This window comes from Embiotoca jacksoni, unplaced genomic scaffold (assembly GCF_022577435.1).
Source record: "Embiotoca jacksoni isolate LCO1_2020_lvr unplaced genomic scaffold, fEmbJac1.0.p SCAF_36, whole genome shotgun sequence".
Lineage (NCBI taxonomy): Eukaryota > Metazoa > Chordata > Actinopteri > Embiotocidae > Embiotoca > Embiotoca jacksoni.
The window spans coordinates 1012264-1295957 of record NW_027185388.1 but is presented as its reverse complement, the minus strand read 5'-3'; the positions used below and the strand labels follow the sequence as shown (position 1 = coordinate 1295957).

The 283694-nt window shown below is 42.0% G+C and overlaps 21 protein-coding genes across 30 annotated transcripts; 7 read left to right on the top strand and 14 right to left on the bottom strand.

The window, feature by feature from the left end:
• Positions 1–468: 468 nt before the first annotated feature.
• Positions 469–16331, bottom strand: vwa11 (von Willebrand factor A domain containing 11). Its single transcript, XM_069165830.1, has 18 exons — positions 16264–16331; positions 6319–6508; positions 5553–5689; positions 5285–5429; positions 5069–5162; positions 4778–4906; positions 4037–4223; positions 3777–3946; positions 3443–3555; positions 3220–3336; positions 2948–3121; positions 2697–2829; positions 2453–2605; positions 2208–2300; positions 1797–2068; positions 1502–1635; positions 1029–1188; positions 469–849 (listed from the first exon to the last, which is right to left on the bottom strand). The coding sequence occupies exons 1-18, from the start codon at positions 16266–16268 to the stop codon at positions 469–471; spliced, it is 2787 nt and encodes a 928-aa protein (XP_069021931.1). The 5' UTR covers positions 16269–16331.
• On the top strand, positions 7809–13705 carry LOC138208176 (prostaglandin D2 receptor 2). Its single transcript, XM_069165900.1, has 3 exons — positions 7809–7947; positions 8176–8211; positions 11626–13705. Exon 3 carries the CDS (start codon positions 11633–11635, stop codon positions 13058–13060), a length of 1428 nt encoding a protein of 475 aa, XP_069022001.1. The 5' UTR covers positions 7809–7947; positions 8176–8211; positions 11626–11632; the 3' UTR covers positions 13061–13705.
• Positions 16332–31604: 15273 nt separating the features above from the next.
• On the top strand, positions 31605–38592 carry cabp2a (calcium binding protein 2a). Its single transcript, XM_069165885.1, has 7 exons — positions 31605–31670; positions 32001–32222; positions 34921–34951; positions 36836–36970; positions 37166–37275; positions 37450–37597; positions 38306–38592. The coding sequence occupies exons 1-7, from the start codon at positions 31614–31616 to the stop codon at positions 38329–38331; spliced, it is 729 nt and encodes a 242-aa protein (XP_069021986.1). The 5' UTR covers positions 31605–31613; the 3' UTR covers positions 38332–38592.
• An 8246-nt stretch (positions 38593–46838) lies between these two features.
• Positions 46839–51817, bottom strand: LOC138208233 (CD209 antigen-like). Its single transcript, XM_069165975.1, has 7 exons — positions 51730–51817; positions 51432–51564; positions 49733–49831; positions 48840–49634; positions 48541–48683; positions 47738–47847; positions 46839–47621 (listed from the first exon to the last, which is right to left on the bottom strand). The coding sequence occupies exons 2-7, from the start codon at positions 51535–51537 to the stop codon at positions 47483–47485; spliced, it is 1392 nt and encodes a 463-aa protein (XP_069022076.1). The 5' UTR covers positions 51538–51564; positions 51730–51817; the 3' UTR covers positions 46839–47482.
• A 4916-nt stretch (positions 51818–56733) lies between these two features.
• Positions 56734–58657, bottom strand: LOC138208125 (N-acetylaspartate synthetase-like). Its single transcript, XM_069165829.1, has 3 exons — positions 58441–58657; positions 58052–58216; positions 56734–57134 (listed from the first exon to the last, which is right to left on the bottom strand). Exons 1-3 carry the CDS (start codon positions 58655–58657, stop codon positions 56734–56736), a joined length of 783 nt encoding a protein of 260 aa, XP_069021930.1.
• Positions 58658–73764: 15107 nt separating this feature from the next.
• On the bottom strand, positions 73765–77028 carry rtn4rl2a (reticulon 4 receptor-like 2 a). The gene is made up of 4 exons (XM_069165916.1): positions 76778–77028; positions 75942–76168; positions 75567–75800; positions 73765–75343 (listed from the first exon to the last, which is right to left on the bottom strand). The coding sequence occupies exons 1-4, from the start codon at positions 76833–76835 to the stop codon at positions 74483–74485; spliced, it is 1380 nt and encodes a 459-aa protein (XP_069022017.1). The 5' UTR covers positions 76836–77028; the 3' UTR covers positions 73765–74482.
• Positions 75798–110922, top strand: cryba1l2 (crystallin, beta A1, like 2). Of its 3 annotated transcripts, XM_069165918.1 has the most exons (7): positions 75798–76266; positions 90096–90206; positions 105668–105744; positions 105875–105993; positions 109100–109241; positions 109413–109555; positions 110496–110922. In XM_069165918.1, the coding sequence occupies exons 2-7, from the start codon at positions 90140–90142 to the stop codon at positions 110641–110643; spliced, it is 696 nt and encodes a 231-aa protein (XP_069022019.1). In that variant the 5' UTR covers positions 75798–76266; positions 90096–90139; the 3' UTR covers positions 110644–110922. The 3 variants fall into 3 exon arrangements, with proteins under 3 accessions (XP_069022019.1, XP_069022020.1, XP_069022021.1); XM_069165919.1 differs by lacking the exon at positions 90096–90206; XM_069165920.1 differs by lacking the exons at positions 75798–76266; positions 90096–90206 and adding an exon at positions 105333–105419.
• On the bottom strand, positions 97003–103933 carry crybb1l2 (crystallin, beta B1, like 2). Its single transcript, XM_069165917.1, has 7 exons — positions 103874–103933; positions 102912–103050; positions 100450–100550; positions 99914–100032; positions 98761–98893; positions 98511–98653; positions 97003–97236 (listed from the first exon to the last, which is right to left on the bottom strand). The coding sequence occupies exons 1-7, from the start codon at positions 103877–103879 to the stop codon at positions 97065–97067; spliced, it is 813 nt and encodes a 270-aa protein (XP_069022018.1). The 5' UTR covers positions 103880–103933; the 3' UTR covers positions 97003–97064.
• A 1288-nt stretch (positions 110923–112210) lies between the features above and the next one.
• unc93b1 (unc-93 homolog B1, TLR signaling regulator) lies at positions 112211–140995 on the bottom strand. Its single transcript, XM_069165914.1, has 13 exons — positions 140807–140995; positions 139425–139544; positions 139135–139276; positions 138849–139002; positions 138567–138728; positions 136740–136869; positions 136538–136631; positions 135194–135318; positions 134486–134668; positions 134125–134398; positions 133914–134035; positions 133054–133176; positions 112211–115002 (listed from the first exon to the last, which is right to left on the bottom strand). The coding sequence occupies exons 1-13, from the start codon at positions 140807–140809 to the stop codon at positions 114742–114744; spliced, it is 1893 nt and encodes a 630-aa protein (XP_069022015.1). The 5' UTR covers positions 140810–140995; the 3' UTR covers positions 112211–114741.
• Positions 140996–141872: 877 nt separating this feature from the next.
• timm10 (translocase of inner mitochondrial membrane 10 homolog (yeast)) lies at positions 141873–145314 on the bottom strand. The gene is made up of 2 exons (XM_069165915.1): positions 145070–145314; positions 141873–142166 (listed from the first exon to the last, which is right to left on the bottom strand). Exons 1-2 carry the CDS (start codon positions 145138–145140, stop codon positions 141971–141973), a joined length of 267 nt encoding a protein of 88 aa, XP_069022016.1. The 5' UTR covers positions 145141–145314; the 3' UTR covers positions 141873–141970.
• A 10653-nt stretch (positions 145315–155967) lies between these two features.
• ctnnd1 (catenin (cadherin-associated protein), delta 1) lies at positions 155968–183578 on the bottom strand. Of its 8 annotated transcripts, none has more exons than XM_069166012.1 (24): positions 183513–183578; positions 183114–183224; positions 175859–176006; positions 173534–173608; positions 173264–173389; positions 172769–173055; positions 172592–172682; positions 172240–172430; positions 171767–172022; positions 171295–171366; positions 170215–170365; positions 168874–169075; positions 166371–166488; positions 165964–166120; positions 164020–164037; positions 163598–163663; positions 163347–163474; positions 162322–162472; positions 162042–162237; positions 161729–161922; positions 160475–160522; positions 160177–160259; positions 159356–159410; positions 155968–158040 (listed from the first exon to the last, which is right to left on the bottom strand). In XM_069166012.1, the coding sequence occupies exons 3-24, from the start codon at positions 175997–175999 to the stop codon at positions 157982–157984; spliced, it is 2865 nt and encodes a 954-aa protein (XP_069022113.1). In that variant the 5' UTR covers positions 176000–176006; positions 183114–183224; positions 183513–183578; the 3' UTR covers positions 155968–157981. The 8 variants fall into 8 exon arrangements, with proteins under 8 accessions (XP_069022113.1, XP_069022114.1, XP_069022115.1 ...); XM_069166013.1 differs by lacking the exon at positions 183513–183578 and adding an exon at positions 183382–183487; XM_069166014.1 differs by lacking the exon at positions 183114–183224 and having other exon boundaries at positions 183513–183567.
• A 2675-nt stretch (positions 183579–186253) lies between these two features.
• On the top strand, positions 186254–191927 carry LOC138208251 (equilibrative nucleobase transporter 1-like). The gene is made up of 13 exons (XM_069166020.1): positions 186254–186340; positions 186610–186821; positions 186998–187127; positions 187369–187415; positions 187518–187594; positions 187667–187759; positions 187855–187994; positions 188082–188215; positions 189996–190139; positions 190682–190789; positions 190889–191075; positions 191227–191350; positions 191446–191927. Exons 2-13 carry the CDS (start codon positions 186635–186637, stop codon positions 191578–191580), a joined length of 1506 nt encoding a protein of 501 aa, XP_069022121.1. The 5' UTR covers positions 186254–186340; positions 186610–186634; the 3' UTR covers positions 191581–191927.
• A 2276-nt stretch (positions 191928–194203) lies between these two features.
• Positions 194204–201689, top strand: LOC138208124 (equilibrative nucleobase transporter 1-like). The gene is made up of 12 exons (XM_069165828.1): positions 194204–194387; positions 195950–196079; positions 197295–197341; positions 198326–198402; positions 198537–198629; positions 199241–199380; positions 199470–199603; positions 200052–200195; positions 200361–200468; positions 200585–200771; positions 200903–201026; positions 201338–201689. The coding sequence occupies exons 1-12, from the start codon at positions 194204–194206 to the stop codon at positions 201485–201487; spliced, it is 1518 nt and encodes a 505-aa protein (XP_069021929.1). The 3' UTR covers positions 201488–201689.
• A 170-nt stretch (positions 201690–201859) lies between these two features.
• On the bottom strand, positions 201860–210614 carry LOC138208207 (E3 SUMO-protein ligase ZBED1-like). Its single transcript, XM_069165939.1, has 7 exons — positions 210279–210614; positions 209052–209380; positions 208133–208197; positions 207872–208029; positions 207204–207710; positions 204966–206452; positions 201860–204306 (listed from the first exon to the last, which is right to left on the bottom strand). Exons 1-7 carry the CDS (start codon positions 210517–210519, stop codon positions 203641–203643), a joined length of 3453 nt encoding a protein of 1150 aa, XP_069022040.1. The 5' UTR covers positions 210520–210614; the 3' UTR covers positions 201860–203640.
• An 832-nt stretch (positions 210615–211446) lies between these two features.
• ccdc175 (coiled-coil domain containing 175) lies at positions 211447–221629 on the top strand. Its single transcript, XM_069165927.1, has 3 exons — positions 211447–211515; positions 211771–215615; positions 221540–221629. The coding sequence occupies exon 2, from the start codon at positions 212010–212012 to the stop codon at positions 214224–214226; it is 2217 nt and encodes a 738-aa protein (XP_069022028.1). The 5' UTR covers positions 211447–211515; positions 211771–212009; the 3' UTR covers positions 214227–215615; positions 221540–221629.
• On the top strand, positions 221087–223064 carry LOC138208123 (nocturnin-like). The gene is made up of 5 exons (XM_069165827.1): positions 221087–221138; positions 221540–221676; positions 221768–221945; positions 222137–222468; positions 222570–223064. Exons 1-5 carry the CDS (start codon positions 221087–221089, stop codon positions 223062–223064), a joined length of 1194 nt encoding a protein of 397 aa, XP_069021928.1.
• A 2051-nt stretch (positions 223065–225115) lies between these two features.
• Positions 225116–242541, bottom strand: LOC138208149 (ETS-related transcription factor Elf-2-like). The gene is given in 11 exon segments (XM_069165867.1): positions 225116–226899; positions 226901–227209; positions 227713–227884; positions 227988–228365; positions 228469–228664; positions 228745–228831; positions 229196–229387; positions 229501–229614; positions 234562–234817; positions 234906–235048; positions 242271–242541. Coding segments are annotated over 10 exon segments (2070 nt in total). The 5' UTR covers positions 234981–235048; positions 242271–242541; the 3' UTR covers positions 225116–226608.
• Positions 242542–244407: 1866 nt separating this feature from the next.
• On the bottom strand, positions 244408–247423 carry LOC138208122 (brain acid soluble protein 1-like). The gene is made up of 2 exons (XM_069165826.1): positions 246454–247423; positions 244408–244515 (listed from the first exon to the last, which is right to left on the bottom strand). The coding sequence occupies exons 1-2, from the start codon at positions 247421–247423 to the stop codon at positions 244478–244480; spliced, it is 1008 nt and encodes a 335-aa protein (XP_069021927.1). The 3' UTR covers positions 244408–244477.
• Positions 247424–249445: 2022 nt separating this feature from the next.
• LOC138208158 (uncharacterized) lies at positions 249446–257956 on the bottom strand. The gene is made up of 4 exons (XM_069165877.1): positions 257836–257956; positions 254584–254681; positions 253220–253292; positions 249446–250906 (listed from the first exon to the last, which is right to left on the bottom strand). Exons 1-4 carry the CDS (start codon positions 257906–257908, stop codon positions 250446–250448), a joined length of 705 nt encoding a protein of 234 aa, XP_069021978.1. The 5' UTR covers positions 257909–257956; the 3' UTR covers positions 249446–250445.
• Positions 257957–260188: 2232 nt separating this feature from the next.
• Positions 260189–263434, bottom strand: LOC138208193 (ras-related protein Rab-33B-like). Its single transcript, XM_069165922.1, has 3 exons — positions 263211–263434; positions 260887–261065; positions 260189–260804 (listed from the first exon to the last, which is right to left on the bottom strand). Exons 1-3 carry the CDS (start codon positions 263427–263429, stop codon positions 260468–260470), a joined length of 735 nt encoding a protein of 244 aa, XP_069022023.1. The 5' UTR covers positions 263430–263434; the 3' UTR covers positions 260189–260467.
• Positions 263435–266971: 3537 nt separating this feature from the next.
• naa15b (N-alpha-acetyltransferase 15, NatA auxiliary subunit b) lies at positions 266972–283358 on the bottom strand. Its single transcript, XM_069165856.1, has 20 exons — positions 283175–283358; positions 276222–276306; positions 276037–276141; positions 274665–274822; positions 273917–274051; positions 273354–273507; positions 273025–273144; positions 272798–272893; positions 271812–271918; positions 271520–271592; positions 271272–271441; positions 270989–271141; positions 269802–269930; positions 269499–269712; positions 269181–269374; positions 268952–269060; positions 268752–268850; positions 268499–268642; positions 267733–267830; positions 266972–267258 (listed from the first exon to the last, which is right to left on the bottom strand). Exons 1-20 carry the CDS (start codon positions 283226–283228, stop codon positions 267061–267063), a joined length of 2595 nt encoding a protein of 864 aa, XP_069021957.1. The 5' UTR covers positions 283229–283358; the 3' UTR covers positions 266972–267060.
• Between the last annotated feature and the right edge of the window lie 336 nt (positions 283359–283694).

The following is a 283694-nucleotide window of genomic DNA, read 5'->3' as shown; positions in this document are numbered from 1 at the left end:
TCTTAAAATACACATTTATATGAGACAGTTTTGCTTTGGTAAATGCTTCTCTTTTTTTTCACAAACATGTTTGAAATGCAAACGGTTTATCCACTTCAAGATGAATGTTTAAGTACATTAGTCTTTTTCAATTCTCATTCAATGTCAATATCTCTTCAAATCTGATTGCTGCATCCATTCTCCCGCACTTAATGCTCTCGGGTTCTCTGCAGTCCGAAGATATGACCCTGTTCTAAGACCCCTAATACTGTAGCCATAGAAAGTCCATCCCCCCATTTACTTTAAATGTTCTGGATTTCAGGCAACTTCAGTATACACTCATCATGCATTGCTTACACATTGAAGCAGGTTATCCGAGCATAAAATATCCATCACCAGAAGAAAGTTTAATGCCACATGTACCAGCATTATTTACATTTTTTTTTACTTTGCTGCAGACTATAGATATTTAACCCCAACCGAAGCCCTTCACAGCCTTATTGCGAAGGCAGTTATCAGCAGGCGCAGCCACAGTGGCAGCGACAGAGCGAGAGCAGGAGGGCCACCCGAACGAACAATTGAATGATAGCACTTGCCTACATTACCAACTTTATCCACAGCTATGAACTCTACAATCTGTGAGCAGCAGGATGCGTTGTAGTTTGCCTGGATGAGGGGATCACTCAGCGGGGTGTACGTCAGGTTTCCAGTCCCCTGATGCAGGGAAATGCTCTGTATCCCGGTGCCGTTTCCGTCAGTAAGGTTAGCTGAGAGCTCCCACAGGAAAGGTTTGCACTGGGACACATCGTGAGGGCAATGATCAGCCAGCACACTAACCACGTCACACAGTGGCTGAATAAAATCTGTAATCTAGACAGAAAAGAGAAAAAGATGGGGAATTTCTATCAGAGTAACGTCAACATGGCACTTTAGATCTATAGCACACAGCTATAATAGCCCTCTTTGTAGCTAAATCCAATAGAACTTCTATCACTATGTAGTTACTTGACTGCGTCAAACTATGTTACATCGAGGAATCCTCTGGTTACCTTGGTAACAACGGATAATCTCAGTACGGCGTAATTGGAGTCAAAACCGTTGGACGACTTGGCTTCAATAGTCAGGGTGGTGTCAGTGCCTGATGTGGTGTTGGCGGGTGGGGTAATGGTCAGCGAAGCATGAGCATATTGTCCAGTTTTCAAGGTGAGGCTGTCAAGAGAGGAGAAAAATACACCTGAAGGTTACAGGAATTGGATTTGTGATATAGTAGGAGAGAGTTTGCAGTGCCAGGCAGGTTGGGGTTGAGTTACCCTAACGTTTACTCCATTCGGTGGGTAGGGGTTGTACATGGTACTCCAGGTCAATCGTAGATTTTGTTCAAACAACTAAAAGTATGTTTAAAAACAATAATAAGTCTCCCAAGAAAAGTTTCTTAGTTGCTCCTTATGAAAGAATATCCCTGAAGAAGGTGCTGTTGGGGCCGTGGGAGATATGGTTGGGCACGGTCACTAGTTTCTCTCACCTCTTTGGGTAGGACATGGGGAAGCTTCTGTCATTTCTGGCGTTGATGGAGAATGAACCACCAGAGCCCTGCGTCATCAAACTGAAGGGGAGCTTCAAGGCTTTTCCTGGCTCCACACTGCTGTCCACCACAGCCTAGAGTGGACAAGGGAAGGAAACAGGTAAAGACTACTGATATCCTTCTTATATTCCTAAAATGTTTGGATATTCCTTCACCATCCTCATGGTTTCTGTCATCGAACAAAAGCCGTGTGAAAGGGTACACAGGATGTAAAGGGGAAGTAAAGCAAACAGACCTGGATAGTCACTTTGGAGACGGACATCTGGGTGGTTGACTGCCTCTGAAATTCACTGTTTGACACTTTGTCGGTTCCTTTCAGAAGGACCACAAACTCCCCTTCAGGGACCGCATCAACAGTCACCAGGATGTCTCCGTTGCCCATGTCAGCCATTGTGCTGTTGGCACCGGACCCAGGACCAGACACGGTTACCAGGTTGACATCTCCAACAGTCATCGAGGATGGGCCTCTCCTACCTATTACTGAGAGCATCAGGGTAGCTGGCTGGCCTGAGTTTCCAGACGGAGGGAGAAGATCAAAAGGAAAACCAAATGACAAAGGTACAAGTCATACAAGGTAATATCGGACACTGATCACAGCTGGTGATGTGGTGCTACCAATAAAACTGCTTTATTGCAGCTACTGTACCTGCTTGTGGACGCCCACTGACAACTGCGTAACCCGGGTGAGGTCCACTGAAACTTTCCACAAAGTCATAGATGAAGGTGATAATACTCTGGCCTGGAAACACAAACACTTACCCTAAATACAGATACACAGCAAGAACTCATTGAACCTGTAAATGCACTAACAGTTATGAAAGGAATTTTGTTTAAGTATTCTGACACTTTTGATGAAAAACACGTGTAAACGACAAATATACAGCATCTGACCTGTGACTTTGAGTGTGTACGGTTGGTTGGTCATGATATTAATCTTCCATGTTCCCGCCTGCTTGTCAGCGTTGAGACGAACTCTCATCAGGTTGCCCACTGTCTTAATGGTCCCCAGTTTACCGCTTGCCTCGTTGTGACTCTGACTCACTCCTGGAAATGTTTAGCACATTTCATTAGCAATGAGAATTTACACCAAGAAAGATACACAAAAGGCCTCCACTGCACTGGAACAGTGAGTTACCGGCGGGGTTGGTCAGACTGAAAGAAATGGATGTTCCCGTGATGTAAATAGTGATGTTTTTCAGTGATTCATCCAACATGAAAGGGAAGGTCTCATCCTTCCCAGGGTTCCTCGCTCGCTGAAGAACTGTCACCTGAGGAAAAGGAGGGAAGAGCAAAATGGACGATTAACCTCTTCAATTCTTCAAACTAGTCCGATTCCTTTCTGGTACATGCTTCAGTGAGTATACTCGTAGAGTTTCAAACTTTTACCAGAGCTGAAGTCGAAGTGTCGAGGATAATGTCTGTGGCCTCGGGCAGCTGTTTCTTGGATACCTGGATGGCCTGGCCTCCAGAGGCCAAAGCTAAGTCCTTATAGTTGTTAAAGCTTGCTGCTGTGAGGGAACGACGGCGCCTCCTGCTGGCCGTGGTCATGAAGAATGACACCTGTGGAGATCAGTCAATGTGCAGGTTATATTCATAACCTCTTCACCGAAGTAGACTTGGTGAACATTGGTCGTCATTGAGTGCCAGTCAGCATTTACCGTTGACTTGGTGGTCCTGATGAGAGCAATAATAGTGTCTTTTAGGGCGATGTCTTTGGCTGTAGCATCCGTGAAAACGTATATGTAGGATGAGGAAGGAGCACTCGTGAGAGCCAGCTGGAGAAATGAGAGACCATAACTTCACCTTTTTTACAGAACAAACGCCCCCAAAACAATCACAGTCCCAGTTACAATTTGAAGATGCTGCAGTTCATTGTAGTACCTGAAGTCCTGACAGGGACATCTCAGGGTGATCACCACCACCGTCTGCGCTGAGCTTTGAGATTTCTGCTTTCATCTCATCAGGATCTGTTGTCCTGATGACAGGTCCAAAACCTACATATAAGCACAAAAACGAGCTGAACACCAAAAATAAGTATTTTGGATTCCTACAGAACACTGTGACCTTTATGCAGTTTGTTGCACAGTTAGCCAGATCTACTTTACATTAGATTGCATGTAAATATATCTAGTATAACAACTTTACCATCAAGCTTTGGTCAAATACCACTCATGGTTTTTCTACACATGACATATATAGGTAAAGCAGTTCATACTGGGGTCATTGAAGGGCACAAGGATGTACTCTGAGGGCTCATCCTGAGTTCCTTTTTTGCTGTCAATGATTTCGTAAACAACCGCTCTGGCTTCATTGATGTCGTCTGACATACTGCCCGTGGTGTCAATAACGAAGCACACGACAGATGAACGGGCAATCCCCATCATTCTGTAAGAAAAGACAAGAGAATGTTGATCTTTATCCCAGAGCTCAACTTTCATTTATGATTGAGTTGTTTTTCATATCTGGCCGTCGTACCTCAGAAAGTTATTGTCCCCTGCAGCGAGGCGGATGTCCTCCAGCAGCTGGAGGCTGGCAGCTGTGGCTGCGTTCACAGCAGCATTGTGGACGGCCACGTTATCCGAGCGGCGCTCATCTTTGCTGATGCCTCCTCGAGGCCGCGTTACGCTGGTGAGATCAGCCACGCCTCCGTGGCTACATTTACCTGGTGCAGGACAGAAGGGAGAGGTAACAGTGGGTTGCATGTGGATTTTATTACTTTATCAAAGCAGTAAGTACATTTATCAACACAGAACATTTAAATTAAAGTCATCTAGTTGACGTGTGATACTTATAGAGAGGAACTTTTACATATGAATAAATGTCTGATACATTTAAGCCCTTGCTAAAAAGGTTTACACAATGATGATTAATCAAATCTCTCCTTTAACGCACACTAATTGACCAGTTATAGTTCATTTGTTATATTCATAGAAAGCAACTAACTGTTTTATAGGATGTCGTGTGTGGGACTACTTTTAGGCTGGGAGTAGTCACTTCCTGGAGTCTCTGCTGGTTGCCTGGCAACCTCACAGTGGTGATAAAACTCTGGGAAGTAACTTCGAAATATTAAATGGACAGATATAGCTAATACTGGCATCAATCTTTCTTTTCCTGTTTGTGCATAAATGATTAGTTCAATCTAAATGTGTCATCAGCATGTTGTTAAATATGATGTTATGTGTATTACATATAATATATGTTTATGTGATACAATACCTGAAGGCTTGGTAGAAGAAGAGATTGACAAGTAGCCAGAGGTAAGTTTCTTCTCATTCAGGATGTTGGGGAGGATTTGATTTGGACATGTTCCACTGCCACAGTCACTGCAGGTGGCGGTGTCCACACCTACACAGGCAAAGTGCAAAGAAGAAGCAGGAGTGGAGGCGTTATACTTATACCAAAAGTAATTTGCAAGGATTAAAATATGCATATTGTGCTTTATGATATTTTGCACAACCCAGAGAAAGTTATTTGCTATATCTTGTGTTGTGGATAACACACACTCACCTGCCAGGTTGTCCAGAGGAAGGTCTGGGCGTATCAGGTTGATGTATGGGTCCGTGTTGCCCAGCTCCACCCAGTTACTGTGGCTGTAGAAGTCCTGACAGTGGATGGAAACACACACGACTTTATTTCTATCTTCTTTCCCCTCCATCGTCCTGGCTTCCACTCTGTTTTTTTTTTATTTCTTAACGCCCAGGTGTTTAGATTTTCCCTCCTCACCTGTAGAGTATGAAGGACTCTGCCTAGTGTTTCCCTGGCAGCCTGGAAGTTTTCCTTGCGAATGTTAGCCTTAATGGCCACCACGCCCTCCGTGATGAGACCACGTCCCTCCGAGAAGGCCTCGGAGTTGAAGTGATGTGGAGCACTGGAAGAATTTATCACGTGTAAGAAGAAAATCATATCTAAAGCTTTGGAACACAAACATTTATAGCTGCTTTTTTCTTTTTTTTAATAATAAAATGTTATTCTGTATTTTCTCCTACTTTACCTGTTGGCAAAGTCTCGGTCCAGCAGTCCGTTCTGGACTAAAATCTCCTGAACAGTCGAGTGGAACTTGGCTCCAGACACCTCTCCTGTTGCTGTGGGACCCAGACAGGCCCTGACCAGCTCCTGAAGGGAGGAACCCTAGAGGTCGAAGGTAAGAGATCACAATGTGAGCAGAATGAAGCCTATTAAGCCTATTAAGTCAAGTAAAGTCAACCCTATTGATGAAGCACTTTTCGTGCAAAATTGCAATACAAGGTGCCTCACAATAAAATAAAAATGCAACAATTTTTATGGCAGATAAACGAACGAAACAAAATAAAAGGTAATATAAAATAAGTGAAATGTCAGGAAAAAAAAGACAATATAGAAATGTGTACAAATTATATGTAAAATAGAATTCAAGAAGTTAAAAAGTCATGTCTTAAGATTTATTTTAAAGGTGTTTAAAGATTGTGAAGCCCTCAGCTCTTATTGCTGCTTCAAGTAAAAATCACTACAATTGTCTTCTACATTCTTAAATTCTTATATCTATATTTTATTTCTCGAGTATTGTTGGAATGAAAAAAGAATAAACCACAAAGTGAAATTTTTTTCGGTGTATATATGACTTTCTCTCTTGCTTTTTTAAAGCTTATGTATCCAGGCAAGTAGAGTAAAACCAAGTGTTAAAATGCAAATGAATGTGTTTGTATTTTAAGTGTGTGTTTCTGGGTGACTATGTTGTGCGCTGTCATGCACTCTTTTTTTCCTTGTAATTTCCATCGTACCATGGGGTTGAACTCGTGGCCGGCGGCCTCGGCCACCGCCCGACACGTCTCAGTCACTTTCTGCAACAGAGCCGCTCCTGTAATGCTGACGTGACTGGACGTCCCACGCCCGATGGGGACAAAGGCCCCTGCGGGGCCCGATAGAGCCAAGGCCAGCAGGGCGATGCCCAGCAATGAAGTCATGTTTGATCTACAGAAAAAGAGACATTCATTATTAGCTATCAGGTTGGTTATTAATTGAATAAAACCTCTGACCGAGGAAAGGAAAAACTCCCCTTTCACAGGAAGACAAACCTCAGACAGAAGGAAGGAAAAACTCCCCTTTAACAGGAAGAAAAACCTCAGACAGAAAGGAGGAAAAACTCAATTTTAACAGACAGAACCAGGCTCAGAGGTGTGCGACCATCTGCCTCGAACCAGTGGCAGTGGCTTGCTGCTAAGATTTTCCCATCTGTACAGAGGACTACTGCGTCTCTGTTGTGTGCTTGGTAACCTCCCTGACCATGTTCCTTCTTACTTCGTTACTCAGTTTGACAAAAGTAAATTCTGAAAACATGTTTTCCCTTTGTCATTATGGATTATTTAGTGGAGATTGATATGCAGAGATGTCAATCTCAGCTATTTAAAATTAAATCTTCATCTCCATAAATAGTGACTTTCCTTCATACTGTATGGAAGAAGTGGTAAAAGAAGTATTTAAATTAATTTAGGCAGTACAGTGAAAAAATTAATTAATAAAAGTGTTAACAGTTACAAGTTACACAAGTTACCGAATAAATCTTTTCTCCTAAATTTCACCTTGTCACGGGGATTTTTTTTATTGTAACATTATTGATTCTGTCCATTCCTCTTTGTTTGTAATCTCTCAACATGTTTGACCTCCTTTGTACCAAAAACAGGCATATCGATGGCATTTCTAACGGTTTGAAGTTGCGTCTACCAGCAGGTGGAGACAGCGAGAGAGATTTCTTCTCCCAATCACAATTTTTCTCCTCGTGACTCTTAAGAAATATAAATACTGTGTGCGGCCAAAAAAGCTCATATTTTAAAGCTGTTGTTGGAGTTAAAACAGATTTGGACTGCTGTGTTAACATCACAAGGAAATGTGCCAGTATGTGAACTAGTTTGCTGTCAGAGTGTATCATCATGGGAAATCTGCTTCAGTTTGAAGTGTCAGTGGAACTAGTTCACACAAGTCCAGTCTTGTCGTGATCTTCAGTCACGTAGGACAGACAGATAACGACATATCACGGATATCCTTTTTTACTGTGTTACTTCCTGTTATTTTCCCTGCACCTCTCAAAGATTTTTTTTTTCGTGTATTTGTATTTATCTGTACCTGTCGAAACTGAAATTTAAATGGAATTTGCATCCATGCTGCTCGCCTATCAGAAATGTCATCAGCACGAAGGGGAAGGGGCGGAGCAAAGGGCGGTATCAGTGTGTGTGCGTGCGTGTGTGTGTGTGTTTCAGCGGGTGTCTCCGGGACAGGAGAAAGTGACAGAACTGGAGGGATGACTTTTTTTTGAATGAAAGTAACACAAAGAGACACACGGAAGAAACACACAACAGGAATCTATGAAGGGTTTCTTCTTCTTCTGTCCTCTGTGAATGTAAACCAGCGTTTAGGTGAGTGTTTCCCACTAAAATTAATTCTCTTCCCAACATCATCATGATTCACTGCAGCTTTCGACAAACAAGGACTCCTGTTATCAGTGTATGTTTTAATGATACTGACTTTTAATGGCTTGGGTTGACTTCCTGCAGTTAAGAATTGGTCAATGTTTGATTTGTACCTTTTATTGTTTCGCGCTTTTTATTACAGTTTTAAATTCTTTGTTTTTAATGTCGTTACAGACCTACTGAATTTCATGCTGCACTAAAAGTTCCACAGTAAGTATTTTAGATTTTTTTTTCTTCTATATTTAGTTTATGCTTCACTTCTGTATCATGTAATTAAATATATTCAGTCATATGTGTTACCTTAAAAAGGTGCTTACAGGGTTAGTTGGGTAATTCATCGTAGAAATTTGCACAACACAAGTAGTTCTGCTTTTTTCTTGTTCAGTAAAATAATTCAAAGACAAAATACAGTATGTTATCAGCACCTATCACACCCACACATAGAGCAATATTTTTTTTTTTAATTAGAAATGCTAAATAAATCAGAAAAGCTAAATAAATCATATTATTTTTGAATGCTCGGTTGCAAATATCAGACAGATGTATCTGAGATCATTTGATAGAAAGCAAGATGTTGATTAAGTTTTATGGTCACTGGAAAGGCTGCATTGCTACTGTTTGATTTTATTTCTTTACAGTATGGGATGTTTTAATATCTTTCTACTCCATTATTACCCATGGTTAAAAATGAGGTAGATGTACTTAATAAAACACCAACTGATTGTTTATATCAGATATCAAAAGCAACATCAGAGCTCCTAATAAGGAGGTAGCACGGGTCAGCCATCCAGGCTCTAACACTCAGCTCACTGAATAAAACAAATACTCTCTGTGTTCATGAAACTTAAAACCTAAAAAGGAAATATTAGCAAAACCACAAAGTTGATTTGTTTCCTAAATCTCCACAGCAGGTTCAGCAGTTCAGTGCAAAGATGCAGTGAGTTTATTCTGTGTTATTTAGTTTTTCCTCATATTTTTGGGTAAAATCATTTTCTGATTTTAAAGTCTGGTGTCACACTTACACATTCTCAAATTAAGAGTTTACTTACAAGCAAAAAGACACCCTCTGATTTGAGGCCATATTCATCTGATTTACGGTTGCGCTGCCACGTAATCAGCTGTGTCTCCGATAAGTTACTCATGTCTGTGTTCATGTGCAGACACGGTGCAGCGTTTACCTCATCTGGGTAATTGGTGTGAAGGCATGTGAATTAGAACTTTACTGTGGCTGTATGCAATAATTCCATAGCACTTTGAGTTGTCAAAATGATACAGTATTATTTATATATTTATTTGTATTAATTATTATTGAATTCCAAAGCATATCAGTACTTTGATATTGTATTGCGAGTATCACATGATAATAGACCTGTAATTGGCTAATGTGTGAACATTTGTAACCGTGGAGACAGAAGTACAAGAAATCAAACAAAATTGTTTTAACATGTCTGACAGTATATCGTAACACTGGGAAAATGGGACTTGTTACAGTATGTTGTGTTTTTTTCACACTAAAGACGTCTTGGTTTAATCGTCTTCCATGTTCACATTTGTTGCACTTTTTCTGGGGATTTTTAATATTTATTTAATTTAATACAGAAATTACAGAAATTGAATTGAATTTATTTTATTTAATATGTTAAATCTTATCTCATGTCAGCATCAGAAGGAAGTCAACACACTTTAATCAACTAAACTGTTTTTTTTTTGTTAAGTCCTCACCGCCTCCTGTTACGCTTCTCACCTTTGCTACCAACAAAAAGTGACTGAGAATTTTGTCATTCTTTAGAGCCGTGAGTTTCAACAATGTGACATGGAGCCACTATCAGCTGTCGTCATATTTCATAATAACTCAAACAGTTGTGCCTGCTCCAAGCTCACTAATGACAACAGCCAGTGGCATTAAGCGCAGTGATACCCCAGTTTTAGCTGCGATGAGCAGTCAATTAACAGAAAATGTGTCTGCAATGATTTTAAAATTCAATTCATTATTTTGAGTAATTTTTTTTTAAGGAAGAAAAATTCCCAAATTTTGTGTTGGTTTTTATTCTCCTCAACAATTTTAAACGTAATTCAAAACATTTGACGAGAACACAAACGGTGAATTACATTTTTCACTGTTTTATTGGCAAAATGTTGGATCGAGCCATGGCAAAAAGGATTGGCAGATTAATTGATGATGAAAATGACTCGTTGGTTGCAGCCCTAATATTTGGTCAGTCCTGATTTATTATCCACTTGGTGACGACTTTGGTTACGTGCCAGACTTGTGTGATAGAGCATTGTAAGGATTTTCAAACTGAATGAATCTCTATCATCTAAAGAAAACGTTTGTGTCTCTAAAGTTTGGCTACCTGTATGTCTTTAGTGCAAAGTGATTATTTTACTTCAATATATATATATATATATATATATATTGATTGATTGATAGATCAATAATCTCATAGATAATAACTTGGATTCTGTCTACAGCATGCTGGCTTCCCTTTGGGTTCCCAGGCATTTGTTTTGCTTCTCTAAGCTTATCTAGTTGGCCAATAGTTGGAATGTGGCTCAATCACAGCAGCAAGCTCTGACACGTTGTTTGCATAAGAAAGAAACAGATTTTTTTTTCAAAAAGAAAACACAGACCTTCATATTACAAATGAAATGTTTTTGTTGTATTTAGTGAGATTAGTTTGCACACCTACCCACTGGTTAGCCATTTTCCCTAAAACATTCTCAGGACAGTTGTTCCATTGGTTAACATTACTTAAAGCACTTTGAATTGACGTGCTGTTGAAATGTGCTCTCCAAATAAACTGGCCTTGCCTTTCGTAGAGTGTCACTGTAAAAGAAAGGTTGTGACTGTACAGTTAAAAATACAAATATGTAACTTCTCAGAAACTGATTGTGCTAAAAATGAGTCCCAGCACAATAAAGTAGGCTACTGCCAAGCATACGGCTGTAATCATCTGTAATCATGTCAGTCATGTTGTTTTTCTAAATCTTATTAACTTAATTACACTGAATAAAGTTTTCTTTAATGTTTTCTTGCTGGTAAAATAAGGTACTAATTGGTCGATAAAGATAAACAAGTGAGACAAGTAGTGAATCATTTCACTTAGTCATATGGGAGCGCTGCAGGTGATGGCACATCTACCTGCATCATCACTGTCATAAATTGCTCACATAATTTTTTCCTCTTTTGACATCTGTTAACACATTACAAAATACTAGACACCGTTGGAGGAAAATGTACGAAGCATTTGGCTTTTAATCACTCCAGCCCCAGTGGATTTTTTTTTTAATTCCACCCTAAAACAAAACATTCCCGAACAACCTCAGGATGTAAAGATCAGAGACACCTGAGAGAATTTTGAAATATAGTAAGTCTCATTGACTCCAGAGTTAGACGTTAAAACTCTTTACTTCTGCCTCGTCACAACTGTAATATAGGGAGTAAATAGCAGCCCTTAAATTCAGGAAACACTGATGTTATTCGGCCCTTCAGAGTGGCTGGGCGAACGCTAATACGAGCCGATGTCATTCACAGCGAAGAAAACTGAAGCTGTGAGCCGCGGCCGGGCTGACACATTTCAAGTGTCGATAAGCTTCTTGTCTGTGTTTGTTTTCTTCTGTCAGAGCACTGATGTCGAACATGGCCCTCGATGCGAATATCTCAGAGGAGCACCTCTTCTGTCCCCTGCTTGAAATGATGAGGAACCACACGCTCAACAAAAACATGAAGGGCAACCTGGTGGTGATTTGCATCCACGGTCTGCTCTCCTGCCTGGGGATTTTGGAGAACGCCCTGATCCTCTGGGTGGTGGGCTTCCGCCTGAAGCGTCACACCGTGGCCTCCATCTGGGTGCTCAACCTGGCTATGTCCGACTTCCTGGCCACCCTCACGCTGCCCCTCTTCACCTTCTACCTGACCTCTCACCACAGCTGGGAGCTCGGCAACCCTCTTTGCAAAGCGCAAGCCTCCGTCTTTTTCCTGAACATGTTTGTGTCGGCCTTCCTGCTGGCGGCCATCTCGCTGGACCGCTTGCTTCTGGTGGCCATGCCGGTGTGGAGCCAGAATCACCGCTCGGTGGCGGGAGCGTGGAAGGTGTGCGCGCTGGGCTGGCTGTGGGCCGCAGTAAATACATTACCTTACTTCCTGTTCCGCTCGGTGACTGAGAAAAAGGACGGGAGGAAGTTGTGCTACCATGATTTTGCCTTGTATCTATCTTCTACTGCCACGCTGGAGCAAGAGTGCAACGTGAGGCAGGGCGCAACGGCCATCTCAAAGATGCTGTTTGCGTTCCTGTTCCCCCTGCTGGTGATCGCAGGGAGCTACGTCGTAATCAGCGTGAGGCTGAGGAACAGGAACAGGAGGAGGATGCAGAGTAACACCAGGCTGAATAATGCGCTGATTACGTCAAAGAGAGACGGACAGCCAGGAGCAACAAGCATCCCTCTAACCACTAAAACTCCTGACGTCTTTCGCAAGACTTCGACCTTCGGGCCGACTTCACCCTCGACGGAAAGCGCCCGGTCTCCCACCACCGCCAATCCGACCAATCAGGGACAGCTGTCCCAGAGTTTCACCAAAATGGTGACATCTGTGATCGCTGCGTTTGTACTTTGCTGGGCTCCTTATCACATCTTCTGCATGATCGAAATGACCGCCCAGCACAGAGAAGAAAATCTCAAGCTGGTGGAGGTGGGGTTGCCCCTGGCGACCACCTTCGCGTTCTTAAATCCTCTGCTGAACCCGATTCTGTACGCCTTCAGCTGCCCGCACTTCTGCGTGAGGATACGGCAGAGTCTTGGCGCCGTGTTTGACGGACTGGTGGAGGAAGGTGGGGGATTACTGATGGTCCCGGGGAAGAGTTTAAGAGCTCACATCAGGCGCAAGAGCAGTCGAGATGTGAGTCTACCAACGCCGGGATCGCCGAAGGGTTCTCGTTCACCTTGTCAATATCCAGACATCCGACCCCCTTTTCTGCCACCTTTGCTCTCCAAAAGCCCCGAAGACAATCGGAAGTTTTATGCAGGACAAGAATCCAAAAGTGAGGCAGAGAACAGCTGAGAGTTTTGGCTTCATGTTTAGTGAAGTACCTGATTTATGTTTAATAATGTAACGTATGTATATGAACATGTAGAGCTCACTCGGCTCTTGAATGAGTTTAATACAGTATTTCTTGCTACTTTGGTCCAGATCAAAAGATTTCAACAAACATTTGATGGATTGCCAAGAATCTTTGCATCTTTGTGTTGCTCAGAATCTTCTGATTCTGCAGATTTCCTTCGACTTTTTGCTTTTGTGCCAATATGAGACTGATAGTTTTTTGTTTTTTTTTATAGAAATATCTTGAAAGATATCGGATAAATTGTAGTGAAATTTGGTGCTGACATACATGGCACCCAGAGGACAAATTGTCTTCACCAAGGCAACATTTAATGTCGTCCATTATTTCGCTTTGTGGCCAAATACCACAGGCTATAGGAGAGAAAGGAACCAGGTACAACACATATTTTATGGGATATCACGCCCCATTCAGTACGTGTTGTACCGAATGAATCGACTGAAAGGGAACGTTGTAGCTTCAGCTGTGTCTTTTTGTGCTGATTGTACAGGTATCTGAGATCCTACGCTGATATTTGCATTTTGACCACGTGTAAATATTGTCAAATCTTTTGCACTAAACTGAATGGCATCACTCCAGATGAATATTGTGTTAGTTTGTCTTTTTCACTTTGGTATTAAACTGAAAAACATTTTATACAAAAAAAAAAACAAATATTGGAGTGTTTTAATTGGTTTGGATTTTTTGTCACCACTTTGGGCTCTTAAAATGTACTCAAAATAAATATTATAAAAGAAGAAAATCATATCCAAACTGTGACAAGAGGACACAGATACACGGAGATCCACTGCTGTAGACTGGATGTTCATGCTATGCAGATTAAGGCCACTAGAGAGCAGGATGTCACTGACGACATCAGCAGACATGAAACGATAAAGCAGGATTATGCTTTTCAGGACCTGTAATCCAGGAGCACTTTAAATCTGAACTGCTGAACGTCTGAGCACCTTTATGACTGATTGGATTTGATCATATCTGATATGCATTTTGATTGACTGTCTCATCGCGGCCATTGCAATTGTCTGCCTCCATCACCCTCAGTCACACACACACACACACACACACACACACACACACACACACACACACACACACACACACACACACACACACACACACACACACACACAGGGTGGGGTATAATGTAGGCCACCGCAGCGTGGGATTACCATGGAGGTAGTTGTAATTTGGAGAGAATATTAAAGCGTGAAGATCCAGAATATAAAGACAGAGCAGGATTAAACCTAACGGGTCAGCCTGACATCCAAAGTTCCACTTTCCTCTCAGCCATTCACTTCCAACAGATTATTATTCTCTCTCTCTCTCTTTCCCTTAGGGACTATCTTTCTCTGTTTTCCCCCTCTGGTTTCTCTGTTTCTCCCTGGAGGTTTGCGTGGATGTACAGTGATGCATTTTTCTTTTTAAGTGATAGAGGAAACAAAGAAGACAAAGGGAACTCAAGGGAGCGATTGATGGAGGAAAAGTCGATGTTAACCTTTCATTAATTGATTCTACAATCAGCTTGATGCGCAGCAATAATATGTTACAAAGGCTTTGAAAGCATCTTTTAAAGGGATTGTACAAAAATTATTAGCCGGGTAGGAAGCATTCTTCTTGGTTTATTTTTTAATTTTCTTAAGATTTAATCAATCTCTGCACCACCAAATTAAATCTCTTACAGTTTCAAAAGCCTGAAGTGATGAGTATATGAATCGCCCGAATATCTATCAGTGTAATTCAGAAAAGATGTGAACAGACACGAATGGAACGATATAGATGAAAACAAGAAATTAGATGTTTCTGACACTCCGCTGCAGACGGATAAGAAAGAAGATAATGAAACAGCAGGAGAACAGTGACGAACACTGACGGCGCAAGATGCTGAAGATGATTCTGCCAGAGAGATTATGTAAAGCGCTGCGAAAAACAGTTGTTACAGATGAGAGATAAGGCAAAAATGAAAGAGAGAGTACAGTATGTGGAGGAGTAAGTATCACTTTAAAAGGGTTCAATGCACTGCTGCACTACTTATAGCTGACAGATGCTGACTAGAGAATTAAATCTGAGTTGCTTTTCAGTGATTTTCTTTCAACAGTCGTGTACTGAAGGATACGCTTACGCACACGCAAACACACAAAGAAGAGAATGTATTAGTGCAAAAAGAAAAAAAAAACTCAACAAAATCGTGGTATACCGCCAACAGGGATTTTGTGATACTCTATACTTTGTAATTCAACCGTCTTTTACATTTTACATTGGCTCCACTACATTTCATAGAGGAATCTCATACTTTTACTCCACTGCACTTACAGTATTTCATAGTTGGTTGACTAGTTACTCTCCTGATTGAGATTTTACATAAAATTAAAAAAAGGTTTTACAAAATATTCTGGATCTGTAAAGATGAAACGGTAGTTTCTGACCTATTTGCCTTGTTTCAGAATTGTGAGCAGGTTAGCTGTTAAGTCCGTTTTGCCTCGACACTTCTTCGACGGTTTGATATTAATGAATAAAATGAAAAGTTTTACAAAATTATAGCATTTTTTTTTTAAAGTGGTTTTAAAAACCAATTTCAGAACTTGAAAACCACTGGACTAAACAACCTAACTGTTTCTTTAGTGGTTAAACTAATTCTACCACAACAATGTTCGGGTGATACATAGTTCTGTGCTTTAAGTGTGTATTTATGTGTTAAGTATGTTTAGGCTTATTAAGCATTTGCTAATCAGAGGCTGGGAAAGCCACGGTTATGGCTGAAGTGATGTGGACTCATAGTTAGCTGTAGAAATGATTATGTCATTCTGTAATGACTGTGAGTGGATGGGTTGCAGTTTATGTTAAAAGTTAAGATGTATAGAGTGAAGCAATAGCCCTGCTCATTATTTCTGTTCAGTATCAGTAGTGTGCCGATATTTCTTTGTTTCTGCTTTCTTGTAGAATCGCACAATTATCGCACACACTCACACAATTATACACTCTTATTCACACACTTATTCTCACCCACAGATTTGCACACACACATTATTACAAAACCACATCCACAATAATATGCAATAAAAACAACAACAAAAGAATGATGTTACGTGAATGGTGCACTCTGACACAAGATCATTTAGAGCTGGAGAAATGTCAGTATGATACTCACCTCATGGGCTCCACGACAGGACCAGGATGAAATCCCAGCACAAAACTGCTTCTTGTTGAACCGAGTTGAATTCCTTCTTCTATATTTTTTCCCCTTTCATTTTCAATGAAATACCTTCTGGCAGAGAAGGCTGTGTGCTATAATTCTGTGCAACCCCACAATCAGCAGTGATGGAATGTGTTTGCTGCTGTGACTTGTTTTAATTATTTATGAAGGAAGTGGGAGTGAACTTAGTCAGTAAACTTTCAGTTTCTCAAACTCCAAACCCCTTATACAGTCACACAAGATTCATAACTGTTTCACTATAAGTCAAATTGTAACACTACGATGCCATTGCAAAACGGGATGTTTTCAAGCCTGTTGCTCAACTTGGGGAAATCCACATAATCATATTGATTGGGACTCAGTCTAATCACTTGGACAGATTAGGCTATTTATTATTGAGAAACCATTACTGACAACTTTCTCTTTATTAAATTACAGATTATCGGTATAGATATTTGGGACTGAGGCATAATGGAGATAAACTAGAACACACATATTCACACAGAGTGGTGGGAGGAAGACAAGTGGGGTGCAGCAGCACCTCGAGGAAAAATGTTTGTTTGTTTGCATTATTTGTTTTAATATTTCCTATAGTTTTTGTGGCTGTTTGTGTGTGTTTGTGCGTAAGTGCTTGTAAAGTGCGTGGGGACAATGTTTAATGGTGATCAGACATCGTAAATGAAACAGATTTGAAAAAGGAGGGAGAAATATACATTTTAAAAGTTTTTTTGTTTTATCTTAATTTTTAGACGGTTATGTTCAGATTGGGATTATATATATATTTTTTTAACTTTAATAAATTGCTAATAGCGGATCAATTCCAAATGTGCTCCAGTCGGAAGTGACGTTTAAGTTCCGGCGGACGGGTCAGGTGATCTCGCGTGACTTTGATCGCAAACAGGTGCGGCGGCAGAAGAAAATGGCGCCGCGAAAGAAAATGGTGCCGCGAAAGAAGCCGTCAAAAAGAGTGAAAACCGAGCGAATCAGAATCGACAACCGACAGCAGCTGATGAAAGATGACGGACAAGAACCTGAGAGAACTGTTTGTCCACTAAAAACAAAAAGACAGGAGCCTGAAGTTTATGAAACCAGCGAGGACCGGAGTGGACGGAGGAAAGGTAAATCACACACCTCGGGTCGTCATTGCTGTGTTGTTGTTGTTGTTGTTTTTTTAAGAGGTTTTAGCTGTTAAATTTTAAAGCTAAATTAAATATACTGGTGTCATAAAACTTAGAGGAGTCCCCAGTCCTGCTTAGCCTGTCAGGATGGAGGATAAAAACACTTAAACAGTGATGAAAACGTTAAGCAACCTAAAAAAAAAATAAATAAATAAAAGCATAAAAAGTTACAGTGCAGTTTAAGACCTCCTCAAATCTGCTCCAGTGAAAAGCAGCAAACAGGAGAAGTCTTGATTTAAAGGAGCTGAGAGTAACGACTGTGGGACCAGAAAGGAGACCCGTCCCAGGTGACCCAGGGGGGTTGGGATGGTTCATAAGGGAGCAGTAGATTTATTTATTTTTAACCTTAAACCTATCAGTGCTTTATAGACCAACAGCAGGATTTGAAAGTGGATTCTTTGCCAGATTACTCTTCTAACCTGTACTGTTACAGTTGTTGAGTCTGCTGAAGATAAATGCATGGACAAGTTTTTCCAAATCCTGTTGAGACATAAATCCCTCTAATCCTTGATATAAATGATCCAACGTTAATTGTTCTTGAGGTTTCCAGACAGAAATTGGACCACGGTGGTTCCCTGAGGGGTTTAAATGCATCAAAAAAAATGCAATAAATTAAACTAAACAGATTAGAAAAATAAGAGAGTAATATCTTTAACACAATGGGCCTAAATGCACGTTCATTTTTTTTTTTATTAACCGTTAGTTTGGTGACTTTGCTTTGCCTGTGAATACTTAATGCTCTTATCGTCAATATATTTCACAGATGTGACTTTCAGAGCGGCTGTTGTGTGATCTTTGTGTATATTTTGTGTGTGAATATAATCGCCTGCTTTACAAGTGTTTTATCATCAATTGTGTAAATCTGGCTTTTTAAGAGCGCACGTGTGTGTGTGTGTGTGTGTGTGTGTGTGTGTGTGTGTGTGTGTGTCTTCTTTTTTGAGGGCCATAATGCGTAAGATGTAAAAACGCGTGCACAACCAATATTACATTTTCCAGCATATTTTATTTATGCAGGTCTTCGTTATATCAGTTTTGAGTGTTACACCACCACCTCACCCCCCACCCCCTGAAGATTTTTTTTTTTTTTTTTTTTTTTTTTTTTTTTTCAGAACAATGACAAGCTGAGTCTGAGATGACCTCAATTTTTCACTGTACAGGGGATTTAGAAAAACCAACGAGAAACCAGCTCTCACGTTGTCATCACAAATGTCACACCAAATAATAAGCTCCCTGTTACGTTATTAGATCGAACAGATAATATGTAATAACGGCGTCTCCTCCCGACTAATCCGGGTTTGTTCAAACACGTAGATTCGCCCGGGGAGGTTTTGTCTTCGTTGCTCACGGCTCTTCCTTCCTCTGACTTTATTAAAGGGTGGTGAACATCACAAAAGATGTGAGGAACTTTTCACTAATTTAAGAAAAAAATCTAACAAAACTTTACTGAAATTGACTTTATGATTGCAATTATTATGATACCCCTGAAATTATTTGCCCTAAATGCAATAAACCTGATTCTGCTGCTGAACCTGCTGCTTGAAAGTTTGGACACTTGTTGCTGCCGAACCAAAACGCACATTTGCATCATAACCACTTCATATATTGATATCTTGTGGATATTATGACCTAAGACCAGATGTCGTATTTGGACATCTGGATATTGTGATAAGGCATAGGTTTGGTCTTTTCCCGGTTTTAAGGTCTGCATTACAGTAAAGGGATGCAATTTTCTGAACTTCCCACAATTTTGTGTTATTTGTCTTTACCCATTTGTCATTATATCCATTTTTATTAATGATTATTTATCAAGCAATCTCCTTGTGTTGTCTAAATATTTTTGGAAAACCAATGATACCAATGGATCTCTACAGTATCATTGCAATATCGATATTTATTGATCGTTATTTAGTCACAAGTAACGTGATGAATGATTTCTGTCAGTATCGTTCCAACACTTCGTCTGCAGCTGGATTTCTGTTTCTCTCTCCATTTTTTTAATGTCTCTTTCTTTACACCCTAATACTCAGATTAACATGGAAATAAAAGTCTCTGGGCACATCAAATCCAAGTTATAATAACAGACGAATTTTCCTTTCATTGATCAACCTGACAACTTTTTTTTTTTTTTGGTTTGTTTTGTCTTTGTTTTCTATCCATCGTTCTAAAACCATGATGTTCAGACATTTTGACTTGTCACAGCAGGAAGAGCACAGATGTTCAAAGAAAGATTACATTACAGATGGCCGGCTTTGTTCCATTCAAGTGACCCATTAAGCCAAGGCAGCATGACGGTGCACAATAGACCTTTTTCATGGCAGACAAGCACAGGTTTGCGTTCGTGCATGTTGGATCGCTGTCGTTGCTCACCGGGACAGTTGATGGAAACTGAGCCATCATTAGTTCACACTGAGCATTTCAGAAATATCTGCAGTGAAAAAAGGTCTCTACCAAAACCCTGAAACTCCTGCTGCTACATGCAAATTAGCTTTCAATAATTTTGTTATTTTATGCTGTGGTTTTTATGTCAAAATTTAATGTCAAAGCTCTATTTCAGTCTTTAAAAATACATATTTAGGTTGCAGTGTCAGTAATGTAAGTGAGCAGTGTTATCGTGAATTATTTTGTTTGTTTATGTTTTTTTAAACTTTTGACTGCAGACACGCCTAAAACACATCTTCCTATTTTAATCTGCGTGTTTCGTGCCTACGTGTTGGGTCTTGCTCTGTTGGGATCAACCCGCCTCTCTTTGTCTTTTTTTTTTTTTTTTTTTTTTTTTTTTTTTTTTGGCGTCTATTGTGGGAACATCCACTTAATCTCATTCAATTACTGGTGTGGTTTAACTGTTCCAGACCTGCCCTTCTTAAAAGCAGTCCTGCCAATTCTCTTCAACATCTACATCTACATCTCAGAATCGCATTTGTGGCCCAAAGCCCGAGAGAATCAGACAGTGCTGACCACCAGACCGCACTGATAGGAAGTGTGTTGTGGTTCGTGACATGCATGCAAAGCACATTCCTATATGGGGAAAGTAATAAACAATGGGAAGCTCTATGAAATGCAGAGGATTGAGGACAAGCCTACATCAGCATCCGAACGGACGAGATCAGAGCGCGAGACAGGAAATAAATGCGGGATTATTTGAGATGCCACATACATGAACAGGAAATGGTGTCAGGCTGAAAAAAACAACAAGGAAACAAACAAAAAAAAGACGAGATGTGTGATCACAACTGACACACTTCTCCAAAATATATAACTTTTTGATGTCATTTCAAAACTAGTTACACATGACTGTACACATTCATAAACTTGATGCAGCAACATCAAAAGATATATATATATATAAAAAAAAAAGACTGCCGCTAAAAATAATGTTCCAAAATATATTGGCCCAGATCAATTAGCACGTGTGTGTGATGGTGATATTTTCCAGGCACACGGATGAAAAAGCAAGTGAGGGATTCGGATACAGGATGTGGGATGAAGGATGGAGGGATGAGAGAAGGAGGAGCAACATCAGTAGGAGATACGCCTCAGATTATCACCCGGTGTCCATGCTCCAGAGACGGTTAAAGAGGAGGGTTGGGCGCCAGCGTGACACAGAGAGACACAGGACATCCTCCTGGATGCGAGCCGGACCGCGAAGATGAGTGACGTGAAAAGTGTTTCGTCCGTGGAGGTGCCAGAGGGGAAGTTAATAAAGAAGGTCAGTGGATGCAGATGCCAAAAAAAAAAAAAGAGATGTGACTGTAATCCTGCCACTGACGGCTCTTACAAACTCCACATGGTTCACTGTGGTGGCAACAAGGTTTGGCCTCTGGGGTCCGGCCAGCAGGCACTGCTTGAATTATTTATCCACAACTTTTTAACAGAGTGATTGTTTCATTTTTTATTTCTTTTAAAAACAACATAAATGTCAGAGCAGTTAGTGAGAAAGTAAACTGACTATTTCCTTCAGTCGTATTATTAGTTTTTAGCTTACTATTATTTGCTGGTACATTATTAGATTTTTTTTTTTTTTTAAATGCTAATTGTGAATGCTATATCACCTACAATAGATGTGCGTGCTCTCTATCTTGCTGTCGTTGCTGCCTCTTCTTTGTCTCAACCTTTTTCCGCTTACTTTCTGTCAAGGTATTTGATTGCATTTATTTTTGAAGAGCGCCACGACTCGCGTTCATTTCAGCTCAATGATTAATTCATAATCTCTGTTGAATGACAAACTAACTCCCCTTCCCGTTTTTGACCTCTTTGTTTCGTGCTATATTCTCCAGGGTTCCATCAAGAAGAAGATCGAGTCGTTAAGGCGATGGAGTTCGGCGAGTCTGAAGAGGCCGTCGAAGACCAAGGCCAAGACCTTGAGTCTGTCCTCCCCCGTGGAAGACCCCGAGGACATCTGGCTGCAGGAGGGAGACCGGAGGAAGCTGTGCCCCATCGTTGACTCCGTCTTCGGACAGGTAGGACTCTGAACTGTTGAACAACCGTAGCAGAAGATGTCTGTAAATCGTAGTTCGGACTAAAGAGACGGAGATGTCTTCGAACGTTGCGGGGAAAAGTTGCAGCCGTGCGAACTGTCCTGTCTCTGATCAACTGAAGCCAGCTGATGGTGTCGCCTGCTACTCAGTTTGTCAAGTCGCAGCCGGGCAGTTCATTAGAGCTCATTTATCTCATTAAAGGAGATAACAAGTCCTCTAAAAGACCAAAACAGAGGAGAATCTGACGAAACGGGGAAAGTCTGCAGCCTCAAGCTCATGCCTGCGTAAATTTGCAGAAGCCCCTCAGGTTTTCCACTGAAGCACCTGCGGGTGCCTCCTAATTCTCTACCCTCTTCTTCTTCTTTTTTTCTTATTGTTTCATCACAGCTGAAAATGCAACTGTTGCAAGTAACTTACTATCACTTTGTCATTCATGTTTTATAATGCTACAAGTAGGGGAGAATTACATCATAACACGAAGAGGATTATTTTTTCATTTCAATTGAAGAGCATGTGGAGAGTGTGAAGATCAAATTAGCAGATTGCTCACAGCGTTCGTTGCGTCTGAGTGCGCTCGAAATGCAAATCTGTGACGGTGTGAAACGCACACGGGGAACACAAGTCCGCTCTGTGGCTGTAGTTTGTTGGCAGAGTCGATAGCGTCGCGATAAGTGACAACTTAATGTGCAGTTTTTCAGTCTTGTATGAATCAGTTGTCGCTCTCGTGCCGATTTCAAAAGGTGTATAAAATGTGGTTTCTTCAGGTGGAAGCTTTGTAGTTCAACTCTGTGTGCAGAAGCCTGACGGACGCTTTAATATCTTGTAGGGATCGTTTTGTTGTTGTTGTTGTTGTTTTTGTGCGCTTGTGGCTGATTTTTAAGTGTATTAACTAGGTTTTGTTTTCTCACTGGTTTGGTCTGGATTTTTAGCGGTGGAGCTCAGAGCATCACAACAGGAACGCTTTGACAAACTTTGTGTCTGTAATCATCACCTGTGGCTTCATTCGGTTTTCTGTTCTGGTTTGTGTTGTTTACCGGAGCAAAGGGGGGGGGGAACACTCAGGATTGTTTGTGTTTCTGTAAACCAGTCGTCTGATATTTTTGTGGAACATTTGCTCCTGGGGAGGAGGTCCTGGCATTACAATGGTTTTAAATAGCTGCAAAAGACCAAAAGAGACCCAAGTAGACCTGCCTCATTGCATGCTCTTCGTCACTCCTTGCCTTTTTTAGCGCATATGTTGCTGCTTAAAGGATGTTGTTGTTGTTGTTGTTGTTTTCTATTGCAACAGTGATTTAAAAAAAAAAAAAAAAAAACGGTAATACACAGGTAGCAGAAACGGTTAATGGTGTCACCTAAAATGGGTTTACGCTGACATTGTACATCCAGTGAGTCAGAATATCTCTCCCAGTACATCAATGGACACTTCAGAGGCCAAACAGCTTGTCATATTATTCCTTGGGTTTACCGTAGAGAAACTGAATCCCTCTTTCATTGTTTCTCTGCGTTGCCCAGTCTCAGATACTTCGTCTCGTCTGAGGTATTAAGTGAAAATGTTTTCGATCATACAAACGAGACTAAGCAGCCAAACGTGGAATTCTGCTTTAGCTTCATTGAAGAACATCGTTATCAATATGTGCCTTACAATAGAAAACATGACAGAAATAGCAATAGCAATAGTAATTGCGACGGGGCTTAGCCAGCGGTGAGGTCGGGGCTCATGGGTTTTTCATTTGCCTACAATCACAAGACATTCATTAAAGGTCCACTGAAAAGAAAAAGAGGTTGTGTTTTGATGTATTATTTTCTTTTCCTCCGTTTTCTTTTTCTTTTTTTTTTTATCCTCCAGCTCTCATCGTTCTGATTTGTCATCCATACGCTCGGAAACAGATGGACTGAATGAGAAACTGGGGTTGTGTGTGTGTGTGTGTGTGTGTGTGTGTGTGTGATTGAGATTGACAGGCCTGGGGTGCAGTCCGGTTCCCCTATCGGTGGAGAGGCAAAGTGTCCTCGGGTTCCCAATCAGTCAAGTAAGATTCTCCCCAGTTTGTCTGAATACGGTGATTTCTGGCTCCAGAGCAGCGGCCAATAAAATGACGATAATAGTAAGAGCTGTATTTGTATGATAGACTTTATTTAGGTTAATTAGCAACTTGCTTTACATTCAGAAGAGAGAGATATGGCTCTACCTTCCCCTTTGAAATGCTGCTTACATTTTAGGGGCCGTTCTTCACAGTGAGTTGTTTCATTGCACCTTCAAGATTTTAAATTATATATTTTCCCATTGTGAATTTTTAAAAAACATTTTTTTACTCATGTATAGGGTCTAAATACTTCCTCCACTATAAAAGTACCATGGCTGAAATTGTGAATTGAAAGGGAGTCATGTCAGTGATTTGAGAAATCATTTTTTACTGTAAACTTAATAGAAAATCAGTTTTCTTATTGTGCAACTACGACTGCACCTTTTTTCTGCACTGATTCACATTTTTTTTTTTTTTTTTGGTCATTAGTATGCTATAATCTTGTTGCTGGCTTAAAAAAGAAATCCAGTCCAATGATATTTTTTACAGCTGAATGTGGGAAAATCTCATGATCCAATTTATTGTGTGGCAATCAAACCCTGTAGAAAACGACTCTTTAGAGCGTTACATTGCATTCTCAGTGCCCGATTGCACATTTTTAATATGCATTAAAATTATTTCATATTCGTATATTGTGTTGTGTATATTGTCCCCTTTTTCTTATCTTTTCTTTTTTTTTAAGACAACTTCTAATCCATAGAACCTCGACGACCTTGGAGGAAACTCGAATCTAACTTTTAGGTCACATGTAAATGCATAAACAAAATTTGGACAGGTGCAAAAGGCATTGTGGGTAAGTGGGCGAGAATGAGAGCAGGGAATGTGGGACAGTCCAGACGGTCGTGTACGGTTGCATTCTGTAAAGTGACGTCAAGTCGAATGGAAATCCCTCCCCGATGTGCCAGCACTCGTTTTTTTTCTGACCTCGACACAGTTAATTTGGGATTTTGATCCGAGTCCAGGTGTAATAAAGATTGAATTGAGTGGCGCTGGCTTTGGTTTTCATCTTTTTTGTTACTTTTTTTTTTTTTTCTATCCTATCTCAGCTCCTGGTCTTCTACTTCACTCTCATTATTTACTCTACACATCATTTCTGAAAAGATACGAGATGATCTCAAATTGAAAACGTGTAAATTGAACAACTCGGACTTTCCATCCGAATCGGCTGCTTTCTGGCAATTGATGGATTGACTTTGAAAACATATTCTGTTACGTTCCCTTTATCAAAGCAGCAGAACTTTAAGCCGCATTTATTTTTCCCAAATGGAGAAAAAAAAAAAAAAAAAAAGCTGAAATTGTTGACGCATTAGCAAATACTTGAGATGCCCCTGCCAAGGCTGTCTGCCGAGACTTCTTACACACCTCCAAGGGAAGGGAGATATTCAGTTGGTTGCGATCTGCATCCTCACCACTAAATGGCACTAAATTCTACACCATGTTTCTGTGATGCGTTTGCAGTAAGGCCATGTTTGCATTACAGCTCAAACCTATATTTACTTAATCGGGTTCATCTGAATTTCATCTCAACTCGAGCCGGCACTCAGTTCATCGTCTTGTAGATTATCTAGATTATCTCACGTTTAGGATCAAAGGGCATTGTGTGATGTGTATGGATGGTGTACATTTTTCCTAAGACTGAATGAAGGGATGCGCTCTCCTTACACCTATTAAAGCGCTCTATCAAACGGGTTCAGTATACTACACATAAGAGTGTTATAACCTGTCTTTAATGCACTGGGACTATGGTTACCAACCTCGTATGATATGCAGATTGAAACGGTTTAATGAAACTGATGCTATTCAGGCTGCAACTGGTGTGTAGTTACAATATGATGACGGTGATGAAAAAAAACCTGTCCTCCATTTATTTTTTTATTTATTTTTAAAAGCGTCTGCGTAGTTTCATATTTAAATCACCCCGTTTGCCTCGCATGAACTTTTATACTGCCATAGTGCTAAATTTGTGTGTGTGTGTGTGTGTGTGTGTGTGTGTGTGTGTGTGTGTGTGTGTGTGTCAACATGCCTGTGTAAGCACACAGACACGCCTCTTCTCAGCCAAAATGTTTGACCTGACCCTAAAGCAGAAGCTGTTAGCATAGCATGCAAAATCCTGACTCTTGGAGTGTGTCCATCATGCTGTTTACTCCCCCATCGCTGGATTTTCTGTTGGCCTATCTTCCATCCTGGTCTTTTAGGCATCTGGTGTGCTTGTTGTTGTCGAGGGACGGCGCATGAATTCTCACCCAGCTGCTCTGTTCGGCTTTTCTGTTTTTTTGGGGGGCCCGAAAAGCTTTGTGTGTTCACACCGAGCTGTTGGTTTTTCAAGCAGGGTGGCCGTGCCCGATTTAATACGAGAGCTACTTCTCTTCTCTGCAGCTGCATGTGTTTACTTTCTTATGCATGCATTTAACTCTGCATTCGTACAACAATCTCCACTTAATACCACCTGAAGCCGCTGTTCCAGTTAATCCCAAGGATTCTGTTCATGTCTGTGGAATATATAAGAAAACGTAATGCTGGGAAAAGCCCCATTACAAGACTGGGGCTTCCATCTGCTAATCTGTCGGGTGTCCAGCTGTGTCAGTGGTCTCGGCCCCATCCTATTATATAACCGAGACGTTGTGGATTTTAAACCCTTTGCTGCAAGTCATGTCGTTATTCTCTTGTCATCGCTACTCAATAGGTTCTGTACATATGGTGTTTTTTTTTTTTTTACATTTCCCCCAAAGTTCATAGAAAGGTCTGACTGTAGGGTCCGGAGGAGAATCATGTCTGTGGAGCTGGTAGGGACTTCAGTGTTTGCGCCACCATGTTTGAACTCCCATTTTCCCAAATACCATCTCCATACTCATTATCACGTCCTGCTGCATCTCTGCTCTCAGCTTTGGCTTCATGTGACGTCTAAAAATACAGAAATGTTTCAAATGTATTCTTTTACTGAAACGATGGACCAGTGTCGTGGATAGGAAGGCCCGAGGCTGACATCTGGTGGTAGTGCATGAGTGTTATCGCTAAGCCCGAGTTCATGTTTTCATCATCAAGGAGCTGAGCTTTGCTGCCTTCTGCTGGCGATATAGTGACAAGAATGAATCCTGTAATTCCTGCAAAAAGGACCACACAAATTAGAAAACCTGTATGCAGATCTGTCTTAGTTTATAGTAAGTACTGCAGTGGTTAAAGCAGCATTCAGAGGCTTTACTTAAGCATAAATATAAATACAGCAACATAAAAGTGCTCCAATACAAGTAAAAGTCCTGCATGAAAAATCTTACTGAAGTAAAAGCACAAAATTGAGTTGAGGTATTAAAGTAAAAATCCTAGTTGGTCCCTCCGACTGATATATTGTTATATATGACATCATTAAATTATTAATACTGACGCATCAGTGTGTCAGCAGCATTTTACTGTTGTGCTACTGGAGCTCGTTTGAACTACTTTATATATAGAGATAGATATATATATCTATATTTATATATACAGATATATATCTATATATATACATTTCCATATAATATACAGTGACACCTGCTGAGGGGTCGTCAGATGATGACTGGGAGAGAAACGAAGAAAATGCAACGTTCCCTCTAACCTTTTGATTTATTTACTTTTATGGGTTAGATGTTGGATATTTTATAAATCAAATGGAAAAACTCAAGTAAAATACAAGTACCCTAAAAATGTACACAAGTACAATATTGAGGAAATGTACTTTGGTATTTGAACTGTGTAACTGCGGTTTTTACACAGCCAGAAGAGGAAGGCCTGCAGAGTTGACTTGCATTTAAAAGTTGGGCAACAGTAATTTTTGCAGATACATATATTTGGATGAACTCAGGAAACAGATGGAGGGAAGTCAGCAGTCTAACAGACGGATATTGAGAAATGTAGAGGGACACAAAAAAATAAAAAAAATTGTTAGTTCTCCTAAACTGACCATGGAGGATTAGCAGGGCTGCAGGCGCTCAGCATTGGCTTAATTCATACTGCGCTAATCTCTGGCACACATACAGCACCGCATGATGAGTACACAGCAGGCAACAATACACACATGAGTGTATTATATATAGTATATTGGATGTGTGTATACATAAATGAACACACACAGACACAAATGGATTATAAATGTTATAATGTATGGATGGGTACGTTTTAACACCCCGAGCTGATCAGATTATGTAGTATTTTTTTATTTTATTTCGTTGCTATACAATAAATTCCGGGAAAATCCATCAAAATAAAAATACAAGGCTCTTACAAAATGAGAAAAAAAATAATAAACAACTCTATATTTGTTTCGTGATAAAGTCACGAGGTTAGAAATGCCCTTTCCTTGATGCCATCTGGTGGTTTTATACAGACCTTTACTTGTATAATCTTTATTTAATCAGGTAATCCCAATGAGATCAAAGTAACCCGACATGATAAAAGAATAGATACCACTGAGTAGATTTGAAGTTTAAAGTTTCAAATCCTTAGTAATTAATTCAATTTTATCACGTGAAAAGTTGTAAATGTCAGTCTTCGGCAGCCTAGTATATTTTTATGAGCGTACAAACAGACCTCTGTTGCGTTCCGGTTTGGTTTAAACATCATAAGAGGAAGTGATTTACTAAAGCCGCCATCGCAGGTTAACAAATCTTCTGGCAAGTGAGGATCTGCCTTGTTTTGACATCCCTACTCCCCCCCCAAAAAAAAGTTAGTACGAAGTAATGCAAATAAAAAGAGAATGTGATGATTTTCAAATCATGTAGACCCATGTTATATTATGATAATAATAAACTTTATTTGTATGGCACCTTTCATCCAAGAAATGCAGCTCAAAGTGATTTACAGCAAGATAATTACATGCCGTTTTTCACATAAAACAAGGAACATTTACAAATGTAGATAAGAAATGAGATGCATAAGAAACAGATCAAATTTAAACAGTCAGTTGAAAATGGTAAAAGACAACTCATCAAATGTTGAAACTGAAAATATATATAATATATATGCTCATTCTGAATTTAAATGGCAGCAACACATTTGTTATAATATCCATCTGATCTTCACCTAATAAGTAATTAAGTTGTTAACTAGATGTAGCGGCGTAAGAAGGACAAGTTGGGACAAGGTGAAAAAAAAAGATGTATAAAAAAAGAGCATCCCAGAGAGTCTCTCAGCAGTGAAGATGGGGTTCACTACTCTGTGCAAGACTGCATGGGAAAATAGTGCAATAATTTAAGAATGATGCTGCTCAATGTAAAATTCCAAATTATTCTGTGATGTCATCATCTACAGTCCTTAAAATCCTAAAAAAGATTTAGAGAAATCTTTCTACGCGAGGAAAAAAGGCAGAAAACCAATATTTAATGGCCACGATCTTCGGTCACATTTACATGACTTGAAAATCATCTTGTTCTGTTCTTATTTTATAAGAACAGAACGTTTTTGGAAATATAGTTTGTATTAACATCAATGTGGTGAGCAGAAATGTACAAACCGACCCTCCCACTACCCCCAACACTGTTATAAAAAGACGGAGCAACGCAGGCCGCACCAGTTATGTCCAGGATTATCTCCTTTTACAATAAAAAAAAAAAAAAAATAGATAATCTTCTACTTGAAAGATGCAATAATCACAATAAACTCTGTCACAACGTAAAACCAAAGGTTAAAGCTTAATCTGAAGTAAAAGGAATCCATATTTTCTGAATAAGAAGTTTACTGGATTTATGGGGGCCAGCACTTAATATGTAACGGAGGCAGAGTATTTTACAGTTTACGCTTCACGCTGACATCAGTTAGAATTAAACCTGTCGACACAAACTGCATCCATATTTCCACCCCCTTTCTTCTCAGTTGATTTGCGCAGCGAGTGTTCATCAGATTTAATCATCATACGCTTTGCATGAAGCTCCGCTACTCGTGATCGAATTACACCGAATAAACACGCAATTTTAAAACGACACATTTTTTGCCATCGTGTGTCCAAAAAATATGGTTCAGACATCGGCCAGATTCTACACAATCTCCACGACACAACTCTCTCTCTGAGTATTATCAAATGAAATGATGAAAGATTTGGATAGCTTAGACTATCCTGAATAAAACAAAATATATAACATGAATGGTTGGCTCGTATGATGACCAAGATATGAGCTTAAAAGTGAAGGTACTCAAATTGTCCTGAAAATAGCTTTGGGTTCATAGGGTTAAATAATTATGAATAACTATTTAAAACAATTAGAAGAAAGAAAAAAAATTGTATGCTTTTAAAATGATTATTCTCCACCAGAATTACAGACCTGACACTCGGACCATGAGGACCTGGCATAGTATTTAGCTAATATTCAATTAAACAGGTAGATTCATTTAAAATAAATCTGAGTTTTCTTTTATTTAAATAAGAGTTCAATTTGAATGATTTTTGGGATGGCCTTATGCTTCAGAGTTTGAAGAGATTTATTTATTTATTTTTTTTCAATCATTTGTAATTTCCTTTGATTTGATTTTTTTTATTTTTATTTTTTTTTATCTTTTCCTACATTTCCAATTACTTTCTTGAGGTTATCCCTCTCTTTCCAGTTTTATCTAACCTGCTGTAAAAAGGGGGCAAACTAATAAAAAATATTCCTCCTCTATTTATCCCGCTTCGAGCCCATATACTCCACTGCCCGTCAACACAGCTCTTTTCCTCTAATCTGAAATGCAAGGGATTAAACAGGCAGCCAACTCCATCCATAATTCTGCCATTTCCTCCCTCTCTCTCGCTCTCTTTCTCTCTCTCTCTCTCTCTCACACACACACACACACACACACACACACACACACACACACACTTGCATATCAACAAAGTGGGTTCTGCCAGACTCGTCATTTTCAGACGATAAGCACGATGTTGGAGAGGGGAAAGTGGGTGGGATGGATGGATTAGATTAAGTTGGTCCAAATTCAAGGGATCACTCGTGGCAAGAGGGGGTGACAGATAAACAGAAAAAAATACTCCGTGTTTGTGAGAGAGAGAGAGCAAAATGGTCGAGTCATGCAATCAGAGCCAGAGTCTGGCAGCAGCAGGTTGTTTTGAGCCCAGATATGACCCAGCTCTCGCCACCCCCGCCCCGTCAATCTCCACCACCCTGCCGCTATTCCATAAAATCACACGTCAAAAGTCTCAAAGCTCATCATGACAAGCCTGCAGCAACCTATAGGAGTTTAGGATTGAACGCGGCACCATACAACCAACTTGCCTCTCGCCGGACCAATAGGATCTGGGATTGTGGCACATGCCCCCGAGAGGACTCGCTTTTTTTTAGCAGTGGGAGTAGTGGTGGTGCGAGTGGAAACGTTTGCCTTCGTGTGACTGGATGTTAAAAGGCGTTTGCCCCCCCATCCTCCTCCTCCCTACCCCCCCCCGCTCCCCTCGGGATGCACTGGATCTAGTATGGATTTTGGACTTTTGAGTGACGTTTGAACAGAGAAGGGGCGAGAAAGAGGGGGACGAAAAGAAAAACGAGGAGAAAACAGAAGTGTGGGGAGAAACAAGGAGGAAAGGGAGGGGGGGGGAAAGACAGGAAGAAGAGGGCAAGGTGATGGGAAACATTAACAAGGCTTCTAAAAAGAACAAAAAGAACAGTCAAAGCCACCAGGTAAGGACGCTTTTAATTTCTCTTACGAGAAGGAAAAAAAAAAAATGTAACAGATCGAGAAATGTAAGATGGTGCTCGTCTTTGTCGAAATTGGACGTTTTGTGTAAGTTATTAAAACATTTGACAGTTTTCCATGTACTTTTGAGCTTCTAAACAACTTCCAAATTTGGATAGAACAGGCCTTGTTAAATTTGATTTGATTATATCCATGTAGTTGCATATTTGACGTATGATTGCCAGAGCAAAAAAAAAACATGCGATTTAGGCAGTTTTTATTGCAGCCGGTTGGAAGTTAGGTAATAACTTGATCTGTTTCATAATCCTCTAAAGGGGATGCCACCCTCAGAGCTGAGCGGCGCCCCGTTGGCCGCCGCCATGCTGGGGGAGCTGGGTGGCGCAGGGGAGGTGGACACGGACGACGAGGACGAAGGAGGGAGCGACCGTGACTTCGACGAGCCCCTCTGCGCCCTGGTTAAGAACTGCAACATGCTGCACAACATAGTGGGGCCCGCCTGTATCTTCCTCAGACAGGGCTTGGCACAGACCCAGCTCGTATGTATGACATTCCCATAACACCACGCAACCACACGCTTCAGCGAGAAAAATAAACCGTCTCTCGTGCATCTCATTCATCCGTCCATCTCCACGGCGATTCGACTGTTTGACGGAAGGTGACGTTCAGGTCGTCTGCTAGTCGTCAGACCCTCGCGTAACTGCACCCCTCATCAAACCGACTGCATGTACCTCCGTATCAGCATTTTTTTTTTGGAGTAGAACCGATGTGTGAAGTTGTACTAGAAGCTCTCGGTTTAAGCGACGGAGAAGGAGAGCATTTTTTTTTTCACGGTTAACTTCTACGAATCTCGAGCCGTAAAAAGAGAATAACTGACAGCTCCTGCCCTCACAATTTGTCCAGATAGTAATTTAGATAATGAATTCACCGTAGTATTGGCGCTGGGGGGGGGGTGTAATACGTACCACTGATTTCAGATTGATGCCTCGCGTAGTGAAAGTAGAAGCTGGCAGAGATCAATAACGTTAATTTCCTGACTGTGCCGCTAATTGAAAAGAGCCATTAGAGCAGCGTTATAGTCAAAGTGCACAGCTGGCTTTACTGACCTGAGATCGAGGCTGTTGGACGACCTTGAGCCGAGTCTGGAGGAGAAATATAGAATGATGGGAATAATCGCTCTCTTCATTTTGCTGTATTTCGTACTGGACCTTGGTGTGTTTTGGATTTTTGGGTTTGAAGCAGCCAATTTTGGGCTTCAGAGAGTTAATGTCTGCAATACCAACAATACCAACTGACTGTCTTGACACACGTACTTGAAATGTGCATGTGTAGCACCTTCATGGTTTTGCAATGGGTTATGCTTGGAGCAGTGGAACAATGTCGCCAAATTAACTTCAAAATCACCATTTTAAAGCGGCTATAATCAATTGTTTATGATTAGTAGAAAATGCTAAATCAAGATGGTGATCGTGGTAAATGTGGGCAATATTTGCTTCCTAGTAGCTTTAATGAGCCGTCTTAATCAATTCAGGATGCATGTTTTTAGGAGTAATATTAGCGAATGTTAGCTTTCAGCTCAAAGCACAGCTGCGCATGCTCGTGTAGCGTGGCTTTAATTATTATAAATCCAGTTACCCAGCAGCATTAAAGTCTTGGAAAGTGATGGGATTCCTCGACAGAGTCCACAGATTAGTCGGCATGAGACTGATGGTCTTTACTGGTTATTAATCTCTCATAATACCTTTTGTTGTGAACTAAAGAAAATCTCTCGTAGCAACACTGTGAATCGGTTCTTCATCCTTTTTGCTTTCTGTGTTTTTTGGTATCAAGTTATTGCTGCAAGATAAAATAGCTGGACTTCTTTTGAAAGCAAATCGCCGCACGTGTATTTTATTCCAAACTTTTGTCAGTGTTGTCTTCTACTCAACGGTACGAGTAGCTTGGGAACGAAAGCAGACAAGAAAACAATGGACAGACGAAGAATTGCCTCATCACCTCCGTGGTTAAAATCAACCTGACACATTTTTCTCAGCAAAAGTGACAATAAACTAAAGTGGTCCATGTGAGTGTGGTGGTTCGAGCCGTGCAGGTGTGCTAGTGTTCGTTTAATCAAGAGCCAGGCCGGACAGCCGTGCAGATGGAAATGCAGATGGAAAAAAAAAAAAAAAAAAAAAATCAGATAGGGAAAATGAAAAACCAATAAGCCTTCGTGATTTGTAATACAATTTACCGCTGTAATCTCTAATCCAGGCCTGTATTATTCCTCCTGCTGATGTCGCAGCCTCGCAGAACGCGTCGTGAACAAACTTATCCCGGAGTCACCTTTTATCCAAGCAACGTTCTCCAAAGCCAATTCAACACCAACAACTATAGATTGTGTTTTTGTCTTTTTGTGTGTGTATGTGTGTGTGTGTGTGTGTGTGTGTGTGTGTGTTTTTATATCCAGGTGGGGACCTAAACCTGAATGCACAACAACCTGTGGGGACAAAAATGGAGGTTCCCGGTGGAAGAATCTTTGAGAACGTGTGACTTTGTTTTAGGGTTAGAATTAAACTCGGGTTCGGGTACTTTTTTGGTCGTTTAGTTGTGATTGTGAAGGTTCGGGTACATTTTAGATGTTTAGTTGTGAGTGTTAGGGTAAAGGGCTCAGGAAGGTTTTATATCGAAGAAAATCGAATGGGACTAGTGAAAGAAGTTTGTGTGAGTTACTTTGGTACCGTTTAAACTAATTTCTCTGACTTTTTTTTCCCCCTATTTCAATCCAGTCTTGTTTGATTTCTTTGTTTGGCTTCTTTGGCCAAACCGAACCTGTTTTGTGTTGTCATGTCGCACCTACTAACATTTCAAAGGCTGTTGTGAAACATATGCACGACAGACTTTCTCCATCAGCAGGAGCTAAATGGGATTGCGTAGCAGATTGACTAAAAAGGTCATCGGGGTCGATCAGATCAAAAACCAAATAATCCTGTAATAGAAAGTCTGCTCGGGCAGATGATCAGGGAAAGGAAAAAAAAAAAAAAAAGGAGCGATAGGGGTGAAGCAGGGAAGCCACACAAACAAAAAAAGCTGAAATGCTTCTGCCGTTTTTGTTTTGTCATCGTGACTGAAAAATAACAAGATACACAAGATTGAGAGTGTAACCTGACTGACTGTTGGTTTCTCTTTGTATGCCCTTGTCTCTCCCCCCCCCCCCCCCCCCCCCCCCCTCCCCCACCACCACCACCACCACTGCTGCAGGACAGAGACCTACGACCGGAGGAAATGGAAGGTACAGAGATATAAAAAAAAAGAAAAAGCTTAATCCAAATCCTCAATCCGTCTCTCGCTCCGTTCCCTTCTCTTCTTCCCGAAGCCGGCTCCTTTCAAACCTCCCGTTTCACTGTGAAAATGTGTGCTTTAATGTACAGCGCACAATACAAAGACATTAAAGACTGCCTGCTTTTTTTTTTTTTTTTTTTTTTGTGAAGGATTACTTTTTTTTTTTTTTTCAAAGGAAAAGATTATTCCTCAAGAGTTTAAGCACAGTTCAAATCTTCCATCCCTCCTATTGCTCAGGTCTGGCTCCCACTTTTCACACAGAAAAATCAGGAGAACGTAATTTGAATGTGGAATAAAGAGTCACTATGACTTGTGATTTCTTCTTTAACACAGAATCTGAATATATCTGTAAAATTGAAGAAAATAATTGAACAGTGAAAAAACACATTAAAACAGACACGTTAACCGTTTGTTTTGAAGATGTTAAAAATGTGTAACTGTGATCAAACTTGGCATCTCTTATGCTGTAAAGAGGTTGTAATTTGTGTTTTTCCAATCATAAATTGTCCACCGATGGCTTTATAGATCAGTTATATGACCGTAATCAGATTAAATATGAGGTTGCATGGTTGCAAAATCCATGTTGGCAAGTGCTTATGCAACATATTCCGTAATAATACATTTAAAAGAGTAAATTTAGCTATCGGTCTCTCTTACTGTCAGATCACGATGGACAGTTAAAAAAATGATTTTAAAAAAAAAAAAAAAAAAAAAAAATTTTTTTTAAAAGTAATCCAGCAGCATCAGAGATTTTGTCCTTATTTATTTCTTGCCTTTTTGCTTTTCCTCAAAAACTAGTGCCTACATTACCCACAATGCAATTTAACGGCTGCCAGGTCTGCTTTACTAATAGCCGCTAATCTGGCCTGGAGTTTTTACAAAAATTTGATAAGATCACTTCTTTGTAACTGCACACCCCGAGACGTTTTTCATTTTCAGACTTGGGTGACATCACCAGCTAATCTTTATACAACTGTCTTCATTTGATAACAGCACTTCCATTGACCTGTACACAGACTTTAATATGTAAAATCGGTGAAGATCTACCATAACGTTTTGCAGTAAGTCTACAGTATGACGTCGAACAAGTTTCACAACCCAAATATTGTTTTTAAATCTCTGGTTTATAACTGATTCATAAAACATTACAGAATGATTTTTTTTTTTTCTTCAATCTTTTCTTATGTAACTTTTTTAATTTCTGCTGTGTGGAAACCCTGAAAATTTGAATTTTTTTTGCAAAAAAAGCTTTAGCACACAGTAACAAGGACATTGCATGTTCCTTTACCAATTCAGATATAAAACATATTTCCATAAAAAAAAACAACCATTATTTTCCTGAAGTTTTCACATTCTTCTTCTGCAATGATTTAATTGCACCTGACTTGGAAAACTGCGCCACCAACTTTTTATTTCATTGAACTAACAGCTAATATTTGCAGGACAATGTGAAAATGCATTAATTAGCATTTTCTTTTTCTGATTTTCTTAAAATTTGGGTAAACCCCCCCCCCCCCCCAAAAAAAAAAAAAAAAAAAAAAAAAATCTGTTACAGCTTATAAACTCTTTATGAACGGTGCTTTTATGAGAAAGTGCTGCCAAAATTAGAATCTTTCAATTAAAGTCAAATGTGAGATTATTGAGATAAAGCAGCCAAATGTAGAATTTACTTTGGCTTCACATCTACACACTCAGTTTAGGACCCCTGAAATTAACATCTGAAGGCAATACATTGCCTTTGACTAATTATCATGATTACTGTATTATTTAAACAACCATAAAAGTTCTACGCAACAGCAATATACTTTCTCTCACGTGTATTGATTCCTTGCAGAGTTGCGTGAGGCCTTCAGGGAGTTTGACAAAGACAAAGACGGCTTCATCAGCTGTAAGGACCTGGGAGAGTGCATGAGGACGATGGGATACATGCCGACCGAGATGGAGCTGATAGAACTCAGCCAGCAGATCTGTGAGTCCTTGCACACCGACGGACGAAACACACATCTGTGGTTCAATCAAATCTTCCATTTAGGTTGTGTTATTACGTTATTTTTTTAAGGATTGTTTGGTAAATAATCGAGCCGCTAATTTGTTTGCATGTTTTAGACACAATAAAGATAATTTCCTCTCCGTATGCGTTTTGTTTTTGTTTTCTGTCCTCTAGGTGGCGGCAGAGTGGACTTTGAGGACTTTGTGGAACTGATGGGTCCCAAAATGCTGGCTGAGACCGCAGACATGATTGGAGTCAAAGAATTAAGGGATGCCTTCAGGGAGGTCTGGAATTTTACAGCACTATTCATTTTTAGCCGAATATACCACTTACATATTTTCCCCAAGATAAACTGGAATATATTCCCACTTTTCCTCAACTTTACCTTCAATTCAATTTCTTTTTTTGGGAGGGGGGTTTAAATGTTTAATCCAACCCAATCGATTCTGCTTTTCTAGTTCGACTCTGACGGCGATGGCCAGATCAGCCTCGGGGAGCTGAGGGAAGCCATGAAGAAGCTGATGGGAGAGCAGCTCAACCACCGCGAGATCGACGAGATCCTGCGAGACGTAGACCTCAACGGGGACGGACAGGTGGACTTTGAGGGTGAGTGACTCGTGATTTTAGGTGAGACGGCTGAGTAGAAACAGATTGAGGAAATAAAGTGGGAAAGGGACGAAACAAGACAAAAGATCATTAAAAAAAAAAAAAAACTGCTTTTAGATGATGATTGATTTTTTTTGGTCATTCTGATAATCAGGTGTGATGGAATCTCTGTTATGATGCATGCAGCAGGAATAGTGGATGTTAGGAGGCTAACCTGGGGACTCCACCGGCTCCGGTTCTGTCACATAGTTCTGTTACGTCATCTGCACGGCTTCATAACCCAACTGGAGCGTTTCAGAAACAAAACGTTGGTCTGCCTGTCTTTTTTTTTTTTGTTGTTTTTTTTTTTTTTGGTGCCTCTAGCACTAGTCAACGTTGCAAAATGGGTTTTTTTTTTGTTTGCATTTTTTTTTTATCCGTTTTGCGTTTGTTGTTGTCGTTTTCTTCTTTTTTGCTGTCATACAGACAAAGTTCATGAAGTGTTGCAGTGGTTTAGTTATTAAAAGATCATAACTATTTCACATACAGCTCATATAGCAGGAGAACACGTTTCTTGTCCGACTGGGGGGAGACGTAGACGTTAATGCAGGGATGTGGTACACGACCGGGAGTCTGCAAAGGGGGGTTTTATTGTGAAAATTGACCGGATTCTCGGTGCCGTTCTTCTTCCCTTCACCCTCGATAACCACATTTTCCTTCTTCCCACAGAGTTTGTGCGAATGATGTCTCGCTGACTCTTCTGCGAAGCTCGTTCTGCTGCACCGAACACAGACTGCGTACTGTTAACTTTCTCCTCTGATGTACAAAGACTTCTCGGTGTCTGTAATTCTTCACTTACCTCCGTCACCTCTCACGTACTCAAGAATCCCTTCGATGTGTCACTGTTGTACGAATGTAAAATGTAATACGTGCGTAATCGCAGATTATAGAGCGATGACTCAGCGAGGAGAGGGCGTAACCAAAGCTGTGGTGTCTTTAGACGTGAATTCAAATTTTAATATATGTATATATATACTTATATAAAAGAAGTATATTTAAAAGCTTAATAGAATAAAAGCCAATCTTCATTGGCAAAAATGCACACAAAAAACCTTCAAAAAATGATATATTTTTGTTTGTTGTTTTTATAATTATATGAAGTTTTATTGTTAGACTATGAATACGAATGGCACTTCAAGAATCTTCCATTTAAACTTGAATGTATTTTGACTGTGATTGTGTGTAATATTATTCCAAGTCCGGTAGAACAAGTGAGTAATGTGCTAATAGAACAAGTACATGAGATTAGATCTTATTTGTGTCTTTATTGTACAAACATGCATTGATGACCTAAATTACTTCAGCTGCGCACTTTTGACAATCCAATCAATGCAAGTAAATTAAAACCTTTCTAATAACTAATTTTTACAAATCTTTTTGATACCTATTTGATAACAGTAACATGATGATCCTTGGTGTTTGCTGCACATCTGTAAACATCATCCGTACATCTGTTTCCCTATTGGTTAAAAATGTAACGGACAAAGTGCGTGTTTAATTTATGCATATTCACCTGTTAAATGTTTTAATTGTACAGTGTCCAACAGGTGAGGTGCATTGTACATAACAAAAACAAGTGAGTAAGAGTGACATTAAACTAGTTTTCACCATGTGACCGGATTCTTTTTCTCTCCGTTTACATCCGTTTAGTGCATGAAAGCTTCATCTCTCTCTCAGCCTTCTGAGATGTTTGTACCCTCTCAATGAAAGAGGTTAAGTTAGGTTCCTGTATTTGTACCCGTAGGTAGATTTGATTTGCAGTACAATGCATCACATCACCTTTTTTTTTTTTTTTTTTTTAAGGTCTCTGATTGGTCGTTTTTCAAACCAGGAGCAGTTATAGTAGAAACTACTAACTCCGAGTGTTTGGCTCAAACTCCAACACATTCGAAAACTTTGATGTCGGCCCTTTTCATCATCCTTCGGGGTCATTGAATTGAGCTGCCTCTTCTTTACCTCTTCTTTACCTTTATGCCCTTACATGCCGAACATGTTGGTATGTACAAAATGACGCAGTTCGTCAGCCTTGTGAACGTATGAAGCACCACCTTCACGTCATCTTTCATTGCAGAGCTGTCCTTGTCGAAACTTGTCAATCTTGGCATCACGTTCACGGCTGTGATCGTCTCGAGCCATCTAATCTGGCTTTAATCCCCCGAAGTGTCAAAGGTCACATTGCAGCTCGGTTCCTTCCTGACATCGTCTGAACGAGTGTTCCTCTAGTAGTGCGTGTCCCGTCATTAACATGGTGCCGAGTTGATTTAGCTTTACCTCCCTTGACTGCAATGATCTTGAGCTTGCAGTTGAAATCAAGTTGGTAACCCACTGTGATGTCACCGACTGGTTTGTGAACTGCTGTTTTGAAGCCACCGGTCTGGAATTTTCCCTGTGGCCATCTTCATTTTTTTTGGAGCCAAAGGTGACCATATTAAGACGAGGTGAGATAGAACCGAAGGGTGGATCTGAATGAGAACCAAAAACATGACTGCCCCTCAGGCATGTTAGTCAAACCAGGCACGCCCCCAAACGTACCGCTCTTTTAGGCCTAATATCTAATTGGTGAGAGTTTTCTTCCATAAGGACCAGAACACTGATCCTTGTAATGAATTTTGTTAATGACACCATAATGATGTGGAAAAAAAATTGTATTTACGTTGTATTCCATGAGAGAAGTTTAAGGTTTTAAATGGAAGACTATGGAGCCAGAGTTTTTTGGGGGTTTTTTTGGAGCCAGCCCCTAGTGGCCCTCAGAGGCATTGCAAGTTAACACACTTCTGCCTTGGCTTCCCTTTTCAGACTCAGAGACCACAGACATTTTTATATACAGTCTGTGTTTTCCATGCATAATGTATTGAATTTCAGTAACCACTTCAGAGATCCATTTTATCAAGTTGCTGTCAACAAGTACGAAGGGAAACCCTCCAGCAGCATCCGAGCACACGGAGTTGTTTCTTTTTCTTTTTTTTTCTTTCCGCTGTATTCTGGCAAATAACTCGCTGCCGCCCACACATGAAAAAGAAAGTGCTCCTATGGGAAAGAACAAACAGAAACTTGCTTATCATTTCTACAATTTTTAACAAGTTTCTCAGGAAGATTTCTGTTTCAGCATTTTGTCTCAATTCAGCCACGCTGACAGCTGATTGAGGGACAGATTGTCCATTTCTATTTCTTACCATTTCAGGAAATGGTTGTGTTGCACCTCTGTGGAGGAAGTTGAACATATCAGTGGCCATCTCAAATCTTTGCTGCGTCCTTCTGAGCTATTTCTTTCTTGGCTTGTGGTAATTTTCATTGTACTGGTTGCCAACTTTACGCAGGCTCTAGTACTCGGTTTCCGGCTTTGAACCTGCTTTAGCGATGTCTTCAGTGATTTCTATCCATATTCTTTCAACCACGCTCTGGCATTCATCACTATCCTCATCTACCAGGATACAAGAGGGGCCGCTATCAGCCAGGTTTGCCACCAACACTTTGTTTCAGCAGCTTTTTAGCATCTTTGACTGATTTCCGAAGGCTCTTTAACAGCTCCATATCAGTCCATTTCTTCAGGCTCACGTTAGTCGTCTTCAAGCTTGGTTCCATCCTCATCATTTCGAGTCTTAAGATTCTCAATGTACCCGTTTCCACAAGACGGGCACCAGCTGATTTCAACTGGCCCATTTTAAATTCTCCTTCTTCAACTCTTCATGTTTCTTTTCTTGTGTTATTTGTGAGTTTCAGTCTCACCTTTCTGTTTTAGAGGCTTACCAGGGCTTCAATGAGGTTTTGGTCATTAGGTCTTCTCTTCATTGCCGAAAAGGAAATATGTACGCCATCTTTGAGCCCATACCTGTCACAACACGGTTATTCTTCACCATGAACATCATTTTTTTGGTCAGTTACTTACTGTTTTCTAGTTTTTCTGTGCACACCTTTTTCAAATGTACCCAACTGTTAAATTTGGCAAATCAACTGACTTTTAAAACCTCCCTGAGGTTTTTTCTTTTGTTAAGATGGAGTAAAATGTCCTTCACTTGCTTGCTCACCTCTTTACTTGGGATAGTGACACACAGATCTACCTAAATGCAATTGTCAGTCAACTCATAGTCAAATATGAACTCCTTTGTGCACAAACTAACCTTCAAACAACACGCTGCTGCCCAAAAAACATGTTAGCCAGACGTTTAATTACTGTTGAACCCTTGCAATTTGGGCACTCTGTAGTAAAAGGGCTGTATCATAGTCCTTTTTATATTTGCGCTAACCTAAAGTAAAGCTGAAACTGGAAACTTAAATGTAGTAGCCATCACTTTATTGCAAATTATCTATACATTTTAAGAACATTAGCAATGACTAAGAATGAGTCCACCCTCAGTAAGGAGCTCCACTTAACATCGCCACCTCAGGACCACCTCAGTTTGGCTTCACTGACAGGAACTGGCTCTCACCAGGAGGGGGCACCACCAGCAAACAAGACAAAGCATGAACTCATTTCTTCTCCTTGTACACTCACTTACTTAACAAAAAGGCAAGCCTGTCTAATGAGGCATGTGTTTTTGTTTTGTTTTGTTTGTCATATTTGATTCTACTGAGTCCAAGCCAGGAATTTATAAATCTGTGCATGTAGGAAATGTACACTGTTGTTGTGTCACTGGTAATAATTCACTCAATCCTATAACATGCCAGACTTCAATTCATTTAACTGACAATGCATTAGGTAATCATTGAATAAAGGTTATGCTGTTCTTTAAAACTCTTATTTCAGTAACTAGATCTTGGGATGTAGAAACATCTTACAGGTAGTAAATGCAAACAGCAACACCACATACATTTTAGAGGTTTTTTTTGTCTGATCATCTCAGATGGTTTCCAACTTTAGAGTAAATACTTACTGAATACTGAATACTTTTGAGCAGGGGCCTTTTGATGAAGTGTTACTTCTTTTTTCAGGGTAAAGTCGATTAGCTGCTCTCTTCCAAAGCCAGACTAGCAAAACACCTGCAGACTTTAACAGTCCCACCATGTCTCGCCGTGAGTTTGATCCACCGCTGTAACATTCTCTCAGCTGTTCGTCATCAGCGACTTCACCCACTGCTAACTTGTGGCTTGTTTTAACCCATCACGAGTGTTTGTCTTTGTCGTTAAGAGGCGCTACTCGTCCTCTGATAACTTGACCAGTCAGCCTTCTTTCAACAGGACTTTTTGCCGATTGGATTCTTGTGTTCTCTTCTTCGAAAATTCAGTGACGAAGCTGCTTTTCTGTCTCAGTGAACAAAGCTTGCTGTATTGATCTTCTGATGCAGTGCTCACTTTTCTGCCACGTTGTTGTTTGGATACAAACGATCCAGTTTCCACAGTGTTTTAGAGCTCCATGCGCTGCCCCGTGTAGAAACCTTCAGAAACCTTTAGTCCAGTAATGATTTAACACTGAGAAAGTTCCTCTTTGCTTAAAAAACACAATCTGATCTCTCGCTCTTTCCCTTAGTTCTGATGTTTCCCCAAACCACAATGCTACTCAGTAAACAATTGCTGCATTCAAATACAACTCGTGAGCTCGTGCTTACAACACAGGAACTTGGTGCACCATATGCTTGGCGCTGAAGTGGATAAATTGTAAAAACACCATTGCTAGGCACCGTGGATGGCGTGTAGAAGCCAACGGTGGGGGGAGGGGGGGGGTAACGTAAGGCACAGCGTGAAGAGATGAGGTGGTTGGGAAGATCAATGATTTCCTCAGATGCAGGCTATTATCGAAGTTATGAAGACAAAATTACAATATATTGGCTTAACATCCAACGAAAAATGAAATTTCCACTCGAAGATTTTGTGTTCCAACGTTGTGAATACCACAAGAGGGCGCCGTTCAAATGCACTCATATGTCTTAACAGGTGAAACAAGGCTGCAGGTTGATTGACTTTAAGGAGCCAATCAGAGCCTTGTCTGGCTCGATTTGATTGCGGACCATGAAATTGTGCAGAATCTGAAGTATTTCTTCTTTATTTCACATGTCAAACTTCTTGTGTTTTTTTTTTTCAAACTTGATTGTAATCAATCAAAATATAAACTATTTTCCCAGTTGTCTCAGATTTATGGACCCCGCCGCATAAAAGGCTGTTTACCTGACAAGATCACAGTATATTTTGTATTTGGTAAACCACAGCACATCAATAATATTCCCTGTATATTTGTATAATCTTTGTATACTTTCTAAGGGTTGGTGTGAGAAGCTGCACCCACACAGCAATATGGTCAAAGTGAGATCTCACCACCCACCTGTGTGAGTAGGTGTAGTAGTAGAGATTCTCCACAGACACATGAATAAAACAGAGACTGACTATTACAGCTCTGACTGACCATTAGTGTCTTAGAGCATTAATACCATAATGACTGCTGCAATGCGGAGGCCAAGTAATGGAAAAGCCTCTGAGTAAATAAAGAAATTCATACAAGCACCTGGTTATCTTCAGAGATCATTTTTTCAGGATTTTGAATTAGTCTTTTCTTTCCAATGTTGCTGCAGTCTAAAGTCGTGGGTTTATTTTAACCTACAGAAGGCTCTTTGCTCAAAAGTAACAAGTGAGGAATGATTTAGAAGCAAATATGTCAAATTTCTACGCAAAATTGACAATATAAAAATGATAAATATACCGTGTGACAGTCCTGCATTTTTTTCCTACTTCCTTTTATTGACTGTATTTGTACAAGTCTGGACATACAGCCGGATAAAAAAAAAATGGAATTATTTCCATGTCTAACACCACACTGGCAGTCTGCCTCTGAACCCCAGAATAACTGCCAGAAGTGTGTTCACAGAGCAGATGGGGCTCGGGCACGTTTTGGTTTTAGTTTTCACTGAATGTGCATCGCTCCTTGTGATCAGCGAGGTGCCCCTTGGCTATATCAATCTTTGTTGCACAGACATATTCGATCTAACATTTGTGTGGTTATCCATACGTGACAGCAGCTGGTGTTGAATGCAGTGGGGAAAGCTGCAGACTTCTTACGAACATAAATGTGAATTAAATGTGTTGATGATGGCATCTATTTCAATTGCAGTTAACAGTTGGTGATTAATATGTTGGAAAAACAAGAAAAGCTCCAAATCCACTTAAGTAGTAAAGGTAAGAGCGGAACCGGCTACAAATACGGAGAAGACTGAGATCATGCTGTCATAGAAATGCGAAGGCGGCCTGGAGAGGGTTGAGTGGGATCGTAGGCTGTGGGAATGACCGGACAAACGGTAGAGAATCAGGCATCAGTGTGGCAGATTCGTCCTCTATAACGCTGTTTTATTGGTGAATGCTGTAGATGTCCATCCTCTGTCGGGCTCGATGTGCAGTGCGTGTCAGATTTCAACGGAGATCAACCCAAGAGTGACTTTCCCAGAAATTTGTACCGTCAAACAAAACCGGTATAAATGTGACATCATTACTGCTCCCAGAAAGCATCATTGTTAGAATAAGAAAATGACAATATTGAAGTACGATAAGGAGGAAAGTAGAAACAACACCAATGCTAATTTAGTTGAGACCGTTCTTTTGTTTGTAGGACTAAAGGTTCGTAATGGGAACGTAAGTATGGTCGCAGCTGGTTTAGTATCAGTTCGATTTTACTGTTTATGTTCAGACAACAAAAAGCTCTAAAATATCTTGAGCATGGCTGTTCATTCTCAAAGGCTCAGTGTTTAGGATTTAGGATGGATTCATGGGGAGAAATGGAATATGATATTTGCAATAATGCTTTCATTAGTGTGTAGTGACCAACTGGCAACCAACGGCGAGGCCACCCGTTTGTGAACGGCCATTAAGAACGAGCGACGTCAGCTACCAACACCGAAATAGCTCGCGGAGAAATTTTATTGACTGAGAATTTCACGAGAGAAGTTGAATGGGAGTCTATGGAGCCGGAGGCTTTTTGGAGCCAGTCCCTAGTGGCACTCTTTGTTATTGCACTTCCACAATGGCCTCATTTTTCAGACCCGAAAGCTACGTCCGCTGTAGATTCTCTTACACGCTCGGGAAAAGGAAGGTGAGGCGAGAGTTGTTCAGCTACGTTCAATCTGCGACGTTACCACCAGATGGCAGTAAGTCCTGCACACTGCTCCCTAAAGCTGTAAGAAAAGCAGGGGGGGGGGATGTAACTCGCTCTAGTGGACTGTCATGGTTAAACACAGGAGACAAACGGCTTTCAGATCATTTAACACGAGGGTAGGCAGTTTTCGACGACGACAACAACGAGAATTACTAGTGAAACAGAGTGAAAAGGTCTAGAAGTCTGGTCCTCAGTCAGACCACGTGAATTACAGTATGCAGAAAGGTTATTAGGAAATCTTTGACAAATGACACACACACACACAGAACTGCATACCTCAGCTTTAAACTGACACAGGCTGCATCATCCACCCTGCTCCGCATTCTGTTTTTCTGCACCATTCAGCAACTTAGCAGCACATATCTCACGTGCATAAACTGCTTTAATTGTGGAAATGTATCATTTTTTATGTCCTACAGTTTAAACGTTACAGTAAAAGATGTTTCGGGACTGTCTTTTTGGTGCAAGCGGCAAACTACAGCCCACGGCTAAGTTTTAAAGTTAAGCGACCGTTAGCTGTCGTAAAAATAAAGAACGTATGGGGTGTCCTGGAGGAATGGCAAAGTGGGAGTTTGTCTTTGTTTGGAGGAGGAGGAGGGTGGATGATTCGTCACATCAGCAGACTCGTTGTCCGCTTTGCTGTTTGTTTGAAACGGCCTGGGCTGTTGCCATGACAACGGAGGTTGCGTAACTTTAAGAAAGTCGTAACTTTAACGGAAAACACAGTTTAGGTCATCATTTTATATATAAAAAAAAATGCCTTCCCTGTAAAAAAAAAACAAGTTTTTTTTTGTGGTTTTTTTTGTGCTTAAACTTAAAGAGTGATGGTAATTTAGGAAAACCCTCCTGTGGGTCAAATTTGACTCGTGCGTTTGCAAGAGGATACCCGCGTGTCCATGTGCATGCGCACACACAACACACGCACGGAGTTGAGAGGACTGGATTGGTTTTCTGAACCTCAACATTGGTTTCTTATTTATACCCTTTTAAGTAAGGGGCTTCATGAGTTCTGCAGCTTTTGGTGATTTTACAGAACTTACCGACAAACTCTTTGAATGCGATCAGTTACAGGCGGAGCTGTTTTATTTTCATTAAATGTGTTTACATGGATGAATAAGGATAAAGAGTAGGTAGAGTAAGGAGCAAACGAATCAGTTTTATTTCACTGTAAGCGGATACAACACAGACACGTGAATTTTAGAAATATAAGCATCAAATGAATGGTTATTAATAATCTATTTAGTGCTATTTCCCCTTAATAAGTGTGCCCTCCTGTTTGTAAAATATACAATTGTAGTATGGTACAAACCAAACATCAACAAACAATAAAAAATAAAAACTATGAGAACAAACAAATAATCAGACTAGAAAACTAATAAGACATTATCTTACATGTCAATTTTCAATCGGTTCATAAATATCGAACCAAAAGACGCATTGAGTACTTATTACATGAACATAAATGTTTCTACAGTATGTACAGGTATTTATGGTCCCCCGTGAGCCAGTCATGGTCCAACAGCACAAACAGTTAGCTCAAAACAACCTACATCAGCCTCAGCTGGGCCACCGGCTAAATTTAACTTCCTAAAACATTACTCATCACAAAACAGTGCAATGCAGGCTTTAGCTGCTGGCGGTGCTGTGTGTCATTGTGTTTAAAATGATCACACAATATTGATTTTTACGCAAATAGAGAATCAAATCCTTCCTATTATTTCCAATTCTCCGAGAACAACGTTAGCCAAAGGTTTCGACCTATCTCCGCAGTAAAACTACATCTCACAGATCCATTGTTGTTCAATTGTACAGCTCTCGTCGTTCCAGTCACCGATCCCTGTTGCACGGTGCCAGAACTCCACACAGTCCTGGTTCCTCCCGTCATAGCTGTTGGGCTGGCCTTTACCCCAGTACCTGCAGGACGGGGGCGGACACCCAAAATTAGCACACGGACTGCCCTGTCCTCTGGTGAATGAAATTATAAACTATTTTTATTTGGGCTATAATGAGATATTTGTGTTTAGTCTTACGATTTGTTCATCGGTGTCCCGTCCACCCATTTCCACTGCCCCTCTGCTCCTTCGTCCGACAGTCCAATCCAGACTTCTTTGTCATGGCCGTGCAGGCTGTTGATGAAGGCCTATAAGGGAAGAGACACACAAGTTACAGCGATGGTTTGTCATACATGAAGTTTGATGAGGTGAAGCGGAACAAACAGCGTGAAAAATGGAGGAAGCATTATGGACAAAGTGAGCGACGAGCTGGTTATCAGTTAGCAGTTTTTATAATCACTCAAAGACCGGTGGAGACCAAAGACGGAGCTTAAAACTCAGCTATTCAATGTTGGGTTGAGAACTATGATCTTGCCAAATACGTTTGTGTTCTCAGACGCTTTCACCGTGCACACTTGGAAATGTTGTGCACCAAAGTTTCGCAGCACAACAATGTGCACGAAGTTCCTTCTTTTTTCTGTTCCCCAAAACGTTGGTGCATAACTTGATGTGCGCCCTCAGCTCAGGTTTTGTGAAATGCGTATGATACCAGCGCTCGTAAAAATGGTTGTAACACAGATGCCTGATATTTATCAATTGATGCAACTTGGAATCCTGACTTCCGAAGGTTATTGGATCCCCCTGCTCCGAGCACATCGCTGTGTTCACGCACAACAACAAGTCTCGGGACTTTTCCTTGACGTTCAGCTCCACGGTTTCTTGCCAGTCATCAAACCAAAAGAATAAGATGCCAAAAAAGCTTTGTGGCGCTAAGGTGAACCACGGAACTGCGTGATTGACAGCACACATTGTCAGCTGACTGTACACACAGATATACACACCATCTCCGCCGGGCTTTTTATGATTGCCAAATCCGCTCCTTTGCTTTGACAATACTCTCTGCTCAGGGTCCAGGTTTTCTTGCTGACAGAAGTGAAGTAGCAGCTGAACTCAAACTTCTTCCAGCCGGTGAGGCATGCCTTCGCTGTAATTGTCAGACATTCGTCGATTAATACCAATAAACGGGAACAAAGTTATTTTTTTTTTTTTTTTAAAGTGACATTTGGTGATTTTCCTGTCTTTCGTCGGGTCGTACGGCTACCAAAACATTCTGCGATGTCTTTTTTTTAATTTTTTTTACCTTCAATCGTTTCATTCAGCTGGTTGACTTTCCCCAGCAGCTGGTCCCTCTCGACGGTTATGTTGTCGTTTTTCACCTGCAGCGAGTCTCTCTCCGCCGTTACGTTCTTCAAACTGCTCTCCAGCTCATCTCTTTCCTTCACCAACAACATGAAAGTAGCCTGCAGCTCGTTTTCCGCCTTCTTAACGATGTCGTAAGCGGCCTGCAGCGTGTCCATTTCTACCGTCATGTTTTTGTGACTTTTCACCATCATGTCTTTCTCGCTGGCAGATACGTTGTACCTGACTTGTAAATGTTCGACTTTCTTAATCAAGTCGTTGTAACTCAGCTGCAGCTGCTCTCTGGATCTGGTTACGTTGTTGAATTTGTTGTGAAAAACGTCTCTGTCTTTGGACACCGAGTCGTAATTTGCCTGCAGGTCAGTTTTGCGTTTTAAGACGGAGTCGTATTGGTTTTGTAGGAGGTTCTTGGCCACAGTCAGGGCGTCGTTATTCTTTTGCAGCTGGTTTTTGGTGATTTTGATCTCGTCTAGCTCTTTTTTCAAAGCAGTGTTACTGGTCTCGACCTGACTTTGGGTAAGTTTAAGTTGGTTTGTTTCCTCGGTCAGTAAATTGTTGTTGGTCTGTATTTGGTCTCTCCTTTTAGCTAAGTAATCGTAATTTTGCTGTAGCTGATTACGGTTGACTTCCAGATCCCTTTTCTCCTTTTGCGCCGCCTTCAGGCTTTGCTGCAGGTTCTCTTTCTCCCTGCTCATGGCTTTGACGTTGTTGTCGTGGTCTCGCCCTACATTGCGGTCTGACGAAAGAGGGGAGACAACACATCATTCAGCGTTTTTATTTTCTTAATGTTGCCGATTTGAATATTGGGCAGAGAAAACAAAACAGTGGACTCACAGTGGACACTTTGACCTATGACCCCGGCCAGTAGGAGAACACACAGTAGGCCGAGGCAAACGGTCGCAACTTTGAAAGGGCTGTTTCTCAACGGAAAAGCTGAATGCAAGCAAAGCAGAAACGGAAACTTCAAATTAGCGAAGTAATCTAAGGAACTTGTGGTTTTACAGAGTGGAGTTGCAAAATGTGGCACGAAAACATTCATATCAAGGAAAATTTGCTGGTAAAGTAATCATTATTTCAGAAAAACATATAAATCACTGTGTTTTTGAAGGCCAACAATATATTATGCATACCAACACAAATCAAATATATATGATAAATATGGTGATTTTTAAAGAATTCCCACATGTAACCAAAAATATTAATAGGATAAGAACTGTAATATAAACACTAAAGCAGCACATCTTTGCAAAATAAAACAAAGAATTTGCAAAGATGTGCTGCTTTAGTGTTTATATTACAGTTCTTATCCTATTAATATTTTTGGTTACATGTGGGAATTCTTTAATAGAGTACATATTGTCACAGCAGTAGTCAAAGTTTATCTTAGCTGCATTTCTTTCAGTTAATTTTTACATAGTTGTTCAAATAAAATGTCCAATTTCAACATAAAAGTGATTGAATTCCTTTGTTAATGATAATTTAAAGCAGTTTTTTTGGTGATGTGACAAATCTAATTTCAATATTCACTTTAATTTTAGTTGTATTTTGCTCTCTATCTCCTCCTGAGAAAAATTGATCTGCCTGTTTGGGTGCAAATAGCTTTACTGTTTTCATAAACTAATGTCTAAATTGTTCTCTGTGGTGTTGTGCTGGAAGCTTACAATTGGTGGCTGCTGGCTTTTGGTTCAATTCATTTTTAAATCACAAAATAAAACAGCAGTTAAATGTGAATTTCCATCGACTATTGTTATGAAAGCATTAGTAGTTGCTCCACTGAGATAAACACGAGACAATAATTCTAATTTAAATATTTTTGCCAGAAAAGAAGCTACAACAAGATGACGAAATTACAACAGCGCCAGTCAAACAAACAAAAACATGATCGTTGATCCAGAACACATCTGATGCTTTTGGCTGGTGTTATTTTTCTTCTCTCAAGTGGAGCGAAGACTGCAGAGGATGTTTAAATCACATGCTACATGTATTTCGTGGCTTTTTTTTTTTTTTTTTAAGAAGTCTCCATTGCACTTCGCTGCGTTTTTTTGTTTTTATCGATACACCAACTTTTCCCCTTTCAGCCAAGCTCAAAATTTTTTTTGCAACATTTTGATTTTTGGCAGATTCCAATAAATGATTTAGGCTCAGACTTTATTTCAAAAGTATGTGAACAGAAACACTGTTCATGTTGTTTTGTGTAAATAAGCACTTGTCTGCCAAGGTGATAGCATGTTAATATTATGCAGGTTATCTGAGAAGCCTAAATACAACATGAATGTATAGCTTTAACTATAAAACCCAATCAAATTTCCTGTTTAGGTCATTAGGTTATTTTTCTATTAAATTTCTCAGGATGGCTTGTAATGCAGGGTGTGCACCAATGGAGAATATTATTCCGGATATAATTTAAGAGAAGTGAGAGTAAACTAAAACAGGAAACTCCTGGGTTTTAAGCAAAAATAATGAAGTTATCTTATGATAAATACTGAACTGTCATGTCAGTCAACCCTGCTTGAAATAAAGGCGATATTCTCACCTGAATAGCGAGATTCGCTGCCAGCGTCGAAATGCTGCTTGTAGGCAATCTTACTGTCATCGCAGTCCATGTTTGTCGTTTTGGAGGCATGGTATTCGAACGTCATCTCTGCATCTGCCTTCAAAGCTCGAGTCTTCAAAGTTAAGAAAAAAAGAAAGAAAAGCCTCTGAAATAGCTGCCGAGCTTATAAATAGAAAAAAAGAAAATATTTAGTTCTTTCTGCTGCAACGCTGAATATTAATTCCTGATATAGACATAAACTTCCATGAATGTTTACAATAAATGACATAAACCTTACCTATCTGTGAGCAGAAGATGACGAATACTGTTGGAAAGCTTGTTTTAAGCAGCGCCGTGTAAAGTCTTTACCTTCCCGTAACTCTCGCTCATGCTTTATGAAAGGAAGTTTGAAATGTTTCTTATACTCGTGTGGCAGAAATACAGAGGGTCTGTTAGTGGGCGGAGCGACAGCCTCCCTTCTTCCTCACTGTTTGCCCCTCTAAAATTAATCTCAACACTGTTGGTGCATTGCTTTGTCATCATGACGCTGACAAATTTGTATTTTCATTTGAATGAAACATGCTTTAAAAGACAACATTAACTAATTGCTGATGATCAGTTTGTGTTCCCGGTTGTAATAAAGCCCACAAAGCAGCTTCAGTCTGTGCACTCAAGACTTTTACAAACTTCCGAACAACATGAACCTCACTTTCATTTGAACACATATGAGGAAGAACTGATTTCACAAAACACAAAATGCTGAAATTGCAGTTTTCATATCAGCATCTGGCGAAAACTTCTGAGTCAGGTCGATGGTTAAAGTTCTGTTCCAACATCCACAAAAAAAAAACTTTAAACCGTTAAAGAATGCTTTGAACACAGTAAATCGATCTTTAGTAAAACATCAGGTCATTGACAGGCAAATCTTCTTTTCTTTTTTTTTTACTGAAACTTGGTTCGACCGAGATTATGACAGAGTCTCCTCAACTTCAGTTTTTCTGAGTAAAGCTGAAGTGAGTAAGAAAAGTTATTTCGCATATAAACTGAATTCTTCTGGAAAAACTGCTTATTTTTTTAAACCCTGCTCTTCCACTGAATGTCGTGACGCCTTGAACTTGCCAGGCAGAAATATTGTGCAAACATTTTTGACGAGTCAGCTGAACTGGTGTGCATCCTTTAGCATTGACTGCGACCGTGTCTGGTTTTTAGTTTGTTTGTTTAATCTCTCTTTATGTCTTTATGCACTTATTGTAAGTCGCTTTGGATAAAAGCGTCAGCTAAATGAAATGTAATGTAATGTAAATGTCTCCAAGTTACACACATATGTTCAAACAGAGGCCATCAGAAAAAGCAAGTGGTTCCGTAGGTTTTAAAGCTATATGGACTAAATTTGGACTCCACAATAAGACAATAAAATTTTAAAAAAAAAATCAACCTACTTTTACCTTCAAATTATGTCTAAAATTAAATGTCTTAGATCTTTAGACGCTGTCTTTGTAAACCATTCGCATCTCATTGTTTTTTATTGTTGAGTTACGCACGAAGTCACCTGCCGTCACATGTGCCATAATGAGTCCTATTAACCTTGACACGTGTTTGACATAAATCCTTTGCATTACAACACATATCTTTATCTTTCACAATAATCGAAAATGCAGTGACCCCACTGACATCACGGTGACCTTGTGACTGACCTGTGCCTTGACACACAAAACCCGGCACTTTATACTGTGAACTACACTAAAATCATTAGTCGTATTTATTAACATTCAAAGATTATAGAGATATAGGTAAGTATATATCAAGAAAAGCATATATAGGTGAGCATATAGAAAACAATTTCACACAAAGAAAAATCTCCTACAGCCACCGCCTTTAATTCAATTAACTTGCATTGGAGATGCACTGCCTCCTGATTAATGTCTTATTATAAGATATGTATTTTTTTTCTCTCTTTTTAAAACCTATTTATTTGTCTTTTTTATACTGTCTTGTGTTTCTTTTATTTCTTTCTTACCTTCAAATGTCTTATGCAGAGCACGTTGCCTTATTGTAGAAACAAACAAATGTGTTTCACCTCCTGATTCATTACACATGATTAATATGATTAATACCATTGTGATAATAATGAAAATAAGAGTTATAGCTCAGAGCACTGTCTTGGAGTTGTAATTTGGTGTCGAAATTTACTTGATCGACATTTTAATGTTATTGAATAATACGGTAAATCCATTCATAGAATCACATTAAGTGTAATACAAAAGTCCAACAATACATCCTCCTTTCATGAGGATTTTAAATTGGTATTTAATCTAATTGAGAGGCGTTGAATTGAACTTGACTGTACTGAGAGGTGTTCCTAATATTTTGTCTCTTCTACTTCAATAAATTAGATTGATCGGTGTGTGTATATACCTTACGCAGCTTCATTAATAATGTCATATTTCTGGGTCAGAACATCAGTAAAAGGTCTCAAGCTGAGCCAAACCTTCCCCAACACCCTCCATCGGTGTGTTTTCACCTGTCGGCCGTTCAGCAGCTCCTCCTTAGTCAAGTTCCTGTGTGAGCGTCACATGCTGGTAAGATGACACGGCAGTTCAGCGTGACACAACCCGGCCCGACCTTCGTGAGGGACGGTGCCAGCAAACGCAAGCTGCTTGTCGGGGATGACAGCAAGCGCGACCTTCTCCGACTCCTCCACACGACAAACTCACTGGGAACTAAATGAGAAACAAATAAACAAAATGAAATTGTACGTGACACCTGGTCTCGCAATCTGGAGACAAAAGAATGACAAAAAAAATATTATAATAATAACTAACTAGCACCGTTTCTCTTATTAAAGGGTACACACTCTCCAAGTTACACATATGTTCAAACAGAGGCCATCAGAAAAAGCAAGGCTACGTTTTCTGGAGCATCTGTTGTTTTTTTTAACATGTTCCCACACTAGCTATGATTATTATCTCGCAATTATGCAGACAAGACACAGATTTTATAATAAGATTCTGTGGTTCCTTAGGTTATAAGGAGTTTAAAGAGAGAGCTACAAGGATTAAATTTGGACTCCACAATAAGACGATAAAAAAAACTCACCCTTTTTTTTACCTTCAAAATATGTCTAAAATTAAATGTCTTAGCAGATTTAGAACCTGTCCATGTCTTTATCTTCATCATATTTGATTACTGTGATGTTCTCTTCGAAGCTGGTGCTCAACTCTGCCGCCAGAGTCTTCGGTAGCTGACGACAAACCCACTGGGAACTAAATGAGAACAAATGAACAAAATGAAATCATCCGTGACACATGGTCTCACAATCTGGAGACAAAAGAATGAAAATATATATTTATATACAGTATATATATATAATAGTAACTAACTAGCACCGTTTCTCTTATTACAGGGTACACTCTGACCTGCTGGACTGGAATCTGCCATTCGGGAAAAAGCATACTGTAAGTACTTTCAATACCAGGTACAAATTACCCAGGGCTACATGAGCATGACCATCCTAGAGAGTCGCATACAGGTTATTATTGAGTACATATGATCAGGGCTTGTTGGGGGAGTAGTTCACTGCGCCTGAAACTGTTGAAGCTATGCTTTGTAAAGAAATTGACTGCAGTCTTTTTAAAGGCTGTATATGTGCTGAGTTTGAAAGTTATGAAATGTATCATACTTGAGGTTTGGTATTGTGCAATGACTTCCCTTCCTGTCCTTTAAAGTCTTTTACTGTCTTGTAACAACAGTGTCAGTCCATGTCGACCGGCACCACGATAGCTACAAGTACGTATTGTTCCCCGTTAGTAGGCATACATTACAGTATGCTCAGAAACACACAACACCACAAGAATTTGTAGGATGTCTTCACAGCAAAACTACAGTGCAAAATAATCTTAGGCGAGCAGGCCGTGGGGCGACACGTCTCGCTGCTGAGTAAGTCAACTGAAGAGAAAATAAGACGAGAAAAGACACCGAGGTCAGTAGTTACACCCTCCTGTTATCTCAGCAGGGCAGCTGTGTTTTAGAAATCAGATTTTAAAAAAAGCCACAGACAGACAATCATACCACACAATAAGTGATCACTTCACGGAGTATTTTAAAATAGATACACATGTTTTACTTCGTTCATACACTGATGTACTGCATGGGAAAGTAAAGTTTTAAAAGAGTAATACCAGGAGCGTTACAAATTATAAACATAATACAAAACACATATAGCCGCATAAAAAAAAGCTAAATTAAAAACAATAGATTTCAAATGTTTTAAAAATGTACAGACAGCAGTTGAGAAAATTACTGATGTCATTACATAAATTACTGAATATACCCCTTTAATTCCCATCATTATAACCATAGACATAATGAATATTCAAATAGAAAATTCATTATGATATATATGGATATGGGGTTTTATTAGTCAATACCAAGTTATATAATCGTGTATTTTAATAAAAATCTAAATTAAACTGGAAAACATAAAAGGTCCAGAAGCTACATTGATTGCTTCTCTTTAACTACCTGCGCTCTTTTTTTTTTTTTTTTTTACATTTCTACCAGAAAAGAAAATTCCTATTTTCACTTTATTACAGCTCCACATCTGTGAAGCCAAATTTAAATGCAATAAGTCTCCTTGTTCAGACCAGAGTGACATTTGAAAAGTTGACATTTTTACCTCCCCAAAAATCCAAACTATAAATGAGAGAAAATAACAGCCTTGTAACGATGAGTCATTGGTTGTGTTGAACCCGTTTTGGCCTCTTTGATGTACCGTGATCGGGAACCTTTGAGAAATGGTGGTTTGTTGCATTTTGATAACGATACACAGCGTGGGTCGTGTACTGGGACGTCCAGGGTTGGAGAGAGTTAAAACACACACATATTGTCTTCCATCCATATGATCATGTTCTCATGTAGAACCACGACTGACGAGTTGATTACCCAAAACTGAAGAGCCTTTTTCTTCGGCCCCTCGATCAGGTTTTTTTTTCGCTTTGGTTTAGGGAACTTCTCGATTAACTGTAGGAAAGATTATTGTCATGATTAAAAGAAACCGTGGAAGTAAACCACTGCGTGTGTATTCAGAGTAAGCCGTGCTAAGCTTCTCCGAAACAGGTTCAGTGGTGCTAAAATGCCACAGTGCTCCATCTCCGTCCAAGAGAAAAGCAATCATAAAGATTGTCTCCAGAGGTTGGTTCTCCGGAAAACATAAACGTGAACATTTGCGAAGACAGCTAAATGTTGTTTTTTTTCCCGGTCAAACAGTCTCAAAACTTCCCCTCGGTAGCCGTCTGCTCTTAAGTCAGTCTCGTTCATTTGAAGTGATTTGGATGTTTTGCACATTGAGGCTGTAGTGATGATGGCGGACCCTGTAGAAAATCCGTTCCAGGAAGGATTGCCTTGCACCCGGTGTGACGTACCCATTTGTGACCCCCACGCAGCGGAAACCCAGGCGCCGGTAGAGCTGGTGCGCTGCCGGCGCGTACGCGGTGGTCCCCAGGACCACCGAGGAGTATCCCCGAGTGGCGGCAAACTCTACAACTTTCCGTCCCAGTGCAACGCCAACTCCGCTCCATCGATAGTTACGGTCAACAGACATCCGCAGCAGCTCGAGAGCAACGCCGGTCTCCTCCCGCTGGCCGCCGACTGCTGCTACCGTGCCCACCACTTTGCCCTCCAGCACTGCGACCCACAGACAGGAGCCTGAGGTGAAGGGAAAGCACACAACAAAAACTCAAAATGTAGTCGAAAAAACATCGGCCGTTCATTTGTGTTGAAACAGCAAAAAAGCCCCGCCGGCCTCCCCAACCAAGCTGATGCGTTTAACATTCAGGGTCCCTCAGTCACCAAAACGATTGCAGGTTTACTGATGACAAGAAAAATAGTCCCGTGTCGTGTTTTTTTAGCTGAATATTATTTGTCAACTTTTACGGTGTTCAGTGGCGCTTGTATATGCATAATTAGAAATGACTATGTAGCATCTGGAGACACCTGTTAGTCCAATCAGCTTCCAAATTTGTAAGACCGAATCTTCATCTATTAATCATGACGGATGATCACATTAAGCTTCCTTATCCGAGACTGCACCGAGTTTGGACGATTTTAGCCATTTTAGCTTATTGAAACAGCTCTGCACTTTTCATAGCCAAGCGAGAGTATAATTAGAGATCAATGTATGCTGCAATTTAATAAATAATTCATTGCGATGTTAAAAACTGTGACATCACCATGTGCAGTGTTGTAGTTGGAGGCTGGTCAGTGTCCAAAAAACAAATCAGAAGCTGGAAAGTGTCTTGTTACTGCAAATGTATAGATGATTATAACTGACAGCATGATTTAGATTTGAGTTTTCCAGCTAATACTACATAATGATATGTACAATTTAATTAAGATTTACTCTAAAACAATCAAGATTAGTTTTCCCCAGTCTCAAAAGAGACTTTTCTTGTCAAATCCCATAAAAAAAATTCTAAAGTTTTGACGCTTTCATTAGAATACTACACAAAACTGGAGTTAATGCTCGGGGGACCATTTTTGTGTTGGTATGTTACATAAAGGGAATAAAATACGAATCAAGGTTTTAGTGATATTTTACTTTGGTGCCTCATTCACGTAAATACCTGATGATTGCATGTAGAAGCCCTCGATGTCCCCCATGTCTCCGTCCATGGCTCGCCTCAGGTAGCCATGGATGACACGTCTGCTGTAGAAGTAGCGCGCACACACCACCATGGCCGGGAGGAGTCCTATCACCCACCAACACATGGTGATGACAAAACATACAACTGCCGGAGAGAAGATATGAGGGATGTGTGAATGAAAGGAAAATATGAAGACCAAACAAAAGACCAACACAACAACAACAACAACAAAATTTTAAATTGTATTAAAACGATATTTAAGCTACAGCAACAACATAAATGAAAAAAAAAAAACATGGAAAGAAGATGATGTTGTTGTTTTTTTGATAGCAATCAAGAAACATAAGCAATTTTTGAAAGTATCTTACCTGTCGTAGCAGCATAAAGCAGGAGGCTCTCTGGGTGATGTCTCAAACCTCTGAAGGCGGTGTCCGATATCATCTCCATCAGCCCCTCATAAAAAATGCGCTGTACCTCCGGGTCGTCCGCCGGCTCGAATTCACGCACAAATATAGTCGTTTCGTTTGGCGCTCTTCGTCCCTTGCTCGGTTTTCTGTCCTTCTTGCTTGGTGATTTTTGCCCCATGTTTAAACTTTAAGAATGACCAAACACAGCTTGCAGAGGATGTCAGTTTCAAAGCTGCAGAAAAACTGTTTTAAATAGTTGTAGACACACCTTTTAAATAGTTGTAGACACACCTTTTTCAGCAGTAATTATTCCTTGTGCTGTTGCGCGAGAGTTGCTGAACATATTAGGTACCACTGTACATATTAAGTACCACTGTACAGCTGTTGAGTTTATCAGTGAGGCTCCCTACAGATAGCATCCCCTGCACTTGTTCGCGGGCTACTATACACCCTCTTATCAATGATGGACAAAGCCTACAAGAGTGAAAGAAAAAAACCACAACATTGTTCCACCCTGGAGAAAAAGAGAGACCAAAACAGCACACACAAATTTTATGGAGTTTAAAAAAAATAAATAAAACAGGAGTTTAGAGACAGAAGAGCGGGTTGGTGGGTGTGCAGGCAAACGAAACAAGAAGGAAACAAAGTTAAAAAAAAAATTAAAAAAAAAAAAAAAAACGGAAGAGGTTGAAATAGTCACAAGACAAAAAACAGGGCTCAAATGTTTTTACTGAACATGCTGGTCAAGTTCGAAACAGACAGATTAACCTCAACCTTTTTATTTTCAATCCACGTTTCCATTTTACAGACTAATTTTTTAGGTCTGCATGAAGGAATCACGCGGTTGTGTGAATCTCACTTTTTTTTTTATTATTATTATTTCCGTATGTGTTTATTAACGCGAGCAGAAAATTCTTTGACTGGTCTGGGCCGTCTATTGGAGATAAAGTTTTAGCTGAATTTCAGGAGCAGGACCACGCTTCAACCACTCCCCCACTTCCGGCCACACTCCTATAAATGTCCACCCACTCTAAACCTCGGCCTGTTCACGTTTTCTGCATCCGGAACCAGACACCACGCAGAGAAAAGAGAAAACGACCTTAGCCCAAGAATGGATATACTGTTCCTCCGCCCGTCCGACGACGACGATTGTCTTGCCTCCCCAGAGGCCACCCATAGAGCTGCCCTCTCCAAAAACCCCGGGGTTACCCACGAGACGCCGCCAACCGCCACCGGGAACACCCAGACAGCACATCGGAGTCAAACCCGCCGATCTCCAACAAGTCGACCAGCTGCATCCACCAGAATCCCTCTCTCCGTTCAATCCTTCTGTACGAAGATTCCGATCCGCGGCCGTCCTCCAGTGGCTCGTTCACCGGTAACAGAGGGAGACCTGCCACCCCCAAACGTGGCCAAGGGCAACGTAGGTCTCCTCTCTCTCTCTCCCTCCGCTCGCTCCAGGCCGAGTCTCCGACGACTCCGACGACTCCGGCTCCCCAGCGTGCCGCGCTCAAAGCCGCCGCCGCTCCCGCGGCCCAGCCAGGTCCCCCGTCGAAGACACTCTGGCCAAGATCTCCGACTGGACCGTAGCACGCCTGCTAAAAGCGCTAAAAGAGAAGGGGATACCTCACCACCGCTCCCACAACAAAGCGAGACTGTTCTAACTCCTCACAACTTTCAGGAAGCCACAAAACACAGACGCACCTCCAGGCAAAACTTACCTGTGTAATGTCAACAACAGTGACTTCACACGCACCTCCAAGCCCCGCCGTCCCACCCACAAAGTTCCGGGTTGCCAGGTCGGCAGCACTTCACCTCTCATCCCCCTCCACCTCCCCAGGCAAACTCACCTTTGCACAGCAGCACCGGGATGCCACCTCTTTTCCTCACTTCGATTTCCACAGCACTCCATCCCACCTTCTGGCATGGATCCATCCGTCCGTGCTACTGCTGTTCTTCAACACCCCCCTTTTTCCGCACTCTACTCTGGCACCGGGTTGCCAGGTCTTCTTTCCTCTTTCCCCCTCTCTCATCCATCCACAGCACCCATTGCCACCACCGGGCGGCCAACTTACAACCCTTCCGCCCCCTTTCCTCGGGCACCTCCAGTGACCTTCCCCAGCACATCGAAGGCCGTAGCTTACCCTCCTACCATGCAGATTCCTGGCACCGGGATGCCAGTCCCTACTTCTTCTTTCTCTACCCTCCAACCATCACATGCTCTCCTTTCCGGCACGTATCGTATAGCATCGTAACGTATTGTAACGTATCGTATCGTATCGTAACATATCTTATCATCTTGTAAAGTATTGTAACGCATCATAACGTATCGTATCTTATCATCTTGTAAAGTATCGTATCGCATCGTAACGTATTGCATCACATCGCAACGTATCGTAACGTATCGTATCGTATTTTATCATCTTGTAAAGTATTGTAACGCATCGTATCTTATCATTTCGTAAAGTATCGTAACATATCGTATCTTATCATCTCGTAAAGTACCGTAACATATCGTATCGCAACGTATCGCAACGTATCGCAACGTATCGTAGCATATCATAACGTATCGTAACGTATCGCATCGTAACGTATTATATCTCATCATCTCGTAAAGTATTGTATTGTATCGCATCGTAACATATCGTAACGTAACCTATTGTATCTTATCATCTCGTAAAGTATTGTATCGTAACGTATCGCAACGCATCGTATCTTATCACCTTGTAAAGTATCGTAACGCATCTTATCATCTTGTAAAGTATTGCATCGTAATGTATTGTATCTTATCATCTCGTAAAGTATTGGATCGTAACGTATCGTAACGTATCGTATCTTATCATCTCGTAAAGTATCGTATCGTAACGTATTGCATCTTATCATCTCGTAATGTATCGCATCGTAACATATCGTAACGTATTGTATCTTATCATCTCGTAAAGTACTGTATCGTATCGTAATGTATCGTAACGTAACATATTGTGTCTCATCATCTCAAAGTATTGCATCGTATCGTAACATACTGTAACGTATCGTATCGTAACATACCGTAACGTATTGTATCTTATCATCTCGTAAAATATCGTAACGTATCGTAACGTACTGTATCTTATCATCTTGTAAAGTATCGTATCGTAACATATCGTAACGTATTGTATCTTACCATCTCGTAAAGTATTGTATCGTATCGTATCGCATCGTATCGTAACGTATTGTATCTTATCATCTCGTAAAGTATCGTATTATCTAACTGCGTAACGTGGTTTAACTTACTGTCGTCAGAAATATCCAGACTGCTGATGGCTGTCGCCTCAGAGACAGCCCAGGAAAACGCAGCAAACTTCTTCCCCTGAACCACTGTTCATCACCGAAACAGGCCAAGTTGCCAATCGATCCTGGTTCCTTTTACACTTCAGAGCAGTTCTAATCACCTCCGGGATTAATCCTGACTCCTTCTCCGGCCACTCCTTCCGCATAGGGGCAGCCACCACCGCGCCAAGCAGAGGAGTCCCAGACCACCTCAACAAGGTCATGGGCCGCTGGTCTTCCCAAGCCTACCAACTTTACACCCGCCACGGCTTCGACGACCTGCGCAAAGGGCAGGCGGCCTTGCAGTCTGAGGATGGCTTCTTTTGGGGATCTGCAAGGCCCGGAAGCCGCAGTGGATCCTCGACTAAGCCTTCCCCAAACCGCGAAACTCTCACCCCGGCTTAATCTCCCCCAATCAATGAAGGTTCGCCCCCAGCCGAGGCGGGGTCCTAGCTAGTGAATTGGAGATAAAGTTTTAGCTGAATTTCAGGAGCAGGACCACGCCTCAACCACTCCCCCACTCCGGCCACACTCCTATAAATGTCCACCCACTCTAAACCTCGGCCCGTTCACGTTTTCTACATCCCACCCTCCCTCCCTCCCTCCCTCTTGTTAAACCGTTTCACTTATGGTTATCATGTTTCATAGCCTTTATCCTTCCGTCCCACATGGAGATCTTGGGGATCTGCAAGGCCCGGGAACCGCAGTGGATCCTCGACTAAGCCTTCTCCAAACCGCGAAACTCTCACCCCGACTTAATCTCCCCCAATCAATGAAGGTTCACCCCCAGCCAAGGCAGGGTCTGAGCTGGTGAATTGTAAATTACTTTAAAGTTGGATACTGAGTAAAGAAATTTAAAAACTTTTTGAAATGGAAAAATGTGTTGGATAATTTATTCTATTTTCAAAGTAACTTGCCCAAAACAGGTGGCGTAAGAGTTTTATAATTATAATACTAATAAACTTTATTTGTATGGCACCTTTCATACAAGAAATGCAGCTCAAAGTGCTTTACAGCAAGAAAATGACATGCAGGACTTCACATAAAAACAGATATAAAGGAACATTTTAAAATAAGAAAATGCATAAAATTAAACAAAAGACAAAACAACAGTGAACTAGAATAGAGTTTAACTGGGTGAACATCAAGGTCGATAAGAAGAATACGATTATTATCCCACATGAACCTGAACAGAACAGGTGCTGAGAAATTCTTAATTCACCTCTGACCTGCTAATTGCTTAAGATTTACACAGGCAAACTTTAGCAGCTTGATTCAAAAGGAGTACGAAAAAAAAGAACAAACACCAACTGTTCCGACATTGGCTCGAGGCTTAACGTTGAGCCGCAGACGATACTGTTTATCCCAATGAGCTCAACAAAGGGATGTAACAAATGTAATACATTCATTTCATAATAATTTACACCGAATTAATATAGCTCTGAGGCGTTGACAGCAGAAGGCGAAGCGGGGAAACTGGTGGGGAGTGACTCACTTCTAGTCCGAAAAAGGTCTGTTGAGATTAAAAAGAATCTCTGTACAATCAGACAAGATCGAGCATGCCAAATGTAACATGAGGGTGGGCTAAGGAGAACTCTATATTTAACCGTGATGACGCTTTTTGCTTGGGCTACTGATGCAAATGTTGACGTGGAGGAAAGCAGGAATAAAAGATTGGAACAGGAGACAAAAAAAAATACAATCAAAGCATTGATAAAAAGAAATAAAAAAATAATTTATTCCTTCAATCCTTTTCCATGAGTTTCACACAAAGAAGACTCCTTTCTGTCTCTTTTACATACAGATGATGTAACATCTCTGTTGGTTTAGAGGGATAGTTAAAGCCGAAGTATTAAATAATAAACACAAAGCTACAACTGTCGAGAAATGTAAAAAAAAAACCTCAGTAACGAATCACAACCACACCCACGCATTGTCTTCATCTCTCATTCTTTATTCCTCATTATACATACTATAAGCACACGCTGCCTCCCACTCGCAAGCGCTCACTGTTCTTCTAATGTGATCGGTATCTTCTCTTTCACAGTTATTTAATTAACCCTCTTGTCCTACACTGTATTTTCTGTGCTGTATATCATTCATGCAAATACGGGATTAAATACACACATTAGGTCAGTTGGTTTGACAGCAACTGGACACCTTGTACTAACAATACTTAACAGATTTTTTTGTCTTCATCAAAAAACAATAAATTATCCTGTTAAATAGCCCCTCTTTTTGAGATTACATTTTATTTTTTGCAGAGATTCAAGTGTGAGAAGCTTAATTTAGCTTAGTTTAGTTTATTTAGTTTAAGTCAGGATTCTATAAGCCTGGCTGTAGTCTTCCTGGAGTTTTTGTCTTTCCATTTCTGTTTGAGTATTAAATGTAAGCTACAACGTTTTCTTTGAGTTTGATGTTCTAACTTTAAAGCTCTAGATGATAGCCTTCAAGTCCAGTATTTAGATTTTGCAGCCGGGTAGAGATCAAAATTGACTTTTGATAAATTTGATCATTCAAGCTTCTCTCGTGATCATCTTGTGCAAGTTACTGGAAATTAATAATTAGGTGCCGTCAGTTGTCGCTTCTTTCAAAAGCAGTTGAATTACTTTACAGAAGACTGCATACAAAAAGTAATTAGTGACACAGGAAAGTAACTTTTGCATTACTTTGAAATGTCTGCTTCAACTCTCTTACGAATATACAGATGGCTGTGATTTAGTCTTACCTGCTTGCTTTCTCGCCCTGGATGGCTCAGGGTCTCTGGGCTGGTCTGCTTTTGTCCAAACCATAGTGGAGGTGTTGTAGTGCCGTTGGCTTACTCTTCTTCTTATGGGGTGATGGGGGTCTTCCCTAAATTTGTGCCTCACTCCTGACCGGACAACCCCACATACCAAACATTTCCTCCTACCAAAGCATTGCCAGCCTGCTCTGAAGGCTGATGGACTTGGTGTCGGGGTGCATGCAGAGGCCTGTCCAGGGTACCTGTATAGTGACACCCGGTCCTGACCCCTCACTGACAACTTTTAAACTCAGCTCAGTGCAATCAGTTTTTGCTGTGATCTCTCTTTAGCACCAATAATTACCCAACGCTTCTCCTTCCGGTAAGGCAGGCGTTCCTATTTATAGGCGTGCCAACGAGTCCATTTAGTAACTTTTCAGTAACTGTAACTGCATTTCAGTAACTGTAACTGCATTATTTAATTTGAAAAAAACAAATCGATGCTCCCAGATGGGTGGCTGTTTCGTGTTTCACACTATTTCAGTCCAAACTTTTTAATTACATAAGTGCGGCAGCATCTGGCATTCAGAGAGAGTTTCCTGTCAGATAGTCGTTGCATCATCTTACGGTGCTTTCCAGAAAAATATTTGCAGCCTTTCATCATCTGTGTCTATTGATTTCAAGGTCAGACTGGCTGAAGATTTCTCTGAGCTGTGAGAGTTTCCTGTCAGCCAGTGATCTCATTTGAGCCTCTGACTGATTTACCACACTTTGTTCATCTATATCTCGGGATTCTCTAAGACACATTTTTTTGTATTTGTTCTTCCTGGTGTTGCAGTGGTGTTATAAGTGAGAGCTTATTTATAATCTTATTTAGCCTGTGACTCAGTAAACTTAAAAGGCACCCACAGCTAAAGCCATTACAAGAGACACATTTTCTATTCAGTAAAATTTGAACCATGCAAACTGTGTACTGCCATAAGACCTTCCCACAGAGGATGCAAATACCCCATAATTTATATAGACAAAATATGACTAAGCAGCCCACACCTGAGAGAAAACATTAAACAGTTTCAGAGCAGTTTGGTAAAACTCAAAAATAGGTGCAAGGTCCTGAACTTCCATGTTATTCTGATTTATTTGCTTTAAACTATGTTAAGCAAGCAAACAAGTGATGCAATACAGAGAAGCAAAATTTTAATTTTTTTCAAAAAGAAATCCTAAACAAGAGTCGACATCCCTCTGCGAGGGTAACGACCTCTGCAGCGGTTTAAGACTTCAGTTAATTATTGTAATTTCTCCGCTCTGACTGGAAAAGAGATGGGAGAACTGGATCGGGGGCAGTACAAACCGTTTTTCTCACTTACACTGCAGAAAAACAACTGTCCTTGTTATGCTTGTTAGCGAGTGCTGCCGGCAGTCAGATCCCAGTCCAAGCTGTTCAGTTTGTTTGAGTGGGCTACAGTGTGGAGGCCTTTGTCCTGGTCTGTCATTTCCCTGTTCCCCCGTCATGCCTCTGGTCAACTGGTATTTTCTGCTGCTTCTCTTGCTTCCTGATGAGCATTAGTCACCCTCGAACTGTCTACAGTGCAATTAAAATGTAATGCAGTGATACGCTTTTAATCTTTTAATTCTAATGTTCTGGTTAAAAGATGAAACAAGATCAACGAGGTCAGTGTTTGTCAGAAGCTTGGGGGTGTTCACTTCCATTAACAGTATAAGAGTCTTTTTATACATATTCTCCTCGTTAGGCTTAATTGGCTGGTGTAACCTCAGTTATTCCAAAACAGTAAAGGTGTGCGATGAAGCCATTTGAAAATCTTTCAAGCACCTCTGAAGAGACCTACTAACCTGCTGATCCCATCCCCATGGTGAAGCACGGTGGTGGAGGTATCATACTATGAGAGTTCTTGCCTTTGCCAGGGAAACCCACTCCAGTACAAAGAAGTTGCCAAAAGTTCTTTCTTAAGCGGCTTTCTTGACATCTTCTCAACTGCTCAACTCAACAGGTTTGATCGGCAGTTTCATGCAAATTCCCGGCACAGCAGTCCCGTCCATGTTATTCTAGTAACACCAGATTTACAAATTGTCTATAAATGGTGATAGATTTTAATTTGAATCAATACAGATATGATAATAAGGAGTCTACTTTTGGTTACAGCAGTTACCACATGTTAAAGTATCATCTGGATCACCTTCCTTTTTTTTTGTAACCCCATGACTGAATAATAGTAATTTTTGTGCTGCATTTGCAAAAATCTGTTTATTACATACAATACAGTCTTTGTTCATTCCATTAAATGTGAAGAGATTGCAAACAACAGTGAAATAGAAAGATGACTACAATTTGACTCAGGTAACACCTCGGTGACACGGCCAGTCATCACCGGTTAGAAAAGAACAGAACAGAACGTACAGGAGGAGGACAGAGGAGAAGAAAAGAGGAGGGAGAACAGGGCGAGGAAGGAGGAGTTGGTGACAGAAAGAGACAAAGAGGTGGGAAGATGCCGAGATTAAACACAAAGTTTCATTCAGTGCCGCGGGGTGCGAGAGAGAGAGATGATGGTTAAAAGGCAAGTGGAGAGACTCCACGTGAGTCCTGAACACGTGGAGAGATTGAAAGGTTAGTTAAAGCACATGATGTAGTTTTGACTGTGACAGTTTTACCCAGCAAATCAGAGTCAAATTAGGACAGAGAAGTGGGAACTGCGGGTAGGAGGACTAATATATTGCTGCTGTATCATGATTATATGAGATAGAGCGATCAGACATGCCCACCCCCCCAGTTTCCGGAAATATATTCTCTAAGCTTTATAGCCTGTGGCAGTTATTAACGTTAGCCAAAAGAATTTTCTGTGGGACAAAACACTGCTTCTTCTACACCATGAAATAATGACATATTCAGAGTTCAGTTGCAAAACACTTTATACACACTTAGGGAGAAAACAGTGAATTATTTAACAAAAGTTAGGTTGTCTTTTTATGTATCCTCCACCAGCACCGAGACTTTATTCCCACAGTTTGTAAAAATCTACAGTTGACAGAGAAGATGCCAATTAATCTAATGAGATGAATATTTAGAGCATTGATCTGAGATGTTCACAGACGCAGCATCTCTAACAAGCTGCACCTCATGTATGCAAATGAGGTAACAAATTACAAAATAAACACAGAAAGAGAGGATATAAAAGATTTCCCTCCAGCTATTTTCAGAGCTGCTTCGTAAAAATGAGGAACTTTGGTTTAATGTGATGAATTTTTAGAAAAGGTATGAACCCAAGTTCATCAAGTATCCAAATAAGATCGTGGATGAGTACCTTTTCGAGATGTTCTTGTTGCGCGTGAACGGTGTGCAGCACCGTGACGTGCACGGAGCAGGAGGAAGGTAAAATCCTAATTAGTTGGTGCTCGAAATTTCATCGCTCGATTAAAATCGGTGCCCGAGTTACACATGATTTTGTGAGCAGTGGTTCGATTGTGTATCCGCGATGTTTTTACGCACCAGAAGCTTGAACGGAAAGAAGCAGCAAAGGGGAAAAATCTTTTTCCTAAAGTTTACCACGGGGTTTGTGGTGCCTCAACTTTATGGTACCTTGTGCGGATCAATAAAGACGCCAGCGGGTGATGAAACAGCAGTATTTATCTCCTTGGTGGGTTTTTTTTCCCCCTCTTGTAGTGTATTTAGTGTTTTTTGCAAAGCGATGCTTTTCCTCACTTCTAAGTTTGTTTGAGTTTGATTATGTTAATAGAGGGAACAGCATTTAAACCAATTAAAATGAGGTTTATATTGCATTTACGGAAACTCCAAAATACGCATGAACATCATGCGTACACTGTGGCGGCCCCTGCGCGAGGTTAACCGTGACGTCAGATCTTCGGGAGCGAACCCGTGTCACACTCGTTGCATGTCTTATCTGGCTTCTGCAGTTGTCCGAGTTGATAATGAAACAGTAGGACAAAAGGTGTAAAGACAGGTTTGCGCTAAAGAATTGAATTTTCACGGGTGATAACTACTTCTTCTTCTGTAGTGGTGCGAGCAACGACTTCCTGTGCATCCACTCATATGTTTTCCCGTTCTTTCTTTCTTTTTTTTTCTTCCCTAAATAATCCGTATATTATGCATAACCTGGCCTTTGTCAATCTACGTTTGTTTTTCTCCAGCCAGCTTTTGCTCCCCCGAGTTTCTCTGTCGTCGCACTTGTAACTGACAACCTGACGGATGATGTCATTATCCGTCGGACACATCTGTACGCAAATGCATCCATCCGTCGGGTGTGTGCCGGTGCGGCTCTGCCTAATCGTATGTTTTAGGAGCCTAAAGCCTTCTTTGCAGAGTTCTTTTCTTGCACATATTAATATGTTTGCAGGAGGGTAGAGTTTTGTAAAATACGTATATATTTGCGAGAAGAGGGGACACGATGACAGCAGAGTTTATGACGTACTTCTCTCCTGAGAAAGACGAAAATACAGATAAGATGCAAATGGTTGGGCAAAACATGGAGATATATTTTGTGCCACCTGGTTGAGGAGGTGGGGAGCCTGCCTGTACATGTCTGTGTGCGTGGATTCCACTTGTGCGATGCGTCCAGAAACGTCTGTCTCCTAGTGGGCCCTCATTTAAAGTGCACAAGCAACGCCGATCGCTGCCAACGAGCGTGTAAGCGTGTGTGTGTGTGTGTGTGTGTGTGTGTGTGTGTGTGTGTTCGAGCCCATTTGAAGCTTCCAAATGTTCGTAGCTACGAAGAGGTCCAAGAACATGACTCAGACATCACACATCGTCCGTTGCTGTCTTTCCGTCTCCCTCTCTTTCACACTAATTCTCATTTTCGTCTCATTGCGTGAACAAGGCTGTTTTTTTCAACCCCATATTGGCGTCAGTGACTTTTCACCTTTCCCACTCCTTTTGTTGCAAAACACACACGCCGAATGACAGTCTGTGTTCACTTTCTATCTGCAAAGATGTGCTCTTTATTGTCTGACATGATCATCATGACGTGATCTCTGATATTACCGTAAGAGTAAAAGGCTTGAGTACGATACTGTTGCTGTTCTGGATGTGGCTTTGCACGTTTTCATCCTTTGGTAAACCGTATGTGTCCATATGTATCAGCTCCTGTGTATTTTTCTATATTTCCCATTCCTAAACAGCACTCACATCTACTCCCCCCCCTCATCTACTCACATGTTTCACATACATCAAAGAGGACTGGGCTTCACTGCTGATCAAAAGGGTTTTCTCTCGTGTGCTTGCAGCAGCTGACTTTTGTTCTCATCTTTGATATGGAAGAAATCTAGATTTCTACTGGCTGTGAAAAGGCACAATAGCAAAATGTGAAAAGGCAAGTGTTCAAAGGGCTATTTTACTTTAAAGAAATCCAACAGAATGAAACATAAAACCAAAGAAATAGTGAGTAAGAAGAGGAGAGGCCCAAGACAGGATTTTAGTCACGACCGAACCGACAAAAGTGACGAGTTTGGAGTCGACTTCATGAATGAGTGAGAGAAAACCCATGAAACAGATCACGGTGGTGGAAGTTAATAAGAAAAGTAATCAAACATAAAGTGCAGAAATGTGAAATCAGAGCACATTACGTCAAGGTTGCTGTTGGAGGGGACAATGGGGGGGATGTGTGAAAGCATGAACGCAAAAGACCTCCTGTCAAGATGTTAGATTTGTTATATGGAAATGTGAGAGGGTGGCACAAAGTCAACACAAACAGAGAAGCAATGTGCGTATGCACACGAGAAGGTGAGAAATTGTGCGGTTGAGGAGGGGGGGGATGTACTGGGGAGGGGGGGGCGGCAGCAGGTGGAAACAAGTGTGTTGATAAAGTAGTGACGCACTCCAACAACCGCAGAGGAGCGGGCTTTCTCCCTATTTCTGTGTCTCTTCTATTTTGAATAAATTTCATTAACATTCATCTATTCAACACACCGGTAGCATCCACAGACACGTCCCGCCTCCCCACCTCGCCGGTTCCGGTTGTGTCTGATCTGATGGTTGAGCGACGCGGACGTCGGCCAATCGAGCCCACGTAGTTTCGTATGTAACTCGGCGAAAGAAGGTGCGTCATGGAATCTTTTTTTTTTTTTTTTCTTTCTTTTCTGCCAAACAAAATCTCGGAGACCGATGGGAATGTGAAGGATGAACAGCATGATGTTTCATCCTTATATAGACACGACAAGCTGTGATTCCAGCGAGTGAGCTCCATGCCGCCGAGTGCGATGTGTGTGTGTGTGTGTGTGTGTGTGTGTGTGTGTGTGTGTGTGTGTGTGTGTGTGTGTGTGTGCGTGTGTGTGTTTGCAGGAGGAGTCTGTGAATTCAGCTTTCTGTTTGCACTGAATGACGTCTTGCATGGGCGAGCTGATGGATAAAGTGAAAATTAAGTACGAATTTTGGTCCCGTGTTCGTACAAAAACGCTGCACAAAGTTAAACTATTTTTGGTTTTATTGAAGATATCTGCCACCTCTTTAAATTGTGCATCTCTGTTTTACCTGCCATAGTTGTTGACTTGGTGTTTTACCTGCCCTGCACAAGTTGCAAAACATGACAACAAATTAAAAGTTCCTCCATTAATTAACTCAACATTATTAATTATAATTGATTTGAAGTGGGTGAAAACACACCAAACCAATGTATTTACCTGCAGAGAAACCGTTGCATTCTTTAGGATTTTGTAGATGCAAGGCGTTGAAGGTCAGATGCAGCCAAAACACAAACTTCTCTCACTTCTCATCAGTGTAGCCGACCAGGCAGATTGTTTTGTTTTTTTGTATGTGGTGAGATTTTAAAGGGCCGACACTTTATACTTTTCTGGTCTTTCAATTGAACACTTGAACACTATAAGAGGTCATTTTTGTGGGTTTTAAGTACCAAAAACCATCTCAATATAGTTTTATACCTCCACCAAGAGCAGGCTGTTTTGTGTCTGTGTCTTTAAGGAGAATTCGTATCAACGACCCTCTCTTCTGATTGGCTGCTTTATAGTCACAATTATTTTTTTTTAAACCTAAAACTGAATTTAAACAATATGGGACCTTTAATAAATCCCCTGCCAAATACAAAAGGACTTTTAAGGAGTTTAACTTCTACTTGTCAGAGCACTGAACTTTGGTCTCTCACTCAGTAAGTCAGTTACACACTTTTGCGTTCATAGTGCTGACCCTGCTGTGGCCATCCATTAATAGTGGTTTAATATGCACAACTTAAATGTAAATTGCGATTACATTTTTTCTTTTACTTTACTTTTATTCAGAAATAATCACATGACCATAAAGGAGATGCTGAACAATCCTAACAGTCATTATGATTCGATTACCACCATCGTTGTTATTGTCTCTGTTATGATCATATGATCATATACTATCAGCGTACCGCGAGCTGTTGCTGTTTGATGATGGTATAGGGTCACTGTGTAGTGAATTGTAATGAAAGTTATGATGCTCGTTCTCTGTTTTCACTCCCACATCTCCTGTTCGTTGTCTTTTTCTCGGCCAAAGGGTTGCACAGCTGAGAAAGACAAAGAAACTGCCTGGAAGAATTACACAATGGCAACAGTGTCCGTGTGTGTGTGTGTGTGTGTGTGTGTGTGTGTGTGTGTGTGTGTGTGTGTGTGTGTGTGTGTGTGTGTGTATGTATGTGTGTGTCTGTGTGTGTGCACTTCGATCGCTTTGGGTGTTTGAATGGACAGTCGCCAAGACATAAAATGAAAAATGCCCACGCAGAAAAAACACTGTTAAAACAAGTATGAATTTATTTATTTCTTAATGCTGCATCTTTCAATCGCATTTTTTCTTTTTCCAATAAAAATAAATAACAAATAAGCCAATCTGTCATATAGAATTATTATCCTTTGCTCGGATACAAAGCACAGAACGTGCAGACATAGAAACTGAGCAAAGACAATGTGTGGTGGTGGTGGGAGGGGGGGTATATCTGGCACTTTGGTCGTGTGACAGTGACCTCACTGACATGGCCACTGAAGAGCACCCGGGCTCAGTTTGACCTCCTCCGTGGAAAAAAAAAGAAGAAAAAGCTTTAAGTGGCTTCCTGATTGGATCTCTGTGTTTGTGTGTCTCCATCCTCTTCCACTCCCACTACGTCTGAAGCTTTGCCCTCGTCAATCTCCATTAGAGCCGGAGACTCTCTCCTTCCATCCTCTCTCTGCGCTTGAAAGATGGAAAAACCTTTATGAAAGCGGTGTGGAATTAATAGTGGGGGGGGGGGGGAGTCGCTACACATCAGCTCTCCTACCCTCTTACTTCCTACAAGGCGATGTGGAAAACTGCTTTCAAGAGGGACCAATTCAAAAAAATAAAAAAAACTAGAGCAGTAGATGCCCATATTTGGTGACTTCCTGCTTCTTCTTTTTTTTTTTTTTTTCGCTGCTCACCCAAAACACTTCTTAGTTTTTGCAGCCTCAGCATTAACGATTCCCCAGCACCGCCATCCATCCAGCGACATCCATCGGTCGGTCTTAATTTATCTCCAGATTCTCGCACCGCTCTCTTTTAGCGTATTTACAAACCAGCGCCTCATCTGGCTGTCAATGAGTCACCGGAGTGATCAACCCGCTGACGTATTTGCTTTTTGCAGCGTTAACAGCTTGTGAATCCGTTCATTCTCGTTTACACACACACACAGAGAGAGATGCCCATCAGAGCCGTTCCATGCGGTCAGTCCTTTAAGTCCTCCGTAGTCGTATGTTTAGTCACCGTTCAGTCACTCACCAGCAATCTGCTACTTTTTGATGGATTTTTGTACCACATTTTTCTGTGTGACAAATCTAGAGCACCTTTGATTTATTCCAAAATATATTCTGCACCCAAAAGAAAACCATGATTCAGGAAATATTTTGTTTATCTTTTATATCAAGATCATCATCATCATCATCTGCATCCAAGTCAACAATCATTACAAGTTATAATATTATCATGTCACAGAAAGACATCCAAAAAAAATCAATCTAAAAATCCCCGGCTTCCTAATAGGAAGCATTTCATTTCCCCCCCAGCAGTTGTGGCGAAACAACACTGTATGTATTTACAGGAAAAAAATGGCGGATGGAGGGAACAACTACCGATGAGTAGAGTTATTACTTACTCTCCTGCAGGTTTTTGCTGCTTCTACTGCCAGCACCGTCTGTCTCTGTGCGTCACAGCTTTCCTCCCTTATTGCTGCCTGAACACTCTCCCCCTCCCTCCCTCACTCCCTGTCTCATCTATCTCCTCCCCCTCCCCTCCTCACCCACCCTTCCTGCTTTCTGTCGCTCTCCATCCCCAGCTGTTCTCTTTCTCTCTCTCTGGTATTGGACCCTCTCCCCCGTCCGTCCCGTGCTCTGTCCCGTAGAAGCACAAGCCTTCACAGTTTTCCTGGATCGACATGAAAGTGACTTTTTTTGGGAACACCCATGAGAACACATACCTATTTACATAAACACTTTAAGTGGTTACAGTATCGTCATTACTGTGCACTGATTCTAACAGTAATCGTAGCAGCCAGTGAATCGGACGCACCGACAGCACGACGTGGTTCTTTTTTTTTTTAACTTAAGTTGACGTGATAAAACATCGCTCACATCAAATTGTGTTGATATTTAGTGACGGACTCAGTCCTCGTAAAACCCTGATTGCAGGGAATCATAACATGACATCGTACAGGTAAGACGTAGAAAGCCATACCTGAAAGATCATTGTAGATATTTATATGTGTGTGTATATATATATATATATGCATATATATATATGTAAGACCTTAAGCTGAAGAACTCTTAGCAGCCCTGAAAAAGTGTAAAGCCCTGTATAGGTGCTAGATTCAGAATCTAACCGTCCCCCTTTCTCCCTTGCTGTGCCTTGAGGATTCGCTAACAGCAGAGCGGGCAAAGAGGGGTTGTAGAGTCTTGCAGGGATCCTCACAGCCTTTAAAACAGGCCGGAAGACGGGCGGATAGGTTGCGGCACTAAGAGTCCGATTCAGCCGAAGAGCAGGTGGAGGTTGAGGCAGAGGGTGAAAACGGAAAGGGCTAGTAGTGAAAGGAAAGACAGTGAGGAGAATCTGGACGAGGAGGACGAAGGAGGCAGCTCGAACTCAGGCGGACATTCGAGCTCGAAGCACCGCACCGTCATGCCGGAGTCCTCGTTCCCGTAGTTGAGGAAGTACTCTTCTGGCTCGAGTTTGGGCAGCGCCAGCTCGTCCTCCCCGAGCTCGTACTTGACCACCGATGTGGTTGATGATGGGCCTTTCCCGTACAAACCGGCCTTGACGGTCTCCGAAGCTTTCTCAAAAACGCCTTTCGTGGACGACTGGGGCTTGTTCTTGTGGAACCACCAGCGGGTCTTGGTGCTGAAGGTGGTGGTGGTGGAGCCGCCGATGGAGCCGGGGTCGGGCAGGGGGCACAGGGCGAAGTCCATCTCGCGGAGGAAGCGGAGGTCCTGGCCGCGGCGGGGAGACGGGGATGCGCAGATCACCTCGGACGAAGAGACGCGGGCCTCGCGGAACCACTCCCACAGGGCGCGGGACTCGCAGCCGCAGGACCAGGGGTTGGCGTTGAGGCGCAGGAACTCGATGCCCTGGGTGTCGCGCAGGGCCTGGCTGGGCAGCTCGGCGAGGGTGTTGTTGAAGAGGAAGAGCATGGTGAGGCGGCCGAGGTCGCGGAAAGCCCGGCGGTTCACCTGCCGGATGCGGTTGTCGTGAAGGAGGAGGCGGTCGAGGTTGACCAGACCGCGGAACACGTTCTCCGAGAGGGTGCGGATACGGTTGCCGTGCAGGAACAGCTGGCTCAGGTTGATGAGGTCAGAGAAGATGTCATCCTGCAGGAAGTGGAGATTATTCTCCTGAAATGGAAAAAAATAAGAGTTTAGTATAAGAAAAGCAGACACTCTGTACTTGATCATATTTGTAACTGGACATGTGATGCTTTGTTTGAAGGCACATGAGTGGGAGGCTGTGTGTGTGTGTGTGTGTGTGTGTGTGTGTGTGTGTGTGTGTGTGTGTGTGTGTGTGTGTGTGTGTGTGCATCAAACTGTGTCAGTTTGCATGTCTCTCGAGCGCCCCTACCTGCAGGTATAGGAACTGCAGGCTGTACAGCTTGTGGAAGATGTCATGGGGCAGGGCAGTGAGCCGGCAGCGGTGCATGTGGAGGCTCTGGAGCTTCTCAAGGCCGCGGAAGGCTCCCCCCTCCAGCCTGTGGAGGTTGGGGTTGTCCCCCAGGTCCAACTCCTCCAAGTCCCTCAGCTCACTGAAGGCTCCTGCCTCAATCCACGTGATGTTGTTTGCGAACAGCCACAGAACCTGATGAAGGGAAACATTCAGGATTTTAAATGGTGATTATATATTTTTTTTAGCATTACCTAACTTAAAATGTGGAAAAAAAAAAAGAGTTTTAACTGCTAACCAGCTTCACACTGCCAAGGCTTTTTTTTTTTTTCTTACCTGAGTTCCGAAGCCAAAAGAGCCAACTCTGAGCTCCGTGATCCGGTTGTTCTGGAGGAACACGCGCTGCGAATCGTAGGGTACTCCGACCGGGACGGCGGTGAAGTTCTGCGCCTGGCAGCTCACAGTCATGGGCGTCGGGTAGCACACGCACAGGTGCGGACACGCCGATGCCGGACTTGGCTTGCCGAGGACCAGCCACACCACCAGCCAGAGGGAGAGACCGCCTGCAGGAGAGAAAGGGAGGAGGAAGTGAGCTGGAGCTGCCCGCTGTGCTGAAATCATCCTTTACCATTCAGTGCAGCAGCATGCAAAGTCCAAACGGGTAAGTATTGGCGCTTGTGACATATTATGATCAAATATAAAACTATTTTTATATAAATGCTTTTATGCTCTGGCATTTTGGCTGAAGTTACACTAATAACCTCACAGCATGTACAGTGAATCAAGTTTGCAGCCTTGCTGTGATGCATCGACCATTACGCACAGCATGGTTCCAAAAATGTTTAGTCAAAACACTCTGATTAAAAAATATATTCTCGGAGTTGATAAAATGTTCCTCAGTTAACATACTGCACAAATAATTTGACTATTAGAGGTCATAGACTAAGCATCTGTCAGGATTTCCAGGTTTCCTTTAAAATGTTGTATCATCCATCCAATGATGTATCAATATTTAATGACGAATTACGTTTGTTATAAATCAAAGTTCCTCAAACGTTCTTACATTTTTTTTAAAAAACGTAAAAATTATTGCAAAAGTTCTAATAAGAAGAATATAGACTGACTGGTCCACCGTCGTATCCAAAACCAAAGAAGAGCGGAGAGAAACTTACTTTTGCAGCTGCGGATGATGGAGCATCGTCGGCTCCGAGAAATAGATGAAGTTTCCATCTTGAACCAAAAGCCCAAAGCGAGTTAGCCAAGAGAGGCGATGTAAAGCCTGCTATCTGCGCTGATGATCTGGTTCTCGAGTCGGAGCGACTGAGTGTGACTGGTGATGGCTCCCAGTGTCCCATATATACTCGAGCATCCCGTAATTGCCTACGGCAGTGGGCACCGTGGAATCTCCTACGTCACCAATCGGGGTCATGAATGAGTGAGGGCGGCAAGAAAACGGAAAGGGGAGGGGCCGACCGTAGGGGATTCTCTTGGAGAGCTTGTACGCGCGTAAAAGCTGGTTGGAAACGTGCGCTCATGAGTCTCTGTGAGAGGAGGAGACTTTCTCTATACGCACGTTGGAACTGGAGGAAGGGAGGGCTGAGGAGTGGATGTAGAAGCAGTGGAGGGGAGGGGACAACAAGCCGAGGCACGGTGCCCGGTAATGATGACTGAGTTTTGTGGAGGAGCGGAGGACGGGTAGGAGAAGAGCGCACAGCTCGCTTCCTGGCTGGCGCTCTCAGAGACCGTTATGGTCTGCTTCCGGCGCGCTGGAAGCCAAACAGAAAGATACAGAAAAAAAAAAACCTGCTTAGATGGTTGTGTCTTAGGTAAAGAGGATGCCCCCGATTTATGATTCAAACATAAGGGGAGATGTTGGTGCCACAGGAGAGTCACCAAAAACAACCCTGGCTGAGTAGTATTTTTTTTGGGTGGAGGTGAACTACAACATGCTCCAGTCATGCTGTTTGTACATTAAATTTAGCTCCTGACATAATTGTTGATGATGAAGATCTGGAATGGAATTAATTAGCTAAACAAGGCAGGATTGGACACGTGAAAGTGGGCTTTCTTTAACTGTTGAAGGACAGTTGGATCCTTTAAATCGAGAATCTGAGATATAAAGATGAAATTTGGACTTTTCAAATCTAATTTCTCTGAGTTCTTGTGGCCTGTTTCTCTGTTGTCATTGCACTCGTTCAAATCTTGTTAATGAGTTTGATAAATGAAGGGAGTAACTGGCCAGTAATGAATGTAGAAAGCAGAACGACAGCGAAACACAACAGATGCCTGAATATGCATGCCACTTCAAGTTTGTTTTGTTGTGTGTCTGTGCCGCAAGCTGTCGCTGCTTGTGTTCCCTGGCCAGCCGAAAGATAGCAAGATAGCGGAATGAATGAATGATACTCCCATTTGATTTTTTGATTTGATCAAATTCATATTTTAAAAAGATGTAGTTCATCATCTGAGGGACCAGAAAAATAGAAACACTTGAACATCGTGATGAAATCTAGTGCAAACGTCACACAAGACACATTTAAAAGACATTTTTTTGGTGTCATTTTTAAACATCACAAGACATTACGCTCACAGATTAAAGCCTAAGGATGTAAAAGACAAACATATTTGTATCGAATGTGATGGAAATGTGTGAGACTTAATTAGTTAAAGAGTCTTATGCGAGCTTTTGAGGTCTCTCATAATCCTTTTTTTGTTTGCTTTCCAGTCTCTTTTCGCTGTAATGTACGACTCCATTTTATTTAACTGATTATGTACGTGAATTCTTTTAGACATTCTTTCATAAAGACCCATAGAGGGGGAATATGACCTTGTACTTTCATAGTAGTGGTTTCTAAGGAGCATTTTCATGCAAGCTACATTTTGAAATTATACAAAGAAAATAACCTTTGTAGAAAAACGGCAGTGAGATTGTAGGAGGGTCAGAGCAGACCTTGGAGAATCGTTTAAGCTCTTTTTTTTTTTCTCGCATGTCTCACATTGAAAGTAAATCTGGGTTGCTGCTTAGATGGAGAGGCAGGAGAGATGTAGACAACAGAACTCATTCGCAGGCGGCTCAACAGATGAGCGCATAAGCAAGGAGAGAGTCACACGCACGTGTGCACGGCCTCGTACATTATGCGCACAATGCAGCACGTGCGTTTCGGCCAAAATGATCCACATGCATGATGAACAAATGAGTAAGTGAGGGGATCCGTTACACGGTGTGTTGTTGTTCCATCGCGCCTCCATGCTTTGTCCTTATCTGGATTTGTCGACGCTTAAGTGCCCACCGGCCATCCGGGACTAACATCTCACCGGCTTCCCCCTTCTCACACCCACACTACCAGCCGTGCCCGTGTATGTGTGTGTGTGTGTGTGTGTGTGTGTGTGCGCGTCTGTACACGTGTGTTTTGCATGCCTTCCTGCTGAGCAGAACTTTGTCTAAATGCCACCACGGCATGTCAGTCAGTCTGTGTTGTGCCAGTCACCCACACAGCAGGTTCGCAGCGCTGTGTGGGCACCAAACTTCTTGTTTATCTAAAAATCCCCACACAGAAACACACCGAGGTTTCCCCGGCCCGCCGCCCACTCCAGCACATCTGACAGCGCGTCACTCTGTCCACCTGCACGTCTGTTTGCATCCCACCTGACTTTATTTCGCTCTCTGCTCGGATTTGGTTCACCACTAGCTGCCAGGAGAGGAGTGCGTCACTGGGACCGGCTGCACTGGCGTGGCATGTTGTTTTGCTGCACTCAGTGGTGTGAGACATCCTGAAATAAACTTTGAATAAGATGATCGTAATGAGCCTTTTGGAGTGTCTGCTGCAGGTCATGCTGGGACGGGCACAAACCACAAATTTACATTTCTGTTCCATTTTGACCTCGAACCTTTTTGCTGCCAATCCAGCAGATCACCTTTTTCAAATTATCGGACGCTCCTTGTCCCAAAACCAAAATTTTCCAACAATTGTCTTTTGGTGTTTGGATTTGCTACTAAGGCCTTTTTCAGACTGCCAGCCCAAATTGTTTTTTGTTTTTTTTGTCCAATCCAGATTGTATCCGAATAGATTTTTGTAAGTCTGAACATCAAAAAAACACAAGAAATCAGATCCAAACCACATTTGGAGGTGATTTGAAATGCGATTTCAATTTTGATTTCTATAGATGCGTCTCCCGGATGGATTTCTTGCATCATTTGCAATGCGACACATGGTGACAACCTAATTTTCAGAAAGACAGAGTGAGCAGAATCGACGCTACCGCTATCAGAGTGCTATCAGAGTGCTGTCAGAGTGCTATCAGAGTGCTATCAGAGTGCTGTCAGAGTGCTATCAGAGTGCTGTCAGAGTGCTAGCAGCGAGTGTAGATTTTGGTGATGACAACAGTCCACGGACAGAAGCTGAAATAAACTGTCTGCTGCTACTTCTTTGCCAGCAGTTTTCGCGTTGGAAAGCCGCGTTATCAGCGCAGCTGCGTGTGCGTCGTTACTACAGCAACCCACGCAGACAGGTTGGAGACATCTGGACACACCGAAGCTGATTCGTATGTCCTGAAGATCTGATTTGAGAAACAAATCCGATTTGCCTGCCGTCTAAAAAAAAAGAAGCTTAAATCAATTATAGCAACGTCGATAGCTGCTCATTGATATGCTGGCGTTTGAATATCGGAAGTTCCCCCGATATCCGAAGAAGGTGATCTCTTCCTGCTGAATACACTCTGCCTCATTTCGATTGTCTTTATTAAAAAGGTGTCGACTCGTTAAGCCGACTCATAACGAAGGACGACTTCTAACATGCTTCTTCTTTACGGGAAGCTTATTCATAAGAGTGTGTTGTGTGTACATTGAGTGTAGTCGTAGGCCCGCAGTAACGAAGGAGGTATGAGACCAGACAGGAGGATGTGAGCACACACTCTGTGCTGGTTACAATAGACGGCGTGGTGTGCATGTGAAACAAAGACAAACCCCAGGACGTGTACCTCCTCGAGGTGACTCAACATATTGTCTTGTAGCAAACTAACACTTTGCTCATCTGCACGTTTCGTCCGTCGTCTCGCGCACATCCACCGAGGCACCAGCGTCTCTCAGCGTCCGTCCGATAGTCACAGACAAAGACGCTCGTGCTTTTCTTCCCCGTCTCGCTCGCCTCGCCTCTCCTACATCATTTCTCTCTTTGTCTTCCAATGCTCCCTCCCTTTCTTTTTTTTTTGTGATTATGCTGGCGTCTTTCTTTTTTTTTTCTTGGTGCCTTGGCGTCACTACTTCCGCTTAACCATAAACTGCTGCTGTCATTCCACACACACTGGCACACAGTCTGCAAGACAATGGCTGCTGGAGTGGTGTGTAATTAGTTTGTTATTCTTATAAGACAACTGTTTTTTGGGGATTTTTTTGGGGGGGTGGGGGTTTCTAAAGTGCCAGATGGCCATTTAAGGAGAACATCCTCACCTCTTGTTTTCATTTTGACCATTTTTAGAGTTTGTACTTAATCAATCTGTACTTAAATGTAAGTATAGTATGATGTTTTTCATAATTTTAAAGGGGAAAAACTTGCTCACAAATACATGAAATCATGCTGATTCTCTTAATAACGCATGATCATCGAAATAATATACTTTTAACTAATTTTGTATTCGCTGTTTCTCCTCCTCAGTGCAGGTACTCGGTCTACTAAAGCAGATCTCTAATGTGTTCTGTGGCCCTGAAGAAGGTCACATAACCCTAATAATGTGAGCGTGGGTTAATCTAGGTTTGGGCTTGGAAACATTTTAGCACAAAGACCATTTGATAGTTTAAATATACTTTGGCATTTATTGGCATTATAAAAAAAAAAGTAGAGTTTAGTGTCATTGAAGTTTGACCCAAGTGAGTAAAACTCAGTATTGCACAAATGCTTGACTCGATAAACTGTATATAAAAGCTGACGTGGCTTTCGGGTCTGAAAAATGAGGCCAATGTGGAAGTGCCATAACTTGCAATACCACCGAGTACCACCTGGGGGGGTCGGCTCTAAAAAGGCTCTAGCGACGTAGACTCCCATTCAACTATGGTTATATACTGTTAATGGTTATATACAGTCTGTGGTTATATACTGTTAATGGTTATATACAGTCTGTGGTTATGTACTGTTAATGGTTATATACAGTCTATGGGTATGTACTCTTAATGGTTATATACAGTCTATGGGTATGTACTCTTAATGGTTATATACAGTCTACGGATATATACTCTTAATGGTTATACACAGTTTGAGGTTATATACTGTTAATGTTTAAATACTCTTCATGGTTATACACAGTAGTTTACTGAATGGCTGAACTATGCTTTGTTTGGTCAGTAGAACTTCCTCCCGTCTCATTTTGATCATCATAAGAACACTTGTATAACACTCAGCCATACGTGTTTCCATGCGTTCAGATCAATATTGTTCACTCTCCCTCCTCTTCCTCTTCCTCCTCCTCCATCTCCATCCTTCTGTCTCTCTCTCACTCGCTCACTCACAAGGTCCATTTCTCTTCAAAGCCGATCTGCTCAGTGTCCACTCACTGCTTCCTCTTCGCAATCACCAAAAAACATAAAAGCATTTTCCAGACACTATTGATCTACATATCCCTCACTTGCTTTATGAGATGTACAAGTCACAAAACAATTTCATCTAAGAGCATGTAAGACTGAAGAAAAGTGATATTTTTCCACACTTGTACACAGACAGGTGCATGAAATGTTAAATATCTTCTACATGGTCAACAATGTTTACTAAATAATCATGTTATAATGCAGCAGCCACCATCTCATCTCATTAATTCAATTCAATTTCATTTATGTATCTGTATCTTTATCTATCTTTGTATCTATAGATAAATATAAATATATATGCCACAAAAATCGTAAGGTCAAGACTTAACGACATATAAATAAAGTGTCAAGCACGTGTCAAGAACATAAACCTCCCAGCATGCATCATGTTTTATTTCTACTCCCGCATTTATAATGGTGCTGAGTTATTCCCATCTGTGATTTCCTAAAGAGCAACATATGTAAGTTTTTTTTAAGGATGTTTTTATTATTAATTGCTATATTATGCACCTCATGTTTAGTTGCTGAGTAACTCTGTTTGATATATATATTTGTAAAGTGTTTTTACAGTTTGTGCTTCAGCCATACGGCTCATAGACCATTATGGCCACAGAGAGGAAATTAAGGCAGCGCCGTTTTAATTTAATCTTGGAATGATTCTTGCGCAGAGAATTTTTTTTTTTTTTTACCGCAGAGGATTTGGTGCAGCGACAACAAACACATTCCCCATCTCCTTGTCGTGTTGAATTTGTGCTTTATCCCCTGGGAGAGGGCGATATACTAATCCTGTATTTGATCCTGCACCGAGGACAGATAGAAATTATCCAGGGAACACATTCTGTGCCGAGTGAAACAGCAAAATTATTCGTTCTTTCCTCTGATGTGTAGCAGTGTTTTATTTGCTTCAGCATCCTTTCTGGTCAGTTAAATTCACTGAAGCTTTACTGCTGTAATTGCATCCCTGCAAAAGAAGAAAAGGTAGAAAAACTTTGACTCACAGATAAAAGATTTTCTCACTTTTCTCATGTTTTATTTCACATAATCATCATCTTCCAAACAGTAACTCTGTTTGCTTCCCCTGTGTCTGCACATATGTTTTCTTATTAACACTGTTCTGCAGGTGTAAGGTCTTTTCTTTTTTTTTCTTTTATCGATCGTGTGAAAATGTTCTCTCTCCTTCAGGGTGCCAGGTTCTCTTCTTTCATGTGTCTCTTTCAATTACTTTTAATTAAAGACACCTTTTTTATGTTCCATAATAACACCACCGAATCAGTTATGCAGCGACTGCTCGTCAGGAACAAAAGGTACGCAGGTAGGCAGCAGTACTGGGATAAGACAAGTCAGGACAGACCACCAGACAGTCAGGGACAAAAAGCACATTTTAACATTTTAATTTTAAAAGAAGCATGTAGACTGACGTCAGTGATGTGACGCACGGAGACCGACGATAACCTCAACACTCGAATCCCGGCAACCAGTGAAGGGATGTCAAAGTGCTCAAAAACAGAAAACAGAACATCTCGATAATCAAGTCTTGACAAAGAGTGTTACAGGAAACATTTGGCCATATTTGAAAGTTGAAGCAGTTTCACATTTAATTTGGGAGTTTAGTGAGGATTTGGGGGGTTTGGGGGGCAGCCATCCTCTATCTCTGTCTTCTAGTTATTTAATTTCAGGAGTCTGAATTGCTGCCTTTTCTTCTGTAGATATAGTAAATATCCTATTTTGCAGTGACAGTTTTGTGATTGAAAAGAATGATTTGAATGAGTGGCACTGCTTTTTTTTTTTTTTTGTGCCTCGGTTTGAAAACAAGATATGAAGTGCAGCTCAGGTCCCCAGCGGGGACGAAACGGAGAATATTGCAGTAATGTGACTTGTTGTGTCTCCCAGTGGGACACCTCATTTAACTTTGATGAAAAAACATTGTTTGTGAAAGAATGTTTTTGTTATTCATCATCATGTCTCTGTCTTATCCGATGTCCCCAGCTCATGAGGCCACTATGTCCTCCTGAACTCCTGATTTCTGTTACGGCTATAGATGGAGACGGTCCAAGGTTCTTAGATTAACTATAAATTTCAAGCATGAGGCCGGCACCTCTCCTTATCCAGGAATCCAGAGCATTCTGGGGGACAATTTTAACCAGATCGAGGAGGGTATTAACTCAAAGATGGATTGACCCCTTTACAGTTATCTGTCTCTCCACGATCGAGTTCAGTCAATAGGCATTTGTCAACGAGTTGAGTCTCTGCCACATAAATACGAGATGAAACAATTTATTGACAAGTTTGTGACACTTGAATGGAGAGTCAGACTCGGACTCCATCGATGACGTGATTGCAGTCAGTGCGGATCCAAGCAGATGTTCTGCAGGAGGACGTCTTGAGTCCTGAATCAACCTGGTGGTAGATGGAGCTGGAGTTCCTGCGAGACAAACGAGAGGGTCAGTGAGGAAATAGCACTTTGTTCGAATGGTCTGAGACGTCATAGAGAACCTGACCCGTGCTGTGATTGGATAAATGGGATGAGTGGGAAGGCAGGAGGAGAGGAAACATACGACGAGGAGTTCTCCAAACCTTTTTTTCCTCTGAGAGCTACTTTAACCTTGAAAGTGCACTGCCGGATATTCTAACACTCATTCACGTAGTTGAGCTCCACCAAACCAGCTGAATGAGCTTCTCTTTATGTGAAAAATAACAAATTGATACATATTTAACCGTATTTAACCTTTAGAGCTCCTGGGTGGAGACACCTGAACCTGGCTTCGTCTCACCATTGAGCTGCAGTAAACTTCATTATTTTGCCGCCTCTTTACTGCAAATCTATGACTTCCATCAAAATTGTAATATATAAAACAACAACAATGAAAAAGAAAAACTCCGTAGCATTGAACAACAAATCAGCTGCAATAAAAACCTGATACTGAGGCAACCAGTTACTGATTAATCATTGAAAATAACAAGTTTACTCATCGCTTTACTTTCATTACTCGGCAAACAAACTGCTTTTCACAGGACTTTTAAAAGCTCCACGCAGATAAAGAGAAAAAACATTCTGTAAGTTTAAAGTGATACTTGATCATCAGCATCCAGCAGAATCACTCCCGTCCTCACAGTGATGAAATCACACATCCAACTCTGACACTGAAAAGCAGCTGATGACTGAATGCCGGCTGCGAAGTACATCATGCAAACTAGAACATTTTATCACCTCAGACAACAGAGTGATGTTCACCTCCATCAAAATCCTGCTGACACACAAACCGTGCCAAAACATGTCAAAGTAACAGTGTTGATGTTATTAGTGACTGTAATTATTGAATTTCAGGCAGTAATCCTGCACTCAACACACATTTCCATGCCATCGGTATACATTTTTATTTGTATTTTGCACATAGTGACTGATTCACCCTCCTGTTTGGACTTGTGCTGTCGTGTCACACCGCCGCAGGTAGAAGAAGCGCTGACAACTGACAAAACAGCAGCAGCTTCTTTTCTTTCTTTTTTTTTTGCCTCTGACAGCACTGTCATCTGAAAAGTTAACATCAGCTCTGTACATCACCAAGACTGCCAAATATAAACACAGGTGTTCATATCTGAGCTGTGAGGCAACGTAAGCAAAGTGCAGGTACCGTAGGTGAAGAAAAATAACTTCTTACCTTCAGTTTCCACAGCTACAAACGGAGAGAAGTTCAGCATACTTCGACAAGACAAGGTCAAAATCTAGTATATGTCGGCGCCGTGCTGTTTATTTTCTTCAAGGAGCATCAGCGGTAGTCACGGGTGCAAGTGTCTGAAAGGAGTTCAGAGTCGAGCTGTTGCTCCTCCGCCTGGAGAGGAGCTAATCGAGGTGGTTTGGGCGCCTGATTAGGATGACTGACAGTCAGCTGAGACGTGACCCTGAGGTCCGCCGCAGAGATTATATCTCCCAGTTGGCCCGAGAGCAGCTCGGGATCCTCTCGGACGAGCTGGAGGAAGTTGCAGGGACGTCTGGGTTCGCTGCTTTTCCTCATTGCTCCGAGTGTTTAAGACGATGAAATGAGTTGGGCTTTCACATTCGGACTGGATACAGGAAATCACTACAGCGGTGTTGCTGCAGTCATTTTGGGGCTTTCTGCCAGTTACTGACTCAGTGGCAGACATTTGTGTTCCCTGGCCCCAAGGTCACGGTCCATAAATGTCATTGATACGGCTACAGGCGGAGACAATCTAGTGCTCCGAGGTCTGAGGGACAATTTTAACCAGACCTGGGAGGGGAGGAACTCAGATGAAGACGTACTGTCTGACTTTCATATATTTCATTGATAGTGGCCTCCAGAATCTACCAGTAGTTTTGTTGGCCCTATTATTCTATATTTGGAACGATTCTTTGGTCTCACGACAGTCAAACCGGGTGATAATTGATCGAACTTGAGGTGACAGAGGAATAAAACAGATCATTTAAAAGCGAATTGAAGTGTAGCAGTCAGCATGATTGTAACTTTGTCAGTTTCAGAGTTAGAAACTTTTGATAGCTGCAGCTCTTTAAATCCAGCATTGAAAAAAACAGTTGCAGGAAAAGGTCTAAAATTCAAATTTTTTTTTTGTCCTTAAAATATATTAACTCCTAATCTTAGCCTACAGACTCAAAAAATCATTTAAAATCAGAACTGATTCGATTGATTCGGGGATTAACACATATAATCCAGTCAATTTCAGTTTTGATGGATTTTCGTTCACTTTTAGCTCCATTAAAGTTTGAATTACATGACGGCACACGTGCACACCTTACAGGACACACGCCTCACATCCTATTTTTTATGGTTATTACAGATACTGCCCATTATCTCCCAGTACTCAGGAACCAGACGCTTTCATTAGGAACTGTGACAACCGCTGGCAGACAGCATTCAAATCCCTGCAGTGCCACCACACTGCCTAGAAATGGACTCGAGAAAAAAAGGTCCACAAACTATTAATGGATTGTTTTTTCAGTTCATTCCTGCAGTCCACTCTTCCATCTCTCTCCTTCATATGCTCACCCCTACAGTCATCAGGGCCCCCTCACCTCTCTCCTTGCATCCGTCTGTTCCCCTTTCATCTGTTATTTTTAACCCTCAGGCATGCCTCATGCATGACGCAGATGGGCGCGCAACCCAGACTCGGTGCACCGGAGAGAGAAAAAGGCCTGGGCTGAGGCGGAGAGACAGTGACTGATATGAGAGGAAAACAGGCAGCCACAGGGGGTCTTGTTAAGGAGACAAAGTGGGAGAGAGATTGAGTTCGAGACTGTGGGCAGGGGGGGTCGGTGGTGGTGAAATTGATGAGAGAGAGAGAAAGAGGCAAAAATTTTGTCATCCATCATTTAAAGCACAACTCGCAGACAGGTGGATTTTCTTAATACTTTTCACCTGCACACATCAGTGAAGATTCAGCACCTGCCCGCCAGCTGCAGCTTTTCACCTCCCGCTGTGGTGCAAACCAGACCAAAAAAACAACCAAATAAACCCACAATCAGCACTGTGTTATTCTTCCCTCGTCCTCTTTACCCCGTCTCTCTTCCTGAAAGCTCAAACACACCCACTCGTTTGTCAGAGCAGAAAGAAGAGGAGTTGCAGATCAATCTTACATCACTCATCAGTCAGAGACTTTTCATGGAGGGACTGAATGAGCATCAGCGCCACATGACGCACGCCAACTGTCAGGTTGAAGGATTTGTGCGCCTGCGTGTGAAGAGGAGCACAAATACGTGGAAAATCTGTGTGTGAATGGTTCATCTGAGTGGCCGTGCAACAGAAAATAGAGGAAACGAAAAGTTTGTCCTCCATATGGATGGACACCTTCCCCCCCACCCCTCCCTCCAACACCCAATCTCCCCCCCCCCCACCACCACCACCACCACCAATTACAAGTTAATATTACTCGTAATTGGACAATGAGACCAAAAAAAAATGTCCGTGCACTCCTACTCAACATACGTGTTCAAGCTGCTCCCAAAACTTTTACATCACCATTCCTGCAACGTAACAATGGCAGCATCGCAATTACTGCCAATTGTAATGATTAATAAGGAGCTGCACGTAGGACTATATTATTCACTTATTGCTATAAAAATTGGTGCTGATGACACACGCTAGAATGCAGGCAGGAATCTGTTACTGTGCGAGCGATAAACATAGCAGAGTCATTGGCTTGTTGGATTTATTACCACTGCCTCTTAACTCTAACTGCTTCTCAGCAGTCTTAATGAGTTTAGTCAGAGTGCAGTCAGTCACAGTCAGTGGGAAGGAAAGACTACGACAACCTCGGTACGGAGGACCGAATGTGACTGAGAAATAAATGAATGGGTAGATACACAAAAGGGAAAAATAGAAGCTAATAAATAGATGTTAAAATGAAATGGAAAAATGTTAATAATTGAACAAATAGATGTTTATTTGAGAATTTTTGCAAAACTAACAAAATAAGTCAAATAAAAATTTAAAAAAAGGATTATTGGATAACATTAAAAAAAAAAATCATTTATACAGGTGTAATCATTTAATTTCATATTATTAACACTTTTCATAATATTAAATAACTGTACAGATTGTTACAGATTACTTTAAAAATGCATGAAATCGTTTACTGTGTTTTCGATTGCTGTTTTAAGTAACAACTGCCAAGATTGTCATTTAAATCATCAACCAACGATGACGTCACCCGTTGGTTCGTGAACGGTTGTTACGAGGCTTTGACTTCAGATATCGGCCGGCGCCATCTTGCTAGTTCGGAGCGGTTAACTTGGAATTCGCCTGGCTCCACTCGCCTATTGATCGCTGCCAGTTTTTGCTCTAATTATAGTCTGAAATGTTTGTTTACAGGAAAGGTAGCACGGCCGCTATGAAGGCCGGACCCCTCAGCAACAAGTGGGGGTGGCCAAGTGCGATGATATCGAAGTCGAGATGACCAGAGCCGAAGCAACAATAATGTCTGAAGCGTTTTTTTTAAGTCTGAAATGGTCATTTGGGAAAAAAATATACAGTCAATGCTGATTGGTTAAAGGCTGTTCCAGCATTTTCAAAATCAACCCATCATAAACACCCATCATAATGCAAACGACTGGAAACGATTCCCAGTGGGCGTGGTCATACCCATAAACACAGCCAGGGAATTTGGGTCAGGTAATACCAGACTAACTTAAAAAGACTTTTAATTCAATCACACGTCGTCAACTTTGAATTACGATGATTTTTCCACCAATCACAGACCCTGTGTAGCCTGAGAGGTGTAATCTGGGCCCTGAGCTTGCAAACTGCATGTTAAACGTATTACTGTGAGCAAACCTCTTACAGTGTAACATCGTTTTTATCGCTCTTAAAGCTTTACTTGTAGGTTTTTTAGTGCCGAATATTTTAAATTATGTCCTTGCTCTCGGGCCAAGTTTAATTTTGATCTTATTAATGGTAACAATATCTACTTTTCACTTAACACATTAATAACGTTAATGCTCATGGAGAACCGTCCTTGAGGTCTCAAAACAATCAAGCGAGGACAAATTAGACACGTGGATTTGTCCTCGCTAATTAATATTTTTGGTCACTTTTCATTGTAATAATTGTTTTATTTATTTTTTTATTACGTGATAAATCACTTCAAAAAAACTTCTTTCCAAAGAAGTAAATAGAAGTTAACTACTATTTTGTATTTCACTTTCACAATTTCTTTTTCCAATTAAGTGACGTTTGGTTCTGCATAAAGCAGCTTGTTAACTGCACGTGACTGTAGCTGTGATGATTTCATTAAATCACTCAGAAAACATTTTCTTTGCATTACCTCCAATTAAAACCACAAATCCCCTTCAGACATCCGAAGTGAAGACGCTGATGTGAAACTTCCCCTCTTCTTCTGAGAAGGAAAATCAATGTGTTGTTACAGAAACCATTTATTCTTTACACTGCCAGGTCAGTATCGAGGTGACCTCACATCCCCTGGGTGAAGCGGTGTGATGGGGGAACTGACAAAGCGGGCGCGAGCACACATCGGATCATCTTCATCAGCTTCCGATAAATTTGGTGAGTCCTTATCACCGGTGAGGGACCACCTGTCGGAGCAGCAGACACTCGGCGAGCTTAAATCCCCAAATGGAGGAAAAGTATAGGTTTGCAATTAAATGTGTGAATGTGGAGGTTGTGTGTGTGTGTGTGTGTGTGTGTGTGTGTGTGTGTGTGTTAGTCCACTAGAGGATACAGAGTCAGTTTTTTGCCTCCTGTAGACGTGAAAATTACACGCATGTATGTGTGTTTGTGTTTATATACTCGTCTTTCTTCCTTCTCTCTCTCCCTCTCTCTCTCTCTCTCTCTCTCTCTCTCTCTCTCTCTCTCTCTCTCTGTCCATTATTTAGCAGTGCTTTACTTCAAGGAAACATTAAGCCCTCATAAGCTATCCCATAATGCCCTGCTGCTGAAACAGTCCCAATCCACAGAATGACATCAGAGGCAGGGCTGGAAAGAGGAGTAGCTGCAGTGTGTGTGTGTGTGTGTGTGTGTGTGTGTGTGTGAGTGTGAGTGTGTGAGTGTGAGTGTGAGAGAAAAAAGCTGGTGTGTGCTCATCTCTGCTCTGCTCACATATGAATGAACCTCCATACATGTGTGTATTTGTGTGCGTGTGTGCGTGTGCGTGTGTGCGTGTGCGTGTGTGTGTGTGTGTGTGTGTGTGTGCGTGTGCATGTGCGCGTGCGTGCGTGCGTGTCAGTCTGACGTCAATACTCCTCCGATCCTTATTTAGCTTCATAGTTAGGAAGGCTCACAGGACCCTGTAGGAGTCTTATCTCCGTCTATATATAGAGGCAAACTAGAAGTGGGAGCCCCGTGTGACAGGTGAAGTGTTCCTCTGCATCTTCAGTTTGAACGGGAGGAGACGATGGCCGAGCTGAGAGTTTAATTTCTGGAGAGGGGAAACTGTTCTGGCAGAACTGGGTTTAACCGCCGTTTTTCAGATCCTATTTTAAGTAGGAGGGATGAATAAATAATGAGGAAAGTGCTGAAATGGAGCATCTTCACCGAAACCTTTTACCTCTGCTTCAACAACTAAAGTAAATACATATTTCCTTAAGAGCACAATAAAGTCAAATGACTTAAGTAGAATACGCGGTAAGGCAATCGGGTCATCTTTAAGTGACAACTGGAAGACCTCTTCCTATTTTTTTTTTTTTGCTATTTCTGGTACTTTGTCCACCTACATCCTTGTTGTCATGACGGTCTGCTGCAGCTGCATCCACCGTAACCTCGAGATCTCAATCCATCCAGATATGCCACGGCTTACAATAAGAGTATGCAGCTGTCATACGTTTTAATGAGGTTTTAATTTGTTGTCCGTATCTATAAGCTGACTGTGGAGAGCAGCAGTTGGAGGGGAGGAGCCGTAGTTGAAACCTTTTATCCATCCAGTCTAGTATCAGGCTTTAGAGTGTAATACGACCGTTAGTCCACCAGAGGATTTGAATTTGTGAGGAAGCAAAAAGTCTTGACTTAAGTACTTTAAGTATTGAATGTGTGCTGAGTAGCTTGGATGACGTATTTCAATTATTTATGAGGATCTTTTCCCGATCTTTTTCAAAGTGTAACCTCATGTGTTTTTTGGTGCTTAAAGTTTAGGCACCTTAGTTTTCACGCCCAGATGATGCAGAGCGTGACACCGACCCGGCGCGGTAGTATGATTACTATCGTTGTGGGCGGCTGATGGTAGAACGGGTTGCCCACTGTATTGTAAGGTTGGCGGTTCGACCCCTGGTTCTTCCTGTCCACATGCTGAAGTGTCCTCGAGCAAGACACTGACCCTGAATTGCTCTGCACCGTCGGTGTGTTAATGAGAAAACAGAGTAAAGTGCTTTGCGACCTTGAAGGTGGTGAAGCGCTGTATAAGTGTAGACCATTTATTATTGTTATTATGTATTACACGCTTGGCATTGGTAGCACATTGCGTACACCATCATGGCAGCACAACTTCATTTCATAGTACTGCAGAGATATGTTACAGTTAGCGGTTCTCCAAATTTCAGTTTTGCTTCTCCGAAAGCTTGTTTGAAGTTTGAACACTACAGTACCAGCGAGCTCTCTTTATTACGGCAAAGCAGCCTGCCGGAGTAAATCCTGGTTCTATCGAGTGCAGGAGGCTTTGCTGTTGCGAGTGGGCCAAAAACACAACATCACTGGTAAATTCTTCCAACACTGACCCAGAATCCGTCAGAGAACTCATTCAAAATGCAGAATCTATTAATTATTAACTGGAGTCTGCAACACATCGACTCCAGCTTGTTTCTAGATGCAGGTTTGGGAGTCACAGTGAACCTCCCCCCGAAGAATATCTTCATACCTTGATAAGTCGCTGGAGTAACAAAAAAAAGTAGTATAACCAGTATTTAATCTTGGGTAGTGGAGACTTTTTTTTTTTTTTTTTAGGTATAACATGAAAAGAAGTTATACAAAGGTAATGATTTGGTATGTCAGACGTTGCCTTGATTTTATAGGAAGCACCAACCCTTCACTACTTTCCAACAAGATCAAATAAGATTTACAGCAGTTTTCTTTGGTCCAAACAAGCGAGTTCGCCTGATGCAGAGTAAAAAATAAACAGCAGCACGTAATCCTGCGAAGTTTTCTAACCTCCTCCAGTCTGCAGCAGAATGTAAACAATCACACTATTCATTTCTTCACATATTGTCCTGGCAGGATCTGAGAGTCGAGTTGGATAATTGCGGGAAGAATAAAAAAACAAAAAAAACTCTTCCCTCATTCTTTTCGACAGTTAGGTTATTGCCGTCGTAACTTCGACCCTCCGAAGACAGAAAGCCATGAAAAATTCGATATCAGTCTGTTTGGTCAAAAGTAAATTTGGCTGAAATTAGCTGGACTTTGGACACAAGACCTGGTTGAAAATCAGCTAAATCCAAATTACCAAAGCTCGCAGAGCAGCTCCGTCGTGGTGCATCTTTTCAACAATGTCATGCACTTTTAACGTGAAAGCCCACTCTTTGCATCGTTCACGCGCAGCAGGAGCAGTCTCAGAACTTATTGATCCACCCTCATGTCACGTAATTTACTTAACCTACATTGCTTAAAGGAAATTCGCAGACTTTTGCTTTCTCACGAACGTGAACACTTGGCTGCCAGGTAAAAGATCTTTGATCTTTCCATCCAACCACATCCTCACTTTCTCTTCGTGTACTTATTCACATGACTTTCTACAACCCCTGGTCAAACAAGTGTGTAGTTATCACGCCGACATAACGTGACATTGACACGCTTTGACGTGATCCTGGGTTTCAACAAGTATGAGAGAAAAACAACCGCATGAACGTCTGCAAACAACAGCTGTGTATTTTCATTCACACGCAGCACAAGATTGTTAGCTAATATATATTCTTATCATTGTCTGTCTGACACACTAGTCGGTCACAACTGAACACCAAAGACTTCTAAAGGTTGTGTTGCAGAGGCTTTGTGTTATATTACATCAGACTTTGCAGGTGTTTGAGTCGTAACATCTTCCTGTAAGTTTAATCACTAAAAGATCCCGAACAGTATTTCATTAATTTGATAGAAAGTTGAATAAAAACTACTTCTTGCGCTGCAGGGAACGAATCCCTGGGATAAATAGACAACATCACACTGCTTCCATCAACTGTGAGAATAAGCGTATTATTGTGCTACCTTAAATATTTTCTCACTGGAGTGGATCCTTTTGTCAGCAGTGTCAACACATGATCTTTTGTTGTCATTGAATAAATGGAAAGTGCAGGGACTGGTGAATAGGTTGGAGAGGGGGTAACAGACTAATGGAGGGTCTTGGTGAATTCTATTTATATCATCCATCATTTCTGGGCCAACAATGATTGAATAAAACTCTAATGTAATTTACGGAAACTTGCCTCATTATATTTGCAATATTTGGATCACTCTCAGCCGTTTAAAAGCCCTGTGCTATAAAAGCCTAACCTTCACTGACGTCAGTGATCATTGCCATTTTAAACCACACGGCACAGAGAGAATATGCATATTACATTATGACTGATGGGGTTTGGTATTTTTTAATATTTGATGAGCCTTCAGAGAAAAGCTTTGTATGATTGATCACATTTTATTAAAAAAAAAAGGAGAAAAAAACCAAAGTGTGAATGCTAAAACGTGACGCTGACGTTCGCAGACCACACCGGCATCAACCTTCTCTATAATAAGAAAGAAATAAGTAATGCATGGAATCGTTCTCTGTAGAAAGATGTGTGGTTTCAGAAAGAGTGCTGTGGCAGCAGAGATGACATGCTTTCTCTTTTTTTTTCTTTTCACAGAATAACATTGGTGATCCAAATTGTTTTTCATCACTGCAAATCCAATCTGTGCCTCTCCTGGACATATTATGTGGAGTGAATACAGTGTGGGTGGACAGAGATTGCAAATTACCTCAAGATGTTCTCGAAAATTAACAAATCTATCAAGCCGGTCTATTCATCAAGTTTTTTTTAAGTTTATAAAGTCGACATAAAGTGAATTTTGTATTTGAGAAGAAGATGACACGTAAGACTTTTTCGTTTTCAGCATCACGCTGGCAGGAAGTTGGACTGAAATATGAATCTATTGTGTAATTCCAGCTACTTACATACATTTAGAATGAAGAACAACAGAACAACCCGTGAGTCTCATCATGTCGCTGTTTTGTTCTGCCCAGATTCATTCGTCGCTGGGTGCCTTTCAGAAGCAAAGCGGCCTCCAACTTTAACCAGATCAGTCAGGTTTTTTTTATTTATTCTTTTCGTTACATCGCCTGAATGTTTGACCTTCATTGTGCTGAATGGTAAATGCGTGAAGTTTCACACTATAGGACTGTTTTCCTGTTCCTGCTTGCAGCTCACACAAGTGTGATGTAGAAAATGTGACACTGATTTCTCCTATAGATGCCTCTTTCCCTTTAACCTTTTCGATGAACAACTTTTGCTCACCAATAGATTCAGAATTTTTTCATGACAAATATTTAGATTGAGCCTTGCTCCACCTGCCTGTTGGTCACAGTTGTAGTCTTTGCTGTGGTTCAGCCACTCGAAAGGGCGCACCAATCAGTGACCAGTGGGGGTTAGTCATCGTTGAATTCCTCGGACCAGGATCGGCCTCCAAACCACCCGTGATGTCACAAATCCTGCTCGCAGGTTCACGCCCTTAAAGACAGATTATAGGTGAGCTCAGAAAAACTTTTGACTTTTAAGCAGATTGACTTGAAACCAGCCTTCTCGTGTCAAACTCTTCACATTCTTTACTTTGCATAGTATTCAATAGAGTTTAGTGTAATATTTCAAAAGAGGAACGTGTGGACCGTCTGTGGCAAAGAGTTGTGGAAGCATTCAGACTTTAATCTCTTTCCATCTCCAGTTTAAACAAAATATACTCCAATATCAATTTAGCCTTCCTCTTGTTGTACTCTCAATGCCATGTAGAGTCCATGAACTCCACGCGTTTTTCTTTCTTGGTAATACCTTGTGCTGATGTTATATTTTAGGGCTCTTTTCTATGTTCTATTGTTGTTGGTTTGGGTTTTTGTAAAGCGCACTGGGACCATGTTCCACAGTGATTTTACACTACAAATAAACTGAATTGAATGGCACCAAAATGCATCTCAACCACCGATAGGTGGTTAGACAATTCAGCTGTGATATACCAGCAGCAGCTAATTATATCTGAAAATATGACTTTAAAGTGAACCGATGGCATAATTCAACTTTCGTAACTTTTTGGCCACTTGGGGCAGCAGAAACAAGCTGGCAAGGGCAACACCCATCTACTACACAGTGCTCTCCATTAGTTAACTATATAGTATATATTATATAGTGAGAAGCAAATGCATGAACAAGGGAGTGATTTTGGATACAGTCTTAACGTATTATCACCTTTAACAGGTATTATTGCTTGCAACTCGGTTGTGGAAAATATTGGCCTCTTTTGTCATTATAGAAACCCTTTTATTCACCTGCTAAAGGATGCTTTAAAGATCCGTAGAGCTGAGAGGAAGTCGATCATTTTCCGGAGTTTGTCACCAAACACTTAGCAGTTTTCTCCATCGTTAATTCAAAAAGATATTGATTGTAGCAGCTTTAAGTTGAAGATCTGACATGAAATAATCATTACTGATGGAAGTTGTTGTTAATGTGTTGTAGGCAAACGGGCCATCTAAGTTTATGATCCTAAGGGCCCTCTTTGTCTCCATGCATTTTAGTCACCAGATCCGGTAAATAAGACGTCATTTCAAGTGGATTCAAGATTCATGAGATGCTTTATTTGGGGTTCAGGGTTGAAGTGGCTGCAGGATCTGAGCACAGAGAACTCGCCATCTTTTTGTCCTGCTGTGGCTTTTCTTCTGTCTCAGTTCCAACATCACACAAACAAAACACTAATCCACTCTGGTGCCGCGCTCAGTCAGGCTCTAATGGGCTGAGTGAGGGCTGACGTTGGTGGGATGTGGAAGAGAGAAGTGTGTGAGGGGGAGGGAGGGAGGGGAAGGGAGCAGAGAGAGAGAGAGAGAGAGAGAGAGAGGAAAGTGGGGAGCCAGGAGATGACGAACAGAGACAGCAAGAGAGGAAGAACAAAAATGGAGAGAGTGTTTATTATCAGATGCAGTCCCGGCGGTTCGTGTAATTACCCTCCTCAACTTTGTAGAACTTTTCATTGGTCACTAGATTATAACTAAAATTAACAACCTACTGTACTCCCTCCATCCTGAGCTCAAACCGCCGAGAGACTTTTGGGACGGAGGGCGAGATATTAGATCCTCTCCCTCCTCCTCCTCTCCTTCTTTGCCTTCCCTCCTCCTCCACCTCCCTCTCCATCTCTGCGCCCGCCCTCGGCCTCTGCCTCTCCTCCAGTCCTTCTCTTCCTCGCCCTCGTCGGGTTTCACTTGGAGGACATGGTGTAGCAGCCGTGTGGGTGCCACTGCATGTCGCGGATGCGCCTAATAGACTGCATCTGGGGGCAGCGGGCGCCGAACTCGTTGAAATGCCTGAATTCGCCCTTCTCCAGCAGGTACTGGCTGCCGCGGTAGCCGGGGAACTGGTAACCGACCCAGCTGGGGAGGCAAAGAGGGGAAGGATAGAGAGTAAATAGAAGAAGGATTACAAAGGTTGCAAAGGGAAATAAATTCAAGATAGAAAATATATTCAGGCGAGGATGAGACACAAGATGGAAAGATGAGCAACAGAAAAAGTGATAAATGTGAAAGAAAGATGCTGCAGAGACAGACGGAGAGAAATCAGGGAGGATAAACATCTAACAGATCAGGGCATCGATCTGTTTATCAGGCTGTCGGGCACGAAAACCACAGGGCAGCCTGTCTTCCAGCTGTTTGTTTCTGACAGCAGGGAGCACTGCAAATGAAGTAACTACAGCAGATAGGGAACAGTGTCTGCAGCCCGCCACACCTCTGTGAGCACAAACACAGACACCGAGCTGCTGACGTTCATGACACCCTCAGACAGCTGCTGATGAAAAAAACAAAAGTGAAAAAGGCTCTATTTCTGAACTCACTCCCAGACAGACCAGGGCTCGGCTCATCTGTAATTATGTTGCTGATGCCGTCGGTTTGAGAATGACGTCACAGATGTGAAAGCTGTCTGACACATGCAGCAGCACACGGAGCTGGACTGAGCAGAGTTTAGTGTTTGTAGCCAGCCCTGCTGAAAAATGTATGATTTGCCGACTAGAAGCTGCAAATAGAGTTACAGCTTCACAGCCAGACATAAAAAAAACAAAAACAACCCACAGAGGCAGGTTGTTTTTACTTTTAAATGTAGCCTACATTTTGAGGCAAAATACTTTTTAGCTTTCTTTTAATGAGGATCTGCATTTCAGGCAAAAATGCTTTTGTAGTATTCCCTTGGAGCTAGTTAACTATTATTCGAAGAACGCCCCTTCGTTACTGCATGTACACACACACACAGATTCATTGACACCATTAACTTCACTTACTTGCACGTCTAAGGCTAATTGATATGTTACACCTCGTTCATTAAAGCTGCAAAACAACATGAGGCGTAGAACTTTTCTAAAAGTTGAGTTTAATGGGGTGCCGGCCTTAGAAAGAATGCTGACAGCGGGACTTCTTGGAGTTATAGTGGTACTTCACCCAAACCAAGAAGTAGTCTGGCCCCCAACCAAAACGTGTCTTTATCTCAGTTTAACCGAGTAATTAAAGTAACTAATCCCTGTTTGTTTCATCCAAACAGGATATAACATTTACCCTCCGGACTCATCTAAATCTCGGTAAAAAAGCAACTTAGCAACTTTGTATTTCCAAAAGTGTTGTAACTTTAAAAAAGGCAAGAAAAATGGCGTAATACTCACGTTCCACAGCTGACCATGATGCTGCCCACCCTGTCGGTGAAGCCGTAGGAAAACAGGCTGGGAACGTCATCGTCCATGATCTCCATCTTGCGACCCTTGAACTCTCCAACCTCATACAGGCAGATCTTGTGCTTCTCGGGATCCTGCAAAGAAAAGAAGGAAGGCAATGAGAACAGAGAGAAGATGAAGGGGAAAGTGAGGCGAATAAGCGGGTACACTTCGAGCTGAGTGGGTAGAAAATAGGTTTTACCATGCGGACGGGCCTGAAGGACAGCAGGTAGTCGTTCTTCTGGCAGTTGCTCCAGGAGTCCCAGCGGGGGTACTCGCCCTTCTCCAGGATGAACATCTCACCACAGAAGTTCATCTGCTCAAAACCCACGAAGCTGAGGGAAGGAAAACAGCCGTGAGGAAGGCATTCATTGACTTTCATGCAGAGTACTTGACAGCAAACTCATTATCCAACTATTTTCACTAAGTGATGTAGGATCCAGTGTTTTTTAGACTTCACTCTGGAGGATTAACGTCAAGATATCTCAGCCTCTGTCGCTTCTACTCTGAAGATTCTTGTGTAAATGTCTCTTGCGATTTCCAGCACTAAATAAGTGGATATTTGTCACCTTTAATGCTTTAAGAAATAATTTGACACCGATCTGTCTACTCATTTGCTACCCTCGGTCTGCCTGGCTTAAGTTTTCTCTGTAATTCTAGCAAGTGGAAACCTATCGGGGTTAAAAAAAAAAAAATGAAGCCAACACAAAAGTGCCAAAAACTGCAGTTCTTCAAAGTTAGACAAAGTTAGATACAAACAGTTGTAGAAGTGCGAGCAAATAGTTGAAGTCGGTGCAAGAACAAGACTGAAAGTAATTCACCAAGAGCAAAGACATCGTTGCCAACAGGGTTTTTTTCGTTTGTGCGTTTTGATATACGTCATATGGTGATCAATGCTGATTGGTTAAAGGCTGCTCCAATAGATTCAAAATGTCCACAGCCAGTGGGATGTAACCACCGGAAACAATCCTCAACGATGCCTGCAGACCAATGTTTTCATGCATCATTATCTCCTTACTTCTTAAGTTCCTTGATTCTTATTCGACCGCATTGTTACATGATATGAACTGTGACGTTCCCTGCGATACCCCTGATCCCAGCCACTGCTCTCTGCCGCTCTGTTGTATTTGTACTTTGGGAACTGAAGATCACTCCACTGCTGCACTCTCTGCAAAAATCACCCGAGGATAAAAGCATCGAAATGCCTAAAATGCAAAAGTGTGAAATGTGACATAATGGTGAGGTACAACTGTGAAATCACCTACTGTTCGCTCCGAGGAGTGTGGGCGCCGGATACAATGTGCTTCCCCGTGTGGGTGTGTGTGCGTGTCGCGGCGCATTATTCGGCTACTTACGGCCCACAGTCGACGCGCAGGGAGCGCACCCTGTCCATTCCCTTGTCGCACACGTTCATGCACTCGTTAGTGATCTCGATGCAGCGGCCCTGGAAGTTCTCCTGGTCGTACACGCACATCTGAAAACGTTTGGGGTTGGGGAAAGAGAGCGAGACAGGAGGTCATCGAGGGGGGTTTTTAAAAGTCGAGGGGCGACACTTGAGATCAGAAATGAGACGTGGGGAGTTAAGACAGAGAAGAAAAAAAAACTGTAAGAGGGGGGATTAAGATGAAGCTCCTGTGTTGTTATGACAGCTATCGCCACACCGATTTAACACAGAAGCCTCAGACGGTATTTTTCTGTCAGTTGTGGTTGTCGACCACCCCCTCACAGAGCTATAAGAACCAGAAGGTCGTCATGGGCATCAGCCCAGCAGGTAAACTGATAGACCAGCGTGAGGCCAGCTGCTTCACACCGAGCGGAAAAGACGGCCTGATATAAATAGAGATGTAGATTTGTGATGTTTTGGTCTTTTTTGTTGTAGTGTGTACTGCACCTTGTAGGACATCATGCCCATCTCAGACATCTTGTTCTGACCCGCCTTCCCGTCAGTCTGGGAAGCAGACTTGGATTTCTCTCCTCCGGCGGACATAATGACTGAGATGAAGAGAAGAACAGTTGTTATTGTTGTCTTTTCCTCTCACATAAAAGGACAGTACAAAAAAAATATTGTGCTGATGAAGGGGTTAAATATTTTTCTTCCACTTGTTTAAAGGCTTTTCCAGTGATTGCTAATGTTTTCTCAACTTCCTCAAAGTATCTCAAATAATATGCCGATGCAATTTGAATTGTACCAAATCATTCTGCTTCAACAGCTTAGTGTACTTTAATTTAATTTGAAGCCTTAAAATGTTAATGATCTGATTATGTAAATTGTATAAATTGACTTGCTTGCTTAACAATAATCAAGTTGAATTACAAATTATCCCAAATTTAAATGAGCAATATCTGAAATTATTAGCAAAAATAACAGATTTTTTTTTTTTAAGCAATAGCTGTAACATAAAAAAAAAATTCAAAACATTTTACTTCACCATAGCGTTGCTTTTCATCAAAATGCAGGAAAAAAATTAAGCTGAAAAATAATAACAAATGCTGGGACATAAAAAAAAAAAAAAAAAAGTGACATCCAATCAATGAAGGTCCTACTACACTCTCCCCATTAAATATTTTGATTACCTTCACTTAAACAAAAAGAAAAAAAACACCTTCAGTACTTTGTCTATTGTCTCTAATAAACCCGCATTCAGTTCAAACTTTACCACATTTCACTCATTTATACCAGAAAATGTTTTCATTTTTTCAAGTTCAATGAAAAACCATCAAAACAAGCAAAGAACTCCTCAGTACAAAATCAAACAAAATTTATTCTACGTACCGACGTTCCTGTTTGGCAACTCACCAAAAAAGTTTCTTTTTTTTAATACGTGTGTAGATATAAACAGATTTCCTTTAGAGCCTGAACCTGAATCTAAAATTTGCTGTTTTACTGCTTCAGATTCCATAAAAATGTCAAAATCTAAACATTTGTTTCCGCAGAATAAACTCAAATGTTTATTCTAAAGAGGTCACGTGCATTTCTGTCCACTGCTGGATTTTTACAGAAGAAATGCACATTTTACAAACAATTTCTATTAACTATAACTCCCAGATTGTCCCTAATTGTCAGGTATCTCATTATTCTTGCCTCTCTGCCTCCCTTCTTTCCTTTTCTTTGCGGTATGATGTTTGTCCACTGTCTTACCTGTGTGCAGTGTGTGCGTAAAAGGAGTAGACTCAGGGCTGAGACTGGTAGTCTGCGCTGGGCCCCTCGTCGCTTTTATATGCTGGCGCCCACAGCGGGGGGATTATAGACACAGAAACAAACTCGCTGAGCTCACAGCCCCCACAGAATAGAAATACCCCCATCATCAAAGAGAGAGAGAGACAGAGGACGTGGGTGAAAGAGGAGGAGAATATGAGGAAGAAAATATGACAGACTGGAAATTCATTTGGTCTGAGAGTACTCAATGAAGGACAAAAAAAACAACTTCATAAGAACTTAATCGGTGACGTGACAGGTTGGAGACATTCAAGACTTTAAAACTACCACCGAACCCCCAAAAGCAAAATCACAATGATGAAAGCCAGGCTGACCAGGTTCACATTCAAGAGCGCCGGGATAAACATTAACCGGAAAAGCAATAAGCTGTGAGAAGCAATAACCTGGCTGTGCCGGCACCTCTGGGTGAGCGAAGAGTGTTCGTGGACAATCATCTAAATCTCTCTCTTCATCGCAGCAAGAGAGCGCTATTAAATTAAAGCCCGCCACTTTGTTTATTTTTATTTTTGTATTCCTTACGTGGGCGAGTACGATATCGTAATGGGGCGTTAACTGCTAAAGTAAAAATCCACGAGGTGCCTCTTTGTAAGTGTTCCCGAGGGATCGAGAAAAGTGAAGCGGGTGCGAACAGGCGAAGTCGCGTGTGTCACGTGACATCGAGGCTTCAGATGACGGACACGGGAGGAAGGACGCGGCTCCAGCTGTGCGCCAGATGAGATCCCGCTCATCGAGGAAATCAATGGTTCGGCTTCATCAATTCTCCAATTTGAATTTTATTCATAAGCCTCCTGCTCAAGTGAGCATCCGCGAAAGGTCGGTAGAGGAGGGAGGGAGTGAAGGAGTGACTCACACACTTGACTTTTGGCTGCAGTAGAGTCGCATCAATGAAGAAACACAAGGGGAAGCGGCCAATGGTGAAACAGAAGCGAGCACCCTGGGGACACGTCTCTCCTTCAGATATCACAGATATGCGTTCTCACTGAGGTCCTCTGCTCAAAAATGAACTCATTGACGGGATTCAGTCAAAATCCCACCATCCATATGGACTTTTGATTTATTGACATATTAGCCACCACACAGTGCTGGAGCTGTTAGCACGGGTGCCCCAAAAACAAGAAGGCCCTGGGTTCACACACCGGGGACATTTCCAGGCGGAGTTTGCATGTTTTTCCTCTTCCCGTGTGGGTTTTCGGGTGATCCGGTTTCCTCCCACCGTCCAAAGTTGACTAGCGACCTGACAAGCGACCTTGGATAGGCTCCGGCCTCCCCGTGACCCTGTACGGGATAAAGCACAGGATTCACATATTAGTATCTTGACATCCATTATGTCTCAATTCCAATACGGCTGCAAAAAGTAGTTCATATTATTGGGAATAGACCACCGACTGTATATAAGTATACCACCGACGTAGCTTCCGGCTCTAAAAGATATGGAAGTGCTTTACTATGCAATACCACCGAGTGCCACTAGAGGTCGGTTCCAAAAAAAACCTCCATAGACTCCCATTCAAGTATAGTCTCATAATGTTGTTAGCTAAAGTCACTCCTTCCTATTAGTGTAATGGCAGTCCATCTGAAAATAATCCGTCATTAATTAAAAAAATAATCTAAAACAGCTGTGTTTGGTGGTGGTGGGGGAGCGGGGGGGGGGGGGTTGGTGGTAATAGACCAAGTGACTGTTGGCAGTTGTGACTTTGTGTTCTTTGATGTGGCCACTGTCTTTGTGTTGAAATGTGTGTGTGTGTGTGTGTGTGTGTGTGTGTGTGTGTGTGTGTGTGTGTGTGCGTGTATGTGTGTTTTTTTTCATGTGTGCCAGCCTCCTCCTATATTGTCTAGATGATTGCCAAGGACTAAGGGGTCAGATGATGCAGAGGTGGATATGTCGCCGTGGTAACCGTGGCCTATATTGCCTTACAGATTGACACTCAATTAAAAAAAACAGCAACAACAAAAAAAACCAGTCATAATTAAATTGTTGTTTTTCTTTGTGATGTTTTTTTTTTATTAGTTTTGTTTTAATTTCTCTCGTTGTTTTCCATCTTATAAGAACACGGGGCTGCTCCATTTCTGCTATACTATCATATTAATTACCAGTTACCGTCATTAATTGAATTTCCTCCACTTTTGGACGCCAGCATTGAACCAGGCTCCCCCGGATGTTCTCTCCAAATCCTCCTCATTCTCTGCCTATAGCCCCGGCCATTGTGTCGCTATACGATGGCACTGCTGACCTACACGAATAGACCACAAACAGCCCCGCATTCATCGCGCAGCACCTCTGTGGCTGCGCTGTATATGATCTGCTGAGTCGACAGGCCGCATAGGGTTACAAAGAGAGAGAGGGGGGGGGGGAGGGGGAGGGAGAGGGACCGAGAGAGGGAGAGGGGGAGAAAGATAGGGAGCGATGAGGATCCCCGGGGCGCGCGCGCGCGCGCGCACGAATCGGGGTTTTTTTGTTTTCCGCACAAACACGAGCGCAGGAACCTTCCGGACCTCACCTGCGTTCAGATGGTCACAAGTTAGCCAGTGAAATACAGGAAGTCTTTTTCTTACTTTTCAAAATAAAAGCCCTTCCTACACGAGTCATGTTAAGTAGGTTAGGTAGTTACTTTATTAATCCCCGAGGGGAAATGTTGTCACTACAGCAGCATACAGGAAGCAATAAGATAATAATAGAATAATAGAAAGCAATAAAATAGCAGTAAAAATGTTAAATATAAAATATAAAATGCACAGTATATACAGTACAGTATATATATCTATATATATTATATACAAACAACCAAGAACACAGACAACAGTGTTATTGCAAGTATGATTTCATTATTAATTCTTTTCAGTGTTCATTAACCTGCCGATGATTGTGTCAGATATTTGATTATTTGTTTTGCCTATTAAAATGTTACACATGAATGAAAACATCCGCTGTTGCTAAAATCTCAAGAGTTTTAAAGGCGATTACTTCAAAGATAGATTGTTGAAGGAGACAAATGTTTTTTTGCCATAAAAAAAATTACTTAGTTTAGTCAATCAAATTTTCTAATTCAGAAATGTATCATTTAGCCTAAATGATTACAAGGCTAATCATTTCAAAAGCCTAAACTAAGCAGGAGGAAGTGGAATAGTACAGAAAAGTATTTATTAAACAATCGTGTGCGTGAGGTTGCATTTCTGTAGCTGTAACAAGCGGAGCTAAAAAAAAATTAAGTAGTTCAGATAAACTCTTCATCACTGAGCCATTGATTCAATTTTGTAACTTAAAAACGCACATAAAATCTAATGAAATAAATAAATAATGAATGAATAAAGAAATTTCCCCTCGGGGATTAATAAAGTGTATAAAATCAAAATCCCAAAAAAATAATGTTGTTTTTTTTTAGCTGTCTCTATAATGTTCTAATCCAGAGAGTGCGTGGAGTTTAATTTTGAAGGATTTAACCGGAAGCCATAGTCCGGATTGGTACTAACCACACGCGCTTGACGGACTCGCCTCGTTCACATCATTGGCACGGAGGGGCGGCACGCGCACGCGCGCGAGCACGAGCGTCCCGCGTGGACGCCGGTATAAAACAGAAGCTCCAGGTTCAGACAAAAGTCCACGAAAAGAGGATTTGTTGTGCGAGGAGCGCGAGGAAAGCATCCAGGTAAAGTAACCCGGTAAATGACTGGTGCAACAACTTTTCCCACGGGAAGGATTAACCGGATTTAGATAACTTTGTTTTGGCTTCATGTGGTAGTAACCTGCTTTACTCCTGAGAAATTTCCACGTTAAAAGTTTGATTTTTTTATGTCGCAAATATAAAATTGACTCCTAAATGTTATTGTTTATTTACTGAGACTGGTGTTTACACGCGTCTGTCCTTGTTTTCTCTCTTGTTCTGTTTATCTCCAGAGATGAATAGAATCAATAGAAGCCACATGTCCTCATCCATGTACCTCCCGACCATGGGTACAGCCCCTTTCTTTCAGGTGACGTCACACTCGTATCACTTAACTAAACACTAAATCAAGACTTCCCGACTCGCAGAGCTCTCACGCCTCCCTCCCGTCTCCTCCACCCCCCACCCCCACCCTCCTCCACCCCCCACCCCGTGCGCAGGTGACTGTGTTCGAGCAGGAGCATTTCCAGGGCAAGTGCATGGAGTTCACCTCCGAGTGCTGCAACATCTACGATTGTGGCATGGACACCATCCGCTCCATCCGAGTGGAGAGTGGAGCGTGAGTCACAAAAAGCCTGTACGCCTGCAGGTCTCTGTGGACAGCTGACTGACTCTGTGTGTGTGTGTGTGTGTGTGTGTGTGTGTGTGTGTGTGTGTGTGTGTGTGTGAGATAGACAGGAGTAGAAAGAGAGGAGGTAGATGTCACCTCTCAGGCCAACTGCATCCCACATGTACAGTCCAGCCAGCATGAGCAGTACTGAGGGGTGATAAAAAGGTTGTTTGTTTGTTTTTTTTGTTGTTGTTTTTTTTCAACCATCGTCCAAGGAGCTAACAAGGTCTTTCGGAAAAGCCTATTTTTTTTTTTTAAATTGCAGGATTTTCCCTTTCGTGGAGGCTATAAAGAAGCTGACCCTACAGGCCTCACAGGGTGGTCAGGAAGTTATCATTTGAAGCCACACGTGCGTTTTTATTTCTTTAGATGAAACGGTGGGCCACTTGTTCTCTTTTCATTCGCGGCATGCGAATGGAAAATGTCAAGATCCTTCCGATGAAAAGCACAAAGAAATATATATAAAAAATTTAAAAAACTGCTCTGAGAACTACCAGCTGGGACTGGCTTGTATCGAACAATTTAAATCTCTATCTACTAGTACGCTGCAGTTCTTTGGTACGTTCAGTCGCCACTCAAATCTTTTTTTCTTAATTACACTGAATATTTAAAAAAAAATTTTGAAGAAACATCCTGTGGAGTATTTTTTTGAGTTTTTGTTTATTTTATTCTTCAACTCCACTTCTCTTAAGATGTAAAATTGTACATCCTGATCCACTACATTTATTTAACAGGCAATAACAGATTTTTTTTTTTTGGCAGAGTAAAGATATATAAACCCAACATCAACACCTTTAAAGGTCCCATATTTACAATTGTTCAGAGTTTTATTTGCAGTCTTGATATCCACGAGAATATATTTTTGCAGTTTTAAGGACCATAAACCATTTTAATATAGTTTTTCGTGTCTTAAGCTTCTCCGAGGAGTTCCACTAAGAACGGGCTGTTTTTGTGTCTGCGTCTTTAAGAGGCATTGAAATCAACAAGGCTCTCTTCTGATTGGCTCTTTTCTGAGTGACACACGCCCAGGCCAATCACAGGTTTTCTTTGGTCCGGTAGCTTGTTAGCGCCACGACAGAAAGACCGCTTGCTGTTTTCTTGCATATAAAAGGTTGGATAGCGCTGAGGGCAGACGTGTGACATCACTGCGAGTTTGTGACATCACAAAGTCCTAATGGCGTTTAAACAGCAACATTGCTGAATACAGGCTGTGAGCATTTGGACAATTTCACTGCATTTATGTGGCGCCTTGAGAGGTTTAATAATCAATAAGAAAATGTCATCTAAATTTATACAACATTGGACCTTTAAAGTTGAGGTGTTGAAAGAAACTGTTGTTTACACCTGTAGTGGTTACGGAGCAACATCATCATACATTTTTATTCATGTTTCTGGCCTAGAAGCCAAATATTAATTCTCCTTTTAGCTCTGGGAAATATCTAACTTTTTTTAGAAGCTAAATGTCCCATTATGCTCATTATGCAGAGTTTTGTTTTTGCTGAGGTCAGCAGCCTGCTGCGACCAACAGTAACATCCAGCAGCATCTTTGTGGTTCAGACAGCAAAACAATGAGCCGTGAAACGCCGTCAAACCGAGCGGGGCTGCAAATGCAGGTGATGACTCACTTTGAGTTCATTATTATGAGCGACGCCTTTCCACAATATTAGATTATTTTTGCTGCCTTGATGTATTGTAATTATAAAATGTCAATTACGGTGCTTTATACGTTTCCTCCAGCACAAATTATGAATCATTTACTACCCTAAAACTTGGTAAACTAACCTGCTTCGTCTGGACTGTGAGGATGTAGTTTGATCTCACAGTGGCCCCCGACAACCATCACATAAAGTTTGACAGATTATTTTGTGTTCACGTAGCACAAAAATTAGAAATAAAAATATTAAAAATAATGAGGAAGCCTCAGTCCATCATCATATACCATCAACTGTCTCAAAACAAAGAGTATGTGTACGTTTTATTTTGAAATTGACACGCAGATATTTTTCCAACATTAGTTAATTGTTTCTTTTCTGTATCTTTTGTTTTAATTTACATTTTGAAACTTTAGTGATGAATGTGGAAGCGATCCGATCTTTTATGCGTCTTCCTGCACTCGGTAGAGAAGCAGTGGAAGTCAGTGTGCAAAGTGTTTCACGATCTATACTAACCGGTTTGGAGTGAATAAATTGAGTTAGCATGGAGAATGACAGGTCGAGGGTTCAGTAGCCGACGAGACTCGGAAAGTTCCTTCAATAACAAGCAGGACGAGGAAGTCGTGACTGGAAAACGGCCGGTGAGTCTCCGTTTATAGGAAACTCTTAAGAATGATCTCAACTTTTGAGTCATCGTGCAATCTGATTTCAGATTTTAGCTTCAGAGGAAAAAAAAAAAAAAAAGTGGTGAGTAATGGTTTTTATTCACAGTGCGACACTATCATAAAGGAAGAAAAATACCGAACTCGAGCTAACAGAACGGATCGATAGGAAGTCGTCGAGGTGCCGGGATGGAGCAGGAGTTAAGATTTGAAGTCGCCAGAGCAGATTTCCTTTTCAGAGACGTACACTTCACCTTTTCTTCTCTGTGCTACCTGTCACTAGCAGCACAGTTGCTGGAAAAAAACACGGAAGGATTGACCACAAATGTCTACAAATCTCCAATTAGAGAGGAAAAGCTGCAGAGTCGTCGTTCTGAAACGCCAACCGCTACTTTAGAGAAGCGTACACTTGGGAAAAAGGAAGTTGCAATGGATTGTGGGTAGTTCTTTTCCCTAAAAAGTTTATTTTGAAAATGCTTTTTTTTTTAAGAGTTGGTAGATTTTCCGTCTTTAATCGGTCATTTTTCTTTTTCAGTCATCGTTTTGTGGTAAAATAAAAAAGCACGTAGGACGCTCCTCTCGCCTCCTCTCAACCTGACTGATGGCACCTGTCTGTTTCATGGTCAAAACTGATTTCACTCCATGCTGCTTACTATTTGTATTCACCTGCCTGATATAAATATATATACATATATTTTGTTTTTCTTCTGCCGCTCATGTTTTTTTGTTTTTGTTTTTTAGATGGGTGGGCTTTGAGCATCACGACTTCCAGGGCCAGCAGTTCATCCTGGAGAGGGGAGAGTACCCCAACTGGGAGGCCTACAGCGGCTCGCTGTCGTACCACAACGAGCGCTTCATGTCGCTGCGCCCCATCTACTGTGCTGTGAGTGGCTGCGGCGGTGGAGGAGGGGGAGGGGAGGGGGGGGGGGGGGGGGGGAGTGGCGGGGCCGAAAGGAGACAAAGCGGGAATGAAAGAGTGGGAGAGAGGGCGAATGGAAAAAAAAAATGAGAAAAGTCTGGCGCCACTAACTCTCTGTCCCGGCGCTTTCCGCAGTCTCACCAGAGCAGCCGCATGATGATCTTCGAGAAGGAGAACTTCATCGGCCGCTGCACCGAGCTGTGCGACGACTACCCCTCCCTGCAGGCCATGGGCTGGTTCAAGCCCGAGGTGGGCTCCATGCACGTGCAGTGCGGAGCGTAAGTCGCCGCCTCGTCCCCACACGAGTCATACTCGTCCCCACACGCTCCCGTCCAACGGAGAGCTTTAAATCTTCAAAGAGACGAAAATAGACGTAGACCGGCGGGGAAAAAAAAAAAAAAAAAAACATTCAGCGCTCAAAGAGAATCAAAAGTAGTTACATCAGTTGCATCATGTCATGATCGAAAGCTACAAAAAAAAGCCCTCCTCAAGGTGACTCTCCTCAGACGGCTTTCATCTCTTCTGGAAAATACATGTCTTTTTTGTAATTGTCACACTTCCTCACGTTCAATTTTGAACCCACAGAAAGCAAAAAAGGATGATACAATTATTCTTCGCGTTGCCAGCGGTGATGTTTAAAAAGAAGTCCACGTGGATCAGTCTGCTGTTTTTCTCCAGACTTGAAAAAAAATCTCAACAACCGCAGAAACGATTGAATATTAAATTGAATGCAGATGTTCACGTTCCCTGCATGATGAACTGTAGAAAGAAAAATTATAACGTCTTGCAAAACGAACGAGATTTCAAGCGACTGTCATTACATCACATTACATTCATATTTCTACATTTATGCCGACGCTGTTTTGTTTTTTTTTCCTTCACAAAGAGCATCTGGCGTGGCCGTGCATTTCATTTCAGACATATCTGCCGAATTCATTGCGACACAGTTGGTATTTATGGAAACTTTACAGCACAACAAGCTCTTGAATTAGTGCACTTGGCAGCCGGTCAGTTATCTCATCACAGATTGCATTGGCTCACCTCGGCTGATTAGTAATAGTGTGTAACTACAGAAATAACAAAGCTATGTCGGCCGTAATTTGTAAAACAAAATCCTTAATCCTGTTAATTCTTTTTCCAGCGTATTGTTGTCAAATTATTTATTAGTTAGGCTTATAGTGGCTGCTGTTAATCCATCTCCTGTGTGTTTTCCCACAGCTTCGTGTGCTATGAGTACCCAGGCTACAGAGGCCAGCAGTACATCATGGAGTGCGAGAGACACAGCGGAGACTACCAGCAGTGGAAGAACTGGGGCTCCCACTGCCAGACTCCCAAGATCCAGTCCATCAGACGCATCAGGCACTGAGAGGGCTCGGAGCAGGACCGGCGGCAGCGGCACGGCCTGGGCTCAGGCTAACACCTGGGTGTTGGCCTGGGCTCAGGCTAACACCTGGGTGTTGTACTGTCAGGGGGCCCAAAGCCTGAACTTACCGATTTCGGGTTCTGAGATTCGGGCCTCGGAGAGTATGTACAACACAAACCATCAGTGATATAGCAGCTACCTCTTCATGCCAGCACATTTTCATACTCCTCTTATTAATGAGGAGTATTTTTTTATTTTATTTTTTTTGGTACAAGTGAAATAAAATCCCAATTGAAAATGTGAAAAGTCATTTCTGTCATTTTTGTGCGAGTTTTGAGTATTCAGGACAATGTTTGGTATTTACACATCAGTTCATCTGTAAGCGAACATTGAAAGATTGGAAATAAAAGTCATAAAACTGGTATTTAATCATCAATATCGATAAATATTGATGATCAAATACAATTCTGTTGCTATGAGGACTACGTTATTAAAAGAAATGCAGAGAGAAGATTTTTATTCATTATCTGAAGAAAGTCAAAATGTTGGGAATAAATTCAAACATTTCAAATGTATTCTCAAAACGTTGACATTTTTTCAACGTGTTTACGACGGTTGATCAAAAACAATGAGACCGATGCGCGCGAGCTGTCAGTGTGCTGCGCACCGTTCACGCGCAACAGGAACAGTCTCGAAACATTTTGATCTAACTTCTTACTTTATTATCAAATTATGTCTCAACTTTATTCTCGAAAGGGTATTTAAACTTTTTCTCCACATTTAAATTTGATTCTCGAAATGGTATTTCAACTTTATTCTTGGTATTTTAACTTTATTCTTGAAAATATATAGTAACAAATCGACTTTATTGTTAGATAGGTATTTCTTCTAAAATCATAAAATTTCAACTTCTCGAATTGGTATTTCAACTTCATCTTAAATATTCCAACTTTATTCTTAAAATGATATTTAAACTTTTTTCTTATTATTTCGACCTTATTCTTGAAATTGTATTTTAATTTTATTATTTACATTTTGAGTAAATTCAAGACATTTAAATTTTGTTTGAGACATTTCAGCTTTAACCTCGAAACGGTATTTTAATTTTATTCTAAACATTTGACTTCATTCATGAAATTGTCGTTATATTGCCGCTTCGCTCTAGAAATGCAAAGTGAAAAAAAAAAATCCTTTATATGGCACATCTTAGTACGTGTAATGGTGGTAATAACTGAGTTATGTTTCTTACGTAAAATCTATTTCTGATTCTTATGTTCTTTTAAAGTTTGAACTTTGTGAATTCTATTTTTAAAGTAAGCAACGAGATATTGTCATTATAGTCCACATTTATGAACGTGGGTACATAAATGAGCTGTGCGACAATAACTGCCATGAAATGTTACTTTAGTCCTTCTGTTCTTTGAGTTGGTTTTTACCTTCAGGTTTCTATGGCAACGATTGCTCAGCTCTCCCTGTTAACTCAACATAAAGTTGATGACTTCGACCACATACCGCCCACCTGTACGGAGTAACATAATCACAATCCACAGCAGGTAACTTCAACACAATCTTTAGTCAAAAATATAAGTTTAATAAAGCAAGAAGCAACTAAATGTTGCTTTAAATTACATAAAACAACAACTTCATATGTATGCGTGCAGCGTGAAGTAGACAAGTTCACTAAAACACCTGTGAATGTCTTATGAAATGTTAAACGAGAAATTAATGAAAGACATGAATTACATTATATATACGACCATCTGTAAGACAGCTTGCAAGCTGTAAAAAAAGGTCATTTTCAACTGAACACGATGTAACGACAGAATCGTAAATAAAACACACGCCTGCAAATGAAGTGACAACAGTGTGCAGTCAGGTAGAGACAGTAAGAAAAAACAAACATACCATGTACGTTTTCTTCAATTAAACTTGTCGAGTGATGTCCAAACCAAATTCCCTCCCCGCACATTTTGCCTTCTCGAAGTGGGAACAGCACAGGACAAATAATATCGACAGTGAACCTATTCCACTAAAGGGCCCAAATAAGGCATGAAAGAGTGACAGAGAAGCAGTATGTGTAATACCTGGACCCTGAAACTAAAGCAGGTAATTAATGATTCATTATTCATTATAAAAAAATATTATTCATTATTATTAGTCAGACTTTTCCTTTTCTTTCTCTGACATGTCAGAGTGTCCTCTATGAAAATGGGAGAGCATTAGGAATAGAAATTCAGCACAGACAAAGCAGTTCTTGCATTAAAATAATATATATATATATATATATATATATTTAGCCACGTTGGCAACATAGAGATGGCAATCTTTCTGACTTTGGTGACCTCTGACCTCTCATTAGGATGACATTTGTTGTCTCAATGAATATTTAAAAAATGTTGAGACATGCTGCCATTATTTTATTGCTCAAATGTTGCTGTTTTTGTTGTTGTCCTATTTCCCCTCAATTATATTTTTTGAAAATGACTCAGCTGAATCATTCATGGCTTCCCAGTTGTGCTGAGGAGTTTAAGATGTTTTTATTTTACAGGATCTGGATCGTGCAAACACTTTATTTTCTGTCAAAAATCTTAAATGAAACATGCAGAATAAAGTCATTTTGATTTAGATTTAAATATTTTCACTCAGAAAAACCTTGGGCGCAACTGATTAGTTGAACGACGGGTGCAAATTTATGAACACAACAATAACTTCCATTGTCACAGTTTTTGACTAAATTATAGATAAATAGAGTAATTTTGGTGATTTAAAAAAAAAGAAAAGAAAACATCTGTAACGGAAAAACTGTATCTACCTGTGTCCCTATACAAACCTAACCATACTATATCTAACTGTGTTTTTATATAAGCCTAACTATGTCTAACGAGCATTTCTTTGTCTCTTGAATGTGGGGGAGCTGACCGTACCTTCCTGAGCCTGCTGTCACTCAACGTCGCTCTGAGCAGGGTGCTGTCACCTCTCTTGCCCTATAAATTATAAGACACACTCTGCACTCTGGGTAAGACGCTCACAGACTCTCTGTACTCTGTATTGTCTGAACCTTTCTGCAGAAAGCTTTAACTAAAGGACCTTAAAAGACAAATCTTGACTCAGACTCATTAATTCCAGTTTTCCACCACACATCTCTATTAAAAGCCGCCAGCCAGGCGGTGAATTCAAAGGTTTTGCATGTGAGGCCATCATTTCCTGCAGTGGGATTGGCCGTACATGACTAACCCTCCGTACCTTTTTCCTTATTAAATTATACTAAGTCTACATTCATATTCGTCTGCAAACAGCTCGTTTAAGAGATAAATCACATGTATGGGCTACTGATAATATCGTGAGTATATCTTGAGTTTCCTTGTTTGTAAAGTGCACACAATGGGCCAAAATACAGACTAAGGGTCGACTAATTCACGGGACTTCATGTAAACACGATGCTCAAACACCAAAGTAAGACGCTACCCAGTACAAAGCTTTGGCAACAAGGAGAGAATGGGCAGTACCTCGCCGGAGTACGTAATGTTTGTCGAGAATGGAAATTAAAGACAAAAGAACAAAATATATTCAGTACTCGTTCCCATCTTTTCACATCCAGCGGGCTCTTTAAAAAAAACAAAAAAAAAACCCATCTCTGAAAACACACTTCAGAAAATCAATTCCTCATTATTTTCCTGCGGCTCTCAGCTCTTTCTTTTTAGATAAGTTCTTTTTTTTTTTTTTTAATTGCTGTGTTTTTGACTTGATGAAGCACAAAAGCAATTAAAAAGTCCCTCTGAACATTTTTTTGGGCCACATTTAGGTAATGAAAGTATTTTCTGCTGTATTCAGAGCTGCAGTCCGGTTTCATCCAGTGCACTTTAAGAAGACATAAAAGTCCGATATATTATTCGTGGTTGCTGAAATTGTCAATTGATTGACAGCTGAACAGTAAATTATTGCTTTGTTGTATTTTCTGTAAAGGGTATGTAAAAAATGACATTAAGGATAAAAAGATGTAAAAATCTGGTTGGACTCTGGAACACATCTCTAACTTTCTTCCCCTCCTGTTTTTCTGTCAGCTGTCAATCACTCCTACTTTCTCCTCCATCTCTTCCACCCTCACCCCAACTTCCGCTCTTCCCCATCGCCATCATTTGCCCGGGCTTCCTCCCGTCTGTGCCGCTGACCCTCGGCTCCTCTCCTCCTGGCCCCGGGTGAGTCAACTCCCCGGGCACCGCCGTCTTGGCCCTCGTCCTCCACAACATGCTCTGCGTCCTGCTGCTCTTCCTCCTCTTCCTCCTCCTCTTCGTCATCCTCCTCACCCTTCTCCGAGTCTGATTCATCGGAGTTGTCCTCTTCCAGGTAGCGGTAGCCTTTGACCTGAGGACAAAAATAATGATATGTGCACACTGATCGAGTCGCTCTGAGGTCAAAATGTTTTTCGCGGCAGCGTTTTTAATCAACAGTTTGAGGCTTTACAATAAAGCTGTGATGCTATATTATGACTTTTTTGTTATTTTGGATGACATGTCATAGTACTACTTATAGCATGTTGTCCAAAATATCATTAAAAAAAAGTCATAATATAGCATGTCGTCCAAAATGCAATGAAAAAGTCATACTATAGCATGTCATCCAAAATGTCAGAAAAAAGTCATACTATAGCATGTCGTCCAAAATGCAATGAAAAAGTCATACTATAGCATGTCATCCAAAATGTCAGAAAAAAGTCATACTATAGCATGTCGTCCAAAATGCAATGAAAAAGTCATACTATAGCATGTCATCCAAAATGTCAGAAAAAAGTCATATTATAGCATGTCATCCAAAATGTCAGAAAAAAGTCATATTATAGCATGTCATCCAAAATGTCAGAAAAGTCATAATATAGCATGTCATCCAAAATGCAATGAAAAAGTCATAATATAGTATGTAGTCTAAAATGTCATTAAAAAGAAGTCATTCTATAATATAAAAAATACAGAAAAAAAACAAGGCTATAGTATCACTTCTTTTTCGTCCAAAAAGTTTTGTCATCCTATGGCATGTCGTTAAATAAAACAGAAAAAAAAACTATGGGTTACTAGCACAGGCACAGTTGTGCAGTGGTTATTGCCGCTGCCTCACAGTGAGAAGGTCATGGGTTCCATTCCAGCTTGAAGCATATAAATATTGAAGAAAAAGTTTGGAAATTTTGTGTTTGGTAGATTATTTCTGTGTTGTAACAATGCTTCTTGGCAATACATTTTATGCCGTTGGAAACGGTGCCCCATTTATAAGGAACATGCACTTCTGGGATGAGCAGCACAGCTGAGTACATACTCAAAAATTTGCCGATAGAGTAACACCTTTTGGTGGAGGCAGTGTGATGGTGTGGGGCGGCACCTCCATCACTGGAAAAACGAGGCTTGTCTTCATTGGAGGCAATCTCAATGCAGAGAGATATCGAGATGAGGTTCTGCAAGCAGTGGCAATCCCATTTCTCCACAGTCTGGGACCGAACTCCATCCTCCAAGATGACAACGCTCGCCCCCACAGAGCGGGGTTTGTCAGAGACTACCTCCAGAATTTGGGAGTAGAGAGAATTGAATGGCCTGCCAACAGTCCTGACCTCAACCCAACTGAACACTTGTGGGATCAGCTTGGGCAGTTCGTGCTTGAGCGGCTGACTTGCGACAAATCCTGCTTGAGGAGTGGAATGCCGTCCCACAGCAGAGTGACCCGGCTGGTGACCAGCATGAAGAGGAGGTGCCAGGCTGGTGACCAGCATGAAGAGGAAGTGCCAGGCTGTTGTGGCTGTGTATAGTTCTTCCACATGCCACTGATCTCCTGACTGTTTGTTAAATGAATAAAATGTAAAATTGCCAATATGTCTTGTTTGTTCCTTGTTACTGATAGACTTCAATCATCCAATTCATCAAACAACACCAAACAAGAGTCAATAGCAACAGCAGAACAAGCTGTCTGGCATTGGCAGAGAAGATTTGCCAAATCTTTCATGGGCGCAACCCACATACTTAGCTGTGCTGCTCATCCCACAAATGCATGTTCCTTACAAATGGGGGTACCGTTTAAAAGGGAAATTGACAGGCTTTCCAACGGTATACAATTTATTGCCAAGAAGCATTGTTACAACAGAGAAATAATCTACCAAACACAAATTTCCAAACTTTTTGTTCGATGTTTATGTATTAGTCCAAAAAAATAAAAATAAACATAAGGCTATAGTATGGGTATTTTTTCATTCTAAAAAAAAACTTAAGGCTACAGTGTCATCTAAAATATGAAGAAAAAGTCATGTTGTTGAGCAAAACAAAAACTATGGTATATTAGCACAGTGGTACAGTGGTACAGTGGTTAGTGCCACTGCCAAACAGTTGGAAGGTCATGGGTTCGATTCCAGCTCGAGACATGTATGTATTTGTCCAAAATAAACATTTGGCTATAGTATCACTTTTTTTCGGCCAAAAAATTTGAAACTTCATGTCGTCCAAAATGTCAGAAAAGTCATACTATAGCATGTCGTCCAAAATGTCACAAAAAAGTCATACTACAGCATGTCGTCCAAAATGTCAGAAATAAGTCATACTACAGCATGTCGTCCAAAATGTCAGAAAAAAGTCATACTATAGCATGTTGTCCAAAATGTCACAAAAAAGTCATACTATAGCATGTCGTCCAAAATGTCACAAAAAAGTCATACTATAGCATGTCGTCCAAAATGTCACAAAAAAGTCATACTATAGCATGTCGTCCAAAATGTCACAAAAAAGTCATACTATAGCATGTCGTCCAAAATGTCAGAAAAAAGTCATACTATAGCATGTTGTCCAAAATGTCAGAAAAAAGTCATACTATAGCATGTCATCCAAAATGTCAGAAAAAAGTCATACTACAGCATGTCGTCCAAAATGTCAGAAAAGTCATACTATAACATGTCATCCAAAATGTCAGAAAAAAGTCATACTACAGCATGTCGTCCAAAATGTCAGAAAAGTCATACTACAGTATGTCATCCAAAATGTCACAAAAAAGTCATACTACAGTATGTCATCCAAAATGACGTAAAAAAGTCATACTATAGCATGTCATCCAAAATGTCATAAAAAAGTCATACTATAGCATGTCATCCAAAATGTCAGAAAAAAGTCATACTATAGCATGTCATCCAAAATGACGTAAAAAAGTCATACTATAGCATGTCATCCAAAATGTCATAAAAAAGTCATACTATAGCATGTCATCCAAAATGTCATAAAAAAGTCATACTATAGCATGTCATCCAAAATGTCAGAAAAAAGTCATACTATAGCATGTCATCCAAAATGACGTAAAAAAGTCATACTATAGCATGTCATCCAAAATGTCATAAAAAAGTCATACTATAGCATGTCATCCAAAATGTCAAAAAAGTCATACTACAGTATGTCATCCAAAATGTCACAAAAAAGTCATACTACAGCATGTCATCCAAAATGACGTAAAAAAGTCATACTATAGCATGTCATCCAAAATGTCATAAAAAAGTCATACTATAGCATGTCATCCAAAATGTCATAAAAAAGTCATACTATAGCATGTCATCCAAAATGTCAGAAAAAAGTCATACTATAGCATGTCATCCAAAATGACGTAAAAAAGTCATACTATAGCATGTCATCCAAAATGTCATAAAAAAGTCATACTATAGCATGTCATCCAAAATGTCAAAAAAGTCATACTACAGTATGTCATCCAAAATGTCACAAAAAAGTCATACTACAGCATGTCATCCAAAATGACGTAAAAAAGTCATACTATAGCATGTCATCCAAAATGTCATAAAAAAGTCATACTATAGCATGTCATCCAAAATGTCAGAAAAAAGTCATACTATAGCATGTCATCCAAAATGACGTAAAAAAGTCATACTATAGCATGTCATCCAAAATGTCATAAAAAAGTCATACTATAGCATGTCATCCAAAATGTCATAAAAAAGTCATACTATAGCATGACATCCAAAATGTCAGAAAAAAGTCATACTATAGCATGTTGTCCAAAATGTCAGAAAAAAGTCATACTATAGCATGTCATCCAAAATGTCAGAAAAAAGTCATACTACAGCATGTCGTCCAAAATGTCAGAAAAGTCATACTATAACATGTCATCCAAAATGTCAGAAAAAAGTCATACTACAGCATGTCGTCCAAAATGTCAGAAAAGTCATACTATAGCATGTCATCCAAAATGTCATAAAAAAGTCATACTATAGCATGTCATCCAAAATGTCATAAAAAAGTCATACTATAGCATGTCATCCAAAATGACGTAAAAAAGTCATACTATAGCATGTCATCCAAAATGTCATAAAAAAGTCATACTATAGCATGTCATCCAAAATGTCATAAAAAAGTCATACTATAGCATGTCATCCAAAATGTCAGAAAAAAGTCATACTATAGCATGTCATCCAAAATGACGTAAAAAAGTCATACTATAGCATGTCATCCAAAATGTCATAAAAAAGTCATACTATAGCATGTCATCCAAAATGTCAGAAAAAAGTCATACTATAGCATGTTGTCCAAAATGTCAGAAAAAAGTCATACTATAGCATGTCATCCAAAATGTCAGAAAAAAGTCATACTACAGCATGTCGTCCAAAATGTCAGAAAAGTCATACTATAGCATGTCATCCAAAATGTCAGAAAAAAGTCATACTACAGCATGTCGTCCAAAATGTCAGAAAAAAGTCATACTACAGCATGTCATCCAAAATGTCAGAAAAAAGTCATACTACAGCATGTCGTCCAAAATGTCAGAAAAGTCATACTATAGCATGTCATCCAAAATGTCAGAAAAAAGTCATACTACAGCATGTCGTCCAAAATGTCAGAAAAGTCATACTACAGCATGTCATCCAAAATGTCAGAAAAGTCATACTATAGCATGTCATCCAAAATGTCAGAAAAAAGTCATACTACAGCATGTCGTCCAAAATGTCAGAAAAAAGTCATACTATAGCATGTCATCCAAAATGTCAGAAAAAAGTCATACTATAGCATGTCATCCAAAATGACGTAAAAAAGTCATACTATAGCATGTCGTCCAAAATGTCAGAAAAGTCATACTACAGCATGTCGTCCAAAATGTCAGAAAAAAGTCATACTATAGCATGTCATCCAAAATGTCAGAAAAAAGTCATACTACAGCATGTCGTCCAAAATGTCAGAAAAAAGTCATACTATAGCATGTCATCCAAAATGTCATAAAAAAGTCATACTATAGCATGTCATCCAAAATGTCAGAAAAGTCATACTACAGCATGTCATCCAAAATGTCAAAAAAGTCATACTATAGCATGTCATCCAAAATGTCAAAAAAGTCATACTACAACATGTCATCCAAAATGTCAGAAAAGTCATACTATAGCATGTCATCCAAAATGTCAGAAAAAAAGTCATACTATAGCATGTCATCCAAAATGTCATAAAAAAGTCATACTATAGCATGTCATCCAAAATGTCATAAAAAAGTCATACTATAGCATGTCATCCAAAATGTCATAAAAAAGTCATACTATAGCATGACATCCAAAATGACGTAAAAAAGTCATACTATAGCATGTCATCCAAAATGTCAGAAAAGTCATACTACAGCATGTCATCCAAAATGTCAAAAAAGTCATACTATAGCATGTCATCCAAAATGTCAAAAAAGTCATACTACAACATGTCATCCAAAATGTCAGAAAAGTCATACTATAGCATGTCATCCAAAATGTCAGAAAAAAAGTCATACTATAGCATGTCATCCAAAATGTCATAAAAAAGTCATACTATAGCATGTCATCCAAAATGTCAGAAAAGTCATACTATAGCATGTCATCCAAAATGTCAAAAAAGTCATACTACAGTATGTCATCCAAAATGTCACAAAAAAGTCATACTATAGCATGTCATCCAAAATGTCAGAAAAGTCATACTATAGCATGTCATCCAAAATGTCAAAAAAGTCATACTACAGCATGTCGTCCAAAATGTCAGAAAAAAGTCATACTATAGCATGTTGTCCAAAATATCAGAAAAAAGTCATACTATAGCATGTCATCCAAAATGTCAGAAAAAAGTCATACTACAGCATGTCGTCCAAAATGTCAGAAAAGTCATACTATAACATGTCATCCAAAATGTCAGAAAAAAGTCATACTACAGCATGTCGTCCAAAATGTCAGAAAAGTCATACTATAGCATGTCATCCAAAATGTCAGAAAAAAGTCATACTACAGCATGTCGTCCAAAATGTCAGAAAAAAGTCATACTATAGCATGTCGTCCAAAATGTCAGAAAAGTCATACTATATATAGCATGTCATCCAAAATGTCAGAAAAAAGTCATACTACAGCATGTCGTCCAAAATGTCAGAAAAAAGTCATACTACAGCATGTCATCCAAAATGTCAGAAAAGTCATACTACAGCATGTCATCCAAAATGTCAGAAAAGTCATACTATAGCATGTCATCCAAAATGTCAGAAAAAAGTCATACTATAGCATGTCATCCAAAATGACGTAAAAAAGTCATACTATAGCATGTCATCCAAAATGTCATAAAAAAGTCATACTATAGCATGTCATCCAAAATGTCAAAAAAGTCATACTATAGCATGTCATCCAAAATGTCAAAAAAGTCATACTATAGCATGTCATCCAAAATGTCAGAAAAGTCATACTATAGCATGTCATCCAAAATGTCAGAAAAAAAGTCATACTATAGCATGTCATCCAAAATGTCATAAAAAAGTCATACTATAGCATGTCATCCAAAATGTCAGAAAAGTCATACTATAGCATGTCATCCAAAATGTCAGAAAAAAAGTCATACTATAGCATGTCATCCAAAATGTCAGAAAAGTCATACTATAGCATGTCATCCAAAATGTCAAAAAAGTCATACTACAGCATGTCATCCAAAATGTCAGAAAAGTCATACTATAGCATGTCATCCAAAATGTCATAAAAAAGTCATACTATAGCATGTCATCCAAAATGTCAGAAAAGTCATACTATAGCATGTCATCCAAAATGTCATAAAAGTCATACTATAGCATGTCATCCAAAATGTCATAAAAAAAGTCATACTATAGCATGTCATCCAAAATGTCATAAAAAAGTCATACTATAGCATGTCATCCAAAATGTCAGAAAAGTCATACTATAGCATGTCATCCAAAATGTCAGAAAAAAGTCATAATATAGCATGTCATCCAAAATGCAATGAAAAAGTCATAATATAGTATGTAGTCTAAAATGTCATTAAAAAGAAGTCATTCTATAATATAAAAAATACAGAAAAAAAACAAGGCTATAGTATCACTTCTTTTTCGTCCAAAAAGTTTTGTCATACTATGGCATGTCGTTAAATAAAACAGAAAAAAAAACTATGGGTTACTAGCACAGGCACAGTTGTGCAGTGGTTATTGCCGCTGCCTCACAGTGAGAAGGTCATGGGTTCCATTCCAGCTTGAAACATATAAATATTGAAGAAAAAGTTTGGAAATTTTGTGTTTGGTAGATTATTTCTGTGTTGTAACAATGCTTCTTGGCAATACATTTTATGCCGTTGGAAACGGTGCCCCATTTATAAGGAACATGCACTTCTGGGATGAGCAGCACAGCTGAGTACATACTCAAAAATTTGCCGATAGAGTAACACCTTTTGGTGGAGGCAGTGTGATGGTGTGGGGCGGCACCTCCATCACTGGAAAAACGAGGCTTGTCTTCATTGGAGGCAATCTCAATGCAGAGAGATATCGAGATGAGGTTCTGCAAGCAGTGGCAATCCCATTTCTCCACAGTCTGGGACCGAACTCCATCCTCCAAGATGACAACGCTCGCCCCCACAGAGCAGGGTTTATCAGAGACTACGTCCAGAATTTGGGAGTAGAGAGAATTGAATGGCCTGCCAACAGTCCTGACCTCAACCCAACTGAACACTTGTGGGATCAGCTTGGGCAGTTCGTGCTTGAGCGGCTGACTTGCGACAAATCCTGCTTGAGGAGTGGAATGCCGTCCCACAGCAGAGTGACCCGGCTGGTGACCAGCATGAGGAGGAGGTGCCAGGCTGGTGACCAGCATGAGGAGGAGGTGCCAGGCTGTTGTGGCTGTGTATGGTTCTTCCACATGCCACTGAAGCTCCTGACTGTTTGTTAAATGAATAAAATGTAAAATTGCCAATATGTCTTGTTTGTTCCTTGTTACTGATAGACTTCAATCATCCAATTCATCAAACAACACCAAACAAGAGTCAATAGCAACAGCAGAACAAGCTGTCTGGCATTGGCAGAGAAGATTTGCCAAATCTTTCATGGGCGCAACCCACATACTTAGCTGTGCTGCTCATCCCACAAATGCATGTTCCTTACAAATGGGGTACCGTTTAAAAGGGAAATTGACAGGCTTTCCAACGGTATACAATTTATTGCCAAGAAGCATTGTTACAACAGAGAAATAATCTACCAAACACAAATTTCCAAACTTTACAAAAACTATGGTATATTAGCACAGTGGTACAGTGGTTAGTGCCACTGCCAAACAGTTGGAAGGTCATGGGTTCGATTCCAGCTCGAGACATGTATGTATTTGTCCAAAATAAACATTTGGCTATAGTATCACTTTTTTTCGGCCAAAAAATTTGAAACTTCATGTCGTCCAAAATGTCAGAAAAGTCATACTATAGCATGTCGTCCAAAATGTCACAAAAAAGTCATACTACAGCATGTCGTCCAAAATGTCAGAAAAAAGTCATACTATAGCATGTTGTCCAAAATGTCACAAAAAAGTCATACTACAGCATGTCGTCCAAAATGTCAGAAAAAAGTCATACTATAGCATGTTGTCCAAAATGTCAGAAAAAAGTCATACTATAGCATGTCATCCAAAATGTCACAAAAAAGTCATACTACAGCATGTCGTCCAAAATGTCAGAAAAAAGTCATACTATAGCATGTTGTCCAAAATGTCAGAAAAAAGTCATACTATAGCATGTTGTCCAAAATGTCAGAAAAAAGTCATACTATAGCATGTCATCCAAAATGTCACAAAAAAGTCATACTACAGCATGTCGTCCAAAATGTCAGAAAAAAGTCATACTATAGCATGTTGTCCAAAATGTCATAAAAAAGTCATACTATAGCATGTCATCCAAAATGTCATAAAAAAGTCATACTATAGCATGTCATCCAAAATGTCAGAAAAAAGTCATACTATAGCATGTTGTCCAAAATGTCAGAAAAAAGTCATACTATAGCATGTCATCCAAAATGTCAGAAAAAAGTCATACTACAGCATGTCGTCCAAAATGTCAGAAAAGTCATACTATAGCATGTCATCCAAAATGTCAGAAAAAAGTCATACTACAGCATGTCGTCCAAAATGTCAGAAAAAAGTCATACTATAGCATGTCATCCAAAATGTCAGAAAAAAGTCATACTATAGCATGTCATCCAAAATGACGTAAAAAAGTCATACTATAGCATGTCATCCAAAATGTCATAAAAAAGTCATACTATAGCATGTCATCCAAAATGTCATAAAAAAGTCATACTATAGCATGTCATCCAAAATGTCAAAAAAGTCATACTACAGCATGTCGTCCAAAATGTCAGAAAAAAGTCATACTATAGCATGTTGTCCAAAATGTCACAAAAAAGTCATACTACAGCATGTCGTCCAAAATGTCAGAAAAAAGTCATACTATAGCATGTTGTCCAAAATGTCAGAAAAAAGTCATACTATAGCATGTCATCCAAAATGTCAGAAAAAAGTCATACTATAGCATGTCATCCAAAATGTCAGAAAAAAAGTCATACTATAGCATGTCATCCAAAATGTCACAAAAAAGTCATACTACAGCATGTCGTCCAAAATGTCAGAAAAAAGTCATACTATAGCATGTTGTCCAAAATGTCAGAAAAAAGTCATACTATAGCATGTTGTCCAAAATGTCAGAAAAAAGTCATACTATAGCATGTCATCCAAAATGTCACAAAAAAGTCATACTACAGCATGTCGTCCAAAATGTCAGAAAAAAGTCATACTATAGCATGTTGTCCAAAATGTCAGAAAAAAGTCATACTATAGCATGTTGTCCAAAATGTCAGAAAAAAGTCATACTATAGCATGTCATCCAAAATGTCAGAAAAAAGTCATACTATAGCATGTTGTCCAAAATGTCAGAAAAAAGTCATACTATAGCATGTCATCCAAAATGTCATAAAAAAGTCATACTATAGCATGTCATCCAAAATGTCATAAAAAAGTCATACTATAGCATGTTGTCCAAAATGTCAGAAAAAAGTCATACTACAGCATGTCATCCAAAATGTCAGAAAAAAGTCATACTATAGCATGTCATCCAAAATGTCAGAAAAAAGTCATACTATAGCATGTTGTCCAAAATGTCAGAAAAAAGTCATACTATAGCATGTCATCCAAAATGTCAGAAAAAAGTCATACTACAGCATGTCGTCCAAAATGTCAGAAAAGTCATACTATAACATGTCATCCAAAATGTCAGAAAAAAGTCATACTACAGCATGTCGTCCAAAATGTCAGAAAAGTCATACTATAGCATGTCATCCAAAATGTCAGAAAAAAGTCATACTATAGCATGTCATCCAAAATGTCAGAAAAAAGTCATACTATAGCATGTCATCCAAAATGACGTAAAAAAGTCATACTATAGCATGTCATCCAAAATGTCATAAAAAAGTCATACTATAGCATGTCATCCAAAATGTCAAAAAAGTCATACTATAGCATGTCATCCAAAATGTCAGAAAAAAGTCATACTATAGCATGTCATCCAAAATGTCAGAAAAAAGTCATACTATAGCATGTCATCCAAAATGACGTAAAAAAGTCATACTATAGCATGTCATCCAAAATGTCATAAAAAAGTCATACTATAGCATGTCATCCAAAATGTCATAAAAAAGTCATACTATAGCATGTCATCCAAAATGTCAAAAAAGTCATACTACAGCATGTCGTCCAAAATGTCAGAAAAAAGTCATACTATAGCATGTCATCCAAAATGTCAGAAAAAAGTCATACTATAGCATGTCATCCAAAATGACGTAAAAAAGTCATACTATAGCATGTCATCCAAAATGTCATAAAAAAGTCATACTATAGCATGTCATCCAAAATGTCATAAAAAAGTCATACTATAGCATGTCATCCAAAATGTCATAAAAAAGTCATACTATAGCATGTCATCCAAAATGTCAGAAAAGTCATACTATAGCATGTCATCCAAAATGTCAAAAAAGTCATACTACAGCATGTCATCCAAAATGTCAAAAAAGTCATACTATAGCATGTCATCCAAAATGTCAAAAAAGTCATACTATAGCATGTCATCCAAAATGTCATAAAAAAGTCATACTATAGCATGTCATCCAAAATGTCAGAAAAGTCATACTACAGCATGTCATCCAAAATGTCAGAAAAGTCATACTATAGCATGTCATCCAAAATGTCAGAAAAAAAGTCATACTATAGCATGTCATCCAAAATGTCATAAAAAAGTCATACTATAGCATGTCATCCAAAATGTCAGAAAAGTCATACTATAGCATGTCATCCAAAATGTCAAAAAAGTCATACTACAGTATGTCATCCAAAATGTCACAAAAAAGTCATACTACAGCATGTCGTCCAAAATGTCAGAAAAAAGTCATACTATAGCATGTTGTCCAAAATGTCAGAAAAAAGTCATACTATAGCATGTCATCCAAAATGTCAGAAAAAAGTCATACTACAGCATGTCGTCCAAAATGTCAGAAAAGTCATACTATAACATGTCATCCAAAATGTCAGAAAAAAGTCATACTACAGCATGTCGTCCAAAATGTCAGAAAAGTCATACTATAGCATGTCATCCAAAATGTCAGAAAAAAGTCATACTACAGCATGTCGTCCAAAATGTCAGAAAAAAGTCATACTACAGCATGTCATCCAAAATGTCAGAAAAAAGTCATACTACAGCATGTCATCCAAAATGTCAGAAAAGTCATACTACAGCATGTCATCCAAAATGTCAGAAAAGTCATACTATAGCATGTCATCCAAAATGTCAGAAAAAAGTCATACTATAGCATGTCATCCAAAATGACGTAAAAAAGTCATACTACAGCATGTCATCCAAAATGTCAGAAAAGTCATACTACAGCATGTCATCCAAAATGTCAGAAAAGTCATACTATAGCATGTCATCCAAAATGTCAGAAAAAAGTCATACTATAGCATGTCATCCAAAATGACGTAAAAAAGTCATACTATAGCATGTCATCCAAAATGTCAAAAAAGTCATACTATAGCATGTCATCCAAAATGTCAGAAAAGTCATACTATAGCATGTCATCCAAAATGTCAGAAAAGTCATACTATAGCATGTCATCCAAAATGTCAAAAAAGTCATACTACAGTATGTCATCCAAAATGTCACAAAAAAGTCATACTACAGCATGTCGTCCAAAATGTCAGAAAAAAGTCATACTATAGCATGTTGTCCAAAATGTCAGAAAAAAGTCATACTATAGCATGTCATCCAAAATGTCAGAAAAAAGTCATACTACAGCATGTCGTCCAAAATGTCAGAAAAGTCATACTATAACATGTCATCCAAAATGTCAGAAAAAAGTCATACTACAGCATGTCGTCCAAAATGTCAGAAAAGTCATACTATAGCATGTCATCCAAAATGTCAGAAAAAAGTCATACTACAGCATGTCGTCCAAAATGTCAGAAAAAAGTCATACTACAGCATGTCATCCAAAATGTCAGAAAAAAGTCATACTACAGCATGTCATCCAAAATGTCAGAAAAGTCATACTACAGCATGTCATCCAAAATGTCAGAAAAAAGTCATACTATAGCATGTCATCCAAAATGACGTAAAAAAGTCATACTATAGCATGTCATCCAAAATGTCAAAAAAGTCATACTATAGCATGTCATCCAAAATGTCAGAAAAGTCATACTATAGCATGTCATCCAAAATGTCAGAAAAGTCATACTATAGCATGTCATCCAAAATGTCAGAAAAGTCATACTATAGCATGTCGTCCAAAATGTCACAAAAAAGTCATACTATAGCATGTCGTCCAAAATGTCACAAAAAAGTCATACTACAGCATGTCGTCCAAAATGTCAGAAAAAAGTCATACTATAGCATGTTGTCCAAAATGTCAGAAAAAAGTCATACTATAGCATGTCATCCAAAATGTCACAAAAAAGTCATACTACAGCATGTCGTCCAAAATGTCAGAAAAAAGTCATACTATAGCATGTTGTCCAAAATGTCAGAAAAAAGTCATACTATAGCATGTTGTCCAAAATGTCAGAAAAAAGTCATACTATAGCATGTCATCCAAAATGTCAGAAAAAAGTCATACTATAGCATGTTGTCCAAAATGTCAGAAAAAAGTCATACTATAGCATGTCATCCAAAATGTCATAAAAAAGTCATACTATAGCATGTCATCCAAAATGTCATAAAAAAGTCATACTATAGCATGTTGTCCAAAATGTCAGAAAAAAGTCATACTATAGCATGTTGTCCAAAATGTCAGAAAAAAGTCATACTATAGCATGTCATCCAAAATGTCAGAAAAAAGTCATACTACAGCATGTCGTCCAAAATGTCAGAAAAGTCATACTATAACATGTCATCCAAAATGTCAGAAAAAAGTCATACTACAGCATGTCGTCCAAAATGTCAGAAAAGTCATACTACAGCATGTCATCCAAAATGTCATAAAAAAGTCATACTATAGCATGTCATCCAAAATGTCATAAAAAAGTCATACTATAGCATGTTGTCCAAAATGTCAGAAAAAAGTCATACTATAGCATGTCATCCAAAATGTCAGAAAAAAGTCATACTACAGCATGTCGTCCAAAATGTCAGAAAAGTCATACTATAACATGTCATCCAAAATGTCAGAAAAAAGTCATACTATAGCATGTCATCCAAAATGTCAGAAAAGTCATACTATAGCATGTCATCCAAAATGTCAGAAAAGTCATACTACAGCATGTCATCCAAAATGTCAGAAAAGTCATACTATAGCATGTCATCCAAAATGTCAAAAAAGTCATACTACAGTATGTCATCCAAAATGTCACAAAAAAGTCATACTACAGCATGTCGTCCAAAATGTCAGAAAAAAGTCATACTATAACATGTCATCCAAAATGTCAGAAAAAAGTCATACTACAGCATGTCGTCCAAAATGTCAGAAAAGTCATACTATAACATGTCATCCAAAATGTCAGAAAAAAGTCATACTACAGCATGTCGTCCAAAATGTCAGAAAAGTCATACTATAGCATGTCATCCAAAATGTCAGAAAAAAGTCATACTACAGCATGTCGTCCAAAATGTCAGAAAAAAGTCATACTACAGCATGTCGTCCAAAATGTCACAAAAAAGTCATACTACAGCATGTCATCCAAAATGTCAGAAAAGTCATACTACAGCATGTCATCCAAAATGTCAGAAAAGTCATACTATAGCATGTCATCCAAAATGTCAGAAAAAAGTCATACTATAGCATGTCATCCAAAATGACGTAAAAAAGTCATACTATAGCATGTCATCCAAAATGTCAAAAAAGTCATACTATAGCATGTCATCCAAAATGTCATAAAAAAAGTCATACTATAGCATGTCATCCAAAATGTCATAAAAGTCATACTATAGCATGTCATCCAAAATGTCAAAAAAGTCATACTATAGCATGTCATCCAAAATGTCATAAAAAAAGTCATACTATAGCATGTCATCCAAAATGTCAGAAAAGTCATACTATAGCATGTCATCCAAAATGTCAGAAAAAAAGTCATACTATAGCATGTCATCCAAAATGTCATAAAAAAGTCATACTATAGCATGTCATCCAAAATGTCAGAAAAGTCATACTATAGCATGTCATCCAAAATGTCAAAAAAGTCATACTACAGTATGTCATCCAAAATGTCAGAAAAGTCATACTATAGCATGTCATCCAAAATGTCAAAAAAGTCATACTACAGCATGTCATCCAAAATGTCAGAAAAGTCATACTATAGCATGTCATCCAAAATGTCATAAAAAAGTCATACTATAGCATGTCATCCAAAATGTCATAAAAAAAGTCATACTATAGCATGTCATCCAAAATGTCATAAAAGTCATACTATAGCATGTCATCCAAAATGTCATAAAAAAAGTCATACTATAGCATGTCATCCAAAATGTCATAAAAAAGTCATACTATAGCATGTCATCCAAAATGTCATAAAAAAAGTCATACTATAGCATGTCATCCAAAATGTCAGAAAAGTCATACTATAGCATGTCGTCCAAAATGTCAGAAAAAAGTCATAATATAGCATGTCATCCAAAATGCAATGAAAAAGTCATAATATAGTATGTAGTCTAAAATGTCATTAAAAAGAAGTCATTCTATAATATAAAAAATACAGAAAAAAAACAAGGCTATAGTATCACTTCTTTTTCGTCCAAAAAGTTTTGTCATACTATGGCATGTCGTTAAATAAAACAGAAAAAAAAACTATGGGTTACTAGCACAGGCACAGTTGTGCAGTGGTTATTGCCGCTGCCTCACAGTGAGAAGGTCATGGGTTCCATTCCAGCTTGAAACATATAAATATTGAAGAAAAAGTTTGGAAATTTTGTGTTTGGTAGATTATTTCTGTGTTGTAACAATGCTTCTTGGCAATACATTTTATGCCGTTGGAAACGGTGCCCCATTTATAAGGAACATGCACTTCTGGGATGAGCAGCACAGCTGAGTACATACTCAAAAATTTGCCGATAGAGTAACACCTTTTGGTGGAGGCAGTGTGATGGTGTGGGGCGGCACCTCCATCACTGGAAAAACGAGGCTTGTCTTCATTGGAGGCAATCTCAATGCAGAGAGATATCGAGATGAGGTTCTGCAAGCAGTGGCAATCCCATTTCTCCACAGTCTGGGACCGAACTCCATCCTCCAAGATGACAACGCTCGCCCCCACAGAGCAGGGTTTATCAGAGACTACGTCCAGAATTTGGGAGTAGAGAGAATTGAATGGCCTGCCAACAGTCCTGACCTCAACCCAACTGAACACTTGTGGGATCAGCTTGGGCAGTTCGTGCTTGAGCGGCTGACTTGCGACAAATCCTGCTTGAGGAGTGGAATGCCGTCCCACAGCAGAGTGACCCGGCTGGTGACCAGCATTAGGAGGAGGTGCCAGGCTGGTGACCAGCATGAAGAGGAGGTGCCAGGCTGTTGTGGCTGTGTATGGTTCTTCCACATGCCACTGAAGCTCCTGACTGTTTGTTAAATGAATAAAATGTAAAATTGCCAATATGTCTTGTTTGTTCCTTGTTACTGATAGACTTCAATCATCCAATTCATCAAACAACACCAAACAAGAGTCAATAGCAACAGCAGAACAAGCTGTCTGGCATTGGCAGAGAAGATTTGCCAAATCTTTCATGGGCGCAACCCACATACTTAGCTGTGCTGCTCATCCCACAAATGCATGTTCCTTACAAATGGGGTACCGTTTAAAAGGGAAATTGACAGGCTTTCCAACGGTATACAATTTATTGCCAAGAAGCATTGTTACAACAGAGAAATAATCTACCAAACACAAATTTCCAAACTTTTTGTTCGATGTTTATGTATTAGTCCAAAAAAATAAAAATAAACATAAGGCTATAGTATGGGTATTTTTTCATTCTAAAAAAAACTTAAGGCTACAGTGTCATCTAAAATATGAAGAAAAAGTCATGTTGTTGAGCAAAACAAAAACTATGGTATATTAGCACAGGCACAGTGGTACAGTGGTTAGTGCCACTGACAAACAGTTGGAAGGTCATGGGTTCGATTCCAGCTCGAGACATGTATGTATTTGTCCAAAATAAACATTTGGCTATAGTATCACTTTTTTTCGGCCAAAAAATTTGAAACTTCATGTCGTCCAAAATGTCAGAAAAGTCATACTATAGCATGTCGTCCAAAATGTCACAAAAAAGTCATACTATAGCATGTCGTCCAAAATGTCAGAAAAAAGTCATACTACAGCATGTCGTCCAAAATGTCACAAAAAAGTCACACTATAGCATGTCGTCCAAAATGTCACAAAAAAGTCATACTATAGCATGTCGTCCAAAATGTCAGAAAAAAGTCATACTACAGCATGTCGTCCAAAATGTCACAAAAAAGTCACACTATAGCATGTCGTCCAAAATGTCACAAAAAAGTCATACTATAGCATGTCGTCCAAAATGTCAGAAAAAAGTCATACTACAGCATGTCGTCCAAAATGTCACAAAAAAGTCACACTATAGCATGTCGTCCAAAATGTCACAAAAAAGTCATACTATAGCATGTCGTCCAAAATGTCACAAAAAAGTCATACTACAGCATGTCGTCCAAAATGTCACAAAAAAGTCATACTACAGCATGTCGTCCAAAATGTCACAAAAAAGTCATACTATAGCATGTCGTCCAAAATGTCACAAAAAAGTCATACTATAGCATGTCGTCCAAAATGTCAGAAAAAAGTCATACTACAGCATGTCGTCCAAAATGTCAGAAAAGTTATACTATAGCATGTCATCCAAAATGTCAGAAAAAAGTCATACTATAGCATGTCATCCAAAATGTCAAAAAGTCATACTATAGCATGTCGTCCAAAATGTCACAAAAAAGTCATACTATAGCATGTCGTCCAAAATGTCAGAAAAAAGTCATACTACAGCATGTCGTCCAAAATGTCAGAAAAGTTATACTATAGCATGTCATCCAAAATGTCAGAAAAAAGTCATACTATAGCATGTCATCCAAAATGTCAAAAAGTCATACTATAGCATGTCGTCCAAAATGTCACAAAAAAGTCATACTATAGCATGTCGTCCAAAATGTCACAAAAAAGTCATACTATAGCATGTCATCCAAAATGTCAAAAAGTCATACTATAGCATGTCATCCAAAATGTCATAAAAAAAGTCATACTATAGCATGTCATCCAAAATGTCATAAAAAAGTCATACTATAGCATGTCGTCCAAAATGTATAGTAATCTCCAAAAAAGACATGTGGAGCTTATTTATAGTTTTTGCATTGTTGTTGTTTGAAATATTGATTTTTTTTTTTTTTTAAATATTTTTTCCACTAAAAAAGTTCTCCTTTTCCCCCCTTCACCAGATGAATTCAGCTTCCTCGTGTGAGGTAAAAATAGAGAAAATGCATTTTTCAGTGGCGGGGTAGTTATATTAATACTTAATACTTCTGCTTCAATGGAATAAAGGGTTTTTAACTTCAGACCGACATGAGAGAACCGCTAGAAGTTATATAAAATACCCATTATTCATGCTGTGCATATGTTACCTTGTGTCGTGGCCGGGGGATACGAGGGAGTCTGAACGGCACTTTCCTCGCCAGGCGGCGCTCCATCATCCAGTAGCAGAAGCAGGCCAGCAATAAAGTGGCCAGCAGGATGGAGAGCTTGGCCTGAAAGAGAAGGACAAAAAAAATGGGTCTCAGACAGGACATGAAAAGAAAACTGAAGACATGCAAAGAGTGAACACAAAGTTTAGAGACTGCACCTGCTGTGCATGAATGGAGCGCATGAAGTATTTCCCCTGAGTTACACATGTTTTTCTGACCACTGATACGGGATGTGAGCATTTTCTGATTTCACCACGGATCTGAGCGAACAATACATTTGGCGGGAAATCTGTGGGGAATAGAAAGAAGTCGCAGGTACACACATCAGGCGAGTGGAAGTGGTGGGGAGAGACGGGGGGGGGGGGGGGTCACGGAAGGTCCCAGTAGAACTCGGTGTTGACAGTCTGACCCTGGGGGACAAATTCACGGTTGCACAACCCCGCCAATGTCAAAGAAAACCCACCTGGTGTCTCCCGACCTGACGCGCCTTCTTCGGTCTTGGACAGTGAAGCTCCGCCCCTTTTGAAACGTCACTCAGGGCACCGGCTCATCGCCTCATGCTTTCTGAAGCATTTCAAGGGTTTTCAAAGCCAAAAATTCCTCAAGTTTGACAGGAAATTTGGCATCCGCCCTCTGCTCAAGTCCACGGTGAAAATCACAAATGCGCACATACTCAATAAAGCGACCCAACAAGAAACACTTACACACGAAGGTTATAGTGTCTCCCCCCCCCCCCCCCCATGCGACTCACTGCGCTGCACACGTTGAGCAGTCTCTAAACGAAACAGGCAGTCACGTACCCTCATCGGCAGGTGGGACCACAGGTAGACTATGAAGATGGCGATGGCCTGCCACCAGTGATAGATGGTGTACACGAAGTCCAGTCGTTCTTTTTCCTCAGCGTACAGCATCCCGAGCAGAACTGGCACACGCACGGAGAGAAAAGGAGGTCACGCTGACACGTGCGGATATTTCATACGAACCCGCCCGGACGGCGAGGGCGATACTCACTGCTGACGCCGGTCCTGTTCAAGGCGGAGCCGAGCCCCCACAGCACCGAGATCACGAGCAGAGGAACCAGATACTTGGGTTCGTTGCGGGGGAGCGACAGCGCCAGGAGAACCACCATCAGCACGGCGTGCACGGCGGCGCCGCCGATCAGACACACGCAGCGGGGCAAACGCAGGAGGCAGAGAGAGAGGGAGGAAAACACGGCGCTGGAGAGCCCGTAGACGACGATGAGGAGCCACAGTTTGGTCAGGCCCAAGACGCAGACTCCGTAGGACTGCGGAGGAAATGGAAACAGAAATATTCAAGACGCGCGTTTTAAGAGTCCAGTTTGGCGTCCGGCGTACGAAACTGCGGGCAGCACCAGGGAGAATCCGGTGACGGCGAACAGCGTCTCGAACCCGCTGTAGATGAAGAAGGGGCAGAGCAGCCGCAGCCGGTAGTCCCTCAGGTGTTTGAAAGGCAGCTGGAAGATGTTTCCCCAGCCGATGCTGCGCAGGTCGATCTCCTCCGTCGGCCGGTAGGCGGCGCCGCACAGCGCGAGGAACTGTGGGTCGACAGGAAACACGGAAATCCGTTTATCGTCAATTCATCCGGAATAACTCAGAGTAGAGATTATTCTTTGTACATGCTTTTGATGGGCGGCTCTTAGAAGTCCGTTATGGGACGAAAATAACCACAGAAACACAACCAGTACTTGAAAGCTCAGTTTGAAACCAATGCATGCTGGGAAAAGCTCAATCCCCTGAAATGACTCATGAATTAAGGAAACACTTTACGCAATCGTTGCCTAACAATCCTAGTGTGTCTCAAAAATAAGTGGCGATAGACACGAACGCACATTTTAGTGTCAATTAGCTCATTGTTTTGGTTTCTAAGAATAGTAGAATAGAAATGATCAAATTCCAAGACTTCTTCTGTCTGGAAAAGACTTTTTAAAATTCCCTGATGATCCGTGGGAACCCTGTAAAAAGCAGCATTACTATGCCCTGATTATTATTTCCCTATAATATTATTAAAAAGACAACAAAAAAACGTGCAATTTTAGAGAGTCAGTGTGCGTGTGTCTTACGATGATCATGGCGAGGAAGGCGAAGCCCATGAGGACGCTCTCCACCTGGATGAGCAGCATTGAGCGCGGCAGGTTGACGAGCACGGTGGTGTTGAAGTCGGGGATCACGCCGCTGACCTCAGCACCTGGCAGAAGAAAAAAAAGAAAGTTTTATCATTTAGAAAAACAAAACCCAACAGGTTTTTAGTCTTAAAGACTTGGCTGTACGTTTAACACACGAGGGCCGCATCTCTGCTTTATATAAAATAATAAGTAATATTAGAAGTGGCATCACGGGGCTGACGCGTACATTAGAAAGCCGATTTCAGCCAGGACGTGTGCTTCCACTTCACGTACAGCCATGAAACTGGATTTCTGTGACACACAAGCGACACTTTCTCGGTAACAGTTCACTCGCTACACGACGACCTCTCCGTCCTGTCTGACCTCGTTGTCGTACAGCAGCCTGGACTTTTAAATCTCTTCTATCGGAGAGCGTTTCCTGATTCTAGCTCATTTTAAATGATCCACTTTTATTACTGTTTTACTTGCTCAATGGTTTATCTTACACAATTATTGCTTTACTTTATAGGATCCCCTGCGTTGCTAGATTTTATAGCTGGTTTGATTTCATGTGAGACTTTTGTACTGCAAGTTCAGAAAAGGGCAATATAAATAAAGATTATTATTATTATCACTTTACTTGAAGAAGTGCGTATAAGACGGTCAAGGACACCTATAAAAAAAAATAAAGGACTCCGTACAAATGTTTAGTATTTAGTGGTCGATTGTGTCTTTTTTTTAATATATATATATATATATATATATATACATATATATATATATAAAGTTTTTTGAGTTGGGGTTTTTTAAACTCAAACTATATAAAAGGGTAAATGTGCTAAAATCTAATTTGTTTAAACAGAACTGGAAAAGAAATCAAATTGCAGTTTTATGCGCTATTTTTCTTTTACTGTCAACTTCACACGACTGAAAAATAGCACAACACATAACTCTAATGAAATAAAGCTGTTTTTAAACACACAAACGAGATGTAACATGTTTAACAGAGAAGAACTTTCCCAAAATGGGGAACTACTCCTTTAATGCTATGTACAGTCTATATATATATATATATTATGTATATCTACGTGCATATTGTGGTCTTGAAAACTATTTGTGTGTAATCATTAATCAGTTAAAACAAAGTTGTTGTTTTTTTTCGTTATTGTGGTGATTTTTTTGTTGTTCTCTATTTAAACTTCATCTAACTCTTCAGATTCTGTGTTTTTTTCCTGCCTTCAGGGCCTCAACGTAAAGAGACTCAGTTTATCGTCACACATGAGGAGAGGCGCGAGTCTTTACCGCATTTCTTCACGTTATAGAGGGTGTGGTTGTTGTCGTGCAGGTAGCCGTTGAGGATGATGCGCATGGGGAACTCGGCGAAGACAAAACTCAGCTGAAAATAAAACAAGACCAAGAGACTAGTTTCTTTTTTCGACCTGAAAGTTTTGGGACGTTAAAAAATCGAAGCGTCGGTGAGCAGGAGAACCGGATGAAGACTCACGCTGAAGATGATGTTGAAGACCGACTGGAAGATGATGATGTAGCGGTGGCACGCTCCCTTCGGAAGCTTCTTCTGCTCCTGCACGTGGTCCTCCTTGTAGTTGACGTACTCGTAGTACTGCTGCGCCATCCTGCACGTGTTTTTGGTGTAAGAGACACAGGAGAGGGGTTCGCGCTGAAGACACATCCGACAAAGTGTTTTTTCCATTTCATGCTTCTTTTTTGCATTCAGCTTGGCAAAAGCATCAAACGCGAGACTGAAAAAGAGATTTTATTTTGCTGCTGCATTTATACCACGAAAAAAAAAAAAAACCTTGATGGCACAATGGGTGACAAAAAAACCCATCTCAGCTTGAATACAACAACACCGCACGGCTCAACAGGATTTTTAACAAAAGGAACCGGGCAAATTGTTCCTCAGAGTCTCGCATCGATCGTAACGGGTAGACCATGAAAACACGTGGCTGAAGTGGCTGACGGTGCTTTCTTCACAGCTTTTGTTAGCACAGATAAACAGGAGAGAATTTGTGCCTCATCAGAGGAGGCGTCTGCAGCTCCTTACAAGCCTGAAGTGTATTATCGATTTAATGGTAAACATTTTTAATGTTTGATGTCATAAAAGAGTCTCAACAAACAGCCTGGGCAATATTAGGTGACTTTAGATTGTATATATACTGTACTGGGTTCAGGTTGGAGATGATGTATATGTAGCATCATCCTTCAAGAGTGGATTGACTCGATTTTGGAGGCAGCCTCAAGTGGCCATTTCGAGAAACTGCGAGAGGTTGCGCCTCGCGAGTGGGCGGCGATAAGGGGTGGGGACTATTTGCATATTCAAAGATCTGCCTGTACTGAGCATAGACTGTATATAAATGTGGATTTAGCTTGCTTAAGCTGCAGTACCACCGAGTGCCACTAGGCCGGCTCCCAAAAAAGCCCTGGCTCCATAGACTCCCATTCAACTTCTCATGAAATACAAAGTCAATACATTTTTCATGAGTCACTATGGGGTGGTTTACTAAATTCCCTCCTTGTTCTTAAATTTCTTGGCCGGTAATCTGAAAATAATTTCATCGTTAATCAGATATTAGGCCTCAAAATGTGGCGTTTTTAGGGGAGGCGTCTGTTTGATTGACAGGTCTGTAGCGCAGTGAGGTTTTGGCTACAGGTGGGCGGGGCGTAGTGTCAGATCGAGGCAGATCCATTCCTCGCTCCTCCCCCATCTTATCCAAATATGGTCACTTCTGGTTTCAAAAGGGCGACGGACAAAATCCAAGTTCGAGGTTTTAGAACAGCGAGTGACAAAACCAACATGTGACATCACGGTTGGATGAAGCCAAAGGTGTCAGGTTACATCTGAGTAACTTTAAAGCACCTGTAAATGGGTCATTTTGATGAACAGATACTGAGTCAATGTCAAGGAGAGGAACATTGAATCAGTGGATCCTCCAAATTAAAAGACTTTGTTATGGGTTATTTTAAAAAAGGATATCAGACCTTTTTTTTTTCTTATTTTACAATCTTAAAAAAATGCACCGGCTTCATAGGGGTGAAAGTAAAAACATTCAGTATTCGGGTTTGAATCTTTGTTAGCGTGACACCTGTGTTTGTTTACTTATAAAATGGCAAAGATGAATTATTAAAGTTCGTCGTGTTTAAATCGAAGTATAATTTCATATGATGTAAGAGCAACCGTCCATGACGACGGCTGCTTTTGTTGGGTTGTTGTTGTTTTGTTTTTTCAAAGCGCTTGTTTGTGCTGCGACATCATCATATCGGGTTCACGGACAACATTTTCCACCCACACTTCCACGTCCACGCTTCTCACCTTGTGATGTAATTTCCAAGCGAGGCCCAGAACGGCACGATGACCACGCCGATCGCTACGGCCGACGGAACGAGGGTGTAGTAGCGCTCCCAGTAATTGGTTGACACGAAGAGCGCGTAGATTCCCGAGGCCAGGAACATCATCCACTTCGTACCGAGAAACCTGAAAGCGAAGGGAAAAAAAAAAAAAAAAAAGGGGCACGTAGAGAGAGCGATGATACATTCGGTTGAAATTAAAGCATTGTGTTTGTGTGTGTGTGTGTGCGTGTGCACGTGACCCCACCTGATGAGCACGGGGGTGTACAGGAGGCCGATGATCGGCGTGACGTTGATGCCCATCAGCATCTTCCGATCGATGTCCTCGAGGCCGAGGTTGCTGTACTTAACCTCGCGGTAGGTCATGTCGTAATGGAGGATGAGCTGCATCTGCAGGAGACCTGCGACACACACAACACACATAAAATAAAAAAAATAAAAATGTATAAGAGCACACAAAAGTCTGCTGCGTGTGCATTAATCTGCGTGTGATTTTTTTTTTTTTTTTTTTTTTTTTCTCCAAACAAACTCACCCATGTACACACTGTACACAATCATGGCTCCAACACTGGCCGCCAGGACATTCTTGACGACTCCCAGCCGCTTCCTCCGGTAGTATTTCCTCTCCTCCTCCTCCTCGTTGTACTCGGCCTGCGGGCCCAGAAACTCCTCCATCTGAAGGGGAAGAAGGACATCAATAAAAAAATTAAAAAAAAAGAAGTTACGCCTTCTGTTTTCTTTCAGGTTGTGATGTTTTTAAATCAAAGAAGTGTTGCAAGTGAAGATACGGATTTTCCTGAACGCAGCGGCAGGTTTTCCTCACCTGACCCTGCATGTTCACTTCCTGCCCCACATTCAGCAGCTCGTTCATGCCGCCGTTGGGAGGTGGTGCCGGGAGCTCCTCGGCATCCACGATCAGTTCTTCTCTGTCAGCTGCCTCCATCTGGTGACCGAAAAGGACCGTTACACTCGATGAGAAGTGGGTTCACCGCAGGTCGTTCAAACCAGTACATGGGCCTGGAGGGGCAGCGCTGTTGTTGTCAAACTACAAACTAATGAAACTACATTAAAACAAGCTTTTAAAAGCTACATGATGAATTCAGGATTAAATCCGAGGAATATATAAATCAGTATATAACGATTAGCTGAACTGAAGAACTTTTAATTATGATCTGATCCAGTTCACCTTCGTTTCTAATTTAATTTTATAAACTGCTTACATGTCACACAGCCAGCCACCTTTTTTTTATTATTATTATATTCGTATATTTATGGTTTTATTACGTTATTTCAAATTTCTAAGTTTAGCTTTGAAACACTGAAAGAAATACAGACAGCTTAAAAAAGGACATATTTAAAATGGAAAAAAAAAATGTTGGACTGACATCTGAATAAAATAGAAATTCAAGTGTATGAGATTTTATAATTTAATTATATTCTAAAAAAAAAAAATTCCACTGGTATTATAGCAGCAATGTATCCTCCCTTTATCTCATTTCCAATACATACTGCCTTAATTTCGTATTTGTTTTATGTTATTTATTAAACGTATGTCCTCTTTGGAGATGATGTTTCTTTCATATATCATCATATATGTTATATTATACAGGATAGGAGTGGTAATTGGAATAAGTCTTGGATTGATATTGGTAGGATCGGTGTTCTTTTTTTAAATAAAGTGATTTTAGGGAAGAAAAAATAAATCCTACCATGCTTTTCCAAAAAAGCGAAACAGCCCTTGGTAAAAATAAAAATATGCGATTCCACCACACCCCCTTTTTTGACCCTCCTTTCTCCCCTAATAACTATTATACAGTCCCTAATTGAATCATTTTTAGCAGCTTTCTCTGCTAATAAATTGGATCTCTTTACCTTTGAGTTTAATTTAGCCAGCGTTTAATATCATGTGCATTTATGACAAACTCAGACTAAAAACCACGTGGTTGTGAAAGAGGATCTGACCCCTTTTCTCTGAAATGTTCAGTTCTCTTCTCACAGACCTGAGAAGCTACGTGGCTCAATAACTCAAGGTCAACATTTAAACCTAATTCTGCTCCAATTGTACTTTCTGATATATTTTGTTGGACAATACGAACTTCTGTAAAAATTCACAAAAACTGCTTTGTTTTGTTTTTAAACACACCTGAAACACACCTGAATAAAACAGCTGGTTTTACCACCCTGCAGACCTTGATAATCACTCACCATGTTATTCGTGCGGAGCTGGACCAGAATAAAAAAAAGTCGGTCCTCGTTAAAGACAGAAAAGAAACGGACACGACTCCCTATGAGGTCCCTCTGCTGCTCGTTGGTTCCTCTTTCCGAAGTACAATGTGCAGGAATAAATAAAAAAAAAAAGTTTCTCGAGGGAAATGAAAGTTAAGTTGGTCTTCACTTCCTCGAGGCTGCTTCGCTCTCTTAAAGGTACAGTCGCACTTTTCATGAAGCCCCGCCCCCCCTTCGCGGAAGCACGATTACACGTCATGACGACGTCAAGATGAACCTGTTTTTATTAGTTATTAATTACAACAACAACAACAACAACGTGTACAGCTTTTCCACTGAGCAGACAAACAACTGCTTCACATGAATAACAAAAATAATAATAATAATTAAAAAAAAAAAAAAATAATAACATGGTCCACTGACACACAGCAGTGTAAACTGACATACATGACAAATGAAGTTCAGGCCAGCTTTTTATCTCAAAAGACAAAACAGGCACCATGCAGGGCTGAAAACAGTCGACTGCATAGCGTCTCATTTAATAAGACATTTTGGCTCCACCTGCACATCATGAAACCCAGCGCACGCCCTCATCTGTGGTTCTGATTTACTGTATCTTTAATGTTTTTATTGTCACACAAGGATGTCTGTGTTTATCTGGATGTCCTCTTGTGTTGCAACCTCGTGGAAAAAGCAACCCGTGTGTTGCGTTCACTGCCTTTAAAAAAAAAAAAAGAAAAACAGAAAAAGAAAAGAAAGACTGGACTCGAATAATTATTTGTGCTTGTTCTTTGACCTGCTTGTACCACAACGTTTTTCCATTTTGTGGACAGCTAAAAAAAAATAAAAAAATAAAAAAAACAAGCACCAAAGTCCAGCCTTGAAATAAAATGACAACTCCGGGCCTCTTTTTTTGTTGTTTTTTTTCCTTTCAGATCCGGTAACAGATCCAGAGAGTCTTTATGCTGCTGCTCCACTCGGCGCTGCATCCAGGAGGCGGTTCCTGTCACTGAACCCCACCCCACCCACCCCACCCCCACCCCCAGGCCGCATTAACTTTTTTAATTTTTTTTTTTTAATTGTTTTTTCACACCCACCCTTTTATTTAAAAGTCTCTCATATTAAAGAAATCCCATCCCATCTCTAGCCGCTCCCGACGGCCGCCTTCCTCATCATCTCCTCGTCCTGGACCGAGAGCTCGGTGAGCTTGCGTCCCAGCCGCTCGTGGAGGTCCAGGTATTTGGCCACGCAGCGGTCCAGGCACACCGACTCGCCCTTCGTCAGCTCCGCCTCCTTGTAGTGTGGCGGCACGCACTTCTTGTGGCAGGCGTTGGTCATCCTGAGAGAAGAGAGGAAGCCCGGACGTCAGTCAGATCAAAGCCAAGCCCACATTTATTCAAACGGGTATTTTTTAAAAGGTCTGTTGTTGTTTTGATATCATTGTTGGCGTCTTTTTGGTATCGTAACTTTTATTTTGTATTTATTGTCGTGAAGCACTTTGTGACTTGTCTGCGAAAGGTGTGATATTAAATCAACTTTCTTATTTACTCGGATCGAGACTCGTGCTGCGTTCAAATGCGGTCGTATTTCCCGCGTACACGAGAAGAGTCCGTATGATCGGCGCCCTCTTGTGGTACTCACGACGTCAGAACTCAAACTTTTCTATAAAGCATCGAGTTCACGCTGACGTTTACAGAAAGGTCAGAGGTCATGGAAGTTTATCTTTCGTCGAATGTTAAGCTAATATATTTAAAATTTAGTCACGTCGAGTTTATTTTCATAACTTAGATAACAGTCTACATCCGAGGAAAATGTTGATCTTCCCGACGGCCTCATGTTTTCCTTCTGTGTCTTTACAGATGAAAATAAACAATATTATTTAATAATAATAAATGTTGTTGTTGTTTTGTTTTTTTAAAAGGACAGTTTAAAAGTGAAACGTGTTTAATTTACCAAAAATGTGCATCGAGAAAAATTTTAGGGAATATTTTCTGCAAAAAAAGTTTGCTTGCACCAAATCTTTTTTTGTTTGTAAAATTGAATCGTTCATTTAAAAATGTCCCCACCTGGAATTAAAACAACTACTAACACATTGTCTCTTATGTATAGGCCTGAATTATACATGAATGCCTTTAACTGTCTGAAACTAGTTCGTAAATACAGTTTAAATCCTCCAGTTATTCCCCATAAAAAACAGGATTTCTCCACCACGCATTTTTTTTTCCACAGTAAGAAATACACTAAAGCGTCACTAATAACATGACTGGTGTCTCCGCTCTATTCAAACGTCCCCGTAAGCCGTGACGACGTGTTGCAACACACAGACACAGGAGTCGACCGTCATTAACCGACTGGCAAAACATCATCTGTAATAATAAAAAGTTAATTATTCATAGTGACCGACAACATTAACGATGCAAATGTCAGTGTTTGTCGAGGTAATTATGTTTACTGGTGTTTAACGCAAATATCCTCCATGTGTGTACCCATTTCTCACACACACACACACACACACCACACACACACACACACACACACACACACCTGTTCAGTTTAATTTAATTCAATACAAGATCTACTGTAAATTCAATTTAATGTGTTGTAGTGCAGCAAACCACTGACGCTAATAAACGTACAATAAGAAACATAGATTGATCAGAATTTCTGACAATGTCAACAAAACAAAAAAGTTTTTTTTTTTTTTTTTTAAGTAGAATTTTTAGCTGTTATATTAAATTTCACAGGTGCTATTAAAACTAAGTTCACAGAGCACTTAACTATGTGCTTGGTGAGTTTAGAAAAGTCAAATTGATGCGTGTTCATGAGCCCAAACAGAATCCAGAAATCACCTGATCGTGATTATTTGAAATGACCGCAATCATTCAGCATGATTGTTTGGATTGTTTACATTCATCTGAATAAAAACAGCTTAATGAAACTAACAGAAACGTTGTGTTTACATCACTACTTCCTAAATGATTTCCACCATTTGAGGTTTGACTGGCGCTTTTTTTTTTTTTTTTTATTGATCTCTGAGTGGATAATTATATATATTGATTATTGGAACCTGTCATTGGCACTCATTTCTTATAGACTTTGTATATTTAAGTTATTTATGTAATTTCTTCCCTGTAAAATGTTTGTTTTCATTTCAAGATTAATTATTGTCGTTACTGTCAACATATCTGAAATATTCAATCGTGCAGATGATAATTTTGTCACTCGGTTTGGTGCATTTTTATTTACTTAGTCGTAACTGAGGGTGTAAGAAAATACCAACATATTTCAGTATCATGAAATTATGTTTTGAGTCTCAAAAACACTATTGGTTTTTAATTCATAGTTTACATGGAAATGTCTTTGGCACAATGTGGCTTATATTCCTGACCACTAAATAAAGGTGTTGAAATTGATCTCCAGACATTTGACTCTTTATAACTCCAACATAACGTAAACTAAGACGGTAAGTCGTGTAAAGTTGCACAACCTGCATTTATACAATGGCAGATTTCCTTAAATTCGATTATTTTGTTTTTGTTTTTGTAAAAACACGTCGTTTTTCTCACAGTATCCCGATATATTGAATCATAACCCCCGTATGGTGATTCACTATATAATTTGCACCAATACAAAAATCCCTGTTCATAAAGTGTCATCATTAGTAGATCATTTTAAACAAACTACAAAAAAAGACAACACACTAAAGATGCAATGTGGAAAAATGGGAGAACAAATACATTGAAATGTATTTTATCCAATTATGCTTAAGAAAAATATTAATTCCAGCTTTTTTATATATATATATACATACATATATGTATATATATATATAATATTAGACCATCTTCTTGATCACTTGATAAATTGAAGCCCTACAAACTATTTGCACGTGCTTGTTGTTTTTCAGATGCAACTCTGATTTGTCTATTTTTAGGTCACGTGATTCTATAATTTAATATATGTTAATACGTTAATCAGGGTGTCTTCTCGAGGCCTGTAGACTACAAGAGCTTTTAGACTGAGCATCATATAATCCTGCAGTAATCTTTAGGTTTGCAGCTGCCAATCAAAGAGGAGCTCTGAATCTGAATTTATTTCACTTTCACATCAGCTTTAAGATTAAATATAACATAAAATGCAAAGACACGCGAAGGTCACGATCGTTTCAACCCACTGTGACGGTTGGATGAATTAAGAGCCGGTTTTAGCTTCGTGGTTTAGCTTGTTGGGGGGGGGCTTTACCGGTTGTACATGTCAGCCATCATCTCCACCTCCAGCTCCGCCGCCAGCTGCTGCGCCTTCATGGGGTCCATGTCTCCGTTTCGGGGCTGCTCGCACCCGGCCTCGATCTCACAGCGCACACCGATCCGCAGAGCCTCTCCGCGGGACAGCCGACCAGGATTCAACCCCTCTGCTGCTGCTGCTGCTGCTTCTTCTGTAACCTTCAAAACCCGCAAGAAAAACACGTGTGTACCGATTCCCGTCGTCCCCACTTCCGCTGTCAATAAAGTTGCATTCAAAGCGGGAGCAAAGAAGGTAGCGCGCCCTCTACCGGCCACCCTGTGTATCGCTCACGGTGTTTTTGAGACATTAAAAACGCTTCCATGAAAACTGTTTTTAATAAATCATAATCTTAATACTTTACCTCAAACAAACTTTACAAATACAAAAATAAAATAAAAGCTCTTTTTTTTAACAATAGTTACTCACAAAGGGACACAACACAGCTGAAGTGCTTTTACCTTAATTTCACTGAAAATATAAAATTGTATAAAAAATTATTAACAAATAAAAGTGGTAAATATAAACAACAGTAAGAACTTTTTTTTTTCCTCTTTTTTTTTTTCTTCTTCTACATCATTAACATCCATTGAAACATTTTATTCTGAACTAAAACAGGTGAAAACCAGATCCACGACACTTGAGATTTGTTTTAGTTTTTTCTCCGGGTAGTGAACGACGGCAGCAACATAAAAAGGAAGTAAAACTCGACCACACAACAGACTTAAATGTGGCATCTTTGTGAACAAATAAAACCAGACAACATTATACTTTGCGCACGGAAAAAACGAAGCGGCGAACTAATAAAAGAGCACAGGTATAAAAAAAAAAAAAAAAAAACGCCGACGTCGTCACTCCGCCTCGTCTCCGGTCACGTCGACCTCCTCTTCGTCTTCGTCCGCGGTCGCGTCCGTGTGGCGGAGTCCGTCCTCGCGTTTTCCGGTCTGAGGAACGTTTCCCGGAGAGTAAAACATGACGTCCACCTCCTCTTCATCCTCTTTCTCCTCCTCCTCTTCTTCTTCTTCTTCTTCTTCTTTATCGCAGCCGGAGGTCGCTGACCGGAGCGGCTCGGGTCTCTCGGGGTCGCGGGGGAGCGAGACGCGGTTCGAAGCCGCCGCCGCCGCCGATCCTGCTGCTGCACACGACGTACCTGCAGAAGAAGAAGAAGAAGAAGAAGAAGAAGAAGAAGAAGAAGAAGAAGAAGAAGGCAGGTTGTTTTTTTTGTTTGTTTAATTCTTTGAGTTCAGTCACGCTTCTTGTTTTGGGGGAAGAGACCTTCATTTATTTGCCAGTAGAACTGAAAACCAGTTTTTCACAGTCTCAGAAAATGTTACAGCAATTTCACAACTGGTGTCATTATTAATAATTATATTACAGTTGCATTGTTAATTAGAATTTCACTGGCGGTGTGAGAGTTTGGAGGCGCAAATGTAGAAACTGTTTTTTTGACCGAGCGTTTTATGAATGAACTTTTTGAACACGTTTTAGTTTTTTTTTTTTTGCTCGGCATTAAAAGTTATAAACAGGACGCCTGCTTTGAGGGATTCTTTAAGATGTTCGACGTGTTGATGTCCGTCCACGTTGTTCGTTAAACTGGACATCTGTAGACAAACCTCACGCTCGATCGGACGAAGATGCTCACAAAATGGAAAACAACTGAAATTCTCACGAGCTTGAAACGGCAGCGAAAATGTCTGAAAGCCAAAAAGAAACGCGCTCTTCGTCTGCGAAGGTTAAATTCCCGCCGTCTCGAACGAAACGCACGAAACACTTTAAACGTGTCGGTTCTCCTGCGTACGAACCGCTGCAGTCGCAGCATGTGTTGCTGTTTTAACGGTCTGCAAAATAAAAACAATTCAAATTAAAAAACGATAACTCGTCCGGATCGAAGAAAAAAAAAAAAAAACAACCACATTTTCGTACCTTCGTCGAGAGTCTTCATCGGCCGCTCTTCTTCCACCCGATCGTCTTCCCAACTGCTCGAGCTGCTCGTTTCGTCTCTCCGTGACTTTCCGTCCTCGGCCGCAGACGTCTCGACGAGTCGACGGAGATGCTTATCGACTCCTTCTCCGCTTCCCGTCTCTTCGACGTCGACGTCCGTCTCCGGCTCCTCCCCCGACCCCTCCGGTGTTTCGTCTCCGTTAGCCTTCGATCTTCGTCCTCCGTCTCTCGCGGCTTCGTCCGCTTCCCGGCTTTCCTTCGGCTTCCTGCTGTTCGAGTGCCGTCGTTTGACGAGTTTCTGAAACTCCTCCGGGGAGGCCGTCCGCGGCCGTTTGCTCGCTCCGTCGTCGTCGTCGTCGTCGCGTTCGGTTTTCACGACGTCCTCCGGCGGAGTTTTCTCCTCTTCGCGTCGGCTCCTCCGCTTCGTCCTTCTGTCGCTTTCCACGTCGTGGCTCTTCTTTCCGGCGACGGCGGGAACGTCGTCCCGGCTCTCTTCGTGCTTTCTCTTCGGCGGTCTTCCTCGTTTCCTCTTCGGGAGCGAGACGACGCCCTCCTCGCTCGCGATCTTCGCTCTGCAGACGACGGGTGTGGACACGGAGGAATGCGAATTGCTCGCCGGGCCTCGGGACGTTTTCAGGAGGCCCCTGGTTCCGATCCGACTGCGCTGCGTACCGAGATCTCCGGTTTTCTCCGCGACACTCTCCGAGACGGACGACCCGCTCGTGATTTCTCTTTCCTTCAGCGGCACGTTGCTGCTCGACAAACTCGCGGGACAAAAGTTCTTGATGCCGTCGTCGCCCTTCGAGTCTTTGCGTCCCAAAATCGAACCGTCCCGTGTTTGACTCGAGCCCTTCGTCCTCCTCTTCCTCCTTTTAGGTGCCTCGGCTTTTAAGCTGTTCTTCGTCTTCTTGGTGTCAGATTTCGTTCTCCTCTTTTCCGCCCCGTACGCGGCGAAAGACTCCGTTTGATTCGGTTCCTGCCGCTGCTTCGACCTCCATCGGTGGTTTGCGTCCCGCGGCGAAGACGCACTTCTGTTTTCCGTGATGGCGCTGAGAGGAAACTGCAGCGTTCCCGGGTTTTCTGCGAGCAGCGGTCGCCTGAACAACGACGGCGGCTGCTGGAAGTCACTGCGAGGGTTCGTCGAGTTGCCGGGGAGAGGCGGACGTTTGGAGGCACGAGACCCCAGCGGAGACAGACACGGAGGGAGCCGCATGTCGTCCGCGCACCGCGAGGGGACAGCGTGCTCGGGCTGCGTCTCGGTCAGCGGCAGAAACTGAAGGGCGTACCGGTCGTCCCGCGAGGACGTTTGCTGGAAAGCTGGGAAGTAAAGTTTCTGCCCGCCGGGGAAGAAATCCGAGGCGACGACGGATCGTGGCGCCGCGGCTTCGGGATGCCGAGAGCTCGAGGACGGCGGCGTCGCCCGGCAGCTCGGTCCGTCGCTTCGCACCGAAGGTCGGACCGCCGGGTCGTACCGAGGAGGGAGGAGCTGCCGCTGGATCGCAACATCTGGATGCCCGGCCGGGTTCTGAGCCGCGAAGCAACGAGAGGTACCTGCGCAACAGGTGGGAAAAGGAGCGTCAGTCCGTCTGAAATCACCAAATCTGAGGCGGTTCGGGTTTCGAGTGGCGGTTCGGAGAGGAAAAGGTCTGACGAGGAGGAGTCGGAGACACTGAAGTCGGGTTGAAGTTGGACTGCTGAGGCGATCAAATAAATACATTTGCAGTGTTTTTGCTTTCCTTACGTCCGCGCTGACACTTTAGCAGACTGTAAAATGGAAAATACAAAACTGAACTATTCAAACACTTCAGTCCGCGGTAAGAAACAGGCAGATTTTTATACGATCGATTCTTGTTTACACACATTTTTAAAGCAATATTTTTCCACAGTTCGAGCTGCAGGATAGTAAAAACATAACATGCAATCTGATGACACATACTCGGGCTTTAGCAGGTTGCCTGCATGTTTCAAAGTGTAGTATTAGTATTTCATAGATCCACTGGAAGGATCAAAATTAAAATAAAACATGAGATGAATGACTGAACAAATGTGGAAGGTTTTCCCCAAATAGCCTGATAGACAATTAAAATCTCTTCAACTGTAGTTCACAAAACCTTTTTCTTTTATGATTAAGAAAAAAAATGCATTAAGAGCAAAAGTCCCGACCTGTTTGTGTCGATGAGGTTCCACTCGGAGCCTCCAGGTCCTGGAAGAACAAACATCCCGCGGCGGCGCCGACGACGCCGTTCACCCGACTGCGGCCCGCCTCGTTCTCCGAGACCCGACAGACGGTCGGCGCCGCGTCGCGGCTCGGCCGCGACTCCTCGCGGCCCGTCTCCAAGCCGGGCAGGATGTTCAGGCCGATCATGATGTCCTCCAACAGCCTCTCCATCTGCTCGTCGGTCTCCTCCGCGCAGCCCTGAGGCTGGCCGAGCGCCGCCGGCTCCGGCTCGCCGCTTCGGTCTGGAGGGTAGCAGCCGTTGGAGAGCGGCGGTGGCGGCGGGTCAAAGGTCGTGTTGGGGTGTTCTGTTCGTTCGGGGGAGCGGACGGGAGCCGGTCGAGGATTCTCTGGGTTCTGAACTGGGGACATGTGGACGGTGAAGGGAGGCGGTCGCACCTCGTCCGGGTCGAACTGTCCCGTTATGTCGGAGAAAAACTATTGAAAAGATGAGTCGCAGGTCACACATCAATTAATGGGGCAACTTTAGTGTGATAAAGATTCAATTATTCAAAATTTTTAAAAATGCAAAAAGTTGCCTTGAAAATAATTTACCTCAAATACCTCAAACTTTCTATTTTTCTTCTTGCAGCTGTTCAACTTTAAGATATTTCAGTGGTTCTCTCTTTTTTTTTTCCTCGTATACCCTTCGGTACATGCAGTTTAAAAGTTATTCCCTTTGAAATGTGCTGTAAAACACACTTTTGTCCATAATGTTAAAACTTTTATTTGAAGCTCACCAAAAAATACTTTCGATGAAAACAAAAATGAAGAAAAAAATAAATGAACTGCAGATCTTACACACCAGATTCCCCCCCCAAACAATTATCACGTTTGTGCTGCAATTTGCATTTAAAGCATTTTTAAGATTGCCACATTTTTTTTTTAATGATTTTCCCCAATTTTTCATGTTCAAATTAAAAGCCTGATAATTCTCTGGATATGTTAAATTCCAATCAAAGCTGGTAAACATGTTTTTATCAATTCTAGTCTCTCGGCCTTTTTAAGCAAGAGAAATATTTCATTTATGTGATTTCTTTTTCGTATTTGATATATTTTTGTCACTTTAGATTTTTTTTTCTATATGTCAATAATCTATTTCTAATATCATTTTATCTTATATTCATGATGATGATTGCAAAGCTTCCTTGAAGGGTAATTACTATGTCTGCGGTGGAGCGCATGATGAAACAGACCTGCTGTCTATCGAGCTCGAGGCGATGAAATGACTTCAACATTTGCATCATACGACCGTTCACTTCTTGCAACGCGAGCTGGAAACAACTCGCCAAACTTGAAGGTCGAAATCAAGACGCCTCATTCGACAGAGATTCTTCAGGTGCTTTTTTTTTTAGGGTTTATGGTCACTTTACAGTCTATGTAAATAAAAAAAAATTAAAAAAAGGAACTTATTGTCAAATCTTCGTATGAAACAGCCAAAATCCGATTCAACTAACAAAATCCTAGTCGTTTGGTTCGTTATACTTTTAATCTGTGAGCTCTCACAACAGTAAGAGAGAGCTGGCTGAGCTCCAAAATAAAGTTCAAATTAAAATCATTATCACAGACAAACACTGTGCTGCCGTGCTGATTATTAAGTTAATTAAATCCAACATTGTCGCTTGGTTTAGAGGTAATTTAGTTACGCAATTAACTCCAAAATAAAAGTTTATTACCATAAACTGTGTACCACTTTATGACCTCGATGCCTCCATGAGAGTAAATGTTATCTTGACTGCCAGACGTCACCGAGACTAATTATTGAGCCTCTATTGCAACTCTGCAGATTAAATGCCTCTTAATTGTAGTGAATGAATTTCCACAATACATGAAAATCATCCAATTAAACCACCGTAAAAGACTCTGTTGCATTTCTCCACCTCGGTCAGGCAGTTGATAGCTGAAACCGTCTCATCGGCGTCTTGTGCGTTCACCACCTCCCACTCGGTTCCTTCAGTCGTCCTCCTCAGCTTCATCTGCACAGAGGAGACGAAACACCGAGGCGATGACATGAGGGGACAAAAAAAAAAAAAAAAAGAGGCTTTTTTTTTGTTGTTGTTTGTTGTGACAGTCTGAAGACACCACAAACACATCATGGATGAAGACAAGTCGTCAATTCTGCCATAAAACGAAATCTTCGAATATTCTTTTCCATTTTTGAAAGTCGTGACGGCTCTTCGGGGCAAACGGAGACATGACTCAAACGTTTAGACAACAGAGGTTGGAGTGAAACCCGGAGGGTTTTTTTCCTTGACGGTGAAATGAGTCATTTCTCTTCAGCAGCAGGTCGCAAACAAAACAACAGGATCTCTAATTAGGCCGAAAGATTATTTTTAAAAGAAAAATCGCACTGAAGGTTGGTTCAGGAACAAGAAGGTAAAAAAAAGTTCATTAAAGTTGGACATCTGTGAAAGTTTTGAGGATTTGTTAAACAACAGGCAAAAAGAGAGGTGACAGAAAATGAGAGATGTGACAACTTGGGGATTCAAGCTTTTTGTCACTTCGGCTCCAAAACTGTGAAACAAACTACCTGTTAGATATCAGGGAAGCTGCTCAGTTAATACTGTTAAAGAAAGCTCAAAACATATCTCTTTACACTCATTTTATCTGTTTCTCATGCATCTAATTTCTTTTCTATATATTTAAATGTTCCTTTATATCTTGTTTTTATGTCAAACACTGGAAGTCATTTTCTTGCTGTAAAGCACTTTGAGCTGCATTTCTTGTATAAAAGGTGCTATACAAATAAAGTTTATTATTACTATTATTATTAACTTGAAAAGGGGATGTTGCAGTTTGCGGTCGAAATATTTGCCATCCCACAGTCTACGTCCTTCTCAAACGACGTCCCTGAGCTCCTCGTCTTCTTTTTAAATGCCCCTCATAAAAACATATTTCCATAAGTGTGCCTTTCGAGGGTTTGTGGTCTGAATTATTTTATCCTTTAAATCAGTTCATGAGACTGAAGTTTATCCAAAAAAATTATAAAATCTCCAAATCATATTGATTTTGATGCTTTTATTTCTTTTGTAAATCACTTTGTAATTCTGTTTTAACAAAAGCTACAAAAATAACGTTTTATTATCATAAACAAAGGCTGCAAATTTGCAAATCAACAATCTGCAGATCAGCCGTGTAATTTATTTTTTTTTTTTTAATTTTGCCTTATTGCAGAGGTGTGATTTTTACATTTTACTAACACAATCAATTTGTAATCTCACCTAATTTGCCAATAAGGATTTATGTAAACGCAGCGAAAGAGAATTTAGTCCAGATTACTTTCTGAGAGAATATTTACGATGTCTTACCCGGACAGAAGTCTTGGTGTCCGTATCCTGCTGCATCTTCTTCATACTGTTCATGTTCTTCATCCCAGCGCAGGCGTGCGTCGGCCTCGTCTCCGTCCATTTTCCTCTTTCATCTGCTGACATCTCACGTCCGTCGACCCGGCCGTCCTCCTCCGCGTTTCCTCCGTTTGTTCCTCCGTCCTCCGGCCGCGTCCTTTCCTCAGCCGTCGCCTCCACGCGGCCCCCAGAATCAGGTGCCTCCCGGCGGGCGTTTTCTTCTTCAGCTCTCGGGGAGTTCGAATCACCGCTGGACAAAGTTGACGTGGGATTTGCTACGCTGGTAAATGCGGCGTCTCCATCGGTGGGAACGGTCGGGAAAGCTGTGACGCTACGTTGTTTGTCCAGAGGGATGTTTGGGGGCTGCAAAGAGACAGAAAACTCCTCCTCGCTCTGAGAGGACGCAGCCTCCGGGATCGGAGGTTTGGTTCGGCCCGACTTTCCTCCGACGTTAACAGTCTGCGTGCTTCTGGAAACACGACTTCTCCTTTTAAAAGTTTCATCTTTCCTTCCGGCCGTCTCGGTCTGAACTTGCAGGCTTTCTTGCCTCCTCCTGCCGTCTACTTCTGCGTGAAAGCCGTTCTCTCTGCGGCTCCACGGACTCCGACTCTTCTCCCGGAGCTCGCCGTCCTTCGTCCGCGCATCTTTCGGTCCCTCGGCGAGGTCTGCGATCCCAAACTGGCGGGCTGCCGCCAGCACGTCGTCCTGCTCTCCGCCTCTCTTGACCGCCATCTCCCCGGAGTACAGCAGCCCGACCAGCTTCAGCAAGGTCTCGGCCTTCACAGCCTGCAGCCGGAGCTGGCGCCTCTCTCCGGACGGAGGAGACGGGGAGGCGGACAGCCTCTGAGACAAGTAGGGGCTGAGAGCTGCCAGGACACAGCCGTGGGCCGGGACGGAGATACCTGCACCGAGAGGAGAAGTTGGAGGAGTTAATCACGTATTTCCTTCGTGTTTAAATCTTTTTTTTTCTTTTAATCATCTGGTGTTGTTGTGGTCCCCGTCTCACCCTCAGCTTGCAGCAGGGTGTCACAGAACCAGGTGCTGTTCTGTTGTTTCTGCAGCTCTCCAAGAAGCTGCGTCTCATAACCGGGCCACCAGTACCTCTGCATGTCCTCATAGGGAGCTGGGGCCAAAAAAAAAAAAAAAATATGGACAGAAAAAGCTTTGAATGAAGGAAGATGGTTCAAATTATTGTGATTAAAAAAAAAAACACACAAAAAAAACACAAAATATCATCTATTGCACAATAACATTGTGCAGAATGAATTTCTAGCTGAGAAAAATCAGCTCATTTCCTGGTTGTTAAAACAGTTAAAACATTTAAAACTCGTTTTGTGGTCTTGTTATGATTGTGACTGAAATAATGTGGACGCAACTAGCATTTAGCTTAGCGTTTGTTTTGGACAGCTCACCAACTCTCGCGCGATGAGCTCGTGAACTTCACGCGACTTTACTTTTTTTTTTTTTTTTTTTTTTTTTATCTTTAAACAAATATATATATTTTTTTTTTACGAATAAATTGAATTAATTCTTCTTTCTATTAACCTTAGCTGCCCTCTTTAGGCCGCGTGGTATTAATTACACAAAATATTTCCTCCATCATATTTTTTTAACGAAGTCCAAGCTAACAACTCGGAGCTATTGCGCGAAATATCAACAGCAAAAATATGGCGACGCAAATATTCCGACAAAAATTACACCAACAACTTCTTTTGCAAACAACAGCCTATAAATGTGCTAATTAAAATGTTTTTTTTTTATTTTTTTTAAATGATTTAACACGTCTCTGAGCTACATTAACGTCATACACTGGGGCTAACGTGGAGTAGCTTCTGCTTCAAAATTACACTTACCGGTATTTTTCTGTATCACGAAAAGGTGTTTTAAGGACAATATAATTTTATTTTAAATACCGTCGGGCGTTAAATCCTCAAATTAAGGACACAGAATCATGAAACGTGCAACTCTGCACCCCCCCACACCTGTTATTTTGCGTATCTGAAGGAGCGTGAAATCTAACAGCGACACCTACTGGCCGCTTTGTGAAACGACACTGAGCTCACGTCAAATAATAAATAAATACAAACTTCTTCTTTTTTTTTTTTTACAGTGGAAATGATGGAAGAAGTATTCAGATTGTTTTACTTAAGTAAAAGTAACAATACAACAATGTAAAAAAAAAAAAAAAAAAATACTGCATTGCAAGTAAAAGTTATGCATGAAAAGTCCTACTTAAGCAAATGTACATAAGTATTGTATGTATTTAAAGTATTAAAGTAAAAAAAAAAGTACATCGGTGCAGCAACATGTAGGTAAAGTATAAGTAAAGTATGTCCTGGTTTGTTCCCTCTGGTTGATATATTATCATATTTACTAAATGACTAAATATATTTACTTAAGTGTACATTTGAGGTATTTCTAGTTTACTTGTAAGTTTCCAGTTTTATGCACCTTTATACTTCTGAATATAATACGTTTTACTTATTTGTGTAGCAGATTTAGTTGCTAGTTTCTTTTACGTTTTGCAGATAAAACTTTTACCTGAGGTTTTGAATGCAGGACTTTTACATTAGTGGAATTTATGTGGTATTAGTACTGCTAATGGAGTAAAGTACCTGAATACTTCTCCCATCACTGATTATATACATGACATCATATATAATATGTCATACTGTATATAAGAAGCATCAGTGTGTGAGCAGAATATGTAACTGTTTCAGCTGATGCAGGTGGAGTTAGTTTGAACTACTTCATATACAGTTTTAGAGGAAAAAACAAGAGTTTTGAAATTGGATTTTTTTTTTTGTGTGTGTGTGTGTTTGATGTAATTTTTCATTTTTGGACATATTGGATTGTTTGAACTTTTATTTAAATGACACTACGCAAGAAATTAAGAGGGAAAAATACCTGTACCACAGATATTTTTTTTAAAGACATCAGAAGACAAACAAGTTGGAAAACACTGGTTAAATCTTGAACAATGTTGTATTTAAACAGCTTTATTGTGAAAAATCTTCATCTGGAAAGTATCTGAAGCTGTCAAATAAATGTATTGGGAGTTGAAAGTACAATATTTACCTCTGAAATATAGAGTAGAAGTATAACGTAGCATCAAATGGAAAAACTTCAATACCTTGAAATTGTGCTTCAGTAAATGCACATCATTCCTTCCCACCACTTCTATTTATATTAAAAACAGCTCCTTCCTGCTTTATTACAAAAGTATGATAAACAATAGTCAAAGGAAAAACAAAGGCGTTGTTGAGAAATCATTTTCTTTTTTATTAAAAACATTATTGCTAGTTACATAATTCGTTCATAAATGAGAATGTGCAACTTTAAGAGCCAAGGCAAAGAGATTAAGGTGTAGTCCACAATTGGATTATTTATTTTTTTCCATTAGTGTTACAGTATCTGATGACTGTGTCGGAGGATTTCTGTTCAGTTAACTTGGTTTTGCTTTTAATTAAGACATAAAACTGAATGTTTTCAATCAAAAAAAAAAAACAACAACAAAAACTGATTGCATATGCGTTCACCCAGAGCACCCAAAACAATTAAACCCAAATCAATATTTTAAAAAGAAAAAAAAGAAATACATAAAAAATAAAAAAAAAACATTAAAATTAAACAAATATTCTCTTGTGTGTATATATATAAGTTTAAATGTGCTTTTATTTTTTTTTTCCTCCACTTTGTCTAAACAGCTAATTCTGGTCTGTGCCTCCTTACACAGGTTTTCTAACACTAACCCTTGCTCTGCTCTATTCTTCTCTTTTAAAGTCAGTCCACTCCTGAAGGCAATGTTTTAATTTGAGAACATGAGGCTTCCTCTGTTTCTGTTGGCGTGGAAAAAAATAAACAAATAAAAGATTGTAAAAAAAAAAAAAAAGAGGAAAAACACACATTATACCCCCGTAGTGCTTCTTTTTAATCACCCACTCAGTTAAGTATCTACATCTCAATCGGCACTAAGAATATGCATTTTTCTACAGAACAAGCACTGTACTAAAGAAACGTGGGCAAAAAAACTTTCAAAAAAAACACAAAAAACGACAATACTGCGTCGTCTCCCGAGTATCGTTCCTTTGTCGTTAAAGCCAGACGGGCCGTGGGGCTCAAATATACAGAACTCAAGAGTTTTATACCTTTAAAAAAAAAAAAAAAAAAAAAAAAATTCCAGTAACAAGAATCAGCTCTTACATACAGAAAACTGCTGAGTTCCATATAAACAGTACGACCCGACACGCCCGTCCCGAAACGAGCGAGGCACTCCAGTTAGCCCACCGTAAAAAAAGACAGACTTGTATGTACACATTCATAAGATTATTAGATCTGCGGATAACGAAGGAAATGAGTCCCGCGATATCTCCCAAGAACTAACCGAGATGAGAGGATTACATTTATCAGAAGTTTAGAAACAGACTGAATCTGTCAATTCCCAACGACAGAGGAGAATCTTTTTTTTTTTTTTTTTTTTAAATCTCTGTCAAATAGAAATATGTAAATTCGTGGATCACAGTCCGATGCAGAAAAAACTAGAGCGGTTTTTAGGTGTGTCTGCTGTGGAATAATAATAATAAGAAGAAGAAGAAGAAGAAGAAGAAAGAAAAAAATAATCTGAAAGTTGCGTTCAGTGTTGGCGGCGGGGTAGCGGTGTCATTTGGCACAAGTACGGCACGTGTACGTTGACTAACGGTGCGAAGAGCAAAAAGCGAGTAGAGGAACGGCCGCTACCGGAAACAGAAGCTTTTACACATAATAAACGTTGGTTCTCAGCGGGAGGAAAATTACGTTTTTGTTTTTTTTGTAGTGTTTATCCATCAGAAAGAGAAAGAGAAGAAGAAGAAGAAAAAAAAAACCAAACACATTCCCCACGTGTAAAATTTCACTTCAAGTGTCCTGCTTTGATCCCAACCATTTTCTTTTGATTAGAAGAATTAAGTCTAAACGCCGACGTCCGGGAAGTAGAAAAAGTTCTCAGGTGAAGCCGCGGTCGTAGAGATCGTTAAGTGTCGTCCAGGTTTAAGTCGCAGTGGTTTTGTTTTTTGTTTTGTTTTTTTGGGGTGTGGGGTGTGTGTGTGGGGGGGGGGGGGGGGGGGGGGTGTACAAACGGGGACTCTCAGAGCGCCCCCAGTGGTCATATAGCGTCACGTCCGGCCGTCCACAGGGAGAATAGATCCACGTCGGTTTACCACGTGGGGTTCGGAGGAATGTAACAAGAGAGAGAAGAGGAGGAAGAGGAGGAAGAGGAGGAGGAGGAGGAGGAAGAGAGAGACGAGTGAGGAGGGACAGAAGAGTGAGAAGAACAGGGTGGTGGTGTTGTTTTTTTTAAAGTCCCATCGGTAGCGTAGTGGTCCCCCATTGTTCAGTTCAGCAAGGGCAGTAAGTGGGAGGAGGCTGTCGTCTCGTGATGCACACGATCAGTTTTTCTGCAAGAGAAAGAAAGAGGCACACGAGTGGGAATCAATCGCGTGGAGAGCTGCTGACGCGAGACGCCTGGGAGGGGGGAAAAAAATAGAAATAAACTAAATCACACATTTATGATGCAGATTGACAGAAGACAAAAAATAAATAAATAAAATAAACAGCAGTGACTGAAGGCAACACATCGTGCGTTCAAGCGGCCGAGAGGTGGGAAAGTTTCCATTTGGGAACGTCCGACTTCTAATTAGGACAATTCACAAAGAGGCGACGTGAACGGCCGAGAAAAAATAAATAAAAAACGTGATCCGTTTCTGTCAGAAAACAAAAAAGTGTCAAAACGGTGAGTTTTTCATGGTGTGATAACCGTCCAAAAATATCACAGTATTTAATTATCATTATTACCTCTATTAATATCATCATCATCATTAATATTGTTAATGTGCACATTTCAACTCTGTTGTCAGCACCCCGAGCTGGAAAAGATGGCGTTCAACAGTTTCCAAGTTTCAACATTTTATCGCATTTTTATTGACGTTTAAAACAATCACACGTTTCGTATTTGTTCGGTATTAAAGTTAAAAACGGGACAAATGCTTTAATGTGCGCGGGGGGATTCTTGAAAGATGTTTGACGAGTTTCCTCGTTCTCCTTTCCCACGTTTTTTTGTATGATAACCATCAATTTTAATACAGCGGAGTACCGCTGCGACCCTAAAACCACCACTGAGGTATTGGAGCTCAGGAAGTTGATCTTATTTGTACACAACATTTCTACCCGGTTTGATGCACGAGGGGAGGCTGACGGTTTGGAAAGTTTCTAAACTAAAGTAGCCTTTCAATTCTTCCTTTTACTAAAAACGCTGCCGCGTTAAGTGACGTCAAACCTACTGATCCCTGAGCTCTCAAAAAACCTCAAACGCCCGTAAAACCGAGAATATCCCGCTCGGAAAGTTCGAGGTGTTTTCTCCCAATGCGAGGTCTGAATTTCCCCATTTTCCCTTGTTGCTCGTGAACGCACCGTAAGTTGCCACATGTTGGGACAAAAAAAAAAGTACACAAACTGTGCAGATTAAAAAATACAAAAAAATAATCATGTCAAGAGAACAAAAATCACTGACACTTCTCACCAGCAGGGGGAGCAAAACAACAGTCCAAAGTATAACACAATACAATACAATACAATACAATACAATACAATACAATACAAACACACACAAGGTCAGTTCTTAATATTAGGGCCATGCGGTGAGTCGAGAGAAGCAACCGCTGGGACACACATACCATGCGCTGACATGCAGTGTGACAGTGGGTGTGGCCTAACCATCATAAGAATCCATTAGAGGCAAGGAGGCCTGCCTCTCCCCATACATCCCTCCCTGAGAGAGAGAGAGAAGGAGACAAAAATAAAGAGAGGAGGAAAGAGTGTGGAAGGAGTGACGGAGGCCGCGGGAAGGAAGAGGTAAATACAGAAGAAAGAAAAAAAAAAAAAAAAAGGAGGTGTGAGCATCCAAAGAGAAACAAGAGGCAGCAGGAAAAAGATGGAGACGTCAGGTGAGAAAACAAAGAAGGGTTACAAAAATGTTAGTTTGATGTCAGGGTGGGAGAAAAAAGGGACATCGGTGAAAAAAAAAGATTACACATCGACCGCTGTGCTTTAACAGGACATGCATCGACATGCTGCCTGTGTGTGGGTGTGTGTGAGAACATGTCCATTCACACCATTAACGCTCCGGGAGATCACAAACTGTGTAATGTGTTGCACACGATTAATCATTTTCAAATTTACATCTTTTTTTTTTTTTTTTTTTTTTTTTTTAATCCAGATATCCGATCGAGTCTCTCGACGTCTCATGAGTGAAGTGGAATTACTTCATAGCGGCGATGCAGCAGCTTTTAATGCTGTTCGACAGTCCTAAACCCCAAAAATATTTAATGAACAATGTCAAGATGAGAATAAAACTTTTGAATTATTTATTTTTAAAGCTGGATTCACTAAATATTTGTGCTTGAAAAACTAGTTCAATTCATTTTTGCTTGAAGTTATCTTGGGGTTAGGAGATTATGTTCGTAGTTAAAATTCTCATTACGGTGCAATCATGCAGGGCTGTGTGTGTGTGTGAGAGGAAAGGTGTGTGTGTTTACCTGTACTGCATCTCTGCCTGCAGGTTCGAGTGTGTTATCCAGAGTGTTCCTCCTCCCTCTCTGGTCCAGTGTGGAGTAGGCGTCTGAGGAGGAGGAGGAAGAGGAGGAGGAGGAGCAACACACGTTAAAAGCAAAGGTATGTGTGAGAAAACACCGCCTGTGACGGTTGAAACTGATGAATGAGGCCACATTTATCCACCCAGTGTGATAACAGTCAGGCAGGTAGGGGTGTGTGTGTGTGTGTGTGTGTGTGTGTGTGTGTGTGTGTGTGTGTGTCTGTGTGTGTTTTCACACTTGCCTGGTCCCATGTCGTTCATTGGAATCATTTCCCGGTCGCCTTTGCCACCTGCGCATCAAAGAAACATGTATTAACGTCACAGTTTCTCTGTAGTGTGACAGGTTTCTGTTTCTCACAGAGGCAGTAGGGCTGTCTGTGTCTGTGTGTGTCTGTGTGTGTGTGTGTGTGCGCGTGTGTGTGTGTGCGTGTGTGTGTATAAGCAGATAAGCGATAACCTCTGGGTTGAGATATTTGCCAGATTGTGTTTATCAAGTGATCAGTTCGCCTGATTGGAGGCGCTTTCTGCACTTAGAGGGTGTCGGTGTGAGCGTGGTCACGGAGACGGTAGCTACTTCACTGAGATACTGTTGGCTTACCTTTGCAACTTTTTTTGGATCTAAAAAGCATATTGCAAAACTCTCGCTCTCAGAGCTGCTCACCCACCATCGGGAGCAACTCGGGATTCAGCGAGTTGCCCCGAGGACACGTTGGCATGTCGACTGGAGGAGGCGGAGGATTAAACGATTAGCGGACGACCCGCTCTACTGTCTGAGCCTCGGCCACCCCGGATCCTACTCGTTTATTTAATTGGTGATTCAAATCTCACCCTTAACGGCAAAGTCTTCGTCATTTGGACGACGCTTTACGTTTCCTTCCGTCGATGTGCTGATGCGGTTTGCGTGGCCAAAAAATAAAAAGTCTGACACGGACCCCTGATCTCGACTTCTCTCACCGCCTACACAACAGACGTGGCAGATAGAACTAAAGAGAGTCTGCAGATGAGAGTCGAGCGCTCAAAACAAACCCCCGACTCAAACATCACAGGAAGCTCTCGCCCACAGCGCAGCATATGGCAAAGAATCAGGGAAAAAAAAAAAACAGACGGAGATAACAGGCTGCTGTTGCAACTCAGATCTCCAAAGACACGGACCCCTGACGTACATGAATATTTAATAGTTTGTTTGTTGGGGTTTGGAAACTTTGAAATCGATCCAAATAAATGGTAAACCCTTCCTATTTCTCTTATTATTATTATTATTATTATTATTATCACATCGTATATTTATCTTATGAACTGCAACAGAGGAATCATCACGAGTGCTGATTCGTTTCACGTCTGCAGGCTGTGCAGGATGCGTCTTCAGATCAATCAGAATAAAAAGCCAGACACGGTGTTCGAAGTATTTTTAGTGCCATTTGCGAGGCAAACAACAACAGAGACCCATCTTGGCCTTTAAAAGAGCAGAAACACGAGTGTCCTCGTTGCTCCCTGACCTTTGTCTATGAGCGGCAGAGTGCTGTCCTCGTATCCTCCGTTGGCCCTGTTGTTGCTGCTGGGCGGGTTTAAGTTGACCATGAAGTCGGTCTTCTTCCAGCCGTCCTTCTCCAGCGTGCGCCGCAGCTCCTTGTAGCCCCACACGGTCTGCAGCATCAGGCCGGCTCCACGCACCTCCCGCTCCGAGCGATTCCTGGTCGGAAGCAAAACGAGAGAGGCGGCCGAGAGGAGGAGAAGATTAGAGAAAGGAGGGAAAATGCAAAACACTGCGATTTTCAACGAAGCCGCGAACTTAAACCCGTCCAGCCGTACCCGTCTTTGTTAATGAGCACCAGTCTCTCGATGCCTTGCGAGGCCCTCAGGGTCTTGGCTGCTTCCAAACTGGAGCCGAGCACCTCGTGGAGCGTGCTGAGCACAGACACCACCGTCTCCTCCGACAGCGCTCGCACCGGCTGACTCTGACCGCCGCCGGGCAGGTTGGCCACCAGGTGAGGCACCGCATGTTTACCTGAAGAAACGCAGAGTGACGTTTACAACGCGCCGGTACAGCCACCGGCGCGGTGAATCCGTCGCGGTTAAAAGGAGGCCTCACCGAGCAGATCTCTGTTGCGTGCGTCGATGGCCAGGTTGCGTAGAGCTCCGGACATGGCTCGGACCACCCGGTCGTTGCCGTGGGCGAGCAGCTCCGTCATCATGGGCAGACCCTTCTCCTGGCGCAGCAGGGCGCGGATGTATCGGCCATACTGAACGGACACACGGGGTTTTTATTCATTCGGGGATCAACTATGTGAGTTTTGAGACACACGAAGCAATCAGACTGTCCTAAGAAAATAACACCACTGTGTCTCTTCCACTGGTCCTTTGTGGCCCCTAAAACTAAGTACAAGCAAACTTTTTGCATGACAATAACTACACACGGTCCAGTTGCAATAGGAACTTATTGTTTTTACGCTTTACCAACTAAATCTAGTCTCAAATCGGTCCTAAAAAAAAAAAAAAGGAGCACAAAACAAACTTATCTAAATGTGCATGAAGTCAGCTACACGGTACATTTCCATTCACAGCATTTTGCAGATAATCCAGACAAATGCAATTTATTGCACTCTATTTATATTTGAGTTAAATAGGAGGTAGATGTCACAGACTCTTACTGAAAGGACACATCAACAAGTATTTAAACTCCCATTTTACCGCATTTCCCCCCCCCATTGAAAATCATTCCAGTAATCTTTTCTGAGGCGGTCTTAACCTCTAAGCCCTCAGTGCTTAAAAAGAGTAAACTCAAGACTGAACATGCTTCCTTGGACAAATAATCTGTGGGGATCAGAGTATTTGTTTCCCGCTGTAGTAATGTACGTATTTTCAGGACACAGTCAAAGTACAGGTTAGTTAGGAAAACGTGTGTCTGTGCTAAATGTCCCAGAACAACCTCAGATTTCTGAATGACTCATGTTTTACGAGTTCCGTTTGGTGCTGTGCATAACAAGTCTATGACCTCTACTTTACAAGCTGCAGCAAGTGCAAGGAAAGCAGCTTTGCTCGTTTCAGACTGACAGTTGTCATTTCCTCGCCCTACGTGCAATGGAGCAGGATGATAATAAGACACTCGGTTCTTACAGTCCAGCGTCCAGCACACAGGTTCTGAACAGCTCCGGCCGAGGCCTCCAGCACCGTGGGGTTCTTGGACTCCTTTAGCAGAGAGGTGTAGATGCGCACCACCTCCGGCTGGAATAAGAGCTCGTAGCCTTGCAGGAAAAGTGGAGAAGAATATGAGGACAGAGGCAGGAGGGATTGATTGGAGAGGGGGGGGAGCTTCTTTTCATTACAATACATCCAGTGAAATAGGCGTTAATTAAGCCCAAACTGACCTTTAGCAGGTGTTGTCCTCTTTGGAATGTCTATAATATCTGCAGCCGCGTCCTCGTCTTTCCTTCCTGGAAGCAAACATCAACATTAAAGTCTCAGAAAAACACCAAAAACAAGCTGCAGGCGCTGCTTCATAAATGCGATCCATATTTTGGGGTTATTTAGTACATTTGCTCTAGTTTGGTTAGACGTATGCTGTCACGGGCAAACACACAAACACACACACACAGAAAATAAACAAACGGAGATGCATGTTCTCTACTGAATACACTATGACGGCGTGAGGACGGCGTGCACGTTTAGTACAAACACAGCCCATCACCTGGTTAAGCTCAGCGACTCCACTACGGCTCTGACTAAGACAACACAAACAATGCGGCGGAAGCGAAGTGCAGTCACACGAGGAGGTAAAGAGAGAGCTTACCTTTGGAAAACCACTCATCTGTAGCACCAGCCGAGCAGGATGGAGGAAGAAGGGATGAAGAGGGAAAGAGTGGCGGAACAGGAGGAAGAGAAGAGCATTTAAGTAAAAAAAAAAAAAAAAAAAAAAAAAAAAAAAGGAAAGCAGCCATGACTGAGCGCCCCCCCCCCCCCGATCACATCTGCTCACATCCCAAACGGCACCGCTGCCACCACACAGAAAGTCAGCGACGTGACATGCCAGTTATACGAAAGGCCACACGAAGCAGATGGAAGGACAGAGCAGCTCATGTAGATTCATATTCACACCGATTCTGTTTGGCAAAATTAATGCTATAGTGACATATTTCAGATTGAAACACCCCAAAAAAAAATTACTTTTGCATTTAGATTGATATCTCTGACGACATTTGTTGCGTTCCCTTTCAGATAAGCATCACATGCTTTGATGCACTGCTCTGACTGTTATGTAAAGTCTAGTCACGCACGATGTAAAAATACAGCACATCTGTTGTCACCAATTCATTGATTCAGACAAAACAAAATGCCAAACATTCTTTTATTCAGCGTTTCCAATTTGGGGACGCACCTTTTTCTCCGTTTTATATGATTATAAACTGAATATAACTGTGTTTCGGGGATTGTTTGTCAGGCAAAATAAAACAAAAGGATCCTCCCGTAAGCTCTGCAAGTCTAAGATGGGGTTTCTGCACTATTTTTCGCATTTCATAATTGCTTTTAAAAATAATTATCTTTTTTTTTTTAATATGTAAATTGTTAGCGCAGGCAGTAAAGGCCTTTATGCTATTTATTACATTAGTTCTGTTACCTTGTTATGTTCAAGTAAAAAGAACATAAAACCGAAGAAAACTACAGCGGATGATTATTTGACATTTTTTGTCACTGCATATTGATTTTATAATGTCGACAACGCCACAAAACAGGAGATGGCAGTGTGCAGTTGAGAAAAATAACAAATCAATACTCTCAATGAAACACAAACAGAGCAGCTGGAGAGAGGACCAGCTTCCCCTGACAGGGGAGGGGATGGGGGGGGAATTTTTAACATTCCTGTGTTGGCGAGTAGGATGTTTGTGTAAGTGTGTGTGTGTACAAATCTTTCTATACTTGGGTGGACCAAATTTCAACTTTAAAATACTTAAATATTTACGGGGTTAAGACGTGGTTTTAAGGTTCAGATTATAATTAGATTAAGGTTAGCGTGACTGTCCTCACACCTATACAAACACAACTGTGCATGTGTGTTAGTATCAGTCTAGTCAGACAGTGTGGTTAACAGTGACATCACTCGAAATGCAACCGATACGGACTGAACAAACACAGTTCCTCTCTGTCTCTGTCTCTCACACAGAGAGGGTCTGGGTACATTTTAAGACACCAGTATCGGCTTCTGAATAATAACTTTATGAAAAAAATGTTTAAAAAATCACATTACACATTAGTGTGTGCGTTTTAGAGGGCGAGAGTGTAACCCAGGTTTTTTTTTTTTTTATGTAGCTACAGTTTTGGAAATTTCCCCTAAATGCATCAAATGCAAGTTGTCGGTAGGCATTACCATTTACCGATGTTCCCTGAACGCCTCGCAGGCACAGAGGAGCCTTCAGTCACTGCAATGCAAGCAGCTCAGACACGTGGCCAAAAATGTGTGAAAAGAGTGAAATAGGTTGTTGTAATGCAAGATTAACCGAATATAAAATCTATTGGTTTTTATCCCGAGTTCATGTATGGACGGGAAACTCTGTGGCTGTCTGACGCTGATGAGATTCACCACTCCGTAAACAAAATCATAAGTCATGCGTTTTCAAAACAAAAAACATGTCGGCGTGGATGAAATCTAAGAATCAAAATATGGTACCAAAATGACAAAGCAGATATAACATGTATTTCGGGGCAACAAACGAATCAATATTCAGCTGTGGACACGGACCTTTGCCCTTGCGGGAGCTGAAGCAGCCGCCCTTCTGGCTAGAGGGGGCAGGGCCCTGGTTGACGGGCACGGCCTCCTGGTAGCGCTCGCAGCCGGGGATTTCACGGTGCACGTGGTAGGACAAGTTCCTCAGCAGACAGACGCTGTTCTCTATCAACTGCAGAGACGGAGGGGAAACGGTGGGAATTATAAAAGTGCAGGTTTCTCGTTGTAAATTCATCATTTTGAGCTACTCTCAGTACATTGTATTACACTCTTGTTTTAGGTGTTCGTTTAAAATCCATTTATAAACTTCACACTCCTCACCGTTAAAAACATCAAACTTGGTAGACAACACGGAGGAAACAGCGAGTGAACTAAATGCATCGAAGGTTTGAAATGTTCGTTCACTAAAGACGTCCGCGTACCTTATTGTCCACGTCTTTACAGTCAATCTGGGACTGGACGATGTACATGAGCGAATCGACCAATCCCGTGCACTCCCTCAGCTTCCTCCTCGCCTCGCTTCGCTCCGAACTCACGTTTCTTTTCAGGGAAGTTGAGAAGAGGAGAAACAAGAAGGTAAAACAAAACGCGGATTAGCGCTTTGGAGAAACGAACGAGGCGGGTTAAGAGGTTAAGGAGGGGGTTGGGTGGTGGTGGTGGTGGTGGTGGTGGGGGAGGGGGGGACGACGACAGGAAAGAGTCCGTTTTAGCAACTACAAAAGGATTCCAGCATCATAATGCCTGAACACACCCCATCCCGTCCCAAAAAGAGTTTGAATGAAACTCCTGTTGAATCTACTGGTTTTACAAAGAGAGTACAGTTTGACAAGATCCAGTTACAACTGTGGACTAATTGCTCTCTGACTCAGTCGCTCTCAGACATCTAACAGAAGCGGAAGGAGGAGAAACTGAGACCCAGTTAGTCAATGTAAGAGGAATGCAAAAGACAGAAACATGAGGGAGAAAAGAAGAAGAAAAAAAAAAAAAACTGCGGTATTCAGTTTTAAAAGGCTTTTGTGCTGGCTTGTTTTTTCCCAGTGACAGTCAACGCCCCTCTCACACAATACGAGGTCGCCTTTCCTTTCCACAGCAGGGGGCACTGATTCACTTCACAAGTTCAGGAAGTCCATCTACGTGCTGCAGTAGGGTGCAACATTTATTTAAAAAAATGCAGACTAAATCAAATCAGGGCTGCAGCAGAAAAAAGCATTTAATCTTCTCTCAAGGAACAGTAAAACAAAAAAGAGGAGGATGGATTAATCAGTGTCGCTAACCTTTGATATAAAGCAGCAACGGAGCAGATGGGCAGGTAAACATGAGAGTTAAGTTCCCTGACATGGTTCCTGAAGCCATAAACTCTGGCTCCCATCTGCTGTTTGCAGCCCTCGACGACGACATAAAACAGCTTTTTATTTTTATTATCCATGAACTGGAAACTTAACAAGTTTCCCATCAAAGTCGAACATGCAGTTATAAAGCCAAGTCGAAGATAAAGGTTAAATTATGTTTACAGTCACATTCAGAGTTTTTTTTCCTTCTTCATTAAAATCAGCGCAGGCTCTCGAGTTAAAAGCATTTTTCCTGTGGTCCTGTTTCATGTTACATTCAACGTTAAACCTTTTGCCTACATCGAAGCTTTCTGCGTGTTCTCATACTTCACGCATCGTTTAAGACAAATCAGAGATGTATTTTTTTGTTCTCTTGTACACAAGTAAAACGGTTCTCTTCAAATTATGTAGAGAATAAAGATGAAATTGATTTTTTTTTTTTTTTTTTAAACGGAGAAACTGGTGCAGTCAATCTGCTTTCAGGAACGTTCATATAAAGTGATGCAATTCACTCAATCAGCATTAAAAAATAATTGATATTCCCAGTGGGTGATCTTTGAAAAAAAGCAACATCTGAATGTCTATGCGTTTAAGAGTAGCCAGAACAAATCTTAAATCTAAACTAAATAATAATCTGACTCACTTGTAACATGTGACACATTTTTCTTTGTCATTTTTTTTTTAAGACACTGATGGTCGACGCTTTGCATGATGTTAAATCACAATATCAGGATCTATTAAAAAAAAAAAATAAGAACATATTTTGAATGACAGCGCAGCTCTTCCAATCCCAGCGTTTTACATCCAGATAATTCCTGTAAATACTGAACTTTTCGAATCTGTGAGTTATTCCCACATAACGTCTCCAAACCCGCAAGAGAACGCTGTAATTAACCGTGTGGTCGACGGGAACGCACAGATAACAGAGCATACTGTTTACACTGAGAGTCAATGCCCCTCTGTCCTCTGCTCGCTCACATTCCCTCCTTCACCTCAGTTTCTTCTAAATAAACAATGGATATTTAATCAGAAAATTATTAATTAGAATAAAATGAAATGCTCTCTTTATACAGTAATCACAGAAAAGGCTTCCGACGTGCATATTAAACTAGATTCTTCAACTACAGGCATATTTTTGATGATGGTTCATGTTGCTTGCTGACTTTTATTTTTAATGCTGTTATTAAAATATACAGTAAAAGCAAAAAAAATCCTCCATTATTGCGGATTTTGTGGGAGAAAATTTTGGTCTAAACAAAGATTTTAGATATTAAAGTACTACAGAAGATATTTTGGTCATTTCTAAGCAGCAGTTGAACATGTTTTTATTGTCATCTGCTTATAAAAAAAAATATGAATATCATCAAGTTGAAGTGAGATTAAATGTTAAAAAGGACAGAATAGTTCATTCTGATTGAGAAGAACTCGTTAGCTATTTGTCTTCTGCTTCCTTCCTCCCTCCTACATCCCACCGCTCTGTCAATCTGTTGACCTGGCAACCATCCACACGTCCTTTTGCCGTCTACGTCGACCACTCCCCGCCTCCACATCATCATTATGTGCTCGCCTCCTTCCTCCCCAGTCACTCCCTCCGTACCTCAGGCAGCCGGCTGTGTTGGTGAGGGCCGTCTCCCACTCGAGATGTCTGGGCTTGCAGTTTTCCTCCCCGCCTCCCGCTCCGTTGCTCCCTCGCTCCCAGCCCGAATGGAGCACCATCACCTCGTCGGAGAGGGCGTGCAGCGCGTTATCCACGATCTCCATTTTCACCGAGTCGTGAGACGACAGGTTCCACAGCGTCCCTGGGAAAAGAAAACGCCGATTTTACATTTTGAAAATGTGAAGAAGAAGAAAAGAAAGAAAAAAAAAGACAAATATAACTAGAAAAATAAAAGGAAAAGAAAATGTTTTGTGTAGTGGAAATAATATTGATACACAGCATAAACACGGTAAAAAAAAACAACAGAAAAATAGGAATTATTTCCAAATACTACAAGAAATACATGTGTTTTTAGATTTTTTTTTTGGGGGGGGGGGGGGGGGGTTTTAGTATTTGTGCTTTTGTTTCGTTTATGCTCATGTTTTTGTAAACGGCAGTACAGAACTGGTTTCTGCAATGTCAGGAAACTTGTGGCAAATGAAAAACGTATCATATTTTTAGTATTTATTGTGGTAGCCTGAACTGTCCCTTTGTTTATTAGAAGTTCCGTTTTAAATCCAAAATGGAAACACAGAAAACCCGGAACCGCAAAGGGATTTTTCTCACACCAGTAAAAATATAAATTTCTCTTTATTACGCGTCACTTTATTTTAAGTTCTGTATTTAAGTCTTTGACCAGTCAGGGATCAAACTCTTGGTAGTTTCTGATCTGATCCTTATATATTAATCTGCTTCAGATCAAGTTTGTGCAGCATAAATTACCCTGGTGAGTCTATTCTGAGCCGGCTTAGTGAAACCAGAAAACCCGGGTTAAGGCCAACGACAGCTGGCTCACCCATTAATCTCGCTTTGTGCTGCAGGTTCTTGGACAATCGTGATTTTTGGGTTAGTCCTTTTGAAGAGTTCGATTAGCTACATTTAACCAGGAACAAACAACATTTTGAGCCGGGTTCTGTCTGAGGTTTCTTCCTATTCAAATTTTTTTTCTTCCCTTCCCTCTGTTGGAAGTTTCTACCTTAAAAGGGGATTTTTTTTTTTTTTTTTTTCCTCCTCGCTTACATGTTAATTGTTAAATTGATGTGTTCCTGTGTATAATGCTTTAAAGTTCTGTTGTAAAGACTATACCGTTTTAAATGCTTTGAAATAACCCGTTATTAATTATTTTTACACAAAATAAATAAAACAGAATTGAAATTTGAATTGAATTTTGGACCACAGTTCAGTCCAGAAGCTCAACGCCTGTCAAGTCTTCCAAGTTAAGTCTGTGCGTTTGCCTCTAACCTGTGATGATATCCGTGAGGTCCTGGTCGCGGGTCTTCCTCAGCAGCCGGACCAGAGCGGGAACTCCGTCGCAGTTCTTGATGGCGATCTTATTGTCTGGATCTTTGCCATACGAGATGTTCTTCAGTGCTCCGCAGGCTGCGTAGTGAACCTAGAAACAGGTCAAAGCAACAACTTTAATGAGCCAGTAGCCGTGAAGGAGTAATCGCACAAAGAGAGCATTGATTCCACGCACACATGGATTTAAGCACAGTTGTACGAGTAGAAAACATCGTACTCTCGTAACTGTGTGTAATTGTACTACAACCATCACACGAGTCTTGGCAGCGCTGCTCAAACAAGTAATTACTGTGATTAACTGCAAATTAGCTGACCACATACTGTCATGTTATAAAGAAACGGCTCCTTAACATCCTTTAATCATTATCACATGTCACTTTTTGTCTTTGATCCACTTTTACATTTTGTTTAAATCCTATTTTGTAGGTCCGTTTTTCTCACACACAGACCGTATGGAGTCTTTAAAACCACTTGAAACTGTTTCGAGGATGCCATCTCATCCATTTCTCCGGTCAGCAAGTCAGCAAGTGACTGACACACACACACACACACACACACACACACACACACACACAGGTTTCCAACTTTTTCACTGGCTGCGGAGCATGAAATGTGAAATTGAGATGCCTCTTTGCCTCGTGAGTGGAATGCACGATGTGGTTTGTCTGGTAATGCCCGTACAAACATCAGCAAAAAAAAACTTTGCCACAGCTGTGGCCTAAATGAAAGGGAACTGATGTTTTGACCGAAACCAAATTTAGCACAAATGTTGACCTCCAGGATTTTGACCAAGAGAAGTCAAACACGTAATGCTTATTTTTTCATTTCTTATTCATTCGGAGTTAGCGTTCAAATCTCAGGTTCGCCTTGTCCTCACAGTTTGTCTGCTGGGTTACGTAAGGAATACACTACATCCCCTTAAGCCTCACATTTTACCCCACCAAGCCCAATCATACCAAACTTTGAGAACAGTAAAGAGCGAACAGAAAAGACATGAAAAGGAGAAAACAATAAACTGACTTCTCTGCCCGGGTTGTCGAGCATAGAAACCAGCGCTGGGATGCCTTTCAGACGACGCACATCGGACTTCACCTGTAAATCAAAAGGATGGATATTAGCCGTGACGTGCCCGTGGGTCGGGTCAGGGATATCGGATTTCACCATTACACTGGACAAAAATGTTTATTTTTCCACTAAGTATCAATGTCCTGCTATAGAAGCACCTAGCATGCTTATTGTGTGTTCGTAAGAGTACGATAACTTGAGTGTACTGAGGGATCTTTGTGATTTGGAACACGTAAATCTTACACCAATAATAGGGAAACTTTCTTTCTGTCCAGTTTTTTTTTTTTTATCTGCTATTATACATATCCAAAACCCTTCTTAAAAACACATAAGACGACTAATAATCAACTATGAATTGAAGTCGATTACACTGTAAGTTGCGGTTAATAATAGCTTTAACCGAATGAGTAAAGAAACATTTTCGAACCCGATCGTTCTTGTAAGTGAGATGCTGCAGGTACGCGGCTGCGTTGCTCTTGACGGGGTCCAGCCTGTAGTTGAGCATGACGATGACCTCCGGCAGCTCTGGCTGCCGCCAGCCGCCGGTGCCGGGCCCTTTCCTCAGAGTGCTGTCCAATGAAGCCATGCTCCCCCTCTCGCCCTGGGCCAACGGAGCTCCACCTCCCCAATAGTACACGTCTCCCGGACCGCTCATGTCTCCGTCCAAGGTTCCCTCGTAACTCCTGAGGAGGGGAAGAGTAAGGACATTAGTGAGTAAGTGACAACACACAGACGGACACAGATTACGTTTACAGTTGTAAACATAGTGTTAAGTGTAGCAAATTACACTCAAAAGTGACTCAAGCACTGCAGACAGTTCATACATGCAGAACACGGATGTTCTCGACATGACTCATCCTGAAAAACACAGACGAGTCGCAACACAATCGCACCACTCACCCGGTCCTGCGAGGGAGGCCGTGGGTGAAAGCATGGTGGTTGCGGGGCACGGTGCTGTAGTGTAATGGGTGTCCCATGCCGTAGTCGGGCTCATCGTAGCCCATGCTGCGCTGATCGTCCTCCAGGCCGTACGGCTCGGGCACAAACCTCTGGATGGAGGACAGCTCCATGGCGCTTCCCATGCGCCCAACCTACGTAACAGGTAGCGATCATGAGCCAAAAGCAAAGAAATCGTAAAAAAAAAAAAAAAGAAAAAGTAGCAGGTGGATCTTAAAGTGCCAACAGGCCATGATCGGATCCTGCCAAAAAGAAAAGGCTTCGGAGGAAGTGCTGCGATGATTGTTGAACACACCTGTGGCTGAGCAGCATAGTGGTCCAGCTGGTTCCTGCTGGGGGCTCTGTAGCTTGGATCCAAGGTTCTGTACCCATCTGGATGCACCGGTCTGGAGAGAAGAGGGCAGTGAGGAAAATCAAATGTAAAATAATATCGTCATGCCTTAAAGCCCCGATACATTTCAGCAGACGTTACCTGTAACGATCATCCATGCGAGCGCCCCTGGTGAGGCTTGCGTAGGTCTCAGACGGAGGTCCAGTTCGGTAGTCGTCGTAGCCCCCTGGAGGTGCGTAGTGGTAGTTGCGGGGAACAGTGTGAGTGGGGTAGTCCATGGGAACACCGACTGCAGGGCCCTGCCTGTAGACCATGGGTGTGGTGTAGCCCGGCATGCCTGTCACTGAACCGCCACCGTCCATGGAGAGTGTGTCCGACACGGAGGGGATGACGGTGCGAGTGGTTGTGGTCTTTACCAATTTCTTGACCTCAAAAGGGGAAAAAAAACAAAAAACAAAAAAAAGGACGAGACAAAACGTCAATACTGAATATTAACAAGCATGAAAATGTGTTTTTACGGACATATAATCCAAAAGGGAAGCCTTAATAAAAGCGAAAATTATGGATAACACAGCCATTTTTTTTTCTCAGCATGCTTATTCCTGTTCTTCCAAACAAGAGCTGTAAACTCGTTACCGTGGTTTCTGTGCGCCGCGTGGTCCCATCATCACCGGTCTCCACGGAGACAACAGGTGGCAACTCCTGGGGATCCTCCTCCACCGTGAACGTCTCCTGCATCAACTGACCAGGCTCCATCCTGAACTACGCGCATATAAATAGACAGATTTCAGATTAAAGCACAAATCGTAGGTCTCTGTACCTCCGGGAGGAAAAAATTATATATATTAAAAAAATTAAAAAATAAATAAATAAATAAAAAAATCAAACAGATGAAAAGATGCCTACGTGATGTGTCCCGTTGATGTAACCCTCGTTCAGCGTCAGCCTCTCTATGTCCGCATCACAAGGAATGCGGCCGTTCTGCAAACAGAAAGAAATATACACGAGATTCAACACATAAATACGTATTCATGAACAAAAACACAAAAATCACATCACTGACAGAGCAGCTGAACTTTTCCAGCCATCCAGAGCTGCTCATCTACAATTCTGACCCATGTGTATTAAATTTTAATCGCACCCTCCTTCACCTTGTGAAACTCAGGCACGTTGCATTGCTGCTAAAAAAGAATTTAAATTTTGCACTACGTTTTTCATACGTCTTACCACTGATGCAACTACCTCCTGCCTGACCAGAAACACAACAAGCCTGCCGTTTTTAAATGTCAAACTAAAGTCAGCGATGGCTGGGCTCTTAAGATTTGTGATTTACTTGGGTGTTTCAGGCCCAAATAAAAAAAATTAAAAAACTGATCTCCGAAGATATGTATAAATGTATAAACCCAATACATTTATGACTGAACTGTGATGGTGGAATGAAACAGAGGATGACAATTAGTCAGTAATGAAAGGAACAAATGACCCACAGACACAAAGAGACACAAGACAGTGACAAGAATTCTTCCTTTGTATGTCGACACCATCGGCACCGATGGGTGTGGTGCACTTCCCACTCCGGCCACAGAGGGAGCTCTATCTCCTGCAGTGTAATCTCCGACTACTACGGGGATTAGAAAGGGCAACAGCCTGGAGGCAATTGCTCAACACTGATTTAGAAATGCAGTTGTCTCGTATTGATTCTAAAACTTTAAAAAAAATGAAAAAAAAAAAAAAAATGAAATAACCTGCTGGAAGGTGGAAATAGTACTAGTACTCTGCCCAGATCACATAAATCAAACAGATTAAGCAAGTGAACACAGTCTTTAGTTGAGATTAGGGATCAGGCAGAGAGGATAGTAGAAACTGCCGGGCAGATCAAAGCTTGTGGGAACTTGTCAGTAAAGACTGAGGTCGTGTTGCATTGCCTTTGGGAGAGTGGCGAAGAGAGGCATGCCAAAGCCTTTCGGCTATGTAAACACACACGCGCGCGCATACACACACACACACACACACACACACACACACACACACACACATGCACACACACACACACACACAAGATAAGAAGCAGCACAGGCTACATTTCTGTCCTACCCTCACTGCGACACACTGTGTTTTCTGCTCTTTATCTCAGCCACAAGAGTCAACGGAGACGTGTCCTGTTGAAGGCATGCCGACGTGCAAGAGCGACAAATGACAGAAGGAAAACGTGAGTGAATGGTCGAGGACTAATTGTTTGTTAGTGTATTGGAAAAGGTTTCCACGGAGCCAAAAGTGTGTGGCAGTTTACACAGGCGGACAAATGGCCACGCAGGTCAACAATCAAGCGAAAGCGTGAGCGAGCGTGGGCGTGTGACGTGACTCATGGCATGAAGTCACTCCGAGTCGTCTCCGAAGCAGGTAGCTGATAAAGAGGGCGTGTGAGCCAAACAGTCTCACACACTTAAGCTTGAGAAACAGACTCAAGAGTTGTACCAAGAATTCACAGCTGATGAAACAGGTCTGACTGGACCCGTGCCCGAGTTAACGGACCTCACTCCCATTCGGAAAAAAAAAAAAATCCACGGAGGGACATCCTCCTCCGTCCCAGAAATAAATCCAGTATATCGTAAATAAACCAGCTGGATAACACGCTGTTGTTACAAACTCTTTGCTGAGAGAAATCACAACAAACCGAACATCAAGCAAGACACCGGTCTGCATGCAAAGTTTGCAAAACACCCACGAACAAGTCAGGACAAACATGATGGGTTGTTGATGATGATGATAATGGGAATGCTTTTATTTTGAAGGAGATGCGGACGGTTACTGAGTGAAAGCCGAGCAGGAAAGGTGGAGGACGGGAAAGAAAAAAAAAAAAACCGTGATCAAAAGCTGCGAAGGCAACCAGAGGGTGTAAATTACCTCCTCAGGAAGCCTTCACTGGAAAAGGGTTGTTTTTTTCAGTCACTTTATTTGACTCAACTTTCCAGTACATAGCGTTGAGACCGGCCGGATTAAAAACCCAGAGGAGATGTGTTTTACTCCTGCTGTAGGTCCAGGTACTGACAGCTCTTCAGACAGTCCACACAGATGAGGTGGGTGGGGAGGGGGAGGGGGGTGACAATGGAGGTGACACGCTCAGATCAAGGGAGAATCCGAGAGGCATTTTCTTAGATGGAAAATGCACATGAGGGTAGCTGGTGGTGGTGGTGGTGCTGGTGGTGCTGGTGGGGGTCTGTTTGGTGTTACCTGCATGTTGGGGAGGGGGCGGGGCAAGGTGCCGGCACACGACCTCCGCTCCTCCTCCAGAGCTCGGCTCAGCATCTCAAACTGCCTCTCCTGCTCCCGCACCGAGGCCAGCAGGGAGGCCGTGCTCGCACACTGCTCCATTCACACGCTGAGAGCAGAGAACAGGACGGGACAGGACGGGACAGGACAGAGGTCAACACCGAGAGAGCAAGAAGAGATTCAAACCAACACCGGGATTTCATCAAAAGAACAGACAGACAGAATCACCCCACGTTAAAATACAGCGATGTGAAGAAGGGCCACCGCTGCAGCGCACGTCTGGAATTGTGCCGACGAAGTCGAGGCAAAGCGAAGGAAGAATAAACGAGGGAGGAGAGAGAAGAACTACAGAGATAAAGATGTCGGTGCAGCCGGAGCACGAGCGAGAAAAACTGCGAGGACAAACAAGCAGAGCTGCTGCTTCCAAATTCAGCTGAAAAAAAAATTAAATAAAAACCTGTTTAAATTCGTTGTGGGACACAGATCGGCGGAATCACGTCACTGTCACTTTTTTTTTTCTTTTCTTTTCTTTCTCTCTTTTAAATGTGTTTCCTCACAACACCGCGAGGCAGGGTTAAAAATAGAGAGTGAGAATATACATGACGGGAGACGATCTCAGCACATCTTTCAGCTGCAGCGTTGCGGCGCTTGTTAGCACTTCTTCGCGGGGGGGGAAGGGAGGGGGGAGAGCAGAGGAGACGGGTGATCATGAGACGGGTGGTGGGGGTGGGGGGGTCACCGGGAAAGTTAGATGTAATTTAAACAGCCGGAGGTGTTTTTGGGACGTGCGAGGGGTGTGCTCGCCACAGCGGGGAGTGATTGTATGTCAGCTTTGAGTTTAACGCTGAATAATACTTAAAACACCCGATTAAAATTCATCTGGAAGTATTTTTCTACTGTGACGACGCATACTGTCGTCTTTGTTATGTCAAAGTTAAAATTCTTTTAATGATTGAGATGATTCAATGAATGAGTGATACGACAGAATCAGCTGATAGACCACTACAAGCAACCAAAGCGAACGTACAATATTTTATTTTACTGCACACTAGCTCTGTTTATAGTTTCAACATGTCTTAAACCTTGTTTTAACATTATTGTTGTTGCCTTACTTTCTCATTGTTGGGGATTTTTGTTTGTTTCATTTGTCTTAATTTTATGTTTAAAAAAAAAAGAAAAAAGATTATGATTATATTGTTTTATAAGCACCTTATAACCATCGGCCCTCAATGAGGTCACTGGACGAACGTCTCTGATTAAAACAGACTCGGCTCAAAAACTTTGGAACATCAACTTCAGCACAAATATTAAAATCTTGATGAAAAACATATTTACTTTCTCTGGCATTTCCAAATTAGACCCTATTTAATTTGAATGTTTTTATGTATACCTCCATGTGCTTTTAATGTATTACTTTCCGTTTTATTGCTTTTTATTTCGTCTTTAATGGATTCCATGTTTCCCGTCTGATATTGTTCAGCCCCTTAGGCAATTGTTTTGGTATTTAAAATGTTGTAACAATATAATTGACTTTATTATTATTAATCACAGGAATATGTTTAGAAAGACACGTCCCACACGTACATTTTAAAATTTGTAGTTGCTTTCGGTCTTATAGCGCCTCTTTGATTAAAACTTGAGAGCATAACTTTAAAAGGCAAACTTTTCCTCCATCTTGTTACCAATCAGACTGTGAGGATCTTGGACAGTGACACATTAACTTTGTTCATTTTTGGACTTTGCTTATCAATGCATTTTTTTTTTATTTGGCAGAAGCCGTCTCCTCCGACTGTACTTTTAAATTTCCTAACATATGAGTTTAATAATTATTCGGGTATAAATGGTTGAGAAACCGCACCAGAAATTGAAAATCTGGTTCGTGTATTTCTAAATAACCAGCTGAATTAAATAACGGTTAATTATGGGAGCAACAAATCTCAACAAATGCCAACAATTCAATGTGCAGCTGCAGAGGAAAGTGCTTGCAGAGAATTATGAGACGCAAGTGAAAAGGAAAGAAGTTTAGAGGAATTTCAACCAAAGCACATGCCACAGATGACCCGAACCTTAATTAGATGCGAACAAACGACAAAGTCCTTTCTCTCGGACTTTCACCCTCGGCTGGGGAGGGAGGAATGAGGAATCTGGAAAGATTACTCTGAGCAGTGTCAGTCTAATAACGGGATGACATGAAACGCGGCTCAACTCCAAAGCAGGGTGAAAACCATTTTCTACTTCAAAGTTCACTGACTCATGTAAGTCAAATCTGCTCTCTCTAAACACACAACACACAATCAATCACGCACACGCACACGCACACAGACAGACAGACAGACAGACAGACAGACTGCCTGAGCGAACAAAGACTCCTGTATGAAGTCTTTGCGCACACATACACCAGCATGAGTGAGTGTGTGTGTGTATGCGTGTGTGTGTTCACACCTGTGTGAGGGCGAGCGATTGCGTATGTGGGTCAGAGACTAAAATAAAGGTAGCCAGTGTGCATGCCTGAGCCAGCTTTTATCATTAAACACTCAAACAGAAACTGTGGCTACTTTTGGTTCAGTTGATGTAGCACGATTTCTTCTTTCCATATTTGTGTGTGTGTGTGTGTGTGTGGAGGGGGGGGGGGCAGCTCTTGTGCTCTTTTATCCACAAATCTGTGTTTTTGTTTCCCCCCCCCCTCCCACACACACACACACACACACACACACACACACACACACACACACACACACACACACTCCCGGCATTGTCATACATTCCACAGTGAGATTTGGCGTGTCATATCCTGTCTCAGCTGTTGGGAGGCAGTCCTAATAAGGGAGCCCTTCACTCTTTCATTGTTCTGCTCTCATCTGCATCTCACACCAAACACTTTACTCCTGGGAAGAAACAAAAAAAAAAAAAGGAAAAGGGAGAGTGGGCGCTGCAACTTTTACCCAACTAGCGTCACTGCTGCTTCATAACGCTCGCAAACTTGAGTGACGGCTTGGAACGATCTCGAGTGGGTATACGTACCACCTCCACCTCCCCCGGCGTAGAGATGTCTTGTATATAAAGAGTGCGTTAAATCTTCCCTGCGTAACAAACGAGACTTTTCCTGAAATCCCAACCAAAAAAACAAAGAAGAAAAGGTGACTGAAAGCGTCAGCGGGCTACAAACAAAATGTTTGTTGTGTCGTGAAGGTTGCCTTAAGCAGCCGTCAAATCTTGCATTAGAGACCGCAGACATCAAGTTTGACGCCGACTTCCTGACACCCCGCAGCAGATAAGTCGCCGCGCGGCACTCTGACACGTTCTTTTGTGGCTCTGTCAAAAACATCAACGCTGAGCGTAGAAGAAGTCGGTCTCTCGTGCAGTAGACCGTCAGACCCACACCAGGCTTTTTGCAGCTATGCGAGTTTCTACCGCTGACATTTTTGTGGCAGGGCGCAGCTCCTTGGGAAAGTTTTAAATGGCTTTCGCCACTTAGGGCCCGGGCATTAGTAATTAATCTGTCGTTAAGGCCATTACCGGCGACGCTAAATCGTATCTGCTAATGGGCTAGAAGTGTAATTACACCGCTAAGCCACTTACTACCCTGAGCCTCCGAGTGACACACATGTACACGAGCTGTTTGTGTGTGTGTGTGTGTGTGTGTGTGTGTGTGTGTGTTTGTCTGTCGCCCAGAGCTGCGACTGCGATGTATTCCCTCATTATCATATGCTATCGCTGCTATTTCAGTCATTTGGTCACTGGTGGTTGGTTGCAGGCTGACATGCGTTCTGCTCCGGTCTTTTGCGCACAAACACACACAAACACACACACACACACACACACACACACACACACACACACACACACACACACACACACACACATACACACACACAGACAGCTGAGGTGAAGCTATGGTAAAATGCTGTTGTGGCTTGGCTAAGTGCTCTGCTGACTCAGCTTTATTTGAATGGTCACACAGAGTTTTGGCCCGAGTGTGTGTTGCATGTTTTGTGTTGGCCATGGCCCATATCCAATTACTACCGCCTTTGCCCATCCTGATTTGAAACCATGAACACCCTCTCTCTCTACACACACACTCACACACACACACACACACACAACCACACAACTACACAACCACACACAGCGTGGGTAGCTGCAGAGAGAGCATTCACACTAACGCTCCATTACAGACTTTTCAGGGACCTTTTGCAAGGCCAGCTGTCGAATCGACACGACTTCAGCTTACTATTCCTGGAGAGGAATGAAACGTGCAGCCTCATTTAAAATGGGGGGCATTTCGAATGTAACTCTGGGTTAAAAAAAGAAAAGGAAAAAAAAAAAAAAAAGAAAGAAGGGGAAAGTTCAAGTACACGATACACCTAAGTGGAGCTCGGAGATCTGTGGATACAACGAGGCGGGATGTCAGATATCATTTAGGATTTTTCATCATTGTTGTAGTCGGAAAACCTCTCAGTCAACAGGTGAGGTGAGTGATGGGTGAGTGTCACACCCCAACGTCAAAACCGTCAGCCCCTCAGAGCGGGGGCGGGGGAGGGTGGGGGTGGGGGGGGGGGGGCACAAAATGGTCCAGTCGGGAGCAAGGCCCTGAAGCCTGCAGGCGTGGACCTCAGCTGCTGACTGGGCAAGAAAACTTCAGCATTACAGAGAAAAAGGAGAGCGTGCTGTGGATTTTCCAATTGCCAGATAGTCAATATGAAAAAGGAAAGAAGAAAAAAAGAACAGATGGACAAATCTTGGTATTGAACAGCCAAATCCAATTTGACTGACAACATCCTGAGTCCAGTACAACCCTAAATGGTGAATTAAATTAGTCAATACTCATCATAATTACTGAATAACCTGTGTTTTACTTGTGATATTCATCATTTTCTTCAGTCTAATGTAAAATAATATTTCAGAATTGCGATAGTCCATCGTATTTGTTTCTTTGATTCACCTACTCATCACTTTTGTAAACAACAAAGCACAAGTAAATCCAATTTTGGTTTTCTACGTGAATGACATGAACAACCAGATTAATACCGATTTAAACTGCAGTCCCTAAATCCTCTAAAAGGCCATTCTTTAAATCACGATTAACTAAATTTTGTAAACAAAAATGAATTAGTTTTTTGTTTCTTTAAATCACGTAAGGCCACCGGTCGTCATGAAAGAATAATATTCAATCGTAACCCGTAATGATATTACAAGATTGAATTGAGGGAATATAGACGAGCTCTGTATGCAAATCTCTAATCTGAGCTTCATTAATAAACTCACGTCTGTGGGTAAAGATTGTGAAAGAGTGTGACCACATTTTAACAAGGAAGTCGGTAATACCGCTGAGAGGTTCATAAAAGTGAAAAACCTAACAACTCAACCTTTCCAAGAAATTAACCACCAGCGCAGAGGGAGGGTAGCGCGAGTCACTTTTCTTTTTTTTTTTTTTATTGCTTCACATCTTCACAAACCCGCGTATATTTTCACACGTCTCGCATCGCGCAGCCGAGTGACGTGCTCGACGTTCAAATAAAAACAGGCCGCAGGTGTGTCGGTTGGAAACGGCGAGAGGAAGAGGTAATAAATGGAGAGGGAGAGCAAAGTCAGACAGAGGAGGAGGAGCGAAGTATAAGAAAACCCCAGCTTCTGTGTGTCAGAGGGACACACCCGTGGTGTGCTCTGAAAGCCCGTCATTACAGAGGCTCACAAATGATAGCCCTGGTTAAAACAACTGGCGGAGCAGCAAGACTTCAGCCCCCACAGACAACATGGCCAGGAACAAATTTTGGGCAGCAAATGTCCAACTTTTTCTGGCCTTGCTTCTTTCTTTTTATATATATATATCTATATATATATAAATATAGATATATATATAGATATAGATATAGATATCACAGAGGGGACATTTCAGAGCAAACAGCTTGTCCAAACTTGTTCACAATCTCCTCCATCTCCATTTCAGCAGGACAAAGCAAACACGCGCCCGCAGGGTATTTTACAGGAATATGCCAGGCATGTATGTCAATGCCACACCGATCAGCTGACTGCATCAAACCAAAACAAGAATTCAGTCCATTTGAAGCAGACTGTCTTGTGCACTGATTCTGTGAAATGGGTGAAATGGGATTTGGTTTTTTTGTTTTTTAAAAAAAACATCACAGAAACCACAGAAGCGATCTTACTCCAAGAAAAGATCCACTGAAGTAGATTTAACACCCTTTGAGTAATCCTACCTTTACACTGGAGGTGTGTGGGGGGGGGCAACAACAACTGTAAATTGAGATGGTGTCTCCGCACAAGGGGGCTGAATAATAAAGCAACAAACTGCACTGCCACCTTACCACACCCCATTACGTCCAGACCCACACAACAGGTTCTTAACTTTTATCCCTTGGTTACAAACCACGTCTCAATTCCTCTACCTGGCAGACCACATCCAAAAAAAAAATAATAAAAAAGAAAAGAAAAAGACAGCTGAAACAATAAACAGCGAGTTTTTAAACACACACACACACACACACACACACAAAAAGGAAGCAAAGTCTCACACACCTTGCATCGTCACCTGAACGCACCACGCAGCTCCACTGTAATAACAAAAAACCACGACTGGACTTTGACTCAGTTTTACGGTACGTGACGCGGCGAGGTGACCGGTCACTTCCGTGTCCTCTCACCTGTCCTCAATACCCCCCCCCCCTCCCCCTCCTGCTGCGGTGGGGAGGGGGGGGGGGGGAGGAGAGAGAAATTGGCGGAAATGTCTTCTTTAAAAATCTTTAAAATGCTGCAAAAAATAAAATAAATCACCATAGACGGACTATTTTAGTGTTAATGTTACAGCTCCAACATAAAACGCACCATCCGCGTATTAAACTGGCGTGTTGGCTGTTTTTTTTCCAAATAAGTTTTTAAACTGCACGTCTACAGTTTTTGCTCAACTTTAAAATAAAAAACAAGCTCCGGGTCCCGAGTTTATTTTTTTAATATTTTTTTTAAATTTTCTCGTTGAAGCTAAGCTAAGCTGACTTAGCTGGATGCTACGTGCTAGCTGCGCTTTAGCGCTTAACAACCAAGTTCGCCAAAAATTAAAAGTCACTCCCTCTTTTCTTTTCTTTTTTTCCGGGACTAACAACAAGTCCTCCTCCACAACAACAACAACAACAACAACAAAAAACAAGCAGTCGCAACGAGCGAGAAAGGAAAAATAAAAACGAGAGAAACGAGCCATTACCGATTCTGGAGACTGTTAGGTTTGTTTTTCAAAGTCCATTAAGTGTTTGGATTCAGGCCTAGCCGACTGCTGCTCCTCCTGCTCCTCCTGCTGCTCCTGCTGCTGCTCCTCCTGCCGCCGACACAATCCAGAACCCCGAGGAGGAGGAAGGAAGGAAGGAGGGAGGAAGGAAGGAGAAGAAGTGGTCGGGATGAGACGACGACGACAACAACAACAACAACAACAACAAAAAAACAAAGCACCTCCTTCGGCGCGGTCGAACAAACACCTGAAAAACTGCGCAAATAAACCGTCCACCCTCCGCGGGGCGCGAGCGCTCACAATGAGGAGGAGAGGAGGAGGAGAGGAGGAGGAAGGAGGAGAAGAAGAAGAAGAAGAAAAAAAAAGAAAAACACCCACCGAGGCAATTTCCTATCTCTCCCCCCGGTGCTCCGGCTTGTTGTTCACTTGTCTGTCCACTTCCTCTCCGCTGGGGGGAGGAGGAGGAGGAGGAGGAAGGAGGAGGAGGAGGAGGTGGGGAACAAGATAAGAGAGCACAATATAATAGCAGGAGGGCTAGGAAGACTTTAATACGACTAATTTTAACATTTTTAACTCAGCTACTGTTTCATATGCTGCAAAAGTGAGATTTTTTTTTTCATGTAACTTCAATTCATTATTTAGTTGTTGAAAACAATCATTTAATAATATTTTTTAAAAAAATCGTTAATTATCTAAAACTATCTATTATATTAATAATGGAAAATATTCAATTATTTTTTTTTCCTCAGCTCGAAAGAAAAAAAAAATCAGTTTTTGCAGAGAAACTTTCTCATTTTATGGTTTACAGTCTAATTTATTTCTGCCTATATTCAAGCTCGTTTAGGTTAGGTTAGGTTAGGTTAGGTTAGGTTAGGTTAGGTTAGGTAGTTACTTTATTAATCCCCGAGAGGAAAATTTTTTCGCTACAGCAGCATACAGAAGCAATAAGATAATAATAGAATAATAGAAAAGCAATTAAATAGCAGTAAAAAATATAAAATGCACAGTATATACAGTACAGTATATATATCTATATTGTTTTCACTCAAATTACAGTCACTAAACAAAACACCTCACATTATTTTCTTAAATTTTTGAATTTTCTACATGCAAATCTCATCTACAATTAAGGATGGCAATTGCAGAGCTCTTATATTGCCCTCATGTGGTCATAATGTTTAAGTGCCTCATCAACAGTGGTGCAAAGTACAACTTACTTTCACTATGCCTTCACCTGCATTCAGAATTTGTCTGAAATACACAGCAAAATGTGTTGAATTTTTCTACCATGCATGTCTATTTTCTACTTTGCTTTTTTTTTTAATGTCAGAACATCTCTCATTTTATTGTTTTGCATGTCTTGTATTATTATGTTCTGCAAGTCTAAAATAGTCTAATTCAAGTCCTGAATAATGTTTTTAATATTCTTCTTCTTTTGTTGTTGTTTTGCATCCTTATGAATGACCTTAATAACTTTATATTTTCAATATTGTATTCCTTGATTAGAGTGACCTTATAAACATAGCCTCTTAGGTAAAGCTGCCGCATTTAAGACAATGTTTTATTAATGTCCACTGTCCCTATGAAATAATAATACAAAAAAAGAGAAATAAAAAAAGTCCAAAGTATTTATTCTCATCAGGTAGAATATCTCCGTCGCTTTAATATGATTGTGTTATCGCATTAATATGTAGGAGGTTGAGTAAAATAAGTATTAACTTCCGAAAATGGTTCCCATTCAAATAAAGTACAGCACTTAAGTCCAATTTTGAGGTATTTTACTTTGAAAAACTAAATTCAGTCGCTTTTATGACAATTGAAAGCTACTGTACACAGTTGTACTCTGCAGAGTCAGGTTTTACATAATGATCATCTAAAATGTTATGATTTGTTATAAATTAAGTTACTTTCATTATGGATTTATCTGACAGTTGTTGTTTTTTTCTTATTTTTATATGTTTAATAAATTGAACCAGTAAGTGGTGCTGTATGGTAACTAAAGAGTTCCTCGTGTTACTGCTGCCAGCACACACACGCCTACCAGCTGTCATGTTTATATATATTTTCAGATATTCCTTCATTGTGATGAAGAGGAGGAAGAGGAGAGCATCTACGGCAGCAAAGACCTTTTACCCGGGTCACAATTCCACTTTAAATGAGAGCAGAGCTGTGAGCAGTCATAACAAACACAAATAGACATTTTAACTTACGTAATGTACATTAAGTGACTTGTGTGGCGAAACACTCACATAAAATTACTTGTTTTAACCCGAACTATGATCATTTCCTAACTCGAACCAAGTAGTTAACTATAAACTGACATTAAATAAACACGGGGAGAGGAGGACAACGAGGGACAGCTGCAACAAATAATGTGCAGGAAAGGCAATTGGGAGACACACAAAGCAGGAAGTGGAGCATAGCCACTAAAAGTTACAAATCATGACAGTGTGATGACTGTAGTGCACATATTATATTTTATACAATGAATTATATATATATATATATATATATATATGAATCTACTTATCCTGAATATATTTCAACTTGTGTAAGAGCTGCATATAGACTTACCAACACCGTAACATTACTGGGACCACACTAGCGTAGACACAAGACATAAATCATATTTTGTTGTATTTAGTGAAAAAAATAGTTTGACAAAATAAACAAGTGTTTAAGAATATAACCTGGCAAAATGAAAGTCAGTTTTTCTAGCTTCACCGCAAAAAAGAAAAGAAATGTTAAACACTGTCGTTGTACTAAATGTCTCAGCAAAGGACCGAGGCCGGAGGACAAGAAGTTGAATATATTTAATTGTGTTCGGACTCCTCACAACTTCATTCCACAATTGTTTCACCATAATTCCACATCAATAAAATCCATCAATCATTATCTACTTGCTCTCTTACTGACACATACTGCTCAGTACTGCAAGACAAGCTGATTTGTGCCTTTTTGTTTTTGTGCCAGAAAGAATCTGAACCTGAACAACTTGAACGACCCAGAAAGGACCGACAAGCACATGTTAAATATTCGACCTACTTTTCGGGGGAAGTGGAGCCTCAAGTGGACAGATTTAGATTAAGAAAAGGAAAGTAAATGTCAGCAGAATTGGACCCATATGTAGAAGGTGTGGCCATGAGAGATTATGGGATCCATAGCAGAACTTCCTGCTAATCATTCCTTCGGTTGCAGCATGAGAGGTAAGGCCTGCTGGGGTTAACTCGGGTGTTACGTCATCAAAAAACAAGTTGACTATTACAATGCACTCAACCTCTGCAATCAACGCAAACCTTGCAAAGTTTGAAAAGTTTACACAGCGTTGAAGAGGTGTGTAGTTGATCAGAATAAGACACGCGTCGTTCATCTGCTTCAAGATTTATTGAGTATTGTCATGACTGCAGTCAGAGCAATGGTGTTTGTCCTTTCCGGTGTGTGGCCTCTCTGATCCTGGTTTTTCTATCACAACTAGAAATCTGTCACCCGGCTGAGCAGAAATGTCTGGAAACCACAGAAGAGCGAAGCTGCACCACTGGTTGACACTGCTGTCGGGACTCCTGGAGGGTTTGTTCTTCACGGGGATCGCGTTCGGATGGACGTCTCTGGTGTTTGTGCTGAAAGTCGATGGCTACTTTGGTGAATGCTGCGCAAACACCACAACAGTGGAAAACACAACGCACACAGGTACGTGAAATGAAGAAGTACATTTGTTTGATCAGTGTTTTTTAACTGAGCATGATTCACACCAAATGTACTGGAAAAGGCCCATTTTTAAATATTGTACTCAACCAAAACATACAAGCATTTGATTGTTTCCGTTCTGACTCCCTTCTTTTCTTTGATCTGTATTTTATATTCAGATTGCAGCAGTCAGGATGAAAACTTCTCTCAGGTCATGTCTGTTGCGACTATCTCCAACACTATAATGCGGCTCCCTATTGGATATTTGTTCGACCGCTGTGGAACCACAGTAACGAGGCTCGTAGCAACGTGAGTATATCACAACAGAAGCTGTATTTCATTCTTTAACCCCTTAAGTCAGAACAGGAATGAAGCACCGTCCGTTTTTAGTCCTAGTTTTACCAGGTGACCTCTTCACTGACTACTTTTCTATACCTTGTGTGTGTTTGTAGATCAGACGCAGTCTCGTTCTGCTGCCTCGCGTCTTAAAATGTGCACCTGAACCAAGTTTAAACCCATTTTTAATCTCCCGATCATGATCTCCCTGCAGATCTTTGTACATCACTGGAACACTGTTTATCGCGCTGTCAACCGCTGGTATGTTTTTTTGTTATTTCAGCATTGCAGCTTTAGAGCAGATACTGTATATCTCTGTGTTTTAAAAAAAAAATCTTTTCTCTGCTCATGTCTTTCACTCAGAGACGTCCGTGCTGCTGTACCCTGCTTTGTCATGTATCATTACAGCTGGGTCAACCCTCCACATGAGCAATGTTCAGGTCTGTGTAGGTGTGTCTGAATGTGCAGTAAGTAGATTTTCAGGTTTTAAATGGGGACAATTTGTTGTAAAGGTGGGGAACCTCTTCGACTCCTACCGCTCCACAATCATCACCGTCTACAACGGGGCCTTTGACTCCTCTGCTGTCGTTTTTCTCATCATAAAGGTAAATATAATGTTTTATTAAGATTTTAGGGCTCTTTAATCGACATAGAAAAAATTAACAGTGTGCATCCTCTCCTTTGGTTTTTCTGTCTACAGCTGCTGCACGAAAGAGGAGTGTCCCTTCGCTCGTCTTTTCTCTTCCTCGCCTCGTGTAGCATAATCCACCTGCTGCGCACCTTCTTTCTGATGCCCAGAGGACACGTCCCCTACCCGCCGCCCGAGACGTACACTTACGGGTCCGAACAAGCCACACCGTCCTGGCGAGTTTTAGAAAAGTCTGCTTTGCTCCTGCGTCAGCTCACACGTTGGCTTTGCTCTGACAGGGTCAGCTGCCCCCGACGAAGCCGGAGAAGAGAGGAGGAGGAGGAGAATAACAAAAAGGAAGAGAGAGCAGAGGTTGAGATGTCAGCCTTAAATTCACTCAAAAGGCCACAGCACGAACACAAGAAACAGGAAGGTGCTTTGAAGATTTTTTTTTTTTTTTATTTATTTTTTTTGCCTTGAACATGACTTAAAAGTGAAGTTTGACCTGATTTATTTATTTAAAAAGAAAGGCCCCCCCCCACACACACACACACCCCAAAACTTTTAAACACACAACAGAGTAGCTAATCTTTTGACTATGTTTATGTATATATATATATATATATATATATTTTTTTTTAGGGTTGATGGTATTTTCAAGGGTCAAGGTACAATAACAATCAATCACAGATTCCTCTTCCAAGCTTTATATGCAAACAAACATTTGTTTATTCTATTTTAAACAAGCATTTGTTTGCAGAAAATGTGAACGACCGTGTTAACATGCCCAGAAACTACACAGCAAATTCACACCTTTGGAATAAACTCCCTCTGAGTTCTAATCAACTCTTTTTGCTTGTAAACGTGAGACCATTGTATTCACTCTCAAGCAGAGTGAAAGGAACTCTTTTCTTGGAGTTGATTTTTAACACTTTTCAGGAGTTGAACCTTGAACTATTTGGGAGTTAAAACTCGACTCCCATGAAGAGTAAATTTTACTTTAAACTTGAGTTGTTTGAATGTGAACTCTTTCACTGTGTTAACAGTCAACACTTAAAAGTGTGTATTGTTTGACATTCATGGAGTTAAAATTTCATCACACTATAAAGGTTTTAGGTCAGACTGACAACAAGACAACAGCATATTTGTCACAAATTTATATTTAACAATTATACACATTGTGATTGTATGCAACGTGCAACAATTAATGCTGCATGAAAACTTTGTATAACAAGTTGCAAACTAACCAATGTATTAGTGCCACTGTGATTGGTACAGAGGACAGTTGAAGCAAGAGGCATTTTAACCCTCGTGTTGTCCTCGGGTCAAAATGACCCGCAGCTGTGTTCAACCAAGTTCTATTTTATTTCTATATTTGTTATATTTTTTAGGATCATTGGTGATCATTCTTTAAAGAAACCCTCACAGCCTCCTTGTCACCAATGATCCCAAAAAATATGAAAATAAAATAGAACTTGGTTGAACACAGCTGCGGGTCATTTTGATCCAAGGACAACACGAGGGATAACAAAATGAGACATTCGTGTGAACTCAACCCTTATTTTAATGCTCCATCTGTTAAGAATTTATGTCTTTCTTATTTTTATGAATGTGTGAACACTCGGGTTTGTAATTCACAACTCGAACCGTCAGGCTCGACCCGATCACGTCAGTTCAGGCTCAGGTTATCTAATTAATCTGGTGGGTTTGAGAGAGTCGGGCTCAGTTGATAAATGAACTGTGTGAGGGGGCAGGCCTTTTCCACAGATGTGGGTCTTATGTGTGTTGGAAAATTCAGACAAAGTAAACTAAAAACCCAGCGAAGTCCTTTGGTAAATCTCTCCTAGTCACCTGCACTTGGCATTACCCTTGATATTTTTTTATTGGCTATTTCTACGTCTTATTCAGAGGATGTCAGTTGAGTAAGTAGTGTGTCCTCAATGCTTCTTTGTTGTGTTCACACATGCACTTTGAGCAGTCCACTTCTGATTGGATCACCCAGGTGTGAACGTCCCATGTGAACGAGGCCCCTGTTGTCTCCGTCTGTGGAAGTTGAGGACGAAAGGCAGGCACACAAAAATTAGTCGACTCGCAATCAGAGCCCATTTCAAACCTCCTCATATCGAACAGTTTACGGGTAACCAAGACCAACCTTTTCCTCAAAAAAATATTTTGTATTTCTGTTCCACTCTCGTTCTCTTTTGCCATTACAGCAGCTTCTTTCCAGAGCTGTGTGCTCTCCTGGCTCTTCCTGTGGCATCTGGTCTGGGTGGTAACCATCCTCTTCTGTCAGTGCATCTTCTTATCCAGTGTCAACCCCATGCTCACCCGGTTGGCTGATAATCACCAAAGCTTGGGTGAGGTATAAAATTTTGATTTTCCAGGCACTCTCCAGCCTCACTTCACCGGTTTGCTCATAGCGTCAGTCTTCGCTGTGATTATAGTCTGGAAACCCCTGTTCGCTTTTAGGTTTGCTCAGCCAACTCTCCAATCAGCAACCAGCGGCGGTGGCTAAGTGCAATGATTTGAATTGAAGAATTTTCTTTTCTAATGTCGTTCCAACAGCGGTGGCGACGGTAGAGAGAGATGAAGCGATACATACGGTTGTAGCGAATATCGAGGACTTTATGCCCACATGAAAATACACTGTGCTTACATTGGGGGGAGGGACTTTTGTCCTTTACATCTTGGTGAGTTTCAGTGAACAACATATATGGATGTCGATTGGTTAAAAGGCTGCTACAACAGTTGCACAATTAACCTGCGGTCTACGCACAGTAGGATGCGATGACAATCTTCAACGGAGAGTTTACAGACTCATATATTCACGCAGGTTAACATCACCTGGCCAGTTGAATTAACTAAACTTTTCCTTTGTGTCCACTCCTCTTCTTCCCAGTGAGTCACTACACCAACGCATTTGCCATCACCCAGATGTGCGCAGTGCTGTTTGCTCCCATGAACGGCCTCATCATGGACAGACACAAGCGCAGGACTCTGGCTCCAGGTTCGCTGTAGATCTCTGCAACGCTGCAACTGACGTCATTAATATTTACTCGACTAGATGTTGGTACCGTCTCATTTTACGTCTCTATTCGTTTCTTAGGAGAGACCAAGCGGGAAGCGGACATGCGTTCGTCCTCTCTCGCCCTCTTCCTGACCTCCCTTCAGTGTTTCTTCTTCTGCGTGTGCTTCACCTGCCCCGTCCTGCCTCTGCAGTACCTCACCTTCATCCTTCAGGTCATCAACAGCTCCTTCTTCTACGGAGGACACCAATCCTTCGTCAGCATCGCGTACGTTCACATCTCAAGTCTTGCTTTCACCGCACATCAGCTGCCTTTGACTTCCAGATATCTCTCAAAATCCGCTTCGCCTCTTCTTCATCTTTCGACCATTCTCTTATTCTATCTTATCTCCTCTCTCGTTCCTCGATCTCTTCTCCAGCTTCCCAATGTCTCATTTTGGGAAGATGTCAGGGACGGCGATGTCATTATCAGCGCTGGCGCTGTTTGTCCAGTTCCCAATCTTACATGTCATCCAACACCAGCTGCACGGGGACCCATTCTACGTAAGTATCCAGAGGATGATATTCTGCAGTATTAAGCAGTTTAACAACCAGTTTGTGTCTTGAACCCTCGTATTTCTCTCTCACAATTCTCTCAGGTTAATGTGGGCATCACTTTGGTGTCTCTGCTCGCCTTCATTCATCCATTACACGTCAGACTGCATTGCCGGAATCTGGCCATTCAGAGAAAGACGGAACAGGAAGTAAAGAAAGAAGGGTTGACAAGATGTTGACATTGTTCAGTGTAAGCAACTGTGAGGAAGAATTCCTATGGATCCAGAATAATTCCCCTTCTGTAAACTACAGTTGTTTTTGATGTGATAGTTCACATTCGTTTCAATGTTGTTGCTTAAAATTTGTTGTCCGGATTTTAGATATAGTTTAGATATAGTTTTTTCTGTGTATAATTTTTCATTTAGCGTCCAAGTCTGCCCCCAGTCCAACATGAAAGGACAAATAAGTAGTTTATTCTAACCTTTTGTGAAAACGAATGGACCCATAAACACAACGATGGCTGAAATTCTTGACCAAACAAAAGCAAAACAAGAGACGTTGGCATTTTAAAGTCATTAAATGCTGAACTCGCAATGTTTCTTCGAGACTAGTAGGTAAATATATCTATATATATCTATGTATATCTATATCTATATCTATATATATATATATATATATATATATATATGTATGTATAGTGATACCTTATAAAAGCAGCCAATAGTATAACGTCAAAGGTGTTCTGACCATCAGTCATACGGGGACAAATCCAAGTTGACCGCTGCATCTTTGCGGGACGGGAGACCATCATGACCAAAAAAAAGCTTTTAGTGTTGCTGTCTGTCTCTTAACCGGCCCGCTCTGTGTGCCTGTTATTCAGGGTCCACACAACAGGGTTGTTATTTTGCTATATATTAAACTACAAATTACATAAGAAACAAGTATTTTTGCATAGGACCAAATTCTTAATACAACAGAAACTACATAAAAAAAATATTTGAAGGGTTTCTGATCTGTTCTGTAGCCACTGGGGGCCGATTGAGATGGTTTGGCTTCACCTTTTTGGAACGTCCATTTTTATGTAGCCTACAGTCTTTGTATATTATCATGCTTGTGTCAAGGACAGCAGTTTTTGGTAACTTTTTAAACCTGCATTAAACTATATTCTATCTACATGTATTATGTTTTGTCTTTCACTTTTATTTTTTTCATTCTCGCTTTTCGTATCCCATTAAACAGACAGCAGCAGGATATCAACACAATACCCGAACTTTACAGAAAAATATAAGATGATATTTAGGGAGTGGGAGTCCTCTTGTATTGGAAAAACTACATGATCCCAAAAGTCATGAATGAGTGTAACTCTTCAGAACTTTTTTTAATTTATAACACAAAAAATTTGTTGATTTGTGGACATCCTGAAACATAGCTAACAATAACAAATTCGTCAGATTATCTTTTTTTATAATAAAACTTCATGAGAATTAGCATAATGTGTTTGATGTGTTTTCCCGCCCCTTGTCTGTCTGTAAATCTGTCTGTCTGTCTGAGATTATAACTGGATCTGCGGTCAGAGAGAGAGAGTGAGGCGCTCAGCACAGAAAAGGCGCATCTCGGTGCAAGGTGCATCGTGCATCGCTGCCCTGCAGAGTTGCCGCACAGGAGGACTGTTGTGTTTGGATTACTTGGAAATACAAGGTAAACATACTTTCAGAAATATATGCGGTAAATCGAGAGCGCGCGGAATTCTGCGTGATTTTGTCAGAAAATTTGGTTTGACTTTATTCATCCGTCTCCACATACTTTGTAGTATTATACCAATAAAATATACTATAATATGTTTTATAAATCACGTTTTAAGGGTGTCTTTTGAGGCTCCTTTGTGTCCACGCTGTGCCATGTGCCATTACGCACAGATTAAGTGAACTAATCTGGATTACAGTGATCACCGCCTGGCGATAACTGCCTGTCTGTCACGTCTGCCGTCGGCATGTGGAGTTCAACATGAGACACAGAAAAAGAGAAGGGTTGTTTGTTTAAAAGGGTAAAATATAACCTGTAGAATAGGTTTTATTGATGTAAAGAGCAATTATTTAAATCATTTAGTTTTTTTTAATTAAGTAGCCTACATGAAAATGTAGGCCTATACTTGTCACCATGTTGTTGTATGTTTTATTAATTAAATTCATGTGTAAACTGATTTGTAATGATAGGCTATAGTGTCTTTAACACTCACATATGTAATGGATCAAATATGTAAAAAAAAAAGAAGAAGAAGTGCAAGGACTTAAAATCTTAGATTTTCCAGCCAAATGAGTTGAATTCAAATGTATTTGCATGTGTGAGTCTCAACACCGTTTTGGTGTCCTCGCAGCTGTTTTCACTGTCTACTCGTTATTTTAGAGGCCCCAGGATTTGTCTGATATTGTCACTGTACAAGTCCGGAGAGGAAGAGCAACTGAGCAGTAATACGATTTTGTGGACGGATCTCCCATCTGTAAATTATCCCTCAGGCTTCATGGTTATCTCCCTTTTATGTGTCTTTGGTGTAACCTTGTGATGAAACTCTTTAAACTGCATTTGTACACCACTCTGAGGCAGCGCGTTATTTAACCTTCCTAATCAGGCTTTCAGAGATATTTTCTTGTAAAATGGCTGTATTGGGGGGTGTAAAGTGATCGATATTTAAGTGTTACATTTATTTAAAAATGAACGTCCCTCTTACACCTGTTATGTTTTTGCTTGCAGTGAAAGACCCGTTTACCCGCCTGGACAAGCTGAAGAGAACTCACAACAATTTTTCTCCGGGAGAAGAAAACTGACTCTGGAAGTTCAGTTTGATCTGGAGAGACGAGGTGAACCATGCAGGGGTGCGAGGTCGGCACGAGGCTCCGCTACTGGCTGACTCTGGGCTCCGGGATGCTGGAGTGTCTGTTCTTTGCTGGCTTGGTGTTTGGCTACGCCTCGCTGGTGTTTGTGCTAAAGGAAGATAGATATTTCAGCGAGCTGTGTGTCAGCGACCCCGGTAGCAACGGCACCCTGCCAGGTGAGCACCTCTGGAGTTTTAGGGGTAAAACAAAAAAATGTTGATCAATGACTGGGACTCACTATCAAAGTATACCTGCTGGGTAAACTTCAGATGGACATCACGGCTCATTTTTAACTGGATAATCTTTAAAAATGCCTAATTTATCTATTTTTGAACTGAAGCAAAAAAATGTGGGGGGGGGGACTAGTTGGGGGCTGAAAAAAACAAAAAAAGCTTACTTCTGACATATAACCTCAAGATGGCTAGTGTTAACAAATACTGTAATCTTTACTGTACACACCCAAACAGAAACAGAGAAATAGCTTTTAGCTCTTCCTTTGGTGTCCACCACCCTCCTCAAAAAACAAACAAGTGAACTCTGTCAAAAACAAAATAATATGCTAAAAGACTCTAAAAAAACAAAAAAGGGTTGTTGTGTAGCCATCGTAAGGTCAAAAATGCGGATTAATGCGGATGTTCAGATTCACTGAAACACACAGAGTGCATCCTGGACTTCGAAAAAAAAAACAACACACTGAATGTGTTGCTGTCCCGATAAAACTTATGCAAACCAGCATCGTTTATACGTCTGGCCTACCAAGTTGTTTTTATTCCCTGACCAACCCAGGATCAGGCCACTGCTTGTAATACACCTGCCAATCCACTCTAGGACAGCGTGTCTGATTCAAACTGATTGGAAACCCAGCAATACTACCTCCCTACCACCGATAGCCATAACCTGACTGCACCACAGGCCTGTTAATCAAACAGACACCCCCCCCCCCCCCCCCAAAAAAAGGCTTTTTAAGGTTTATTTTCTAATTAATGACAGGATTATTTTCAGATGGACCAAAAGAAAACTAATAACAAGGAGTGACTTTAGCTAGTAACACCAAAAAAAAACTTGTGGAAAAATGCTATTGACTTCGTATTCCATGAGACTAGTTGAATGGGAGTCTATGGAGCTGGAGGCTTTTTGGATCCAACCTCTAGTGGCCCTCGGGGTATTGTACTTTAAGGCATCAGCCTCATTTTTCAGACCCGGAAGCTGGCAATATTTGTACTTGTTGACAGTATGACATACATTAAGTTCATAACTCACGCACAACAATCATGGCTGAAAGCGGCTCCACGGTGGAGGAGTAATTTCCATTGACAAATTTGACAAAAATGACATGTAATTTCTAGGTTTTTACTGAACATTTGAAGGCAAACTGTTACATTTATGCTGCCATATAAAACTCCAACACTTATTTTCTTTGCCACTGTATGTTTCTTGAAATTAATGATCAAATATTTTCCATTATTTTTTAATATGGTAAAAAATATTGCAATTGCAGAAAATACCCTGAAATATTGGGATTTCATTTTTGGTCCATTTCGCCCACCCCTATTATGGATATCATTTAAAAAGCATCAGAGGTCAAAGTGTGTCATGTGGAACACAGAAATACTTCACTACCGCCCCTGTTGATGCTTTTGCTTACTGCTATATGGACGTATTTAGATAACCGGACACATGGTTCTAGTGTAAAGACGTTTCCATAGTGTCGCTGTCTCTCTGTTTCTCTCTGTTACAGACTGCAGCAGTCAGGATGAGCAGTTCTCCATGGTCTTCACAATCGCTTCGTTCCTCAACAACTTCCTGAATATCATCAACGGCTACCTGTTTGATCGCTTCGGCACCATGGTGACCAGGCTGCTGGGAATGTGGGTTATTATGTCATTTAAAAAAAGAAAACCTCTTCTGGCTGCAGTTCAGGACCAACAAATTCCCAGATTATTCAGCTGCTAACTAAAAAAAAAACATATTCTTCATCCAAAATTTGGTTAATCAACAGACAGTTAATCAACAGTTTAAGAGACTTTAGTCAGACCCGGTCAGCATGATGAGATGAATGCTTAAGAACTTCAAGGCACTTCTTTGTCCTCGAGTTGGTTTAAGCATTAAACAATCTGAAATTGAGTTAAAGCTCCAATTTCCGTTTGTCGTTCAGTTATTATATGCATTTTACGGTTGGGGACAAAGGGGGATTGGTGAGGGGTTGCAGAGATAAAAGCAGGGAGTGTCTAACAGGCAGAGAGATAACCCTCAAGCAGACCCCACCTTGTTTTACCACAGACCATTTTTTTAGTGCAACTCTATGGCTGGCATCAATTGATCGTAAAAATTAACCCTTTGACCCCAAAACTTTCTGTTCATAATGGGGCACGTGTCAATTAAAACATGGTGATGCAAAGCACCTAATACAACTTTAACCCTCGTGTTGTCCTTGGATCAAAATGACCCGCAGCTGTGTTCAACCAAGTTCTATTTTATTTTCATATTTTTTTGGGATCATTGGTGACAAGGAGGCTGTGAGGGTTTCTTTAAAGAATGATGACCAATGATCCCAAAAAATATAAAAATATAGAAATAAAATAGAACTTGGTTGAACACAGCTGCGGGTCATTTTGACCCAAGGACAACACAAGGGTTAAGTCTGTCCCATTTCACTTTGGTATCACACGATATGAAACTGCCTTTTTCTCTTGTCTTTTTTTTCTGCACAAAGGGAAGAAGTGAGGAATGTTGATTTTTTTTTTTTTTAGAGCTTTTACGTTACACATTGACACTTTCAGTTACTAATTTATTGCAGAAAACGCTCAATGCATATCTTTAGGCCACGTGATCAAGGTCATCGAGTTTCAGAACCCAAACATGAAACAGCAAAAGTTAAAAAAAGGAACGGTTGAAGGATAAACCAAACTTCTTACTTATTAAATACAGTAAGATGGATCGAATGAATCCAAGTTATTTCACAAGATAAATATCAACTAAAACGTTATAGACTACATTTATATCTACTGAAATATCTCAGTTCTCTATTGTGTCTATTGATTGTAAAGTTTTTCTCTATATATTGATATATTTTCTCTCTCCAGATGTCTTTACACCACTGGAACCCTCCTTATGGCCTTCTCCAGTGCAGGTAAGTGCACAAACACAATTATACACAAGGTGCACAAACACAATTATACACAAGCTTAAGGTTAGTAGGGTTACTCAGCAGCATAAATAATGATGTTTAAATTAGGGAAATAAATGGGGGAGGGGAGAAATAATAATTTCCAATATTTCCCATTTTCCTTTTACAAAGAAAAATATCTAATATTCCTGTCATATTTAAAGTGTAATATTGTGTTAACTTTCAAAATTTAGTAAGATGGCATGTCATTCTGTACACAATTTAAAGCTACCTTGCTATATAATCATGCATTATTTATCTTTTTCTCAGGGCTTGTATTGTGTGTGAACACGTATATAAAATCGCCTGATCATCACAATTATTTGAGCTGATTGCAATCGTTTTGCATAATCATTCCATTTATCCATTTACCTGTATAAAAACAGGAGGATGAAACTAAAACTGTCATATTTCCATCACTATTTCAATGCCGTTTTCCACCATTAGAATTTGATTGATGCTCTCTCCAGGTTTTATTATGCAAGCAAAAAAAAAAAAATGTTTATTTTTTTTTTTTTTTTAAATTAAAAAAAAAAAATAAAAAAAAAAAAATGCAAATTTCAAGTTTGTAAGTAAAAATGAATGAACTGAGAAATAAAATTGTTTGCCAGGTTTGTTTGTTTTGGTCACAGGATTCAGAATTTTGACCTTTTGGTTGCCAGTTGAGTTGTAAGCAGTGGGCGGGACATACGCTGGTGAAGGAGGCGGGAGTTTCTATTTGTGTTTTTTGTTTTTTTGAATTGCAGTGTGAGAAATTTGCTCTCAAAATAGTTTTTTTTGTTGCATAATTTCACAAGACAAAAAAAAAAAATACCTTCATAGTTTAACTGTCAATCAGTGGATAAACACCCAACCTTTCTCTGACTACACTGTGAGACTAACCAAGTGTACCATCACGTAAGAATATAATAATCAAGGGAATTACTTTTGTCTTCCACTTTTCTGCAGCAATTCCCCAGCTGCTCTTCCCCGCCCTGTCGCTCATTGCTGTGGGAGGAATTCTGCTCCTTCTAACTAACATGCAGGTAAATACTCCACAGCGCTCCCACATAACTATTTGAGCATATAAACAAACTTTATGTCCTGAACAGAAACATATTTCAAACACGTGATTCCATATATTTTATACTGATGAATTGTGTGTTTGTGTGATGGGAAGGTTGGCAACCTGTTTTCTGCTCATCGCTCCACCATCATCACCCTCTACAACGGTGCCTACGACTCCTCCTCAGCCATGCTTCTCATCATTAAGGTAAAACAGCTGCGCCGTTATAATGCTGCAGTCGCCTCAACGAGGATGCTTGCGCAATATTTTGTATACTTTATCGTGCTCCAGCTTCAAGTCTTCTTGGTTAAATTCATCCCATTCTTCCTGACAAATCCTGTCAAACTCCATTAGATCGGATGGGGAGCGTACGTAAACCGACACCTTCAGTTTTCTCACCATTTTATTAACGTTTATCAATATTAAACATATCCCGTGTCCAAATCGCACCAAATTCGCCACTGCTCAACCTCGGGTCCCCGACAATGCAATCCCCAAGTTTGATGCAGATGGAATAGACAGTTGTCGAGATATGCAAGGGACAAACACACATACCCGACAGATTCCTGAAATTATATATGTTAAAATACAGTGACAATTTCATGATTTTAGTGTCGATGCAAATGGGAGAAAACAAATGGAATATACAGTTTTAACTTGTGATTTAAAATTCAATTTTTTTTTTCTGATTTTACATATATTTTCATTTGGGCTCATTCAATTTGTATTTGATCATGTATATTAACTTCCTATAAAATGCTCTTATCCCTTTTTTTTTTGTTTAATCACTGTTGTTTTTTCTTTTCTCTTCTTTCCAGATTCTGTACGAACAGGGAGTCTCTCTCCGCTTCTCCTTCACCGTTCTGTCCATCTGCAGCGTCATACATGTGCTGAGGACTTTCCTGCTCATGCCCAGGACCCACATCCCGTACCCTCTGCCTCAGTGCTACACCTACGGGTGAGAATATTACATACAGTTTTCCTTGACGTCATACAGATCGACATCGTGCGGCATGAGTCATGACACGTACTTTTTCTGACGCTCAGAGTGAGTTGTGGAAAGGGCGACACTTACATGGAGCAGGCTGAGATGACGAAGGAAGGTGCAACGACGTCTTCACAGGAGTCCAACACAACGCCAGCGCCTGAGGACGGGACAGAGGCCCAAGACAAAGAACAAGGTACCAATCATTGCCACCAGCTTAAGATTTAAGATGGAAAAATATCAGATAAGATGATCAATAAACAAATCGCTGCACAGAAATCCTTTCATAACTCAAAGTGAGACTTTAAAAAATAAGGCATTTAGGGCTAAAAATTACATCCTCCTATTTGTATGTGCAGAAAAAACAGAACAACAGGATCATATAATCAATAATGCTAATTCATGTATTGTATTTTCTCTATCCTCATGTAAAGCACATTGTGCAGGAAATTTTATTTTTATTTTTTGGACCGTGAAGTCGTTTCAGCTGCATTTTATTGTCCGAATGGTGCTTTAGTTTCATTATTATTATTATTATTCATTAAAGTCCTGTAAAGTGTGAGTTTTATCACAGATTAGAGAAGACTTTTGGACTTTTTAGAACAATTGTTAGCAGTTAAATGTGAACGTTTCGTGTGTTTAAGTGGCAAGTTTCCAGAGCTGCGTCCTGTCCTGGTTCTTCCTGTGGCACCTGCTGTGGTTGTCCATAATGCAGCTGAGACACTACCTCTTCATCGGCACGCTCAACCCCAGGCTCAACTGGCTGGCCGACGACGACCCCGACCTCGGTAACACCGTCCAAAAAGTCACTGACCCTCTTCATCGCGTGGAGTGACTGACTAGGACTTTAAGCTTTCTTCTTCTTCTCATACTCGTCTCCTCGTCATCATCATCCAACCTGATAATTCCTGTTTGTTTTTTGTTTTTCTACGATTCTCCCACATCTCCCTCAGTGAGTCAGTACACCAACGCTTTTGCCATGACCCAGCTGTGTGGAGTGCTGTGTGCCCCCTGGAACGGACTCATCATGGACAGACACAAGGGGAAGCCTCTGGATCCCGGTAAATCAGTGACTGCTGTTATAAATGTGTGTGTGTGTGTGTGTGTGTGTGTGTGTGTGTGTGTGTGTGCGCGTGTGTGTGAAACTCACGCAGCTCACCTTCTTTCGTCACTGTAGAGGAAACCGAGCAGGAGGCGGACCTACGCTCCTCCTGCCTGTCTCTGTTCCTGACGTCGCTGCAGTGCCTCCTCTTCTCCCTGTGCGCCTCCATCCCCGTCCTCCCGCTGCAGTACCTCACCTTCGTCCTACAAGTGCTCAATCGCTCCTTCCTCTACGGGGGAAACGCGGCCTTCCTCAGCATCGCGTGAGTGCTACACACACTCAAAGAGAAATGGAGGAAAGGGGTGGGGGGGGGGTGAAGTAAAAGACAGATTGTGTTTCAGTGAAATTTTATAAGCTCAAAACGCTTTTTGTTGTCCGGTCCCTCCCTCTCAGCTTTCCGGCGTGTCACTTTGGGAAGCTGTACGGCGTGGCGATGTCGCTGTCTGCCATCGTCTCCCTGCTGCAGTACCCCTGCTTCGCCCTGGTCAGAGGAGCTCTGGATGGAAATCCCTTATATGTGAGTGCTCAGCAATAGTTGAGGAGGCAACAGATGGATATTAAATGTCAAAGGCGCCTTTGGACTGCAAGAACCTTTTCATAGTTCTGAGAACTGTTAGAAGAAGATCCCCCTTTTTTTTGTGTCCGTATTGTAAACCCGAGAATCACCGTAGTCCCCAGAACAACTTTGGTTTTAGCTCAGATCTTAAGTAACGTGTTAAAAAAACAAAAAAACAACCACAGAAGTCATCCAACAACCTAAATTTTAACATTTTGATATTTAATACTGACCTCGTATAACTGGAACACCGTTGTGTTGATGTGCTCCAGGTGGACATCGCTCTCACCGTCCTCACCCTGCTGGTGTTCATCCATCCCGCCTACATCTTCTTCTACTGCCGGAAACAAGTCCGCCTCAGGGAGAGCGACCGCCGCAGTGAAATCACAACCGTCTCTGGGATGCCTGCAGTCAAACTATAGAGCGACATCACACAGGTGTTTTAGTCCGTCTAGAAGTTTTACATTTCAGATTGAAAAATGTTATCCCTTTCTCATCTTTGTTTTTAACTAGGAAATAGAAAATCTGATCTTTTTTAAAAACTTGTTTTCTAATGTTTTTAATGCCTGTGAGCACAAATAAATGCATTTTTTTTTTTAAATGTTTGTATGACCTAAAATATGTTGATAGCTTAATAAAATTTTTTGATATTAAATGCAAATGCTTTATGGGCGTTCCTAAATATTAAGAGTGCTCAGCTTTAAAATACAATATCCTATATATGTTTTCTATACTCAACCAAAGTATGAAATATAACTTAGTTACACACCGCATATAATTTATGACTAAATGACTCAAAAGGTATTTCTTTTTTATTTAAAAACATACATGACAGGTACATTTACATTTTAGGACCAAAACAGCTATTCTGCATGTGAATACGCAGAGATTAAAGAACGCCACAGTTTAAGACAAAGACATTGTGCTACAAAGCTTTTTCTGTTGCGCTAACAGCATACTGACACACTGACACATCACAGAACAGCAGACCGACAGCAAACTAGGAGTGAACATCTCTCCTATTTCAAGCATGTTTTATGTCTTTTTTTGCTTTTTTTTTTTTGCTTCGATCAGATTTCCAGGGATCCTTATAAAACCGTCGAGATTTTAAGTTACATCACCGATTTCCAATGTTTTAATTTCTTCCGTAAAACAATGGAATAGCAGCATGAAGCGAAGAAAAAAAATTCAGTCTTTGGTTGTTGTTGTTTTTTGTTAGATAATCTACTTATTGATAACACAAACTAGAAGTAATAACGCAAACGTAAAGGCACATGGTAGCTGTTTTTACACAATGATAACATAAAGGTCAGTCTATGCACTTGTAATCAGTGTTATATATATATATATATATTTTTTTTTTTTTTTTTTTTTTTTTTTAAATCAGGTTAAAAAAAAAAGAGCTTTCCATCTACTGTATGACAGTAACGAAACAAGGTAAGGCACTAGGCGCTACAAGGTTCTTCATACACACAACAGAGTTGCATGTAAATCAGTAGTAGAACAGTCCGAGGTGCTCAATAACAGAGCTCTGTACAGTAATGTGTATGGAGCAGGGGCAAGCACCAACTTTCATGAGTCAGTATCCAAAGTTGCATCACTGGATTAAAATCAGCACCTGAGTTAGTCATGTTTTTGTGAGCTCTGGTACTTGAACCTTTGTGATTTTGCTATGTACTTGGGCAAGAGAGCACACCTCAAACCTTGTGTCAAACTCTGGAAATCGTCAACAGAGACCTTTGAAATGCTTCAGAAAGTCTATGGCGATGCGAAAAAATTTGTAACGTGATATGTTCTAAGTGACATTCACGTTTTCAAGAGGGGCAGAACGTCCCCGTCCAAGACCGAAGAAAGGCGCGTCAGGTCGGGAGCAACCAGGTGGGTTTTCTTTGACGTTGGCGGGAAAGTGCACCGTTGAATTCGTCCCCACAGGGTCAGACTGTCAACAGCGAGTTCTACTGAGATCTTCTGATAACGTCTGAGAGGAAAACATTCGCCGCAACCCACCTGAACTGTGGCGCCATGGCAACAGGGTTCTCCAACATGACAACCGGACCTTCTCACAGCGAGTTTATTGCCTGAAACAACACAATCAACGTTCCCCAAAGCTCCCTAATCGGCAGATTTGGCTCCTCGCGACTTCTTTCTTCTTTCTCTACGTAACTTGAAACACTTACTCACGAAGGATAATGCTTCCCCTTTGCTCCGTGCACATGACTGTACATCACCGTCTGCATGTGCAACAGGAGCAGTTCAGGAACATTTTTGACCGTACTTCACATACATAAATTGGTTTTATTTGTCTCCCATCAGAAAATGGCAGCTTTAAAATTGCATTTTGAAAATTTAATTAAATTTGATAGTGAAAGGATTTTCCAGTTAAATATGAAACCCGACCACGTGTGTCTGAAAATAAATACTTTTTGTATGGCTTCTATATTTACTGCATCCAGCCGCATCCTGTTGTCTTGATGGACACAAACTGACGTTCCTAATTTTTTTTATTTGGGCTTTGGTTTATTTGTTTGAGTCAGGTTTAAGTACGGATGAAGGGAATGGATATTGTTTTGAGCATTTATGGAACTTTTTCGCTCCCATTGTTCTTGTCGTCGTTCCTCGCTGCCGTCTGCCCGCCCTCAGGGGCGGTCATGTTGTTGTGATGCAGGAAAAGGATTGCGTCCAAACTTTCCGGTGGAATGTTTGACCTCTTCCTGTTCGTGGCTCCCGCTCCTTCCAGCACAAAGTCCCGGGCGGCGTTACCTGCCACCGCCGGGGCAGCCAGGTAGGCACGTGCCACCGTGGCCAACAGTGGAAACTGCACCGCCTTCGTCCTCCACCACGGCAGGGGCTCCACTCCCAGCGAAGCGCCCTTGTCGGCTCTGTAGACGGACATCTCCATGTCGACGGACTCCTCCACAGAACTCTGTCTGCTCTTGGGAACAGAGCAGAACAGGTCTCCCAGCAGGAACTCCATACCAGAGAGCCCATCTTGAGATCCCGGGTACGCTGACTCGTTCTCGTCGGCTTCTCCGACGTCGCTGTCTTCGGAATCGCCTTCAAACTGTCTGAAGTTTATTGGTCGAGAGTCTTTGAGGCGTTTACTCCTCCGCAGGTCGTCACTCTCCGACTCCGGAGAACCAGGGGACGGGCTTCTCTTGCTCTTACCATGACTCCTTCTCCTGTCCTCCTTCACAATCTTCACAACCTCTTTCTTCAGCCATTCAAATGTGGCTGTCTGCTCCTAGAAAATAAACCCAGACAAAAGCATTTTTAAATTTGTTTTCCAGAGTTTCGTTTGCCTTAGTGAGGTTTAAGATACATTAATGGATTTGCACAAAATAACCAAAAATGTACATAAGCAGGAAAACAGTAATACGCAAGTCACGGAGCTTGACAGACGGCCACTTGAACATTCTGCAGAATTGTTTCCTCGGAGATTCAAACCCTTGAACATTTGTGCCCTAGACAAGAGCCTTAGTTACTGCGCAACAGTGAATGTGTCACAGGGCAGCTGGGCCATCAATGGTAGAGCCGGTCGCCCACTAATCGAAAGGTTGGCGGTTTGATCCCTGGTTCCTGCTCTCCAAATGCAGAAGACACTAAACCCTCAATTGCTCCTGATGGCAAGCAAGCACGTTGCATGGCAGCTCTGCACCATTGGTCTTAACAAGCTAGCTTGATATAGTAGTCATATATATATATATATATATATATATATATAGTAACACAGCAAAAATTAGAAGGGAAGAGAAGCCGGCTTTTGTCTGCCTGCGCAAAACTAAAGACTAATTATTTAAAATAAGTACAAAGACTTTTGATCGTAAATCTGCCACAATATGTATCGGCAAATCAACGGTAATCACATCAGGGCTTCGCAAACATTTAAACTTTATGACTCACCTTCTCCTCCATGAAGCCCAGACCGTGGAACTGGGGGTCGAGGGAACACGCCACACTGAGAACCCTGTTCACAGCAGGGTTATCGTAACAGCTCGCCAACTTCCGCCTCATCATCCTTTTTACCTCCTTCAAGACGGACGACGAATCGCCTGGCCGGGACACAAGGTGGCGCGACAGCAAGCCGGTGAGAATAGGTTTGACGAGGGACAGTCGGGGGAAAGTCTCCTTGGCGAGAGTTCGACAGGCCACATCCAGAGGTTTGAGGACCAAACAGAGCTCCTCCAGAACCTTCCACTCAGAACGCAAAGTCGGGACGCTTGTCGAGATTGTGGAGTTCGCGTGGTAGCTGCCAGATGAACTGGACTCCGACAAAGTGTCTTCCTTGGACGAGCCCTCTCCTCTGATCTCTTTTTTTACATCACAGAAAAGGCTTTTATGTTTGCTGAGCGTGTTCAGTAAAGGGTACAGTTTGTTCCAGGTGGGTTGGCTGTGAGCCCACGACTCAAGTCCTGCCCGTTCCTGTTTCGTCAGGCCCTGCAAGAGGCTCTGGCCATGATACTGATATGAGCCTTTGCTCTGAGCAGTTGGCAGAAATAGGGTGGAGAGAATACCCTGAAAATGGCAGAGGGTTTTGGAGATGACGGGATGTGCCATCACTTCTTCAATGCATCCCTGCACAGCGCTGAAGAAACACGGGACGGATGGAAGCCCTTCATTAAAATGGCCGTGCTCCGAGGCATATGGTTCCTCGGGTGACACGGAATCGTCCCTCTCAAGAAATGTTGTTGAGTTCGGGTGAGGGACACTTCCTGAAGCCTCTCCGCCGTGCTCGCTCTTTATCGGACCCAGCCTTGTCCAGTTCTTCCCTTCCCCTCCCAGCAAGACCAGATTGGGCTGTGAGATTCCCCACTCCCGAGCCATCCCTTTCACCTGGCCCTCCACTGCTCGAAGGCTGTAGACGTTTGCCTCGCTCTCTGTCAGTCTTTGGGTTGCCAGGGCCAGGTTCTGAAAATGAAAATCACCGTCTATGTAGTGCGCCCAGAGGGTGAGGTACCTTTCGGTGATACCGTGCCAGTTGTGGAGCCAAACATCTACACTTAATGTGACAAAGTGAGGAACTTCCCTCTGATTGCTGGAAGCTCGTTCACGCCTCCTGCGCTCAAACTCTAATGGAGCAGTGTAGTCACTCATCTCCTCTATTTGTATGCGACCATTTTCCCTCCTCAGCGCCTGAGTTAGACTTGTCTTGCCTTTAGCGTGGTGGTCTTTTAGGAGACTCTCGAGCTGACAAGGCAAAGGCAGCTCCTTGTAAGAGGGCAGGAGGGTTTGGATCAGCTGTCTGAAGCCTCCCCCTTCGACCAGTGCCGGGGGCTGCAAATCTGTGATGAGAAAGTTGGTGATGGCATCGGTCACTTGAGCAGACAATACCAGGGGCAGAGTGCTGACCAGACCGCTGGTAACCATCAATGGCTGAAAGCGTTGTGGACCTATTGTAAAAAAAAAAAAAGGAGGAAATTTTCAATCAGACAATAAGGTTCAACAGTTTGACAACGTACATTTCTACAAAGTCCAATCAAGCAGTAGAACAACTCTGCTTTATGCAACACATCTGTTGATCAGGTCCACCTGTACTGCTGTTTAAAGAGCTTGTTTTCTGACTCTGACTTTGCAGAGATTCTTTCAAATGACCAAAGAAGTCCAGGAAAGCTCTGCTTTCTACAATGTGGGTCTTATTTTTAGCCATACTACAGTGTTGGTCCATACATTGATCACTTTTGTCAAGACTGAAATATCCCCACAGGTTGAAATCCTGATTTATGTGATCCTCTAAATTTTACTGGAGGGCTACCAGCTGGTCCAAGCACTGAATATCTCAATATCTACAAAATGGAGTGGAACAAAAATTGGTGCACCCATTAATGGTTCCAAGAATATGAATCCCAAGGACTTTGGTGAAACTCTGATTTTTCCTCTAGCACTACCATGATGATGATTTAAAGTAAAATGCCTTGACAACTATTGGATAGATTGGCATTTGGTACAGACATTCAGGTTCCCTTCAAGATAAGTTAAAAGTCTAAAATAGTTTCAGACTGTAGACAGTCTCGTTGTCATTTCAGCTATAATTTCTGTTTTGTCGTAATGTTCCCATTTTCCCATCTCGGCAATTATTCTGGACATCATCATAACTGATAGAAATGATGGTAAAATGTCGGAAAATAATAAAGTAATATTTACATATTATTAGACTCCGATCCTTGTTGCTGTCACGTGGTCTGATGTGGTGCTTGGTGGTGAGATGGTTTTGGAGATCTGCTGCTCCTCCCATACAGCCCATATGCTCCATGCACAGCTTGCACACCACGGTGCTCCGATCCAAAGGCCGACCGGTCGGGTATGGCTCGAACCCAAAGAAGTGCCATGGGCTGTTCGGCGGGGCACTCGGATTACTCAGCAGTTTCTCACTTCCGGGCATAAAATCATACTTTTCCGCCATGTGAAAGCCGGGAGACGGGAAGGAGCTCAGGGAGGAGAAGAGCGAGCTGGACATCACACCTGAGTCACCAGCTGCCTCCAGATTCGTCAATGTTGTCACGTCGCTGATGACAGGCATGGGGCTCTGTGATTGGCTGTTGTCTGACCAAAGGGAGGTGCTGCTTGGCTCTGGGAGGGTGACCAATTGGATGTCCTGTAGGAGGCGCAGAGCTGTCTCTTTGTCTCCAATTGCACATTTCATAGTGTCACCTGTATTGTCCCACCAAGGGAAAAAAAAAAAAAAAAAGCAAAGAGCATTGGATAACTTTAACAAGCTACTTGTTCAGTTTGAAGAAGGTTCAATTTAAGTCTGCTGTCAGTTGATATTTAATACGATAGGAAAAAAAAACAAACAGATGGACATAACTCACCCATCCTCAGGCCCAGAAGGGACGCGTAGTCCTTCCCAATCCAGATCCTGAGCTCTGCTCCCTCCGAGATGGGCTGAGAAACCCTGTAGTAGATGTGACGGTAAAACTGGAAAACAACCAGGTTGTGTTCCCCCTCACTGCTGGTATATGTTACATACCTGAAACATAAAGCATAAATGACGCATACAATACATTACATGCAAAGTTAAAGCATTCAGAGAAAAAAATTAAGCAAAAGGAAACAAGAAAATAACAGCCCACCTCATCCAGTTAGATTTGTTTTCATCAGAGGCATCCGCGTAGAAGAAGGCATCATCGTCTCTGATCTGCAGGTAGAAGACATCTTTGTGTCAACACCTTTTTAATCAACAATCTGACCTGAGACTTTATGGAACAAAACAAATCTAGCATTTGACCAAATATTATGCTTTTTGAGGCCCAATATCTAATTAATGATGGGATGATATCTAATGTCACAATAAAGACTTGTGAAAAAAAGAAAAAAAAGAAAAGTATTGACTTTTTATTTCCTGAGTGAAGTTGAATGGGAGCCAACTTCTAGTGGCCCTCGGTGGTATTGCACTTACAGGCACTTCCGCACCGCCCTAATTTTTTCACACAAGCATACGTCCACTTTTATATCAAATCTATGATTTCATCATGGGGGTCCCTGAAGGGATTGACTCGCTTTTGTAGCCAGCCTTAAGTGGCCATTCGAGGAACTGAAGCTTTTTCATACTTCCGCGTTGGCTTACTTTCAGCCCTGGAGGCGGCTGCTTGGTTCTCCCTTCCCCAAATTACAAGTAATAAGTCTCTGAACACTGGCACATTTAAACTAACTGATGGCGCCACCTGCTGGTCTTAAATAATTTGCCACAAAGGACTAATTATTTAAAATGTTTTAAAGTGGGGTGAATCTTGGAAATTGGCAAAATGTCACACACCTTTGCCAGATTTTTTTATTTTATACTTTAAGACATGATGTAATTGTGTCTGTGGCATTATGCGCTAGAAATGCTGCTATGTTGTGTGTTTGTTAGATGGGTATTGTTTTGTATTTGCTAAACAAAATATACCATATACTATCAGGTTTTTCTCAGCTACATTCTCTTCTTTAAAAATTCTATCTACACAATGATTTATGTAAGAAAATGAAGGATTCATTGGTTTATGTACTCACAGCCCAGGCATATTTGAGGTTGGTTGGCAGTTGCCCCCTGCATATGTCGCCTACAAAGGGCCCAAACATGACTCCCTGCGGAAGGTGACACTTGGCGTACACCTTCATCTCCCCCATCTGCTCCTTGCCAGAGGATCCAGGACCAGAAGTGAACCCGACATCCCCACACAGGCACAGACAGGACGGCAGGGACAGCACGGCCCGCGAGGGGCCACTGTGGAGCCACGGCTCCCCGGACGGCAACACCGCGTCTGGGACGTATTTCTGGTTCGAAGTGGTCTGGAGAAAAGGAACATCCTCGAAGAATTCGTCATGGTTAAGATCCAAACCTGGAGAAAAAAAAAATTAAAAAGACAAATAATTAGTCAAATATGTAATTTAGGGAATGGATTTAACCTCACGGAGCACGTTTCCGTTTCTTTTTGAGGGTGTTACTATTACATTTTAGACATATTACTTTATAATAAATACAAAATTTAACACTTTATTCATAGCAAAGCGAGACGTTTTGAGTTTGTTTTCAAATAATGCTTTGTAATAAACATAAAGATTTGTGATAAATAAAAAATTTTTTTTAAAAAACCGGAAGGATACCTCTCAGTTTGTCCTGATTATATCACAGTCATCAAAACCTCCGGAAACTCTTTATATTTTAATAACAACATTAATGTTAGCGTCAGCTCCTTACAGCGACTGTTTTTGCTGAAACCATGGCAACAACAAACTGACCACCATATATATATACATACATATACATACATATATATATATATATATATAGTGTATATATATATACATAATTAGAATAATCATGAATTATTATAAGTGTTATATTATGTGCACTATTTTCTGATACAGTGATAATGCATTCATAAATGTAACACTTAATAATTAGTTAGTTTATAATACAACATGATTGTTTACAATACAATATGCTGCCAAAAAATATCCACACCACTTCTTATGGCAGCAGCTGAGTCAGGGAGACTAGTTTTTCCACATTTACTACTCTGCATTGAAATAAAACTTTGAAACACCCATAAGCATCAGCACCAGTTGCACGAGGTGCAATTGCACCATTGTTTAGGTATATATATATATATATATATGTTAATTAGCTGTATATATGTCTATTTATGTTTTATGTCTGTCTGTTTTTTTGCACGGTGAGAGAGAAGGATGAAAGCAGTGAATTTGTAATAAATAATAAAAAAATTAAAAAATCACCTTGAGTTTCAAACAAAGCTCCAGACGTCGTGGAGGAAGCGGCCTCAAAAAAATCTGCACGATGTCGACGTCTCAGATGACTTCTTAAATTCGTGGTATTTCCCCCTTTGGCGAGCACTATTTTGCGACACAGGCGGCAGACAGCCTCGCCGGTGTTCAGAGGCAGCCCCCTCTCATCCGCCTTCAGGCCGAAATACAACCACACGATGGACTTGCTTTTCGGTTTACTGACTAAATCCATGTTTCAGCGGAGCGCCTCCCCGCTTTTTATTGTTTTTCCTGCAGGCTCCTCCACCCCCGGGGCTGCGACGCTGCTGCTGCCAGACCTCGGATGGCTAGAAAGGACACGCGTGCGTAAAACGGCACAATTACTTTGACGCAATGTTATAAACGCATGCACGCGTTTATTACGTAGATGGTTACGAAAAGCTCCTGTGCTCCTGGGAAAAACATGTATATAATGACCAAACCTATCATTGCACGACATGTTCATTTAAGTAGAACTGTGTTCTTACCGTGTGATAATGTCACTTTTCTGCTGATGCTTAAAGCAGAAACAATTATTCCAAACATTTTAATTGCCCTTTATTAAAAAACAAACAACAACAACAACACGTGGGATGACAGCCGTTGGGTTGGTTGTGCTAAAATCTACCTGCTCTGTTTCTACGTCTTTTACGTCATTATTTGTGGACCAGATGTCAACAGACTGCGACGATCCGGGTTGCCAGATCCTGTTGTCAAAAGGATGCCAAATATTTTTTTTTTTTTTAAAAACACCTAAATGTCTAAAAAAAAAAAGTTCAATTAGATTTTTTTTTTTTTTGTATTTAGAACAATAAATGAGAGATTCAGACTGGAACTTTTCACATGCACGAGCCGTAGTGGGGTTTTCTTTTAATCTAAATAATACTTTTACTAAAATTGTCATTGAATAAGTAAAACAAAACAAAAATCATTGTGCATATTACATAAATATTACAATAGAAGCGTCTATTATATAATATATATTACGTTTATATTTTATTATCCTTTCAGAATTTCAAAGCACATTAAAAAAAAACAAGTCCCGCATCTTTTTTTTTTTTTACGTGAAATCTTCAAACCTGGCAACACGAGGACTCGTGCACGCCGGCAGCGCGCGCCTGGCGACACCTTTGACTTCAGCCTTTTAAATACGGTCTGTTACATCTGTTGGGGGTTGAAGGTGAACCTGAACGTCTGCTACACCTCTCAGGTAAACACCAGTCCGTTTTTGTTGTCATTTATAACGCTTTTTGTTGTTGTTGTTGTTGTTGTTGTTTATTATTTTCACGGGAGTTGAGTCGTCAGAAGTCTCTTCTCGTTGTACTCCACCGGGCTTCAAACAAGAGTTCGTACGACTTTATTTGATCTGATTTAATCTGTAGTTTAATTTAGGTTCTCGCAGTTATGAAACCGTAGTGAGGGAAATCGACATATTTATATATAAATATATAATTTGTTTTTTCAGGTTAGCTGTTACAACATTTTGTGCCTCGCCGGCTTCCCGTCGCACGCGGTTCTCCCTCCTTGTGGTGGGGCAGCTGTTGCCATGGCGACGCCACCACTCCGCAAGTTAGCAGCGGCGGGGAGCGGCAGCTACCCGAGCTTCAAAAAAACTCTTTTAACCAAAGAAAACAACAGAGCTCAAACAAACAAACAAACAAACAAACAAACAAAAACACACACACACGCACGGTCGGATTAAAAATGGCCTCCTGCCTGGTCCCCGAGTTCCCGGCCGTCATGGTGGCTCTGGAGCACCTGAAGGACCTGGACCAGGAGCTGAAGGAGGAACGGGTCCCCTTCGCGCCGGAGGCCAGCATCCGCCTGACGGAGATCACGGCCGCCATCACCGAGCTGGAGGCGGACCGGCGCGCCGCTCACGAGCACTTGGAGGTGGAGACCATCGAGAACAGCAAGCTGAGGCACCAGATCACCGACATAAGCGACCAGATAACGGAGGAGATCGTGGCCGACGTCGCGGCCGCCCGCGCGTCCGACGCCGAGGAGATAGAGCAGCTCCGCCGAGACCTGGAGGCGGCCTCCAAGCTCCAGGAGGAGGCCGTGAAGAGGCGGCGAGCGCTCCTGAGGCAGAGCGCGGCGCTGCGCGAGGAGCGGCGACGGGCGAAGGACGAGCTCGACGACGTCGTCGTCACGCTGAACGATCAGATCAGCGGGAAGTACCGCCTGCAGACGCAGCTGGATCAGACGCTGCAGCGGATAGAGGAGCTGAAGGCCGGCGTCCTCACCGTGGGACGGGACATCGCCGCGCTGCGGCAAAACGCGGTGCTGGACAGGGACGCCTTCGGCGCGAGGAAGGACGAACTGTCCAGAGGAGTGAAGCGGGCGGAGGATGAAATCAAGGAGCAGAAGCTGGCGATCAGGAGGAGGAGGAAGGAGCTGTGCCAGATGAGCGTCGACAGACGGGAAGCCCACAGGCGTCTGAGCGACCTCGAGGCCGAGGTGGCGACCTTGGAGGGCAGCGTGCAGAAACTGGAAGCGTCTCGGCGCCGGCGTGAGAAACTGCTGGAGAGGGAAGTCGGAAAGCACGAAGAGCTGAGGCGGCAGATAGAAACGCTGAAGGTGCAGCTGCGCGAGCTGGAGGACGGCTTCCGCCTCGCGGCGAAGAAACTCAAAAAGGAAATTGCGACGTTGGAGATTAAAATCGAGAAAAGCCGAGCGTCGGGGTCGGTCTGGCTGGACGACATGGCCCACGTCTTGGAGATGTTCAAGCGTCGGCAGGACGAGAAGGACGAGGTGAAGGTCGAGCACCTCCGCGTGTCGCGTGAGCTGGAGCGGACCAAGCTGGACCTGGAGGAGCGCATCGCCAACATCGTCAAGCACAGCAAGGAGATCAAGGAGATGGAGAAGCAGGTGGAGGAGCTGCTGATGGTCTGCGCCATCAACGCCCGCGTCTTCCAGATGAACCGGGACGAGCTGAGGCGCCACGTGGAGGCGGAGAAGAAGAAAGTCAGCGACCTGCAGGAGGAGAAGCTGGGGCTCCAGCAGCTCCTGGAGGAGGCGAAGAGGAGGCAGGCGGCGCACGTGGCGCAGATGACGTCCGACATCACGAGCGCCGAGAGGAGGTACGAGGAGCTGCGGCAGGAGGAGGCCGAGCTCCGGAGGAGGCACCCCAGGAGCGCGGACGTCGACTCGCAGGCGGGTCACATGGCCCAGTTGCAGGCGGAGTACAGAAAAACCGAGGGGGAGCACCAGCAGGAGCTGGAGCGCCGCGCCGCGGAGGTGGAGAGCGTCAGGAGGAGCAACGAGGAGAAGCTGAAGGAGGTCGAGGAGAAGGAGGAGATACTGAAGAAGGTGGAGGCCGAGTGGGACGAGGAGAAAAACCGGTACGAAAGACTGATGGGGCTGAACCACGGGCTGAGGAGCAAGATGGCCGAGCTGAACCTGTCGATCGAGGCGCTGAAGGAGGAGACCGGCTCCTTGCTCCGGCCCCGAGAGGAGATGAAGTCCGAGCTGGAGGAGCTGCGGGCGTCGCAGGTGGACGCGCTCGGCGGACAGGCGGCGGAGCTGAGAGCCGTCGAGCTGAGCGTCTACGACGACGGCGTGAAGCTGGAGCAGGTCGCCGTGGAGAACAGCCGGCTGCACCTCCGCATCGCGCAGATGACGGAGGACGTGAGCGCAAACCGGCGGCACGGAGACGGATGTCGGAGGGAGGCGCGCCGGTTCGAGCGCGACACAAACGCCCTGCTGGAGAGCTTGCGGGACGGCCGGAGGGACGACGCGTCCCTCATTCGGGACCGCCAGAGCAGCGACGGCGTCCTGTTGGCGTCGATCGACTCTCTGGCGAACCTGCTGACGAGCAGGAAGCAGCAGTCGGGACGCGTCCGCGCGCTCCTTCACCGGCAGATGCTCGACTACAGCCGGCGACTCGGAGACACGACGACGACGCAGCAGAGCGGCTGACGCTGCTTCGGGAAGTCGGACGAAGCGGACAATTAGGAATAAAACGCACTTGCAGAAATAAAAAAATATATATACGATGCAAATCTTGGGCAGAATCTATATGCAAACTAATGTTGTGAACTTGAGGCAGGAGATCTCTTTGATTACTCTTGATACCAACTTTTAATATCGGCCTGGGGATAGCCCGACCTACGATTACCCACAATGCCATTTAACCACCGACGGTTCAGCCAGAGATGTTCCGGTTTGTTATGCCAGTAGTTACTAAAGTGGTCTCCAATCTGCTGGAAGAACCGACTCCACATTTGATTTATACATATTTTTTTGTTGAAATTTCAGGCTTTTTGTGCGTCTTTCTCTTGAGTCATAAAATGCTTTATGCAACTTGTTTTTTTCCCCACATGCTGTAATACCCCCCCCTCCACCCCCACCCTCCCGGAGCTGTAAACAAAACAATTTCTAATATACGCTCACGCATCCTTTTTTTTTTCCTACATTATGGAAACAAGGTTGTTTTTTTTTTTATATTGGCGCGTCTCGGCAAACGTATGTCAGCCAGTAAAACACTTTTACACGAGGACGCTCACTGTCACTATCAGCCCACATTTGGCACAACAAGCTGCTGTAACACCTCCATTTCTTTTTTTTTTTCAAAACGATTGCACTTTACTTTCTTGTTGTTCGTCTACGAAAAGAGTTTTTGAATCTCTCGTCGTAAACGTGACGATTTTCTTCTGCCGTGTTCTGGAATAAAAGAAGAAAGACTCTTTTTAGATGAGTGTCTTTTACTAAAGGATCAATATGTTGTCCCATACTGCAAAAAATAATAAAATAACAAGAACACTGTTATAAGTTCAACAACTCATTTACATGTTTGTTTGTTGGTTACTTTTCTTGTTTGTATCAGAGAACAAACAGGAAATACAATTTTTTTTGTTATTGATTTACATGCTCTAACTTTGGCAAACCAAACTCAACTATCATGCCAAAGTAAAACGAAAGAAAAAAAAAAAAAAAAGATGTTTCATTTTAATTTATTTTAAACGGGTTCCTGTCGCATCATATTAGCTTTCAGTGTTTCGAATAATCGAATCCGGGGAAATAACAACCGTCCACTTTTTATTTCCTTCCCAGACTGTGGCAGTAAGTTCCCAGCAGGTGTCAGCAGACACCAGCGTTCCCCTCCGCGGTGACCTTGTTCTGCAGCCAGAGGGTCAAACAACCAACCAACCAACCAACCGATCGGAGGGAAGGTGCCACTTCCCTCCGAACCGAAACACACGGACAACGCGTGGACCCCGAAGCGCGTCGGGCCTTAAAGTGGAAGACCACGCCGCGGCCGAAGAGTTGGAGCTGAAAGGAAGCCATCGCTTCGTTCCAGTAGAGAAGGTAAGTCTCCAGAAAAATAGAGATTTTTAGCTTTAAAATGGTACGTTTGAGACAGTTTCTCCACGCGAAGGTTATCCTGAGTGTTTCCTCTGCTTCTCAGTCTGATATCTCGTCTGTATTTGATGCCAAAACACGTCGTTTTCTCCCGACGTGTTGCGTAAACACGGCTGTTCGTCGGCTGCCGTCCAGTCAAGTCTCGTATTGTTTTTTTTTTGTTTTTTTTTTCGGAGTCATAACAAGTCCTTGAAGTGTACAAATATGACAAAAATATGCAAAAACAAAATGTTCAGGACGTCTCACTTTTCTGAGGACGTCATGTTTTCCTCCCAAGTTTTGCTCAATCCTTTAAATAAAACTTTTACAGAGATGACGAGTAAAGAAACAAAAGCATTCTTTTGCGAGTTTGAACATGTGGCTGGAAGATAATCCACCTCCGAGTGGATGTGAAACACTTTCAGATCAGCAGCTTCCTATCCTGCAGTTGGATGTTCAGCAGTGGGTTAAATTAATTCATTTCTTTTGCATTAGTCAGCAAAGGCTCTTCAACCTCTCCTCATCATCATCATCAAAACAAACCCCATGCAGGAAGCGGCTGCCAAAATCATCCCACTTCTCTGCCTCCGTCTGATCGAACAAACACGTGTTAAATTACACGACTTTTCGACTCCATTACAGTTGTGAGACTTCACTTTGTTTTTGTGCACGTAGCGTCAATTAAAAAGCATTTAAATCGCTTATTATAACAGTATCCTACGTTTTCAATATGACAGTCACAGACTGAATGTTTTTTTGTTGTTGTTGTTTTTTAACGTTGAGCCCCACTCTCTCTAAGTAAAAAATTATTATTTTTTTTTTTTTTATGACAACTAAAAACATTTCCAGATATTTCTGTGATTTGCAGCGTTTAACATACGACTCTTTATTCATTCAGTAATAGCCTCAAGATTCTTTTTGACAATTCCCTAAATTGTTACTGAAAATAAAATACGTAAAAGGTAAGATCACGAATACACACACACATACACACACACACAGTGCTCTGAAAGACACACACACACACACACACACACACACACACACACACACACACACACACACACCTGTAATGTAATGAGGCAGCTGCCCTTCAATGTGGAAATGTCAATATGCCACTACAGGATACAGTGACATGCTCACACATGCATACTGTTCACACACACACACACACACACACACATATATATATTTATATATATTTATATATATATAAACAGAGCCTCTCCGTCACCCTCATCTCATGAACCAATCACAGCGCTACTCTGAATTATTCTGCCTGGAGTCACATGAGGTTGTCTGCAGGACATGAGTCTGAGTCACACACACACACACACACACTCACACACACACACACACACACACACACACACACACACACACACACGACAGCTCACTCCCCGTGGCTGGACTTCATCTGCTTTGCCTTCAAAAAAAAAAAAAAAAAAAGAAACTACCTCCGCTCTGGATTTGTATTCTGAGGTTTGATTAATGCGTCTCGACCGTCCAGAGACGCGAGTCGTCCCTCGGGTCAGCAGAGCCGTCGCTTCCTTATCACCGACGTCAAAGCACCGCAGTGGAAAAAAAAAAAACCAAAAAAACATTCGCTCCTCGTCTCCGTTCAGCTGGATTAAAGGGATTCGGACGGCGAGGCATGAAATTTGGATCCGTCTCTGCAGAAAATATGAGAATAATGTTGGAATAATCCTGTTTATATAAAGATGAATGTCTCTGCTGAACACCGTTCGTTTTCAACAAAGTATAAATCTTTAAATCAGCCTCGTGTTCATCTAAAACAACTACTGATTATTTTAATAATCCTGTTGTCCACAGATTATTTCTACAAATTCACCGAGTAATTAGACGAGAAGTACTTTTGCTTTGTTTAGGAGCGATATTAAATAAACAAAAGAGGAAATATGACGGGCCTTTTTAATAATGAATAACTAAATGGAAACTTTAGAAGTGGGAAAACTATGTCCCAAAAAATTAAATGTCAGTATAAACAAGTTTGCCTTCAAATAATCTGTAAAAACTAAACAATCTTTGTCTTTTATTGTCACTATTATGATTATTATAAGCTTGATCAATGTTGAATAATACCTCTGTTGAAGAAGGGCTGTGCGACTAAAATCAATGATGTCATTGAATATTAAAAGTTTAAGCGCCTCGAAATAAACAGCTGGTGGCGCTGTTTTTCCACTCGTGTCCCTTTAAACTACAGCAAGCAGCAAAGGTCGAGACGAGGCGATGACGTCATAGATCGTATACAGACGTGAAACCAAAGTGGCTTAACGAGCATTCATTTTAAACAATGTTAAAAAAAAAAAATTTAAAAATAAAATTATCCAAAATATCTCAAAGATTTGGAAAAGTCCAGAAACTGAAAATGTTTTTTGGAGATATAGAAATGATTTATTTTCCTTCTTTCCTCTCAGTAATCATCTGACCCCCCCCCCCACATTTTATTTATATGCTGTCCCTGGATATAAAATAAAAGCTCCACCTGCAGCAGCTACAACAGTAACATGCTGTTAATAATGTAATAACGTCAGATATAATAATAGATCAGTCAAGAGTATTTTTTACTTGTAGTGGAGTATTTTTAACTCTTCACCCGCTTCCTGGTCGTTTGTCCTCGGACCCCCCCCCCCCTCTCCCCCCCCCTCTCTCTCTCTCCTCCCCCCCTGTCTCCCCCGTCTCCTCTCCACTTCTCTTTAAATTCTCTTTTCTTTCTCCGTTTTGCAAACAAAACTGCGCCAGCACTAATCGTTCATGCGAAACGGGGCGCGAGCTGTTGTGTAATACTTCACAGCTGAAATTCACTAAAAATTCACCTTTAAAATATTTCACCAGTCTGCATTAAAACCCAGAATTCAAGTGTGCGTCACTTTAAGTATTACAAGCAAAAGTACTCATTGTGTGGTCAAATATATTTCATAAATATATTTTATATATATATATATATATTTTTAAACCATATTTAATAATGAAACACTCACAGGGAGCTGTGTTTAATCAGTGTTTAATTTTTATTTTAATTAAATAAAATAAAAATCATTTTTATTTATAAAAAAAAATGAATTAATTTTAATTTTAACATATTTTAATTTAGTGTTTAATGTGTTTAATCAGTGTTTTATTCTTAAATATGTTTTTTGGATTCAAATTACTGCTGCATTAATATGTGTGTAACATTTTACAGCTGTTGTTATTTAAGGTTTTGCTGATTTTGAACTACTTTATATCCCCTCTGGTTCGTTATAAAATAGGATATATATGTTTGTTTTGTTTCTGTTCTGTAAGAAACACCTAAAGAAAAGTCAACAAGGCCAGAAAAAAACAAAAATCTTGTTTACAGCTTTATGAAGCTGTATCATAATCGAAAAGATATTTGATTTGGCTTTAAAAGGGAGAATTTGATCAGCCCATCAAGGACAAATTTAATCCTTCGGTTTCTCAATAACATTTCAAATCAAAATCTTCAAATTTGACTTTTCATTTCACTGGAAACCCGCTTCATCATCTGAGCCCGAGCTGCTTCTGTGTTGACATTTATGTCTAAACTGTGAATCACAATGTAAATATGAATAAAATCACATCAAATTCAGCGAATTATGTCACAATTTTTGAGAAAAGATGCTGCAAAATCAAAAACCATTAAAAGTGTATGGAAGGAAAAAAAAAAAAAAGGCAAAATAATAATCTTTTAAACAACTTCTTTCTCCCGTTTATAATTACGTTTAGAAGCAAAATCTTTGAATTCACTTCACAGGGTCCTTTAAACTTTCATTTAATTTTTAAGGTCACAGCAGTACGATTGTTTTTTTAATGACAAGATCTGTCCGAGACCTCCGGGGGTGGAAAGGGTTAAATCTCGTGATGCTGCGTTGCACCTTAGATATATAAATATACATATTTATATATATTATTATTATTCAAATCCAAAATATAATTTCTTTGTGGAGTCACTTGTTTTGGAAAAGTACAACGCAGCGTGTGAAGAGAAAAACGATGACGCAACACTCGTCGAAGTCGTTATCGGAGTAACGTGGAAGCTGTTGCGGCACGCAGACCGGGAACTTATTGCGGTCGCAAACGGCACGAAGGCCGGTTAGAAACGATCAACGCGCTCTTCATCCTGATTATTTCACTGTTTGTTTGTTTGGTTGTTTGTTTGGTTGTTTGTTTGGTTGTTTGTTTTTCGGGGGTTGGAAGTCCATGTTCCCCTGCTGCCGGCTTCATATTTGAGGGTCAGAGTCATGAATCTATCGGTCAGATATCCGGCACACAAACAGCTGCCGTGTGTGTGTGTGTGTGTGTGTGTGTGTGTGTGTGTGTGTGTGTGTGTGTGTGTGTGTGTGTGTGTGTGTGTGTGTGTGTGTGTGTGTGTGAGTTAGCAGTGGTTTGGATTGCGTATCCGTCTCTCCCTCATCATCACATGACCTGTAACGCTCGGTGTGGCCCGGTGACGTTAGTCTCTCTCTCTCTCTCTCTCTCTCCCTCCCTCCCTCCCTCCCCCCCCCTCTCTCTCTCTCTCCCTCCCTCCCTCCCTCTCCCCCTCCCCCCCCTCCCCCCCCCTCTCTCTCTCAGGCTTTTATAAGCAGCGGTCAGATATCTGCGTTCACACACCAGACGACACATCTGTGACTCTCCTTAGAACATTTTCAGCTTCGATCTCCGGTCAGCTTAACACAAAAAAAAAAAAACACTTCTCACGGTATCCAGAAAATAACGAAGGCGTTTTATTAAACGAGGACACAGCGGAGGACAGTCCCAGAGACGATGGGTAAGAGGCAGCTCCACTTCTTCTTTTTTCTAATTCGGATTTAAGGGAGAGACGTTATAAATTACTTTTCGGCTTTTCTCTGTTGGAAAACAGCTGGAACGATAAATTAAAGGCACGAATTTTAAACGAAATAACACATTTGTTGTTGTTGTTGTTGTTGTTGTTGTTGCGATTGTTAAACAGTTTGAAGAAGTAATTTCTGTTGAAAACAAGCGTGATTCATGTTGTTTTATCGTCTCCGTCTGATGTCTCTCGGCAAAATGACAAATCAATCAGTTTGACCCACTTTGGTCTGACGGCGCTGTTCAAACTTCACACACACACACACACACACACACACACACACACACACACCATGTTAAATACCCGTGGGGACATAGAGGAACAGATGGTGCAGCATTGCTTATGATCAGCAGCCTGTGTGACCGCTGCAGCCGATGATTTCAAAATAAAAAAGTTGCTTCAACTCCAGAAAGTACTCGGTTCACTTAAAGCTGCCGTAACGACACAAATCTTGGCTAATACGGGTCGTGTGAAATGTGTCGCTCACACGCGACTACAATCACAACTCTCCTAGTTTGTCTTTTTTTTTTTAGCTAAATCGACAGCTGGAGTTGGAGGAGACCAAAACGGAGCTAAAAGAGAGCGAATGTTGGACTTCTGGTGTCCAGAGAACTACGTGAATGCTGAAGTTGCTCCAGGTGTGCCAGATGTGTAAACAAGCAGCCTTTTTTTTTTTTTTTTTTTTTTTTTTAATATCTAATTAAACATGGCGATGATTCAGTCAGTGCGTACTGCTTGTAAAACTCTGGTAACACCTCAAATTAAAAAAAAAAACAAACGGGTATTTCTGGTTTAAAATGGGCGAGACACGGAAAATAATTCATCATCCTGTCGGCGTCCGTCCGCGGAAATCTTTAGGAGGCTCGCGTGTTATTTTTAACACTTTAGTTCTTTGGGGAAATACAAAAAAAAAAAAAAAAAAAAAGAAGCAGCGATTCGTCTCGAGTTCGTTTCTCGATGACTCAGCAGCGGCGATCAACAAACAGAGGAAATAAAGATCGGAGGATGTCTAAAAAATTCAAATGCGTTTCCTCCTCAGTGTATCCGATGGGCGGAGCAGCCTCCCGGCTATACAGCACCCTGACTCGGTCCCTCAGCTCTCCCCTCCCGCTCCCCCCGTCCTGCCCGGACCCCCGCCGGCCCGCGGACACCAACCCGGATCCCGATCTCTGCCGGGTGAGTCTCTCGTCCCTCAGACCGAACTCGTCCGAAAACGCGATGTTGAATCCGGGCACGTTAAAACGTCCCCGCGGTCGTCTCTCCCCAGGAGCAGAAGACGGCGTCCCCCGCACGTCCCCTGGATCCAGCGGAGCTGCTGCGGCAGTGCGAGGAGGCCCTCGGGGACCGAGCGCCCCGCCTCCACAGGGAGTTCGTTCGCCTCGGCGATGGAGACGGCGCCCCCGGCAGCTCCGTCAGGGTGATGCAGTGGAACATTCTGGCGCAAGGTACGACACGACTCTCACAGAGGACGGAGAAACAGTTTGAATACACGGAGGGGGGGGGGGGGGGGGGGGGGGGGGGGTAATAACATTTAAACTACGGGCCGGTTCTTATTCCTTTTAAGAAACGGTCAGTATATTTGAGGACGTCAGCCTTCCAGCTTCTCAGATCTCCGTCTCTCTCTCTCGTCCTTCAGCTCTGGGCGAAGGACTCGACAGCTTCGTCCGGTGTCCCCCGGAGGCCATCAGCTGGTCCCGGAGGAAGTACCTCATCCTGGAGGAGATCCTCACCTACCGACCTCACATCCTGTGCCTGCAGGAAGTGGACCACTACCACGACACCTTCCAGCCGGTTCTGGCCGGCCTGGGTTACGGCAGCCACTTCTGCCCCAAGCCGTGGTCCCCGTGCCTGGACGTGGACGGCAACAACGGCCCCGACGGCTGCGCCCTCTTCTACGACCGGTCGCGCTTCGAGCTGCTGGACAGCGTCGGCTTACGTCTCTCCGCCATGAGGATACCGACCAACCAGGTGGGACCCCGATTACCGCTTTCTCACTTCAAGTCTCACTTTAAAAAAAAAAAGTTACTGGCGAGGGGCTCCTCTTAACACGCCGATCTCTTTTGCCGCAGGTCGCCGTGGTGACCACGCTGCGTTGCCGGACCACCGGGAGATGCGTGCGCGTGGCCGCGACCCACCTGAAGGCTCGCGCCGGCTGGGAGTGGCTCCGCAGCGCTCAGGGCTCGGACCTCCTCCGGCAGCTCCAGAACGTGGACCCGGGCTCCGACGCGCCTCTGCTCATATGCGGAGATTTCAACGCCGTCCCGACCGAGGAGGTGTACCGGCGCTTCGCGGCGTCGCCCCTCGGTTTGGACTCGGCCTGCAAGAAACTCGGCGCGGACGGCGCGACGGAGCCGGAGTACACGACGTGGAAGATCCGGCCGACGGGCGAGTGTCGCGCCACCCTGGACTACGTCTGGTACAGTCGGGACTCGCTGAGGGTGGACGGCGTGTTGGACGTTCCCACCGAGGAGCAGATCGGACCCGACAGGCTCCCGTCCTTCAGCTACCCGTCCGACCACCTCTCGCTGGTCTGCGACTTCAGCTTCGAGGGGACGGAGGAGTGAGACGGAGTGAGACGGAGTGAGACGGAGAGAGACGGGAAACGGGAAGCGACGACGCCGAACTCTTTTTGCTTCACTCCCGCGAGACGGCGTTCCGACCGGAAGCCGAGAAAACCCGGAGCGGGAAGTTTTAAGTAAATGTGACTTTTAAGCGTCAGATAACTTCGAAGGAGATGCAGATACGCTCGATGCAACAAACCGTCTACCTCCCCTGAACTCTGAACACTCATCGAGTGCGTCGCTGTCCGACCTTCAAAACTGAACACAAATGCACCTTTTATTTTGTATTTATTTTTTTTTTAATTTCTTTTGTCAGACTTGTCGTCAGCGTTGTGCCTCAAACTGACACACGGACTAAAAATAAAAACGTTTTTTTTTCTCGACGCCCGTGAGGTTTCGATTGTTTACCGTCGATGCTCTCCGATTGTCTTATTTTGTTAATGACGTGACATTACGGGGAATTTTAAAGGGTTGCTTCAAGAAAAAAAAAAAAAAAAAAGAAAAGTCTCACTCACCTGGAGTTGTATCTGACTAACGCAGGTAGTTTTAGGTTTTCAGACACAATCCTCTTGAGATTTTCTGCTTCACCTAAAAACAATGGAGACGAACGGAGTTTGTTTTCGGTGTTTTGTAGATGCGAAAACAACATTTAACAACAAACAACGATAAAATACTTTTCCGGGAACCGTCGACTTACCATCGGTCGAGACGTTAAAACTGCGTCAGCTTTGCAACTTACAGCGACGCCGTGACGAACGTCAACGGCGGCTCGACTTCTGAAAACACTTTGATTCAACAAAACCAGGAAGAGTCATTTCTGAGCGTCGGCACCGTATTTAGAAGTTGAAACTACGGCAACACTCGGGGGTATGTGGGAGAACTTTAAAATCAAAAAGGTAAAACAAAAAAAAGAAAGACAATCGTATAGGTCGCACGCGCACACACACACACACACACACACACACACCAGCCAATAGGAAGGTGGGTTGGGTAGAAGGTCATGGGTGCAGGCCAGTTGTTATTCCACACTAGGCGGGGGGAGGGGGGGGGGGGGTCCACTAAAGGGACACTGTTGACACCATATTCGATCAATAAATTGCAGAAATGCATCTATTCGGCCACTCAAGTTTGTGTGGGCGGAGCCTAAACGTAATGTGGTTGTTTTTTTTTTGGGGCCTAAAAGCAAAAAAAAGTCCAAAACACGTTGGTCGAACATTAAAGTTATTTTATATACTACAATTATTGCTTCAGTTTTGTAGACCACCCCCCCCCCTCCACCCTGCCCCCCAGGCCTTTTTTTTTTTTTTTTCCATTTTCCTATCATCTGTGCTCATGAGCATCTTTTCAGCTGCAGCACGACTGACTTCCACCCCGACGTCTCTTTGTCCGACTTATCGAGGTCTGTAAACTCAAACTGGACGTGCTTCTGATAAATCAGTGAATGTTATCGCTTCCTAAAAATGAGGTTGCTGTGGATTTATAAAGCTCCATCTGTATGTCACAAGCACTAAATATGTCCGCCCTCCCCCCACACACACTCCCCCATGAAAACACCATCCCTGAAGGTGCACCTTGATAACCGCTTGTTGTTTTTAAGTTTGCAACGTCCCAGAGGATTACAGGCTCCTGTAAATGTGGATTGTGACGAGTCCGTTTTGTCACTATTGAACTTTACTGCCATCTACTGGACTTTAAGATGTATTACATTTACAAGGACCGCCCGCAGATTCTCTCGACGTAACTGAAAGGGGGAAAATAATTCTTCAATCCGCTCCCGAGATTCGGATCCGCTTTAAAATCTAACGGATTACCGTTCGGATCGAGCCATACGAGTCCACCGAATTTCATAAAGATCAGGCCAGTAGTTTCTTTGTAATCCTCCTGACAAACAAACAACACAAACAAAAATAAAATAACTCGAACCGTGAGTGGAAAAAAAAAAAAAAAAAGTTACTAGAAACTAAATCACACTTTCAAAAAGACCAAATTAAGAAAAATCTCTGGTGCTCACAAACACACATTCACATCAGCAGAAATTTAAAATACCAAAAAACAAGTTTTCAAATGTCTTTTTATATTTTGGTAAAATCTACTTTAATACACTTTGAAACAAGAGTACAACAAAATAGAATATACTTCAAATGTTGAATATACAAACAGTTCAGTCTGAACACAAACAACGTCTTTGTATCTTCCCTCTTTTTTTAGATAAAAAAAATTTAAATTAAATTTTTTTTTTTTGGGGGGGGGGGGCAGCGTTGCTACACGACCCTCCGTTTTAAAACGAGGAGTAAAAGGACCTGGAGAAACGCAGCGGTTGAATATTTGTCTGCAGCCATTTTGCATCGCCAATCAAAAGAATTCTCTTAATAATTTGGTTCATTTCATTCTTGAAGTTTACATACATTCCTATTTTCATTCCTTTATTTATTTTATTTTTTTTCGAGACATGGCAGCATGCATGAGCTCGGAGTCGCGTGTGCATGCAGCCTGGCTGCAGGGGTTGTGAAGAACAGACAAAACATCTGGCGAGAATAACGACAAAAAGAAAGAAAAAGAAGGAAAAAAAAAAAAGAAGAAATATCTGAGATCTTTTTTTTTTGTTGTTGTTGTTGTTTTTTTTTATCACATTTTAAGCTGGAGATTTTCAGAGACGCTGGATGGGGACACTGCATGAAGTCTGGCCTGTAAGATTCAACCTATATGAGCATTAACAGCAGAGAGGAACCAATAATAATACAAATATTAGTTCCGCTAGTTTCAATAATACTGTGCTTGGTACAAGGTATCAAAACACACACAAAAAAAAAAAATCTCAGCTTACCGTTCAGACAATACATGGAAAAGAAAGTCAAAATTAAAAATCTAAGGCTGTTTCTGTTAAGGTTAGCTCCGTAAACTGTATAGTAGAGATATATTTATATTTATGTATATATGTACATACACGATCACTTCCTGTCTGATATCGATCCTCCTGCTCTCACTCTTTAAGGTCTCTCGTGGCTCCGCCCACACTTGATCTGCACAGTGATATAAAGAGGAAAACATAAAAAAATAAAATAAAAGTTGCTGGTTTTAACGTTTGTAGAGGCAAAATCTGAAACACCTGCTCTCTACAAAAGGTGTGTTTACACCCCTCACGGTCTCTGTTTAGTTCCCATTTTGGTTCTTTTGTCAATCATTTGCCTCGTTTTGTCATCGTAGTGTTTTCGATCCATTTCGAAGGCAGAACTTGTGTAGTGATCGAGTCTTGGTCCCTTTGCTTTTTTTTATTTTTTTCCCCCGCCAACAAATCCCTTTAAAGTCTGTGTTCCTATGTCGCGGCGGCTTTTCTGAGGGAGACCGGCTTAGTCCGGTGAAGTTCTAGGCAGCGACGGGTGGTGGTGGTGGTGGTGGTGGTGGGGGGAGGGGGGGGGGGGGGGGTCAGGACTAAAAACAGGCCCTTCAGGAGTCTCACAGACGGCTGCTGGTTGTTACATGTAAAAAGTAAAAATGACCTCAGAAATGTACGAACTAACAGAAGGAGGGGAGGAGGTGTGTTGATGTTTTACCACTCGGGCTCTTCTGTCTTTATCGTCACCTTGGGCGTTTCCAGTTTGATAACCACCTCCGTGTCCACCGCCTCTGATTGGACAGTTTTGGGGTTCGCCTGGTTCTGCTGGACCGCCACCGCCGGCACGGTCTGGATCGGGACGCCCGCCGCCCTCAGCTTCTCCAGCGTGACTCCTCCGGATCCTCCCATCACCAGCTCCGAGCCGTTGAGGACGCCGCCGATGATGCGAGGCTGCGCCGTCTGATTGGCGGTCGTTACCGTGACCACCCCCGCCCCCCCCGCCGACGACGCTTCCCGCCTGCGACACCACCAGAGTCTGTTGCTGCGTCTGCGTCGGCACCGTGAGTCTCATCACCTGCGTCCCCGGGCCGACGTTGACGGGCGCCAGGGCCCGGACCGTCAGGGGGCTCCCGAGGAGGCTGATGCCCGCCGGGGAGGCCCCGACGCTGGGCTTGTGTGTGCCGGCGGAGGCCTGGAGCTGACAGTGAGCTAAGTGGTGGGCCGGGATGGTGATGATCTTGGCCAGCTGGACGGTGATCTTGTCTCCGTTCTCCGCTGTGGCCGGCACCATGGTGGGGATGGTCTGGATCACAACCTGAACAAAAACACACACACACACACACACACACACACACACACAACGGAAAAACAATGATAAACAGAGAGAAAACCAAAAACGATGCATCGAACCAGTTTCCTGAACTGATAAACTTATACAGAGATTCTGTACGTTCACTTTTATAATACTCATAAGTCATTTATAATATCACCAAGATCCATTTCATGATCCTTCAGTCCAAATTAAACCGGTGGGTATGATATCGTCTACAATCATTTATTAATATATACATTTTTTCCTACACTTTTGTATTGTTAATACATAATAATTTATACTCGTATAGTTAACTAAACAAATGCCTGAATAAGCATCAGAAAACTTAAATATTATGACTAAAGATTCTCCAGGTGGAAGGACACTCCAGCCAATAGTGGACTAAATATTACACATTTATGATACCAATTTAAATATCTAAAAAATAGTAATAATGTAATAAGTAACAATAATGCAAAAATTAAAACACACACACACACACACACCTTCTGTTGTGAGTTGGTGGAGCCGCCGCCGATAGCGGAGGTGTTGGTGAGGAGGGTGGTGTGGCCGGCCGCTCCCGTCGTTCCCGCCTGCTGCTGCACGGCAACCGTGGAGATCTTCTGACCCAGCGATGTCGTCATGACGACGGGCACCTGCATGGCCACCCGCACCGTCCTGCGGACGAGAGGCGAGGGAAAGACGGCGAGTCGGTATAAACGTCAAACATTTTTGCGTTCGCGCCCTTTGAAGCCGGCGTCTCCCCCCGGAGGAGTCTCACCTCGGCCCGCCGGCGTTGGTGATGATGGAGTGAGACTGTTGGCTCCCGTCCGGCGCCGCCGAGACCGTCACTATCCTCGCTCCGCCTCCCACCGTCAGCTTGCTGCCCGTGGCGACGGGAGCTTGGACGACGTTGGGTCTGTTGGCGCCCCGCAGGATGTTGGGCTTCTTGGAGGACGAGAGCTCGGCGGCCTGCAGCAGCAGCAGGTCCGACGGCGGAGGCACGCGCTCGTACGACGCCGCCGTGTCGGCGACGACGACAGCCGGCACGTCCGCCTTGTCATCGTCGATGATGACGATGTTTTTGGGCATCTCTTTGAACTGGTAAACCAGCCGCTGGCCCTCGACCTTGGCGAGGATCCCGCGCTGGTAGTAATATCTGACGACAAAAAGAGGATGTTGGTTTGACCCCCCCAAAGAAAAAAAAGCACAAATAAGAAAAAACGAATGCGAAATGTCCTTCAGCCACGGAGACTCGTTACCTGAGCGCCCGTCCCATCGTCTCGTAGTTCATGTCCGGCTTGTTCTTGTGTTTGCCCCACAGCTTGGAAACGGCCTTCGAGTCCACCAGTTTGAAGATGCCCTTCTCCCTCTGCGTCCACTTGATGAACCTGGGACAGGTGTTCTTGTCCTGGAGGAGGTCCAGCAGGAACTCCCACAGGTAGGTGGTGCTCCCTGCTGCAGATCACAGTTCATTATCGCACCGCTTCAACCACATTCAGCCGGCGGGAGACAGTTTCACGACCTCCGATACGCACCTTTCCCTTCTCTCGGTTTCTTCTTGATGCTGAGGTCCGGCGAGCCGTTGGAAAGAGCCGACTGATGCGTCTTCGGTTTCCGTCCAGCTGCGAAAAGAAAAAAACATTTCGTCTTCGTTGCTGAACATCCTGAGATCACCGTCACCGTGAGGCGAGACCCGACTGACCACTAGATGGAGCTCTCGGATGACATCGTTCACTGTTGCGGTTTGAGGGGTTTATGGTCTGGCTCGTGAGGGACAGTTAATCACAGAGCTGCCAGATGTTTTCCATTTAAAAACTTGCCTTTAAACATTCAAAAACATTTTTCCTTTTTATTCCCTTTAGTTCAACCAACCAACAGGAAGTTGGCGACAGTGGGTGTAAAATTGAAAGTTTCAGAAACATTTTATGGGCTTTTCCACAGCTCCGTCGCCACAAACTCCAGACTTCCAGCGTTTTTAGCTCTCACCTCGCCTCTTCCTAACGGGCTCGTGGTCGGGTTCCGGCTCGGGTTCCTCCAGCAGCGTGACCATCTCCTCGTCCTCTTCCTCCTCGCAAAACTCCTCCGTCGATATCTCCACCTCGGTCTCGGCGATCATGTCGGGCCGCATGGCGGCGTGGAGGAAGTCCGGTGTCGCCATGCACGGCGGGACGAAAGCTTCTGGACGGAGGAGTCGGAAAGAGAGGAGGCGTTTTACGAGAACATACTTGGTTTTCATTTCTAAACTGACGAAACGCATGTCTTTGGGTGCTTTTCGTCCGCGTGTGCGTTACCTAGGCTGCGGTCTTCTCTGAGGCTGGACGGTGAATCCATGCGCAGCAGAGCCTCCGCGGCCTCGATGGTTTTGTCGGAGCAGTGGATGCTGGTGCCGTGAACGGAGGCCTCCACTGCAACACACACACACACACACAGATCAATTAGTAAATACTTAATCAGGACAAATAATGTGCCAGTGTGGCCTGTTTTTACCAAAATGCGTTTGAGTTACATTTTATTAATCCATAATCTCTAATTCTATAAAAAGGGCCCAATTTCTCTGATCTAACAATTTCTCAAATAAAAACACCAGACAAGATAAGTGCTTCTTGCATCTGTAACATCTTCAGTGCTGCACATACTGCCTGCAAACCTCCCCTAGATGGCGCCCCCTGGTGACAAGCGCGATTGTTTTTTTGGGTAACTGATTCTGTATTTTCAGCATCAACAAACTCACTATGATCCAGACACTGGAGGACTTTTGGCTACTGATGGAACCTTAAAGATACCAGGACGGTTTAAGGATGACGAAGAGTAACAGGAGGAAGGTTTTAACGAGATCAAATCAAATTTCCTCCACTATCAGGGTTCTGAAAAATGAGGGTGGCGAGCAGCAAGAATCCTTAAATGAGGCCGGTGTCTAACTTTTTCATCTGCAACGAGATTAAAAAAAAAGACAATGCTGTAAATAAATGGAATTCAGCCTGCTGTTGTGAGGGGAAATTGTATGTGGCCCCCTCCTGGGACCCTGAGAAGGGACCGGGGCGGGGCGGGGCGGGGGGGCACCTGCTGCCGCCGTCAATCACCGGTGGGAAACACGAGCTCCTGTTCCACCCTGCCCCGGTCCATGTTTGGCTATCTCACTGAGGCAACAGGCTCCTGGCGCAGGAGAGAGACACGGGCTATCTTTAGATTTGTCCCGCTCATTGAAGTCCCTCTCACAAAAAAAAACAAAAAACGGGACGCAAAGGTGGCTGTCACAGCGGAGATCCTATAGCCCTGCTGAGCTGCCCTTGAAAACCAGGCAGGAGGAGCTGCAGCTGAGCTCGACTTACATTACCACATATGAAGACCATTTCAGGACTGTCTGAAATTGTTTTATGTATTTATTCTTGATCATTAAATAATAAACAAATATAAATACAGAGACGTTTGTAATTAAGGTTAAAAAAATAAAAATAAATACAGAATGTAAAGGCAGGAAATGTCTATTAACCTGTACAACTAAGTAACGGCGCCAAGAAAAGGAGCAAGTCCGACAAAAAGTAGTGCCGCCTCTGATGACTTCCGTGTTTACACTCCTCATCCTTTCCCTCCAGTTCTCTTCGAAGAAGCTCACAAATCCTCTTGTCACTCAACACCCGCCTCACCTCCTATTGGCTCCGGCCCGCACGACCGGCCCGCCTCCAAGCGAAATCTGATTGGACGGCTGCTGACGTTTTAAAGCAGCGTCACGTCAGTGGGTAACGGACGAGTCTGTTAGAGACAGGCCCCGCCCCCTCATAAACAACGCTTCCGCTATCGAAACGGGACCAAAAAAAAAATAAAAAAAATAAAAAAATACGATTACAATTTGGATAAAATAATAGTGGAAACGCGCCGGCGGCTTCTCAACGTGTCGTTTGTCATCAGAAACCATTAACACGCGAGTGAAATCACACAAAAAAATACACGTTTACAGTGTGTGTGTGTGTGTGTGTGTGTCCGAGGGCTGAAGCTCACGAGCACGAGGACGGAAATAAAAATAACAAAAACCTCGAGCTCCCCGGAAGTCTGAAACACTCAAAGATGACCTCTCCGAAAATAAACAAAATAAAATGTCCGGTCCGTAATTCAAACGATTTACGAAGCTCGTCGCCGCTGAACGGAACAAAGTGCAGCCAGCTCGCAAACAAACGTCACAAACAACAATAACAGATGATATGTGACGCCGGAGTTTGGATTTCTGCTTTTGTATTAAAAAATAAAATAAAATAAACAAAGCAAAGACAACATCTTTTTACACTTCCTGGTTGTGCAGAGAGCCGATGTGCAACACACCAAAAAAAAAAAAAAAAAAAAAAAAAACCCGTTATTCAACCTCAAACTCCTGCGAGAGGAGAAACAACCCAGATCAGCTCTGACGTGCAAACCGCCCTCCGTGCAGGTGACCACCCGGCGGACACACCTGGACCGAGTTTTACCGTCTTAAACCGGGTTTGATCACCGCGTAGCAACGCCATGCAGGTTGCTACCAAGGTGATCACTTCCTGATTGCCCTCCATTACTACACACACACACACACACCAGCTCCGCGCGACCGAGGCGCAGCGGTCCGGGGTTAAAAACAAACACACACACACACAAAAAAAAAAAAAAAAAGCCGGTACGTGCCCGAGTTCAACTCTCGGCTCGGAGGCCGCCGGTAAAAGATACGTTACCGGCTCTGATGAGCAGATCGAGCTGGTTTGCGTGCCCCTCATGCTGTGAAGTCGCCATGTTTTTACCCCCTCGCTGCAGATTCACATTGACTTCTCACTGAATCGGACGGGGGAAGCTCGGATCACTCCGCGCCGCTGAACGGGGAAATCTCCCTCGAATTCAGGGCGGCAGAAAAAGGTATCCCTCCGCCGCCGACACAGGAAATCCTTCCCCCTTTTCGCCCTGCCTCTTTTGCGTAGTAAGTACGTAAAATAAAGCTGCACAGGGATTTTTAAAATGCTTTAAAAAATTAAAAACTCAGCGGACACGAATCCAATATATCTCGTTACATCTCACGCAATAACAATAAATATAATCTGTTCATTTTGCACAGCAGGTTTACTGTAAAACAGTGGATCTAAATCATCCAACAATGAACAATGCAATGTTGTGTAAAAACTGGATTAAATGTGGATTAGAATTTACTGCAAGGTGTTTGCCCAAACAAACAAAAGCCAAAAATAAACTCCCAACAAATTAAGACATTTATCAATTAGTTAGCAACGATATTAGTCAGTCAGCTCCATAATACAATTTTTGTTTAATTTGCTTAGATTATGTATTCTACGTGATGTTGGTGTGATGTCACCAGTAACTAAATACAAATTCGTAGTAGTTTCATGGTCGTCAACCAGCACACACTGTACTGACTGTACAAAGTACTGCAAAACATACTTATAATGTCAATGAGTTTGTTTTTTTTGTGTTTATTTTTTTAAACATCTCACTTTGGACAAAAGCATCCGCCACATGAATATAATCTAATGTGATGTAATATGTTAAACCTCAAATCTTGAACCTTTATTTTTTTTTTTTAATTGTTGATGTCTTTTTGTCTCTTTCAGGTTACACTTTTAAAAACTCACTATTTTAGACTTTTGACATTTTAGTGATTTAACGGTTTATTTTAAGTTTATTTTATTGATTTTAAAGTCTGTTTTATTATGTAGGTTCTACAAAAATGTATCTTATGTTTCATTATATTTTATCCTAATACTTCATTAACTGTTGCTTACTTTTTTTTTTAGTTAATGTAAAGTGCTTTGTACTTGTTTTGCAAAAACGCCATATAAATAAATTATCATCATCATTCTTATTCTTTTTATTTTTAAACAGACACTACATAATATAAATTATGGTAAGATATATAATTAAATTTGTTTTAGATGGGTTCATCTAAAGGCAGCACAGGAATGAGCAGAAGACCATTAAATGTTTCAGGGCGCAGCCGGTTGAGACATTTTGGAGCAGTAAACTGATTCATAAAAACCTCATTTTTTTCAATATTTCAGACCTCCAAACTGATTGTCTGAATACAAAAGGTATCTCAAAACATTTCCTGGTATTTTTTAAGCTTTCTCTATCCTGCTTATAAGATGCTCCTAATTAAAATGTTGTGAAAGCTGATCTTAAAAGTGTGCATGAATACAGATTTGTAAAGTCTGTTTCAGATTACTGAACACTGCACTGCTCTGGATTGGACAGTGGCTGCCAATAATTTAGGGGATAAATTGACGAGTTAATCAAAACTTTTTTCTGTTTATGAAGTATTACCCATCTAAAAAACGACCCACTAGGTGGCAGTGGAGCTGAGACTTCCAGTCTGCTGGTGGAATCATGTGGCAAACATGATCCAGCACCCAAATCACTAAAACAAAAGCAACACTTCTTGAATTTATGAAACGGGTGTGTCGACTTTCATATTTAAATTCATGTCAACTCAGAAAAATGTTCACTACATACCTCAAACCTCTATTATATCGAATCCAGTAATTAGGAGGCCCAAAATTAACGGCCTGTTTTTAGTAGATTGGTCAAAGGTGTGGATGTGAACTCTGTACAGTAAACTCAAACTATGAGCATGTTATGAACAAAAATACGTTGTAAATATGAATGTGTCGCAGGTCCAGAACCTACAGGGAGACAACGGGAGAATAACTTCCTCTTTCTTCCTCGTTATAACCTCAGGGAACCAACTGAAATGAGAACTGTGCATCAGCGACAGTAACAGGAGATTAAAGGTCCGATTTCTTGGCAGTTTGGCTACGAGTTGCTCAAAGGGTGACGCCAATCCACCCGTTAATTTAAGATGCCGAGTCTGCCGGGAAAGTCTCACACACACACACACACACACACACACACACACACACACACACACACACACACACACACACACACACACACACATAAACCAGTACGTGCGGATTGAATATGGCAGCTCACCAAATGCAGGGTGATTAGGTCAGCCAGCGATCTGTCCCCGATGGGTGATCACTGGGCTAGTTTCTGGGTTTACTTCCAGTCAGACTCGAAAAACATGTTAAAAAAAAAAAAAAAAAAAGAGAAAAAAATCCGAAATGTTTTGGAAAGCTGCAGAGAACATTCGTCCTGATATAAATTCTTATGTGGCAACTCACTCGTTTATTTGAATCTCTACAAACGGAGCTAAAGAGTGCAAAAAGTTTTTTAAAAAAAATTATCCAGACGCATAAAACCAGGTTGAAATAAACTTAAATCCTCCTTTAAAAATCTAAATGCACTGAGCCAACAGGATGGCGCACACCGAGTGACATGAAACGCAACGTCGAATAAACACGGGAATGTTTTACGTGTCTGACCTGCTTCCCCTTCGGTCTCCACTTCCTGCTCGTCGCCCACTTCCTGCATGAGGTACGCCACATCGTCGTACACCAGCACCTGGGCTGAGTAGCCCTGCTCCTCCACCAGGCTGGCGCCGGGCACCTCCTCCACTATGACTGCCGGGTAGCCCTCGGCCTCCTCTCTTTCCTGCACCTCCTCGTAGGACTCCTCAGCGTCACACTCGCCTTCCACCTCTCCCTCCAGCTCCAGATCCACCTCACACTCTCCCTCCTGCTGGGGGGAAGTAAGAGAGCGAGACTGTCAAAATAAAAGTAAAGTGGATTTACAGAAAGGAAAACGGGAATTTCTCCGTGAAGCGCACCTGCTGGGGGTCCTCTTCAGCTGCGACATACTCCACCACTGTCCCACCAGTGTCGACTAGCACCACTGAGGTCATGACTCATCTCACCGGGGGTGAGCGTCCACAGCCGGGGGGGATTGGCCACGGCTCCTCTGCCTGGCGGCCTGGAAACAGAAAGAAACACTCGTTAAATAAAACGTAAACACACAGACTGGATGTAAAAGTGGACGTAGCTTCCGGGGTTTGGAAAATGAGGCCGACGCGGAAGTTCCTTAAACTGCAATACCACCGAGGGCCACTGCCATTCAGCTTCTCTCGTGAAATGCAAAGTCAATACATTTTATTCCACGAGTGATTGTGGTGCCGTTCACTAAAGTCACTCCTTCTTATTAGTTTTCTGGCGTTCCATCTGAGAATGATTCAATTACCAGTTAGATTTTCAGGCCTAAAATAAAGTAATCTGTTTGATTGACAGGCCTGTGGTTTCTGCTATCAGTGGGCGGGGCGTAGTGTCCTGCAGTGGGCGGGGCATAATGTCCTCAGTTTCCCAATCAGACGGAGTCAGATCCACCGCTCGCTCCTCCCTCAGTTGTCCAAATATGGTCACTTCTGGTGTCCAAAAATAGCAAGATGGCAAAATCCAAACTCAAGGCGCCACAACGACGCTTATTTTAACACAATAAAAATCCAGCAATAACAGATGGTCTGAGCCTATATTCTAGGCTAAGCTAACAGGCTGCTGGGTGTAGTAACATATTTACCTGACAGACATCAGAGTTTTAAGTATTACTAAAAGTGTTGGCAAATCTTAACAACACTTAAAATATAAAAGTACTCTGACTGACTTTAACTACACCTTCCTCCGTCTGTCCCAACTGTCGGCCAAGACCTCATTAAAGGTCTCATCTCTTTCATCTCTTCTGTTCGTGGCTTTCGGCCTGCAGGAAGCGCCTGTCTGCTATTACAGGAAGAAAATGCACTGACAGCCAGCCAAGTCGTTCCCTCCGACACACGCACGCAGTTGTCCAGTGGAAGATCGAGGCAGGGTGGACCGGAGCCATGGCAACAGTTGCTAAGAACCACGGGGCCCTTCAGTTCCTGCTCTGTGTGCTGCTCCGCAGGGGGACAATAGGATATAAGACAAAAGGCGGAGCTGGAACATAGAGGCACAACTTGACGTCATTTAAACTGATGCTCCACCGACTGTTTACTTTAAAATGACCTGCTGGGATTTGACGTATTCTTAAACTGCAGCAAAACAATAATAAAAAAAAAAAACAATAGGGCTTTCGCACCATCGGTGCTCAGGCCCTAAAAAGACAGTAAAACACCACCCACCCCCACCCTCACACACTCCTTCACACACTTTTACAAGGTCAGAGCTGACTGTTTATGTGACCCCTCCCTAAAACAGGAATGGTCTAAGAGTGGGAATCCCCAGAGTCCCCATGATATGATATTAACACAATTCTGAAGTCACAATATGACTTGCAATAGTTTATGTTTCGATATGTTTGTTCAACTGCAAATTATGTCCCCCAAAAGGAAAAACTTTGTCAACATTTGATTGACAGGCCTGTCAATCAAACAGACAGCTGGACCAGTAGACTAATAAGAAGTGACTTTAATGAATGACTAAATCCTTTGACTTTGTATTTCATGACAGAAGTTGACTTTTTTTTTTATATTAGAGTCTATTGAGGTTTTGTGGAGCCAGAGCCCCCTAGTGGCCCGCAGCGGCATTACACTTTAAGGCACTTTGAGTCTATTTTTAATATACATGCTACTGTGGGAGTTCAGTGCACTTCAATGCAACGAATGTCAAGATGTTTGCAAAGGTGACGGAGTAGACGAGGGTTTGAATTTCTCCCTGCAAACTCTTTTTTTTCCCCAAACTTTTCCCATTTCCATCGCTTTCAATGTGGAAAACTGAAACCAGCGACCACGAACGAGGTGAAGCCGTCTCAAAAGTGCGCGTCATCATTCCTATTTGTCCGGTCCTCACGTCTCTGCCACATTTTAGGTGTGGTCATTCAAAACAACCAGAAATATATAAATATAATTTGTGCAAATAAGTTTAGTTGAGGCATGCGGAACCCTTTGAGATCAAACACTCCTTATCAAGCGCAGCACATCTCCCCACATGTCCAGCTCGGGGTGGCCACGCTCTCTTTAAAGATAATCCGACACTGAATTCTTCACATTCCTTCAGAACGAGGATTAAGACTTTAACTCCTTTCTCACTTTGATTTATCTGCATTTTTCAGTTTGAACCCCATATTTCAAAATGTAACATTCATGCATGTTTTTTTTGTTTTTTTTAATATCACAGTGCACCAAACCTGACGAGGACGTCGGGAGTTGCTCGGTTAACTGCTGGATAATGGATGAGCCGTGCTGTGCTTGGTTTTCCCAGCGACACCGAGACCAACGTGCTATCAGTTCGGATGGAAACGCTCCCGTTCAATTATTCAATATCATAGAGCAGACGCTAATCGGCACAGCTTTGCGTTCTGTTTTGAAAAGGACAATGCTCAAACTGTGTACTTGCAGGGACATTGTCCAACCACTGAGGGACGCACACACACACACACACACACACACACACACACACACAGGTCTGAACACACGCAGAGACAGAACAGTTTATATTTCTTCTTCATTCCCCCCCAACTCTGACTTTGTTTGAATATTTCACGCTTCACTTGCTTTAATGCCTTTTTTGCTCTCTGAAGTTCAGCTCAGTAACTGTTTCAGAGTGAACTCGGGTGTGAACACTTTTGTCTCAGCTCAACTTAAACCAGCTGATGTTGTCACCAGCTATTTAGCTTGTCATGTCGCAATTGGGCAGTTCATAATAATATGAATAATCTTTACTTATATTGCACTTTTCTGAACTTACTAAATGCTTACATAGTGATCTAAAGTAAAAGCATTAAATGTAAGATAAACCATAAAACAAATAACCTCATAAAAAGATATAAAAAGACATAAAAGGATCACTTAAATCGACAAAAAATTTTTTTTAAAAAGCTGTCTGATAAAAGTATGTTTTAAGAAGAGATTTAAAAGACGTCACTGACTCAGGCAGAAGAGTCTCTTGTTTGAGAATGTAAGACACGATAGTTCATGTTTTTTTCTGCCTAAATGATACTACAGAAAAAGAAACTGACAACACAAGGGAGATCTCCTGTCTGAAGGACTTACGGGCGGCTGCAAATTCTCTACCCTCTCGAATTTATGTGTTTTCGCTGTGTCATCGTTACTTAAAGACGCATCTGTTGCAAGTAAATCACGATCCTCATTAATGTTTTAAAGACGCTACAAATTATCTCCAGCAAAGTCACAGCTGTGGAGATGTCTCTCGGCAGCTTTCAGGGACGTTGCAAGTTTTAAAATCATCTCGTCGTGACTCGCCGGTCTGAACTGACCGTCACACAGAAACGAGACACGCCAAAGATCGGGCGCCGTTATTCTGCTGTTCAAACTGACAGCAGTTATTATGCAAATTGACAGAGGAGCTGGAGATTGTGACACACTGGGTTTCTGCAATGTGTCCAGCCTGTCTAGCACCGTCTGTTACAAAGTCAATTTTAAAAAGAGAGTACGAGAGAAAGGGAGTGTCAAAGTGCAGAGTTCAGTATCTGGTACGTTGTATTGTGAATTATTTTTTAGTCTGTCAACAGGATGATCCGACTATTAAATGACAGGAAACATCTGCTTAAGATTTATTTTCTTCTCACTAAGATATCGAGAAAATTCATTTAAAATAGACAAATGCAACAAAAGCGGAGTACAAACTGCAGACGAGTTCCTAGATGGGTTAATCGCATTCACACACACACACACACACACACACACACACACACACACACACACACACACACACACACACACACACACACACACACACACACACACACACGGAGCTGAGTCTCTCCAGCAGTTTGCATTGATTCAAACAAGTCTTACAGGACCTGCTAGACAGCTGAAGACACGTGGCTGGCCTGCTGCTTCCCAGCTCGAACAGGAATGAGTCACTGAGGGCGCATGTTAACATTTCAACAAACCGTTTTCAGTTTTGAAACGGCCAGAAAATAAACAAAAAGGAATTAATCAGCCAGTGTGACCGTTTCGCTCTGCGCCGCTGTTAGTGATGTCGGGATTTGAGGAATTGAAAATATTTGTTCCGGTCTGGATAAGAGCTGAAATCAAATGCAGTTGACTTTTAAGTCATGATTTACGCAATTCAAAAATACCAATGTTGCTCTGCTTCACTGTGAGTCTGTAGCAGTGTGAAGACTTCACGAGGTAACGCAGAGTCATCCTGACAGGCCAACTTTCCCCACCCCTCGACCCTGACGAGAACACACACACACACACACACACACACACACACACACACACCGAAACACGAAAGAAAGAAGTCCAAACTTGCCTGGACGCAGTTCACTCAAAACGCCGTCCCGCATCTTCACGTCCAAAATCCACAAAGACACGAGGAGAAATGGAAGGATGGTGCTTTCTCTTGCAGCAGGACTTGTTCCGTCTCTGTCCGACATCCATCCATCCGTCCATCCATCCACCCACGCGTCTGTGCAGCCAGCTCCTCTCCCTGCCTGCATGCTTGCTGTCTGCCTGTCTGTTCTCTGAGTGTAAGGAACCTCTCAGAGCGACTCAGCACTTCTCAGACCCTGCCCTGAGCTCACATCACATGACGAGGGTGGAGAGAACACACACACACACACACACACACACACACACACACACACACATATACACACACACACACACACAGAGTCACATGATCTTTCAACAACAGGGCTTTTGTTCCAAGTAACTAGAGCTGCTGGTCTAGATACAGTACAACGCCCTGCCTTGTGCCCTGCCCTCCTCCAACACACACACACACACACACACACACACACACACACACACACACACACACACACCCGTCATGACACAACGAGCAAATACACAGCGACTCTATGACCTCAGAATTTACTTGACATCTGTCAACCAATGTTTACACACACACACACACACACACACACACACACACACACACACACACACACACACACACACACACACACAGAGAGGCAGATTCCTATGAAGTCTGAGGTAACCCTGCAGCTCATGACTATACACCATAGTTTCACTTTTAACATTCAGTTTGTTCTACAACATGAATCACAGTCTCGACTAATATCAAACAGAACCGAGCGATCAAATACGAGGAAATAAATACTCCAACTACACTCTCACAAAACCAACACCTACATATAAAACGCATAGATTTTACAGTCTTTTCACGCGAGGAGTCATTCGAGCAGCTCCAGCGGTTAGGGGTGAACACCACATGGGTCGAGTCCCGGGTTCGACTCCCAGCGGGACAGACCTCTGTTGAATCATTCTGCTGCTCTCTCTCTTTTTTTTTTTACACGTTTCCTGTCTGCTTCTACATGAGTCAAATGTTACAAATTACAGCCACAGCTATTATCCATTCACATTAAGTTTAGTGCCTAAAAGATTAGTAAATCAAATCAGAAAATGTCCTTCAGCCTCATCAAGCAATCATGCCAAATATATACGCAGATTCAGGCCTCTCAAATGTGATGCTTTGCTGCTTCGTGTGACTGCTCATTGAATATATTTGGGGTTTGGAAAGTTGGTCGTAAAAAATATATTTAAAAATGTACTTTGGGCTCTTGTAAATTGTGATTAACAACAATTTATGAGTTAATTACACAATTAAAATAGTTGCCCTTTTGTTTGACAGCCCAAAAATGTAAGACTTTTTTTGTTTCATCTTTAATATGTTAAGAAAAATTTCCCGTTTCTATTTTGTCCTGTAACCGTATTAAAATCGGAAGGAAAAGCAACACCATTCACAAAAATGTGGTCTCCGCATTGCACACTAAAAGCTTCCCTCTGTAACATCCAACTCCTCCACAGCAAACCCATCATCCATCCATCCATCTCTGTGGTACCGGTCCTTTGTCCTCTGGGTCTCAGTCTGTCCCCCAATGCAGAATATTGAGACACCGCTGTGTGTGTCCGCCCACCAGAAAACCTTCGGATCATAGTTTAACTGTTGGCTCAAGACTACAGGATACAAAAGGCAGGTTGGTCGATCATTTACCAGCACACGGCTCAGACCCTTCACCACACGGTAGATAAGCAGGTTCAGGCCTTCAAACCCAGTCAGAACCAGCAAAGCACAGACCGGCACCTTCAAAAAGGAAATACTGGACAATAATAGGACCAAGTAATTTTGGAGGTAAACAACAACGTGGGAAAAAGTATTTTCTAAATAAACTAAAACAAAACAATCAGCCACGACATTAACAACCACTATAAAGTGAAGCGTAAAGTAAACAAAAACTGAGCAATAAATCCTCGCTTCACGAGGATTATAAAGTTCAGTTGTTTTTCGGTCTGTTTGAGACAGCGTTCCCTCTCCGAGTCAAATTTCACAGTAAAAAGCTGAATTTTTCATGACCTACAACAAACTGAAAAACAGTCGTCTTTGTGATGATCGGACAAAAATCCAACCACGTAATTTGTATTCCCGGCTGCTCGCGAGCTTTATTTACTAATTCACTTCAGAACAAAACGTGTTTTTTTGTTGTTGTTGTTTTTTTAATCTGCTTAAACAATAATAAAAAAAAAATATTTCTTCTTAAATCTTAAATGAACTATTACTAGATTCTCCTCGGCTGGGCTGCAGAACAAGTGTCGGGGTAAGCAGTGAAGGACTTCCTCTCCCAGATATTAACAGATAAATTTGACAACCTTTACATGTAATAATAAAATAATAATAATCATTTTGAAACCGCAGCTCTTGAATGTTTATCTTTTTTTATTTTTTTATTTTCCCAGTGCAGATTGAGCATTAAAATAACCCAACACCTCTCAGACAGACTGAATGACAACTGAACATTATAATATAATGCTGAGCTGTTGTATCATACCTGCCCCCCTCCCCCTCCCCCTCCTCCTCCTCCTCCTCCTCCCAGGAGTTCCCACACTTGCTTGAGACAGCAGGAGGTTTATGCGGGGTCACGGAGGGGGAGGAGGAGGTGGACTTCGTTGTTGCAACGGCACCTTTGCAGCTTTATGAGTTATTATCCAGCTCGTTTTCACCGCCCGACGCGACACGCGCAGGTCTCAAGTGAGTCAAACATTAGTGACGTCAGAGAGCCGCAACACAGAAAACTGACGTAAACTTGGCTAATGCTAGCAGGCTAAGTTAGCATTCTGACCAAAAAGAAAACAAACCGACGGGGGAAGAAAACACAACAAACCCCCGCGGCTAACCGGCCGGCTAACGGCCGCCTAACTACCGGCGAACCGCCGCCTAACCGGCCGCTCCTCACTCACCTTCTCCTCCTGAAGTTTCACGGGCAGAGATGTGTCGTTAGGCGGCTGGCTAATGACAAGAGTTTCTCTCTTGAGTGTGTGTGTGCGACATCCAGTTGCCTCCTCCTCTTCTTCCTCCTCCTCCTCCTCCTCCTCTTCCTCCTCTTCTTCCTCCTCTTCCTCCTCCTCCTCTGCTGTCAGCCCGCGAGGAGTTTCCCGCAGCAAACGGTCACACGACGCCGGAGCTAAACGCGTTACAGTTAAGTCGGTTGTTTTCCAAACACGAGGAAGGTCCTCCCCCCTCTCTCCTCCTCCTCTCTCCTCCTCCTCCTCCTCCCTCCCCCTCCGACCGACCCCCACCAGTGACTGGAGGAGGGGAGGGGGAGGGGAGGAGGGGGAGGAGGGGGAGAGACTGGCTCGGCGGCAAATGACACCGGTGACGTCACTACGTACGATCAACAAAACCCGCGCGCTCCAGAATAAACAACCTTTTTGTTTTGGCGAGTTTTTTTTCCTTCATTCTGCAAAAAAATAAATAAATAATAATAATAATAATAATAATAATAATAATAATAATAATTAAACTGCCACCCTGTTCCTCTCCAAACCAAAGACTGTAACGTTAGAAGAAACTTAGAGAATAATGTAAGAGACGGTTTCAAGATCATTTGTTTTCTTTCTTTATTTGCTTTATTGTCCAAGTCGATAAGTATGAGCAGCATAAAAGAGTTAAAGTAATAAAGTAAAAGTCCCGGTTTGGTCCGTCTTGACTGATCTATTATATGCCGTCATTAGATTATTAATCCAGCGTGTTATTGTTGTAGCTGCTGCTGCTGCAGCTGCAGCTTGTTTGAAATATACTTCACATCCAGTTTTACATCCAGGGATGGCAGATTAATATGAAAAAAAAAAATGAAGATAAACGACGTTCTGATCTCCAAATCTGTTTTCAGTTTTTTTTTGGACTCTTGTCTTAAGATTCTCGCTGAGATATTGAATAATTTGCACATTTATTGAAATTAAAGAAGTTTAAAGGAAAATTACTATTTGATGGGAGTTTTTAACTACACTGTCTTGTAGTTTAAAAGCGTCTTATGTCATCCATTATTTAAAATATTCATCCGAAAGTGAAACGTGGAGGAGTGGAAGTATAAACAAGCATCAAAAGTACCTCAAAATTGTACTTCGGTGAATGTACTTACTTCCCACCGCCGCAAAAAGACGATCAAAAGGTGGAGTAGATCATTTCATGCGCAGCTAATCTGAGTTTAAAGGTTTGTAGATCACTTTATTTAAAAGGTGAGCACATAATCATGACAATAGAGACAATGTTTACTTTGCAATTCACTAAACAAAATCTAAACATTTTCACAATTTAATATTATATTTGATCATTTGTACATACAAATATATTTAAAGCACAGCAGAGGCAGCAAACTAAGACTTTCATTGCAATTTTCTTGCATAACTTGTCTATTTTTGCATATGATGATATAGATAGATAACTGTCAGCATTACTGTTTAGTATAGTCATCTGAGTGGGTGCAAATAAATTTATATTATTTTAAGCAGTCTCCTGTTGCAGAAGGAAAACAGACAACAGCAACAATAAACATTAGAAATTGTATGTGCATCAAATCTGGACATACACGTATTCATCAGCTTTAAAAAAAAAAAAAAACCTTTGTGCAAATTTTTCCTGTGGTATTTTTGTGATGTTTTTTTTTTTTTTTTTTCAAGGAATTCATTAATTTCAAAATAGCCACACAATAAAAGTGCAAATTTCTTAAATACTTAATGTTCGTATCTGCGTTTGTAAGAGAAAAAGTGACAAAAATGCACATCAGTGAGGTATTATGTCAACTGATATGAGCAGGTAAATGATATACAGTGGTTGCACCTCCACTTTGTATCCTACAGTTTGCAGCTTCTATCACAACATTACAGTAACAACAACCCACTTCCACTGCAACACCTTTAAAAGAAACTCCAGCTGGTCGTGAAAGGTTTTGCAACAGCGGCACCTAGAGGACGAGATGGGAATCACTTCACACACACAAACACGAGACTGCACAGAAACTCTGATCACGTTTTCAGAAAGGACACGTTAGTCAGTTAAACTTGCAACTATGCTTCTTTTCATGATTTTATTTGCCCCCCCCTCCATCGGTCGTCCTGGCTTGACTGACAGATAGGCGGGTGTTGTGGAAGGCACGCTGTCTGTCACTTCACGACTGGGCTGTCACCACCGCCATCGTCTCTGTGGCTGCAAGACACAAGCACAGCACTCATCTGTAAGACGGGAATGCATGAGTTTGGTGTACATGCTTATTCTAGAGTTTTGAGTTTTAGCTTCTACAACAATGTGCCCCTCTGTCCCCCAGATTTCCACTCTACCATCTCTAGTTCTACGCAGACAGCTGTGTTTACAGCTGCTCTAAACGGTTTACCTTCTTAACTGTACTATTACATCACTGAGCAGCTTTTTACAGAAGTCCAGTTGGACACCTTTGGCTCTGTGGATACAGACAGAGATACATCTGGTCAGAGCCAAATACACAGAAGACTAACGTTTGTTTTCAAGGGCAAACTTGAACAGCCTAAACTTGATTTGTTGAGCCACATCGTTTTCTTTATTTTGCTTGATGTGATGCTCAAAAAAATTAAGATTGATTTGATTCTAGAAATCTGTGTACTGACAATATTTTTTATTTTTATTTTCATGTCCTTCTCCAAACTCAGAAGAGCTTAAAACTGTAAACAAAACCTGCAGATATATTTCACATTGTTAAATTTCCATGCAAGCTCAGATCGTCTTCGCTGTGACTCTCAGTTCAGCTCATACAAAAGGAGACATCCTGAGACAAAGTCAACACCCACTGTGATTGTGATTCAGTAGTACCTTCTCCAAAACCTTCAAGAGGAGTGAAGATCTATCTTTCTTCTTTTTTTTTTGTCATTTTTATAAGCTTCATATATATTTACCATCTCTGGAAACAGAATAATAACACTTAAAAAGCTGATATAGTTACACATAATAACAGGAAACGCTCAGGTGGAACTTTAATGTCGGTAAACCAGAACGCACACGCACCACAAACCACCTTGAATTTTTCAGGTCCTTAAAACTTTTGGCTGAAGCAAAATCCAGAGATACGATGCAGAGAACTTTAGTTTTTTTCTTTAAAGTTCTTGGTCTGCATGAATGTGCGGTTTAAGCTTCACGCGATGCACACGACACATGACTGAAGTAGAAGGAAAAGAACTGAGAGGGGACGGCGGCACATATGAAGCGGACTGATTGCAGTTCAGAGCGGGCGTTCCTGTCGGGTATCAGGTGACTTTTGACATTAATGTAATGCAGTAAGATAATCTGATGGATCCCAAGATGTTCAATATTAAATCAATAATTGTATAAAACTAAATATATAAATTAACCAAATATTTGTGATATTTAAATGTAAAAACTATAAATTAAGAACATGATTTCATTAAATTTGTTTTTAAGCCCCCTATAACAGTGTTTTGTTTATTGTGATAACGACCTTATAATTCCACTGTGACTCTTTTATTTCATTCAGGTCACAAGTCTCTGAAGTCTGAACCTTTCAGCTTCCGGTCTCTTGATAAAGCCACCGAGTTCAAGGACGGCTGCCGCATTTAGCCCCTCAGGTCGAGCCACAACAATGCGATTCTGAATTAACTAATTAGAGGCCCCTGGTGTAACAAAGCAAAGTACAAAGACGCATAAACTCGCATCTCCTTCAATTTAGATTAGCAGGGCTCCACATATCTAAGCTGCTTGATTGATTAGACAGGATGGCGTGATACCAAAGGTATGTTGAAAGGTGTGTTGTGCCGTATCAGAGGGAAATATATTACTATATTATTTAGACATTTTTGTAGGGGGTCCAAAGAACATTTTAATAACTGTGTTTTTTTTGTTGTTTGTTTAAATAAAAAACAAACAATTGGCCAAAATGTTCATTATTCATAATGCAGGTTTCTTTGAAATAATCAAAACTGGACAGCTGCAAAAAAAAAGAAATAAACCTTTTGTGGACCAATTAATCTAGTTTATGAATTTGAGGAACTAAATCTAAGTTGTATTCTGTTGCATTAAAGATAAACATCGGTTGACGGTCAGTGTATGTGTGTGTGTGTGTGTGTGTGTGTGTGTGTGTGTGTGTGTGTGTGTTCTTACTTTCTCCTTCCTCCAGTGAGGCCTCCTCCTGGGCTTCATGTGTGATATCCACTGCTCCCTCGGTGACCAGCTCCTCTCCCACACTAGCAGCAGGTGGCGCCACCTCCTCTCCCGCTGATGGAGCAGAGTGGCAGGAGTGGCAGTGTTTGACCTCAAGCACTGGAGCCTCTGACGTAGATTCTGGTTCTGCGGTGGGAAGAACCTCCAGGTCCGGCCCGGTGGAGGCCGCAGCCAGCTGAGACGTGGCAACGACTGCTTCAACTGTCTCCTCAACTGAAGCCTCCTCTGCTGGAGCTTCAGCTGCTGCCTCCTTGGCTGATTCCTCTGCTGAAGCATTGGCTGAAGCCTCCTCTGCTGGTGCCTCCTCAGGTGCCGCCTCCTCTGCTAAAGCCTCCTCAGCCGCTGCCTCCTCAGGTGCTGCCTCTTCTGCTGCAGCATCCCCAGCAGGTGCTGTCTCAACCGGTGACGTCACCTCCATCGGAGCCTCCTCAGCAGGTGCAGCTTCTTCAGCGGGAGCAGCATCCTCAGAGGAGGCGACCTCCTCAGGGGCAGCTTCAGCCGTCAGAGCCTGATCTTCACCTCCGGCCTCCTCCACCGTGGGGGCTGAAGCCGCAGCTTCCTCAGGAGGACATGCAGCTGCCTCCTCCTCGGCTGCAGGAGGAGCAGCTGCCTCCTCTGCGATCACTTCTTCAGCAGCTGGGGGCGGTGCATCTTCTGCAGCCTCCACCTCCTCGCCCTCCGCAGACTTCAGCTCCTCCTCGCTCACTACAACGGCGGTCTCCTCAGACGGCTCCTTGGCTTCCACCACAGGAGCCGCTTCCAGGGCTTCTGGTTCGAGCACCTCCTGTAACTTCCCGTCTCCTTCTATCTGTCCGGCAGCTTTGACCAGACTCGTCTCACCGACAAAAGCTGCTGTGATTTCAGCTGTGGAGCCGGTCAAGGCCTTCGCAGCTGAAACTAGATCTGGCATCGACTCTGATGGAGAGAAGGAAGGAGGACAGGAAGTGATGACAGAGATATTTTTTGCACAGAAACAACACCTTCTTTGCACTATATCAAAGTTTTTCAGGTTGTATTGTGGCAGAACAGTACTTTTAAATTTACATTGCTTCATGTTTTATTTTTCAGTGGAGTGAAAACCCTCCTGGACGGTATGTATGTGAAGAGAAGAATTTAATCTGTTAAACCAAGTAAAAGTCCACTTACCTCGACCAGGTATCTATCACTGGAGGATCTACAGCCACCAACAGGTTCAAGTACTCTACAGGAGACTACCTGCCCGGGTTCATGCTCCTTCTGCTGGAGTAACCTTTCAGGAAAAAGTGTCCTGAAACATCTCAGATATACAAAGACGTGTCGAGCACTTTGAACTTTCATTTATTGTCACAAATTTTAAATATAGAAACCTCTAATCTGGTTGTGTGAACACAGAACAGCCCTCTATACACTTTTTTTTTTTTTTTAATGGTGATATCAGTGACATTTAAAGGTTTTAAACACTATAAGCGGAGTCCAGTCAAGGTGGCTTTCTTACTTCCCTGTCTGTCAGGCTGCTCTGGCATCTCACCAGCTCACCCTAAAATGAGCATTGTAATCTAGGATTAGTCTGAACCTGTCTGTGAGGCAGCTTTAAACAGGACAATTAAGACTCCACACACAAGACTGATACAAATCAGTGGTTTAACAATGAAATAAATAGTGAATTTACAAGTGGAGAAAAACTGTGTGGTGGTTCTTGCATATTTAGTTGTTTTTTTGTTTTTTTTAAATGAAGTCTATTTTTCCTGAAGCTGCTGAGCAGGAACAACCACATCTTTGTATCTGCCTGCAGCTCTTTTATAGCAGCTTATTCATGAGCCGTGAGAAAAGGCTCATCACTCTTAAAACAAGCATCGACGCTGTACAAAGGGCAGAAATGTTAAGTTTGATCACAGTCAAGGTTCTTTAGGAGCATGAACATGACAGGGATTCTTCAGGGAAAGCAGCACTTTTCTACAGGAGGAAGGTGTTTTCTACTTTACCAAGAAGTGTTATTCACATCATATTTTACATTCAGAGCAACAAGCAAAAGCAGAGAGTCACGGACAGAACTACATTCACAAAGTAAAACCTGAACATATTGAGGAGTTTTGAAGTTTTGTACGAATTTTCTATATTTCTGACTGAATATAAGGTAAAACCTTGTGACACATGGCCTAAAGTTGGATAAAGAGAGCCTAATTAAACAAAGGAGGTACAAATATTGTAGTTGGTCATTTATTAATTGAGAAAAAAAATTATCCAATTTTACATGTCTGTGAGTGGCAAAAAGTACTTAAATCTCAAGAATTAGCAGTTGATTTGAAGGTGAAATTAAGAGTCGGGTGTTTGCAGTCAGTGGGATGACAATAAGATGTGTGTTTGTGGGACCCCCGGTTTGGTTTAAAGAACAATCAAAGGGCTCAAAGTCTGAGAAGTGTATCATGAACAAAGGAGATTGTTGCCCCTTCTTTTGTCTGTTAAAAGGTCACATTGACAAGCACGGTGGTGGTAGTATCATGGTTGGGGCTCATTTTACTGCATCTGGGTACGAACGGCTCGCCATCATTGATACATTTCTAAATTATACCAGGAGTCTAAAAGACATCCGACAGTGAACTGAATCTAAAGAGAAAGTTGGTCGTCATGTTAGACAACCATAAGAACACGATGGTTAAAAGTAGAATATATAATTAAGATAAAATAGGTAATAGATAATTTTACCAACAACAGATATGCGAGATTATTACATACAGGATTAAAGATCATTTTCAAGCAATAACTAAAGTACAATATTTTAATCTAATTTGTTTTGCCGTTTCTTTTTTTAAATCTACCTGTATGATTTATGAAAATTTGATATTTTTCCTCATTTACAGAGATAAGAAAATTTAAGGGTTTACAAAACACCAATTTTCAATGTCAATTTAATAAGAATAATAATTCCTTGAAAAACAGTATAAATAGACGCGCATCAAAAAACATAAGGGAAAACTGCAGTATTGGACCATCAGAACTTCGTCTTTATTGAAACACTTCAAACTTATTTATCATCCAGTGATGTTTTGTATTCTTTGAACGATTAACTGCAATTAATCATGATGACAACAGTCAATGCGCAGACATGAATGAATTTTCTGTAGTGTTCCCTGAAAGATTAAAGTTTCACAGTTTAAAGAGGAAAGACACAGCAGAAGTGTCTTTTAACACAAAAATAAAGAAAAAATGGCTTCGAATGTAAGAAAAGTCGAGAAAAGACACTTAACTACAAAGATATATAAAGTGGGCTCAGGATGGCGTAGCTGTAGACGGAGAATATAGATGAGTAGAAAGTATCTGAGCGCGGACAGCAAATATTAACAAAAGAAAAGAAGAAAATTGGTTGTCTCCCCTTGAGAGAAGTTGCAGTCAAGCCGGAAAAGAAGAGCTAACTGGTTGAAATGTTGAAAGAAAAAAAAAAAAAAGAGGCTGAACATCTGCAGCGAGACGCATTCATTCAGTAATGAAACAAGATGCAGTTTTGTTTTAAGGGCACTTAAAATATTCTTTTACAGAACACATTAGTTAGTAACTCGATTCTATCCCTTATATTGCCTAGTTTAACACTCCTCCGTTCACTGTACAATAACTAAACCTTCATTTCTGGTCCGGTGATGAGAATTCCTATCGAAAACTGAATTTTCCAAACTGAATCCGACCACACAGACTAATGCCAGATGTTGTGGTTTGGATTTGAAGGTTGGGGAGAGTGAAGGGAAGGGAAGGGACCTGAAAACTGGACTGATGAACCCCCGACAGGTGTTTATGAACAACGGGAAGAAAAAAAAAAAAAAAAAACCTGAACGTTGTTTTTCCTTTTAAATTTAAAAAGGGGTTCATGAGTCCATTTTTCCTGAAGCCGGGGGAGGAGGGACACAGCACATCTAACTCCTAGCCCTCATTAAATGGAGGAACTCTATCGAGCCGCCACTGCTTTATGCAGACACCTCTGCAGCAGGGGCGGCCTCAGCCTCTAGGGCTGCGGGGGCCGTCTCTGCCTCAGCGGGGGGGGCTTCATCTACTGCTGCCGTACCAGCGCTCTCTGCTGCTGGGGCCTCCACCGCGGCCGCGACTTCCACAGCGGCTTCAGGAACCTCCTCCACCGCTGCAGGAGGAGCGGCTTCTTCTGTGACGGTGGGCTCGGCTGCTGGCTCGGCTGCGGGCTCGGCTGCTGGTTCATCTACGGGCTCTGCGACGACCACGCCAGCTGCTGCTGCTTCTTCTTCTTCTTCAGGCGCGGCCTCGACGACGGGCTCGGCGGAGGTCTCTGCTACCGGTTCTGCAGGAGCAGGGACAGACTCGGCGGCAACGATCTCGGCGGCTGGTGCCGCCTCCTCTACTGGTGCGGGTTCAGCTGCAGGAGCTGCTGCCTCTGGTGCTGCCTTGGCTGCAGGAGCTGCAGGGTCAAGAGGTCGGGAAGAGAAATGCATGAAGGCAACCTTTTTCTTTAAAGACTTTTTTTTAACCACTTATTAGACTGATTAGTGAAGGTCTTAGATTTCTGGGCCTATTTTGGATGCATTTCAAACAAACAAACAAAAAAAAAAGGTAGTCACTTTTGCTGCGACAGACAAGTTGTGAACAAGAGGCAACCAACAGTGACATCACCCGTTGGTTTGTGAACAGCCATTATGAAGCCTCGAGTTTGGAATTTGTCCTTTTTGGAGCCAACCCCTGGTGGTCCTCGGTGGTATTGCACTTTAAGGCACTTCAACATTGGCCTAACTTTTCAGACCCGGAAGCTATGTCCACTTTTACATATAATCTACAGTTGTAAAGGTAAAATCCATGCAGTAGCCAATGGTGGAAATAACAGTCAAACCAAACAGCCAAAGTACAGTTTTCTTAAAAAGGTGTTTACCATAATGTATCGAATAAATTTTTTACTCTGCAGTAATGAGCTACAAAATGACCAAGAGGCCGAATCGTTCTTCAATTTCCCTCAACTACTCCAGATGACTAATAATTTTTAAATAAAGTACCAAAATCTGTCACTATCTCCCACAATCCAGCCGAGTGAGTCAAGAAAATTTCCTGGGGTTTCTGTGTGCAGGTAACTCAGGGTTGAAGATCAAGAGCTTAGGTCTTATATGTCTAAAAGGTGACACAGCTGCTGTTAAAACTGTCAACATAATATGAGTAAAGTGGAGGATAATCCTTAATCCCAACAGGTCATTCCAGGGACAGAAATAAAACTGCTGACCTCTGAAGATGTTGGTTACCAGCTTTTTGGTGCCAGGAACTAAAGAGAACCAATTTGTTTTGCATGGATAGAGTAGATGCGTCTATGAAAAAAAGGTCCTCAGCGTACACTATAAACATAGTATTAAATGATGTGCAGAGTTAATACATAGTGCTACAAAAAGGGAGCATATTGAGGGTAAAGTTTAATGACTCATCAGATCTGAGCTCAAATAAAACCGCTTAATGTGCTGAGTAATGTGACCTCAGACTAATGTGTCAGGACAATATGATCCTTGATTGCTATGAATCAGTCACCATGTGCATCAAGATGCTTTTCCGTTTTCACGTTCCTGGAAGTTTTTTTTTGCTTGATTACATAATGCGGGTCACTGGATGAAATACCAAAGCAGTACGCTTCTCCATCACTGTAGGAAGCAGCATACTATTCTCTGACCAAAAAACACAACACTTCCAGTCTGCATGTTCGCAGCTGAACCTCCAGCTGCTTAACCCCATTACAGGCTGGTTCGTGGCTCTGGGCGCCGAGCCATGATCTCTCCGGGCTGAGTAGACAAATAATTTGCAGACGGAGATCAAAACAGACAGGCACGCTAACGCTATTGAGAGTGATCATTCTACCGTGATAGCTATGTAAGCACCGTAGCCAGAATCTGAACCAGTATTACATCCAGATCACCCTTACTGCTTTGTCTTTTACTGCCTTTTATTTCTTAAAATTAAAAAGCTCCAGAGGCTGTTGCATCACGTCATTTCGTAACATGCTCTTTAACAAGTCCAAAAACAGCAAACACAGTCTTTGAAGTATTAAGCAAAAAATACAGCTCTGTATCAGATGTAACGTACTGAATTTATCTAATAGGCAAAGACGTGCCCGAGTAAAAACGGTCTATCTGACCTTTAAGGTTGGAAGATTCCAAAATATGCTTAAAGAAACAAGATTTTGTCAACAGTGAGATCTGGGGGGAAAATAAAAAATTAAAAAATTAAAAAATGAAATCTGCTGTCTTGTGTAGAGTACTATCAAATATTTCAAAGAAATTTCAACAACACCAGAATTCATTATCTTAGTTTTTAGCCACACTAGCAGGATAATGATGCACGTCGGTCCACCACTTTAATCCAGATTTAAATATCTCAACAAGTTTTGGTTGGATTGGAAATTGTGTCTGCGTGTACTTTTGTCATGTCAAAGTTGATTGATGCTAATTTGATAAAAACGAGATGATGATGATGGTAAATACCTACTAAAATATTAGCATGTTAACCTGCTGACAATGCTAACATGCTAAATTAAGATGAGAATATAATATACCTAAACATTAGTGTGCAAGTATTGTGATGCTGACATTTAACTGTAGTACCCCCATGCAAACCCATTAGCAGGACTATGGGATGTACAAACGGGTAACATGGGTCGAACAAAGTCATGTTCAATAAACTAAGTGTGTTTTGTGTGTGTGTGTGTGTGTGTGTGTGTGTGTGTGAGAGAGTGTGTGTGGCTGACCTTTTGCCGTGGAGCCCATGTTGGCGAGTCTGTCCTCATAGCGCTCACTATCACCATTGACTGTCTTGTAGGCCTGAGAGAACGATGGCAGATATGCACATATTTACATACCAGCACTCAACCAGTGATAACAGTATGAAATGGTAACAACAGCATTACAAAATGCCACCATTTTGTCCGACATGAACCAACACAGTTGAAATACACTCGTGTGCTTTGCCAAGACGGCAAACAGGGGACAATGACTGCGAGAGTTGGCCTGAAAGCACAAAGAACATTCTTTGTGCCCTTCGGCGTCTGAGCTGTGGGGACATCTGCAGTCCAGTCTGCCCTCAGGTTGGACTGCAGCAAAAGACATCTCACTGTAAAACCATAAATTAATTGCGCGCTGTGTTTTTAAATGCTTCCCATCAATATCCATTAAAACGATGGACGTGCGCGAGCAGAATGCCGATATAAATAATGCAAAAAGACAAGCAGCCGGTGTTTTCAACTGCCCACTATTCATCAGTGACAGTTCTGTGATGTAAACACAGCAGTCATCTGCAAACAAAGACAGCATGATTCCTATTGGAATTAACCATGTCTTGTTTCTGTAAATTATTCCTTACCGTTATACGTAGAGCCGCAATGATTAGTCGTTTAATTAGTTGATCAAGAGAAAGTTGGGGGTCACCAGGGATCGGCCTCCTGCCAGTCATGCAGTGCATCCCTGGCGGGCCCCCAAGATGGTCAATTCTTCGGTCTGGTCGCCAGACCGTCCCAGGTACAGTATGGCTTCAGAGGAGTATGCCATTGTATCTAATCTAGGCGACTTCCACGGGAGGTTTTCCAAGCATGAAGATCCAGAGGTAGAACCAGAAAACACTGGATATCTTGTGCATCTCCACTAACCAAAGAACACCTCAGGATCCATCAGGAGAAGCTAGAAAATGTAGCTAGGCAGGGGGGTGGGGGGGGGGTATCTGGGCTAACCTGCTGCCAATGTGACCCAACATTTGATAAGTGTCCGAAAATAAATGGATGCTTGAGTGGACCATTTAGACAATCAATTAATCGGTCAATTAATTCTCAGATTCCTGCCTTTTAAAAGTGAAGGTTTTCTGGTTCCTTTACTCCTTTTTGATAATAAACTGAATATTCTTTGGTTGTGAAAGGTTGATCGGGACAAAACAAGACATTTTAGGTTGCTTTTTAATAACCACGTCGTTGACATTCTTTGTTGAACTACATTGTAAATTTTTCAATGTTACTTACTTTGTAGAAAAAAAAATAAAAATAAACCACTTAAAAGCAAAAAAAAAACCCACTATTTTCTATTTAAGCAATAACAGCAAAGGTATGGACAGATATGTGATACTCACATAGACGACTGCAGCAGTGAGGCCTCCTCCACACAAAACGAAGTATGCCATGTTGGTGGAGCCTCCGGGAACCCCGAGGGCCATGTGTCGCACTGGAACTGTGGAAAAAAAACACACACACAGAGTTACACTGCTAGTTTGGAAAACCAACCAACAGCAAAGAGATTTACATATATTCATAAAGTAGGCTCCATTATAGACTTTGTTATTTCTACTTCCATTCAACCACTGATTGAAACATCACTTTGTATGATTACAAATTTAGTCATGGAGAGAAACTACTGTAATTTTAATCATCTCCTAGTATCTTTTTTTTTTTAGTCAGAAAGCCGTGCCTCCATCAGATGCACAACTCGACACGCAGAACAGTGCACTCTGACAGCGTCAACATGTCTCCATCCCTTAATCCAGTTACCCAATACCGCTCTGGTCATTTGTAGCGGAGGAGATGGAAAGATTTAGCAGCGGCCAAGCTAAACACTGAATTGTCCCTCGAATTAAATCCCGCGGCACACACAAATACTAAAACGCTTCCTGCTTGACGATCTTAGATGTGCATCAAAACAAACAACTTTAAAAAGGACCTATAATTCATATAAAGTCGGCCTTCAACACATAATAGTCACTGATCTCTTAAAGGGTTTTTGACAAGCTGTTGTTGTTGTTTTTGTTGTGTTTGTGGATATAGGTGACTGGGAAAAGATTTGCTGGTGTTTATAGAATCAGTGGTGCATGCAGAAGAGGCTGTAAATAAAACCATCCTCCATCCCAAACACTGCCTCAGCCTAATCTCTCCCTACCCAGACTACACACAACAGAGTGTGCACAGACACATTTACAGCGCAGATGATATCTTCAGCGGGACACACATGTGTGCACATGTACATGTAGAGTCGGACGATCTGTCAAAGAACACAATGTACGACACACCTGCCCCCGTCGGCTCATACACGTGTTCAGGCAACTCATAAATCACCCTGTCACTTTTCCACAGACCGCTTTGACGGTGGTTCCATGTCCTTTGCAAAATACTCAACCAGTCACCGAGTTTTACAATTACTGACGTAGGTTTAGTCGATCAAGGATGTTTAAAAATGAACCGTTTTCTGCCGGCAAGAAATTTGACAAAAAGTGGAGGCTTCGAACATATCTTCAAACCAAACGACGCAGAAGATTTATACAATCTGCACAGTTTCAAGATGCAACCAAACATAAAATCCGGTCTCAATCTGCCCTTCTGTTCCCGAGTTATGGTGTTGAATAACGGCCAGAAATGGGTATTTGCAGAACATTTTGATGACCAGAAGGTCAAGTTGACCTTTGACCTATTGGATATAAAATGTCCTCATTTAATCTCCCAAAAATCGATTGGTACATGCGACTTTGTTCTTACATATTTACACTGTTTTTTTACGGGCACCAGGTTGTCATGCGTTACTCCCGTCAGAAGGTGGCGGTAATGCGTCTAAAAGCTGTCTGCCAGCCGCCATTAAATAATATAGGGAGAAGAAGATTACGCTGCTGTCAGGGGGTCCGGCAATTTGCGGGTAAAACTATCCCGGTTATTAGATCAAATAGTTCAGAGCGAATATCGAATAGTAGTTTTGTTTGAAAGATGCATCCCTTCATTTTTACAATAGATTTTTTTTTTTGCATCAATGAAACACGATATAACATTTTAATTAGTGAGTTTACGAGGTGCTTGTAGGTTACCCAGATTACGTCACCTTTAGACAGAGGCATCAAATGTCATACTGTTTGTCTGTGTTGCCTCTTTTATAATTTTACACACAGTTTTAAGATACTTAGTTGTATTGTATGTTTTCACCGCCAAATTACAAGTGAAGAGAACCAAAAAAAAAAAAAAAAAAAACAGAGCGGAGGATCTTCCTTGTTGTGGGACACCATGAGTCGTCCCTGCCGCTCTAATACCAATGACACAGCGGCACCGGGGCCGGGACAAGGCCAAGTACAGGTTATTTATACAGGTAATCAGTTAATCCCCGCTGCCGTAGGTTCAAGCCTGTGAAAATGGACACGCATTGCCAGGCATGCAACAACCGGCAAGATGGCCACAGTGGTACCATGCATGGAGGGATGGGGGGGGGGGGGTGCATGCTACTGTCTGTCAACTGCCATGTGCTCCCTCCTAAAGGGGGAGGGAGGGGGGCATGCAAGGCTGGTGTGGCCCTGCATATGTGCAGCCTATAGGAAACAGTGTGCGTGTGACGTAATTAGAGAAGTAGCCTCCAGCATCCACCTCTACATCCACCTCTACTCTTCTTATACAAGGTCATATGCACTTTTTTGTTGTTTTTCCGATACGCACTTATAAATACACAAAATCCTGACCGTCACAACCTTGCCACGCATTTCTAAAACAGGAAATGAAAGGAGCAGCTCGTCCTGGGGGCTAAATTCCACATGTTCAGATCCCAAATTAAAGTAAAGGATTTGGGGGTTTGGGGGGGGCATGCACGCGTGAAAAGAGAAAAGTCTCAAATCCCCCCTCCGCTTCCACGCAAACTGTCCAAAGTGAAGCTCTGGACTGAAAAATGCACAAGAAAAATAAATGTTGTTTTTTTTTGTCCAATAGTGGATTATAATTCAGATATATTTTTTAAATATACAAGAAAAAAAAAATTAATTCTCAAACTCTGCTTTAATTGCTGGTCTCCATGTGGCTCACGAACAACGTCCCAGAACAATGTGTTCACGACAAGTAAATCTCCCCGTAAATAATTATTTTTCCACGAAAACTGGCCCACGTGCAGGAATGTGACAAGAAAAACGGTGCATTTGTTCCACACTCGTTCAAGAAAACCTTAAAAACTAAAAAGGAGATTTTAGTAGTTCGTGTGATGCTCTTTCATAACCTGTGTGGAGAACTGAGTGTTCCCAAAGCAGGACACACCTCCTTCAGTCTGCAAATCCCATAAAAGTGTTTTTTGTTTTTGTTTTTAAATGGCACTTTCTTATAGAAAATATAGAGTGGTTGATGCACGAAAGAAACTTAAAAAAAACAAACAAAAAAACACTACGGGTTTTGTTTTGTTTTTATTTAGAAATATCGAGGTTTTTTTTCTTTTTTTCTTACAAATCAAGACAAACAGAGACTCCATTTATGTGACTCCAGCTCATTTAATAAGTTGCTCTCATTAACGTCACATCCAATCATGTAAAAAATTTTTTTTTTTTTTTATTTTATTTTTTTTAAAAACTCTGAAAGTCCCGGTTAATAAGGTGACTCACCGGTTCTGGATAAGGGGTTGAAAGCCCTCCGTGCCAGCGGCCCGACCCTCTGCCATGCCCGTCTGCAGAACATGTTTGCTCGGTTATTGGCAGGTAAGAGGCAGCTGCGTGTGTCTCCGGCAGCTTTTTAAGGATAAATGATTGAGAGCGCTCAGCTGGTGTCCGACGCTGACGGAGAAGAGCACACCCCCCTTTCAAACAAAGGTAACTTCACCAGCACGCCCCCTACTGGCGATAAGGTAAAGATAACTGGACTGAAAAGCAGGTGTCGACGTTTAATTTGGCCCTCAATCAAAAATATGAGACCCCATCGGGAGAGGTGAAGTTTTCTTTTTATGGTTTGCATTCAAATGATCACATAACGCCTCATAAATCCGCTGTATGTAACAAAATGGTTTATGTAAATCCCAATAAATGTAAACTCGTGACATCTAGGTGGCAGTATAACAGAAGTAATACAGAAGGATGGTATCAAATAGGCTCCTGTGAGCCCTCAATCACCTCAAAGTCCGAAAACAACTTAAAATTAAATAAAATACTCAAAAAGGAAATAGTCTGACAAATCTAACAACTACATTATGAAATAGAAGTATTTCCTCAACATGCCTGTGTTGGTCCTTCACTGAAAAAAAACTGCCCCACAGTTGATAATAAACGCCGGTTCCTGCTATTTGTGACTCTGATACGTTAACCCTCCTGTTATGTTCGTTTCTTAGGTACAGCAATGATGTTTAATCATCCAAAAGTTGTCAGAAACCCCCCCAAAAAATCCTAATAAATATAGTTTGTACCACATCACCAACACCATTACTAACAATTCAATCAGTTTTTAGTGGAATGGAGTTATTCACCCCTCCATAGATCAGAGTTCAATTAGGATAACTCGCTCGTTTTCATTAAAAATACATGTTCAAACTATTTTTTTTAGGTACACTGGAAAAACCTAGATATAAATTGCACTAGTCTACCATAACATGTATTTTTTCCTAAATTTTATTTTCATTTTGAAACTTTTTTTTCTTGGGGTGGTGTAGATAAGCAGAGATGAGAGACCTCTGCTGTTCAGGGTCACATTGACCCGCAACGTAACAGGAGGGTTAAACAAATATTAAACATCACCAATTTACTTTTTTTTTTCCTCTACTGTTCTCTAATTTTTACATATGAATTTTTTTTTTTAAAGTAATTTTAAAGCAAGAAAAATATGTTGTTTTTATTAAGCTAATTTGTTACCGAACTCACAAAAAGCACATCAAAAAGTATTAACGTCAGATCCTAGATTTCCCATAATGCAACTGCACCAACGTCCTGTCATGAGTCCCTTCCTGCTTGGTTAAACTCCCACATCTTTCCTACTTCACATCCCCCAAGTTTATAACTCTGTCAAGACTCAAAGGTTGTACCCTCCAAACTAAACCATAGCCCCCCCCCCCTCCCTCCCCTCCTTGATGACATCACTATGATGTCATCAGGAGCTATTTCCTCCAGGCTGACTCGTGTTCTGCAAGACTTTTTTTTTTTTCACTTCTTTAACCACGTTGGTATTTTATTTAAAAATGATTTTAATGGAAGATTAAGAGAAATATTAAACAAAATGTTGAGGTCCCTCCACCTCCACCTCCCCGCCTCCACTTATCCTCTTTTTGGAGTTTAGAGAACAACATCTACCGTATGGCCGCTGAATGTTGCACCACTGTGGCACTTGCATGTGCACACACTTACACACACATTACACACACACACACATTACACACACATTACACACACACTCAGCTGGCTGCACCCCCGGCGTGCTGCTTGGACCCACGGCAGCACTGGGTGAAGTTCATCATGTGACGACGCCTGAATCACCGATCAGACACAAAATCACATGTGATGCACTTTTCCATCGCCCACATCAGGCTCACGCACAAGATGTTTGGTCCAGATGGACGCGGCCTCTTGGTGGAAAAACTGTGAGGAAGAAGCTGCAGCTTTGAAAATCCTCTACGTCGTCGGCCCCGCCCACTTCCTCGACGTAGTGAGCGTTAGTGCACAAAACACAGCAAATGCGTCGCTTTCTTCCGTCAGGTTGTAATTATGACTGGGATTATGATTATGATTGAATTATTTTTTTTTCTGTAAACTTCAGTGTAACAAATCCAAACTCCACCTTTCAAAAGGAACTAAATCCGCAGCTAATCGACAGTATTTGCACCAGTCACGTGACCAACTCTGCATTTATACAGCTGTTGGATGTCAGGTGACGTTTTCATGCCGCGATGGAGCTCGTGACCGATTTCACTGTTACGCTACAGCGAGTAAAAGAGCCCCCAGTTACTCCCCCCGGGAGACGAAACAGGTCCCTTTAACGTTTACATTCACAGTATCTCTTTATTTTGCAGCTATCGTAAACAATAAAATCACAAATATACACCAAATTTCTAAGTCGCACTTTATAACTCCCCCGTTTTAAAGAGTATAAATATCAGAGTTCTGGGTGGGAGAGACGCAAAAAGTCTCCTGATCTTTATCTTTGGTCAAAAATTCTCACACACACACACACACACACACACACACTCACACACATAAAGAACTTAAAAAAAAATAAAAAAAAAATCACATTCGTCCTCCTGAAAAGGTCTCCGTCCTCTCAGCAGCAGGTCCACATGTCTTTCTCCGGTCTTTTCTTGTGACTGAGTCTGATGGACCCGCTGTACGCCGCGGCGTTCCCCACGTACGGCCTCTTCTGTCTCTTCAGCTTGGCGCCGACAGCGGCGACGATGTCTTCCATTTTGTGCAGCTGGCACGGCGCCGCCCGATCGCCCCGTCGTCCGTTGGCGCACTTCGCCGGCGGGATCGGGTTCTTGGCGGACGTCTCGAAGAACGTCATGCCGTGGGCTTTGGCGAAGCTCAGCGCCCGCTCCCGGCTCACCTGGCAGTCGGCCGTGCCGGGGTCGCGGAGGTCGCCCTTGTTCCCGATGAGAAACCTGAAGGAAGACGACCGCTGACTTAACCTTCGAAGGGGTTTTTCGATTTGAGAAAACGGAGGCGCACACGGACGGCGGTTACCTGGGTATCTCCTGTCCCAGCGAGTTCTGCCGGCACTCTTCTATCCAGGCGCTCAGGCCGCCGAAGGTGGCGGGACAGCTGACGTCGTAGACGAAGAGCACGGCGTGGACGTTGCGGTAGTAGTGGCGCACCATGGACTTACGGAAGCGCTCCTGTCCCGCCGTGTCCCACAGCTGGAGCTGAGACACAAACACCAGAAAAAGAGGAAATGAATTGACACGGAAGACACAAGGAGGACAAGAAATGATGTGTTGAAATAGGTTGAGAGCAGGCAGAAGCAAAAACACACACACACACACACACACACACACACACACACACACACAATGAGTCATCTCTGAGAGGGAACAAAGAAAAGGGTATAAACATGAAGATCTGATGGTTAGGAAGTCAGATCTCTCTTCAGGGCTTCGTCGTGTCTTCCTTCAATAAGACAAACCGTGTGACACAGTTGGCGAAGAAAAAAACAAAAAAAACAACGTAGAAAAATAATAAAAACTGAACAAAATCACGATAACAAACAAACAAACTTCTCAGCTTTGAAATGTGAACACGGGACGGTTCAACTGTCGGCAGCCCAGAGATGAAAAAATACCCCCCAAAAAAAGAAGAGACGGAATTTGCAAGTGAAGATTTGTGAGCTGATTTTTTTTTGGCCCCGAGAACGTTTTATTGAACGGAGACTTGAACTAAGAATTAACGTGTTTGGCTTCAGACTCGTTTTTCAGTGACTTGAGATTTTGATTTAAAACAGACCAGGTTGATCTGAGACTCGGTGGTTTTTTATCGATTGACTTGAGAAAGTTGAAACAGGAGTTGTGACGGACTTGAGACTTATTTTGAAACGGTATTTTGCCTCGGGACTTTGTTCGGACTGAAACTGGATGGATTTAAATGGTCTTGATGGACTTTTTGTAAGTCGAGTTGTTTTGATGGACTTTAAACTCTGTAAATCTGAAACTCGCTTCAACCTTGTCTTGTAATTTGTCATTTTCTTTTTTGATTTGCTTGAGATTTTGACTTGATTCACTTGAGCCTTGTTCTGACCGACTTTTGAAACTTACTTTGAATCGAGACTTGACTGGCTTGGGACCCGGTTTGAACTAAATCTTGGTGTAAGTAACATTTTATGGTCTTTAGACTCGGTAAACTTGCTTTAACTGACTCAAAACTTGTTTTAAACTGTGATTTAACTTGATTGGTTTGACACAGATTGAGACTTGATTGACTCAGAATTGCCTTAAAACTTGTTTTGTAATTTGCTTGAGAATTGACTTGATTGACTTTTATAACTTGGTTTGAGCTGAGACTTGCTTTGATTGACTTGAAACCTTCTTTAACTGATTTGAGACTTGGTTTGAACTGTGGTTTGACTTGAGACCTGGTTTGAACTCAGTCTTGGCTGACTTTTCACTTGTCTTGAATGACTTTTGTAAATTAGTTTGGACCGAGACGTAACATGCGCATTGATTTGAGGTCCCTGTACGTGTAGTAAAACGACGGTATCCAGACCTTGTTCATTTAAAAATACCAAAAAACAACTTCTGAAGTTGTAAATAAATCCTCACCCACCGCACGCCTGCACTTCCTCTGTCATGTGGTGGTTTCAAAACAGTCAGGAAACAGAAACGAACACCCACAGTTTTAATAAAAGATCACAGCCACTCACACAGAGTCTGTTATCAGGCCGGCATGATGCACTTCATATAAAACTTCCCACGCATTAAATATGCTCCATAAAAACATTTCGATCTGAATGAAATGCATTCATGTGGCTCTCCAAAAAAAACACAAAAAAAACATGCCACTAAAATCAAACCTCACTGTGATTTCCAGGCTGGGTTAGTTCTGCAAACACAAGCAGCTCTGCTGATTTTCTGCCATCCAGAGAATTCAGTCATTCAGCCGGTGGACAAATACCTCTGTGTTAACCCAGCAGACTTTCACTGCAGTTCAGGCCCTTAATCCTCCAGACCCTTAATCCTCCAGCCCCTGAGAATATTTGGCACCGATATAAAAATTTGATAAAAGTCACTATGTTTTAAAAACTAAACTGGGCTCCTTTCACACACGTCGAGCTCCTGGTGGTTTATGTTTGATGTTTTGTTCACCAACTTTTACTGAAACTGAACCTACTGACCGGCAATCATTGCAAAAACTAAAGCTAAAAGTGACTAAAACGGGTTTGTTTTGAGACGTTTCAAAATAAAAGAGCTGATTGAAAGTCACAGCTGTGCGAAAAAAAAACAACAAAAAACATAGAGCTCAAATATCCAGTTCATTAATTTTGATTTAAGTGGTGGCACAAACACTTCACCAGTTACCTTGATTTTCTCTCCGTCGATCTCGAGCGATGTCTCGCGGAAGTCCACCCCGATGGTGGCCTCCACTCTGCTGGGGAACTCTCCGGCGCACAGCCGGTGCGTGAGGCTGGTCTTCCCCACCCCGGAGTCTCCGATCACGAGCACTTTGAACGTCCGGCAGCGGGTTAAAACCGAGGAGACGCTCCCCAAGGAGCTGGAAAACTCCAGAGATGACTCCATTTCACCCTCCTTCACGGTCACAACGAAGCTCAAGAAAAGTCCCTCCACCCCCTAAAAAAAAAAAAAAAAAAAGCTCCTTCAGGCTGTCCACAGCGCAGCGTGGGTGGATCAGGAGGAGGAGGTCCTGTCGGTTCCCCGTCTGCGTCTCATTTGAAGGCACGGTGGTGCTCGCAGTCCGGAGGGTGGAGAGTTCATGGAGTCCGAGAATGCGCCCGAGTTTTCCAGGCAGGAAAACACAATGGACTCCTTTGTAAATATCTTTTTTTTTGGTTTTACGTTATCCAGCTTTAAATTTCTTAGAAAAAAAAAAGCAGTGGAACCTGCTAAAGTCACGTTCTGACATCGTGACATGTTCTTATATTGTTATTATTTTGCAGGACAAAGACAACATTTTTTTTTTTTTATCAATCAAGGAACACTAACAGATCATCCTGATTCATGACCCCCTGCAGCCTCTTCATCACGTTCACCTGCCGGAGGAGCAGCCCGGTGCTGCCCCCTGCTGGCGGTTATTACTCTGCACTTTCTGCTTCAGTGCCCCACTGACCGGTGCAAAATGCTGATCTAGTGTTTCGCATCACTTCCGTACGGTGGCCCTGAAGGTCAAACGCAAAAAAAAACATTTCACAGAACACAAATATTTCAGAAAACACACCAAAAAAAACCAACATTTCAGAAAACACACAAACATGTCAGAAACTGGAGAGGGTAGAACCACGCATGTTGTTTGTGATCGGACCGAACTCAAGTTAATCAGCTTCCCGTCCCATAAAACTGTTTCTGGTCCGAGGCTTTTTGTGTTCTGGGAAATGTTTTTTGACGTTTGACCATCAGGGCCACCGTGCTTCCAACATGTTTGTGCAATTTCTTCAACTCAAGGCCCCCTCGAGCTATATATACTATATATTGTATACAAAAATGAATTTTGGGTCACTTTTTGGACATTACTTTTTTTTAAAATATTTTGAACATACTTTAGATGACTTTTTATTTTTTTTTTTATCACTTTTTGGAGTATGACCTTTCTCTGAACTAGTTACTCAAGTTACTAGTTAGTATTACTGCCCTGAGAGGGACTCGCCTTAGGAGGTCTCACCCTTAGAGGGATTCACTCTCCGTTGAACCATGAACCATGTGTGATACCTGAGCGGGGCTCGAACCCGTGTCTTCACGATGTCCTTCCCAGCTCGGTGTCGGCGTCGCCGAAGACCGCTGGACTATCGTCAGCGCCGGAGGACGAGCCGCGGCCGGAGAAAGAGTTTCAAAGAGCTTCCAGTAACTAAACCGACGGTCTGGTTAACTGAACAGGTAAAAGATTCCACTTCAACAAGGTTGATATTAATTCTGTTAATATCACTGCAGACGCCCTTAAAAACACGTTTTTCTACTATCCAAAGAATGTCTGCGGCAATTTTGGTCGCATTTAAATGAATATTTGTGGACGGTGGAGTTATAGGTTGCAGTGAGCCAAAGGTTTGTCATAAGGAAAACAATCTCCTGGGAAGATAGGTGGTGTTGTGGTTATTACCCATCAGTTAGAGGGTCAGGGGTTCGAAACCCCCCCTGCGACAAAAGTTCAAACTATAGAAAAAAGTGAACCAAAAGTCATTTTTGAGTCACTTTTTGGACGGCATGACTTTTGGGTCACTTCTGGGCCGCTGGTACTTTTTTTCGTACATCCAGGTGCGATACACGTGATGCACGATTTTCGTGCAATGTACGTAAATGCAGCCGCCGGGGCATCTGTCTACGCTACATCTGAAATGCAACTTGAACGGGCAGTTATGTGGACACCACTTTTAGCGAAGAGGTCCTTGTTCAAAAAGGAAGTCCCAGAAAAATTGAGGTAAGTTTTGTCTGTTGATTTTATCAAATAAAAAATAGCCGTTTACTTACTGATGATCAATTCTTAACAATCATCGTTGCACATGTAAACAAATGTCAAACGCCAATTGAAAAGCGATCTAATTTGGATTAACCGAGAAACGTCACGAAGCGTCCGCCGCAACGTAAACAAACAAAAACATCCAGAAGTCAGTTGTTTTTGTTGTCGTTTTTCTTTTAATACAAAAATCCAGAGATATCATACATCACCATCTCAGATTTCATCTTTCACATTAGAACCCAAATTAAAGGAAAAAGGGGAAGAAAAGAGATTATTGGAGGAAAACAAAAAGAGGGTGATGGTGGTGGTGGTGTGGGGTCGGGGGGTGGTGGGGGGGGAGGGGGGGTACAGAAGAAGTAAAATAACTTCCAGATGTTTGTACATTTACTCGTGACATTTTCCTGTCTTGTCACCTTGGCAACGGGCGTCGATACGGGAGTTCTGACTTTTTTTTTTTTTTTTTTTTTTGCGGGAAGAGCCGTTTTTCACGAGGAGAGAAGATGCCTCTGAAGTACCGTTTCCACGGCGATGGCGAGGCTGCTGCTGCTGCTGCTGCTGCTGCTGATCGAGTCCACCCGCACCACCGCAGTTAAAAACCAGGCTCGGGGGTTACCACGCCGACCAGGTCCGTTATCATCAAAATACAGGAGAGTTTTGATTGATCCGCCCGTGGACAGGAAGGTGTTTTTATGGTATTGCTTTAAGGTCTAAATCCAGCTCTCAGCACTACGTAGAAAAAGTTAAAGAGTAGCAGTGTGTTTGAAAACGGAGCGCAAACACACAATCGTTTTTACCCAGTTTGTAATATGAGGCGCTCCGTGAGAACAGACGGAGGATTTTTTTTTTTTTTTTTGTATTTATTTTTTGTATTTTTGTACATATTCCCAAGTGGAACCAGGAGCCGTGAGGGAGGCGCGTTCTGATCGGGGGGAACTTTTGTTTCTCTCGGGGATCCGACCGTCGTCACACAGTCCGCTTTGCTCTGGAGCGAGTGTCACAGCAGGTAACAGAGGAAAAAAATAAAAATAAAACAAACAACAACAACACCTGCGGCCGCTCGGAGGTCCTCGGGCTCCTCCTCCCTGCTCCGCGTCCCACGCGGATCCGTCAGAGGTCGGATCCGCTCGGCTCAGTCGGGCGACATCCCGTTTTTTTTTCAATTTTAAATGAGCTTTTTCTGTTAAAACGAACGTCTCGACAGGCGCGAGTCAGATTTAGGACGTCGCCGTTATCGATCACCAACAGTCCGTGTCTGTCCTGTCCGGTCTCAAGTTTCTCCCGACAGTTTACCGATGACTAGTAATTTTTTTTTTTAATATTCAAATCGAGGTGGTCGGCTATGTTAATTAAAAAAAAAAAAAAAAAAGTAAAAAAAAAATTCTCGTTCTGTTATCTTCCTCTTTTCCCCCCCTCTTTCCAACAAGTACACACATGCACGCACACAAACACACACGCACGCCCTCAACACACACACACACAGTCCTGAATTTCACCCATGTGGGAGCGAGCCAAGCCATGCCAGGTCAGACCCGATGTAGCCGAGCCCCGAGGATGAAACACCCACTTTTTCTTTCTTTTTTTGTTTCTTTTCTTTTTTTTTCGCTTCCCGTGTCCGGCTCTACAAAAAAAAAAAAAAAAAAAAAAAAAAAAAAAAAATGGCTGCCAGGCGTACCGCAAGGCTCCGTGCTCGGCCCCAAACGCCTCGTCTCGTCCGCCGTGGTGCCGCCGCTGCTGCTGCCGCCGCGCTCACATCTCGTTGGCCAGCTCCTCCGTTTCCGTGGAGACGTCTCCGTTGGCGATCTTGGTGTTCTCCTCGTATCCGGGGGGCATGAAAGCTAGCGTGTAGGGGTAAAGCTTGTGACACTCGGCGCGGTACGACTCCGCCTGCTCCTTACAGTCGCCGAAGACGCCGGTCCGAAGACACTCCAGGGCCTCCGTGCAGATCTGTGCACGAGAAGAGGACCAGAATTTTTTTTAAATAAATACTAAATAAAGAAAACTCCATGTGAATTATGGGCTGTACCGTGGCTTACTGTCTTTATACAGGAAATCTCGGGCCTTTCAAATATTGACCACCAAAGAACAATAAGTCGGATATCCGCGGTTCTAATTTCAAGTATATCACAAATATCTTTTATGAGGTTATAATTTGAATTAATGTACCCGTCATCTCACTGAACGTGAGCCAATCTGAACTCACATTTCTTCTTTAATATGAAGTAAAATATTCAAAATATTTGTCCTAATAAAGCAGTGTCCGGCTGTTTCCTTCCACATTACGTTGATAATTTCCTAAAAAGTTTTAATTTATTCAATGCCATGTCTAGTCATAATTCCTAATATAATCCTATTTGAGTGTTTTATGGTATTATAGTGTCGTAAAATAACCTTTCAACGCTACCGCGACGACGAACGCACCTGTATGGTTCTGTTGTCCAGTGACTCGTCCAGTGCAGTGGCCAGTTCGGCTGCTTTCGCTTCCGTTGACGAGTCCAGACAGACCATCATCTTCGCAGCTGCAGGTACGAGAGAGAGAGATGGAGGGGGTTCATTTTTTTAATTAACTCCTTCAACAGTAAACAAAACTAATTATTTATTCTCAAACTTGGTGATGACTAAAGATTCTCCTCCTGCAGCAGAGCAGCGATGGATGAAAAACTCCCTCTCACCGATTTTAATAGATCAATAGTCCTTTTTAACAAACTTTACATCTGGCTTTTCTGTTATCTACTCAACCAATCTTTGAAATCCTCGTTTTGTAGGCAAATCTTTTTGAAATTTGTATTTTCCTGCATGTTTTTGCTTTTGTTAGAAAACGACATGAAAAAAAACTCGACTGAAGTGAAGGCTGATGAGCGAGAGGGAGATTAAAAATTAAAAAAAAAACCGCTCAGGAAGAAAGTTGTATATGAGAAAAATACTTAATGTAAAAATATTAAGTTTTATAAACGGCAACTCAAATTGAAAACGACAAAACTTCAGGATATTTGATGACTTGGCTCAAAAAGAAAAAGAAAACCTCCATGCCTGGATTAAGATTTTTAATAATTCCACAACCCAAACGTGCGATCACCTTTTCAAAATGTGAGGTGACATCCCAACTGACGTGTGTGTGTGTGTGTGTGTGTGTGTGTGTGTGTATGTGTGTGTGTGTGTGTGTGCGTGTGCGTGTGCGTGTGCCTACCAGCCAGTCGGTGTGGTATGGAGTCGGAGTGCTTGGTGAGGTAGGCCTGGTTGAAACTCTTAGCGTTGCTGTCCCCGAACAGCCGGGTGATCTCCTGCTTCAGCACCGTCCGGACCACCTCGGGCAGCTCCTTACTCTCCGACACTGGAAGGAGGAGGGAGGGGGGAAAAAAAAAAAAAAACATAGAAAAGTGAGACGAAGGTGGAAACACCTGATGATAATTGGGAGGCTTTGCAGCGTTAACAACTCGTACCTCCTTTAAAGAAGCGGACTAGACACTGGTGCAGCCACGGGTGGTCGGGGTCGATGGCCACCGCTCTCTTCACAGACTGGAGCATCAACAGGTATTTTTCTGAGGAGAATATATATATGTATATATATATTTTTTTTAAAGTGACGTAAGGGATCATCTGGATGGTACAAACTAAAGAAAAGTCAGTTGTGCTTGCCGACCTTTCCTGAAGTAGATCTCGAAGGCCAGTAGGTGCGTGTCGATTTTGTCTTTGACCAGGTGTTTGAGAGGCATCAGGAACTTGACGGCTTCTTCCAGTGGGTTTTCTACCTGTAAAACAGGAAGTGACGAGAACGCACACGCGTCAAGCAATGGCATCAAAGCGGACCCAGCTGACCCCACCCCCCTTCCCCCTCCTCCGCTCCCCCTTCTCCTCCCTCCCTCACCGACCTTGACCAGCTTGTCCGGGATGAGCTCCTCTTTGGGCCCTCCGATCTCCTCGTCGTCATCCTCCTTCTTCTTCTTCTGGTTCTTCAGCTGCTTCTCCTTCTCCGCGTTCTTCTTCTCCTCCTCCAGCTGCGCCTTCTTCTGGGCTCTCCGCTGCTTGTTCCTCAGCTTCTTCAGCTCTTTGTCTGACAGGTTGGCTAAAGGAGAAGAAGAGGGAGACGGCAAATGAACAAACGTAAGGAATCGAGTTTCTTCCAAGTTCGATTGATGAAACACTGACGTAGATTCCCCCCCCCACCTCCCCTGTGAGCCTCCTCTCACCTGTGTCAGCCTGCAGCTCCTTGCTGTCGTCGGTCAGGGGATTGTCGTGGAGGCTCAGGTAGATCTGGATGGCCGAGATGGCCGCCTTGTAGTAGAAGGGATGCATGCGGAGGACGTCCTCCAGCTTCAGCAGGTCCACGTAGGAGCGCAGCGTCATCTTCCTCATGCAGTAGGTGTGGAAATCGAACTGGTCGTCTGTGATCTCCACAAAATGCTGACGAAGGGAGAAGAAGACGGATGTTATAAAAATTAAAAAAAAAACAACTCAGCATGTCATTCTGCAGGCGAGTACGGGAAGCTCACCCGTTCGATCTCGTGACACTTCTTCAGGGCTTCTCCGAACTTGTTCATGGATTTGTAGGCGAGTGCGCACTCCGTCTGGAACCACATACACTGCATCTCGTTCAGGTTCTCCACCGCCGACGCGCCCTCCTGAGAAAACAAACACACACACACACACACACACACACACACACACACACACACACACACACACACACACACACACACACACACACACGGCGAAACACACGTGAGCAGAGTAAATGACAAAGCGGGGTGTGTTAATATTCATGATGCCGACACACTTGACCGGCCTTGTTCAGGTTCACCCGCTGTGTGAACTCATTTGCACTTCTGGCTGATTATTTTATTTATAGAAGGCGCCAAGAGATCAGTGTTGTTAAAGGAGAACGCTGCTTCAGGAACCAGAGATAAATACAGCTTTGAAAGAAAGCCTGAAACCGGAGCAGTGAGTGTGCATCGAATTTGATTTTGGAGGAGACAGACGAGCCAAATCCGGTGAACACTTCTTCATGAAAAGTTACAGCTTCCTCCCGCTGCGCTCCGTTGGCGCACAACAGGAGCAGTCTCAGAACCTTTTGATCCCAACCCCTCATATGTATTTGCATATTTTGTATAATTGCAAGATTTAAACAGAAGAGCACCTAGAAAGTTACTTTTACTCACTTTATTTTTAATATATTTCAGTTTATTTAATAAATTTGAGGTCGAATGTCTTAAAAAAACAGCTCTTAATACATATCTTGTTGTTGTTTTGGTTTACTCCTCTCAGCCTCGAGGTCCTGCTCTCATACTCATTAACAAACAACCCACACAGTGAACAGAGCCAACACTTATCTTATCGTACATAATATCACCTGTAAATTCACTGTTTTCCCCTCAGTTTTTATTTTTTTTTTAACAGCCATTAACATAATATTTTATATAAGAAAAGAGTTACTCTGCAGAAATCTGGTGTATTTGAATCCTGTGTGAATCTGCCACAAGTGGATCATTTAAAACAAGAAACAGTCACTTGCAGGTTACATGACAGTAATAAACAACATCAAAAGGTTGTTACAGTTCTTTGCTGATATATTTAAAAGTCTAATGCGTCAAACGTTTTGTTTTGACACGTTCAGAAAGTTCTTGGCTTGTCAGCCAATTGTTCTCTCTCTCTCACACAGACACACACAGCTTTTCCTCACCCGTGTGAACTTGGAGCACATTTCCTCCGCCTCTTTGATCATGCCCGCCTTCAGCATGTACTTGGCACACTTGGAGTTGATGAATCTGTCGGCAGTGTCCAGAGCCTGGGCCTCGTCCATCCACTGGGCGGCCTCCCGGATGTTCCCAGCATGCTGCGGGAGCGACAAGGTCACACACACACACACACACACACACACACACACACACACCTCCGAGACGTCAGCACGGCGACGTCCTCTCGGAACCAGTAAACAAGCGTGGGAAATGTGCGCCGCGTGTCACCTTGTAAATCTTGGCTTTGATGAGGAAGAGTTCGATGAGCGTGGGCGTGCTCTCGATGGCCGTGTTGATGTTTTCCAGAGCCAGCGTCTGCTGGCCAATCATGTCGTAGTGCTGAGCCAGGAAGTACTGCACCCAGAGCAACGTGGTCGGAGGCTCCTCCTTCCCGTCATCTGCGACAGTGAAAGCAGAATCTTTAGTGGTTGTGATCAAAACATCCCGCTCGTCCCGGTTCGGACGTTTCTCCTCACCGTTCTGGCTGAACATTCGACAGCTTCTTAATGAGGTTTCGTAGCCGACCACCAGCTCCTCTATTATCGCCACCTGCAGAGAGAAAGAAGACAAAGTTCGTGATGTCACCTGCAGGATGAAGAGTGAAGCTGTGACTCTTTCTTTTTAAAAATATCCGATTGCTCTCGAGTCTTTCTCTCCGTTTGACCTCAGTTTCACCGGCGCGTTATGCAAGATGGTTTTAAAGTGTCAGTGTGGTTTAGATGTAGAGCTGTCGGCCCACATCAGCGGCAGCGGCGGCGGCGCCGTCACCTTTTCTTTGTCGTTGTACAGCGACTTGAGCGTGGTGAAGACGGGCGGGCAGCCTTTACTGAAGTTCATCCTCAGATACCGGTCCAGACACTCTCTGAACTTCTCACCTGCAGAGACACACAGTTGTATCTTATAATAATAATAAAAAAAATACACAAGAGTAAAAAAGAAAAAAGGTGAATCCAAAAAGCTGGATTGCTATTCACAGATAGAGCTGCTCTGACTTCAGATTCTCCTGGTCGACACGATAGTTGTGAATTTTGTATCTTGGCCGGATGGTGTCGAGGCTGCTGACAGACTGTTGACAGTAAGACGTGAATCCTCCAGTGCGTCCGAGTGGAAACTAGACTTTTACTCTGAAGTGATAAGGCGGTGCTTCGAACGGTGTTATCTGTTATTAGAGCCGTCTATACAGCCGACGTTATTGAAAGTATTCCAGATTTGTTGTATTGTATTTCCTTAAAGATGAGCAGCTTTGTAGTTTTATTGCAGCGTGCCCGAGTGGCACCGGTGACGACTTTATAAGCAGTTTATGGAGCCGGGAGATGATTAAGGTTGTATAACGTAATTTAACACCAAATCTTTTATTGTTCTTGCCGGGTTTTTTGGGGCATTTCTGTTATATTTACAAGGATGAACATGGATCATGGAGTCTTATTATAAATGCTTAGCTTCCTTAAGTGGGCATCTTTTTCAAGAAATAAACAGAGCTACACTCACATCTGTTATTTCGTATTTTTTATGGAGTGCGTGTTTAGTTATTTCTTTTTTTTGACTTGGATTTTATTTCTTATCTTTAAGTAGCACCTGGGGACCGTGAGGGATGACATTTTGTTCTGCTTTGTGCTTTTATTGTGGACGAAATGACAATAAAGGAATTTGAACTAAAAAGAAAAACTTCAGGGAGGTCTATAGAAATACAGCTAACTGTCTTGTTCATGTCTCCCCACGACACGGATGTTGTGAAAGAAGATTTCTGGACATACCAGAGAGGAAGTTGAGAGGCAGCCGGCGAGGAACCAGCCCTTTTGGAAACTTCTCCCAGGCGTCTTCGTAGATCTTTTGTCTGTCCTCTACGCCGCCTGAGAATAAGTTAAAAAATAAATAAATAACACCCCACAAGAATCCCATCAATAGGTGCGCCGTTTGCAACCCATGTGAATATTTCAGAGGTCAGTGATGATGCGTCGGGTCTTTTTCTCCTGATTCGTACCTGGTTTCAGGGCGTTCTCCAGGCCGCGGTAGTAGGACCAGTTCTCCGGGTTCCTCTCCTGCAGACGACCGTAGACTTCTGTCGCCTCGTCCAGACGATCCAAGTTCAGCAGCAGCTCTCCTGCAGAAACATGAACGTGTCAAAAGTTACGCAGAAAGAGTCAACAATGTACCAACAGTGGACTTTTCTAAATGTGTTAACTTGTGTTTCCATTTTTTTTTCTTTTATCATATTTCCAGATGTTTGCCATGAAGGATGAAAACTTTGATATATTAAATATGTGTTGACACTTTTCACACATCATGTGATGGAGAGAGAGAGAGTCCCACCTCGTGTCTCCTCCACTGCAAGCTTATCGCAGATCTGCTTCTCGTAGTTGCACAGATGCTCCAGCGCCTCCTTGTGCAGCCCCGCTTCTCTCAGCACCTGGTTCTGGTAGAGCAGCAGCTCGCTGTACTCGTAGTCCACTTTGTCTGGAGACGTCTGAACAGAAAAAAATAAAAAAGACACACAAACAACGGGGCAAATGATTAACATTTTGTTAATCAGTGAAAACCTTCTGTGGACTTCTGCTGCTGCGGGAAACTCGATCAGGATTTGTGTGTTTGCAGCTCCATGTACCACACAGATGGCACAAAGGCAGGAAGCAGACTGGTCTTATCAGGAGTGAGCCAGAGAGAGACGGAGAGCGAGCTTTGGTGCCATTTGTGACAAATGCAACACTCTTATTTAAAGCTGTGTTGACAGGCAGGATCGGTCGGCTGCGGATCACGCTGTAACTCTGATGCATCAATCAGCCCGGTCAGACAGCTGCAGCCACGTCTCTGCAGCGACCGCTCTGCTTCGGACGGTCTTTATGTAGAAGAAACGCCGAGCTGTCGCCGCGTCTCACCTGTTGTGTTTTCCTGAACTCCTCGATGATCTTCGCCGCCATCTCGTAGTCCTCCAGGAGGTGGTAGGCGATGGCGTAGCCGATCCAGGAGGCCCGCTGGGCTGGACGCAGCTGCAGCAGCTGGTACCGCGTCTCCTGTAGAAACACATGTGGACCGTAAGGTTTAACAAAGAGCTCAAAGTATTTCAAATCTGATGTGGCTGCAGAGATAAACCAGGAAAAAAAAAAAAAAAAAAAAAAAAAAAAAAAAGCACAAAGTGGAGATTTTTGCTGACTCATGGTATTGCAAATAAACACTTCATACACTCTGACTCAGAGTCCCCCCTCCCTCTTCCATATATTTTTCTTTAATCCTTTCAGCCACACTCATCTTGTCATTTCATACCTCTCACTAAATAAACCATCTGAATCCCGGGCTGTTTTTCCCTGGAGAGCTGTTCTACATTGTGAGTGCAACCTGATATCTGCCTGCTGACTCGCTCGCTCTTCTCCGAACGGCTCCCCGGATGAGGCGGCGCGACAGACGGGAGCGCGTCTCTCTTCAGGAAAGTTCTTATGTCACAAATTGAATGAGGTCTGGTTTTCTTTTCTGGTGTAAGAACTTCACACTTTTCCCCAAAACCTTTAAATCTGCTTTTACTCCAACTTCCCAGGTTTTTATTTGACTATACCCCCCCCCCCCCCCCCCCCCCCACACACACACACACACACACACACACACTCCCAGTGACCCTCTGTCGGCCCTCACCCTGTAGCCCTCCAGGTCTCTCATCTGGATCTGCAGCAGGGACAGGTCTCGGAGGATCTGCAGGTTGTCCTTGTCCCACTTCAGAGCGTTGCGGTAACACTTGATGGCCTCGTCATACTTCTTGTCCGACCGCTGCAGTAAACCGTATACGTGCCAGCCTGGGACGCGGGGGGGAGCGGTTAAAGAACAAAACACACAGTTCCTCCATATATATTCTGACAGAAAAGTGTACATCAAGGACAATTTCCCCTCAGTGTCACTTGAAGATTCTCCTTTGATAGAGTTTAAAAAGTGTTGCTCGCTGATTGTTAGACAGCAGCCAATGAAAACTTGCTTCTTTTAATAACTTTTACTTTTAAGGCCGAGCAAATCTAAAAAGACGATTTACATGTAACATGCAAAGTTTCTGCTTCTTTCTGTATAGATTTAATTTACCGTCACTAAAGTCCAATAACACTTATGGCAGAAAGCTGCTGGTCAAATTTTACTATTTGATTCCCTTCAGGCTTCAGGTTGGGTGTCATTCAAAAATTGTTAATACCAGTAGAGATACCTTGACTTTAATACAGATTACTCAGCGATACCTTTTTTTTTTTTTCAATATCATACATTTTAGGACAAAGAAAAATTACAAATCTTAAGTTTTCATACAGTTTAGAGTACTACCCAGGTAGTTTTCTGTAGTGACATCTCACATTGAAGTTTTGGCTAGATACTATAATTCACTGATGTTCCCTAAACGCCTCGCATGCTACCCTCCAGTTACTGCAGAACATTTTCAGACAGGTGTGTGACCAAAAATTAGCGGCTCACGAATGAGATGTACTCCCGTGCACGTCTTAAATAGAAAAAGTATTGCGGTGGATGTAGCCACGGTATTAATATTTGGTTCAGTATCCAGCCCTCCTCTACCACTCCTAATTTGGATGGATGATAAATGACACCAAAAAAATAAATAAATAAAAAAAGACCTAAATCAACAAACATTTCACTTCTACGCAGCATATTAGAATACAAATTAAAAACGCTCATTTTATTATGAAGCGTTTGCTCTTTAAAATAAATAAATAATATGACTTGATTTATCAGCATGACCCTCAGCGTACACGCTGCATCCATCACCAGGCTGTAAGATAAGGGCCGACTGGAGAAGCCACAGAGATAGCGGCGGTGACTGCTCGGCGATACAGCGTGTTGACTTTATGGGGGTGAGGGTGGGGGTGGGGGTGGGGGGGGGGGGGCACTTATCGGCTGGAAATGTGTGCAGATTTCAAGAGAAGGACAGCTACGTTCAGAGGATGTGTAAACGAGAGCTCTTCTAACACCGGCATCTCGCCTGCTGCGTCACGGCAGGCAGCGGACGTAAGGATACAGACGTGGCTCCTGAGGTCGTTGCGCAGGCCTCGTCTCACCAGGTCGTAGGCCTCCTCCTTCTTCCCCAGACAGTTCAGGGTGAGGCCCTTCATCGCCAGGGTCTCTGCAGCAACACACAAGCACACGAGTGAGGAACGTACTGAGCGGACGGGACACGATTTACGGGCGTCCCGCGCTGCTTACCTCCGTGCTCGGCGAACTTGGGGTTGGACAGGATTTGTTTGCAGAACTTGAGCCCATTTCTGTACTGTTTGTGTTCGTAACATCGCTGTCGAAGGAAGGAGACAAAGAAAACGCATCAGATACATTCAAGATAACAACTCATCCTGGAGTTCGGATTTAAACAGCCAGCTCCACTTCACAGGATGTGAAGTAAAACTATGAAAACGACTCGTGATATGTTAAAATCTTGCAGTCGGCCCTCATCAACCGGCGATATATTAACGAAGACGCATGTGCTTAGCCCAGCTTGTAATATCATGTCCCACCTGCACACTTTACTTAAACCAGATGAGGTAAACATGCTTGTTTTCCTTTCAGAGAATCTATAAGCCTTCATGTGTTTGTTTGACCACAGGGACAGCCTATAACTACTTGAAATTCATCATTAATATTTCCACTTTTACGTTATTCTCTGTTCATATTTATTTAAGCAATCGTAGGTTGTACTTTCCGGTTTTTGACATGAAGGACCCGAGCCTCAGGCAGCACCTAAAGCCATTTAACACAGACTACTTATTGCATTTATTTAAAACGAACTGTGAAGACCGACACTACAAAATAATTATTGGTAAATCAGTGCTTCAACTTGTGGTCGCAGATTCAAAGAGGGACGCTGTACTGCGAGTCCTCCAGTTCTGACATTTTAACAGCAGAGCATTATTTAGATAAAGTACGTTGACAATTGCCCCCCAGAATTTGCTTAAAAACGATCCACATGAACACTGATCGGACTTCTACTGCAACACAAATCCGAGGCGAAGCATTCAGCTGAAGAAATGACCAGCTCTTTGCCCGAAAGTTATATTTAGGTATGCAGTTGCACAATCAACAGTCCACCACCTCTGGTTTTAAGCTGATCACTGGCTGCCAGAGTGGCCACAGTGTGTGTGTGTGTGTTGGTGAGAGAGAGAGATGGGAAGAGTTAAGCTGGCAGATGGCATTTCGTTGTCCCACCAACAGCTTCACTAATGGTGAAAAAAAGAAAAAAAAAAGAAAGAAGATGACGTCAGCTCCGCATACGGGTGCCAAGGTCGGTTATGAAATTAAGTAATTCGCTGCTGAACTGAGGGGAGGGTTAAACCACTAGCTGGGACATGGAAGCTGGAGGACATGAAGGGAAAAAAAAAAGAAAAGAGGACTGTGCTGCTTTATCTTCACACTGCACTCTACTGGAGGTATAATTGGACTGAATAAAGGGACATTGTGACACAACATTGTTACATGTGTGAGCAAAAAGGACCATCTGGGGCGGGCGGGCCGGGGTGGTGGCTGATGGAGTGTGAATTCGGACAAGCATAAAGAGATGTACACACACAGTCAGCTGTTTTATATTTGCATCGTGGCACAATCGACTAGTTCAAACCGGAAAGCATTATGAACTGACATGAAACACCCAAAAAAAAAAGAAAGAAAAAAAAAGCAGCAAACAAGAGAGAGAGAGAGAGAGAGAGAGAGAGAGAGAGAGAGAGAGAGAGAGAGTTCAGTAGAATAAAACACGTTTCCTCGCCCTGATTCATTCAATAATCAATATGCTGTTATTGGCCTATAGGCTGCTGGGGGAGCTCGTGATGCACCGAGCTTCTTCCCTCTTACTTCCACTCTCTATACACTCATATCTCACCACCGCATCTCATTAACTTCCATGTTTTGTTTTCTCACTCGTGGTTTCTGTTCTTTCTTTTCGCAGACATCTCCGGCCGTGGAGCTGCACGTCTCTGCGATTGTCGGCCCCCACCAACAGCTCATGTCTTGTACCTTTATGCTTTCCTTTTCTCTCTCTGCTCTCCTCTCCTCTCACCTCCAACCGGTGGAGGCAGAGCCCACCTCTGAGCCTGCTTCTGTCTGAGGTTTTTCTTCCTGTTAAGAGGGAGTTTTTCCTTCCCTCTGTTGGAGGTTTTTCTCCCTTAAAAGGAGTTTTTTTCCCCTCCTAGTTTACGTGGGAATTGTTGGGTTTCTCTGTATAATGCTGTAAAGGACTTTAATGTGTTAAGTGCCATGAAATAACCTGTGCTGTGATTTGGCGTTATATAAATAAAATTGAATTGAATACAAGTAAATCTCGACTTCATATTGGGGTGTTAAATAATAACTTACTGTGTCTCCTAGTGAGGAAAACAATCCCCCCCGCCCAAAAAAACCCCAGAGATTTGTGCACAACAACACAATACTTGCCCGAGTGCAACTCCATGGGAAATAAAAAAATAAAAAAACGGCCAGATGGTTTTCAACACGAGTGAATTTCCCAAAGTTTGGATTAGATGGTACGTAATAAGAGAAATCAGAGTACTTATATTTGTAGTGGAGTATTTTTAACAGCGTGGTTTCAGTACTTTTACTAAAGTAGAGGAATTGAATACTTCTTCCAGCCCTGATATTAAACACCAAGCAGCACAAACCAGTACAACAAACATAACTTAAAAAAAAAAACCAAAAAACCCTGAGTTTTGTTGCTTTTCTTAATTTTCTAAAGTTTCCAATAAGATATGTTAATATTCACTGCAATAAGACTGTACAATAACTCGCCTCAGGCAAAATCCATTACTCAACAATAACACTATTGGTTGTCTGTTTAAATATTTGCACTATTGTTTAGTTAGTTTTAATTTAATTTAATTATTCTATTTTATTTTATTGTATATACTGTGCATTTTTATATTTAATATTTTACTGTTGTTTTATTGCTTTCCTGTAGCTATAATGCTGCTGTAGCGATAAAAAAATTCCCCTTGTGGGATTAATAAAGTATCTATCTATCTATCTATCTATCTATCTATCTATCTATCTATCTATCTATCTATCTATCTATCCATCTATCCATCTATCTATCTATCTATCATTAGTATGATGTGTTTGATACAGGCAATAATAGAAAATACCCATTGGCAACAAGAGTTCAAGAACTTACACATGAAAGTACACACACTGCAGTGTGTATTTAATGTAAATTTAGCAACATTAACACCACCAGCTGTGCTTATCCAGCATGTTCTCCACTTCCACCAAAATAACTCGGTCCCCGGAGTTAGAGAGAAGCTGTCAGAGCTGCAGGGCTCGCTGCAAGGAGCTGGAAGTGCCAACGTTAATACTGTGATAAAACATTTTCAAAAGCCTGCTCCAAAGCACATTCACAGCACGGTGGGAAGGGAAGGGAAGGGAAGGGAAGGAAAGGAAAGGAAAGGAAAGGCAGCAGCGGAGAGGAGGAGGAGGATAAAACTCACAAACGCTCACGGTAATGGTGACTTTGCACTAAATGCAGAGGTGTGACTGTGAACTTCATTACCTTAAAGAAATCGCTATTTCAACTGGGTTTCAGGCCAAGTTAAGGCATTCATGTTCCCAGGTTTTGAGATTATTCTCCATTACAGTATCATAACAAATAATATGGAGGGGAAAAAGTCTGGTTCTTCTGCACTGTACACTGAATACTACCCATATGTATAGAAAGGTGGATAAACTTCTTCAACAGTAAAGTGCAGCTCTTCTTCAAGTTGAGCACCGAGTCAAACATATAAATTGAGGTGGTGTTGGACGTGTTGTTACAAGTATCAGTGAAATTAAATGAAACTACCTTGATTGCTCATCACTATACAACATTTATTCAAACTATAAAAAAAAAAAAAAAAAAGGGAAAAGAGGCCTACATGCTTATAGGCTGTATTTTTGTATTTCACCCATCTGCCTGTTGTAGTTTTATAATTTGCTGATACAGCTAATTAGGGACAAATTAGTGTACTTATGCAGTACTAAAAAAAAAAAAAAACACTACTTAATGGGAGATTAATGGTGCAAAGTACGACTTTAGGTGAGAAAGTTTCGAACTAATCCAAAAATCAACGGTCGTGCAGAAGTTGGAGGCCTGCCAGCTTCTAATAATGCATTTGGGAATGCACTCTGGGAAAGCAAAAGTGGAGAGGGGTGTGGTCCACTCGTGACCAGAGCCAGAGAGAAAAACTATTTCACGTCTCTCGTGTCACGTTGCCACAGTGGAGCGGGTGATACCGGTGACTTTACGCTGGGTTTTCCCATTTCAGACAGCAACACATTCATGTAAAAGTTAATTACGTTTATCTGGAGCACTTTCTGACAAATGTCGACTATGTATGAAGTAAACTAACAGAAAAAACTGTTAAATTTGCAGCACAAGTCCTAGAAAAAAACAATTATGTTGTAAAATAAAGTCAGCGTGTTAATTTTCTGTTAAATGTTTCCTGCTATATTTTAACGTCAAACTAAGTTACTCAATTTTGCTTTACTGCAAAAGTCTGTGTGTTCAACAGTAATAAAAAAGGTAAACGCTGCTATTTATCGATCGTATGATATCGATCCGGCGCAGTTTAACCGTGTGGCCCGAGCAGCAGTACGAGGAAAAACCGATACCCTCCCCGAGGCCTGCAGCAAACACGAGCGCTTCAACAACCTTTTCAAGATCAGGTGCGGGTCACAGGTCTGTTTTCCCTGCGAGAAGTGGAGCGACCGAATGCCAGTGCTCTGACAAAGTCCCCCCCCCCCCCGGCGGAGAGCCCCTGCCTTTCAAAACAATGATGTTTATCAGGGACGTTAAAGCGGCCGCCACCGCCGCACACGAATCTACGCGGCTCCCGGAAAGCGTGCCGCTCGAATGTCCGTGCAAAGTGATGTTCGACGACGCCCGCTGACAACCCGATAAGAGAGGACTAGTTTAACGTGCTGCAAACCACAGTGAGCTCGGAGAAGCTCAGTTACTGTCACATCCTTAAAAAAATAAATAAAATAAAATAAATGATGGCTAAACTTAATCCACACCTGTTCAACCCGCTCGTTTGACCTACATTAAAACAAGAGCGCCGATAGGAAATAAAGAGCGGGGGATTTCAAAACGTGGACGAGAGGGACGGCTGGATGAATAGATGGATGGTTGGGCAGCTGGCTGCCAGAACACAGCAGGCCCGAAGCAGCTCCAGTTTTGCTGACACAGTCACACCGGTCCTTCCCCTGCTTCCTCTCGGTTTTTATACATCGCACACCGTTATGCCGAGCGCCGCCTTCCCATCGATGATCTGCATGCATGCACCTCGCAGAATAAAACCTCTGCCACGTAATGCGCCCGGACTGTAACTTCGCTTCTGGGATACCTGGGGATCACTTTATTTATTTTTATTTAAACGATCTAAGGAAGACCATTTTGGATTATGTTAACAGATATTTTAGTACACGGAGTAAACTATTGTGCAAAATACAAAGTGAACGATGAACATAGTAAAAGCGGTTTGGGCCTGTTTATGATACGATCAGAACAATCCCAAGCAGACGCAAGACTCTTATAGCAGGTTCATTTCCAATATCTGTTAAATGAGAAAAAAAACAGTGGAACAGTATCCAGACAGGCATCTACTTGCTGAATAGTCCTGTAATAAAGGATTGTATTATTATTAATATTATTTGACAGAAGCAAATCAGTTCTGCACACATAATGCAGAAACTCAATATGACACTTTAAACTAAAGTTCAACTTGAATCAAGCACATAATCTTCATTTAATCTACTTTGACAGAGTTTAAATTAGGCAAACCCCACATGTATTGTCTGCACTTAAAAACTCCATATAGCCGTTTTGAAATCCAGGAGTTATATTCATAAAAATAAAAAAAAAACAACATGAAAACAAAAACTACTTAAAGGTCTAGTGTAAATAAATTAATAATCAATGATTGCATAGTTAAAAATATTCCACGTAGGAAACTAATCCCATCAGATAAAAAAAAAATAAAAATAAAAATAAAAAAGGCCACAATTACCGAGTCTAATAACACATAGATCACTTTCTTTTCTTTTTATTAAAATCATTTATGAATCAAACAAAGAAGATTAAATCGTTTGGAAACAGCAGGCCGACGACTTTTGCTAAATCACGCCGGGCGCCTGGTTCCCCGGCTCCGCATGCGGATACTCTCCATAACACCCCGATTAAATTGGACCTCGGCTTAAACCCGAGACGCTCGAGGTCTCCCCCACATGCAGCGCGTGCGCCTGACATGCATCTAAAAGCCTCACCCCCCACCTCCTCCTCCCCACCTCCTCCCCTCCCTCCTCCTCCACCACAAGACATCTCGCTGGCTAGCGTTAGCCGATTAAGTAACGTCAAAACGGCTAGCGCGGGCCCCCCCCCCCCCGGGGGGGTCTGGGACACAAAAGCGAGCACGCTGGTCAGAGCACCTGCTTTGCATTCAGCTACCCCCCCCCCCCCAAAAAATAATAATAATAAATAAATAAACCAAATATCACAAAGGTCTTCAGATGTAACCCGAGAGGGCTCAAATATAAAAAAAGAGCACGCGCACCGCTCTCACCGTCGGCTAGCTCGCGAGCTAGCTCTCCGTTTGTTGTGTTTGACAGGCTGGTCGCGGCCTTGTCGCACCCAAAACCTTCTTTATTTAAAGACAGAAATCACCCCAAAACGACGCGTTGATTACTCGACACTCGAGTTTTAAATCACCGCGAATTTACTGTCAGAATATATATATATAAAAAAAAAAAAAAAAAAAATCAAATAAAAAGGAGTAACGCGCGGCCGCCGTGTGTTGTTTTATTCGCGGGGTTGGACGGCGCGCGGCGCGGCGTCAACAGGCCGGGGCTAGCGCTAGCTCTCCCATTCAACCGTGCCGTTTTTGTATCGGATTTGTGCTAAGCTAACGGAGCTACCGCTAACAGCCGGAGGAAGCTCCGCTGACAGCCCCGCCGACGGAGCTCCAAACTCGGCCTCCCCGCGGTGGTTGGTGGCGGTGGTGGAGGAGGAGGTGGTGGCTGGTCGTTCCCCCCCCCCCCCCCTCTCCCTCCCCCCTCTCTTCCACCGTGCGAGGCTCTCTCTTTTTTTCCTCCCCCCCCTCCACCTCCTCCACCTCCTCCTCCACCACTAAAATAAATAAAAATGAACTCACCAGGATCCTCTTGAAGAGCGCGTTCTCTTTCGGCGGTAAAGTTACTGTCGGCATCGTCGCGGTATATTTTTCTCCGGGATCCGTTTCCCCCCTCGACCTCAGCACATGTAGCTAAAGTTAGCCCGGGTAGTCACGATGAGTCGAGCGGAGTGGTTGCTGGTTCGGCTCCCCCCCCCCCTCCCCTCCCCTCCTCCCTCCTCCCCCCGCCCCCACCCGTTCGGATCGCCTTCCTCCGCCGCTCCGCTCGATTGCTCCGTTTTCTCTCTTCACCCACTTCCTCCTCGCACGCGAGTGGCGGAAGCTCCGACTCCGTTCAAAATGGCGGCGGACGACTGTGTTTCGATTAAAATGACCCGTTTACTCTGTAATAATAATAATAACAATAATAATAATAATAACAACACTTTGACAACGCCCCGCCTCGCACTTTAAAGCCCAGCGTTTTATCTTTTATATATTTATAACACTGTTTAAACGTCTATTGTTCGTGTCATGGTAATATCTTGTTTTATTTTATTTT

What these genes read in the sequence shown, in the direction of transcription:
- cryba1l2 (XM_069165918.1), top strand. Translation starts at nt 90,140, where the DNA reads ATGGGGGAACTGACAAAGCGGGCGCGAGCACACATCGGATCATCTTCA. An exon ending in GTACAGCCCCTTTCTTTCAG is followed by an intron (nt 105,745 to 105,874) that starts GTGACGTCACAC and finishes CCCCGTGCGCAG; the next exon opens with GTGACTGTGTTCGAGCAGGA. An exon ending in TGCGCCCCATCTACTGTGCT is followed by an intron (nt 109,242 to 109,412) that starts GTGAGTGGCTGC and finishes CGCTTTCCGCAG; the next exon opens with TCTCACCAGAGCAGCCGCAT.
- LOC138208233 (XM_069165975.1), bottom strand. Translation starts at nt 51,537, where the DNA reads ATGACGTTCGAATACCATGCCTCCAAAACGACAAACATGGACTGCGAT. An exon ending in CATAGGTCAAAGTGTCCACT is followed by an intron (nt 49,635 to 49,732) that starts GTGAGTCCACTG and finishes CTCTTTCGTCAG; the next exon opens with ACCGCAATGTAGGGCGAGAC. An exon ending in GCTGAATGAAACGATTGAAG is followed by an intron (nt 48,684 to 48,839) that starts GTAAAAAAAATT and finishes TGACAATTACAG; the next exon opens with CGAAGGCATGCCTCACCGGC.
- LOC138208122 (XM_069165826.1), bottom strand. Translation starts at nt 247,423, where the DNA reads ATGCCAGATCTAGTTTCAGCTGCGAAGGCCTTGACCGGCTCCACAGCT. An exon ending in CTCACTGGAGGAAGGAGAAA is followed by an intron (nt 244,516 to 246,453) that starts GTAAGAACACAC and finishes TGTGTCTTGCAG; the next exon opens with CCACAGAGACGATGGCGGTG.
- ccdc175 (XM_069165927.1), top strand. Translation starts at nt 212,010, where the DNA reads ATGGCCTCCTGCCTGGTCCCCGAGTTCCCGGCCGTCATGGTGGCTCTG.
- LOC138208251 (XM_069166020.1), top strand. Translation starts at nt 186,635, where the DNA reads ATGTCTGGAAACCACAGAAGAGCGAAGCTGCACCACTGGTTGACACTG. An exon ending in TCCACATGAGCAATGTTCAG is followed by an intron (nt 187,595 to 187,666) that starts GTCTGTGTAGGT and finishes TTTGTTGTAAAG; the next exon opens with GTGGGGAACCTCTTCGACTC. An exon ending in CGAACACAAGAAACAGGAAG is followed by an intron (nt 188,216 to 189,995) that starts GTGCTTTGAAGA and finishes TTGCCATTACAG; the next exon opens with CAGCTTCTTTCCAGAGCTGT.
- LOC138208207 (XM_069165939.1), bottom strand. Translation starts at nt 210,519, where the DNA reads ATGGATTTAGTCAGTAAACCGAAAAGCAAGTCCATCGTGTGGTTGTAT. An exon ending in ACCTCAAATATGCCTGGGCT is followed by an intron (nt 208,198 to 209,051) that starts GTGAGTACATAA and finishes TTCTACCTGCAG; the next exon opens with ATCAGAGACGATGATGCCTT. An exon ending in AACAAATCTAACTGGATGAG is followed by an intron (nt 208,030 to 208,132) that starts GTGGGCTGTTAT and finishes TTTATGTTTCAG; the next exon opens with GTATGTAACATATACCAGCA.
- LOC138208193 (XM_069165922.1), bottom strand. Translation starts at nt 263,429, where the DNA reads ATGGAGTCATCTCTGGAGTTTTCCAGCTCCTTGGGGAGCGTCTCCTCG. An exon ending in TCGACGGAGAGAAAATCAAG is followed by an intron (nt 261,066 to 263,210) that starts GTAACTGGTGAA and finishes TTTGTGTCTCAG; the next exon opens with CTCCAGCTGTGGGACACGGC. An exon ending in CTGGGACAGGAGATACCCAG is followed by an intron (nt 260,805 to 260,886) that starts GTAACCGCCGTC and finishes GTCTTCCTTCAG; the next exon opens with GTTTCTCATCGGGAACAAGG.
- timm10 (XM_069165915.1), bottom strand. Translation starts at nt 145,140, where the DNA reads ATGGACCCCATGAAGGCGCAGCAGCTGGCGGCGGAGCTGGAGGTGGAG. An exon ending in ATGGCTGACATGTACAACCG is followed by an intron (nt 142,167 to 145,069) that starts GTAAAGCCCCCC and finishes CTCTTCTCTCAG; the next exon opens with GATGACCAACGCCTGCCACA.
- LOC138208125 (XM_069165829.1), bottom strand. Translation starts at nt 58,657, where the DNA reads ATGGGGCAAAAATCACCAAGCAAGAAGGACAGAAAACCGAGCAAGGGA. An exon ending in GCTTTATGCTGCTACGACAG is followed by an intron (nt 58,217 to 58,440) that starts GTAAGATACTTT and finishes TCTCTCCGGCAG; the next exon opens with TTGTATGTTTTGTCATCACC. An exon ending in CTTCTACATGCAATCATCAG is followed by an intron (nt 57,135 to 58,051) that starts GTATTTACGTGA and finishes CCTTCACCTCAG; the next exon opens with GCTCCTGTCTGTGGGTCGCA.
- LOC138208123 (XM_069165827.1), top strand. Translation starts at nt 221,087, where the DNA reads ATGTTGGACTTCTGGTGTCCAGAGAACTACGTGAATGCTGAAGTTGCT. An exon ending in GTGGAACATTCTGGCGCAAG is followed by an intron (nt 221,946 to 222,136) that starts GTACGACACGAC and finishes CTCGTCCTTCAG; the next exon opens with CTCTGGGCGAAGGACTCGAC. An exon ending in TGAGGATACCGACCAACCAG is followed by an intron (nt 222,469 to 222,569) that starts GTGGGACCCCGA and finishes CTTTTGCCGCAG; the next exon opens with GTCGCCGTGGTGACCACGCT.
- ctnnd1 (XM_069166012.1), bottom strand. Translation starts at nt 175,999, where the DNA reads ATGGAGCAGTGTGCGAGCACGGCCTCCCTGCTGGCCTCGGTGCGGGAG. An exon ending in GGCCTCCCTCGCAGGACCGG is followed by an intron (nt 172,023 to 172,239) that starts GTGAGTGGTGCG and finishes TCCCCTCCTCAG; the next exon opens with GAGTTACGAGGGAACCTTGG. An exon ending in GTAAAGACGTGGACAATAAG is followed by an intron (nt 166,121 to 166,370) that starts GTACGCGGACGT and finishes CCGTCTCTGCAG; the next exon opens with TTGATAGAGAACAGCGTCTG.
- rtn4rl2a (XM_069165916.1), bottom strand. Translation starts at nt 76,835, where the DNA reads ATGGAAACTTCATCTATTTCTCGGAGCCGACGATGCTCCATCATCCGC. An exon ending in CATCATCCGCAGCTGCAAAA is followed by an intron (nt 76,169 to 76,777) that starts GTAAGTTTCTCT and finishes TCTCTCCTGCAG; the next exon opens with GCGGTCTCTCCCTCTGGCTG. An exon ending in CTTTTGGCTTCGGAACTCAG is followed by an intron (nt 75,801 to 75,941) that starts GTAAGAAAAAAA and finishes TCCCTTCATCAG; the next exon opens with GTTCTGTGGCTGTTCGCAAA.
- cabp2a (XM_069165885.1), top strand. Translation starts at nt 31,614, where the DNA reads ATGGGAAACATTAACAAGGCTTCTAAAAAGAACAAAAAGAACAGTCAA. An exon ending in AGAACAGTCAAAGCCACCAG is followed by an intron (nt 31,671 to 32,000) that starts GTAAGGACGCTT and finishes AATCCTCTAAAG; the next exon opens with GGGATGCCACCCTCAGAGCT. An exon ending in ACGACCGGAGGAAATGGAAG is followed by an intron (nt 34,952 to 36,835) that starts GTACAGAGATAT and finishes GATTCCTTGCAG; the next exon opens with AGTTGCGTGAGGCCTTCAGG.
- LOC138208176 (XM_069165900.1), top strand. Translation starts at nt 11,633, where the DNA reads ATGTCGAACATGGCCCTCGATGCGAATATCTCAGAGGAGCACCTCTTC.
- LOC138208124 (XM_069165828.1), top strand. Translation starts at nt 194,204, where the DNA reads ATGCAGGGGTGCGAGGTCGGCACGAGGCTCCGCTACTGGCTGACTCTG. An exon ending in TAGCAACGGCACCCTGCCAG is followed by an intron (nt 194,388 to 195,949) that starts GTGAGCACCTCT and finishes TCTCTGTTACAG; the next exon opens with ACTGCAGCAGTCAGGATGAG. An exon ending in CGACGACGACCCCGACCTCG is followed by an intron (nt 200,196 to 200,360) that starts GTAACACCGTCC and finishes CATCTCCCTCAG; the next exon opens with TGAGTCAGTACACCAACGCT.
- LOC138208158 (XM_069165877.1), bottom strand. Translation starts at nt 257,908, where the DNA reads ATGTTCTGCAGACGGGCATGGCAGAGGGTCGGGCCGCTGGCACGGAGG. An exon ending in CAACCCCTTATCCAGAACCG is followed by an intron (nt 254,682 to 257,835) that starts GTGAGTCACCTT and finishes TTTTTTCCACAG; the next exon opens with TTCCAGTGCGACACATGGCC. An exon ending in CATGGGCTCCACGGCAAAAG is followed by an intron (nt 250,907 to 253,219) that starts GTCAGCCACACA and finishes TTGACCCTGCAG; the next exon opens with CTCCTGCAGCCAAGGCAGCA.
- crybb1l2 (XM_069165917.1), bottom strand. An exon ending in TCCGCCTGGAAATGTCCCCG is followed by an intron (nt 100,551 to 102,911) that starts GTGTGTGAACCC and finishes TCTTCATCTCAG; the next exon opens with TCATTATGTCCGCCGGAGGA. An exon ending in CCTTCAGGCCCGTCCGCATG is followed by an intron (nt 98,654 to 98,760) that starts GTAAAACCTATT and finishes TTTTCTTTGCAG; the next exon opens with GATCCCGAGAAGCACAAGAT.
- unc93b1 (XM_069165914.1), bottom strand. An exon ending in TGTGTACAGTGTGTACATGG is followed by an intron (nt 139,003 to 139,134) that starts GTGAGTTTGTTT and finishes TGTGTGTCGCAG; the next exon opens with GTCTCCTGCAGATGCAGCTC. An exon ending in CTATAACGTGAAGAAATGCG is followed by an intron (nt 135,319 to 136,537) that starts GTAAAGACTCGC and finishes TTCTTCTGCCAG; the next exon opens with GTGCTGAGGTCAGCGGCGTG.
- vwa11 (XM_069165830.1), bottom strand. An exon ending in GAGTCCTTCATACTCTACAG is followed by an intron (nt 5,163 to 5,284) that starts GTGAGGAGGGAA and finishes ATCCACTGTCAG; the next exon opens with GACTTCTACAGCCACAGTAA. An exon ending in GTACACACTCAAAGTCACAG is followed by an intron (nt 2,301 to 2,452) that starts GTCAGATGCTGT and finishes TTGTGTTTCCAG; the next exon opens with GCCAGAGTATTATCACCTTC.
- naa15b (XM_069165856.1), bottom strand. Translation starts at nt 283,228, where the DNA reads ATGCCGACAGTAACTTTACCGCCGAAAGAGAACGCGCTCTTCAAGAGG. An exon ending in GCCTCTCAACTTCCTCTCTG is followed by an intron (nt 271,919 to 272,797) that starts GTATGTCCAGAA and finishes GTGTCTCTGCAG; the next exon opens with GTGAGAAGTTCAGAGAGTGT. An exon ending in CGAGATCTACTTCAGGAAAG is followed by an intron (nt 268,851 to 268,951) that starts GTCGGCAAGCAC and finishes TATTCTCCTCAG; the next exon opens with AAAAATACCTGTTGATGCTC.